The sequence below is a fragment of the Sciurus carolinensis genome, chromosome 4 (genome assembly GCF_902686445.1).
Source record: "Sciurus carolinensis chromosome 4, mSciCar1.2, whole genome shotgun sequence".
NCBI lineage: Eukaryota > Metazoa > Chordata > Mammalia > Rodentia > Sciuridae > Sciurus > Sciurus carolinensis.
Window position 1 is genome coordinate 130,172,989 of NC_062216.1, and position 278,739 is coordinate 130,451,727.

At 36.8% G+C, this 278,739-nt stretch overlaps 5 protein-coding genes across 12 annotated transcripts; 3 read left to right on the plus strand and 2 right to left on the minus strand.

Annotated features, from left to right (window-relative positions):
* The first annotated feature begins 56,231 nt into the window (after window positions 1-56,231).
* On the plus strand, window positions 56,232-123,389 carry Lgr5 (leucine rich repeat containing G protein-coupled receptor 5). 2 transcript variants are annotated; one of them, XM_047549448.1, is made up of 17 exons: window positions 56,232-56,297; window positions 72,134-72,205; window positions 80,181-80,252; window positions 95,277-95,492; window positions 97,603-97,674; window positions 100,428-100,496; window positions 101,849-101,920; window positions 105,709-105,780; window positions 106,058-106,126; window positions 106,225-106,296; window positions 109,781-109,846; window positions 110,761-110,832; window positions 115,467-115,538; window positions 116,369-116,494; window positions 117,494-117,639; window positions 119,217-119,300; window positions 120,642-123,389. In XM_047549448.1, the coding sequence occupies exons 1-17, from the start codon at window positions 56,236-56,238 to the stop codon at window positions 121,727-121,729; spliced, it is 2,502 nt and encodes an 833-aa protein (XP_047405404.1). In that variant the 5' UTR covers window positions 56,232-56,235; the 3' UTR covers window positions 121,730-123,389. The 2 variants fall into 2 exon arrangements, with proteins under 2 accessions (XP_047405404.1, XP_047405405.1); XM_047549449.1 differs by lacking the exon at window positions 105,709-105,780.
* A 6,269-nt stretch (window positions 123,390-129,658) lies between these two features.
* On the minus strand, window positions 129,659-130,000 carry LOC124983949 (transmembrane protein 14C-like). The gene has a single exon (XM_047551650.1). The coding sequence runs from the start codon at window positions 129,998-130,000 to the stop codon at window positions 129,659-129,661; it is 342 nt and encodes a 113-aa protein (XP_047407606.1).
* Window positions 130,001-147,421: 17,421 nt separating this feature from the next.
* On the minus strand, window positions 147,422-200,134 carry Zfc3h1 (zinc finger C3H1-type containing). Of its 2 annotated transcripts, none has more exons than XM_047550145.1 (35): window positions 199,223-200,134; window positions 194,255-194,671; window positions 189,788-189,852; window positions 187,674-187,869; window positions 186,602-186,825; window positions 184,747-184,870; window positions 183,029-183,126; window positions 180,851-181,060; window positions 180,493-180,657; window positions 179,833-179,970; window positions 179,137-179,258; window positions 178,612-178,761; window positions 176,076-176,250; window positions 175,752-175,883; window positions 174,844-175,386; window positions 174,645-174,754; window positions 173,691-173,822; window positions 173,470-173,591; window positions 171,974-172,075; window positions 171,592-171,711; window positions 170,050-170,233; window positions 168,715-168,901; window positions 166,984-167,172; window positions 166,145-166,382; window positions 156,658-156,763; window positions 156,377-156,575; window positions 155,766-155,860; window positions 152,404-152,514; window positions 152,030-152,134; window positions 151,752-151,917; window positions 150,552-150,652; window positions 148,998-149,099; window positions 148,307-148,346; window positions 147,976-148,038; window positions 147,422-147,846 (listed from the first exon to the last, which is right to left on the minus strand). In XM_047550145.1, exons 1-35 carry the CDS (start codon window positions 199,818-199,820, stop codon window positions 147,709-147,711), a joined length of 5,967 nt encoding a protein of 1,988 aa, XP_047406101.1. In that variant the 5' UTR covers window positions 199,821-200,134; the 3' UTR covers window positions 147,422-147,708. The 2 variants fall into 2 exon arrangements, with proteins under 2 accessions (XP_047406101.1, XP_047406100.1); XM_047550144.1 differs by having other exon boundaries at window positions 187,674-187,872; window positions 199,223-200,132.
* On the plus strand, window positions 199,210-216,834 carry Thap2 (THAP domain containing 2). The gene is made up of 4 exons (XM_047550152.1): window positions 199,210-200,752; window positions 207,387-207,582; window positions 209,795-210,252; window positions 216,722-216,834. Exons 1-3 carry the CDS (start codon window positions 200,682-200,684, stop codon window positions 210,182-210,184), a joined length of 657 nt encoding a protein of 218 aa, XP_047406108.1. The 5' UTR covers window positions 199,210-200,681; the 3' UTR covers window positions 210,185-210,252; window positions 216,722-216,834.
* Tmem19 (transmembrane protein 19) lies at window positions 216,176-234,129 on the plus strand. 6 transcript variants are annotated; one of them, XM_047550151.1, is made up of 8 exons: window positions 216,176-216,872; window positions 219,469-219,582; window positions 225,378-225,515; window positions 225,902-226,156; window positions 227,731-227,753; window positions 227,856-227,940; window positions 229,909-230,104; window positions 233,313-234,129. In XM_047550151.1, the coding sequence occupies exons 1-7, from the start codon at window positions 216,743-216,745 to the stop codon at window positions 230,070-230,072; spliced, it is 909 nt and encodes a 302-aa protein (XP_047406107.1). In that variant the 5' UTR covers window positions 216,176-216,742; the 3' UTR covers window positions 230,073-230,104; window positions 233,313-234,129. The 6 variants fall into 6 exon arrangements, with proteins under 6 accessions (XP_047406107.1, XP_047406105.1, XP_047406104.1 ...); XM_047550149.1 differs by having other exon boundaries at window positions 216,177-216,592; window positions 216,722-216,872; window positions 227,731-227,940; XM_047550148.1 differs by having other exon boundaries at window positions 216,177-216,540; window positions 216,722-216,872; window positions 227,731-227,940.
* The last annotated feature ends 44,610 nt before the right edge of the window (window positions 234,130-278,739 follow it).

Sequence of the window (278,739 nt, forward strand, 5' to 3'; positions counted from 1 at the left end):
TCAAACCTTCATGTTTTCTGTGTTTTCAGGTTTTTACTGGGCATGCTTGTCCACAAATGATCACAGCTGAATTCTCACTGGCTCAAGCAACAAAACAAAATTAATTTGTTCATCCAGTCAGGAGGTGATGGAGGAGAAATGACTTTAGGTCCAGGTGTCTAGAGAATGACCTTAGGATTTTACTTCTTTCCTTGCTCATGCTAATGTTCCATTCCCAATGAGCTCTCTCCCTACAGCAGAAGAGTATCCCCATGAGCTCCAGCTTTTTGTCCTTTGAGTTCATCAAGCAGAAAGAGAATACCCTCTCACCTCAGGATCTAGGACAATCCTCTAGACAGATTCAGATTATTCTACTCAGGTTACATTCCCATCCCAGGACAGAAGATGGGGCCACATGTTGGACAGCCCTAAGGTTTGGAAGAAAGTTTCTCGAAGGAAAACTATGCTGTGCTCTTACCAAACGGAGAGGGGGAAATGTTGAGTACAGAAAAAAAAAAAAAGAAGAAGAAGTAACAGATGTTCATGATCCCTGGGCTCATCTAGCATATCTGTCTTCCCCTTATAATTGAATCAGGTATTTCTCAGCTCTACTTGCATTTGCCAACAAGTTTCAATTCCCCCAAAAGAAGAGGAGCGGCAATAACAGGTTGAAAATCTGCTCTAGGCTAAGTTCCAGATATGGAACAACCTAGGTAAATAAAACCCCATGACAGAAAAGGTAACTGAGACTTACCTATTTTGTGTCTGTGATCAACCAACCTGAAACTTGAAGAACCTAGATTTAAACACAGTTCTGTCTGATTCATCCCCCAACCAAAGTGCTATCTACGCTCCTTTTAAAAGCCTTAATGTCAAAGAAAGTACTGTTTCATGTTGTTAAATGGATAGTGAGTGAGCACAACCAAATATGGATTATCCAACAAATATTTGTTAAGAACTCACTATTATGAGTTCATAGTTTGAGTCCTGCAGGTAAAGAAGAGATAAATGACCTAGTCCCTTCCTCCAAACTGGTAACCATAAAGTTGGCAAAACAAACCAAATTTGTATGTAGGAAAACTCTAGGTCTACACCTTGTGGTACTTATAATATACCTTCAATGAGACACTCACACTTGGGATTACTGTCCAGAGTCTGTCATCCTTTTAGACTGCAAGTTTCAGGAAGAGGAACACTGCAGCACCCCAGTTGTACTTCCACAAATATCTGTGGGAGGTTTTGCAGAGAGAATGTCTTGAGTTCCATTTAAAAAACAAATAATGTGGAGATGGATTTTATTTATGGAAGGACAGGCAATTAGTAGACATTCTATAAATGCAGAAGGAATGGCTGAAAGAAGCAAGAATAATGTGAGAATAAGCAAAGAGTGGGAGTGAATGCAGTGTGCATGTGGCAAGAGAGGGAACAGAACAGAATTGAGCACAATTCTGATTATCCAGAAACCATGGTAAACGCAGTTTCCAATGTTACTGTCAAGTTTTACCAAATTCTGGGCCACCGTTCCTTTATTTGCAAAATGAAGAAAATGGAGTCTCTATAATTCTCTCTCCAGTGTCTCTCTCCTTCTATCACAGAAAATCACAAACTTGCTGATTAATGGACTTTCTCAAGAAAAGAGCGTGTTCAGAAAACAGATTTAGGTGAAGGAAACTATGTATTCTTGAAGTTCCACGGGTGAAGGAATAGATAGAATTGCAGGGTAAGTATACCACACACACAAAGAACAATCTTCCCAACTGCAAAATTGACATAAATTTATACGGAAATTCAGGTGGACAGCCTAAGTAGAAGATTAAGAGGGACCTTGAAATTCAAAAGGGTTCCCTGCCTTCACAAAGCAAGGAGGCATTGTGCCTGGGAGCAAAAATTGTGCATTTTTTGTGAGTCAGCTTGGCAGGCTTGGACTGACACCTCTTTAGGCGGTTCAATCGGGTGTGGAGAGGGCAACTTTTTACTTCGCTGAGGTCTTCTCTCCAAGAAAGCCCTGAATTCTTTTCCTCCTGTCTCCTGCAGATTCACTGTAGGGCACTTTTTAATGAGTGGGTTTTGCACCAGCGCTCCGCAGAGGTGCTGGGAGCCCAGTGCTACTCACCTAGATGGGATTTCTCCTAGTTCAAGAGAACCCTGGAACACTTAGGATGAAAAATTCCCGGAACAAAAGAAAACAGCCATCTGTCTGTCCTGCATCATTTTACTAACGGTGGCTTTCATTTGGATTCTAAACACTTTTTGACTTCCTCACCCCGATGAGTTAGGAGGGCAGCACCGGAGTGCTCGCTATCGAACTGTATTTATTTAGTGATTAGTCCAGCGCTTTGATTTTAGGGCAAAAGCGAGCCAGACAGTGCTCTGACGTAAGAACTAAAAAGGCCACCCATCGTTTGCCAAGGGCTCCTGCTTTCTTACCCCGATAACTATTTTTCTGGATTAGAGTTTAGTCTTTTTTAAAGTTCTCCACGCATCTTTTCCAGTATTTGAAGCGGGCTCGGAGGAAGCGTGCCTTATCCTTCCTGCCCTGGGCCTCTATGTCGCTCTGAATCAGATCCCCCCTCGCGTCTCGGAACTAAGTCACCAGGACGCAGAAAGGGGTGAGGGTGGGGGTCTCCTGCCTGGCGCGTGGCGCTGAGCCCTGGGATCCTCCCGGCGGAGGCGCAGTCAGAGCGCGAACTCCCAGCACCTCGCGCCGCCCGCCGCCTCCCAGCCGGGTCTCGGGAAAGGAGGGAGGGGACTGGCGGAGGGAAAGTGGGGCCGGGCTGGGGGTGTCTGGGAAGCTGGGCTGCGCTGACGTCACTGGGCGCGCAATTCAGGATCCAGCGCTTTAAAAAACGAGCGTGCTAGCGGAGATGCGGCTCCACACAGCTCAGACCGCCTGCAGGAGCAGCGCGCACCGCCACAGCCCCGGCAGCATCGAGGGCTACTCCGGAGGCCGGCGTGGCTGCAGCGTGCTCCCGGATCCCCGCAGAGCTTCTCCTCGGCGCCCCCGGCTGGGGGCAGGAGCGCGGCGCCCAGCGTTGCAGACGCCCGCTGAGTTTCAGAAACCGGAGGAGCGCCGCCTGGCGCGCCACCGTCTACAACAGCCCGGGCGCTGCCCTCGGCCGGCGTCTGGCTCGCGGATCCCTGCCTTGGGCACCATGGACACCTCCCGCGTCGGCGTGCTCCTGTCCTTGCCTGTGCTGCTGCAGCTGGCAGCTGGAGGCGGCTCGCCGAAGCCGGGTGCACTACCGCGGGGCTGCCCCACACACTGTCACTGCGAACCCGACGGCAGAATGTTGCTCAGGGTGGACTGCTCGGACCTGGGACTCTCGGAGCTGCCTTCTAACCTCAGTGTCTTCACCTCCTACCTGTAAGTGCGCCCCCACCTCACTCCCTAAAGGGGGCTAAAAGTGGGAGGGAGCTAGTCTGAGTCAAGACTGGGGACTCCTCAGTGCCCTCCGGCTTTGGAGGGGGCGGGCGAGTTTGCCAAGGGCATCCTGGCTAGACCTGTTTCGGCCCCCAGAGAAATGCACGTGTCTTGGAGGTTAGTACCTGTGCTTTCTGGGCACGCAACGAAACGGCTTCACTGCAGGCCGGGGAAAGAGCTGGTGCGCCGAAGCTTAGCAGTCCAGCGCTAGGCACGTCGCAGGAGGCATTCCTCCGAAAGTACAGGCATTTGTGTGCAGAGTGGGCATTTGTGCCCAGGAGACTGAGACCCAAGGGCAGGGTGCCTAACTGGTCCCTGCCCCAAACCCCGGGTCTTCATCCAGTTGCGTTCCATGGAGAGATAGGCTCTAAAGTTTCCCAAAGGAGAAACCCAACGTGCCAGTTCCAAGGGACTTGCTCTGCATCCTTAGCACTGTAGCGCTACGTAACTTTTTTTTTTTTTTAACGGAGTGATTAAAATGTGGCAACCACAAACCCCGATTAGAGCTGCCAGAACGTTATCTTTACCTTTGGCTGCCCGAGCTGCCCTTTGAAGTACCGGTGGCCGCAGTGTAATCTTTAACCATCTCCTCCCCCGGGGGGAGGAAAGGGAAGTGGGCTGAAGGCGGCCAGGCGGGTAAACATCGGCGCCGACTTCCAAGAGGGGGACCTGCAACTCTCTATATCCATTGGGGATCCTCCCACCCTTTCTTCCCCTAATACTAAGTCTAAAACCCTGACCACCGGGACCAGGCAGCGGCTCATTTTGTAATTCTGTCTCTGAGAAACCCAGGCCGGAGGCTAACAGGTGGTTGACTGGATGAGGTGGCCCAGAAAGAAACTCTGTTCTCTCTGTTCTGGAGGACCAAGGTGACTATTCTCCTCAACTTTCTGTCAGTCATCTGGAGTTCTATTCCTTGGGGTCAAGAGACCAGGGTCGAGGCTACCCTGGGAAAGGGCTCTCCTGGCCACGAGGTGAAACTTTTAGATTTTAATTCAAGACGTTTCAGTGAGCCCATCCCACGCTCTAATCTGTTTCGGCTTCTCTGATGTACCTTGGCAGAGCGAGTTGGGATGTTTGTGAACTCGGTTTTTCCTCTGTTGAGTTGCTTTCTAGAGGAAAGAGGCTTGTGCAACGTTTTCCACCAGTTGGAGAGTGATTCTTTTTCTAGAGACAGCGTGAGGAAAAGAAGAAAAAAGGAAAAAAAAATAACTTGCATTAATATTGCATTTAAAGAAAGGGAAAATCCTAATAGATTTTAGTTTTGGTAGGTGAGACTCACCTCCTCCTCTACCATAAAACTGTTTGTGTCACTTTTCTTTATCCAAGCAGGGTATAAAATTATTTTCCCCACCAGGTTTCCCTTCAATTGCACTCATAGCATGTGTTAGTGATATTTTTCCAGGGATGGAAATCTGCTTTGGGAAATGATCATCCTTGCAGAATTCACATTTCCTTCAGAACAGCTGTCCCTACTAGGAAATAGAATACACATCCCCAACCTCTCTGGTTTAACTGCTAATGTCAGTGACTCAAGAATAACTGTTCTCCAGTATAATGAATTTCTGAGGCCAGCTTGGCAATTTCACTTAAGAGCCTACAACTATTCTTTCCCACCAACCTGAAGAAATTCACTATATACAAGGAAGATGTGTGACCCCCATGCCCCACCCCAACACTTACCTACTATTTAAATTATACATTACTTATAAAATATGTTTAAGGATATGCCAAAAATTATGCATAGTATTGGGGCACTTTTCCCCCCACTTACAAGAAGAACATTTGTTAGGCTTCCGTTACTAAAAGTCTAAAATTGTGCTTTTAATGTATTTTCCACCATACTTCAAATGCATTTGGCAGCATCTTCCCTGTGCTCAGGCGAACTTACTGCCACCTACTGCCACTGTTCACTATCTATCATTAATAGATAACCCCCTTGAAGTTAAGATACCATTAGGAAGTGAATCGTCACATTATTCTCAAGCTATTTGATGTCAGCCTGTACCCTAGTCTAAGAGGAAATTTTCTCAGAGCCCTATAAAATATTAAACTCGGAGTGTCTGTGAAAAGTTGGACAGGGGATGTTAACCACTTGCTTCTGGTGGCTGACATTTCAGGGAATATACGTGCTGAATGTAGATATCAGTCCTAAAGTGAAGAACTGACCCAATACTCCATAATGTGTGATTCCATGATTTGGTCTCCCTATAAAGTGCAGAACACCAGGGACCATGGGATGTCCTTTTGTCATGGATTGAGAGTTTTGGGATTACTGTTTTTACAATCACAGGAGCTCTGTGCAGACATTAAGGTAGATGATGCCCTCTTTTGGTTACACCTAGTATTATCTGACCATTTCTGCCTTCACTTGGGTAATCATAATCTGAAAGAGTAAATGAGCAGGTATTTTATTGATTTTCTTCTTTTATGGAATAACTTCATTTGCTCTTGAAAGGGGACATTAAGTTATGGTCGCACTCCACTGGGGCCAAAAGCTTTGATGGGAAAGTTTAAGTAAGCAAAATTGATGTGGGTAAGAGGCCAGAACTATTGTTATTGTTTGTAGTAGGTTATCACCATTTATTTAGTCAAAATGTTATCTCCTAATCCCCCTAAAGAAAGAACAAGCATTTCATTTCCTTCCAACAGATTGACATGACAAGTTCCAGCTGCATGTATTTGGCAAATAGATTTGCCACAATCTAATAGTTGTCTGATCAGACTGGCAGGTAAAGAAAGCTTCCTAAATCTCTTCATAGAAGGCAAGAACTGTTTATGCATCATCTTATAATCCTTCTTCAGAGCAAAGCTAAATCTTAAGCCAGTCCAAACATTAATATTAACTCTCTTTTCATACCAAGCTGCATTCCCGGTAGATCTGTAACCAGACCACTGAATATAGTGAAAGTTCTGGAAGAATCTCAGTCTTACTCTCTTCTCTCCCCTATTTCCTGCCTTCCCCCCCCCCACATCTCCCATCATCCACCCCCATTGGTTATAGGCTCTGATTTTACTAACAGAGGTCAGTAAATTTCACTCTACAGAAAATAAAGACCCCAATGAGGCTAAATATATAAAAGCAGACAATGATGGTTTACAATGCTTGTCTCAATATGCCAGTAGTGATCAGTCAAAAATAAAGTAGGTCTAGAGTCTAATCTTATTATAGCCAAGTTGTTTTAGTCCATCAAATATGGAGGGTTTTGCTTCTAGGGTCTTACTAGTAAAATCCCCTATGCTACTTTGATGTGTCTTTCATCTAGTTAGTGTGGCATCAAGGTAAAAAAACCTAAATTGCAGTAAACAGCCTAATATAGTAAACAGATTTTTCTTTATTGGCCTAGAACAGAGGTTTTCCTTTTAAATAGAAACTGAGTTTTTCTTTGCTGTTGCTTAATGACATAAACATTTCATCCATAAGCAAATTTGTGTTATGTGAACCAAAGAAACCAAGAGAAATTTTTAAATTTTACATAATTTGGTTACTTTTCCATATGTAACTTGGAAACATAATTTAATTGTGTACATAATTAGTAAAATTGATATTAATAAGAACTGATCAAAAACCTCAATTAGTTAAATTAAGAATGACCCTGGTATCATATATATGTTTTAAGCATTTAAAATACAGTTTCAAAGTTTAAAAATATTTTTAGAATCTTCTTTGAAAATAGTGCAATATATTTCTGGTTCCCTTCAAACAAATAAAAGTATTTTAAATAAATGATAATGTTTGCATTTTATAAATGGTTACAAAGGGTTTAGATTAATTGCAAAATTCATATAGTTTACAACAGTCTTTTAAATTTTGTTTAAAATACCAAATGATATTAAGAATTTTCTTCATTTTAATGAAGTTCATTCTTTTTCTCCAGGATTCCTGAGGGGGGGAGTTCCCATAGTGTTTTGTTATGGGGCAATTATTTAAACTAATTAACTAAATTTGTCTGAGTAATTTTTTTGATAGTGAGTTCTGAGCCAAACAATTTTTGGCATAAATTTAGAACAAATACATTTCTGAGTATGTTTAATATGTGCATGACAGAGTTCATGTGACAAGAAAGAATTTTTACATAATAAATGTGACCTTTAGTTTTTTTACTTCTTTCTTTCCTCTACATTTTTCAAAACAAAGACATTCTGATAAAGCAACAAAAGGTAGCAATCATAAATGAGTAAGAAGATTGGACAAGAAATAACCTTTGTGGGTAAATAAAATTGTTTTCATAAAGGGGACCATTCACACTTTAATGTGTTTAAAGAAGTTCAGAAATATAAAATTTGCCTATGATTTCTCAGTGCTAAGTTTTTATCTGAACTGTGATTGCTTTTGATTTCCAAACCATATAGCTGTCAAAACAGACAAATAACGTCAGAGTGAACCATTAATCCAATACAGCTATTATGAAATTAAAGACAGAACAGAATACATGGTATTATAACTGATATGTAATTTTTATTGAACTTCTAAAAGTATTTTTGTATTCTTTATCAAATTCATCATTTAATTCACTTTAATCATAAATTTAAGTATGGTTTCCAATTAATCCAAATTATATGCCATAAGATATAAATAAAAAACAGTAGAGTTCTGAATTGCACAATAGTGTGAAGTAATTTTTTGCTTCTTCAAATATTTATATAAATTTAGAATACAGCTTAATGATACATTTCCTTGTGAACACCCCTCACATGGATTTTTCTGGTAAGTTGAGGTCTTTATAAGAAAGCAAATTCCTTCCACTAAGATTCAACCCCTACCACAGTGTTTACCTTTATAGCATACCATTTTGTAGTAAGGAGATGAATCAAACAGGCATTAAAGCCACACTGATATTTTTTTTACCAAATAAAATCAGCTGGTTATCTTGTCCTGTTTCTCTGTTGGATGTATTTAGTAGAATTTCACATGTTAAATCTGTCCGTGGGTTCTAACCCATTATAACTTTTATTCCCAGTTCTGACATCTTTAATGAATATTTTTATTTAGTTATTATTTATACCAATTGCATGCCCAATTTCACCTGTGGAACTCATTATCTGTATGGAAAGGAGATACTGATTGCACAGGTTATAATGTGGAACTTTTCATTAATATTATTCTAATTCAAAATTAATTTTGTTCTCCCTATCTTCTATGGTGGGAAGCAAATCCAATCTTGAAATCTGTGGCATTTTCTCCCACCTCTTCCAGTAAATTTTTCTGTTACATTGCTTGAGCCCAGTGGGAATGCCTTATTTAAAAATAAAAGATAGAACATGAGTCATTTGGCTTCAAGAAATGAAATAATATGATTCAGTGGTCATGCTAAGTCTCTCAACAGGGTGTTAGCTTTATTGGCGAAGCTGCTGGAGAGATGCTTCACAAGAGAGTGCTTCCTCACACCCTCGTTGATTACTTCCACTCTGGATGTGGAAGTCTAGAACTGAAGAAGCTGAAATTTACTTTGAGCGTTTGCAAAGGAACCAACCATGACTGTGAAAACATCTTCCTTAAGTCAGATGGAATAACTCCAGAATGTAATGACAAGCTTTCTTTCCTTCAGAGTTTATTCTCCTCATTTGGCTATGAGTACCCCCAGGGTAGGTTTTCTACTTTGTATCCCAAGTACTACCATCAGTGCCCAACTCTTACAGGATATCCAGTAAATATTTGTAATGTTGAATTTAATATAATTGGCTGAATCAGCTGCTGAAATCCTAGTAGCTAAAAGGGGTCTGAGAAAGATGAGAACTACTGGTCTACAAGTAGCAAAATAACACAAGGCTCCTGGTATCCCATAACTGTGGCCCAGTTCCATTTGAAATTCAATTGAATTCTGTGTAGCTTAAATGATGCAGTGAGTTGTTTATTTTATCACACACAAGAATTTACATATCCAAGTTACTTTATTATTTTAATAAAAATAATGAAAATAAAAGCTGAATTTTATACTGTGCTCCCTGAGTGTCAGGCACTATGTTAAATACTTGACTCAGTTGTATGCCCCACAACTTTTGATGTAACTACCATTGTCTTTCCTAACTTGAGAGCCTAAAAATGTTTTCTAAGGACGTTTTTGTTGCTCAAAATACTTTTGGAGCTCTTTGAAATTATATTCAGGACTAGTTTGCCAATGACCCAAGACCAGCCTTCTAATTTATATTTATGTCTCATAATGATTGTAGTTGGTGGACTGGGTCTGTAGCTCAGTGGTGGAGCGCTTGCCTAGCATGTGTGAGGTACTGGGTTCGATTCTCAGTACCACATACAAATAAATAATAAATAAAGGTCCATCAACAACTAAAAAGAATTTTTAAAAAAATGATTGTAGTTGGTGCTGAAATATTTCAGCACATTTTTCTTTTCAAGAACATGATTTATGAAACTCTAATACCAGAAATATTTACTTCTTTAGGGACTTCCAGAGCAAAATATAGTTTTTAATTTTTAATAAAATACATTCTCAATAAAATCAACATTAAGGACTGTGGTGGTCAAGGAGGAAGAAAGTGATATAGTTTGGCCTTATAGTTTAAGACCAAATATTTTAAGTTTGATTGGTTTGTGCCTTTTTATATATCTGTTTTCTTTCTACCACATAAACCAATTTTTCTCATCTAAACTGCATGTATTTTAACAGCAGACCAGTGATACAATCTTCTGAGTCAACTAGAAATCTGAACAAGACAGAGAAAAGTCTCCTCCTTCAACCAGACACCTTTTTGAATTTCTTTAGTCTTTCGCTGCTATAAACCTTATATACATTAATTATTTGTGGTAGTAGAGAGTCAACATGAAATATCAGTGTGTGACTAGTGAATTATAAATTATATTCAGTGCAAAGAACCCCTCATCAAGTAAGTGCTGATGTTAAGATAGGATACGTTGGAGCACAATCTCTAAAATCTCTTGAAATTACATTCTCATATTTTAGTTTTCTATTAACTTAACATTAACCACTTAAAACTGTTCGACAATTCCTCATTTTCAAGTCTCATTTTTTTATTTCAAGCCTTTTTTCTCATATTTCTTTTATCCTTCTTGCCTTCAGAAGGAGTTTCTCTTCATCTGCAGACAAGGACTGTGGTGGTCACGGGGGGAGGAAAGCGATCTCATGCACACACTCGCACACACCCCAACACGCCAGTGAGCAGCACATCCCTTTGTGCCACCAGCTCAGTGGAAATGACACATACATACATTGACAGGGCACGGCAGTGGAGAGCCAACCCTTTAAAGGGGAGAGACGGAGGGGCTGGCTGTGTGAAGGCACCTTCAGTTCAGTTCAGAAGCTGAAATGCAGAAGACAATTGTCCTGGCAAAGGGAGCCCAACTCCAGCTGAGAACGCGTGCTCCGAGCTGACCTTCCTGTCAGCCTGCCAGCAGAGATGAAGCTTTCCTCAAGTGGTTCCTTGGGAGCCCAGCCTCTCCCTGTGTTGCTCATCTTTCACAACTGGAAGCCAAGTGCTTCAAACTGTTACTCAATTTTGCAGCCAAATTCCTTTATTTCCTCCTTCCACCTCCTTGTCTGCCTCATGCTCATACACACACACACACACACACACACACACACACACACACACCCCATTGTGGTCACTAACCTCACATATCTGCCTTCTTTCCAAAGTCTTCACTAAGCAGAGAACCTAAGATTTTTTTGTGTTTCACTGAAAAACTGGAAAATACTTCTGTCCCTCTTGTTTTGTGAAACTTTGATTAAGTAGAACAAGGGACCTCTAAAAAAGATGTCTCTTTGCAAAAAATAACCTTCCTTTGATCAAAAAAGCCGCAAAAGTGTACTTCTCAGGAAAGTAGAAAACCGCACATGATCTCAAATGGAAAAAATACGAAGAATTTGCTGAATTTTTAACCTTAGCACATAACAGAGATATTATTTTAATGTTGGTTGGTTACTGTGGGCTGTGTCGGAACCTTCGCTGTGTTGTGTTTGGGTTTACTCAATGTTATTGTAATGAGTTTATTGGGTCGACACAAAAACACCACATGGTGCTTGAAGTTTTTAGGTAATAAATTTTCTTGTGAGGCACTTGCTTGAAGGACCTCTGTTACATAATCAATTGCTCCTTAAATCTATCAGCACAAAAATCACCTTTCAGATTCTGTATACGTGTGTAATGAAGATTATTTGGTTATGAAAACCAAACAAAATTCTATGGAAGGAGATACATTTCTTAATCACCATTTTTGTGTGAACACTGAGACTTTCACAATAAAGATTTATTTCATATTTGTTGAATGAATCTACAGAATGAATTTGGAGTCTCCTAGTAAAGTCTGAGATAAAACTCTTCCTTTTTATTTTTTTTTTATACTTCCTACCTTGAAGGGATCCTTACAGACATTGCATTTGGCAATAAGCCTACTCTACTCAAAATGTTTAAAGTGTTAACTGCACTGTAGAATAAATCCTAGAGAAAGAATGGCAAGAGAAATAGGAAAGCTAAGCAAGGAATTCTGCTATCCAAGGGACAGTGCTGACAGAACTGAGAGACTGAGCCACTGGACTCCGCTAAACACCTGCTCCCAGATGGTATGCTTCTTCACCCCTCTCCATCCCTTACTGACAGATGTGGCCAAGAAGAATCAGAAGGATGCATTTTCCTTATCTCTACCCCACCCCCCATCCCAGGCCTTTCCACTACAAGGTAAAGGGAAGTTTAGAAAGAAGCATCTTTGAGATTAAAGTATCAACTCTAAGTGCATCGAAGTTGGGATCTTTGATTTTAACTTAGAGAAGCAACATCACTCTCCCTATGGTGGAAGGTCTTAGTTCATCTGCAGCCCACATTCCCCAGCAGCTGTTGTTCTCTGGGACTCAGTGTAACAGGGCACAGGAAGAAGTTCAAGATCTTTTTTCATTGAATCTTCAAGCTCGGGTAGCAAAAGGAAATCCTAGTTAAACCAGATTCTCCCAGGGTGTAAACATATCTCATTCGGAGAACTCAGAAGTTTTAGCAATATGATTAACTGACAGCAAGTGTCCACCTTCCACCTTACAGCTGCTGGCCTTCCAGAAAAACACCCACTTCCCTGGGGTCTTGCAGTTGTGGCAAGTGTCAGGTGGACACCGTCTGGTCCCCAATGACTATTACATAGTAATTTGAACACCCTTTTGCCTTCGCTGTAGAAGTGTCTCAGAACTTAATTGTATATTGGAAAGGAAAGGCTAATTTTGGTAGCTTTTTGTTAATTGTAATAAAACCAATCCAGAGCTTGAGTTAATAGCAAACTACATTTAGAATAAGTTCTACAAAGAACTGAAAGGATAATCTCTTATCCACAAATCACCAGAATGACTAAGCTGTATATCTAAGGTCATGTTACACAGTGCTGGATTGAAATTTAATAGTGATTGCTTGAACACCACTCTAATTTCCCAAATACATAGAATTAAAATTGTTTAGATGAGTTGCTGAGGGTTTCAATGAGTCCAAACTATGTCTGCCTATGGAATGTAGAATGGAGGCCACTGACATCCCCTTCATTTCACTGATAATGAAATTCATGTCCATAAAAGCTAAATGATGTGCCCAAAACCACATAGCTGGCAAAGATGGAATTGGAACCCAGATCTCCCAAAAACAGCAGTTCATTGCTCTCCTTTCTGCTGTAATGCCAGACATTCAAATAAATTCTGAAACTCTACTGTCAGTCACTTTTCTAGGTGATGCCAAGTGTTCACATCTAGGTATGTGTCTGAATTTTAACCTTAGCATTTTATTTTGATTCCCTGCAGATACACCCAAAAATCTGTAGAACAAAAAGGAACAATCAGATTTAGTTTGAGGATCACATAATTGATTTCCCGAATTCTGTTCATAGTAGCTAAACATGTTCATTGTAATTTACATTCCTTTTATGACCTTAATTTGGCCAAATTTAGTTCACTAAATGTCTCTTATATCCATTTCCTTTCTAATTTAGCAATGATGCTGCATTAATTCAGGGTCTCCTGATTTGAGGCCTATATAACTGTGGGAGCCTACTCCCATGGTCTACATAGACCCCCCACACACACACACACTCCCTACCTCTCCTCACTATATTGTCCAAGATGCCTCTCTGATCATGTCTCTTTTATATTCCACCCCTCAGTGGGTTCCTGTACCTTTCACAGTCAAGTTTAACATCTGTTTATCCTACAAAGCTGGCTTCTCTTACAATTATCCCCTGCCTGTGACCCCTGCTGCCTGTTCCCCTTCCTCATTCCCCCACCTTTCTCCCTTCTCTCCAACCATATCAGGCTACATCCTACAATTTCCCTATTTCATGCCTCCAAGTGTTCACAAGTGCTAGCCTCTGCTTTGAATGCCTTTCTTCTTTTGCATCTTGCTAACTCCTGCAAGTCTTTCTACATTCAGTTCAAACATCACCTCTTCCGGGAAGCCATCGTGACTACCACTGAGAAGCCCTATGCTCCAGTAATGCTCAGCCCACCTTAGTCAAAGCGCTCACCACACTTAATTGCCATACTTGATCTACATGTCTGTTTCCACTATGGACTGTGTCCTCTGAATTGTAGATGTGCCTTGACCAAAGAAGAAAAGAACCTCTCTGTGTATTGGATCAGAACACAAAATTCTTGTGTATTAGTGGTGTTTTAAAATTTTTCTATTTTGAATTGTGTTTTGACATCTGGGGACCTTGCTGATCTTGGAGAGATTCCCCACTTCCTGGGCTTGCTAATTCCTAGAGATAGCAAATGACTCTCCTATGATGTATATTTTATATACAAACCAACCAATCCAAAGCCCACCCCTAACCACCTCCTTTATGGAATTTGTGAAGCTTTTATACTCTGTGTCATTTTCCCTGTCCTAATCACCCCAAAGCCAGATACCAAACAATATGGGACAGCCAGTATGCCTCAGAACCCACTGAAATTTTCCAAACTAGCGAATTCTTAGCAAATTTACCCTGCCCTGCTCATTCTTTTCTACGGAAAATATAATAAAGGCTCTGCCTGTGTTTTTCTCCCACTTCTCTTGCCATCTGATGGACCCTGGTGCTTCCCTGTGTGGCCTGGCATGGCCTGGATGCCCACTCCTCTTGGGAACTATAACTAGCAAGCTATCTTTCCAGTAGCAGCCATCTCCTTACCTGTTAGCTTCACCATCCTAGATAATATTAAAAACTACATTTTGAAACACCCCATACCCATGTGCATCTTGCCTGGGCTTCTTCAAAAGGGAGCAGGGACAGAGCGCACCCAAGAGGTCAGTATTGTTTGCTCTCTCTGGAGGACACTCTTTGGTTCACCTACGCTCTATATGTAAAGCTTATATGTCATCCACACCTAAGCTACCAGGCATTGTTTTTCTGGCCACCAAATGTGCAACAGAGAGTGAGACTAGCTGATATAATCTCATAATGTGATGGCAGAGAGATTCTTTCCTCCAAACCTGGAAGACTATACTGTTGGAAAACTCCCAAGACAGAAGGAAAAAAATTCAAAAGTTACTGTTAATTCATTTACTCCCAGCTTCTCATTTGACTTTCAGTTATTACTGTTTACACCTTAGATATCAGAATATCCCTTGATGATCACAGCACTACCTTTTTTGGGGGTGGGGAGGGTACCAGGGATTGAACTCAGGAGCACTCAACCACTGAGCCATATCCCCAGCCCTATTTTGTATTTTAGAGACAAGGTCTCACTAGTGAGGTTGCTTAGCACCTCACTGTTGCTGAGGCTGGCTTTGAACTCGTGATCCTCCTGCCACAGCCTCCCAAGTCGCTGGGAGTATAGGCATACACCACTGCATCCAGCAACAGCACTATCTTGAGTGACCTCTGCAAGTTGCTCTGTGCCTCAGTGTTTTCATCTTTAAAATAGCAAGATGGGTAAAATAACACATGCAAAGCACTTTGTATAGCACCTCATATACAAAGCATACTTTAAATGTTAGGTACTACTGTTTTTGTTGCTGATGTTCCAGTTGTTATCACCCTGAATTCATACTTTTCAAATATACCATGTTGCCTCTTATTTGTATTCCCTAAATATTAATTACCCTCAAACTTTATAAGTGTGAATGTAATCTGCATTAAACAAAATTTTCTAATACTTTTTTAACGAGGAGAGAATAGCAGAGAGGTGTCTACTAGGTAAAGACGATTAGGGAAACCAAGAAGGGACAGCTTCAAATGCTTTAGGTGTCACCCAGCATCTGTTATAAATAAAATAGCATTTCATCTCTGATCTTTGTATTAAACAGATTGAATATTCTGTGTTTTCAGTGTATTTTTATATTTTCACATGGGTGTGTAGACTCTGCACACGTCTCCAGGATAGCTGATAGCTGAGTGAATGCTTAATCATGGCATAATGTTAAAATTCTACCCCTCTGACATGATTCAATGAATGGCCAACAATTTGCAGTCCTAACCCTGAATTATTTATCTTTTTCTTTAGCCCCATCATTTTTCCTGACTATGTAGAGAAAATTCAGCTTGGGATCTCCTTGGTCTCTTAGGACCTTCCTTCATTTTGCTTAGGACCTTAATTCGCAACAGTGGCAGGTGGGGGACGATGAATTTAGGACTGAGAGAAGTTAAGGAATCTGACCTTTCCTCAGGGCCAAAGATGCATTCAGGAAAAATTAAGATTACAACACAACAAAAAATGCATTTCATTGTTTTTTAAATTATATCAACAACTACAAACAAAATTCTGCTCTAAAGATGAAAACCGATTTAAGGGTTAGGCTTATATCTATGTGAAAATACCTCCAAAGAGTTAAATTTTCACAAGCAACTTCAATAGCTGTCTTTGATAATGACACCATTGGTTCAACATAATTGCAGGAAGGATCTTTCGTCAGTGACCATGATGAAGCTAAATTTATTCCTAGGGGACTAATAGGTACCCGTGATGTGAATCTGTGCAGGAGAGGGAATTCAAAGCTAAATAGGAATCCAAGTCCCACTTGGGCTTGTATTTTGAACAGGAAGCCTCTGGAATTAGGCACAGTGGTCCCCAGAAGAGTGGAGAGATGACAGCAGTTCTTGGACCAGTCTTTTCCACCCAGGGCCACTGGATACACACTGTGTTACCATCTCCAGAGATGCTGTAAGCTCCTCTGCAAGAGATGTGTGCTTTGCCCACAACCATTGAAATCAAGACAGCAGGTTTGTAAAGGACAAAGAAAACCTCCTTATATCTTACTACATGTAAAAAGATGATTCTGAATTCCCGAGTGCCTATTGAGGTAGTAATTCAGGAAGCTGCTTTTTTTTAGAACTCTAAAGCCAAAATGGAATGAAGTTACAGGCACACATTGATTACTTGTTATCCACCAGCACAGATTGAAGAAGGGGGACTCTCAGTCCAGCTTATTAAAAAGTTTACATCATCACCAAACCAAAGAGAAGCAAAAAACAGCAAAAGTCAATGTCAAGAAGAGTCAGAAAGGTCTCCCTCAGATCAAGGGCAATTCTTCAAGTAAAAAGAGAGGAGGAGGAAAGTGGCAGCCAAGAAAAATCCATACAGTTGGGCGTAGTGGAGCACACCTGTAATCCCAGTGACTCAGGAGGCTGAGGCAGGAGGATCATGAGTTCAAAGCCAGCCTCGGTGACAGCAAGGCGCTAAGCAACCCAGTGAGACCCTGTCTCTAAATAAAATATAATATAGGGCTGGGGATGTGCTCAGTGCTTAAGTGCCTCTGAATTCAATCCCTGGTTGTGTGTGTGTGTGTGTGTGTGTGTGTGTGTGTGTGAGAGAGAGAGAGAGAGAGAGAGAGAGAGAGAGAGAGAAAGGAAGAAAGAAAAGAAAGAAACAGTGGCAAATCAGAAAGGAATAAAAAAGAAATTTCGAAGTGAGGTGCTGAAAACAAATGCATCTCTTCTATCTATAGTGTGATAAAGCAATGGATGTGCTCCTAGAAACTGTGAAATAATGAACATTATGTTCCATCAGAAAACAAAAAACAAGTGCAGGAAGCAATGCACTAGATTAGAGAAACGTACATCGGTGATTCTCAAACTTGTCAGCACAGTTTTACCACCTGGAAGCTAATTTAGCCATCTTGAAGCTAAGATCACACACCAAATCAAGCAAAGCAGAATCTCTGGAGAAGGAGCAAAGCATCAAAGTGTCTTGTGGCTCCCCAAGGCAAATTCAACGTACAAACAAGTCTGAAAACCACTGGTCTAGATATAGCCAGTCTACGAATCAGCCACAGAACCCCTGGCCACAAGAATTTTCTCCCTTCCTCAATTTTTCACCTCTGTAAAATAGGGGAGGTGAACACATGCTCTGAGGTCTCCTAAGTGGATAGTTCTGCACGTCTTTCAACTTGACATTTGTGGGTATTGTAATGGGGCAGGTGTAACAGGATTGCAGAAAATGGGAAGTTTCCACACACCCACACCCACTCCCCCGCCTTTTTTTTCCTGCAAATCTGGAAGCCTTGTTTACTCTCCTGCAGTGAGCATTACTTAAAATGACTTTATTTGTTTTACAGTTTAGAGGGCCTCCCTAGGTAACCTCAGGAGCCCATTCATTTCATTAACATTAAATCAACAAGCAGACCTTCTTTCTGCCTCTCTCTAGCAGGATTAATGGATTTTGGCATGATTTGTGCATCTAGCAGCAAAACCTCGTGCTGAGAAAGCTAGCAGGCTTGACTAATTCCCAGCAGTGCTAACTTCATAAACTTATTTTAAGCTTTTAACTTTGACTGAAGATTAAAGGTAATGACTTCATGCTGTTACGTTTGAATGCATGATATTCAAGATGCATCAAAAATTATATGAAAATGATAAACTTTGATAAATTAACATTTAATATATATGTGGTTATATATACATGTGGTTTTTAAGAAAATTTTTAGTCTAATTAGCTATACATGACAGTAGAATGCACTTTGACACATCATACATAAATGGAATATAATTTCTCATTCTTGTTGTACATGATGTAGAAACACACAGGTTGTGTAGTCATATATGCACATAGGGTAATAATTCCAATTCATTTTAATGTCCCTCCTACCCCCAAACTCCTTCCCCTCCTATACTTATGAAAATATTCAATTCTGTGCATGTAAACAAGGATTCTTTCAAACACAGAGAGATTTCTGCCATAAATAACCATTATACTGAGTAGCATATTGATAGTTGTATGAGGAATTATGGTTAGAACATCATAAATACGCTAATAGAAGGCCCAATGTTATGAAGCTTTAACATGATGGAATGTCGAAAGTGAAATTTTTTCTAAGAAGCAAAATCATCCTACTCCACAAAACCAGTTATCACCTATAAAGAATTGCACACATGACTATGCACACATAACTTCATTCTAGACACCCTGAAATTAAATTCAGAATTCAGAGAAGTCTGCATGAGGAAGGGGGAGAAAAGGGGGAAAAATACAATATTTCCAGCCCATCTGACAAGACTACATGAAAAGCTTTTGATCAAAGGGTCTTAAGTACACTTTACTGGTGTGACAAACAACATTTTTATCCCTTTATTAGATTTATTTTTCTTCTAAAAACTGCAGTGACCAGGCTATGGTTTGTGAAAGAAAGCTGGCAGGGTTGTGTTCTTTGATTCCTAATTAACACCTTCAGTCTCAAAAGAGAACCAACAGAAATACCATAAAATGTTGCAGCTGCATTGTGATTCCGCTTGGTTGGTTTGTTAAAAGTCGGCTGGGCATTGGCAGCTGCGATAAAGCGAAAGCTCAATGGATGTTTTGTATTGTGCCCACTGAGGTGAAAGAAGGCAACCATTTTATTTTTCAAATGGGCAGCTGCAGAGGGAGGTTTAAATGGAGCTAAATGCAAGATTTACTGTTAATTTATAGTAAATAAATAATGAAAATAAAACCTAACCTTCCAGTTTTTATAGTCACATAACAGAAACGATGGTGAGAAATTATTAAGGACAATAATTTCCACGTTTCTTAGCGACTGATTTGGGAGATTTGGCAACAAGGAATAGCATTCATTTAAAATCAAAATAGCCTTTTTAAAAGAACTGAGCAAACCAAAGCTTTAGAAAGTGACATTTCCACTTTAAAAGGTAAAGATATATCTTTCCTGACTTGAGTAACCTAACTCCCTCGTCCAACTTTATTGAAACCCTAAAATTTGTTCGGATGGGAGCTGAACGAGTTTCCATACACCCCCCAACCTCACTTTTTTAAAGAGCATGGAGTTGAATTTTGCCTTGGGTAGGGAAATAAAGGAGGCATTTAACTCTGGTCAGATAAATCTCACTCACGTTCAAAAATGCAATTAAGGAAATATGTAAATCTAGATGTTTCATCAAATGCTAGCTAAGGGGTTACTAGTTCTTTTCGAACACAATGACTGAACTAAAGAACTTCAGTGTCTGTGTAAGAACCATTGTCCAAGCCACAGTCCCTGTTGGAAACACAGTCCGGCCTGGCCGTGGGAAATATCTACATATTTGACACAGGCCCTATTTCTGAGAGAAAGGGGATGGAAGTATGGAGATTTTACTGTTGCATTCTAATCAACCATGATCTGCCTAATTTGCTTTGATCAGGAAGATAAACTAATTTTTCTATGGGCTGGATAAAAATAATTAGTGAGTCAAAGCTTTCATGTTATTTCAAAAGATCTAAAGTAAAGGGGATCAGAAATGATAATGGTGGTAGCAAAATACATCTTTTTAGCTCATCTGAGAGCATTGTTCATTCCAATACTGATACTGACATAGAAGAGGAACTATGGATAGTTTCATGGGCTGCAGAATCACTGAAAATCCAGGGATCTAAACAAAATTGCCAAAGGAGATTTATAATTGGTGCCTGTGGCATGTAGTCTGGGTCTTTGGTGGGGACACTTCTACTTTCATGTGAAAAGGTACAATTATCACCTAGTTCTGAAACGTTGTGGGCTTTTGCCTGCAAGTCAGCTTTTACATTTAAGTTGTTGGGGTGGCAGGCTGTATTTATTTGAACCCTCAGATACTGCTTCTCTGAAGCACAGAGACGCAGCCAGCTTGGGATCCTGCAATCCTGGATATGCTAGAATGGGATCTGAGATCAAACTGAAACACAGCTACCCAGGAACCTGACTCCACGGATGCTCCAGCTTCACAGCCCGCTTGGGGGGTTTTGTGCCGGTTCCCAGCTTCAATAGTGCCGCTTCCTCCTCTCTTGTTTTTCCTAGACTCCCAAACACATGTAGTTATTAGATGAGAAGGAAAGATTTGGGAATATGGGATTTTGTTTCTTTGAAAAAAGTCTACTATTTAGTGTTACTTCGTTTCTTGTTGATACGACCTTTGCATTACTTCCTTTTCCAAACTGTTGTACTAGATACAGTATCTGTAACTCTACTGTAAACTTAATTGCTTTTTTGGCTACTAATCTCCTTTGCTAGGGTTCTTAGATACCAAAGTGTGCATTTCAAGTCAGACTTAATGTGTCTTATTTTTAAGTGGATCTTTTAAAAGGGTCAGAGTTCACCAAGTTTCAAAGCTATAGAGAAACTACTGTGGAGTAATTCCGAAGGAAACTAGAAAATACACTATTCTACCTTGTTTTTAAAATTATTTAAAACCACTTTATTTACTTCTTCTCATTTTTCTCCTTTTGTTTAAAACTCCTTTATCATTTGTTTTAAAAGTTCTTAGTAATACCTGTGTTTAAAATGCAGTAGACAAAGATAGACAAAGAAGTCTATTTTTATTTTCTTGCCAGGTTTCATAAAGTTTAGAAAAGATAGTAACTATTAAGAATAAGAAATTAATATGTGGTTTGGAGGAGATCTTAACTGATACCAGCTACATGTTCTTGCATATTCATTCACTCACACAGTATCATTGATTGCCTAATTGTGCTATATGCTGGAGGTATAACAGCACACAAGATGGACATAATTCCTGACTTTGCAGGGAGGGTGGATGTTAAGCACAAACTTAATTTAAATTACTAAGATAAGGGTAGGGTCCTCCATGGAATCAGACCTAGGGGAGGTCACAGGAATATTTTCAAAATAACTGTGTGGCAAAGGGCTCTACAGTTGTGTCCCGATCTTATAAATATATCATCTGCTTTACTAGCTTATAATTTAACCAGACCTACCTCATTCATTTGCACTTCTTCTGAAGCATAATTATGAACTCATTTATTTGCACCTCTAATAATAATCTGAAAAGAAAATGTGGTGATCATGTTGTATAAGACTATATTTTCCCTTGCATTATATGGGAAGCCAAACCGCTAGGGCCAGACATCCTGAGCCTCACTCTGCATTGTAAGTAGGAAGCACGCTATTTCCCTCCATACTCTCATTTGAAGTAAACTTCCCCAATTTTTGTTCACACAGGGGAGCTAGTCAGACCCAAGTGTGCACATTTATTCCTTTATTCAATTATGCATCTTAGATTTATGCATCACCTAATATCAGGCAGGTTGTAAGCCCAAAACTCAAAGATCTGCTCTCTGGAGTTCACAATTTAATTGAAGAAGATAGACAAAGAAAACAAATGCAATTAAGGATAGTAGTTAAGAGCCTCAGTCTGGGGTCAGTTGCCTGGCATTAGAATCCTGGCACTGCCCCTTACTATCTTGAGTATTTATTCCTCTGTGACTTCAGTTTCCTCAACTCACCCAGGCTTATTCACAAAAAGTATTATTTGCAGAGCACTTAGAACAGAGCTGGTAGTATGTGGCAAGGTTAGCACTTCTTCCTAATAGAATTATAAAGTCCTGTGAAATATGGAAACAAAAACCATCAAGGCACTCAAATTTGAAAATACTCCAGAGACTGCCATATGCCCAGCTATTGAAAGATGGGCAGTCATCAAAATGTGCATGGGACATGTCCTTCAAAAGGTAGGGTCCATATCAGCAGAGACACAGGAGTGGGAATACATGTGGAAGGCTTTTTTCACATTTGTTGAACCTGAGGCAACCATGCCTGGAAATGAGAGAGCTGTGAAGATGGAAAACACAAAAAGAGCATCCTAATGGCTTCCAAACTCCTAGGAAGACTCTGAGAGTTCAATGTGGAGAAATTGGCTAAATTTGCCAAAGCTCTGTTCAGTTCCTATCATGACTATTGCCTGACAAAGTTTTGTGTCCTCAGTCAAGTTTTTCTTAAATGGCTGGGCCCCCACAGTACACCACTCCTCTAAGTTAAGGGTTTTCATCTTGACCTGCTATTGGTTAGTTGAATAACTGAGGGGTATTAATCACTATTTGTGACCTGTTATGTCATAACAGAGCTTATCCAGTGTGCATTTTAGTGCAAACATTGCCCTGGGTTAACTTTATATACAGCAAGGAATGCTTAGCTTATAAATTATTACACCAAGCCACATTTAATGTGTAGGCATTACATGTCCATGAACCAGTGAAAAAGTGGGAGCAGGGTCAGATTAAGATCTTCCATACCTAGCTTCCTTCCCAGGAGTCATTGAGCTTCAATTCTTGCTTCTTCCTTCCATACTGACTTTTCTTCTTTCTGACCTTAGATTTCCTATTTAAAACAGAGTTGGTTTTCTTCCTTCTCCACATCCTTCCCCACCAATCCCAACATAAGCAAATGGTTGAATGGTTTCTGGATGGGGCTCTCAACTCCACTGTTATCTTGAAATTCTTCACTATTGAGGAACTTCAGCCACAATTGCATCTGCCAGAAACAGGATTATGACAGATTTTCCCCAGATATTGTTCCTTATCCATGCTCACTGCCAGAGAATCTCCATTTGGAGACCATAACTTCACTTTTTTTTTTTCCTCTTCTGGTCAAAGCAATGTGGCTGGAATCTGTAGTTTAGCTTTAACTAGACCTCCAGGTTTCTGATGACCTTTGAGTTCACTCGGATCCCTTTATGTCACAGAAGTGTCATGTCCTTCCGCTTTTCCAAAATTACCCTCCTTCTTGGACTTGTCATTCCATTCCCTCTTATTTCCTGGGACCTATGGTTTTCTCACTGAGAAAATTTTATTGAGAGTGTCCCATGCAAGGGTGCTAGAGGACTCAAATGAAGACAGTATCAGTTAACTTGATGGTAGAAGTTTTAAAGTCAAAAAGGTTGGGATCATTCCACCTGTATTAAATTTAATAATCTGGCATATTACCTGATAAAGGAGTTTCCATCTGAAAACAGTATCATTCTGTTTCTTTCTCTTTAATCTGTTTATCATTGTGTTCCCCACCACCTAATATGATACCTGCAACATTCAAGTTTCAAATAAGTATTTTCTGCAGTTTCTTCAAACTATTGCCCTTCTTTCTCCTTTCACTGCCAATATTCTTGAAAGAGGTGACTATGTTCACTGTCACCATTTGGTTACCACCCACTCACTCTTTCATCCCTTTTGAAATCAGCCTGCCACCCCCACCATTCAACTGTGAACACCCTCTCTTAAATGCCACCAATGGCCTCCTATTGCCAAATCCAGATGGTCTTTTTTCAGCCCTCACTCTTCCTGGATCACTGAACTCTGATGCCTATCCCCTCCTCCCATCCTAAGCAGGATGAGTACTCCATGATTCCAACCTCAGGATGGACAAGTTTGGGAACCTGCCAAACTTAGGTCTGGCCACAGTCCAAAGCTCAGTTTCCTTATCTGTAAAATGGAGTTAATAAAGCTTATCATTTGTGTCTGACACACGCCTGGTTAACCTCCTCATTCCTCTCCTAAACTCCCTCTCATTTCACATGTGCACCATTGCCAATTTAATTTTTCTAAACATGATGATGATCATGTCCCTTCCCCTGCCATAAAACTTCAGCATCACCCAGGGACTAGAAACTCCAAGTGCATGGACCTTCATGCATGATCTCCACCATCAGTTTACCCAGGCACAACTGTGCTCCAACAATAGAACCATACAACACCAGAGACTGTGTCACTTGGTCCCTAACTGACTCTCATTTAATATCTCCCTATCTCTACTGTGTTCATTAGTAGGAACAAATTTAAAGTTAAAGATCTTAGCTAGGAAATTCTTTGAGTTTACCTTTTTGCCCTTATTTTTCTACATTGTCCCATAAAGTTTCTTCAGGGGTAGTGGACTGGGTCCTGCTTCTCTAACCTGATTATGCTCTCCTCCCTCTGTCTCTCTGGCTGCATTGGCTCCATTCCCACCTTTATGTATAAAGATTCTTCCTTCAGGCTCTGCTCAAGTGCCATTTCCTCGTCCATGGCCAGGAGTGGCCATGTAGTGTAATCCACCTATTACAAGTCACTCATCCTCTTTTATGGTGTTTTCAGGCTAGACAAGTCTCATTTGGATCACTGCAACCTTCTCACTCCTCCCTGCCCTGCTAATTTCACTTTTGCACTTTGGCCAATCTGTCTTTCTCTTGCCAGTATTGGCAGTGCCACACCTTACTTAAAGATCCACCATGCCTGATCACCGTCCAGTGCCTGCCTCAAACTCAATGTCCTTATCTAAGGATTCAAAGCACTTCACTAAATGTCCCAGATAACATCAGATTTCTCAACTTTCATCTCCTCTTCAAGGCAAATTTAAGTCAATGTAACTGAAGTCATACCAATATCAATTTATAATAGTACTAAACAAAATATTAATGCAAGATAACTGGTCACTTGACTTGTGTTCTTGTAAAGGTTAACATCTCAGTAACAAATGCCTCTGTTACATTCATTATTATTTCTCTGCAACTTATTGAAATAGATTTTAGCATATGTGAATTATACTAGCATGCATGTGTAAATATGTGTGTATGTGCAACTTCCCATGTCTCAAGAGGCCTTGAGCTTGTCTGACCTTTAAACCAAAAGTGTTTGGAGGCCTTCATCAACAAAGGCAAAAACAAAACATTGTCTCAGAGATTCACTGATGGCCTTTGTTGTGTCACTTTTGGCCAAAGTGATATAGACAAATTTGCCAGAAGATATTAATATATAGAAGACTTAAGTGCTATTTTGTAAAATATTCTTTAAACCATTTTGTTGTATCATAACACCATGTATTTTCCTTCACAACACTTATCATTGTGATTAAATAATTAGTTGCCTTATGATCAATTCACTGTCTATTTTCATGACAGATATCTCAAGTAAGAATCTAAAAAGATAAAAACTGTCTGTCTTGTTCATTATCAAATTTCCTGAGCCTGCACATGCCTACCACATAGTAAGTGACAAGTAAATGTCAATTGAGTGAGAGAAAGAAAGAAGATGGGAGGGAGACTCAGTGTGCTCCCAGATATTTATCACAAAGCCAGGCACAGAATAAACCTGGAAGTACACGTGAAGCTTGCAAAAAACTAAGATGACCTCAACCCACCAGAGCTTACAGTCTAGACCCAGGGGTATATGGCATGTTCAGAAACATCAAGTACATTCAGTGTCATAATGTTTTGATTCAGTAGTGCTATTTAATTTGAAATCTCTTTCAATAATAAAAACTGGCATGAGATTTTTAGGTTCAACAAACAAGGGTGTAGATTAAAAGAAAAGTTGTCCCAGGAAGCAGATTCAGAGTTGGAGGGAGCCCTGAGGTCAGAAGGTGTCCTATGGGTAGGAAGATTGGAGGGTGAAGGAGGCAGCCTTGGGTAGAGGGGCCTGGTGAACTGAGATGAGGACACAACAAACCCCCAACAGTTCTGCAGAGAGCTCTGAGGTTGGGGAGGCCCTTCAAAAATATCTCTTTGTAGTCTGATGCTGACTGGTTATTGGGTGTCTGGCCTCTCTTCCCTTCCTCCTTTTCCCTCCCCAGAGTATGAAGGAAACTGTCTTCAGGGGCTCATCAGGGCCACTCTGCTGGAGTTCTAGCTGTGAGAATGAGTGTTTCAACCCTGGACAGCACACTGTAATATCTCCTATGTCTGGTGTAGAAGGACTTAACCTGGAGGAAGGAGGGAACAGACATCGGAGTAGACTTCTCACAACGAACCAATGCCACTCTGAAAATAGTCAACTCGCAGAAGGATTCTGAAAATTATTTCAGCTTTTATCCTTCTCATTCATTTCTTTCCTCTTCTCTTTCAAGGCCTCCTTACGCTTTTTAACTAGTTCCTTTCTTCTCTTTATCATATGTATATATTGTACATTTTACCTGCCCCAAAGAATGTTTATGCTCCTGGGCTTTTCTCCTCCTCTTTTAAACAAAACTCTGACTGCTGAGGAGATAGCTTAGTGGTAGAGTGCTTGCTAGCATGCATGAGACCCTTGGTTGTATCCCAGTACCTCAAAATAGATGATAGGTAGGTAGATAGATAGATAGATAGATAGATAGATAGATAGATAGATTAAAAAAAAAAAAAAACTCTCTCCTAAGACTCCTCAGCAGGTTACAGAATAGCCTCAGAACACTATTGTACTAGCTCACTTCCATTTCCTACCCAGCTACATAAATTTCTCTCTTACTATCTTTATATTCTCCTTGTCCATCAGATAAGCCTTCTGGTCGTTAACACCTGGCAAAGTGTGTTTCTTAGTGTCTCTAGTAGAATCATACCTCAGAACTCTCTTTTCAGGTAATATAAACTGAGTAACTGGAAATGAAAAAACAGTAATCCAAAGCACAGAGCTTATCAAATGGCAACTTCCTAACCACTTAGAAAAATCTAAATAAAAATAATTGAGTGAACGACAGCAGGAAGGGTGTTTTGTTGGTTTTCAACTATAAATGATTAAAAGACAGCAGTTGCACCTGCTCTATGCTCCTTCCCATTGCACAATGTCTAGCACACTGTTAGAACTCAATAGGATGAGAGAATTTTTTACCCAGCACTGCACCTGGGAAGACTGGCAGGCTGCCACCAACTAGATGGCTGGTGTACTTCAGTGATTCCTGTCCCTTTATGTAAAAATAGAAAGTCATGAATTACAGCATCCAGACAGACTGCTGTAAGGTTTACCCATTGAATAGAACAGTTTTTGTTTGTATTTTTTTAATGAGGACAAAATATACTGGTATAATCCTTCTTTATGAATCAAGAGGAGAATTGAAGGAGCAAGGAGGATTATGAAATTATGTTACTTCTATATCATCAACCCTGAAAGGGCTTAACATTCCTTCATTTCATTTTAGCAAAGTTTCTCTTTTATTAAATGGGGTTCAAAATTTTATTAGGACTCTTACTAAGCTTGCAGGAATTCAGGGCTCCTTGCTTGGTAAAATCTGAGAAGGTATAGAATTGAGGATATCATGCAGAGAAAAGTCATCTTATATTGACATCCTTAACTTGAATGGCAAGAAGATGAAGAAATGGAAAGTAAATGATTAAATAAAAATCATCTACTTACTTGGGGGATGAAAAGAAAGAAATACAAAAAGACTTTCTGCATCTGTGATTCTTCATGATCACACTATTTTGCAGTTGGGTCCTCTGCCAAAATCCAAAGTGGAATCTACAAGTGATTAATATTTTCCTCTGCCTGCCCTGGCCTTTTATAAGTTGTATCTAAGGAATATCTGGCAAATTATAAGGAAATGAAAAAAAAATAAAGGTCTTCCTTTGATATCAAAGTTCTGGTTGTTATTTTCAGGTTTTCCAAACTTAAGGAAACTAAGGAGTTAGGAACATACATATGGCTCTTTGGGGAGCTATTTATTTAGTGAAATTGGCAACACATCTTCCTTGGAAATAAGGAGAATGTGACTGGCTTTAAAGTTTCAGTGAATCTTGAATGATAATGAGAGTTACCCTATTTGAGGTAGGTTCTGAATAGTTGGAAGATGAGGAAAAAAAAAAAAAAGAAATGTGGACCAGGCTTTTTCAAAACTGAAAATAGCCACCATTTACGATGTACCAGACTTCCCATATGTTAACTCATTTACTCCTGACATCAAGTTAGTGGAGTTTGTTTCTATTCCATAAATAATGAAATCAGAGAAGTTAAGGAATTTTCCAAGGTCACAAACCTAATAAATAGTGGAGAGCAGGGAATTGAAAAAAGAGCTGTCTAATTCCATAACCAATGCTTTCCCCAGGACTCAAAGGAGAATTTCCAAACATGAACTTTGCCTTAATATCCATGGTGATGGCCATTTTAACTTGCTTTCAGAAGGCTGAAGTTTTAAAGTTACTTTAAAGGTGGTGAAGGTATCTGTATATGTGAGAAAGACTTGTTCAAGATTGAACTGGTGTGCACAATAAATGCCACAGTACTCCTCAGTCCTGAAGATATAGGGCACCTTTCGATCATTGTCATTTTTAACATCTGCATCGGGAATGGTTGGTTGACATTCACCTGTGTCTCTGATTATCATGATTTGTGTGTGTATGTGTGTGTGTGTGTGTGTGTGTGTAAATCAAAGCTACTTTGTCTGCCTGTTTGCCAGTTAATGATGGTGTTTGTTAAGGAGAGTGTTATCTGTACGTAATTTCAGTGATAACCAGTAACATCAAGAAATATCTTGAAATGATGGTAGAGATAAGATGTTATATTCTGTGGAACCAAAAAAAGACTAAGAAAGATTAATGCCAGTTTGGCAGGTTGCGTGGGAGTTACACAGACAGTAATTTGAGTTGCCATAATTCTGAATATCATGCCTACAAGTTCACAAATTTGCTCTAAGTGCTGGAGATCATCCTCGGGTGAGATCCCTAAGTGGGTGTACTTCATCTTCAAGGAATTTCAGAGTATTCTATTCTTTAAATCTATAAAGCACAGCACCCCAGAGACTTCACAGAAGTCTCATTCTCACAATATTTCTACAAAGTCGAAAGAAATGCTTTTAAAAAATATTACTTTGACCAAGCAACATTAGGTAATACTAATGTGTGACAAGCATCTTAATTTTTACTAAACATCGTTTAAGTTTAAAATTGATAATTAATGCTTTAGGCTTCATTCATTTTAATTTGTTTGTTTTGCTTGCCAGAAACTGTGTAGTAGATAATAAACCAGCATGCAAGACACTAGGCAGGTACATGTAATCTGATAACACTTGAAAATAAATAAAAAGTCTGTTTTAAATAGTAATAGTTGTAACATTGTCAATCTAAGACCCCTATTGGAACTGATTACACTTGATTAAAAAAAACAAAATAACAAACTATGACAAATGGAAGGACAAGTTTGTAGTAATACACTGAAGAATGTCTACTCAAAGAATTGTGGCAAAAAATCTCTTCTTTGGGGCGCAATTGCAGAGTTGAAATAATAGCCCATGAATACCCTGGAGAAATGACTATGTACCCAAGGTGAATGCTAAAGCCTCCCCTCTTGAATAAGCCTTTTAATCAAGGCATTATCTAAGCTCTGACAAAGTCTTCAGTGGTTCTACCTAAAGATTAATGGGAAAAGCCGAAACTCTGAGTTGGCCTATTTGCAGAAACAATTTTGAAGATTTACCAATGGTTGACAAATGCCATTTAAGCTTTCAAAGGCAGCCATATGCTTTTGAAAAGGACTTAAAGGAAATCCTCCCACTATAGAAGCAGACTGTGAAGAATCCCTGTGGTAGCCTCTGGTTTTGGGGTGCATGGACCTGTTAAGTTTCTCTTTCCTGCTTTTTCTTCCCCCACATCTTCGCTGAATTCCTAAAATGTGAAGCTTAGAAAAAGAAGACAGAAAGCTTTCCATTAAATCACTCCTATGTTCAAAAGGTACCCATATACTTCTGTTTGTCAGTGGGAATTACACAGCCTTGCCAGAGAATTGTACATCCAGAGAATATTCTATCAATGTAGGCTCTTTAAATAGCCCCCTATATTGAAAATGCAACATTAACATTGTTCAAATAAGAAATTGATGCTTATTAAAGGTTTTTGGATTTTTTTTCAGCTTTGCTGTTTAGTTTTTGTTCTTGCTTAATTTTAATACAGAGATTATTTCAGACTTCTACAATGACATAGTCATATATGTATTATAAATCATATCTGAATGAATAGAAGCAGATTTTAAAAAAAAATTTTTTTTTTTCACTTCATTCTGTGCACTTTTCTATTGATTTTTGGCTCAGGTAAAATGTATTCAGCATGAAAAGCAATGTATTTCCAAAGTGATTGTATGCAAAATGTTTCTTCACAGGGTAAAAATCTGACTGCAATTTTAAATAATATCCAGTCATAATGTGGGTTAGAATTGCCTCCACTTCATATTTTGTCCTCTCCTCCCGCTCACTGCAGTGAAATCTGGAGGTGATTTCATAAACAGAACGACTCCTCCTGGCGTCCTCTGGCCACCCCAGAGAGGTCTGAGAGGAGTCACTTCGTGCAGGGCAGCCCCTCACTCCAGTTGCCCTGTTTCTGCCCCAGGTGCTGCTGGGATTTCAGGGCGTGGAAGCAGCCAGCTCTGGCCTTGTTTGCCCATTTCGCTGAGCCTCTGACAGTGATCTGACAGAAAGCGACACTGACACAAAGAAGCTAGAGGCAGGAGATGGGGGTGAAGTCAAAGCAGAGAAACTGAGAAAATCCAGTGAAGTGGAAGCTGAAAGGATAAATGCATGAAGGCTTAGAGCTGCTTCTCAGCCACTTTGGCGGGCCACACCTCCCCCAAGCCCTGGAAGAAGTGTTCCCCTTAACTACCTAGGTAACAATTAAAAGCCCAAATGCCATGAAGGAAGGAAGTTTTTTGCATAAGCACCTCAAATCCCTCCACAACACCTAGAAAGCATAGTAGTTAGTTTCCTGCTCTTTCTTTTGAAAGCTGGAATCTGATAAAGGGTCACCCCAACCAAAGTAGCATCGCACAACACATAGCAGCAAATAACCCATTTCTACTCCTCCTACTCTGATCTGGATTACTGGAACGGCTCCTTATGGAATGACTGTCCTCCGGTTCATCCTCTACGCCACTACCAGGGTGACATTTCTGCCTGCTAAAAAAAAAATCTGAAAATCTTTAGCAACTCTCCAGGGTACCAGCAGCATCCCAAAGTGATCCTAGTTTATACTGGGTCATGAAATCTAAGCATCTTGTCACATACAGACAAAGTCCCTACCTTTTCAGTTCCCTTCTGGCTTTGTCAATGAGAAATCTCAGTGAGGCTAGTTTGCCTTCAACACCTCTCTTAGATGCACTAAACTCCCTTTTTATCAAAGGGAGAACAGGCTTCAGACTTAGTGCGACTTGAAATATCTAACTGGGAATCTAACTAAAATTTAATACCATTGTTTGGTTTTCATTACTTTAAAATTTCCTTCTACTTCTACTTATGACAGGTGAGGCTGGTTTGTCCCTTACAGGTAGTGATAGAAGTTTTCCTTTTTTATTAAACTCCCCTAGATAATCGTAAGTCTCTCTCTCTCTCCATATATACATACATCTACAAACAAAAACATCTTTAAGTGTGCAGACGGATAAATAGAGACATACACAATATGTCATTGAAACATAAAATAAGACCTGGGGATGTAGTTCAAGGGCAGAGCACCTTCCCAGTGTGCTCCCAGTGTGGGTTTGATCCCCAGCACTGCAAAATAAATAAATAAATAGATGATAGATAGAAAGATAGAAAGATAGAAAGATAGAAAGATAGATAGATAGATAGATAGATAGATAGATAGATAGATAGATGATAGATAAAATCAGTTGCTGTTCTTATGTAGTAGAAAATGAGTTTGGGAAACACCAAGCTATAAGATAAAATCCAAGCTCCTTACATAGTCTATGAATCCTGCTATCATCTTACTTCCACCCCAGTCTCCGGGCAGACTCCGCTCCTGCTGTTCCTTGAAAGCCTTCGCTGGAGTTCCCAGCACATGCAGGACTCCCTGATGGAGCATGTGCTAGCCTGCTGCCTAGGTCGTATTCCTTGCACTCCTCCACCTAGATTATTCCTCTTCATTCTTCAAGTTCAACACGAGGTTGCCCCTTGAGAGAGTCTTTCCTCACCTTTATCTCACCCAGCCTACCCATGGTCTCCTGGAGACCTCCACTGAGCTGACACAGCATCTTAGTTACATCTTCACCAACACATTATCACTTTTGTAACTTTGTAATTATATGTCTCCCCTCCTATTCTGGAAACCCCATAAAGACAGGGATTTTGTTCAGGTCCCTGACACAATTATCTGGCCTATAGTATTCAGTAAATAATTAGAAATCTAATATTCAAAATTGCAATACTATAGTAAATGATTTATAAATAATGCAATTGATCTTAATGGGTAAGAAAGAGCACTCTATGGAAACATGGAAACAACCCAAATGTCCTCCAACTGATGAATGGATACATACAACATAGTATACTCACACAATGACATATTATTTGGCAATTAAAAGGAATTCAGTAGCAATAAGAGAAGACAACATCAATGAACCTTCTGTGTGGTTCCATTTATATGAAGTGTCCAGAATACGTGAGTCTATAAGAACAGAAAGTAAATTAGGTGAGGACATGCTTGGGGATTGGTTAGTGATGCTAGCAGATGTGGGGTTTTATTTTGGAGTAAAGATTGTTCTAAAACTTAATTTTGGTGATAGACAAATAACTGTATAGACATGAAAATCAGCAAACTGTATATTTTAGGTAGGTGAATTGAGTAGTATGTGAATTATGTCTCAATAAAACTATTTTTAAAAAAGAGTGAGAGCTCTAAGTAATGTTTCCTGGTTATGAATTCTTCACACTTTGCCAGTTAGTGATCCTGGGTAAGATATTTAGCTTCACTGTGACTCAGTTTCTCTTCTGTAAAACAGAGGTGATGATAACTTATATAATAAAGTACCATTGTAAAGACTGAACATGCCTACCACGGTGCCTGTGAAATAGCAGCACTCAATAAACATTAGCAATTGCTAAAAGATTTTGTAGTAAATTCTGAATCATGAGGGGAAATATGACATATTCTAATATACTTGTAACATTAACTGTGTCTTAGTTCTTTTAAAACTAGCAATGTACCTGCAGAGTATATAACATTCTTGGTTATAAGCCATCCTGAATATACTATGTATAATTCATAACACAATGGGTACATACATACATATGCACATATATATACATAGAAATGTATACACATACATTATGAACCATTCAATCCTCAGCACAACCCTGTGACATTGCTAGTATCATCCCCGTTTTACAGACAAAAAATCCAATGCACATAAAAATGTACTTTCCTCAAGTTTTCATGCCGCATACATGGCAGAACAGAAGCCCTCTGAACCGGATGCAGTGGTGCACCCCTGTAATCCCAGTGGCTCAGGAGGCTGAGGCAGGAAGATCATGAGTTCAAAGCCAGCCTCAGCAACTTAGCAAGGCCCTAAGCAACTCAGCCAGACCTTGTCTCTGAATAAAATATAAAAAAGGATTTGGGATGTGACTCAGTGGTTGAGTGTCCCTGGGTTCAATCCCCAGTACAAAAACAAAAAAGCCATCTGAACCCCAAGCCAGTACTCTTAGTACAGCATGCAGTCTACATGCAAGTGTGCCCACATATGCACACTCAACAAATAGGATAATCACCCCTAGAGAGAACCACCTGAATGGCTGTGATGGGTTCTACAATGCTTTCCTTATTCAAACACATCTCCCACATCAAACTACCACAACAGGCCCTCCTGTCTTGTCTGAGATTTTACAATAAGAAATATTCTTTTGAAATGGAAAATAGGCAGAGCCTTTGTCTGGAGAATGCTGTTAAACAAATATAACCTGAGAAAGGAGAGGCCTGGGGGTCTGTACCACCAGGGTGTGATCCCTGTCTCTCAACACCAGCATTATAACACTATTAAGAATACTGGCTAAAGGAAAGCTTATAACATCTGACTTCAATCATTGTAGTCAGTAGCAAAAAATGTGTTACACATGGTGTATGCATACCACAGCACGAGTTGATTGTATGAAGCACATCCTCTGATCAAAAAAGGACAATGCAAAACTAATCCTTAGTGGATAGTAGAATTCACTTGGAACATCTGGGAGTTAATTTCATAGCTTCAGGTTAAATTCCCCCTTCCTGAGAGTATTCAATAAATCTATAGATGAGTCCAGATATGCTACATTATAAATAATTCATAAGTGAGAATAATCACATTTTAGTGTTTAATGCTCACTAAATCTCTCCCTTTGAAGAGATTATAATTTAGTCTGAAAGATTTTGACAGTGGCTATATCTTATTAAATCTTGTGTTCCTAGCATTTATCACTAGTCCAGAACATAGAAGTTTCTCAATGTTTGTTGAGTGAATATCTATCTGAGTGGATGAGCAAATGAATTATGATTTGGGAGGAAATCATATAAGGTGTTTACAAGTTCACATTTCCCAAAATTTTAAAAATGTTTATTAATTTGCTGGATGATAATGAATGGATTTTAAGAAAATTAATATGACAAGCCAAATTTTCAGAAAGATAAAAATGAAAAGGTTTTTCATTAATTTCTACTTTGATTCATTTAAAAATGTTTTTAAGTTTTGACTTTAAAAGACGGGCAAATTTGTAGTGATACCTTAAGTCATACTTAATTCTAAGAATATAATTGTTCACTTTATCAGATTACTGGTGTTTTGTTATCACATATGAAACAAATAAAACTACAAAAGTCATTCACACATCCTCAGACCCTACACTTTGTTCATCTGTGAGTCAGTTTACTACCACACCAGGCAGAAAAACAACAAGATCTCAACTCTAGCAACCTCAGCGTCTTATAACAGAGCCAAGGGGTGAAATAGGACTCCACGTGTCAAACACAACAAATCTTAAAACTAAAGTCTCTTCAAAAAGGAGCCCTGGCTCTCTTCTACATTCATTTTTTTTTTCTTTTATGTTCATGTTCAATCCTGAGAAGCTTGATTAATTGACTTTGAAGATATGTTGCAATTACATAAACTCTAAATATAAAAAAAACTTTCACTTTTCATTGATAGCTACAAGACTCATCAACTAGTAACCCAATCAATAGCAGAGAAGAAAGAATTCCCAAATAAGAACCCAAAAATAAAAGAAAGCTCCCTGCCACCATTTGGATTGCAGTTAAGGAATCCTGCAGACATCACTCAACAATTTCAAAAGATGTTCTAGAGCAGGTACTGGTGTTTGTATGCTGGTAACCATGAATGATATAGAAAAAAAAATTCAATTATTTTTAAGAAGGCAGTAAATAATTTTTAAAATTGCTTAAATAATTCTATATGAAATTTTAACACTAAAAATATTTTGGCATTTTAAGGGATAAACTGCAATTTAAGTGGGAAACCCACATCTGTTTTAAAATAGACTCAGTAAATGAAAAATGAAATTGTTTATTTTGGCATGTGAGGTTTATAAATGGGTGGTTTCTTTGAAAACTTTTAAAAATACTAGCATTAGTTAAAATAGTACAAAGCAACATGATAATACATTCTAGATTATTTCCTTGCCCATGTTCAATTTCTCATGATAATCAATTAACTGTAGCCTGTAAGGTTTCTGTCAAAGGATGTTAAAAACTATAAACAATGTGGCAACTGATCATCTGCAAGAATGAGGCTGATAAAAAGTGAATTATATAATGCTGGAAACTTGGAAAAAGAGGAAAAATACATCATAGCATAGAGTTACTTTAAAGCTTTAATGTTAGCCAGAGGAGATTAAATTGCCTTTTGGGTGTATAGATGCAGAAGATTCCGTTGGTGTGCTTTTCAAAGCAGAGACAGATGATATTAGGAAATAAACCATGAGGGTTTCTGCTTTAATCTATCCACATTAATGTTTTGATCTATGACTAATTGGAGTTGCAAGCAGGGTTCAAGAAGTTTCTTACAGTCAGTCTGAGACTAGCAGACATGTAAGTCTCCTAAAAAAGGATCTAGGAAAATTGACCACAAAAGAAAGAACATGTGAAGAATCATTCTAATTTAAGCCTGTTAGTGTGCCTAATGCAAAGTTAATAAGGAAGATGCACAAAATGACCCAAAAAATCCAGTGTTCAATATAAAGAGAGAAGGAAAATAAATGAAAATATGCTACAAAATCTCCCAAATTAAATCATCGCTCCTTTTTTAAAGTCTTTTATTTCAAAACAAAAGAAAAAGAACCATCTCTCAAGATATCTAATAAATCCAAAGATGATGTCATTTCCCGCTTTAATATCTTAGAGTGGCTCCTAGAGCCAGGATAGTTTGAGCTCCTCAATGTGACGTGGAAGGCCAGCTTGATCTGACTCTGGCTGTGGATGTGCCGGGTCATGTTACAACACAAGCATTTCCATTCAACTATGCCAACCTCCTTGCAGTTTCTGGAAAGCAGCCTGCTCTCATGCCTCAGTGCTCCGGTGCATGCTGTTCTCCTACCAGAAATGCCCTTCCCTCTCTTCCCTCCTTTACCTTAATTGGCACATCTCATCAGGACTCAGCTAAAGTACCCATGCCCCCACAAACTCCAATGATAGAAAGGCAGTGATTCATTGTCGAATACAAGTAGGAAGAAAGTTCTTTGTGAGTTAGGTGGAGGAAGAGATTAATTCCCAAACAACTAAGATCCAGGAGAGATTTTATGGGGACATAGGTTTTATGAGAAGGTAAATCTGGTAAGTCTAGGAAACTTTTACCTGTTTAATCTTGCTTAGAAAGTCAAGACCTTTATTCTGTTCATCTCATTTCTTCCTTGGACATTTTATTCCCCCAAATGTTGAGAGTGAACTTGGAGATTATGATAGAAGAATGACTGCTGTGTTGAAGATTGGGACATAGGGTTCCTTCATCCAGGAACGTTGTCTTCTTTAAAGAGAAGATCCAATAGGACTTACATGTTAATGAAGGAGGATTAGGGCACCGTTCTCCCAGCCAGAGCAGTGGGCAGATTGCAAAGGCACCCGAACCCACCAGCTAGAACAACTCCCTATGAACTCACGCCTTATTATTCTCTGACACTGAAAAAAATGTTACTAAAATTCCATTTGCTTCAAGAAGATTTCTCCAACTAAGAGAAAACATGCCAACAGTTTTACAGACACGTGGCAATTAAAGACATGTTCTTAGAATTATACAAATGTATAAGTGTTATCACTCTGGTTAAATTACTTAACATGCACCCAAGCTGTGTCTACCCTGGAATTCGGCCCTGACTGAGGAAGATCCCATCCACATTGAGGGACCCAGAGCTCTCCTAAGAAGTCTCTAAAAGGAATTGTTCCTTACTGAAGAAGCTTAGGTCATGGCAGTTGCACTGGCCATGATGTAGCAGTGGCATGGTGAAGCCAATGGAGCCCTCGCTACTTGTGGGTCTCAAATAGGAAGTGCCCGGTTATGAACCTAACACTGTTGATGGGGGATCATTGATAGCATCTTGACACACCACACCACAAGAGACACACACCACAAGTCAGGGCAGGACAAGGGGTGGACAGCAGACACCACACTGGAGTCAAAAGAATTTTTTTTTTTTTTTTGTACCAGGGATTGAACTCAGGGGCACTTAACCACTGAGCCACATCCCCAACCCACTTTTTTCTTTTCAATTTGAGACAGGGTCCTGATATGTTGCTTAAGGCCTCACTAAATTACTGAGACTAACCTTGAACTTGTGATCCTCCTGTCTCAGACTCCCAAGTCACTAAGATTTTGTGGCATGTGCCATGTCATCATATGCCCCCATTTCCATTCAGCCAAAAGAACTCGTTCTTGACATGCAGATGAAGACTTCCAGTCAAGGCTAGAACTTCCAGAGTGATTTTGGGGGGAAAAAAAAAAAAAAAAACCTGTTGGAAACTAAAGTTCCGAAGTATGAGTAGGGGCAAAGTCATGGAAATAATATATTGTGGCTATTTTTATTCAGGCATGGACTGGGAAAATAAAACATTAGACCTAAAACAAGTAGATATTTGAATAACTGGCATGTGGTTCCAGCTTAAGAAATAGATCAGAAAAATATGACAAATTAAAAGCATGTTTATCTCAAGTGGCTGAAAAAAATTTAAAAATTTGAAAGGCATAAACCAACAAAAATAAAGAGAACAGGAGAGAAAATTATAATAGACAGGATGTATCAACAAATTTGTGAAATGACTTAGCAGAGAAAAAATGGCATGAAGCGAGTCAACAAGCACACCAATTCCCACTAAGAAACCCTAGAAAGGGATATTTTTGAGGGTTAGGGTACTGTTGAAAATAGTGAGATCCACTGGAAGTCTTAATAATAAGTAATTAAACATATCCTTAGGGGCTGGGGTTGTGGCTCAGTGGTAAAGCACTTACCTAGCATGTGTGAGGCACTGGGTTCGCTTCTCAGCACCACATATAAATAAATGAATGAATAAAGGTCTATCAACATCTAAAAATATTTTTACAAATATATCCTTAGCTCACACAGCCAGGCAACTGTCCCCACAACACCCACTTTCCACCACAATCCATCACCCTGGTAGAAGACTGGAGATTCACAGTCTGAAGAGAGTAATTCCCAAGAGAGTCTAGAATAAGAAATGCAAATGATCGCCTCCTGGAAGTGAGAATCAGAGGCAGAAAGGGTAGATCAGAGACTCAGGGCCTTGGTTTTGTTTTGTTTTGTTTTGTTTTTCATTACAAGGCTTGTAGTTCTTGAAATATCATATCACATGATAATATAAGATGAAAATCAGGCACACATGCATTATAATTGTGCATATTATGATAACATGTTGGATAACATTTTAGTCAGCTTTTTCACTGCTCTGACTAAACAATCTGACCAGAACAATTTCAGGGAAGAAAAGCTTATTTGAGGGTTCACAGTTTCAGAAGGCTTAGTGCATAGAAAGCTGGCTCCATTCCTCAGGGCTCAAGGTGAGGCAGAACATCATGGCAGAAGAGTATGGTGGAGGGAAGCAGCTCATGTGGTGATCAGGAAGCAGAGACAGAGAGGTCTCCATTTGCCAGATACAAATATATACCCCAAAACCACTCCCCAATTCCCACCTTCTCTAGCCACACCCCACCACTTCAGTTACCACTCAGTTAATCCCTATCAGAGAATTAATCCACTGATTAGTTTAAGGCTCTCACAACCTAATCATTTCCCCTCTGAACCCTTTTGCATTGTCTCACGTGTGAGCTTTTGGGGGATACCTCACATCCAAACCATAACAGAAAATATATATGTTATACATGTAATTATATAATGTTTATTATGTATATTTATTTTACTTTGACCTAAAATAAAAGATTAAAAAATTTCATACTTTTTGAAAATACATTTAAATACATAATCATATGAATGGATAAAATCCTTATCGTTAGTGGTAAAAAAATTCCACTAATTTTAATTTTCTTCTTAATAATAACCTCTTTTCATGACACTGAACAGCCAGGAACTTGGTAGGCAGGATTGCCACATAGAGCCACACAGCTGTACATGCCCCAGCTCTAAGGGAAACTGGAGTTGGCAATGAGGTCACTAGGAGTGAATTTCCATGAGTGGAAGCTCTTCAATTCTTACCGTTTAATTTGTATAAAGATTTGTTAACTTGCTTTCTCATAATTGGTTCAACTCTTGCTTTTTGTCTCTGTTGCTGAATCATCAAACTGACCTTGAAGTCCTACATGTGACTCAGTTCCTTTAACCTATGCACTATAAAAACACAAGCATGAGTTTTTCTGTTTCGAGGTTCCCCCCTTTTCTTCCTCTTCCATCATTTTTCAGCTACTATTATCCATTCGATGTACCTTATATTGGCATTTTGAATTTCTGATTACATATTTATATGTATACATATATTTATATATATGTACATATATACACATATATAAATATATATAACTATATATATGTGTGTATATATATATATATATAGTTGAACTTGGCCTAAAAGACTTTAAATGTTGCTCTTATTTTTATGTTTTCTTAAGCTCTGCAACTTATTTCACCGATAACAATGAATAAGTGTGCCTTTGATAGTTTTAAAAAGTGTGACAGTGACTTAGTGGCTCTGGAGGTACTTGTGAGCATGTAAATGAATGTTCCAGTGCAGCTGGTAGGGGAAGGCACATAACCACCTGTGTGACAGCAGTGCCTTGACTCTGTGTCAAGTGTGTGCCTTGTCACTCACTGCTGTGAGTCGACAAGCCGTGCTACTGGTAGCTAAAGGTGAAGTCCTACACATTTCACAAACTAATTCAGGATTTCGTCTTTTCACTATCTGACTTTTAGAAATCTCACTTCTCTAATTGTTGATTCTGCTCCCTCTACTGGAACCTTGGTTAAACTGAATAGAAAAACCAGTTTCCTGAAACTGAAGTGTCTCCAGAACTGATCAATCAGTCGCCCAGAAATGAAGACAAACCTTAAGCTAGGAAATTATTCCCCTAGAATAATTGAAAAGTACAGCTATAACAGAGGAAAAGCTTTTTCTCTCATCTTTAAAACAAGACGGTATTCATAGGATTATTTTAGTTTAAAGGAAAGGAATGTTTAAATCAAACTCTTGGGTAGTTGGTATAATTTAGAGCTCATAGCAGTTTGTTCTTTTGGAGAACTACATTTCTGATTTGCTATTCTGTTTTGAGGTTAAAATCCTTGAAAGCTTTGCAAAAATAAGCTCATTATGTGTATTGTAGGTACTTCAAAGGAACTCAGAATATGCTTTATAAATATTGCATTCACATTCCCATCCCACTGAGGTAAGAATAGTAAAGTTTCCTCCATTTTGTAGAGGAAAATTTTTAACTTATGGAGTTTGTGTATCTATTGCAGGCCCACATACTGCTTAATACCAAAACACAGGAAGGCAGGAAGCAGATAGGACCTGTTTTAGATTGGAAGGTCAAGAGAACTTATCTGAAAAAGTGATACATAAGAATCTGTGCCTTCTCTATTCGACTTTAAGATATGATTTAATTTCTGCATCTCTATTCCATAGGGAAGTAACTAAAAAATTAATCAGTGAGTTTTATTGGGTTCCTTTCATTTTTATCAGTTATTCATTAATATCTTTTTGATTAAACAGATTAGCATTATAGCATATATATAAAGTGTATTTTAGTCAACTGTTTAAAGAAAAAACACAAAGCAGGTAAAATGTTCCTTAATCTGTTTGCTATGCTAACTCCCAGACTCACAAAAGCATGTGAGTTCAAAATAACCCTCTGAGAAATAAGAAAGGAAGGGAATCTGCCAGAGAAGGCAGCATTCATTAGTCACTCAACAAGAGTATTTACTGAGTGTCAGCCATATGCTAGATGCTGTGCTCAAAGCTGGTGATTTAGCACACCCACACTCTCACTGCATCTAAGAAAGGAAGACAGAAACTAAAGAAAGATGTGACCACAACATAGTGCAAGTGAAAAGAATCAGAGAGGAGATGTGGAGGCAGGGGAAGGCAGGAAGCAGAAAGGACCTGTTTTAGATTGGAAGGTCAAGAGAACTTATCTGAAAAAGTGATACATAAGAATGAAGCGGGGCTGACCATGGGAAGGAGGGACCCTGTGCAGATGAACCTTGTGGGAAGAATAGAAAAAGCCCCAAGAAAGGAAAGGGCCCGGGGTGTAGGTGCTGCGTGGTGGTGACTATAACCAAAGTGGAGTGAGGTGACTCAGGACGACGATGGAGAGTCAGGAGCCAATTATTCAGTGCCTTGTCAATTATGCTCAGGCATTTGGATTTCATCTAAGAGCAAATAGGGATCCACTGGAGGATTTTAGGCAGTGCCAGGGAATTATTTAGCTGTCTTAGAAAGGTAAGTTCAGCTGTCATGTGGAGAATTCTATGGAAGGGGCAGGAGCAGAAGCAGGAAGTAAAGGAGTGCTTAGAAGTGAGGATGGAGTGGATTTAAGCAGGCAAATGTGACTAGAGGGAGATGACCTTGTGCCACTGCAGGCACTTGAACTGCAGTGTCTCCTATCTGCACAATGCCAGCAAAGCCTGGACACAGGAAACCACAGCACAAGGGTTCTCCAGATCCCTTCTTTTGAAGAGAAAGGCTCCCTGGAAATGGACTTCTTCTGTTGACCTCAGGACTTACTGGAAAAATGAAAATCTGTTTTGACTGGAATGTAGACTGTGTGGAAAAGTTTGGGGAGAGAGAAACCTAATCCAGTGCATTAGGAGCAGACCATGGGGATGTCAACCCACTGCTGAGACTCTTTGAGTCCTGATGCTGGGATGAAGTTTCACCTACATTGCATTTTAGCCTCACCCCAATAGCTTGAGATAGTTGATACAACAGTAGGAACTTAAGGTCACAAAAGCACAACAGTGACCAAGGTCTGTAATGCCTTGGTGGTTGAACTGTCATTTGAGACTCTGGTCTCTTTCTCAAATCTGTTATCAGTTTTTCCTTTCATCATATGATAGCTAGATAACAACATTCAGGCTCCACTCTGTGGGTAACAGGCAGCCAACAAAGCCATTTTGGACTCAAAGAATGAGGGCAGATGACACAGATCAATACTGATAATCCAGAGTCTTAGTGTGTGCTTTGGAATAGGAAGATTGTCTGGCTGTCATGGAGGGGTCCCATGGTTGCACCGTGTGAACTGCAAGGTATTTGTTTCTTGGTTATTGCACAGGGTAGGAAAGATGATGGGAATTTCTCCCCAAATAAAATAAAATAGACTTAGTTCTTTTAATGAGCACTTTTGGAAGGTTTTCTTTGAAAAGTTGTCTTGGGAGTCTTTTCTATGTAATTATTATGGAGCCATTAGGTACAGCCACAGCCCCAGAATTATTTAACAGAGACTCAATGACACAGCCCCAGGGTAACTCCCTGGATTATATATATACCATATCTTTATAGCCTTATCTATATCTTTATGGCTTTTTGCTCTGCTTTTTGTTTTATATTTTCATTATCCAATTATAAAGTAATGAAACTATCTGCTAAAAGGATTTATGATGTAAAAGGTGAATGAGAAGGAAAGGTCCTTCTAAATTCCCTCTTTTGAAGAAAAAATGTCATTAGAAACTTACTTTTTCTGTTCTTGAAAAGAAAATTAATAGAGTCCTGTGTGCTATTCATGTATACTAGTTCCATAATTCTCAACCAGGTGTGACTTCACCCTAGAGGACATTTATCTGGCAATGTCTGTGAACTAGTTTGCTAGGGCTGCTGTAACCAAGTTCCATAGACTGGGTGACTTCAACAACAGATATTAACGTCACCATAGTTCTAGAAAATGGAAGTTCAAGATCAAGGGTGTCCACAGGGTTGGCTTCTTCTGAGGTTCCTCTTCTCTGTGCCTTCATATGTTCATCCCTCTGTATGTGTCTATGTCTACATTTTCTCTTTTTATGAAGATAACAACTATATTGGATTATAGCCCACCCTAATCACCTCATTTTAATCTAATCATTTTAAAGACTTCATCTCCAAATACATCACTTTCCTAGTTGCTGGAGGTTAAACTGTCAACATACAAATTTAGAGGGAAGATAATTCATCCCATGAAAGCTTAGAAAAATTCTTGGCTTGCCACTATTGAAGAGGGGACCACTGACATCTAGAACCAGGGATGCTGCTAAGCATGTTGCAGTGCATGGGATACCCACAGATTGGAGAATCCTGTCCTAGCTCCAAAGTCATTTGTTAAACTTTTTTCTAAACATAAGTAAAAACAGAATATATTAAATTCAAGTGAGCATTAGGATTGTGAATTATAGCAACAATCTTAGAACTCTGCAAATATCCATATTTAAACATTATACACAGAAACCATTTTTCTTACACCAAGTTTCAAAATAGCTTCTTGGGAACATAGTATCAGTTAGGTTCTGATGTTATCATACACCTCAAGACAAATTTGGAAGAATCTGAGGCCATGGAAATACTTTCTTTGATCTAGAAATGTATAAACATTAACTATAGATGTTATTGTAGATGTTATTTATAAATTTCTAGACAAGTGAATGGAGAAATATCTATAAATTTCTAGGCAAATGAATGAAGTTATATTTTTTTTCCTCAAGAATAAAGGAACTGTTATTTTACATTATGCTTCCTTTTTTTTTTTTGTGGAAAAAAAATAAGTTTGGATGGACCAGGAAGGGAGAAAGAATAAAGGGCAGAGGACAGGGAAGACCATTTAGAGTCTGTGGCAACTGCTTGTTCTTCCCCGTCAGACAAGCCAAAAACTCAACATTCCAATGGGAATTCCAGAGTCTAAGGCTAGGAGGTGGACCAGAAACTGCAGGCATGAACTTAAGAAGAATCCAAAAAATGATTCCCAAGGCTAAGTGGAAGCAGAGTAGATGCTCCAAGAAAGTGGTTCAAGTGGAATGGTCACTCCAAAGGGCTGGCAAAGAGGTGAGAGCCATTAGAAATGCCACAAGGTGTCAACAGGTTCAGAAATGGGGAAAGGAGGAGTTTAAGAATGAAAAAGATCATGCAAATATGAGAACCTGAATTTGAGTTATGGCAAGAAAAAAATGGAAATCAGATCAGCCCAGAGCACCAGGTAGCAGCAGAGAGACCATCCCTCCCATCCTTCACCCCAAGTCTGCTCTGGAGCCACCCTCACTCTACCACTTACTGTTGTGTCTCCTTGGTAAAACTACTTTATTTCTACATGCCTCTGTTTCTTCATTTATAAAATGGGTCACTGTCTGGAGATTAATTAGATTAGGGGTATGTGCATGTGTATGTGCGAGTGCATGTGAAGTACTTGGCACAAGTAATATTCGATATTATTATTCTGGAAACATTTTGGAAATATAATCAGTAGGACTTATGAGAGTGAGGATAAGTAATAGAATGATGTGAAAAAAGAAACCGAGGTTTCTAGCTTGGTTAACTGAGAGAATAGGGATACATTAATCAAGAGGAAACACAAAGAGAAAAACTGATTTGGAGAGAAAAAGAAAATCTTGAAAAAATGTGTTGAATTTTAAGAAATTTATTGGTTAATCACATGAAGTTCAGAAAGCTGTTGGAAGAAAGAGCTATAGCTCAGGTGTAAGGCCAAGGCTAGAGACTGTTCACGATGTTGATTCCATATGGGCACATGAGACCGCACAGGAGAAAATGTACATGGAGGAAGCAAAAAAAAGGCAAAAGAGATGGAACTTCAGGGTATTCCAAGGTACTTAAACTTTTCTGATGATTTGGTGATTGTACAATCCTTTAGAGTTCACAAAGCACTACCATCTCTAGGTAGTGGGGAGAAGTGGTTATCCTAAGGAACTTTCGAGATATCTAGACCTATTACACTAAATGATTGAACAACTTTCTATTTGATACTGTTATTATTACTGGAGTTTTTAAATCTGCTTTCTCATATCATTACCAGTCTTGTTGAGTGTACCCACTGTTGATAATTTTCTGCTATGGATTTAAGAGCCACACAAACAAGTAATGATTGAACAAGATCAAACTTCCCTTCTGATTAGGGCCTTTTTCTCTGAGAAAAGCACATGAATATTGTTGCTGACTCTATAGGTTCTGGCTGGTTCTGGCTGTTCAGAAAGTTTAGTTTGCTGTTCTTGTTCTTGGCTTGGTTTGGTTACAAGCTTACTTAGCTCTCCATTTTGGAGATGGCAATCTGAGATCATGAGGTTCCTAGAAAACTGATACACCCACAAATAAGAACATGTATCTTTTTTTCTTATTATTGGTATAAATAAAGCAGATGAATGCCCAGGCTCATTAACTTTTTCTACCTGTTAAGATTAGACTGATATAAAATTTTTCAAAGACTATCTTTTTGAAGTTTCCATTAAAAAATATTAATTCTCCCATTTAATAAGATACCAGTAGAACATAAGCCAGCTGCCTCTAAACACATTTTAATTATCTTTTAATTTTAAAAAGATTTTTCAGGATAATTATAAATATCAATAAGCTGTCATGACTCTACCTTGATACATCAATACATCAAGCTGGCAAAAGATGTAATTTGTAAAAGCACTGAGCTTCTGTGATATTATAAAAATGATGATAGCAAAATATATAGTGCTTATAATGTTCCAGGTAGTATTTTAGGCACTTTACATGTAGTAGCTCAATTATTTCTCACAATTTTATGAAGTAGATGCTATCGTCATCTCCATTCCACAGAGGACATAGATGAACTGAAATACAAAGACATTAAATAACTTGCTCAAGTTTATTCAGCTCAGAAAGGCAAAGCCAAGACTTAAAGGCAAAATTATTACAATGTCAACTCTAAGAACTTTGAAACCCCAAGAGGAGTATTAGAAAATGAAAGATTACTAGCCTTTTCTTTACATATCAGTGTATAGTTTCACTTATAACAAATATGCCTTACTTCTAATTTGAAGGTCATCAAATAAGATAAAATGTTCTGCGGGCACTTTGCAAACAAGGGTATCTTGAAGGGCAAGAGTCATAAAAAGATGCTCAATTATTAGATTATCATGTGAGGAAATGCAAATTAAAACCACAATGAGATACTATTGTAGACCTGCCAAAATTACCAAAGTTTAAAAAAATAAATAATACTAATTTTGATGACTGTTAGATATGAAACATTTTGAATTCTCATAGATATCTTCATGGTTATATAAATCAATCCAACCACTTTAGAAAACTATTTGGCAGTATCTATTAAAACAAAGCATGGGGGGCTGGGGTTGTGGCTCAGTAGTAGAGCACTTGCCTAGCATGTGTGAGGCACTGGGTTTGATTCTCAGCATTGCATATAAATAAATGAATAGAATAAATGTCCATCAACATCTAAAAAAATTTTTTTAAAAAACTGAGCATAGGACTGGGGTTGTAGATCAGTGGTAGAACTTTTACCTGGCATGTGTGAGGCACTGGGTTCAATTCTCAACACCACATATAGATAGATAAATAAAATAAAGGTCCATCGGCAACTAAAAAGAAATATTTTAAAAAAGAAAACACACATGTACCAAGACGCAGTAATTCCACTCCTAGCATTTCTCTAACAAATGCACACATGTATGTTCAACAAAAGACATGTTTAAGAATGTTTATAGCAGCACTGTGTATAATAGCACAAACTAAAAACAAACCAAAGTCTCTACAATAGTCAAGTGGATAAGTGCAGTGCAGTATAATAATAAAATGAAATATATTACATTGAGAAGTTATTGCGATGTAATAAACATAGTAAATGAAGAAGCTAGACAAGCACAAAAACTATTCATGGCATGATTCCATTTATAGAAAAATGAAAAATAAGCAAAACTAACATAAAGTCTTAGTAGTCATGAGATGGTTGCTTTTGGTAGGAAGTAGTGAGTTGGAGGGAACATGAGTGGGTTTCCCGGGTAATGGCAACATTCTCTTTCTTGATTGCACTGATTTATGAAGTGTGCTCACACTGTGAAAATTCACTAGACTGGACACTTAGGATTTATGAATTTCACTTCAATGGAAGCATTTTTAAAGGACACATTGTTTTGGAGTTAAAAGAATGGCATAAGAAAAGTGCCTGAAACTATTATTAGTCATCTCATAAAATGATACTCACCTTTTCTTTTGAAATTCTCAAGAGGGTTTTTCTCTAGAAGCATATTTGAAAAGTGATCAATTGAAAAGTGCTGGAATGACTGCAGCCTGGATCCATTGTTAACAAAGGTATCTGGCAGAGAGCTAAATGCTCCTGGATCTCCTAAGACAAATTTAAAGTCATCATACTTAGAAGAGATAGGAACTCTACTGCACTGCTAAAGAAGAAAATGTTTGTCTTTGTGGAAGAGATTAAAGAAAGAACCCCACTTTTTTTTTTTTTTTTTTTTTTTTTTTTGCCATGTTCTTACTATTAGGAAAAGCCTCCTTGTTTCTCGATTCACATACCAAGCCCCAAATATAGATAAATGGCTAGATGTTAAGATGGTGGACTGAGTGCATACTGCAACCATCCCTCTCTCCCCACAACAAATCCATAGAAATGATAGAAAAGGGCATTAAGGCCAGAAGGGACTTTCCAATGGATGAGAATCTTTGAGGAATCCCTAGGACAGAAAGCAAATAGGATCAATTGAAGAGGATAACTTACTTATAAGCAAGAAATCATTGTGGAAGCTAGATACAACCCAAGTGTTTATTCCAGAAATTTTCTATAGCTCATGTTCTTAGAAGCAGTGTAGTCATTCTATGAGAAACATGATTTTTTAAAAGACAGATTGGGTAAGATTATCTCCTCAGTCACAGGAAGGCTGCAGTAGAAGAGGGCTCAATTCAATATGAGTGACTCCTATGTGCAAGACTCTTCTGAGAACCAAAAGTACTATGATGGAAAAAATATAACCACTGAGTCTTTTGGGAAAGAGTCATATACACTTATTTCTGTATCATGTCATTAAATGTGTGTGTGGGTGGTGCAGAAGGAGAGTAAACAAATCATTTCTGCTACTACTCTTAGGGTTCAGAGAAGGCATCCTGCAGTAGATGACACCTGGCCTGAGTCCTAAAAGATGAAATGGAATCGATATTCCAGACTGGTAGAGTTGGTATGCCCCAGGATGAAGCTTATATGCAAGGCTAAGAAATGTAGGCTTCATTTGGAAGGTTGAAGAGAGTTATCAGGTCTTAAGTAGGGTGGTGACTTGGTTAATTCTGCACATTTTGATAGAGCTCTCTAGTTGCCATTTAGAGGGTGGGCTTAAAAATTCAAGCTGATTCCAGATGGAGTTGGTGAGGGCCTCCAATAGGGCATAGTAAGAAAAGAGAAAAAAGGGGTATAGGAGGATGAAAGAAAAGAACAGGACTTGGATAGCTGCCAAGCTTTGGGCTTTGTTGACAGAAAGATGGTAGCGGCATTAACTAGAAACTGAATCTACAGAAAACGAAACACATTTGGAATAGAAAATGATTATTTCCATTTTGGATATGGTACATTCCTGTAAGATTGCTAGTGGACATATCCAAGAGGAAATTGGATATATGATTCTGAAATTTGGGAGAAATATGGATTTGGGGAGGATTATGGGCATCTGAGTGATATTTAAACCCTTAAGAGTAAGTAATAGCCTCCAAGGAGAAAGGGTAGGGATTGTAGAGTATTAGACCAAGGGCGGAACTCCTGAGAACACTGACATTTATAGGGCAGATAAAAGAAAATTGCACAAAGGAGTCCACAAAGTAGAAGTTTGGGGAAATATAGACAGAATCCTGACAGTGATGACTTGGAAACCAATAGAATTTAGAGTTTCCAGAAAAAGCAGGTCTAATGCAAGAAAGAGACCCAGTAAGCCAGGTATTCATGAGATCTGACAATATGGAGGTTGCCATTTGTTGGGAGAGCAGTTTCACCACCGTGTCAGGGGTGGAAACTTGTGCACTGTGGGCCGAGTGGAATGAGAAGTGGAGACTGCAAATGTAGACTAGATATAATTCCAAAGGGAATGAGAAAATGGCTAAGGGCAGTCACGAGGTCAAAAGATTCTCTTTTCTTTTTGCTTTAGTAATAGAGAAGACTTGACCATGTTTAGAAAGGGAAGAAGTTAAAAATAGAGGAAATAGGAATTATTCACAGGGTGTCTTATTCCAACTGTTAGAACAATCAGCAGATATTGAGTGGCTTAAACAACAAACATTCATTTCTCTCAGTTCTGGATGCTGGGAATTCCAAGATCAAGGTGCCAGCAGATCCAGCGGGTGGTGAGTCTGCTTTCTCAGTTTTCAGAGAGTTGTCTTCTCATTGTTTCCTCACATGGCAGGCAGCAGAGGTCTCTCATGTCTGTTCTTACGAGGACATTAATCCCATCATGAGGTCTCCACCTTCATGACCTAATTACCTCCCAAGTGCCTCATCTCCAAACACCACCACTGTGGGGATTAGGAGTTTAACATATGTATTTAGGGGGAACACAAGCATTCAATTCATAGCGTGGAGTAATGTGCCATAGCATACTATAGGGTATAGGACCCCTGGGGAAGGCTGAGCAAGGAGAAAAGTATGGATTTAGTAAGCAGGGGACAAAGGAGAATAAGAATTTGGCCTATTTCATCTTTGGTGGTCCAAAGAATCCTAGTTATTTCCATGAAGTAAGAGAAAAGATGTCCCGTGGGCATGATGGGAGCAGTTGTTGATTAAGAGGTTTGAGGCAACTAGTAAAGATTGGCAACAGTTCCCACGGGAGTAAGTTGAGCAATAACAAATAACAGGATTGTGCAGCAGTGTTGAGAACCCACAAGGACCATGAATTTATAGTCGCTAATCTGCACATTTCTGAGTTTTTCTTTTCTAGTAGCACTCAGTACTCTGGACTAGTAACAGAGAAAATGAATTATGGTGTTTTTCCTGAGCTGCAGTTTTACCAGAAGACAGAGGCTAGGGAGGTCAGAGTGTTGGTGAGACAGTGATCCAGGGAACCACATGTGTTCTAAGCTAAACTGTTAGGCTGAGACAAGGCTTGACACTCGAAGTTTCAAAGAACCAGCGATTGAAATAGAGAAGAGTTCAACTGAAAGGATAGGAGCTTGTGTCAGAAACACAGGGGTCTGTTGAATTAGATCTTGGGTAGTGGGGGCAGGCCATGGGGGAGGAGTAATTTTGAAATAGAGAGGGTAATGCATTCCAGGGAAAGAGAATCACATACTTGAAGACAGATGCAAAGGGAAACAGCAAGAATTTCTGTGTAACTGGACCACACACTGCATGGAGCAACATTGCATAAGAACAAGATGGAAACATACATTAAGCCAGTTTCTGAACTGCCTAAGGTGTTTGGGCAGCATTTTCTTGAACAGGCCAGGAGCCGTCAGAAGTTCTCAGACAGAGGTGTAAGGGCTGTCCAGTTTGGCTTCATTGGGGCAGGTTGTGTCTGCACAGAGGCTCCTCCATAGGGGCTGAATTCCAGGCAGAGTTTTGTTTGCCAAGCTATTCAACTTGTTCTGCAACTGCTTCAAGCAGGGGGAAGAAGATCCCTTCTATCACTCTTCACAGACTCCCTGCCTCAGGAGGAGGAGCGCTTTTCCAAGTCATCCACTGAGCCAATCATTTTTCCATTGGCTCATGGAGGCTCTGATCAGACTGATGACCAGATGGACTGGCTGCTCCAGGTGACTTCTCTTGCCATCATGTAGTAGATGACCTAGAATGGGGAGACCCCAGCAAGCATGCAGAGAAGAACAGTTATCAACTTGGCAAGAACCTGACCCAAAGCAGCCAAGAAAAGGGGCCAGATCCAGAAGCAAGCTCTGTAGGAAAATTAACACTGGGTGGCTCCTGGATGGACAGATGATTGGACAAGGGAGGAGGTGAACATGATTCAGATTTGCTCTTCAGTGTATTCCTAGAATAAAACCTTACCATAACTAATGAACAATTAGCATTTGTCAAATGAAAAATTAGACCTGGAAGTAACAAAAATATTTTCAAGGGAATGATATGCTCTGCTGGGTTTGAACTCATAGGAAATCACAGGAAACAGTACCTTCAATCATCTTCATCCTCTGAAATGTTGGATGAGTTCAGAGAGCTCACCTAGAAATGGCCTGCCATGCAATGATTGTCAGCCTTGGCTGAATGTGCAAATCACCTAAGAAGGCTTACAATTCTCAGCACCCACAGTAGGTAAACTAAGAAACTCCATGGATGAGACACAGACATCAAGATTTTTTCAAAGCTCCCAGGATGATTCCAATTTATTGCCAACTGCCTTCAACTCCTGCTCCAGAATGATAGATGGGATCATGGACACAGCATGCATAAGAACAAGGTCAGAGATGTGGCAGCTGGGCCTGGTGGTACATACCTATAATCCCAGCAAACTTGGAGGCTGAGGCAAGGAGGTTCAAGAGTTTGAGGCCAACCTAAGCAACTTAGCAAGACTCTGTCTCAAAATAAAATAAAAAGGACTAGGGGTGTGGCTCAGTGGTAGAGAGCCTCTGGGTTCAATCCCTAGTAACAAATAGACACAGACACACACACACACACACACACACACACACACACACACACACACACATTAATTCCTACATCTTAGCAAAAAATGAAAAATTTGAAGAAATCTGTTTTTTAGCTTCTCTAATTTTAGAAAACTGAATCATGAACAAAACCTGGTGAAAATAGGAACATTTTAAAAGAATAACTTTAAGAATAAAGAATGCACAGGCGTGATAGTTATTTTAAGACTCTTCATTTGCTGCTAAGTTTATATATGTGCCAAGGGTCAAAATCACCAAAGAAAAGAAAAGAAAGGAAAAGGAAAGGTTTTTAAATAATTTAAGGATCAGAATAAGAACATAGTAGTTCTTCCTATCCTCAAAGACCCTCAGTGGATGCCTGAAATTTCAGAGAGCACCAAACCCTGTTTGTTTTTTTCCTATACATGCATGCCAATTTATAAATTAGGTACAGTGAGAGATTAAAAATAACTAATAATAAAATAAAAAATCATAACAATATACTATAATAACAGTTATGTGACACAATACCTCTTTCAAGATATCCTATACCATATATACTACTGGGAGGATAGAGTGTACAGCCTGGAAACACTAGGCAAAGGGACAATTCACATCCAAAGTGGTACAGAGCAGGATGGCACAGATTTCATCATGCTGTTCAGAACAGCCTGCAATTTAAAACTTAGGAATCACTTATTTCTGGAATTTCTTATTTAATATTTTTGGATTGCAGATCACTGCAGGTAACTAAAATTGTTACTGGTGTAAAGTGAATAAGAGGGATAAGGAGGGCTACTGTATTTTATAAAGAGTAGAAAAGTTGTTAGAAAAAAAGGAAAGAAAAAAAAAACAACCTAGGACCAGTAAAGACTAGGTTCTGGCCCTGGGGCTTTCCCACTGAATACTGCATTGTGACACAGAAGCCACCTCACCTTTCTGAGGCTCAATTTCCTCCTCTGTGATGAGCATCCTTACCCCAGTGATGCCAGTCCTCTCTGTCAACTGGACATACTCTGATTCTATTATTCTTAACTCAAAGTTGAGCAGTCTAGAGGTAACATAAAACTCGACTCTTTTGAGAGGAAAGCAAGAAAAGCATTGCTAATCAGAGAGTGGTGAGAACCCATCCTGGACCATGGGTGTTTCTTACCAATCGATGACAGATAAGAATCTGAGAACAAGGTTTAGAAACCTGCATAGTAATTTGACCATCTCTGTTGAATCACACAATAAATTACCTAGGATTATTTTTTCATATCTTTGGGTGTCCCTCTCGCACTAGGGATTGAAACCAGGGCCTCCTTGCGCATGCTAAGTGCTTTACGACTAAGTCATATCACCAGTCCTATTTTTTTTATTTGTTTGTTTGTTTTGTTTTTGTTTCGAGACAGTCTTACAAAGTTGCCCAGGTTGTCCTTGAGTTTATGACCCTCCTACTTCAGCCTCCCAAATCCCTGGGATTACAAGTGTGTACCATCATTCCCAGCTAGCTAGTTATCTTTGTATTTTTATTTCACACTTTAGTAATCAAGTTTTACTGTATTTTATGAAAGTGTAAGTTCATAACTAATTAAAATTTAATAAAATTAGACTTTCTCCTTCAATAGTTTGGGACGTACTGAACTGGAGGAACAAGATTGCCTTTAGCATCAATGCAAATGTGCATACAGAAGGGAAAGAGTGAATGCAGAGCAATTGATTTTTGCCTTACACATTTTGAGTTTGATTTTAAAGGCCCATTTCACTTGATCTTAGGATATTCTAATTGACAGTTATTTTCTGTTAAGTTTATATAAACTGTTAGATGCTCTTTAAAAGAAAACAGCCTGTATTAGAATTAGGCAATAAAGTGTTGAGTAGAGTGGTGCTAGCTCATCTCCTAAGAGGAGCAACAGTATAATATGCCAGGGAACACAAAGAAGCTATGAATTCTTCCTGGGGGAGATAGGCACTTTCCTTTTTAAGAAGAGAATTAAGACACTCTTCTGAGTGAGAACGGCTAATTACAGGATTTCAAACCATTAGCATAGGGACACCTTTATTTAAATACAAGGAAGCCTACAGAGGAAGTTAATTTCCCCAAGATCAGGCAACTAGCAAAACAGGAGACCAGGAGTCAACCTGAGACATGATTCTCAGGTTTGCCTACATTCTCTGCAGCCCTGAGCTCTTCCACTGTAGAAGGTGTTCCCCGGGGACCACAGACTGACTGCTTACAGAAACTTCAGGTGCCTGAAATGATGAAATAGGGTAACAGATATTTTTAAAATGGGGAGTGCTTATGAACCTTCCCAATATGTAAATACTCCTGGTTCTATTTGGAGAGTTCAGCACATAGACATGATAAATGTTCGTCTCAGGCTGATTTGCATATCACACAGAAAAATATAAGAGGAAAAAATCAGCCCTGTTCATATCAGGTGACAATGTAGAGACTAGTTTGATCATGATTACTAATAAATATGTTCTAAAAGCAAACATCCTAGACCTCTTAGAAAATCAGTGGGGTATCACTTTAAAATAAGTGAATAACCTTGAGAATTATCAAGTCTTTGCCAAGATATAGTCACAGAGAAGAATTCAGAAACTGCATCAACCAGTTAAAATATGGCTATTTAGTGAACTAAGCAACATTCAGAGAAATATTTGCACAAAAACTTGAAATTGTTAATTATTTAGCTCTTATCTAGACGAAGCCAGAAAAATTCAGATTTTTTAAAATATGAACAATATAGATGTTTTTCCATATTTATGTCATTATTTAGTTTTAACTTGAGAATATGGCACTTATTTGGCTTCATTATTATACACTAATGGGTATTAAAATCAACAGTAATTCCAATTTATGGGGTTGTTTTTCCTCGCTCTAAAACATTCAACTAAACATTTTATCCTCCTTGCACATGCTTGCCACCATTAAAAACAGAGCAAATGAGCCCTCGGTGCTAAGCATCACTGATTTACAGTTAAAATTTGATAAAGGAACCACGCTTTCAATACCAAAATCAGCTGGGTAGGTACAACGGATTAAAAAGAAGCACATTGCCTTCTCTGACCATCAGCTGGTACGGAGTCCACAGAATTATTTCTCTTGTTATTTTTCTGTGTGGTAGGCAAATCAGGTTGGGACAGATAATGATCTTGTCAATGTGCAGAAATCGCCATATAGAACCAGGGACATTTACATATTGGGAAAATACATAAGCATTCCATATTCTTTTAGTATTTGTTGCCCTGTTTCAGCATTTCAGGCACCTGAAGTGAAGCGTCTATAAGCATGCAGATAAATGTTAAGAGCGGAGGTATGTCTGAGACCGTGACAGTTGTAGTTCCGAATCTCCAGGTTGGAGCAACAAGTCATTTCCTAAGTGAACTTGTAGCTGAATATGAGAAGTCTGGTTCGTCTTGATTGGAATCTGCCCAGCTGTCAGTGTTCTGGCACTATGTTCTGAGATACACATGGCATACGCCAGTGATGCATAGGATATATGAGAGACAGCAAAGAAATAGAGAAATAAAAACAGAATAAAATCTAATTACACGGAGTTTCACTTAAAACAAAAATTGATTGAGTTCTGCGCAGAGTGACTTGTTGTTTCCTGTGCCAGGAACTACTGTGCGGGCCCAGCAGGAAGTGTGCTACAGAGCAGGATCACCTTACAGCCTCGTTTTATGGTTCATTTCACTTATTTAATGCAATCTGAGAACCTGCAAAAGGAGCATGTTAGGAGGAGGGAATAGGCTTTTTGTCTTGTTTTGTTTTAAGTTTCTTTGAATCAAAACATTTGTTTTTACAAGGTGCTTAAACTCCCAGAGCAACAGGACTTCTAGAGTTGCATGATGGAGACATTTCTCTTTGTCACACAACTTAAAGCGAGACCTGCAGTTATGCCTAGAGTTGAGTTCTGTCTGTTTCCTTTGCTGTCCTACCCACATTGTCTTATACACGAAGAGTTACAACCCAGCCCCTGAGTGGTGTAAATCATTTTGAAGCCATGTGAGCTCTTCCTAGAGTCTCCGATCTGACAGAGAGCCCATGATGTTGGTGGGTTGGAGGAGGAAGGTGGATATTTCAGTTGGAAAATGGCAATTTAATTGTCAGGCAGAGGAATGAGTTCATTTCACTGTGTTGCTTGGAATTGTGTGAACTGAACAGCTGGATTTCCTTGTGATGGCATACACTGCTCCTCACACACTGTCTGTCTTCCCCTCCAGAGACCTCAGTATGAACAACATCAGCCGACTGTCCCCGGGTCCCCTGCACAGCCTCCGCTTCCTAGAGGAGCTGTAAGTATCGCTGGAGTCCCCTTAGGTCCAGTCCTCATAGGAGGTGTTCTTGTGTGTGCCTCTTGTACTTGCTGTGGGAACCAGATAACACAAGGCAGAGAAGCTGTCAGCACCAACAACTTTGGCACATGAGGAAACACTTAGTTGAGAGGAGGGAGGAAAAAAATTGCTTATGATTCTGGAAATCAACTTATAAAAGAGTTTACCATGAGGCTACAACTTTCTAAGGTGAGACTGAGCCAAACAAATTAAAATTTTAAAACAAAGGCTGTTTAAAAGAGCTGGATGGCTCTTTGGAAATAGTTAAGCAGCAGGATATTAAAAGTTTGAATACTGGTTCATGTTTATTAAAATAGCAAGTAAAGCTATAATCAAAACCAAAACCTGCTGCTTGGTTTCGGCTTGTGACTGGGAGAATTGAGTCCACATTGCATAGCACCAAAACCTCTTGTCCTAATCACTTTTAATTGCTATTTCCCTACTTTTAAATTTAGCTTCCCTCGAGGCTTCAACAGAAAAACAATGAAATTCACAGAGAACTTAAACCTGGGCTTTCCTAAATTCACTATAAAAAATTAAAAATTTAAAAATAAAAAAGGAGGAAGCTAAAATTAGTTGATGATACACAGAGGAACCCTGATTAAACCTAGTAATCACTTTCCAGAAGATGAAAAAGAACTCTATAAACCAAAAATCTGTGTTTTAATATTCATTTGATCCTCTTACCCTGTGGAGAGATGGAAGCGACACAGAGCCAGAGTCCCTAGGAAGAGCGTTTGGCACCATCGGTTGAGGAAATCCTCTGACTGTTGATTAAAGGAATTGTTTAGGCAATGGCCTCTTTTGAAAATGCTTCCTTTATAAATCTCAAAGTCGGAGTCCAATTTGGGCAGTAATTTACATTGTTGATGTACGGCACAATCCACCATGGAGGTGGAAAGAATGTCCTATCGGAACCAAATTGTGCTACATTGATCATTTCTTCAACAGGGTGATATTCTCAGCTTTCTCTATGTGAGAGTTTTATGTGTATTTCTTTGGGATGACATTATATTTTTAAGAAATGCTATTGCTTTTACTACTAAAATCAGGTGAAATTGACCAATTTCTTCTCGAGGGGTGTGGTGGGGGATCTTAGATTGCTAAATTGTACGGCGAGTTTTTAGCATTCAGAGAATGAATATTCACTCTGAGTTCCTGGCTCCTCTTCTTCCCTATTCCTTTCTCTCAGGTCATTTCCCTCACTAGGTCTGAACCTTCATAGAGGCTGAAGCTGTTTGTGTCTTAGTCACTGCTGGCACATAATCAATAATCAATAAATTTTTGATGAGTGAGCTAATGAGACAGTAAATATGTAAAAGGAGCTTCTGACACATGTTAAAAGCTTGAGTTAATATTTTAATTTCAAACATCAGAATTTTTCTTGTTTCCTTCTCATTCTCTGACCTTACCACAATTAATATACAGTAGTCCTGTTTGCCCTTCATTTCTAAGGTATGCCTTTCCTATTCTTTCCTCTTTAATTTCTTGCCAATATCCCTTGGCAAAATTCTTCCCTTCTCCCACAACACACACCTCAACTTTAGAACACAAACTGAATCCATAAATAATTCACTTCCCCAAGGACTTTGTCAATAGAGTTCCTCCTTCCATGACCCAACTCATTCAAAATAACTCTTCTCTCTTCATGAGTTGAATGCTAATTCTATTCAGAGGCCAGGGTTTCAAAAGATGATTGAGAAAAATCACAAAAAGTAGGCTAGGGAGTACGGAGGAAAAAATACCATTTGAAAATTCTGTTTTTCTATATCGTCTTATGTTTACCTCTCCAGAAACCTCATCAGATATCTTGACCATAGAACCATAGAATTTCAGAAACAGAAGGGACCCTTTAAAGATTATTTATTCCTTCTGTTCTGGAATTCCTTCTGCTGAGCTAGCTGACTTGCTGAATTTAAAATGAAGACTGCTTTTCCATATATACCTCTGAGCTGCATCTAAATGATGTTTTGAAGACATCACTATTGATTTCATTGCAAGAAAGGATAGTATTTAACCTGGAAAAATGATCAACTGTACTTGGTTTACTTCTTTGTTCCCAAGGCTAAATTTGGGGGTGAATATTTAAAAAAAAAAAAAAAAACACTCCTTTAGCAGAGCATTGTGATTGTTTATTCATTATGCAACTGTCTCTATTAGACTCAGCTATATTTAAGTCCATATTTTCTTTTGAGAACACAAGATCTTCAAAAATGATAATAGAACAGCAATCATAGCTTACTCTGTTCCAGTGACTATTCAAAGTGCTTTATACACATCATCCTACTGAACCCTCTTAACAACCCCTCAAGGTAGAGATTATCTATTATTCCCAATTAACAGATCAAGAAAACCAAAGTACACAGAAAAGGAGGATTTTACCCAAGATAATGAAGTCAGTGTCACAACTACAATTCAGGCCCAGGTCAAGGATGATTCACAGTGACTTTCAAAACTGTGCTTGGACAGGGGAGAGAGAGTGCTTTTGGTCCTGGTTCAGCTGTGCTTTGCTCTTTCCCAGTAGCACCTAGTACAGGGAAATTTGCACAGTCCAATTTTTCCATGTCCAGGTGTAGTGATAGGTGTGTAGGTATGGACCCCTGTCTGTGTCTGTGTGGGGGAAAGAGAAAGAAGCCGACAAGAGCCATCTACCCAGGAGGTAGAGGTCAGACATTCAGGTTATTGATCTAGCATCGCATAGTGGCTATAAGAAAAATATCAAAATTTTCAGGTGCAGAGTATCACCAATCTAGCATTGTTCAATGGATTAAAAACTTTAGTTAATATTTTTATACATAAAAATAGATGCTTAAACACCGTATTTTATATGATATTTTACTCAAACTAACATCCAGACAGCCAGATCTAGATACTTAGATACCTGTTGGAGCTTGATATGTGTGCCTTTTATGACAAAATGAGGACACTGTTTGAAATTGTAAAGTCTTAAAATTACCAAAATTATCAGAAAAAAAGTGTAAAGTCATTTGGATTATTCAGCTCATGTTATGTTTTATTTCTTTCTGCAGTAAATAAGAACCTGCTACTGATGCTATCAATTATATTAATAAAACACCACCAAAAAACTCAGTCTTTAAAAATCACTGTCCATGAAACCAAGTTACCACTCTTTCCCTTAGCTCTAATAACCCAGTGTATCATTTCCCTAATTTTCTTCATTTAACTGTGTTATAAACTGTGTACAGCCATGCTTCGCCCCTCATCTATCACTAAGGCCTAACAGAGATGCCATAGTTCAAAGCCCTGGAGATACTCACAGAGTTAATGTTTAAAACAACATGCAACTGGATAAAGTAGCTATCTGGAGCAAATATTTAAGAAGAATAGAAGCCCCTCACAGTAATTGGTCTCCCTCTCTTTCTCTCTAGTGTGCATTCTAAATTAAATTACATTCTAGAGTAATTACTGCCTGCACCACAAGTTTTGGCACATTCAGGTCTTGTTTGTTATTTGTTACTTATTTTTTTATGATTCTACAAGGTGACCAGGTGTACATAGGTCAATTATTCTGCTGGTGGCAATGTACTAGGACTAAGAGGAAAAAAATAAAAATGTAGAGAAATCTAAATGTAGAGAGACTATGCTGCACCTGAGAGAAGGGTGTAGCATCTGGAGCCAGAAGCCCAGAATTACCTGTGCTGGCCCTGCCACTCACTAACTGGAATCCATTCAACCTCGCTGGGCCTTGCAGGATCACAGTGAGAGCTTCTCTGCCTATCTTTTAGGCTGTTTCTCAGGATCAAATGAAATGACGTTGAAAGAATGTTGGTAAACATAATCTACATATCGTTGTATTCATAAACTGAGAACACCTTCAAGAAGATTCTGACCTCTTTCTATTTCATGAACCTGATTTTGCGGGAATCCCAAGAATCTGGGACCTGTGAAGAAAAAGCTACTTTCAGCTCTTAGCTCTAATGACCATAGCCAATGTTTGCAGGTAGTTCTTTACCAAATTTTCACAACCTGAGCCAGCATTGCATTTCTCTCCAACAAAACCTCTCCCAGCTCTATTGGTTCAGTTCTGCTGAGGACTTCATAATCTTACTTCATGGACAAATAAAAGATCTTACATTCGACCCTTAAGAGTGTGGTTTACACACTAAGAGCTAATGGCAAATGGTATCTATCACTGGCATCTACAAATTACAGTAAACTTAGATTGGTAGTCTGATTAAACCAGGGGGGATTGAGTTGTTTCCATTTTTAAAATAGTCTAAGTTAAAGGTTTTCATTTCCGAGTAGCTTTTTAAAGTCTTCCCAGATTTTAATGCTATTGGAATCAAATACTCAATTTAGAAAAGAAACATGAGATGCTCTAGGGAGGTCTGTTTTTAAGTTATTGTTCCCTGGAACTGTTTGCTCATATTATGGTTGGCCTTGAGGAATCTCTATATAAATAGGAGATATCTATTATTACAGATGAAATTTGTAATGAGAGATACTAGCAAACTTCCTGAAAGTGTAATCTGTGTTTGCTGCTTGTACTTCCTTTCCATGTTACTGAAAATGGTGAGAGCTGTCCTGCCTGTCTTTTGAGGTTTGTTTTGGTTTGTTTTTCCTGAGGATCAAGTGAATGATGATGGAGAACTTTGGAAAATGATAACGCACTTATTGATTGTGTTTGTAAAGCCAAAACACCTCTATGCCCATGAATGATCTTCCAAGTCCCTTGGCCTTGTCACAGTGATCAATCTCTGGTTCTCATAAATCTGGCAATTGATTATAAATGCTGCTTCCTTAAAACTAGATATAGGCATTTAGATTGCTGTCATTGTGTGTGTGTGTGTGTGTGTGTGTGTGTATCTTGTGTTGACAATTAGGGCCTATTCTGAATGTGTCCTACCTCTCTGCCTCCCTTCTTTGTCCTTTAGCATTCCTTTCTCCCTGACCTCCAATCCCCAGATTTCTTCACTTAATTTTAATGTCCCCTTTCTCAGTACTTTTTACTTCCTCCATTCAACATGCATTTATGGAGCCACTGGGAACATAAGAATGAATAGAACTTGCTGAGGGTCATTTAACAAGCCCCTGCCTTGGAGGAACTTAAAATTGAATGTAGAGACAGATAATCAGCAATGAAACAAGCACATAAGATATTTACTAATTGTGACACAAGTAGCGAAGAACACAAACTTGATTTAGACAAAGAATAAATGAAGAGGGGTGACCAGGAGGGAAAGACTCACTCTAAGAAGATGACATCTAAAGTAAGATCAGATTACATAGGGCCAATCCAGTTAGGTGTGAAATTCAGTAAAAGCAATGGGAAGCCATGGAGGGGTATATGCAACTAGTGAAGCAAAATGACTTAGGATATTCAAAGATTTCTCTGATTTCTGCATGCAAAACAGAGAATTATGGAAGCAGAGAGACTCATTAGAAGGCTGCTACCATTGAGAAGAAACCTAAGACTTGAACTACTATTTCTTTATAGATTGCTCCCAAATTCATATTTTCAGTCCAGCTCCCTTTTGTTTTCGATTGCTAGACCAGTGGTTCTCAATATGGGGTCTCTAGGCAGCAGTGTTGGCACCATCTTGTTATTTATTCTTCATCTAAACTTTTTCTTTGTCTGTGCTTGTTAGAAATGTAAATTCATGTGTTCTACCCCAACCTAGCAAATTAAAAACTCTGGGGAATGGGCTTAGGAAACTGCCTTTAACAAGTACTTCAAGTGATTCTGATGCATGGAAAATTTTGAGGACCACTACTTTAGGCCAGTTGTTCTTGAAACTTATCAGAAATACCTGGAGTACTTGCTAAACTACATTTTGCTAGGCCCCACAAAGTTTCTTCAGCTGATTGGATGTTGGAAGAAGAATGTTGAGAAATTCTTTATAGGAAATTCCCAGGTGATGCCAACACTGCTAGTTCAGCGACCACACTTGGGGAATCCCCAACTTCCTAAGTGACACCTCCATCTACTGTCCCACCAATACTTTGAAACCAAAACTGTGCAGACCCAGATTAATTCATGCACCACCTCCCTGACAAGCTTTATCTCCTGTTTCTCCTGATTGCCACCAGCATTCTTATTATCCAAACTGTGCCTGCCCATATCTGTGACTCCATTCTTTCTCTCTTATCTCCTACCGTCAACCAATTTCCAAGTCCTAAAGCTCATGATTCCACAGGTTCTCTTCCACTTGTTCATTTTATTTTATCACCACCTAGTTCAGGTTCTTATTGTCTCATTTGCATAACTGTTAAAATCACCTTTCCTAATTCTCCCAACAATCAATGAATGAATCATTGTCTCTAGGAACATATACCATAAAGGTTTTCCAGGTGATCTTATAAATACTAAATGGTGAGAATTATTTCTAAGTTTTCCATCTTTGAATTACAATCACCTAGAATACTTTTTTAAACTAGTAATGACCAGAGCTTATCCCCAGAAATTTTGATTTGAAGGGTATCATTGGGGACCCAAACATCATTTTTAAAAGCTCTACATGTGAACTGAGAACCACTGTAATATAGGGAAGCATCACAGCAAAGAAAGACTCATCAGTTGATTGAACATAGGGACTAAAGAAGAAATCCAGAAAACTCTGAATAAGGTCTTGAGATTAGGTGCCAGGAGACTGGTGAGGCACACCAGCAGGGAACTCAAGGAGAATAATTGATTTTGGAGGTAAGAGGATGTCTGCTTCTAGACTTACTTCATGTAAAGTGCCAGGAGGACATCTAAATAGAAATGTCAGTAAAGTCATTGGAATGTAAGTGTGGCGCCTAAAAAAATCTGTTCTAGAAATAATGATCGGGAAGTAGTTTACACAGAGGTGATGGTTGAAGGTGCTAAATTGAATGAAGAGGCTCTGCTTTCATTAAAATTACCAGCACTGCTTACTAAAAATGCAGATCCCCAAATCCATCCCCCAGTAATTCTGATTCACTAGATTGGGTTTGGGGCCTGGGGACCTGAAATGTTTAGGCTCCAAAGGTGATGGCAATGCATGCTGAATTTTGAGCCCCACCAGACTGAAGGAGAAAGAAAATGATATGAGGATGAAACTTCAGGAACATCTACATTTGGAGGATGAAAACTGAAAGAGGGCAAATGAGGAAGAAAGAGAGGCCAGGTATAGCAATGAGGATGTCGTAGAGGTAAGGATGTAAGATTGTACCAGATCTGGTAGGCATTGGAAGGATTTTAAATAAAAGGTGATAGAGTCCTTATAGCCAGTGACACCTCAAGTGATGTAAGCCATTATGTGCTTGTATTTTCCCATTTAGGTAGGGCACTCTTGCCCAGACCAACCTGCTTTTAACCAAAATAATGGTTAAAGATCCAAGTTTTAAAAATGAAATGCTATGCTTGAACTAAATTCTCCTGTGCAAACTTTTCTATGTAAATGTGAGCAAACAACTCTCTTAGGCACACTTTGCCATCTGTAAAAAGGAAATAATAATGTTTGCTTAACATGATTGTTACCATAGTAAAATAGCACTATATATATATAAAGTACTTAACATTGTGCCTAGCACTTATGAATTGTTTAATAAATGGTAGCTACTATTTATATGACCCCAAAGCACTGTACCTGGTTTATTGAACATGCTCAAAGAAATTGCTGAATTTAAATTTGATATGTAACAAAGAAGGAATATTCTTCAGCTGTTTCTAATCTGGTTATATAATGATTAACCATCTTGGAATAGTTATGCTAGACCCAAAGAAACTGCAGCACTATGGTCAACTGTCTTTGGAAGCAAGGTCAAGATTGTTGACCTCAGAAGTCTATCATCTGATTAGATAGACTACACATTAAAGGGTAGCATTCTATACAATGCTACAGGAAGCATTGTATAGAATATATCTTATAGGAATAGTCCACTAAGGTGATAAAGGGAAAACTCACAAAGGAGCTGAAATTGAACCTCATTTGCCTGTGGTTAAGAAATCACAGGTCTTTATGCCCCCTACAGGATCTCCCAGTTGCCCTGAAAGAATTCACTTATTCTGTCCAGTGGTCTTAGCCCTCCACAATTCTTAGCCTTTGAACCTTGAAATCTGAATATTCTGATCCTATTTAATAACAAAAGCAAAATGCTCAGTTCATGAATACACAGCTTAAGAAAGGAAGTTTGGGGGCTGGATTTAACCAATTGCAGATGATTAACTTATTGAGGTGGGAGGAGTAGAAACCAGTTTTTGAAAATTGCAATTTATCAAGGCTTACTAGAAAAGACATTTGTTCTCCAATGGAAAGACAAACAGTTGAAGGGAGGCCATGATCCTTAGAACTAAGGCTACTGATTTGGCTTGTCGCTCATTTGTCTTTTGAAAGTCAGAAATTATAGTATTATCATTAGTTTTAGCTACCTTTATTTTAGGACAATACTTGTTTCAGATGAGAATATTTTGACACTTATAAGGAGTAAAAGGTTTTGCAGAAATTTCACATTAAAATGATAGTTTAGTAGTAATTATTCAGGTGAATTATAACTCAGAAAAGTGAAAAATTCTGTAATAACAACTAGCAAGATCAGTACTGGAAAAATCATACACACACAAAAAATTGTACAAAAAACTGAAAATAGACAAGAGTAATCCAAGATCACCAGAATGAAAAAAAAAAAAAAAAAAAAAAAGACAGGAGGAGTGGTACTTAAGCCTGATGTCAGTTCTCATTCAATTTCTAGAAAAAGTTAATTTGGCATTTATAGATTGTGTGCCTTCCAGGTCTTACATATTTTGTAAAAGTCAGAAAATAAAGCAGTAATTTCCAGGAGCCAATATGGGTTTTCTAAGGAGTCTGCAGTGCCTTCCTTTTAAATCATAATATAAGTTCACTCTACTCTGATTGTTTAAAGGGGCAAAGTTACTATTGCACAACTTCTATGCTTTGGAGGAAGGAAGGACTGTATAGATGGAGGGGAAGGGTGGGAGGGGAGGGGGGGGAAGGGAAAAAATGGCAGAATGAATCAAACAACATTACCCTATGTAGATTTATGATTACACAAATGGTATGCCTTTATGCCATGTACAGACAGAGAAACAACATGTATCCCATTTGTTTACAATTTTATAATAAAAAAAAAAGAAAGAAAAAGAAAAGCCCAGACTGTGTTTAAATGAAATAGGAAGAACACAATGTTTTCCACTTTACATAAAATTTTTCTCTACTTAGGTGTCCTCATCTATAAAATGTGGACAATAATAACTCCAATTTAAAGTGTGGGAAAGTGTTTTTCAAAATGGTAATAATGCCATGTTATAAAAAAGAAATTGTAGAATAAAGAAGAAGAAAAAGGGAAGAGGAAAGACTGAGAGTAAAAAATGAAGATGGACAAGAAATGGAAATGTCATATGAAAACAATTGTAGGGCAGAAAAACTTCATGGAAGAACCTTATTGGCTTTTGGGCTTTGTTTTTTTTATATAAGGGAAGTTAAGTGACTTGTGCTGTCTCATGGCAAGTTAATGGTGAGAAGAAAGAAAACCAAAAAAGGAAAGGAAAAAAAAATAACTAAATAAGAAGAGGTTCATGCAAGAATCAACCCAGGAGGCCCTCTCACTTAGCTCTGAAAATCATACTTACTACTTAACTGACAGGGTCCACGTTGAACAGTGATTCTCTACATGGGAATTTCCCAAGAGCCCCAAATGGAGAGCAGGATCAAATACCCGTTTCTATCCTCAAAACCCACCTCACATGATATACACACCTCTCACTCTCTCTCCAGGCCAGTGTAAAAGAGAAAAATTAAGACCTCCATTTTATAAAATGAAGCTACAAAAGAAAATCTTTTAAAGAATCAAATAACTTTAACAATTCAAAGAAACTTATATGTTCACAAATATATTTTAATTGGTTGCTACAGCACCAAAACACCTATTTATGTAATTTATTGGAAAAGGAATATGTCAATTGTCTATTATAATGTAATGATTTTTTTTCTCTTTATATGTCAATTAAGTCAGTAAAACTAAATGCTGGGACAATATGAGTCTCTCACATGAAGCAATATCTTTCAGGATAAAAACATTTAAAATATCATATAAAATACACACAAATTTTCTTATAAAATATTATTGTAGAAATGAATATAGCAAAAGAGATATTTCCATGGAATAATAATTTTAGAAACAGAATATTAAAAAAAAAAAAAACTCTCAGCCAAATAGTATATGGGGTCTCTAGGATTAAAAAACACTTACTCAGAGATCTGTTAGTCAAATCACCACAGAAGGGAAATATTTGCGTGTGGTTCTTATTATTTATGTACTGTGTATACACTTGAAAGTGTGGGATTTTTTTTCTCTTATACTTTGTATGTATTTCAGTTTTAAAATTACTAAAACCACTTCACGTGGTAAAGAAATGAATGATTTCCTTCCATTTTTATTTTTGTCCATAAAACATAGTCTGCCACCAGCCCAGCAAACAGCTAGTAGCATATCATAAATTTTTTGCTTTAGGACAGATAACACAGGTCAGCGGCCCCACAGATTTGTTCTGAATACACACTCAGAGAGAGTTAAAGTGTATAGTAAGTTTCAGGAAATGTAACAGAGGAATATTTGCCCTAACAATAATTTAAACTTCATTCCCTGTGTACATGTGTGATTATACAAATGGCATGTCTACATCAGACGCAGTCATAGAAATGAAAAGTTGTACCCCATTTGTGTACAATGAATCAAAATGCAGTCTGTAAAAATAATAAGTAAATAAATTACTAATCAATGCAGTGTGAAAAAATAATTTAAACTAAAATGAATATATAAAAAGCTTTAATTTTTTGCCTTTTCATTTCCAAAGCTAATGTCTTAAAAACCATCATGCTACGAAATGATACTATAGTGGCAGTGAGAATTGAGAAGCATCTATTTGAAGTGTCCTGAATTCAAAAATGTGCTGGTGAAGACATAACAGGACAGTTAAAACATTTCAACTGAAATAACAGTTAATCAATTTAGACTGATCAGTGAAACCATCATTCAACTAACCCTAGTCTGTCTTAATCCAGTAAGAACTCATCTTGTGTCCTACACAGTCCATCCACTTCAGTATTACCTAGACTGCTTTGGACATCTAATCAAATGCATGTGGGTTGTGCATAATATGTCCCTAAGTATAAAACGCTCTTTTTTGTTTGTTTGGTTTGCACTGCATGCATTCCACCTGGAACCAAGTAATGTAGCAGGTCAGATTTTTCTTCTATACCAAATCCTACCACTTTTCACCGTCTCCACCACTGCTGCACTATGCCAGGAACTCTTCTCTGAATACTCTAGTTAGTTGGTCCTGTGCTTCCCCTCTTGTCCCCATCATCTAGTCTTTCCTTTAAAATCATCCCATCAGGACATTTGCAAAAACAGATCTCATTACTCTTTGGTTTGAAGTCTTTACTGGCATTCCCAAAGCCCTGCATGAAGTGTCCCTGGACACCTCTCTGACTTTCCCCGGTGCCATCCTTCTTGTCCATCCACAGCCACCATGCTGGCCTCTTGCAGGTTCCAGATCACACCAGCACACTCCACCTCAGGGTTTTGCTCTGCTGTTCTCTTCACATCCACCTGCGTGGCTCAGACTTCTGCTGAAATACCCTGGTAGCAGAGGTGTTTCCCATCCTGCCTGAAATAACCATAAGCATCACTTCCTACACTTTTGCCTTGATTTTTTTTTTCTTTTGGTACTGGGGATTGAACCCAGGGATGCTTTACCATTGAGCTGTATCCCCAAACCTTTTATTTTTTTATTTTGAGACAAGGTCCTGCTGAGTTTCTTAGGGTCTCACAAAGTTTCTGAGGCTGGTCCCAAATTTGCAGTCCTCCTGCCTCAGTCTCCAAAGCCGCTGGGATTAAAGGCATGTGCCACTAGACCTGGCTGCCTTGATTTTTCTTAATTTGGATCATTTTTCATGTTTTATTATCCATTTATCTTCTTATTTCATGACTCTCCCCACCACACACACACATTAGAATACAAACTCCATGAGGCCAGGGCTTTGGCAGTCTGGTCTTTACTGCTATATCACTGACCCCTGAGCAGTGGCAGCACAGAGCAGGCCCTCAAGAAATGCATGTTGGATATTAAAAGAGAGCATGAATGAATGATAAAGTACATTTCTTCCCAACTTGGAGTGACTGTTAGGAAACAGCAGCATGCACTGTCAGTGACAGTCCAGGTGTGTCAACTGCCAGCTAACAGTGCACAGATGAAAGGAACATAAAGCAAAGACAGTGAATGCTAAAGACTGGAGCAGCTTTGCAAACGTGATTCCTTAAGGCCAGTATCTAGGCAGGTGTAATACAGCCTTGCCAGCTCAGTAATCCTTCAGTCATCAACTTGTTTGCAGAAGATAACAGGGACTCATATGATTCAGTTATTCATCCAAAACAGACTGCAAGGCTACGGGGCCGTTTGGTTTCACAGAGTCATCCAGGGGCCCAGGTGATTTGCATATTTTTTCTTTTGCCTTCTATGAAATGATCTCCACACCAGAATCACTGAGCCTGTCTCACCAGTATCACATCTGCAAGAAAGGGGAAATAAAGGAAATTGGGGAAAAGCAGCTTCCTTTTAAGAAGGTGACACAGAAATTTCACATAGTGCCTTTGATCAGACTCAAACTTAGTTAAGTAACCATGTTTTAGTGCAAGAAAGACCAGAAAATGAGAATCTAGCTGGGTGGCCATGTACTCAGCTAAAACACTGGGTAAAGAAAATTATTCTAGAAGAAGAGAGAGAAGGATACTGGGTGACAGTGAGTAGTCTCTACGTAAATGGTTAGTTGAGTGCTATGGAGCAACTTACTGTGTTTCAGAATTTCTGTGTCAACTTCTTAAAAGGAAGCTGCTTTTCCCCAATTTCCTTTATTCCCCCTTTCTTGCAGATGATACTGGTGAGACAGGTTCAGTGATTCTGGTGTGGAGATCATTTCATAGAAGGCAAAAGAAAAATTATGCAAGTCACCTGGGCCCCTGGATGACTGTGAAACCAAACGGCCCCATAGCCTTGCAATCTGTTTTGGATGAATAACTGAATCATATGAGTCCCTGTTTCAGATGCTACTCAAGGGCCTGTGGTAGATACAAAAACAATCACCATGTTTGATGTGTAACAAGACAGGCACATACCATGACACAAGGTAGACTGGAAAATCTATAATCTAGGCTTAAAGCACTACCAAAGGTGTTCAAAGTAGAGAGAGTGAAATGCTCAGAAATGAGGTTGTTTTGAGGGACGAGAAGGAGCACATTTTGGATGGAGTGAAAGGATAGATGGGAGAAAGTGCAGGGCATGTTTAAGAAGAGCAAGCTTCCAGGTCTGATTCAGCCCCAACCTAAAGGGGACTGTGGGGGAAGAAACTGAAAACTTCTTTCCATTTCTTTTAGTCTGGCATGGAAACTGCCGAAGGATTTTTGCACGGGGTAGTGATATGACCAGATTTGATCAAGCAAAGACCATCAGTGAATACAGAGTGAGTGGGAGTAGGGAGAGATGGAATATGGAGAGACCTGACAGAGAGTCAGAGTGTTTTCTTAGAGGCAACTTTGTAGGAAATAAAAAATGAAATCACTTTGGTCAAATATTAAGCTGAATTATGTGTTATTAACATGTATTTATTGAATGCCTACCATGGTTAGACTAGTGGCTCTCAGACTATCTGGCCATGGACAGGAAGAAGCAAATTTCCATTTTCACAAATATATTTGGAAACAAAAGTTAGAGAAAACAATACTTGGGACAAGGTATTCTCTTTGACATAGAGACTCTATATTTTTATTCTCAATTCTAGACTGAGTCCGAAATTTTTTGTTTGAAGAAAATTCTTTAGGTACCATGAGGAGGGTAGGGGGAATACAATATAAGAGCTATCTGAATCCTCTAAAAGATTATGTCTGTAAAGGGAAGGAAAAACAGGCACAAATACAAATAACACCAGACAAGGTAGGGGAGCCGTGGAGAGACCTGAGAAGCCATCTTACATTACATGAAATGTGATTAGGAAGAAAATTAAGTGCATAAATATTAATAATAACACACACAAAAGTAACTTAGTGCTAAAGATGCAAGATAGGCAGAGCCTCTCAGAGAGGTCTAAGTCCTTTCTCATGTTATTGATTTTTTTAAAAAATCAGGATTACATAATCATAGTAGATACAACTTTAGTTTAATTTGGTTTGTGCAATTAATGTTTTTAATACTAATGCTATTCAGAGTATTAAATAATCACGGTATTTATTTAAATATTCACTTATGGTTGATCTATTATCAGTGACAATGGGACACATTTAAAGATGTAGAGAGGATGGCAATCAAGTCAGTGAATCACAGTGACTGAATTATCTTCCTTTTGAAGATAATATCAAAAGTATATGGGAGGCTGAGGCAGGAGGCTCACAAGTTCAAGGTCAGCCTTATCAACTTAGTGAAAGCCTGTCTCAAAATAAAAAATAAAGGAAGAGCTGGGGGTGTAGCTCAGTAGTAGAGCACCCCTGGTTCAGTCTTCAATACTGCAAAATAAATAATTTTTTTAAAGAAGTATATATTTGAAGCCTTTCAGCCCTTCAAGAAAAAGTACTAGTCAAATGACCAACTCACTACCTTACCCCCTACCCCCCATCTCCATCATAAGACTGGGGTGTCTTGAGTTTCATTTCTAACCACCATCCTAGGATGGTATCAGCTCCTTAAAAGATTGTGTGTTCTTCTGAGTCACATGGTTGCTCTTGGGTTTTCTGTTTTGTGGGATAATCTAACATCCCGGGATATGACTCTGAGATGTTGGATAAGTACTGAACCAGATGTTTGAGTTACATGTCTTGTTGAACTTTTTGTGTATTTTTCTACCTTGACTGTTTTCCACTTAGAAAAGTATCATAATGCAAACTTTTAAAATGTTATCAGTGGATGGCAAAACTTTCCATCAAATAAATCCACATTAATGTCTTCCATTCTAAACTCTGTTCTAATTTTGTAAGGCATTGCTCAGTTAAAACATGTTAAATTAATTAATCTACCTTTTCCTGGAGGTTCAGGAAAAATTGATTGTGAGGGTATGCATTCTTATTGTACAAGTTTAATAAGAAAGTCAGGTATTTTGTGATATAATTGCAACTGAAATATTCTTATGTTTGACTATTTTATTCATGATTATTAAAAATAGTAAAAATCATGTGACAGTCACATTTTAACATTACAAATTTTTGCAAATTGTGGTACAATAATACCTTTTGTTTGAAATTTTTTAAAGGAAAGATACATACAAATATATGTATGCACACACATAGTGTAAGCTATTAAATTATTTGTAAAATAGATAATTTATTATAAAATAGATATTTTTTATTTGTTCTTTGTAGTTATACATGACAGTAGAATGTATTTTGGCAGATTATACATACATAGAATATAACTTATTCTATTTAGGATCCCACTCTTGTGGTTGTACATGATGTAGAGTTACCCTGGTTGTGTATAGAAATACAAGGCTAGGAAAGTTATAACCAACTAATTTTACTGTCTTTCCTATTCCCCTCCCCCCTCCCTTCCCCTCCTTTCCCTTTGTCTAATCCAATGGACTTCTTAAAATAGATAATCTATTACACTTTTTTCCTTAGGCCCCTCTTCTGCCAATATTTCAATATGAAATTTATAGAAATTTTTTTTACCAAATATAAGAAAACAAGGTTCTTTACAGTTGTTTTGACATTTGTGGTTTGAACATAGCTGTACTGCATTTTTTTAACAACTAAATGAATTCCACATGAAGAGAGCTCTGCTCACTCTCTTTCCTCTCCATTGAAACCCACAGCCGTCTTGCCGGAAACGCTCTGACATACATTCCCAAGGGAGCATTCGCTGGCCTTTACAGTCTTAAAGTTCTGTAAGTAAACCAAGTATTATTGGATGTATTTCTGATTGTAGTGTCAAATGGTTGCTGATTAACTTGTAAAGATTGACTCCCTCTCATAAGCTACCGGGATGCTTGAGAGAATTTATTTAAAATCAACTCTTCCTTCACTGGTGCCATAGAACTATACTACACTTGGTTAAATTTGTGTGTGAAAAAAAATTCATCTTTCTCTTTCAAATGTTAATATTTAAAATTGTTTGCCTCTAAGTAAGTACCTGACCAACTCAAGCTTTTAAGTGAGTATTTCTCTTCCCTCCATGTCATGAAGTTGGGGAATAAGACCCAAATGATTTCGATCACTGACTGAATAAACTGCTATGATGCTGACATAAGATCACACTTCAAACCAATTTGAAGTCTGTCTCCTTATGATGCTCTGAATAAGGACTCACTAAAAAATACCAAGTTTGTGTTCTACCTGTGAGTAGATGTGGGGAAGCCTAGTGCATAGCAAATATAGGAATTGTTTAATTAAGAAATGCTAGTACATTGAGAATTATAAATGCAGTTTTCTTATTATTTAATGTCCAACTTCCTAATTGGTTTCCTAGAAAACTCAGTATTGTTTAATATCTCCTTCTTTTAGTACCCATTCCTTAAATTTCTTTCAGTTTTTTCTGTGTAGGATCACCTACATATAGAAAATAGTGCAAATTGAAAGTCATTCTAGGAAAAATCTCAACTCAGAAAAAAAATCCTGATTTTATTTTCTTTCTTTGAGACTAAAGTTTTTGCCTCTTAAAAAGCATTTGACTTATGTCTGCATACTGAAAATTGCATTTCAGTTGCCTGAAATATGAAGGTTTACAAAGGTACTTTAATTCAATTTAATATTTTGTTAAAAGTTAAATTCAATGCCAGAATGATTAGTTGGTCTGCTTAGGTGATTGGGTTTGGTTTCCTTTCTCTGGTTTAGATCATTTTTGATATTAAGAAGAAATATTTTTAGGTTGTCATATTGCCAAACCTTAATGCTAATTCATCTTGTAATAAGATTCTGAATTGTAGCATCAGGACCAATGCACTTAAATCTCCAGGAACCAAGCAAAATATTTGAAACCATTCAAAATACATCTTGAAAACCAAGTTTAGGTAAGATAACTAAAGTGATTTTTTTAAGAAAATGTATTCTTGGTTTATGAGCTAACACATGTGTATGTGTGAATGTATCTTCAGCCATCATGGTTATATTGGAAATATGAACATATTATGTGAAGGCATATAAATTATATAAACTATTTTAATTACATAGAAACATAACTTAAAATTCTTCTTATGTTTTAATTACTTAAGGATGATTTTTTCCATCACATTATAAAATTTTCTTGTTATACTATCATAAATTTCTAATTGTACCATATCTCTATTGACTATTTCTCATAATACACAAAAGGTACATGATTATACGGACATGATCTGTCTTGGTCACTAGTATATCCCCAGCTTCTATGGCAGTACCTAACTCATAGCAGACACTCAATAAATTTTTGTGAAATGAATGATTCATACCCATGATACAAAGAGAACAAGAAAGCTCCAGACCTGTCAATATTCTCTTAATTTTGTATGATGCTGATTCAATGCTATATGCTTATTAATGGAATATCTATTTTATATGATAACAAAAAGTTGTGCTTTCATATTGGATACAGGCATCTACCTGCAAACAGGCTTTGTTTACACAGAGTTCTTATGCACACACTTTTTGCTTCCTATGGTGCATTTGCCTGAACTCCCCAGAGAACATTGGATTAATCTGATTGAGAAATGAAAACCACAGATACTGTGATTTGGATATGGTTTGAGTTTGTCCTCCAAACATTCATGTACTGGATGCTCAGTCCTAGCATGGTGGTGTTAAGGTGGGGGATCCTTTAAGAAGTGGGGCCTGTTGGAAGATCTTTGCTTCATTAGGAGTGCCGTTCTCAAAAGGGATTAATGTAGTTCATACCAGGATCCTCTCTTGCTTCCTGTCTCACCATGCGATTGCTCTGGCACCCACTCCTGCCATTGTGATGCCATCCTTCCCTAGGCCCTCAGCAGGCTGAACAGATGAGGCAACCTAATCTTAAATTTTATAAAGAAAAGACCTAGGTGAAATTCTGGAGTAATCCAGAATGGCTTCTCTGATCTTTGTTGATAAGGAAAATGGAGAACCATGTACCCGTGTGACTCCTAGGGATGGGCTGAAGCTGGGGCCTGAGCCTGTCAAAAGTCTTAGATGGGAAATCTCAGGTTTCAACACCACACGTTGGCAAAATGTTTGAGGCTCCACCAGTTTTACCTAAAACTGCCAGAAAGGCTTTGGGAACTGTCAACAAAATTACAGAAAAGACAGTTAAAATCAATGGACCCCTCAAACAAAACAACTGACCTTCTCTTTCAAAAAGATGACAAAGACTATTAAAGCAAAAAGTTCTTGTCCTGCCTCTGATGACACCTATCCAGAAATAGAAAACTTCTTTCCCTTCAATCCTTCAGAGTTTGAGAGTTTTGACCGGCCTGAAGAGCACCAGATTGCGCACCTCCCCTTGAGTGGAGCACCTCTCATGATCCTTGACAAAGAAAGAGAACTTGAAAAACTTGCAGCTGGGTCCCCCTTCACCTATGAAGATGCCATGGGCACCTAATCTGTCAACTCTTTGTGTGGAATTGCCACCTCGATGTTTGCTATGACATGAATATTTAAATTTCTTAGTGCTTTCTAGTTTATATGTTAGTTTTAATAAAGCATTTGTTTAACAGAAAATAAAAAGAAAACCTAAATAAACCTCTGTTCTTTATAAAGTTCTTAGCCTTGGATATTTACATAGCAACGACAACAACAACAAAAAAAAATGGACCAAAATAATAAGCTCTCTCACAAGTCGACTATTTAAACATGCCTTTTCCATCAGGAAATAAATAAATAAATAAAGGAGGAAGAAATAAATATGATATGAAGATTCTCATTTTATCCACTCCTAATTAATCAAGGTTTCCTGTCCTCTATACAATCAAGGGGTAGTGCAATACCCACAGTGGCATTAAACAAATTATTGCTGGAAACACAAAAATCAATAAACATGGTTGAACTTGTAATCTAGAGACAGATTGTAGGACCAAAACATTGGTCAAGACATACAAACAGATCACCTCTGATTCTTGGGGCAAGTGTATCCAGAGATGTGTGCAAAGCCCCAGGGAACTCTGTAGTTCATTTAGTCCAGTCCAGACTGGGCTTCCTGGGAGAGAAGGATTTCCAGAGAGTTGACCCAGGAGCTGAATTTTGTAACATGATTGGAATTAACCTCCCAAATAAAGTGGCCAACTAAGGGGACAATATACTCAGAAACAGAGGCACAAAGTCAAAACGTGGCATGGGGGCAGGTAGTTCCAATAAGGTTGGCACTCCAGCATTCGGGAGAAGATCAAAGATGGAAAAGCATTTGGAGAAACCTTGGAGAGATAGAAAGAATTCTTGCAGGAATCCCACATGTCATATATGTATGGAGGAGCCCAAGGAAAAGATGTAAGGAAGGAAATGGCATGTTCAGACTTAACAATTTAGCAGGACTATTATCAATGTCAAGAGGAACAAGATCTTTCCATGAATTGGGTTCACTTTTCTCTTTACTTTGCCCCTTAGAGACTAACATTCAATGAGTGAACTCAAACTGCCAAATATCTTGAAACTATTTTGGCATTAGAGCAATGGTTCTTAAACTGGTGGTTGTACTAGCTACCAAGTTTTAAGGAAATCCATGAGGGCATCTTTGGTTGATGATTGACATGTAGTAAACGGTACTGCAATGTACCACATAACCCAGTGTAGAGAGAATTCTCCCTATCCTACCTGAGTTCTGACTACTCCTGCATACCAAATCTAAATCATAGAAAAGTTACATAGAAATCATAGAAAGCCAGAGTTCCCCAATCCCATAGAATAGAGCTTTAATAGTTAATTGATATCTACCCAAAGGACAATTAAGTAGAGGGAATACTTAAGAATCAATTGTCACTAACTCACTATGCAAGAGGTTGTTTCCTCTCACTCTGCTTCACCATACCTGTTTTTAGTCCTGTTGCCAAAAAAAAAAAAAAAAAAAAAAAAAAAAAAAGTACGATTAGAGAAGCACAAAGATGCTATATGAAATAGTGGATATTTTAAAGATCCTCAGGAAAGAAATTAAGAAATATAAAGTCATCGTCATTTGTCTCCAGAGAAAGTTTTTCATCTTCTTTTCCTACCCATATGTGAATGATAAAAATGAATTACCACCTACACTCATATCAGGACATGCTACTTTCTGCTTCTATGCCACATATTCAATAAGGATTATTTGCAAAAGAAATCAGCTGCCATGTGAGGGCTTTTTGTTTTAATTGCACTCTGTAGTGCTATAAACTCTTTAATTGTTTTCTCTCCCACTGAAATATCTTAAACAAAAACAGAATTTTCTAATTAACTCACTGGAGACTTATAAGGATATAATAGAGATAACTTGCTCTTGTTTTGTCATTTGAAAGTAATTAAACAGAAGTTCTTTATTTAGGGAGAGATCAGGACTTCACTGATTTTTTTAAAGTTTTATTTTTGGTGTTTTATTGGTAGCAATAGTTGAAAAAATAATCACTAGGAGGAAACTTGGGGTAACTTTAAAAAGTTATCATTATTATGCTCATTTAAGTTCCATTTTATGAAGGCAAATATATAAAACAACCAGGAAAGTTTGCAACTATTCAATTAAGGAAATATGTCTCGTCCTCTACTCCAGTTTTCTAGTTGGTTTAGAAAAACCACATTTTAAATGTTTCACTGTTTTGTTAGCAAAGCACAGAAGGACAATTCAATGCATACTTTGTACCAGTAATATAATACCTACAAAGTATAGACATCAGTTAAATCCATCATATGTAATGTATCATTTAAATTGATCATGAAACTAATGAGTGACTTAGAAAACATTTTTGTAAAACTAAAATTATATAATGAGTTGAAAGTTCTTGCGAAAGTACAAAATAAGTTATAAATCTAAAATTTTAACAGTTAAATTATGAAAAATATGGGTTGCAATTCTCCTAGTTCCCTAACTAAAAAAACATGAGCTCTCCCTAAAACTTTACTTTATTCATAATGACCCAATATATTTGAAATATTTGATTTATGAATTTTTAACTGAACCCAAGTTTATCATAATGAAATGAGTTTAGTAGGACTACTGGAATATAAGTAACAATTATGTTCCTTAGAAAACAGAATCTCAGGCATAGTAAGAAAAGCATAAGTTTTCTCCTGTTTTGTGTCTTATGAGTACGTAAGCAAATATTTTATATAGGAAAGTATTAGAAGCAGTTTTATAAATACTTTCATATTTTAATCCTCAAACACCTTTTCAATCAGAAGATACTATTCACATTATAAAAACCAAGGTCAGAGGGGTTAAATGGGTTTACTAGCCCAAGACTCAAAACAGGGCTTATCACCAAGCCTAGTATAGCCTCAAGTTCAGGTGAAGTATTCTATTAGAAAACATTGGAACCAACCTAGGTACTCTTCAACAGATGAATAGATAAAGTATATATATATATATATATATATATATATATATATATATATATAATGGAATATTGCTCAACTTTAAAGAAGAATGAAATTATGGCATTTGCTGGTAAATGGATGGAGTTAGAGAATATCATGCTAAGTGAAATAAACCAAACCCAAAAAACCAAAGGCTGAATGTTTTCTCTGAATATTCTAATGCTAATTCACAGTGGTGGGGGGGGTGGAATAGGGAAAAATAGAGATACTTTATATTAGATAGAGGGGAGCGAAGGGAGAGGAAGGGGTAGGAAGAATAGTAGAGTGAAACATTATTACCTCATGAAGATATATGACTGCATGACCGATGTGATCCTACAATATGTATAATCAGAAAAATGAGAAATTATCCTTCATTTATGTATGATATATCAAAATACATAAGTGCATTCCACTGTCATGTGCAACTAATCAGAACAATTTTTTTTTTAATTTTATTTAAAGAAAGAAATAGCATAGCATAGGTGTTTCTCAGTGTGGTGTCCTGCTCAGCGGTTCCAGCATTACATGGGGAGCTTGTTAGAATTTCAAATTCTCTGGTCCCTCCCAGACTTCCCGACCAGGAATTTGGGAGGTGGGGCCCAGCAATCCTCTTGTTTTAACAAGATTGCAGTGGGTGAACTCTAAGGTTTGAGAGCCACCATTACCGAGAGCCACTGTTCTATTTTTGTCTGACTTGATAAAATTGTCACATCAGTACAATTCCACTACGTCATTCATTTTGAGGAAAGGTTTATTAAAGAATATGAAAATTTCCAGCCTTTATTGAATGCTTATCATGTAGCAGGTATTGTTCTATGTGCTATCATTCCTTGAATCAACATGATAAGTTGTGTGAGGTGGGTCTCTCCACTGGTCACTGAGGCATGGAAAGATTGGAAGATTTCCCTGAGCTGACATGGCTGATAGTACGGAAGAGGGAGTCAGGCTGGGAACCCATGCACTTAACCATTCTGTGCACCATAGAACCTGAGACTATGCATTCAGCAAGTATTCCTCAAGAGAATGCAGTGGGAAATACATCAAACTTCAGAGTTAGACATACCTGGGGTTGACTCGCAGTCAGTCACTTCATGAAAATAAACTTCAATTGTAGAGGTGAGAGACCAGGCAAATTGTTTCTGAAATCCAAATATAAATTTGTGACCTAATAAGTTGAAATATTTCTTTAAAGTTTCTGCTTTCCCAAAATAGTCTTCTGCCTCAGGCTTACATGGACCATGAAATGTTGAAGAAAAAAAAATGTGCTGCAAGACTATTATGTTATAAACATTTATGAAAAAGGTAGCAAAATACAAGGAATCTAATGGGTTTTTTTTCCATGCTATTTTCCCACTAGCAATGATGTATTTTTATTTCATTGTTGCCAGGTGTTTCCATTAGGTAGTCTCCATGTTCTGATCAAAAAAAAAAATCTGTTCAACCTCGGAAAGCAAAGGCACAAATACTACACAAAAGGAATTTCGTTTATACCAGAATGTGGCCATGCCCAAAAAGGAAGATGGTCTTTAGTAGTCTCCTACTCTTGTTTGCATTTTGTTTCATCTATGCAACCACCATAGTGATCCTTTAAACACACAAATCAGATCACATCACTTCCTTACCTAAAACCCTCCAACCAGGTCTCTCATCACACTTACATAAATCTTATCATGGCCTGCAGGTCCTCCAGGAGATGGTCTCAGTTTCTTTCTCCCACCCTCACGCCTTCACTCATTCCTCCTCAGTCAGGGCGGATCCTTTACTGGTCCTTTAAAGTGAAGCAAACTCTGGTCTCAGGACCTTTGCAGTGTGCTTCCCTCTTGCTCAGTAACGCTTTCCAGATGTTCATGTGATGTGCCACCAACTCCACTCTGGTCCCTTCTCATATATTCTCCCCTCAGAAAAACCTTCCCTGAACTACCTTTCAAATAACCATTACCATCTATCCTAAATCCATGTTTTGCTTTCTATTCATAGAACTTCCTCTTGTCTTGTTATATATTCATTTGTGTATTTTTACTTATTTATTTTTTATTTATTTTGGCACTGGGGATTGAACCCACGTGCTATTAACCACTGAGCCACGTCCCAAATCCTTTTTATTTTTTATTTTGAGTTGCCCAGGCTGACCTCAAAATTGTGACCCTCCTACCTCAATCTCTCCAGTTGCTTGCGATTACAGGTGTCCACCACCACACCCAGCTCATTTGTGCATTTTTAATTATCCACACTCCCCATGGGAATTTAAGCTCCCAAAGAATATCGAATTTGTCTGATGTGCTGCTGTTTTTCTGACACCTGAAACAATGCACAGCATGGTTATGGTCAGTTATGTTAATTATTATTAACTTTCTTTAATATTTTTCTTTGTTTTATATACAGTATGCTGCAAAACAATCAGCTAAGACAGGTGCCCACGGAAGCTCTGCAGAATTTGCGAAGCCTTCAATCCCTGTACGTATAGCTGCAATTGCAAAACGTTCAAAACTGGTTGGGGAAGGAACATTGACATGTCCAGTGGACTACTTTACTTTGTTCCCTAGTTGATGGTCAGATCTAAACAAATTGTAAGTGAGAGTCCATTAGATGGACGATTCTTCACGTGCTCACTAAACACCTATAGATCCATAGGTGTATCCTAAAGTTCCTCTCCTGGCACAGCATCCCCATCACTACATACAGACATACAAACATATTCACAAAGAATCCCACAATACTCACCTACCTTAGTTTCACACATCACACACAAGCACACAGACATACAAATGTGCTCCACAGCAGTGTTGGTGTCTCCCACTCTGAATCCACACCTTTCACCTCAGGACTTTCCCTCCCACCCCCCACATGCCAAGTTCAAACCACTAAATAAATAAAATTAAGTTATTCACAAAAGGAATATTCTTGCCAGTGAGACATTTTGGAACTTGGGTTGTGATCAATTGTTTCCGTGATTACTTGGCAAGTCTATGCCACAATTATTTTGTCAGTGAATCTTCCTCTCATCAGAATGTGTACTCGTTTACAATATATTGCATGATTTCTGATATACACATGTGTAATGTATGCTCTGATTTTACTTACACTGGAGGTCCTCATTTGTCAAACAAAATACTGCTTTCTGCTCTTGAATGATGTGTGAGATAAATACATAAAAAGAGGCCAATGAATATTGCAGACTGTAGTTTAAAGTCTTTATAAAGAATCCCTTGGTTAACAATTACATATAGTTTACTTAATGCCTTTTACTAAGGTGACACAAGAGAAGGGGACACATGAGATTTGGAGATAATACTTTCATCCTTTGATCTTTTTTTTTTTTTAATGAAAGAAAATCTGTGCTTGAGATCATTTTAAGCTTTTTAATCCAGTCAAACAAAGTGACTTCCTAGGTTTTCAGCGGCCTATAGATAAACAGGCCCACAAGGGCCCCTTTGTGGCACAGGATGGTACTGTTGCCTTTTCAGGAGCTCCTCAGTGACAGGACAAGTATCGCTTCTCTTTTGTTGCACAGGGTTTTTACCTGAAGGAAAGGAGAAGCAAAACAGCCTCAAGTTGGGTTATCTGTGTAAGGGCTCTGGGATCTAGTGACTAACTGAAGTGCAGATAATGGCAATGGCCAATAGGAGCTTTAAACAGCTGTGAGGCAGGCAGTAGATAGAAGGATAAGAGTGTGTAACCAAAAGCCCCTATCAGCTGAAAGAAGATCACCAACAAAAGTGAACTCTTTGAGAAAGAGAACACCATGAATCTTTTGTTCACTTGAACTGGGTGGTGCCTCATGATAAAGGTGTTCAGATTTAGTTTCTTACAATCCAGATATTGACTATTCACCAGGTGTCTCTTGCTTTGGGTTTCTGGTTCACCAAAAGAACTGCATTCTGAAGCCTGCTAAATAAATATAAATATGTCGATATGTGTGCTGTATGAAAAGATCAAGGGCTGATTTTCTAGGATGACACTTTCCACATCCAAACTGAAGCATCTAGACAGACACTCAGTTCCCAAATTCATGCTGCATCACCTCACTGGGTTGTGTCATGTTCTCTGGGGTCCCTTTGCCCAGAGCACAGACAACTAGTGCAAGGCAGGAGGTGTTGGCAAGGTATGGGGATGTGCCATTTTTTCTCTGATATTTTTTGTGATGCTTTGATGTGAATTAAGATTTGTCAAAAAGCATTCTATAGACAGGTGCATTGGCACACACCTGTAATACCAGCTACTCAAAAGGCTGAGGCAGGAGGATCATGAGTTCAAAGCAATTTAGCAAGGCACTAAGCAACTTAGTGAGACCCTATTTCTAAATACAATATGAAAAAGGGCTTGGATGTGGCTCAGTGGTTAATCAGCCCTGGGTTCCATCCCTGGTAGAAAAACAAAACAAAACAACAACAACAAAAAAATTCTACATTCTACACTTTGGATTAACTACCAATCCCACAGACCATATTGTACCAACTGGAGGTGAGCCCCATGCCCTGGCCACACACCAAGCCAGTTTGGAGGTTTAAAGCACAGCAGACCTAAGACATTCTGTTATCCCAGGTTTAAAGTGTTCAACTATAATTCTCCTGCTTCCTTAAAGCAGTTCCAACATAATAAAATATAAAAATCAAAAGTTTTGAATTTAATGGGCATTATAAACATGCATCCTTTGTCCATTCTTCATTCACATCCAGTTCACACTTCAGCCTCTGTGCTACTTCCCTATCAGTCACGGCAGTGATGAGGGTAAGACTTCATCTTCTACGTGCTGCCCAAACCCAGAAGCCTCCATTCAGTCACCCTTCTCTTCTTGGACTAGAGTCCACAAGTAGATCACCACTTTGCCTTTCTATTAACAGGGTTCCTCTTTTTTTCCACTTTCTCGAATTCACTCTCTTTTTCTCCCACTTTATTTATTTCCTTTTTTTAAATATTTTGCATTTGCACCCTAACAAGCACTCCACACTTAACCAGGCCTATGTGCTCATCACCCCTATTCATTGGCTAACCTTGTAACTTCTCCAGTGGGGTTTCTCAAAGTCAGCCTCAAATAATCATCTAGAGAATTCGAAAGCCTATGCTGCATCCCAGAACAATTAAAATCAAAATTTCTGAGAATAGACCCAAAAATCAGTGGCATTTTTTCTTTTTTTTTTTTTTAACATGGGGGTGCTTAACCACTGAGCTATATCCCCAGCCCTATTTTATATTTTATTTTGAGACAGGGTCTTATTAAGCTAATTTGGGCCTTGCCACATTGCTGAGGCTAGCTTTGAACTCACAGCCTCCTGCCTCAGCCTCCCAAGCCACTGGGATTATAGGCATGTGCCACTGCAGCTGACTTCTTTTCTTTTGTGCAGTACTGGAATTGAACCTAGGGGCACTCTACCACTGAGCTACATCCACATCCCATCTTATTCTTATTTTGAGACAGGGTCTTGCAAAATTGCTGAGACTGGCTTTCAAATTTTGATCCTCCTGCCTCAGTCTCCCCAGTAACTGGATTATAGGTGTGTACCAGTATCAGTGTTTTCTAACTGATTTAACTATGTAGTTATAAGTTTCTTAAAGTGAAGATTAAGAAATCAGGTGTCCTGAAGCATTTTCTCCAATCATCTGCAAACTATTCTTCTGACTTCTTTTCAAACCTGAAATAATAACAAAATTCATACTTTGCATTCCAATATGAGCTAATAATATACTTAGAATATAAAAATCAGGCATTGCCTTGTTTTGTGTTTAATTGAAAACAGCTCACATTTGCCTGTTATTTCAACTGACAACTCAGGACAAATAAAGAAGACACATGGTCTATTCCCCTGCTGTTAAATATGGTTCATGGACCCACTCGATTTGAACTTAGCAAGAATCTTCATTTGACAAAATCTTAGATGATTTTTATGCAAAATTCATTTGAGAAATTAAAATTTCTAGTGTTCTATTACACTAACCAGTGGTCTATAACCAAAAGCGATTGAGAATTACTAAAATAGATCATTTGCATTCTTTGCTCCACCCATATAGACTTGGCTTCATTGAATGAAGTTTTAAGAAACCTGATATATTATAATTGGTAACTGTAAGTATACTCAAGTTTCAAGGATGTAATTTTCCATTTATTCCACATAAACAAAAAATTTTTGTTCATAATGAAAACACATAGGTACATTGGCATTTAACTCTCCTGATGCTTACAAATTGCTGTACCAAAGAATAAGGACACAGTCCCATATGCCAGAGCCTAGCAGCCCAGATCCTGCCCCTGTACAATGTGTACATTTGGCTTCTGACATGGCAATGACTGCCCAGACACCAACTGGATTTTTTGTAATGTAATCAACTATAACCTAATTTCCTTTCTGTTTTTTGGAAGGGAATAGGAAATGTAATCAGAATTCACAGCGAGTTCTGTTTCACCAAGAAACTTTTGGCATTGTAGACATTTGTGGACTAGGGTCAGATTACATTGATTTGATGGGGACTCAAAACTTAACCCTCCAGTACCCTCTTACCTTTATTTTAATAGTTAAGAAATAGATCTGTGAAAACTCATTGCCTCATTTGTGATGGTCATCAATGAATTTCAAGCATCTCATTGTCATTTGTGAAGTCTAAAATAACCAAAGAGAATTACATGTGCATGTTTGTCCAATTAACCAAAGTATTATTTAATACCTTGGTTTTCATTCCAAGTCTGCACTAGCAAAGCTAATTGCAGAATATGCACAATCACAGAGATAATGGTCTGGTAAATAGAAAGTGAAGGAGAATTAAACATTTCTTTATTAGTGTCTCTATTTTCCAATTAGCTAATAATCACCTTCAGAATACAAGATTATATTTTAAACCCAAGAAGAATGTGTAATTCCTGCCTGAAGCATGACCTACACATGCTTTTTTTTTAACCAGGGACTGAACCCAGGGACTGAACTACTGAGTCACTTCCCCAGTCCTTATTTTTTTATTTTGAGATAGGTTCTTTCTAAAAAGCTTAGAGTCTCAGTAAGTTACTGAGGCTGGCTTTGAACTCACAATCCTCCTGCCCTAGCCTCCCAAGCATCTTATATATCATCTTCAAGGCTACAGAGTCTACCCTTGGGCCCTGTGAAATGTCAGTAACTTCATTCAGACTCTTCATAGAAGTTTTTGCTAATAATCAAAAAAAGAGAGTGAGCTAAAGGAAAAGGTAAGGAGGAAGTTGTGGGGCTCACGGGTCTGAGCAGAAAGTAAGGCAAGCCTAGAATGGCAGTAGTTTTAGTTTTCTTCTATCACTATCAGGACCATAGTGGGTTTCAAGCCCAGGGTGTAGAATGGAGTAGAAATAAGTGTAAGCAAACAAAAGGAAGGAAAGGCAAGATAACCAAGAGGACAAGATTAAAAAAAATCAAAGGATCTAAAAAATTTAAATTTAAATAAAAACAGTAGTTTTGGTATTCTGGAGACTACAGTAGTCTCCAGAAAGAGAGGTCACAAACCTACACAACCAAAATATACTGTGGTATTAGTTTCTTTTGTCTTTGCACACACACACACACACACACAAAGCCATTATATTAGGTATAGCATGTTGAGAGGGAGACATACTCAGAAGTTCTGGAGTTCAAGAAGTTTGCTTGCTGCACTATAATTTCATTGCACAGAAGCATATGCAAATCAGTACACAGTGAATTCCCTGCCCCCTCAATTTAAACATGGAGGACAAATTATTTTCAGAAGCAAAGACCTTTCTATACAACGTTTACAAGAAGAGAGGCTAAAATTGGAGCATGTTTCTCAAATATTATATGCAGAAAAAATTGATTCGTTTATGCAAGAGACCCTGCCAGCAAGATTCTTTTTTTTTTTTTTTGCGGTGCTGAGGATTGAACCCAGGGCCTCATGCTTGCAAGGCAAGCACTCTACCAACTGAGCTGTATCCCCAGCCCACCAGCAAGGTTCTTCTATGAGATTATCTGCCGGTGCCATGATAAGTTGATTTCAGAGTTGTCCTGCCTGACAGATAAATAAAGAGAACATGGGAGCTGTGAAATAAGAAGTAAAATTAAAAAATGTTTAGCCCCCTGATGAAAAATGAAGGTTAACTTTGGAAGGCAGATTGGACTCTTTGGGCGCTTAAGGGACGAGAGCTGGGGAAGACATATTGTGAGGGGCAGTTTTTGGGGATAGATGGGGTCTGTGATGAATTGGGAGAAGACACCAGGCCAGCAGTAGAGAATGGGAATATTGCAGAGACAGAACCAGAAGGCAGAACTGATTAAACACCCAGTCTTGAAAGCAGCCAGCATTCGTAAACACTTTTACATCACCATCCTGCTTCATCCTCTGCAGGCTCGCAAGGTCAGTGCTGACACTGTCCCTTTCCTGGTGATGGGAAAGCAAAGAAGCCAAGAGGTTGACTTTGCCAAGGTCTGGTGGCTTGTAATGGAGTCTGGCTCCAGGGAAGCTTGAGAGAGAACTCCAGTCTGTCAGACCCCAAAATCTGCCCAATTCGCTATCACATTTTCTTGCCTCTCTCAGAGAATCACCTGCAAGAAAGAATGGGCACTGACAACAGGCAGGGAAGGCTTGACAGGAACACAAATATAGATACATGTTGTGAAGGTTCACAAAAAGAAAGTCGTAATGCTGCAGGACAGAAATGAATAAACTGAAGATGGAAAGGGAACAGTATTAAAATGTGGACCAATCTTTAGAGTGTTTCTCTCTGCATTTGGTTGTCTGATCCCTATTAGGTAGAAATCATCTCTACTTTCCTAATGAGGAATCTGTAGGTGAGAAAGGAAAGGGTGTCTTGCCACCATTACAAAGTAAGAGTTGATTCAACAAAGACAAAAGAAAAGATTATTCCAGACAGAAGGAATTAATATGTAACACCTCTTGGGGGTGGGGGACCAGGAAGGAGATCCTTGGCTGAATCAATAGGTTTGAGGTGAAGAAAAGTGCCAGAAGAACCTAGGAAGGCAGGTGGGGGCAGGGCCCTGTGGAAGCCATTAGGAGGAACATGATGTTGAGGATTTCAGTCTTAATTATAGGGTAGAAATCCACTGGAGGATGTTCAGCAGGGTCTGTCCCACTGAAGCAACTAGTCGAGAAAAGAGAGCATTGTCAGAGTGGAGGCAGTGGAGATGGAGAGAGGGAGATGGATTTGAAAAATCTACTTTTGGAAAATTAGAATGTGAAATTATCAGTGTTTGGTAATGAACTTGTTCTGAAGAATAAAGGAGAAAGATGTGTCAAGAATGATTTCTAATTTTTTGGTTTACACAACTATGTGCTTAATGTAGCCAATTGCTGGGATAAGAAACACTGATAGAGGATTGTTTGGGTATAGGGAGGTAGAAGAGGAAGATAATCAGTTTGGACTTCAGAACTTGTGTTTGAGGAAGAATAACTAAATAGAAATGGCACAAAATTTTAAATCCAGATCTGCACCTTAAAAAAACAGAAAAGTTGAAACTTAGGTTAGGTTTCCTAACCATACATTTCTCTTCACATAACATTTCATCATAATGATTTATTTGACTGACTCCCATAGGGACAGGGACCATGACTGTTGGGTTTTCTGCTAGCTCTCCAGCACCAGGTAGAGTTCCCAGGACAAAGACAGCCCTCAAGAAATATTTGAACTGAAGACCCAAACTCTAAGTGGTATTCTAGATAGTCGTGAGGATCAGTTAATCTTCCCCAGCTTAACTGCAAACTGTATTCACTCCTCTCCCTGGCTCCAGACTCTAATTGTGTGCCCCAGCTTTTCCCACATGCTTTTCTGGGACTAAGAGTTGAACCCAGTGGTTCCTGAAGGGATTTTAGAGTTGATGTTTCTACCAGAATTAGTTTTCCTATTATTTCAGCTGAGGACTCCCTGTTTCAAGAGAAGGGATATGGGAAGAATTTTATGATATTTTTTCTCAGAAGATTGATGGGATTTGGACAAGCAGGGAGATACTCATGAACACAAAGCCCAGAATTACTGTGGGAAAGAACTAGAAATAAGAGTTGACTGGAACCAAGAAATAAAAAAAAGTCTGGCAGGTGTAGGTGCTAGAGAGACTTCAATAACAGAATGGGAAGTTTGGGTTTGAAAGAATGGAAGTGTAGATTCCTAGCAGGAGAAATGACATGGAGTGCAATTTAACAGAGATTAATCTGGCAGCAGCCTACAGGATTAATGGAAGAGATAAGAGATCAAAGCCAAAAAGACTAGCTCAAAGGCTGTTGCAGTAATGCAGGTGTGAAGAGATAAGAGACTTAACTAGACAGTCCAAATGGAGAGTCTCAGAGACAAAGATGAATGGAGAGGGCTTGGCAAATGATTGGCTGGAAGGCAATGGAAGATTCAAAAACAACCCCTCAATTTCAAGCCCTAGTAGTATTGGGAGACTAATGGTGCCCTGGACAAAAAGAGGATCTTTGTTTTCTACGGAGAAAAACAAAACTGAAGAAGTCTCTGCTCACACAACTTTGGCTATAGGTCATCTCCTCATTAAAAAAAATTCATAACAGTGGTGACCTCTAAGAAACTGAGCAACTTAATATGACTTGACTTAAAAACATGTTCTTCTTTGGAGCTGGAGATGTTGTTCAGTGGTGGAGCACTTGTCCAGTATGTGTGAGGCCCTGGGGTCAATCCCCAGCACCACGAAAATAAAAAATTTAAAAATAAATATGTACACATAGGTAGAGAGGTAAATAGATAGATAAAGTGAGTGAGTGTGTTTTGCATTCCTTGACAATGTCAGAGAGAGAGAGGTTTGATTCCCTTAGACACTTTCATGCAGCTCCTAGTCAAGATAACTGGCTAGTCTCTGAATTACTACACTTCAATTAACCTGTAGACTTTCTTTCCCCAAGCTGGAGAGGAGGAAAAAGAATTGTTACCTTTTCAGAGATAAGTCTAAGGCAGTCCTTCCTGGAGGACACATTAGGTTTACCAGTAAATCAGATGGAGAAAAAAAAGACTGAGGTGGAAATTTCCCCTCTAAGCAATCATAGTCTTTACATGAATCCATAAGCTTATTTATCTTTCTAAAATACAGGAAGTTTCCAACACATGGGAAATTCATTAAAGGGTGAAAGTCCATGTTGGGGTCACTCTATAAATATTTTAAAATGGTAACCACCACAATAAAAGTGACTCTGATATTATTGGGCAGAATTCATTTAAATCAATTTTAATTCAAACTATAAAGGGTTCATACAGATGAACTTCTAGCCTGATGATCCTATGATAGATTCAGGTCTAATAAGTCACTGATTCCAGTACAATGCAATTTCAAAACAGTGAAACTTAATCATAGCATAATTTATGTACTTTGTTAAATTGTATTGTATATAGATTTGGAACTACATGTTTTTCATTTTATTTGAAAAGTAAAATAATAATTGAGAATGCTTTCATTTTTCAAAACTTAAAAATGAACTAAATCTCTGTGGTCCCCCAGCTATTCATGACTTTTTTTCAAAGATGATAAAATGGTCTCACAAAATGTGAAATGTATATACTATATGAGAGAGCTTTAAAACTCACAAAGGGCCAATTCCAGGGGCTCTGAAGACTGAGACAGGAGTATCTCAAGTTCAAAGCCAGCCTCAACAATTTAGAGAGGCCCTAAGCAGCTTAGTGAGACCCTGTCTTAAAATAAAACTAAAAACAAGGGATATAGCTCAGTGGTAAATTGCCCATGGGTTCAATCCCCAGTGCCCAAAAATAAAACAAAACAAGACAAAAAACTTACAAAGGAACTAAATATAAAAGTGCAAGGTTAGCCATGAAAATGCCATGCTTCCTAATTCTGTTTGCTACATAAGAATCCCCATAAGCTGCAGCATGCAGCTTATATAATATAATATAATGCAGCTGCAACATTCTTCATGTTTTTTTGGCTTTTTTTCTTTCCTCCCAGTCATCCATGTTAATAATTGACATTATTACAGTCATCTCAGCACGAATTAGCCAAGATCAATGGCTTATCTTTTGTCTAACGCTTTCTTCCTTGTAGTTAATGGCTCGTCAAAGACATTCTCAAACAAAGATATAAGTTTATGTGATACATAGGCAAGGTGTCATATACAAGATAAATAAAGGACCATTTTCTGGAACAATAGCAAGAGTGATCTCATAGTCTTTAATCCCTACAAAAAAGTGCCATTTATAAATCAAAAGTTTCCTTCAGAAGTATGCAGCAGATAAGCATACTCTTTCTTTTAAAAGAGGAAATTTCACAGTTAACCCCTTCTGTATAAACATTAAGGTCAAAGACTTTAAGCAGAAAGAAAATGAACTTTTTTTTTGCCATTGCCTACTCATAAAAGATTAAATTTTTGCCATCATCTTCTATTTAGCTCTTTGCTACATAGAATGCAATGATACTAAGAACTGCACGCACACAACTGAAATTCACTATTTTATTTTTATTGCACATAATACTGAGTAGCATTCATTCTTGTTCTTTCATGGTCACTATCTGCCCAGTTGCCCAGGTCAGAACAAAATTCACCAGAGTTTCCTTGCCTCCCTCTCAGGCCACACTTGGTGAGCCACCAAGTTCTGTCAAGTCAACTTATTCAACATCCCTCAAATTAGGCCCTTCCTCTCCATTCCCACACTTCTTCCAGGCATTCATCTTGATCACTACAGTTGTCTTAGTCATTTGCTTCCCCACTAGTCCCTCATGACCACTGGAGTCAGGAGTCAGGAGTCAGTATGACGCCCCCACTCCAGAGAAACATCTTATGCAGACCCTGAAGATTTCTTGAAAAGGGTGGGACATTTCTCACAGGCTGGTAGGTAGCCCAGAAACCTTCTGGGACCTATGTTATACAGACTCCAAGCACTTAACCTTGGTGTTCTTGAAGCCTGTCGAGGTGAACTAGATGACCTGGGCCAGGTCCCAATGGTAAGGAAAAGCAACACAATCCCATGAGAGACAGTTCCCTTGGCCAAGCAACTTGAGCAGCAAAATTCCTTTAGCAGAGAACTGAGTTATTTCAGCGTAAGCCCAAAAGTCATAACAAAGCCATTTCTCACCAGTCATAGCCTTCTAAGTAAATTTACAGAAACTCATAAAAAAATTCTGATTTTGCACCAGATGATATCATATTTCTCCTTCACCATTTTAGTTTTTTGGGCCTTCATTGTCCCTTTGCTGTCCTACACAGAATATGAGCGCATCTTTTTCTCTGTGATGGAGTCTTACTATAACAGTCATCAAAACATGCACTATAGCTACCAAACATACATGTTGAGCAATATTTGGTGAGTAGCAAAGCAACAGTTCTGCTAGTCCATATGACAAAATGAAAAGAAAATGACAATCTATTACAGAGAATGTGAAATTGCAAAGAGTTAAACTATAGGAAGAATAAAAGAAACGTTTAGAGTGGAAAAAAGGGATACCAACCCTCACATCTGAAGATTTTCCTTAAATTGTGAAGTCTATCATTTGTAGAATGCTTTGTTTTCAAAACACGTCCACATACATTTTCTCATTTCTCACAGTAATTCTGGGACACAATGTGATTCTGCTTTATAGATATGAAAACTGACCCAGTAAGATTGATCAATATATCCCCAAATCTCTTAAGAATGAGTGACAGAATCTTGACTTAGATGTGTCTTAATTCTCTAATTCCTTTATTCTTAATTCCTTCATTCTTTTAATTCTAGTTTACCATCTGCCCGTTACATAGGTGGTTGCATGATTTCACTTAGTGGTATAAAAGGGGTGATCACTTTTCAGATTGCATTTCAAGATAATAATTAAGAGGTTCTATTTGTCTGAATGGAAGGCGAAGCCACTCCACTGTTTTTTCAGTGTTTTGCTTTGCTCTGACTAACAGTGTATTGGTCTTGTGCTGCCTGTCACATTTTGATGGATGCAGAAATGTCAAGATCATTGCCAGGAACTTTCTCTGAGAACATACCATCTCTCACGTGTTACCACTTCTCCTTTGACCTAAGAATGAAGATGTTATAGTCAGTAACATATCAGAACCACAATTCTTTGCCCTGTTGTGTAATGGGAATGTGTGTGTGTGTGTGTTAGATACACATGTACACGTGTGGAAATAATACTAAAAGCTGAAAAGAAAGGGAGACTTTTATTATACCTAATTTCAGACACCTCCTAATCATTTCTGTTATGAGAAAGGAAACCGCCTGCTTTTCTCAGATCTGAAATTCACTGACAATCTAGCACTGAGCAAAAATTGACTTTACCTTTTTTTTTTTTTAATGGCTCAATCATTGAAAGACAAAAAACACAAATTGTTACCCAGCTCCAGATAATAACAACTTAAAATCATTAAGTTGTACAAGTCCTTTATATAAGTCCTGTTGTATTATTTCCTTTAATCATAAAAAAAAAACCCTATAAGAAAGAGAGGTTATCTGCATTTTATAGATGTTAAAGCTGAGTTCTATCGACCTATCCATGGTCCCAGCTACTATAGTGACTTGAACCTGGGGCTACCATGCCCAAATCTCTGCACTATTCATAGATAATAAGTTGCCTACACACACACACACACACACACCTTTGTGACTTGCAATAAGTAGAAATAACAATGAATCACTGAAAAAATGGAGCTATGAAGGTCACTTTGTTGCTCCCAATAGTAAGTATATAATTGAGCCATATTTATATGTGTGTGTTTTCTTGTACTATATAGCAATGTTTATCTTACACTTCACTGCTTAAATATTGCATTTTCCAAGCATATGATTAGAGAATATTCAGCTGCCTGAAAAAGACCAGATTGACACAATATAAGTCTTTTGTTTACTCACTGAATAGGCACAACTTGTGCCCCACCAGCTGCTTTGCCCACAGTCTTAACCTTGTTCTGTAAGAACCACCTGTACGATGACTGGATAATTAATTCCACACTCCATTTCAGACTTGGAATATTCTGTTAAGATTAACTCAGACATAGAAGAAGAAAGTAAAATAGTGGCTACCAAGGTCTTCAGGGTTGAAGGGAAGAATAGGGAGATTTTGCTTCAAATGTACCAAGTCCCAGCATGAATAAGTTCTGGCAATCCATTGGAGAGTATGGTAATTATAATTAATAGTACTGCATTGTATACTTGAAAATTGCTAACAAGTTATACCCTAAATATTCCCACCACAAAAATGGTAAATATGGGACGTACGTTAATTTTCTTGATTTAATCATTTTACAGTGTATACATACAGCAAAACATAACATTGTACATAACTATATACGCTTTTATTTGTCAACTGTACCTTTATAAAACTGGGAGGGGAAGATTACATCCGATAATGCCAGTAAATATGAACAGTATACTCTCTCTGAATTAGGTTGGAATCACTGAGGTCAGGTGGATATAGATTCTGAAACACTTAGTTTTTAAGTATTATTTATTTAGAGCCTCTTAAATGAAGAAACTATATAGTGGAAAGACACTTTAAAGCTGCATTCAGGATGCCTGAAAGTCTGTGCTTTGAACTGTTAGGTCTGGGACAGGGGTTAGTATTTAGAGTGTTAGGACTCTGAACAATTGCTCTGACATGTTTTATTTCCAATAGCTACTTTGTATGAGATAATGGTGTAGAGGCCAGATTCCATCCTTTTTCTGAGAAAGAAAAAGTGATTCATAAAAGATAGCTGTCCAGAGAAATGGACTTATTAACATTGGAAAGTAACACCAAGACCACTTCACATCAGTAGCAATTTTAAATATCCAAAAAGACAAGCCTCTGATTCCATGCCTTTTCTATTAATGTACCTTAACATCTGCACTGAACTTTGAGGTTGGTCATTTTCAAGATTTTTAGGAGCTACTTATAGTTTCAATGAATAGTCAACAGGAGATTATCAGACAATATGTCAACTGAAACTCAGAGGCCCATACTGTATTAAAAAGTCCCCAGTCTTTATAAAGTTCGTGCAGTAGTTAAGGAGAGTTTACATATGTTCTTTACCTCTAGTCAAAAACAATCACCTCCTCCTCCCCTAATCTGAACATAGGCTGAGCGTGCTGTTGCTGGGGAAGCACGGATAGATGGTGTTGAGTTTTCCTAAACGTTTCCAATTTCATTTGTCAGCAGAACCATGAGATGTCAAGAAGCTTTCTGCCGCCTACAATGATAGCAGGTCCGCTGGAAATTTAAGTGTCTGTCTGTGGGTGACGACACCCAACTCTTGAAATTCGTTCCAAGTGACCTTTTCTCAATTATGACCCAAACTTGGCCCAGGACCCATAAGGTGTCACTTGTTCCCATTCATTCAGTAGATGTAGGAACCAGAGGACAATTGGAATGACATATGTGATCAAAAGTGAGGAAGCCACTTTCCAGAAAGATCAGTTCACTACCACAGAGAATTCTATTTCTAAACTGTTTAATTTGGTTTACAGGAGATTATTTTGTGATCCTGATGTGCTTCCTGCATCTGTTTAGTCTTAAATGCTTCCAAAAACATTTTTCAAAATCCTCTCGTGATTTTCTAATCCTTCCTAATACATGGACTGCTTAAAAGGCAACTCTTCTTTTTTTTTTTTTTTTTTCCAATCCTAGTTGTGAAAATGCAAACGTGTGACTCTTAAAATCAGATTGAAAGAACAAAAATAAGTGAGGGCCATTGGAAGCATAGCTGAGTGGTACTGGTTCTATTGTTCGTGTGTCTCAAAGAAAATTTCAAACTACATGAGTATTGTCACTTCTATGAGAAAAGTGAAGGCGTTTTAATTACAGCCACTATTTATGTTAGATCAGGGTAAAATAAATGTATTGCACTCCCTCTGCTGGCTCTGAAGCTCTAACAGCTCATTAAACAGACCTATTTTTAGGTGTATTTCCCCACTTAAATAAAGAAGAAGAAAAAAATGGGGTGTGAAAGCAAGAGCTGGAAAGCTGTTAATTTTAATATTTGTTTAAAATGTCAGAGAAATAAACATTCGCCAAAGCAAATGATTAGGATGAGCAGGAAAATCTGGAGTTTTTAGATTCTTCAGCATAGCACTGAGAGAAAGGGAAGGACTGCCTCTCCTCTAGACCTAGTGGCCTTTAAAAATTACTGAATTCTGTCAAATACTGAATGATATTTTCTCAAGCTTAAGGAACAAACTAGTAGGTTCATATGTTGAATATGTTCAAAATGGTCCAAGAATGCAAAGGCACTCATTTGGCTTGGTGTGAAAGAGAAAAGAGAACACATCTCTCTATCACCTGGAGTCAGGGGGAAAGCTGAAGATCATCAAACTGAAATTGTATACCTTGGAGAGACCACGTTAGCCACAAGCCTAGAAGAGACACTGTGGAGTTTTAGAGCCAGGAATTCTAAGAAACACTGGTTCCACTTGTGAGCTACAAGGAGAATCCATCAGGCGAGGGAAATGCTCCGGGTATCAGGGACCCTGAGCACCCTAGCTGTTTCACTCTTGTTGAGGGGCACATGGAGGGACTTTGTGCAAAGTCCAACCTCTGCTCGGTGTTTGCTGTCTTTTCCATTCTTATTCACTCTCTTCCTCAGGCGTCTGGATGCCAACCACATCAGCTACGTGCCACCCACCTGTTTCAGTGGCCTACATTCCCTGCGGCACCTGTGGCTAGATGACAACGCTCTGACAGAAATCCCTGTTCAGGCCTTCAGAAGTTTATCAGCATTGCAAGCCATGACCTTGGCCCTGAACAAAATACACCACATACCAGACTACGCCTTTGGAAACCTCTCCAGCTTGGTAGTTCTGTAAGTTTTATTGATTTTTCTCTCTTCTAACAGTTTCTAAATTCACTCTAGACCTTGGCCTTAAAATGCTGGTCCTTCAAAACTTTAATGGAGACATTTTAAGGGAGGACAACTCCCTGACCCTCTCCCTGAAATGAGTTGTAAATGTTTCAATTGTGTAAGTGACTTAAATAACATGTATCAAGCACCTGATAAGTGCCAAGTACTGCTGGGCATGCAAAAATAATAAGTTATGAATTCTGCATTAGTGGAATCCATTGTATATTGAACAGGAAAGCACACCACTGTACAGTTAAGCATAGTCATGAAAGTTATTTTTTTAAAGTCCTCATTTTTTATAAAAATTGAGAGTCAGGTCAAATTGAAAGATGCCTTTATTATTTTAAAATGTGTATCAGTAATATTAGTAATATCTATTAATTACTTCTTGAGTCAAGGAAAGAGAAAGGAGAACCATCCCTTGACAGCAAGTTATGCATTTTACAACTTTTATCTGATAGGCCTAGATTTCATTATTTTAGTATATCAAAATGATTCTGAATAAGTAATGTTACAAAAATAATCAGTCTCCTTTAAGAGTGAATCAATATTCCCCTTCATTTATAATAGAATAGCCAATCAGTGCTGAGCAGGAAGTCAGCTGCTGCTTGAAAAGCTATGAAATCAATTTGCTGTAGTGTATTAGTCAACTTCCCATCACTGTGACAAAATACTTGAGGCAAACAATTGAATGGAGAAAGGTATATTTTGGCTCATGGTTTCAGAGGTTTCATGGCCATTTGGTCCTGTTGCTTTGTGGGGGACTCATGGCAAGGTAGCAGATCATCATCCAAGATAGTATGTGGTGGAGCAAAACTGCTCACCTCATGCCATCTGGGAGGTAAAGAGAGAGAGGAAGGGGCTGGGTCCCAATATCCTCTTCAAGGGCACTCCCCCAATTACCTAACTTCCCTCCACTAGGTTCCACTCCTAAAGGTTGCCACAGGGGATGTTGAAGATCCAAACTGTAACACTCAGGATCTCTGAGGAAGGTCTGCACATTTCTCCCTTTGCTCCATGCCACCCACTGACTCACTGCAACCTTCGGTCACCCCACTTTGTTACCAATTTGATTACATGTTCATCTCTTCCACTGAGTGTAGTCATTGAAAGCTGTTCAACATCTTACCCATCTTTTTTAGCTTCCCCTCAATCCCCCTCCTCATCTATTGCACATAGAAGATATTCAACAAGTATTACATTGGTCTCTTGTGAAATCAAAACTTATTAGAAGAAAGATCTAAGGTTTGAATTAAAAAAAAGAAATTTGGGGGGATGTTTACAAATATTCATACAGAATTCCAAATATAAAAATGATACTGCTGACCCACCAGAAGCTGCTTTAAGTTTTTTTTTTTTTTCTTCACTCGTGGGGATGGATTTACAGAGATTCAGCCATTATTTTTCACCCTATTATTTTTCACCCTATCCCCCTTAAAGCCATTTTCCAAAATCCTCTTGGGAGTTGGTCCAGTTTTCAGCTGCGTACACAGCTGTTTTCTTTGGCTCTGACCTGACTTATACCCCAATTGAGCAGAAGGTGATAATTATACATATTAATACTGTGTCAAGATAACTAATCTTCTTGGGCAGTCAAAAAATCATTCCCTATGACTGAAATCATCATTTCCTGTTGACCTGTGGCCCAATCCTGGGAATGTAGCCGCTATAAGCCTTCAGCTTTAACAGAAGACGTGCTTAGTACACCTATGACCTTCCCTCTATCCTCCACATGTCAATGATGATCAGTATCTCTGCTTCCCATTCTATAGCTCAAAACTGTACTACATAAACTATAATGAAAAGTATGCTGAAAATCCTGATCTTACTTATATAGATCATGTTGCTCATATTATAATACAAGATCCCAAACCCAAACAGTAAAACTGTGATTATCTTTTAAATTCTCTGTGAGCAAATGAGGCATGTAGACTTTTTTTTTTTTTAATGTTCATTTCTCATAATGAGTGCATTCTTTGGTATAAGTTTCTTTGGATTTAAGCAATCAAAATGTGCCTAAATTTGCCATGTGCAGTGTGCCTTCCTGACTGTCTATAACATTCTCCTGCAGGCATCTCCATAACAATAGAATCCACTCCCTGGGAAAGAAATGCTTTGATGGGCTCCACAGCCTAGAGACTTTGTGAGTTGACCTTTTATTTGTTTCCCTTTTTTCAGTGTTTTCATGAATATTCTGAAAGAATCAAAATAGCCTTGAAGCCAACTTGCTGTTTGGTTTGGTTAATTGCCTGAGTTTTAAACAGATATTTACAGTGGTTTTATCACACGGCACGCGCGCACCCCCACCACACACACACACACACACACACACACACCTTGCAGAGCTAAACAATAAAAGTGAGGTTTTATTTTAATCTAATGAGAGTGATAAATTAGTTAGAATAATTTTAAGTTAAATGAGATGTTCTCTACTGAGCAGCGACTGTTTGCTTAGGAATGTGTATTCTCTGCCAAAGATCAATTCTGTATTGTCTCTGAGGCTCACTATTCAGGAGTTTGGTCCTCCCTATTGATGAGCAGATGAAGACTAGGTGAAGGCTTGAGTTGCCAATCCAAGATGAACAAGCATTTCATTAAGAAATAGAATTCATGCTAAAGCAATTCCAAGAACTGCAAAGTAGTAATAACTGCCATTTATTGAGTATATTTATAATCAATTATTGCAACTGAACACTGGCATACATTGTTCCAATAATTTTTACAAATATCCTATGCATGTAGCCATTTCATCCTACCTTAGGATGACATCCTATAGTGACCGTAAGTTATTTTACCAACATTATATAGCCAATAGCCAAACAGGGCCTTGCTTCCTTCTTTAATCTAATTCTGAACTTCATGTTTACCCCAGATACTACTTCCAAAGAATAGGTCCAAAATTCAGTCCTTAGTTGGTACCTATGACTAAAATGATTCTGGCCAGCTGAACATAACCTAGAGCTTTTCCAAAAGCCAAGGTAGAGGTCCTCACAGGTCACACCAGGGCCCCAGCCTTTTCCCAAGGGAGGAGCTGCTCTTCATCGCCCCATTGAGTGGGAGAGGTTTAATGAGTGTGAGGCAACAGGCAGTGAGTATCCTGAGTATGCTGTGAAAGGAAGGTGGCTGCAGCAATGAGCTCATCCCCATCCCCAAATTTCCATGTTCAAGTATCATAAACCACCCAGGGCCACTGAATCTACTATGCTGGTTCTGACCAGGAATGTGGGAGCAGGTGACAGAAGTCCACTTCTCCCATGGCCTTAGGGCCCATTTTTCATTTGCATACAAAGTTGACCAATTTGCATATGGTCAATTTAGCTTCTAACCAGGTCTGTGTCCACTAATGTCCTGAGAGACCATTTGTTGTTGGTCTTCTTATAGCAATGAGCTCTAACAGCTCTCCTACTGGGTTATGTAAATCACTCTGTTTCCTTGTAGATGCCAAAGATGGACTTGTTCAGACAGGACCTTGATGTCAACTTAATGGCATAGATGAGCAGTTCCCATCAGATTCTAGGAAAAATTAGAACTTTCTTCTCTACACAAGGTTGAGCTGGGATCCTAACAATGAAAAACACCTTCCAGTCCTTTCAACAGGTCAATAGGAACAACAACAAAAAATGGTCTTTGATGGGTATTTCCGTGGTTTTTCTTTTTCCTCAATCCTGGGTAAAAACCCAGGTTTACATATAATACCATAAAACAAAACATTTCAGGGCAAAATTCCTACAAGTCTTATAGACTCCTCCCTCTTTGCCCAGGGCTACAGAGGATCAGCAAATTGGTTATTCCAACCTCTTCCTTTCTCTCACTAGAAATTCAAGTAATTTATAAGGGTCCAATCCTTGTTTAATCAAAACAGAGCATCTGGAGAGATTTACAAACAGGAAGAAAATTTATGTGCACAAAAGACATGAGTTTCCTGCCTGCAGTATAACTTAAGGAAGGTTTGTGCCAGACAAGTAGGAATCTTGATTCATGTTTAGCTCAGCCAAATTATCCTTCTCTTAAAATTAAATAGCAATTCTTCTCCACAGAGGAAGATCTAACCACATCTGATTGCCTGACCAAAAGGTTTTCTGCGTCATCTGGGAAATCTGCCATTCCCAGAGACCAGGAGGCAATTACTTTTTCATACGAAGATGTAGATATAAGGTGAAGTAAGTCCATAAAGCACTTGTGAGTAATGGAATTGAAAAGTCATTTGTGTCATAACAGATAGAGAAATTAATGACTTGAGATGGTCTACCCTTTCCGTCGCTCTGTGTGAGGGATAATATAGAGCTTTGCCTCACAGACCAAAGAAAACAGCATGCTTCTGATTTGAATCATTTGTGACCCTAAGGAAATTCTTGACTAGGTGCTCCTCTTCCCAGTATATGTATCCCATAAACCTCTCCAGAACCGGGTCCCATCCAGGACTTTAGGCTGAGAGAGATGCAGTCTCTTTGAAGGAGTCAGGAACAAATCAGCCCTCCAAGATGTCTTGTCCCCAAGAAGAGGAGGGAACAAGAAAGGGGATGCGACCCAGAAGCCCCAATGAGTACAAATAGAAGCTGGCAATTTAGTGAGCCAGGTTCAGATGAAGAACTCCACCAGCATGCAGTCAGCACCCCAAGTTAATGCCACTGCTACACATTTCTTCCTGTTTTAAATGACTTAGACCTGTTGAGCCTGGACTGACATTTCTCTTAATCAGTGTAATGACCATTGAAATGCAAATGCCTGTGGAATCTGTGATCAGCAAGCTAAGAAAACCCTCTTCATAAAGAGAAGAAATGAGAACTTTCATCAGTGATATGAGTTCATTGGAACAGCATGTGAACTTACCTTGTGAAATATAGTTGGGATGAATTTAGAAATGAAAAACTGACAGTATTATTTATTTATTCTCAGAGATTTAAATTACAATAACCTTGATGACTTCCCCACTGCAATCAGGACCCTCTCCAACCTGAAAGAACTGTGAGTATTTGGAACAATTTTAATAGAAGAATTTTGTTCTTCATGAATTTATTTTTAAAATATACATTACTCTTATATGTGATATGACTTGCTGGAAATTTTTTAAAGTTAACGTAAACAGTGATTAAGTATACTGGAAATATATTTTAATTGATTCCTATCACCAGCAAATATTGGAATTTTAAATTTATGATAGGGTTCTCATATATTTATATAAGAAATACACATTTCATACATCTCTAAGCCATACTCTTTTCTCTTTTCCTAAGTCATACATATTCACATACATTGAATATAGTATATTATATTATAGCATATAATGTATATAGTAAATCTGTAGTAGAGCTATATAATACAATGCAGTTATTTGCTGAGCATTTCTAAGAATCCAAACATTTCTAGGTTGCATGAGTATAGAACTGAATGAATAAAATACCATGTGTCTTGCATAATACTAGATGCTTTCACATACATTTCATCATATTTCGTTTAAAAAACACAATTTTACTAAAGGAAAGCTAACTTTCAGTCATTAGGTTACATATATTGTCATTTAGATGATATTAAATTTGCTTTTCTTCATACCTAAAACGATGAATAGCCTATATAAATAATGTTCTAAATAAAGGTAGAACCTTATTCCCTTGGCAGTGAGAAATACCATACACAGCAAGAGAAGGAGCTTATTTATAAGAAACAGCCCTCAGGGGTTGCCTCAGGAAACCCCACATGCAGCTCAGCCAGGCAGCCTTCCCTGTACTGCTACTCACCTCTGACCGCCCCAGACCTGCAAGACCCAGAGATCACTGACTCTGTCCCTCTGCCATTCAGGCAACATTAGCCTGATGAGAAGTCATTTTTATTTATTACAGACTCGCTGAGCTGGGGCACCTTTCTTCAGGTCAGGAAATTTTGTCCTCCTAAGGAGATTACTTAAATCTCTACTTCACTGCAGCTTAAGTCAATTTTCTCTTCTCTTCCTTCAAATGGGGTCAGGAGGAGTGATCCTAATCCTCTCTCCAAAGATAGTTCCCACTTCTCAGGCTGCTATACAATGGCACTCTATTGGATATTAACAGGTGGATTTTCTTTTTATAACATGAGCTTGTAAGTTTCCATTAAAAAAACGTTATTTTCAGAATCTCACTTCCTCTTTCAAGAAGAGGCACCTTTTTCTCCTGAAGAGTAAATGAGGGTCCATAAGCTTCAAACCTTAGAAAGAAATTTAATTTTGTCCTCTGGTTATTGAAAGTGCTGAATATTATCACGGTGGGGGTGAGGGGAGCTATTAAATAATTATACCTCACACATGATTTTCCATAAGTTGTTTTTTTTCCCCCTTCTTTTTCTAGAGGATTTCACAGCAACAATATCAGGTCAATACCTGAGAAAGCATTTGTAGGAAACCCTTCTCTTATTACAATGTAAGTAACCTTAGTGCTTTGGGGTTTGTCCATACTGAAATATAGTATATGTTGTACTTTTAAATATAATGCAGTGTCCTATGTTTGCCTGAGTTTTGTCTCAGTTGGTGTAATAATCTATGTAGAGCAGTGTACCTGGAGATGTTTTGGCAGGTTTCAATTGAGCACTGAAATAACATAAAACTCCTTTTTTAAGATTCATGATGTGCATTGCATTGTGCTTGGATGATTCCAGTGCCTATCACATTTCACAATCTTATAAATGCTTTTGGTTATCTCTTTTTTTCTATGGAATGAAACTGATTTTTAGAGCATCATTGTTAAGTCTACATAGTCATCTAAGGACGTCAACCCAAGAGTACTAGAAATATAAATTATCATATGTACCACCATTTGACCCAGTTATCCCACTCCTTGGTGTATACCCAAAGGACTTAAAATCAGCATACTACAGTGATGAAACCACATCAATGTTTATAGCAGCTTAATTCACAATAGCAAAGCTATTGAACCAACCTAGGCATCCTTCAACAGATGAATAGATAAAGAAAATGTGATATATACACACAATGGAATATAACTCAGCCGCAGAGAAGAATAAAATTATAGCATTTGCTGATAAATGGATGGAAATGGAGACTATCACACTGAGTAAAATAAGCCAGTCCCCAAAAACCAAAGACCAAATGTTCTCTCTCATATGTGGATGCTAACACACAATAAGGAGGCGAAAGAGGGATAGAAGTTCATTAGATTAAACAAAGAGGAATGAAGGGAAGGGAGGGGCATGGGATTAGGAAAGTCAGTAGAATGAATTGGACATAACCTTCCTATGTTCATATATGAATACATGACCATTGAAACTCCACATTATATTCCACCACAAGAATGGGATTCTAATTAGATTAAGTTATACTCCATGTATGTATAATATGTCAAAATATACTGTCATATATATCTGAAAAGAACAAATTTTAAAAATTAAAAAAGAAATATTTAAACAAAAAAATAAAGAAATAAAAAATTATCATATGCAAATAGGACTTTGCAAGCAGTAGACTCCAACCTAAGTTGGTGTTGGGTGGAGGGGTAGGGTTTTATGCTACCCTGTCTACTCATTATCAAGCCTAAGCATTGAGTCACAGTTAAACCAGCTAAGATGTAATTCTAGAAAGGTACATATGAAGATTTATATGCTGCACAAGAATAAAATTAAGTTACAACCACAAAGCATAACTAAGTTTATGCTTCACATTAGCACAGACAGACAATTGATGACATGTAGGAAGATGAAAATATACTAGTATTAGACTACTCTTCGTTAAAAGATACCTGTCCAATCATGTTTGGGGCATAGTATTGGCCTGGGGTCATTCATTGGTAAACAGAGAGACGGAAAGTAAGGACAACTGCTGAACATGACTCAAGGGGCACTTCTTGGCAGATGTTTATCCTGAGCCAACTTGATCCAGAGGCTTTTGGGAACCATGTGGCATTTGTCACCAGTGAGTTGGAGCCCCAATTAACCCTGACAACTGGAAAAAAAATTTTTTTTTTTTGAACTAACAAACAAAACAAAGCATTCCATCACCTCTGAAATGTTCTGGCAATATTTGGATAAGCTAAGGGTTTTAAAGTGTATTGAACAATAAACATTAGTCCTCATTAGAGGGTATTTGCATATTAAGAGGTTAGCAAATTGCATTGCCTTTGCTCCACTTTCCTTGCAGGCCTGACTGGTTTTTACTCACTCTTTTGATATGCTAATACCTCCTGAGGAGGACTAACAGCCCCTGTAGTTATTAGAGCTCCTAGTCACTGTTTGATGGTGGTGGCCGGTTTCTGTCTGACATTTTCCTCTCCTTGCTCCCACATCCATTTCCACCTCCTGTCACCACCAGCCCCTTTCATCTCCTCCACCTCTGCATGTTTCCTGTGTCCTATCCTCACTCCACCTCTGCAGTTCCAAACCTACCACACCCTTTTTATCCCCACTGAACCAGCCTCTCTGCTAGCCACTACTTCTCAGCTTCTACCTATGCAAATGAGGCTGTTCTGCCTTGTGTTCCTTAAAACACAGCATCCATCTTGTCACTTGCTTGCTGTGAAACAGACATACAGGATTGCCTGTTTCCATTAAAACCCTTTATCTGACATTCACAGTCCTCCTCAACAAGGCCTAAGTCAACCCTCCAACCTGTTCCTGAACGCTCTCCTCAGTTATGCCATAAGCCAGACCAAAAGAAGCTTTTTCATAGAATGAAGCTCTTCACTTCCATTTCCTCACAGATCTGGTTGAAATTCTGTCTTCAAATGCCATTTCTTGAGGTTTTTCCTCATCTTCCTCCTAACATATGAGATAACTCCCTTCTGAAAACTCCAGAGCTCCTTATTTGTATTTGTGATACTGTTTTTCTTGTAGATAGATATGTATACTCATTCCTGCCCAGAGAACATGTATTTGTACATGTACATGAACACATTATATCCAGATAGCATATAGTATAGTCAAAAGCTAATGTGATATTACCAGGAAAATTCCATTTTTAAATCATAGAGGTTATAATCCAGCTCTTCTCTTTCTCTTACTGATTGCCTAATTCCAAGGGAAAAGAAGAGATCAAAGAGTAGAAGAACAGAAGAGGATTTAGGTGTTAGGTAACAATTGTATTCCAAGTACTTTGCCAGACGCTATACCATTAGCTCTTTTGATTCTTATACAAAGCGTACAGTTAATGTATGATTGTCTCAGTTTAACTAATTGGAAAATTGAGGCTCTGGGAGGTAATGAGCTTTCCAAGGTATCTGAGCCTCAATGCTCTTCTCCAAAAGCGAAGAAAATATTATCTACACTGTGGATCAAAGTTGCTGCATTGGATCAATTGATGTGTGTCTATATGGAAATGCTTCATCAAGTGGAAAATGATATGCTGTTATTTATTCGTTTTATCCCAACTGATTCCAAGATCCTCTAGGGCAGGATCATTTTATCTTGCCTCTTCAAAAACCCAGCATCTAGAATAATGCTCACATGCATAGTAGATACCCAATGACAGCTTCTTTAATAGATCAGTCTTTCAATCCCCATATTATTTACCCTCATGCTTTGAACATAGCAGACACCAATAAATATTTGTTGAATTTAATTGAATGAACAAAATGTCTCAGCTAAGTATACAGGAGCTCCATTGATCGGGCAGTTAATATATATTTCAATTAACATTGAAAATATATTGTAAAAGTATTCTTTAAGTTGTAATAATGTCTCACCTTTCAAAGCAATAATTAATTCAATAAAATTCTAATGTTAAGAAAAACCCCAATTCCTCTTAAATAATTTAAAGAGAGCCTTGTGTGTGTTATGATATTTGACCCACAAATAGAACCTTCAGTGGATATAGATAAACTTCATCTTTCTTTAATGATACAATTATAAACACCTTGAGTTACCTTTTTGCCACTCAAATGTTGGTGCCACACAGATGTTGGAGGCTGAGAAAGTTTTTAAGAACAATTATGGTCAGTTCACTTGCTTTTCTTGCTTAATAATTATCATTCATAGTTGTCTTGCTGTCAAAAATTTTAAATTTGATATAATATAGATTTCTTACCAAAAGTCTTACAATATGGGTCAAAACACTGTTGAGGCTTTCCTAGAGTCAAGTAATCAGGAATGTTATATAATATAGTGTAATTAAAATTACATAAATAGAGTTACGTGTTGAAATTTCAAACAGATATTCATTTCAAACAGATATTCTAAGACATTGGTGTTTGCATTATTTCAGACATTTCTATGACAACCCCATCCAATTTGTTGGGAGATCTGCTTTTCAACATTTGCCTGAACTAAGAACACTGTAAGCGTCTGTTTCTCTCTGTGATTTTTATTGTTGTTGTTTTGGTTTGGTTTTGGTTTTGGTTGTATAGTACTGGGCTTGAATCCAGGGCCTGATGCATGCTAAGCAGGTCCCCTACCACTGAGCTCTATCCCCAGCCCCCACTACTTGTTTCTCCCCTGTCTCCAGGGATTTCTGTGAAGATCAAATGAATATTATAGGTTGAAGTGCTTTGAAAATGGCAATAAGAACCACCCCTAATCTTCTCCCACTAACACTTATATATTCCTCCTTCTAGGACTTTGAATGGTGCCTCCCAAATAACTGAATTTCCTGATTTAACTGGAACTGCCAACCTGGAGAGTCTGTAAGTACTTGAGTATACTCCTAACTTCGGCCAGAATCAAAACATGTCACTGTGTGATACGTGAATGAAAGAATTATGTCTGGTTTGTGTTTTAACAGGACTTTAACTGGAGCACAGATCTCATCTCTTCCTCAAACCGTCTGTGATCAGTTACCTAATCTCCAAGTGCTGTACGTATCAATGAGGTGATAACATTGTATAAATAGACAACTTCCATTTAGGAGAAATGGTAGACATTATTTTAATAATCCTTTAAAAGGGGAGAAAGTTATTTCCTTGCAGGTCTCCAGGAGGTCAGTCCTCCTCTATTGTCTACTTTGGTCCAGGCTTTCTACCATAACCCTGGTAACCACGGCCTTGTGACCTGTTTCCAAGTGCTAACCGTCATCCACTAGAGTTCCAGTTGGCACATGTTTCCTTTCAGAAAATGAATATGAACAAGCCAAAATAACTTCATTTCCTCCTCTAAACATAACATAATGGATCACCAACCCAAGTTGAATACCAAAATAAGAAATTGAGTTTTTGAGCTGGCACAAACCTTGGTAAAGGTAACCAAACATTCTTCTGGAGTAGTTTTGAGTGCCATGTTCTAATGTTTCACCTGATCATTAAGCAACTTGCTTATGTTATTCTATTGATTTGGGACCTTTTCCCCTTCCTTTCCCATGTTTTATGAAAAGTGAGTTATAGGATTTGAAAAGCCTAGTTTTAACCCTCTACTTTCAGTCTTCTCCCTCAGCACCCCCTCAACTCTACTCCCTTCCTCCCAAGTATTGTCTGGGCTTAATGAAGGGGCCCGTGGTCCCTTGCCATGGCTCTACTCTCACATAGTAGACACCCATCATGGATAAATGCCTATAATTTCACCACAGGCTTTACTTAGTATCCAAATGACAAGCAGCACTATATATGCCAGGTAGAAGAATGGGAATATCTGCCACATGATTCTGCCTTCTCTCATCCCCAGGTTGCCCTGTCACTATGAAACATACCAGGTACCCCCACCCAAAAGACCCTACCATAGTTAATCTTTTACCATATTTGTAACATATAAGCTTCTTTTCTTGCCAATAAGATTTTACAGAAGTCAGCAGGATTTCTGAGCATTGTGGTTTGAAGTTTCCTCTTTCATGTAAGTGCCAGGTTTGCAGACAAAAGGTGTGATCTAGTCTGTCTCAAAGAGAGCTGGTTGCTGTGCTAAAGATATTATCTCTGTTTTCTTGGTAAAAACTTGTAACACCTCTTTCTAACCTAAGACTATGAGACAAAGAATAACTGTTAAGTTCCCACCCATTGGGCATAAAGTTCAAAGAATTTCCAGACTCGGGATCCCGAGATTTTTAGGCATTATCCCCTCTAGACTGCTGCAGCTTAAATAAACCTGCTTCCTAAAAATGTATTGGGTATCCAGCCTCATCTGTCCTACCTCAACTGTAGACCCCGTTATTCAGTGATGTGGTGGTACAGTAACACCACGTGGTAGGCTTGAAATCAGTCATTCACGTCTGAAGTAAGGGAGATAGAGCAAGTCTCCCCTTCTTTACCCCATGCTGCCTTATAAGGTGTAGCTCCAGATGAGAAAACTGAGAATTAAGAATGTTAAACACATTTGTCAAAGTCACATTGCAAGAAAGTAACAGACTTTGAATTGAAATACAGTCAGTTTGAATAACTGGGAGAAAGTGTGTATCCAGCAAGTAGCAGAAATTTGGGAGGCCATCTTAGAATTCTTCTTATGAAACACTGAATAAATATAATTATCACCATTTCTTGAGGAATCTGGCTCAATTATCTGATTCATATTTCACATAATGTAACTGAAAGGAAGGGAGCCAGTGTGTAAATTGCATCTGTTTCCTCTGTGTCACATAGTGAATGGTAAACCGCTCAGGTCCAGAATGGTAGGAACAAAAGCCAACTGGCATTCAGAGCAAAGACTCCCAAACCTATTTTTCTGAAATATTTTTGAAAGACCCCAAAGAATCCAAATACATTAACAACAATATCTTATTTTTAAAACACTTCAACTTATAATGTCTTTTGCCCTTCACGACACTCCTGCAAGATGAGCAAGGCAGGTGTCTTCCCATTTAAGGAGAGAACTGAGAAAGACACCAGTGCTTCTCAACCAAGTTGAATGAATAGAAGTTGAGACTAGAACCAGGTCCATGGCCTTAATACAGGATCTTTATGCACTTGAAAGTATGTCTGAGACAGCCCCTCCTTCGGTTGAGGAAATTTCACTATACATGTGTTATGTTGCCCCCAAGTTCCTTCACCCTCTTGGGAATTGCTTGACTCACCACTCAGGCTATGTGTGACTTTCCCCACCTACTAGCTGGTAATCTTAGGTAAGTCATTTCAGAATGTATGTGGATAATCATAGTGTCTCCTTCATAAACTGGTCACAGGATTAAATTAGATAATTCAAGTAAAGCTATAAACCTGGTGCCTTTATATAAAAAGTGCTTGATCAATGTTAGCTATAAAAACTATTAAGTAGAAGGTAGACAGAGGCAATTCTAAGTCTTTATATAGAAGATTTTACGTACCTTCTACTAAGATGTACACAAGAAAGGCTTAACCCCATTTGCAACCTGTACTGGTGAGTGAACCAAATTATCATCATCTTTGATAATACATGTATTTATTTTAATACATTCACTATTTTTCAAAAAAAATACTATATTGGTAATCAGGTATATTTTTGCACAGATGTGGAATTTTTTGTTGGTGTGGTTGTTTGGGATTTTGGGGGAGTATTTTTCAAACTTCTAGTATGAACTACAGATTTGCATCTGCAAATAGCTTTATTCAAACTACTTATGTATAATAACTGAATTCTATTCCTATCTAAATCCCATTTCCTCAAAAAAATGTAAGATAAAGTGATCAACTATAAGAACAGAATAATTTTAAAGTATCCTAGAAAGGAGCATGAATTTTTGAGTTGCTTAGTGGTGATCTGGTTTTAAGAATTAGAATCAGGCATGAAAATGTGTTAGTTGATTACCCAATAACTTTTAAAACAGGAGAGGTTTTTAAAATATATCTCTGTTACTTTATCTACCAGCTTTCTCTCTCTTTTTTTAACTTTCTGCAAATTACCATGACTTGTTTTAGATTAGCTATATTATACTATAAATGTATCCAGATGTTTTTGTTATTCTGTAATTTGTTGCATTTGGGCTAAAGACTTTCTTAGATTTCCCTCCCCCACCTATAGTGATTGATTTCAAAGTTAGTGCTATGTTTTGAATTGTTGGGTTTTGTTTTTAAGTTCATTAAAGAACCAACAATGATTTCTATTAGCTACAGAGATACAGAGGCTCTTAGAGACAGATTATTTAATTTGTACTAATTTCGGTAAGAAAATGACTAGAACATTGTAGATCATCACTAATGACATATAAATACAGTAAGTAAATTATTTAAATCAATTAAAGAATTACAATATTTATATTTCAGTAAACATTGGAATCCATTACTTAATCCAATAATGCCTATGACTACCTGCTGCATGGCAGGGCTGTGGAAACTTCTAGAGTCGACCTTCGGGGGATATAACATCTTGGAGGGAAAAGGAGAGAGAAGCTGTTTCCTTACAATTAATGTGTTAAGATTTTCCTTTTCACACCTTCTGTTTTTCAGAGATCTGTCTTACAACCTGTTAGAAGATTTACCCAGTTTTTCAGTCTGCCAAAAGCTTCAGAAAATGTAAGTCTATGAGAGTCTCTAAGTCACCTGACCAAAAAACAAGAGCCCAAACTCAGGTTTACCTGTGGCTAACTGGCAAGACACAAGATGCTTCTTCTTATACACACAAAGTGTGATCCCGTGAGCACCTAGACTACTGGGAAAATGACCATAATACTTTATGATGCTTTGTATTATAATATCAGCACAGTGTTCAATGTGCATCTGCTCTCCCTTCCCCAACTCTGTGCAATAATGAACTGAGGTTGTCTGAGTTTGGGAATTTTTCTTCTTCTACAAGTAGAACCAAATGTATACATCAAATGACTTGTATTATTTTTAATATGGGAGGACTTGGGTTTGTTGGTGTTTGTTTCATAACTACCATCTTTAGAGATTCCATATTTGTCATATTTGAAGTGGCATAGATGCTAGTTACACATGAAACATTTTGACATTCCTCTCTTAAAATTATGTCTCCTACAAAGCATCAACCTATGATTTTATAATCAGACCTCACTTTCACCAAAACAATATTAACCATCTACTTTTCACACTTCAGTTTTCTCTAACAGCCTTGGGGTGATTAAGACAGAAAAATAAAGCAAATTTATCTTTCAAAAAACAAAAAGGGTAAAGATTTGACATTCCTGAAGACTTTCAAAGAGCACAAGAAAAACTCTGAAGGCAGGGCCAGGAGAGGCATCCTCAAGTGTTTTGAATGATGATGACATGTTTGGAATATGGTTTTATATCTTCCCAAGGGACTCAGCAGTTTTGAAAGACAGCAACTTTTTTAAGTGCATAAATTGTAATATTCTTTTTTAAACAAACAAACACAGTTACTTCGTTGTCACAGGTAATCTCTCTGTAAAACTTGGTGATCTCTGAAACCTTTAACTTTGAAATCAACCCTTGGAATTCTGTCATTTCAGTGACTTCCGACATAATGAAATCTATGAAATTAAAGTTGACACTTTTCAGCAATTGCTTGGCCTCCGATCTCTGTGAGTACCACCTCCGCCCAGCACCTGCCACAATACAGAGCACTTTCCTTCTCTTTAGGGCTTTTCCCTAATATTTTCTTTTCACTCCATATTCACATTGTTGGGCCATGGTCATATATTTGCTATGAAAAGGCAAATATTTTGCTTTTGATAATTTCAAGGAATAAATTCAAAAGTAGTAAGTTTGTAGTTCTGCTCTCTACTAGTCAGCAGACATGCAAATCTGATGAAAAGATAAGGGACCAAGTTGTTGAAAAGCCCATATACAATGTGCTTCTGTTCCACAGCCTAGAATTGGCAGTTGGCATACAAAAAGGGGATGATCATACAATTCTTCTTGCCTGCTTTTCTTTCCTAGTTTAAGGTTTTGTGTGTCTCAAAGTGCTTAAGAATAACCTGGGGGTGATGGTGAAAAATGCAGACTTCAGGTCCTCACCTGCCTCATGAGTTAGAATCTCTGAAGTGTGGCCTGGACATCTGCATTTTATCAAGCTCCTTAAGGTTAGAGCAAAAAATGTTTCCATTACTCAAGAAGTATAACTTACAATTATTTAATTCCATTTGATGATTGAAAACATTGCATATTTTTAAAATTAAGAAATGGTATTAAATTATTTTAATTTTAATTTAAAAAAAAGAAAAACGTTTTATAAAATAATAGTTATATTTTTTCTGTACTGAAATTGAATTTAATAAGACTTTTGATGAATGGTGATGATATTGTAATGTTAATGAAGTATGTCTGTTAAAAACCTTTTCTTTCACTGACTTCTAAAGTTTTTCTTAACATTTAAGCAACTCTGCCTTAAAATACTTCCACGTCTTAAAACATTTTAAATTTACCTCATTTATTCACTTTCTTCTGTCTCCCTGCCCCCAAAAAACTTCTCTGCGTTGCCCTTTTCTTACTTTTGCACTAAGTCTACTTGCGTAAGTTATTTTACTTCCTAAAAATATATATAATATAAAATATGACTTATAAAAAATATAAATATATATATATATATATATATATATATATGCATTATCTACTTTCATTACCTGTCTTATTCAGCAGGTTTGAGTTCTGGCTCTTTTCACAAGTCAGTTCTACTTTAACAGTCCGATCTCTAAAGATACCAGAAGAATGTCACAAAGACTCTGAAGGCTAAATGCGAGTCCCCCTGAATTCCTCCTTCCCTTAGACCTCACACCCCATCACTCCCTAACTCTGCCAACTTCAATTCCTTCTCTCCACTCTTCCACCACAGGCCTGTAGTGACGCACCAGGATCTCCATCCTCCTCCTCCTCCTCCTGTTGGTCTCCACACATTCATTCTCCAAAAAGATGTGAAAGCAATCTTTCTTACATAGAAGTCCACAGCTTCCCTGCTTTCTACGCCTTCTAGCCATTCCCCTACTGTCTTCAAGATCAAGACTCAATTTTCCACCTCTCTTCAAAATCCGATTCCAAACTCCTGGTTTCACCACATCTCTCTCCCACACATTCCCAGTTCGTCACATGGGTTGCTGTGTTTCCCCTTCCCATTGCCTGTTGGATTCCTCCCCACCCTTGACTTGACCCCTTGCCCATCCCACGAGAACAATGGTCTATCTTTGAGCCCTCTCCATTCTGATGCACTTTGCACATTCTCTACTATAGGACTTAACATTGGCATTGTCATCAGGTGAACTATGCCCCACCTAAAACAAGAGCTTTTTTGTCTTCTTTCGATGGAGTTCAGTGCAGTGGCTGTCTCGTTTATTTACTTAAGAATTCAAACATGAGCAAAAGATCATGAACTCTAGAGCCAGTGTACTTGAGATTGAATCCAGCTCCTGAGATTACTTTGTAGCTTTAGGAAACTGACTTTCCACGTATATCTCCACTTCCTCATCAGTAATACAGGGATAATAGTAGTATCTACCTTTTAGAGGCATTGAAGGTTATGAGATAGTACATGTAAAAATCTCACAATTGTACCAGCACATAGTAAGTATGTAATGATATTGTTATTATTAGAATAAGTGTATGGCATTTTAGAGTGTATCAGTGAGGATCCTGACAGGAAACAAAATTCTGTCGCCAATGGTTCAAACAAAGGATCACTTACATAGGTGCAGCAGTGAGCAAGCAAGGGTATAGGTCTGCAGAAACCAGCAACATTATCAAGACCAGGGTTAAAGAGATCCTGGGAGAAAATGGTGTTTCCAGAGCAAGAAAGAAATTGAGCATGGAGAGGGATAAAATGACTAAGAACCTATGTAGATGTCATCAAAGATAAGCTTTCGGGCTGGGGAGATAGCTCAGTCTGTAGAGTGCTTGCCTTGTAAGCACAAGGCCCAGGGTTTGATCCCTAGCACCAAAAAAAAAAAAAAAAAAAAAAAGATAAACTTCCAAAACAGGGAGAGAGCAGACCACAAGTGCCCTGACCTGACCTCTGTCCTCTGGGGTCTCCATTGGAAACCAAACAGAATAGGACAGGGGTGTGGAAAATGATGCCTTTAGGGCTGCTGCAGAGATTTCAGCATGTGCAAATGGGACAGGAAGTACCATTCTTTGAACATCTAAATTTTTACTTCTATACTTAAAACCCAGTCAAATCACTATAATGCCCCATGGCAGGATCGGCTTACTGTGAAGCTCCCCAGAATGCCCAGGTTCTTAATTCTGCCAAAGAGACTTTAACAGATGGTGTTACTTCCTCACCTCAGTGGCTGCACATTCCTGGAGCAGCTCAATAGAAGACGGGCTTCTTGCTCCTTGACCAGGAGCCCCATTGCCATTTGTATCTTTCCCACCCGCCATGCTTCTTAGCTGCCATCTTCTGTTCTGAGATCAGTGCAAAGACTTCTGATTTCCTCCAAAAAAGGAGGAAAGGCCCCTAACGAACCTTTCAAATAAGAATATAAATATTCTAATTAAAGGGATACAAATAGGAAAAGAAGAACTCAAGCTGTCACTATTCGCAGATGACATGATTCTACATTTAGAGGATCCAAAAAACTCCACCAGAAAACTTCTAGACCTCATCAATGAATTCAGTAAAATAGCAGGTTATAAAATCAAGACGCATAAACCTGAAGCATTTTTATTCATAAGTGATGAAACAGCTAAAGGGAAATGAGGAAAACAATTCCATTCACAATAGCCTCAAAAAAATAAAATACTTGGGAATCAATCTAACCAAAGAGGTGAAAGATCTCTACAATGAAAACTACAGAACATTAAAGAAAGAAAATGAAGAAGACCTTAGAAGATGGAAAGATCTCCCATGTTCTTGGATAGGCATAATTAATATTATCAAAATGGCCATACTTCCAAAAGCACTATACAGATTTAACACAGTTCCAATTGAAATACGAGTGACATTTCTCATAGAAACAGAGAAAGCAATCATGAAATTCATCTGGAAGAACAAAAGACCCAGGATAACCAAAGCAATTCCAGGCAGGAAGAGTGAAGCAGTAGGTATCACAATACTAGACCTTAAACTGTACTATAGAGCAATAGTAACAAAAATAGCACCATATTGTCACCAAAATAGACAGGTAGACCAATGGTACAGGATAGAAGACACAGAGACACACCCACATAAGTACAGTTATCTCCTACTAGACAAAAGTTGCCAGAAACTTACAATGAAGAAAAGAATGTGAATATTCTGAAATTACATTCACTCAGGGTAACTCAGGGGCCCAGTGTCATAAACATCTTCACCTGAGGAAATTTGTCTTAGATCTTTTATTTTAAAAATAAAAAATCTTAAATTCATAGTCCTTTTTAAAATATAGAAGTTCATATCGCTAATGACTTATAGATGTTTATACAAAGATATTATTCCAGCTAAATTGTCTACATTTCATTCCGTATATGGCAAGCGAATTTTATTGTCCCATAAAATATAGTTTTTCTTTGCTACCAAGGAATTTTAAGACAAACATAAGTTTGCCCCTATTTTATTCATATCCTAGGTAAGAATTTTCTTATCAGAAGTTGGACATGGTGGCAAACATTTGTAATCCCAGCCTAATGGAGAGGTTGGGGCAGGAGGATCCAAGTTCCAGGCCAGCAGTAGCAAGTTTGCTTAGATTGTATGAGGCCCTGAGTTTGATTCCCCAGTACAACAGGAAAAAAAAAAAAAAAAAAAAAAAAAAGTTAGTTATCAGTATCCTTTCCTGGAAATTTTCTTGAAAGCATCTTTTTGTTTATTTCAGGGTCTGACATATATGGGTGATATGCACAAATTTTAACTTGAGTTTTATTACTTATCCAGGGTCATTTATAATTTAAAATTTACTTGCTCGTAAGAAGACTCTTAGAAGTTTTTCTCTTCCTATCTCCTACCCCCACTCATTTTAGAAAAGCCCAAATAAAATTTTATAGCCATATTAAAGGCAAGAAGAGAATAAAAACCTAAAGTATCTACCTGAATGACTTGGTCTTGATTGCTTTAAACAAAGTTGATTTGAAGTTCTCTCTTTAGTCATTTTATACTACCAATGTCTTTATCTGAAGGACAGTTTGATGAGCTAATTGTTCTTGGTCTGAATAGAAATTAAATTTTGATAGAGGACTGAATACATATGGTAAAACCTCACATGTTCTTTATATATACGTGTAATCTTCTCTTTTGTCCTTTTTTGAAAAACAGAAATTTAGCTTGGAATAAAATCGCCATTATTCACCCCAATGCATTTTCTACTTTGCCATCACTAATAAAGCTGTGAGTATTTCATTACTTGTTTGTGGCATGTCTTTTAATAATTGGGGACCATCTAGATAATAAAAAAAAAAAAAGTTGATTTTGCTGAAGACACAATGCAGACTGCCTGTCCTCTGTGTTCTCCACCTTGAGCTGTGGTCACAATCAGGGAGGAGCTCCTCTGCTCCTCCAGGGCCATATGGGCCTTAAGTGGATAATTGAGATCTGAGTGACAGCTGGTTCTGATTATTCAGGTGAAGTCCATTTTTGCTGACTAATCAGGTGGAACGGAAAAATATGTCAATTCAGTTCTGAAGGGCTTCCTTTCTTATTGTTTGCCATTTGACTAATGGAAAACCTTCCTGTCCACCCCCCTCTTATTTTTTTCTCCTCCTCTTTCCATCTCTTGATCCTTCCTCTTCCTTTTTCTTACCTAATAGAGAAATAAGAATTGGTCAGAACTTAGGACAAGAAGGAAGGGAATAAATCCCCGACATATTTTATCTTTCATTCCTATCAATTTTCAAATAAATATAACACCTTCCGCTTGATTTTAGATGTCTCCATTTTGACAAAATGGAACCAAATGTAGAATAATTTGGTTGCAATTAAAATTGTTCCCCCTGTAATTCCGATTATAAATATTACAAGTAGAAAAGTTGTCAAGAGCTAAAACCAAAATGGTTACTTTTACCATTAAGAGTAAGGACTCAAAAAAAAAAAAAAAAGTCTAAAGGATGCTGCTTAGAAGTTTTTATTGAGCAGTTTAATCATCTTCAAGGTTGCTTTTTTAACCCAAACATTTTATGCTAACACAAACTAAAAGCTAATTGTCGTTTGATGTTTTGCAGGGACCTATCATCCAACCTCCTGTCGTCTTTTCCTGTAACTGGGTTACATGGTTTAACTCACTTAAAATTAACAGGAAATCATGCCTTACAGACCTTGATATCATCTGAAAACTTTCCAGAACTCAAGTGAGTTTGTCATTAAAACTAATAAGATACGTTTGTAGTCATGTGAAATAATAGACATGTTATAGTGGTTTTCTAAATTTATGAGGTCATGAGACACTTTTGAATTGCATTTCATGCCCTCAAGTCCCCCACCCCTGGACATGGTTAGGACAAGCCCTGAAGTGGGATGAGGGCAACCTTCTCAAAGATGCCTCCCAGAGTTACAAAGTTCATGGAAAGAGTTTGAAAACCATTGATCCATGGGACATAAACTAGGACATATAATTAAAGAACATTATAACATTATGGTACTCTGTTTATAGATTTTAATTGATCTAGCTTGTGTTTATGTTATAATAAAAGGTGCTAAATGAATACTTGTTTGGGGAAGTAGTGTTATGCTTATTAGCAATAAAGAAGTATCTTGAAAGATTATATATATATATATATATATACACATATACATATATGTTTTAAACACAATACTTTTTAATATACTTTCAATATCATTAAAGCAATACAACCCAAAAGTTAATTTGTAAAATGGAAGAGAGAAAAAAAATCTAAAAAGTGCCCCCCCAAACATTTTTGTTTTTTCTTTCTAAACTTTGTTTTATTTATTTTTAATGATTAGAATCAAAATGTGCATAGACATTTATATCATGTCTTAGTTATTTAACTCATGTTACATCATAACATTACCATAATTTTCCTATCATTTTTAAATCCTTTTATTATGGAAATTTTCTATCATGTGAGTGATGGAAGTTGACTCAGACAGTTTCAGCAATTACCAACATTTTGTGGTGATAATTTTTAGTAACTCCACTATTGTTGTAAGTAGCACTGTAATGAACATCTTTATGCATATACCTTACATTCAGATTATTTATTTAGGCTAAAATCCAAGAGTAGAATTGTTGGATAGGAAAAGACAAATACTTCATTTGATGATCCATCTTTCAAGCTGTGTTTTTTGTTTTTTTGTTTTTTTGTTTTTTTTGTCTCGTGCTTCTAAAGGATTATAGAAATGCCTTATGCGTACCAGTGTTGCACATTTGGAATGTGTGAGAACATCTATAAAATTCCCAATCAGTGGAATAAAGGTGACAACAGCAGTGCGGACGACCTTCATAAGAAAGATGCTGGGATGGTTCTGGTTCAAGGTAAGTCCTGCTGTGTGATGAAATTGTGACTGGAAAAGTCTAGAAAAGTCATAAACAGATCATCTGAACTCAGACCAGTCCTTATGTAAACAACCCAGCAAGCTAAGAATCAAGTCCCCTTTAGAAATACTTGCAGAGAAAGAGAAAACTCCCTTGGGATTTATTCTAAAAGTTCATCTGTTCTGTTCGTGAATTCTTAACATTTATATTTATGGTTAGATCCTCCTTATCATGCATTGTCCTAAGGGGTCATTACTGACATCAGTATTTCCATAAACTTTGAGAAGGGTACCATCCATCCCTGTGGGAAATTTTTTCAAACATGCTGCTGAAACTTTTTCTTCAGAAGACAAAATCTATTTTTATTCTTGTGGCCTGGGGTGATTCCTTTGTATTTCAACAGAAGGGCTTAAGAATTCAACTTCTTATCCAACTAATTCTAAATCATTCTCCCTGCCCACCCCCCACACAGGTTAGTCAGGAAGGTGGAGTGAGATAATGTCTGTGAGGCCCTTGGCTCTCCTTGAAGTAAGACGTTACTTAGACAGACAGCAATGCACCTCAACCACACCTGTGGTGATGAGGAGTTGCCTCGGGCAGCACCCTCTCCTTTCCCTGCCAACCCTGCGAGTTTGCACAGAGTTTGAACAAATGGGCCACTCATTCTTTAGCCCCTAATGATTTGTTGTTTCCAAAGCAAGTGTGATTCAGTCTGTTTTAGGATTACCTTAACATTTCTCCCTGTGTGCGTATTGACTTAATGAGCTGATATCTTGGCACTTTTTTTTTTTTTTTTTTCTGTTTCTGGGCATAGCATGTGTATTGCTCTAGTTCTTATTTTTGTTTTTGCTCTTTTTGCCTTATCCATTCTAATTACTATTACTTTCTACTAGGCACTGTGCTAGACCCTGGAGGTCCACAATAAACTAGAGAGATAAGGTCCTTCATTGAGATTATTTTCAAGAGCAGCGATTCTCCACCCTGAGCCCCCTATTAGAATCACACAGAAGCTTTTTAAAAATATTGGTGCCCAAGTCCCACACAAGACCAAATCCACAGATTTAGGAAAGTGTATTAGATTGTGAATCTCCTATTTCATAAATAGCTAAACCATGCACCAAATAGTTACTTTTATTTGCTCTCTGTTACACAGAATCTCCCAGGAAGACTGAAACTTACTGTCCCTGATTCTCCCTCTTGTGCTCAGAGAACACAGCCCAGAACATCTGCACTGTGGCTGAATGGATAGGCCCATAGTCTTTCTCTAATTTAGGTTAGTAAGAATTGAGGCCATCAAGACCTCCAGGGAACAAAAACAGAATGAGAGTGCTTATATGTTATAACCCAGAGTCAGGGATCACTCTCCCTCACCCCTGGAACACTGTCATAAGAGCTTGAGTAGAACCTAACTTTTAATAGACTTGCAAGAAAGCTAAAGCCCAGGGAAAGGTAGGTTGTCTTGCCTTCACTTCCCTTTGTGACAGATCCTGTCTGGAGGGTGACACAAGATTCTCTTCCCTGGAATTTGGTCCCTTGAAAAGAGACAGAACTAATCATTCCAGGTCTTCTTCCTGCAGATGAGCATGACCTGGAAGATTTCCTGCTGGATTTTGAGGAAGACCTGAAAGCCCTTCATTCAGTGCAATGTTCACCTTCCCCAGGTGAGAGGCATCAAAACTGCCCAGCTGTAGTATCCACTATTGATTCTGATGCCATCAACACTGTGGCTAAACTTCAGAACCAAAATCCAGTCCACCTTGTGGCTCATCAGTGTCCCTCCTGGCAGATGAGGTGTAAAATACTACTAAGTGTTCATTCCCTGGAATTGTTCTCCATTGACAAATGGAATTTTTGTGGGGAAGTTATGATTCAGGTCATAGAAACTAAAGAATCAAGCATATAATTAGAGGTACATGTTATTCTTAAACCAGTGTTAGCCTTTTAGCCTGAAATGGCTTGTTTTATATCATCACTGACTTTTTTTTAAAGTGATTAAATCTTCTCTTACATAAGTAACTTGGTGAAAGCAAATAATAGTTTTTATAAATGAGTTTTGTTGGTTTTTTTAAAATAATTCACTAAATTGTCCTGTTTCCTGAAATAGATGAGCCAGTTGAAAAAATACAACTGGCAATGGTTAACATTTTATTTTCAGCAATTAGATTGTGTCTGTTCCCTGTGTTTGTCAGCTTTCTATAACAAAATACCTGAGATAATCAACTTAATAAGGGAAAATGTTTATTTTGACTCATAGTTTCAGGCCATCGTTGCTTGGCCATATTGCTTTGAGTCTTCTGCAGCACAGTATATCATGGCAAGAGCACATGGAGAAGGAAGCTGCTCATCTCATGGTGGAAAGGAAGCAAAGAGACAGGAAGAATAGGGGCCAGGGTTCAAATATTCCTTTCAAGAGCATTCCCCCAGTGTCCTAACTTCGTTCTACTGGGTTTCACCTCCTAAAGGTTCCACCATCTCCCAACAGGGCCACGAACTGGAGACCAAACCCTCACTACAAAGGCCTTTGGGGACCATTCAAGATTCAAACTATAGCATTAAACAACAAATGTCAATCTAGAACTAAGATGAGATTTTCATGAAATGTGTATTCACACCCCCCCATACTTGATATCCTAATGTTATGAAGTATTTCCCTAGGATTCTCATTTTCCTCCTATGGAACCTTATTGAAGCATTATGAAAAACATGAGGATAGGATATCTAGCTTTTCACCTGGATCCAACACTGCTGTATTTTGGAGACCTTTAATCAAGTGACTGAAGGTCCCATTTTCATTCCATGTGTGCATGAGTACCTGGTGCGATCAGTCAGGGCTGCAGAAACTCCAAGGTGATCCCAACAGTGGTTTGATAAAGTAGAGCATGCCATTCGGTACTCTGGGTTATGATGGCTGTAACTGACCTCTAAGAGAAACAAAAGGACAATTTGGCAAGAGTTGTCAACCCTAACTTGAAACACGGCCTTTTTCTTCTTTGAACTTTCAGGCCCCTTCAAGCCCTGTGAGCACCTGTTCGGTAGCTGGCTGATCAGAATCGGAGTGTGGACCATAGCAGTTTTGGCCATTTCTTGCAACGCCTTGGTGATTTCAACAGTGTTCAGATCCCCTCTGTACATTTCCTCCATAAAACTGTTGATTGGGGTCATTGCAGTGATGAACATGCTCATGGGTGTCTACAGCACTGTGCTGGCCGCCGTAGATGCATTCACTTTTGGCAGCTTTGCACAGCATGGTGCATGGTGGGAGAATGGGGTTGGTTGTCAAGTCATTGGATTTTTGTCCATTTTTGCTTCGGAATCATCTGTCTTCCTGCTTACTCTGGCAACCCTGGAGCGTGGGTTCTCTGTGAAGTGTTCTGCAAAATTTGAGATGAAAACTCCTTTTTCTAGCCTGAAAGCAATTATTTTGCTCTGTGCCCTGATGGCCTTGATCATCGCTACAGTTCCCCTGCTGGGTGGCAGTGAGTACAGTGCCTCCCCACTCTGCCTGCCCCTGCCCTTTGGAGAGCCCACCACCACTGGCTACATGGTGGCTCTCGTCTTGCTCAACTCCCTTTGCTTCCTCATAATGACCATCGCCTACACCAAGCTCTACTGCAACTTGGAGAAGGGAGACCTGGAGAATATCTGGGACTGTTCCATGGTGAAACACATTGCTCTGTTACTCTTCACCAACTGTATCCTTTACTGCCCCGTGGCTTTCTTATCCTTCTCCTCTTTGCTAAACCTCACATTTATCAGTCCTGAAGTAATTAAGTTTATCCTTCTAGTAATTGTCCCACTTCCTGCATGTCTCAATCCCCTTCTCTACATCCTCTTCAATCCCCACTTTAAGGAGGATCTGGGGAGCCTGGGAAAGCAAACCCACCCCTGGACAAGATCAAAACACCCGAGCCTGATATCTATTAACTCAGATGATGTTGAGAAACAATCCTGTGACTCAACCCAAGCCTTGGTAACCTTCACCAGCGCCAGCATAGCTTACGACCTGCCTTCCAATTCTGTGTCATCGCCAGCTTATACAGTGACCGAAAGCTGTCATCTTTCATCTGTGGCATTTGTCCCATGTCTCTAATTAATAAGTAAGAAATTTTTTTTCAAAAGTTAGAAACTTGAAAATGTGAGATTGAGGACATCAGAGCAGTAGCTAAGAAGAGCTGAATTGAAACTAGGTTTAAAAACCAAATAAGGGCTGAAGTTGTGACTCAGTGGTAGAGCACTTGCTTAGCACGTGTGAGGCACTGGGTTTGATTCTTAGCACCACATATAAATAAATGAATAAAATAAAGGTCTATAAAAAATTAAAAACAAAAACAAAAGCCTCTCAGTGTGAAAAAGCTGATACCCACTGATACTTGAGAGTGAAATATGAGTCTAAATACTACTTGTATGTTGTTCAGCTAAGAGATAAATCAATCACATTATTGAAATTGACCCAGATCAAAAAAGAAAATTGAAACGTTCTTCAGTAAGAGTCTCCATAATTTTAATTGCATTCTCTTTAAACTCACCAAGGTGAGTTCAACTGGGAAGACTCACTTGCTTATAAAATGGGTTTATTTAAACCCCAAAATCTCTTGAAAAATGGTTGAAAGCATTGGGAATGTGGAGGTTTGGAATAGCCTACATTACTTATAAAAGACTCTGGCCCACGGGATTTCATTTTTAAGGACTACATGGAGATACTTTAGTCTGCCTTTCAGAGATGATCCTTCCCACTCATCAGTCTTTGGAAAATGAAAGGCAGTATTAACTCATCCATAGTCGCATTACTTTTACAAATACTGGGTTTTACAAATCAGCACTCTGCGGTTTCACCCTTTATGGAATAAAACCGGTTACAAATATTTTGAAAGGCAAATTAATTGAAATTCTTAAATCACTCCTGAGGCAATCATGAACAGGTGAAATTCGTCATGTCTAATTCACTTTTAAGTCCTTGGTGTCCAAAGCTCAGAAAGGAAGTCCATTGCCAGCAATGGACGTACCTACAAAAGATAGCAAGCAATATGGGATTATTTTTAAATTTCTGATTGAGTGCATATTTTTTGCAAAAGATTTTATCATTGATTCAAATGGATGTGCACCTTAAGATAATAATCAAAAGCATACATAACAAAAATTAAGTCCACCCATAAAACCTCTCACATATGTATCTCTAGTCCCTTTAGCTACAATGTTGGACAATCCCTTGGACTCAACAGAGACTTGGTAATATTTTATCTTGTTTATTTACCTTGGTTTTAGCTACATTATCTCTGGATCAACCACTTGATGTGAGGAACATTATTCCTCTGCTTATTCCATATTAATACATGTGATAGATATTATAAGAGACAAATTATTAAATATGAAGTCAAAGGATTAATTCTTAACTTCTCTTATCCTACATTAGCTTCATTACACCCAAACCAAAAAGCTATTAGGTAGATTTATTTTTATATAAGCATGTTTATTTTGATCAGATGTTTTAAATTGGAATTTAAATAAATACATTTATGAGATGTTTTATAAGATGTGTAAATATAGAACTGTATTTATTACAGTAAAGATTCAGTTACATTAAAGACCATGATAATAAACCATGTACAGTGGCATAGACTTCCATATATACTGTTTCTCTGTCAATTTACTTCAAATTCATCAACTGTGTGTAATATATGTAAATATATAATACTTGTAAATAGATTCCTAATTTGCTTTTCTATTGGACACAAAATAAATTTGTAATAAAATGTGTGACTATAAAACAAAATATCTTCATGTCTATTTACTGAACTTACAGGGAGATATACAGTCTCCTAATTTTTTAATTTGGGGTGTTAAGTACATTTGCTATTTACACTCTCATACTTTAAATATATTTGACATTTTAAGAAATAAATCTTTCATAAGAACAAATTAAAATATTTTTGCTAACTCCTGGATTGATAAGTCATTTTGTCATGACATTGGTAAAGTGTATTGTCCCTACTGCTGGTCTGGATTTTATAGTCAGAACTTACACTGGTCCCAAACATTTTTTGCAATCAAAGAAAAACACACACACACAATTAGAAAGAAATGCACGAATAATAAACCAATCTTAAAATATTCAACGTGGACATGAGTTTCCTATAAATTCTTCCTTTAATGCAAACATATGTCATGACCATGTCAAGGTCAAAACAATAGGACATGTGATTCTCAGGGTACAAAGAAATCCACTGTGAGTTGGAAATCCCAGTAAATTTCCAAAAACATAAGAAATGAAATTATTTTCCTAGACACCTGTGCCAGACCCTTTCAATTTCAGTAGTGATTGCTGCTCTCCCTGTATGGGTTGCCAAATGAAACAAGAGTTCTGATAGCAGGCCCAGCAGGATCCCCAAGGTGGCTGACACTGTGTCCCGCCCATCCACCAGACTTAACCATGTTTTTTAGCCTAAACCTAGAATGGTTAAGCTTAGTTAATGAGCTCTTACTGTACAGTACATGCTTCAGGTAAACCAAGGATTCACTCTTCTTAATCTCACTCCTCAGCCCAGGCAGCAGAAAACACTAGAGAGCAAGGTATCTTGGTCTTTCTTCTCAACATACTTGTTTTTTGGCATCCAAAGTTAAGAACAAGTCCTGGCAACCCCCTCCTGTCTCTTCTGCTCCTGCTCAGGAAAACACAAGTCAGTAATGTAATTAAGAGAAGGAGGAGAAGAAGAAAACATTTATATCCACTCTATTTTCTTTAAAAATAAATCCACAAGCTTTATTACTTTATTAGCAAAACAGTAGTTGAAATACACCTCACACAAAACACTATTACGTGTCTGAAAATAGCTTTCCACTACACAATACAGCACGCGTTGAAATTACATCTACAAATAAATCTACAGTGAGGAAGAGAGAAATATGTCATAGAGATAGACTGAACTACAGTAAAAGCAATGTAACAAATCAAAGGAACATAAAGGCTATGATCTAAACTAGAGTAAGTGGTTAACAAGTTTATGGTTTCAAACATGAATTCATTCATTCAACAAATATTGTATGCGGTGCTGTAGGCACTGGGGATAACAAAACAAAGCTTAGAATTTGCACTCAGTGGAGTGGAGGTCAGTAACAAGCTCATGTCCAGCAATTTCTGATAGAAACGTGTGAAAGAACGGAAGCTAATTCAAACAGCATGAGGGAGCCAGGCACGGTGGTGCACGCCTGTGATCCCAGCATCTCTGGAGGCTGAGGCAGAGGATCACAAGTTCCAGGCCAGTCTGGGCAATTTAGTGAGACCCCCATCTCAAAAAATATAAAGGGCTTGGGATGTAGCTCAGTGGTAGAGCACCCCTGAGTTCAATTCCCACTGTCCAAATAAAAAACCAGACAAATAACATGAAGGGAATAACAGGCATGCTAGTTTTATGTGGAGCTCAGAAAAATTCTCTCTGGAAAGATACCTTTTATACTGATTTTATTTTTAAAATATTTGTCTTTGGTTTTGCATTCAACCAGTTGCATCAAGAAAACTCATCATTTTTAGTTCCTCTGTTCTTATGTCACAAGCTATTTTGAATGACATCTTAATAGAAAAATATATGAGCTGGCTGTTACTGCACATAATTCTTTTTCTCAACTGTTCCTGAAAGGAAAAATCATTCTTATATGAAATGGAAAACATCTTTTCATTTAGATTTGACCCAAAATAGAAAAACAAGGTAATAGTAAAGGAAATAAAATTAGCAATACCCTTTTCATTTAGAACCAGAAGAGCTCTAACATCTGAAAAAATAATGATGTCCTGCTTCTTTTGTTAATCTTACAATTACATTTAGCTCAGGGGCCCATTAACCAGCACGAGAATGTCTTAGATAAATAGATGGATCTCCCTGTGACCATATTTGTTCCACTCAGGTTCTTCAGCATTTGGAAATTTTATTTTATGGTTAAACTCTGCAGATAAAAGAGATGATCGCTCTCTAGGCCACTGAACACTGCTTATTTTCTCTGTCAGGCTCATGGGATTTAAAATACTGTTAGGATGTGATAGCTTTTCTTTGCAAGAGAAATGGCTAGTATGTTACCACACCTCATTACCTCCTTATGAATGTATCTAAAGGGGTTAAACAGAGAGGCTGGGGATGTAGGTCAGTGGTAGAGCACTTGCCTAGCCCATGCAAGGCCCTGAGTTCCATTCCCAGAACTGCAAAATTAAATAAATAAAATGAAGATACTGAACTCAGATTCCACACTAACTCATTCACCTCAAATACAAATTTCAGCAAGTCTGACTCCTGTCGGGTGGATGATAAAACTTTAGCTTGTTTGGATGCAGAAACTGTTCAGAAACACGTGTTGAGTTGGAGACGCACAACAGAATACAAATGATACTGGGTAGGGAAATGATATCCATCTAAGAATAGTCAAAGAACATGGAGCTTCACCTGGAGAAAAAATAAGACTAAAGAAAAACATTTTAGATATTTGAGTAATTGAAATTTACTAAGTGCTTTCCAAAAGTATGAACTCATAGCTTGGTCAAATAGTAAAATGGTTAAACCCAGCTGCCAAATAGACCTGGGTTCAAGTACTAGTTCTATTACTCTCTGTGTTAACTTTGGGTAAAGTATTTAATTTTTTCAGTCTCAACTTTCTCCTCAGTAAAATAGGAATAAACCACCAACTTTAATGGGTTGGGAATATTAATAATTCCACGTATGTTAATATCTCAGCATAGCATCTGCAAAGTAGCAAATATTTAATAAGGGGTTACTGTCTTTCCCCACTTCCCAACAATGCTATAGAATGAGCAAAGCAGGCTTTATCAGGTGAAAAGGCAAAGGGAAAAGTGAATTTCTAAGGTCAAAGATGAGGAACTAGTACTAAAACAGGTTCTATTTACTAGCACCTGAAAACCAATCACAGAGCAAGTCAGCTCTATGGATTTCAGAGAACAAGAGCCAACTGGTGAACAACTTAGGGAGACCAAATTAAGCTTACCTGTGGAATATTCATTCAGCAGGTGTCTTGGATACTACTACATCAAGTGAGAAGCTAGATTGAATATCAGTTGACCTCCCAGTTCCCAATATTCTAGATGAATTCTTGCTATCCTTCTCCGAAGAAATGTCAGACTTAAGAAATTGCTGCAGAAGGCAGAGACTTTAAATCTGCATTCTGAACCTGGAGAGCATAGTTCTGTGTCATGAGGGGGTGAGCAGTTGGTCCCCCCAGTCTGGTGAAGAATAAAGACCTGGGATTTAAACTCACTTATTAGAGATCTCAGTAGAGTACCAGGCAAGCTCCTTCATTTTTCTAATTCTTGACTAATGCTGATGTTTTCCCTCAAACTACTAATGAAATATCAACTCTGTTACAACAGGTTACAGCAAGGTTGAAGTCTGTTCATTCTGCTTCTGTCTCTCCCCAGGTAGTGGGAACAGCTAAAAGTCAAGTAAGTCAGCGTCATATCTCAAAATCACAGAAATACCAACACTAACAGGCAATAAATAGAAAAGTTGCTTCACAATCAATCGGTTTTTCTCTTCAGCTGTGTAAAGTCCTTGTCTATCTCTCCATTTTCTGCCTGCCTTTCTTCTTCTTTCCCTTCTTTTTTGATCCCAGGTTGTAAATATTAGAATGCTTAAATGAAATATTCCATAACTGTGGCTAGTTAGGCTCTTTTGATCATAAGTAAGGAAGGAAAATAGAACGTTAGTTGGAGGACACCTGTGGCAATAAAGAAAAAAAGATGGAAATCTCTTAGGTAGTCAGGGATGACAGAAGTGGGGCCTCAGGACCATAACATGGGGCGTTGGAACAGAAGGTTTCAACCCAGCCCCAGAATAGAGTGTTCTTCTTATCCCTGGATATGGTTTGTTCCCACCAAAACTTCTCTTAAAATTTGTCAATAGAATGGTCTTCAAAGGTGGTGAGAGCTTTAAGAAGTGATTAAATTGTTGAGAGGAATTAATGTCTTTCTTGAGGGAATGGGCTCCTATCACAAGAACCATGTGTAATAACAAGTTTGGCTTTGTTAGTTTTCTCTTGTCCTTCTACACATGCCCATTTGTCCTTCCACTGTCCACCATGAGTTGAAGCAGTGCAAGATCCTCACTGGCACCATGCTCTTGGTCATCCTAGTCTCCAGAACTATAAACCAAAATAAATTTTTCCTTGGAAATTACCCAGTCTCAGGCATTTTGTTATAGCAATAGAAAATGAACTAAGTCTAGAACTAAGCTAGAAATGGGGCACTGCTATAACAATATCTGAAAATGTGAAATCAGTTGTAGAATTGGGTAGAAAAGAGCAGAAGGGTTTGAAGGAGCAGGCTAGAAAAAATAGGCTACCAGAAAGGGAGATTCTGGTGAGGGCTTTAGAAGACAAAACGATGAGGGAAAAATCTGGAACCTCTAAGAAATTACTGAAGCAGTTATGACCAGAATGCTGATAGAAATATGGACAGAAAAGGCCATTCCCACAAGGTCTCGGGTGAAAACGAGAAAAGTCTTATTGGGAAACAAAGCAAATTGCAAAGAACTTGAGTGTTTTGTGTCTGTACCCTAGAACTTTGTAGAAGGCAGAACTTCAGAGCAATGAACTAGAATTTCTGGTGGAAGAAGTTTCTAAGCAAAATATAGAAGGAGCTTTAGGGTTACTTTCAATTACATATACTAAGATATGGAGAAACGGGATGATTTCAAGACAATTTATAATTAAAAGGACCAGAGTATAAAAATTTAAAGAGTAAAAATCTGAAAAACGATGCACGAGTGAGGTCAAGCAAGGTTTGTTTTTCAATATTTTTAATCAGTGCATTATAGTTATACACAATGGTGGAATTTATTATTACATATCATACATGCACACAATATTAAAATAGCAACTGTTTGTTAAAGAGATTAACACAGATAGAAGGGAGTAAGGTTCTATTCATCAGTATAATGGAAAAAAGACCCAGAGGAGTTTCCAAAGTCTTTGAGGCTGCTCCTCTCATTAAAGGTTCAGAAGCCTAGGAGAGTAGAATTTTTCCAAGGGACATACCAAGTCACTCCACAGGCTCACAAGTGGCCCCAGTTGTGGCTCAGACTATTACTCTGATGCATGCAACAGAAAGCCTTCATGGTGTCCATGTTCATACACTGCTAATTACATAGTTTATAGAATGCACAGGCTTTATGGGCATAGCTTCCTCTCCCTAGATTTCAAAGAATGTATCAAACTTCTGGGATCCCAGGCAGAAAACTGCCACTCACAGACCCACCGCAGAGAATTTCTAATGGATTGCCTACTAGAGCTGTGGAAGATGGACTGTGACTGAGACCACAGAATGGGGGAGCTACCAGCAATGTGCAATGCCTACCTGGGACAGCTGCAGGTACCAGCACTCAACTCCAACCTGAGACTGCTGCAGCATGAATGAAGCCCCAGAGACAGAGCTGACTAATGTTTGGGGGTCCCAACCTCCAACGTGTCTAGGAGGTGTATGGCACATGGAGAGAAAAATTATTCTCCCACTTTAAAACAAAATGTCCACTATCTTTGGTTTTGGACTTGTTTGGAACCCATCACCACTTTCTTTTTTATAGCTCCTTTTTTTATTTATAGTAAAATTTATTTTCACTGATATCTCATTTCACATAATCTCAATGTAGGTCTGTGCTGTAAAATGAAAAAAGAACACACCTCTGAAATCGCATTGCCAGACTTTTTCCACACTGTTCTTTGAAGTAGGAAATAGGACTTAGGATCCCCAGTGTTGATGCCTAACGCTTTACCCCCTGATTTCATCACTGACACAGAACTGAACCACACAAGGGATCCAATAAGCTCTTGTGCTATATCCTTGCCACCTCTGAAGGACTGTGACAGTAATGCCTAATTTTCCCCCCAATTAATTCTGTGTTGTTTTGGTTTAGTTTCTGAAGTAAAATGTCAGTGTGTAAATGTGCTGCACTTCTTTCCCATAACATACTGAGAACAGTGGAAGTCTGAGATCTCTAATTCTTCATGAGTCTGGGCTGGGATGGGACCACTATGGTTGGGGTCTATTCAATATACTTATTCCAAGTTTGGCAACCATCAGCAAACTGGCCTCTGCAATTAAACCCACAGACACAAACTTTCCAGAATGGTAGAATCTCATTCCCATGATGCCAGTCAAGGTTCCAGAATTAACTAGGAAAACCCAAATGGTCCTGGGATCCTGAGATAGCTCATAAGCACCCAGGCCTGCTAAAATCCCAAAGAAGAGGTAGGTTGCCAGGGATGGCACACTACCTGCTTTTGCATAGCCAGTGATTCCACCAGTAGCAACCAGGGCTGCGTAGCCAAAGCCAAAATAACGTAAAGGCACCATTGGGCCAGTGTTCTGCATTGCTCTCCCACTGCAATCAAGAAGAGTCTACACCAGGTCTGTACCTGTGAACCAAGGACCCAGCAGCTCCCTCGAAGGTCTGACGGTGGGAAGAGGCGCACAAGCCACAGAGCGAGCAACAAAGGTCTGAATCAAGGTCTGGAACGTCATGGAACACACTCGGCCTTTTTTATATCTCTTTTCGAATGGCAAGGTCTACGCTATGCCTTTCCCACCATTGTAGACTGGAAGTAGAACACTCACTCTTATTTCACAGTATCACAGCTGAGAAACATTTTCTTCTCACCTATTTTTGATTCAGATGAGACTTTGGACTTCTGCACCAGTGTTGGACTGAGTTGAGACTTGGGAATTATTGGGATGGAGTGAGTGTATTTTGTATGTGAAAGAGACATGAAGTTTGGGGGACTAGCAGTAGAATGCTATGGTTTGGATATGGTTTGTCTCCACCAAAACTCAACTCAAAATTTAATTGCCAATATAATGATATTAAGAGTGGTGAGAACTTTAAGAGGTGATTATGTTGTTGAGAGGAATTAATGTTTTTCTCACAGGCATGGGCTTATTATTGGGAGAGTGGGTTGTTATAAAAATGAACTAAGGGGGCTGGGATTGTGGCTCAGTGGTAGAGCACTTGCCTCCCACAAGTGAGGCACTGGGTTCGATTCTCATCACCACATAAAAATAAATAAATAAAATAAAGATATTGTGTACATCTACAACTAAAAAATATTTTTTTAAAAAAATGAACTCAGCTTCTGCAGATTGTTCTTGCTTTCTTACACATATATCCACTTGCCCTTCCACTTTCCATCATGAGATAAAGCAGCACAAGACCCTCACTGACATGATGCTCTTTCACTTCCCTGCCTCCAGAACTGTGAGACAAACATCTTTTCTTTTAAATTTATCCAGTCTCAGGTATTTTCTTATAGCAACAGAGAGCAGACTAAGACATCTTAAATTTATGGATCTTTCACCAATATGGTGACACAGTTTTTCTTTGTCTTTGCTTCAACCACTTCTGTTGATACCAACTGATCATCTCTATTCTATAATTTTTATCTGTGGCATAGCTTTGTTTATTTTACTTGTACCTATTGGTTACTTCAGTACATTCCCCCACAGGGTTTCCTCTCAAAACATTTTCTTACTACTAATTGCTCTGCCTTAGTATCTTCCAATCCTACTCTAAAAGGGAAAGAATCTGGTTGATTATTGTTATCCCTGTGGTGCCAAGTTCTGGGGCTGGGCCATCTGGGAGTTGGGGAAAGAGTCACTGCTAAAACTGTACAGACTGCTCCTGTGTCACAGAACCCCATCTGATCCCATTAATCATGGTAGTGATGGGGGCTCAGAGTCACAGGTCAAGGCCTTGATTGGCTAAACTTTTCTCTCACCAACTTCTGCAGATGACCAAGGACAAGTATCTTTTAGAAGTTTCTGGTGCTAAGAGGGTCTTTATTGCCCTTTTCTATACACATGACTCACTGGCAGACTAAATGTTTATGTCCCCCACAATTTGTATGTTGAAAACTAATCCCCAATTTGGTAGTACTTGGAGGTGGGACCTTTGGGAGGTGATTAGGGCAGAACCATCATGAGCAAGTCTAGAGACCCTATAAAACGGACCCCAGAAAACTTCTTCACCCCTTCTGCCATGTGAAGACCCAGCAAGAAGATGGTGTCTATAAACCAGGAAGTAGCGCTCACTCCCGCCCAGACACCAATCTTAGACTTCTAGCCTCCAGAACTGTGAGAAATAAATTTATGTTGTTTATATGCCTCACAGCTAATGGTATTCTGTTTTAACAGCTCAAATAGTCTAAGACAGACTAATTTTAATTTTTCCTACTAAGGAACATAGATTGGGATTACTGTCTAGTCCATGACTCCATATTTGCAATTACTTTCCAGCCACAAATCCTATCAAGTCTTGACCCAAACCAGAGCTGTCAGATTCTTTTTCCTAAGAATTTCAGTTAGGACACTAACAAATATTAACTCATTCAGATCACAATGAGAAGATGCTTGAACTAAAAAAACAGACTTTTGACTGTCATTGACACCATGAGAAGCCAAAATTATGTTTAAGTCTTAAGAAGCAGAAAAGGTTACTGTGCTGAGAAAAACCCAAGAATGGGGTAGTAAGCAAAAAGAATAGAGGAAGCCTAGCAGCTCCATGAATGATAGTTTCTAGAAATTCTATTCCTTGGTTAGTTTGGCCATGGTTTTTATCCTGTTCTTAGATGGCCAGGAATTTGTCTATTTTATCTTTTCAATAAACTCTTTATACTTGAGCTAGTTTGAAAAATTTTGTTGTCATTATTGTCCCTCACAAAAACCCTCCCCAACTAAAATGCCCAGTCCCACAGTCCGAAATGTTTTTAAATCTAGCTTTATTCTTTCCTCCATGTGTAGGAAAGGTCTTTTTACGCCCTCTCCTCCAGCTCAGGTACAAGTTCCACTGGCAAGGGAGAAATAAAGTAGAGAAACATCGAGCCCTCCACAAATCATCATTCACTCCCCATTTGCTGTGACCAGTTACTCTCTTTGTTATATCAGATATATTTGTATGACATTCAGAACAAAGCAGGCATTTACAAAAACACAAGCAGCGCATACAGTTTTTTTTTTTTTTTAACTTTAAAACCTATTCTAAAAACTTCCTTTCTGTTCTCAAGGAGGAAGTTTGGGCAGAGTGGTGAGTTCAGTGTCTCAGTCAGACAGCCCTCTGGCGAGTGCCAGCATCACTATCACCAGCAGGGAGACTGCAGGCATGCAACTTCCTCTACAGAGTGGGAACGACAACAGAACTTATAGCTTTTTTCCTCCCTAAGGAGGAAACAAAGGGTTTAGTACCTTGGAAGTATTCGATAAATGTATCACCATTGCTAGGAGTTTGGGATGGGCCCCCAAAACAGAACTTCTTTTCCATGCCTTCTCTTTAAACCTCATGAAAAACAGGACAGGCAGTAGGGAAGATGGAGGTAAAACATCACCTATGTGATGGATCAACCTGATAAAAATTAGCAGGGCTTTTACCTGCAGGCAAGCAGGCTTCCTCATGCTTAATGAGAATTAGAGAGGGCATCAGTCCACCACAGGCCTCCACACATGGAAGTATGTTTCTATAAAATAACACGGAAGAACAGAGCCCAATGTAACCTTCTTGGGGACAGTAATGAAAGAAAAGACTGAGTTCTTCTAAATTCTAATAAGACACATTACTAATGTCTGCTGTGGTTTGTCCCCAAAGAGTCCAGGTGTTGGAAACTTGGTCCCCAGGTTGGGATACCAACAGAGTTAAAAGGTAATGGAAGCTTTTGAGGAAGGGCCTAGTGGAAGGTGATTAGGTTGTTGGTGCTCTCAGAGAAATCATGGTTTCTCTGCTCTCAGAGAAATCATGTAGTTCTCGAGGGCCCCAGGCTAGCTTCCTGCAAGAGCTGTAGTAGAGGAATCCCCTCAAATGGAAGGAAACTTCAGGAGGGTGAATAGAATGTCTCCCCAGCCTTCACTGTTTCAGTCTTTCAACTTTAACTATTAGACAACCCAGAAACCCATGATTAACCAGGAATGTGACTATCCTCTCAGAGGAAGTCCATCTACTGTATATTGAGGCAGTTTTGTTCCCATTTTTGCAAAGTGGCTCCCTGATAGCAGCCACAGCTTCTTGAGATATCTTCCTGAGACCACTAGGGGCAGGGCATTTGGTCTTTAGAGGGCTCTGTGATGTTACGTTTCTAGAAGGCCCTGTCTCTCAGCTTTTGAATATTCTAGGCTTGCTGAAGATCAACGAAGTCTGTATAAAAATACACTCATTGCCTCTGTTAACCTCAGTACTATGCCTAATTACAAACAGCCAAGGGTTCAAATCTCATGTGGGTTTGAAGGGTTCCAATAAATAGCATCCTTTCTCTCAACCAAAGTTCTAAAGAAGTGAGAATTTGAAAATAATAATAATACAAATCAATCTGTTACATTTTCCTAATAATAAACTTAACATTGGTACCCACTGTGGCTTAAATATCTTGGCAAGTGAGCTTTCTGGAGTCTGCTATATTCTCTTCCCACTCACCAGTAGCATTAGCTGATCACAGCCTCCCCACACAGAGGAGAGACTCTAGACTAGTTTTCCCAGGGAGCAGCAGAATTCGTGGTTTCTATGGACAGCCTACTTCCAACTTTTAAAAAGAAAGCAAGGATTGTGACATCAATGGAAGTCCCTCTGCAGAGGACAGAAGAACTTTTCACTGTTAATACTTCTATTTTATTGTTAAATATATTTCAAATGATGTTTGCCTGGGGAACCCAACCCACTGTAATAGTTATGATGAGGATTTGATCCATGCTAGATATGTGTTAGGGGCTTTATATACATGGTACCTTATTTAATTGGGACACAAGCCCATGAGATGAGCCTTGTTATCATTTCTATTTTCCAGATGATGAAGCTGTAGCACAAAGGCTTATTAATTTGCCCAAGATCACTTGTCTGGTAAAGAGTGAAGATGGGTCCTGGAGACATTTCTGTTAACAGCTACCTTAATGATTATCAAAGTATGGTCCCTGGGAACTTGTTGGAAATTCATGTTCTGAGGCCTTGGTTCAGTCTTACTGAATCAGAAATTCTGGAAGTGGCATCCAGCAATCTGTTTTTTACCATGCCATCTAGGTGATTCTGGTACAGGCTAAGGTTTGAGAGCTACTGCACCCTACTGCCTATAGGAGCACGGTATTAAGGAGGAACTAATGAAGACATCACTCTTAAGGCAAGGGAGAACAGTTAACAAAGGGAAAAGAAAGATGGTCACTTGAGTCTAGAAAAAAGAGGAGAGGCCAACGGAAGAAATTTGATTTTACACTAAAAAACGTTGAAAATGTTGACTATAATGCATTGACTAGGAGAAAGATTTACTTGGTAAACATCTCTATCTTTGTTAACATTTGCCTACAAAGAATTTTAGGTTAATGTAATTATTCAAGAAACATTCAGAGTGGTGACTTTGAGGGGCAACGTAACACAGTAACTGAGCATTCACATTCTGCAGCCAGGTAACCTTGGTTCAAATCCTAACTCCAACCTTTATAGGATGCATGACCTTTGGCAAGTTTATTTCCCTTTCTCCAGTGTGCTCATCTATAATATTGAGTTGATAAAATATTTACATTATACTGTATGTCAACAAAGTCCACCTTCCAATTGCTACTGTCTGCATATCCATGTCTCCCCAACATTGATATGTTGAAATACTAACTCTCAAGATAACATATTAGAGGTGGAGGCTTCAGGGAGGCTCTGTCCTCACTAATGGGATTAGTGTCCTTTTTAAAAGAAACCTCAGGTCCCAGCTAGTTAGCTGGCTCTTTCACCAGATGAGGACATAGCTAGGAGTTGCCATCTGTGAGAATGGACTCCCACCAGACACCAGCTCTGCCATTTCCTTGATCTGGGGTTTCTCAGTCTCCAGAACTCTGAGAAATAAATGTTGGTTGTTTTTAAGACACCCAGTTGGTGGTATTTTTTGTTGCAGCGGCCAAAAGAGAAGCAAAATCGTTATGGTGATATGCAATTTTTTTTAGAAAACTTTTCATTTTCACTGGAGGGATTTGCTGTTAATAGGTATCTGACATTTATCAGAATAACTTTTTAAATTATAATCTCCATTTCATAGTAAGAAAATGATCTTGCTTGACATTTTGACCAAAATATGCTAATCACCGGGTGTGGTGGTGCATGCCTGTAATTCCAGTGGCTTGAGAGGCTGAGGCAGGAGGATCACAGGTTGAAGCCAGCAATTTAGCAAGGCTGTAAACAACCTAGTGAGACCCTGTCTCAAAATTAAAAAATTAAAAGAGCTTGGAATGTGACTCAATGGTTAAGTGCCCCTGGGTTCAATCCCTGTTTACCTCCCCAACAACAACAAAAGAAATAAAACCAAAACCTTGCTAATCACTGAGGTTTGCTGGAAACAAGGAAGTGGCCCACCAAAAAAAAAAAAATAATAATAATAATTTAAAATCCTGTACTTTTTACCCAAGGCTTTTTTTCTAACAAGAGCAGAATTGGCCCTCTGGGGTACAGAACGTCCTTTGATCTAAACTAGACAAAATGTCTTTGTTTCTGAATAACATAACTTCATTTCCCAATGGAAAAACAAGAATTCCTGATATGTTGTTTTCTTGTAATAATTAGAAAAAGATTGGGTACTTGATTTTTGCCCATTATAATCTTTGGAATATTCAGCTTTTCCTCTAAATATCTGTGTAATAATATGAAAGAAAGTTTAAATATTTTTCATGTTTGACTGGAGGTCCCTAAAACAGTCAAAATTCAATGGAAATGAACAACTCCTCTTTTATACAATTTATTTTTGTGATTTTAATAGTTTACAGACCAACAGATTTAGAGTGTATTGGGTTGGTTTAGTGTAACAGATTGCATAGTTTAAAGACACCAAACTGATGAAGAAGCAGGTAACATCAATTAAAGAAGGATGCAGTTTCATTTCAAAGGGAAATGGTACCAAAGTAATGGAAGCTTATTTACTATTTGCAGGCCTATTGATAACAGGAGTTGCAAGAGTTGCAAAAGCTTTTCCAATTTTTTTTTTTTACTCACCATTCATTAATTCTTGGCTCAACATCAAAGGTCAATCTTTGACATGGGAGGGTCAGAATACCCAGGAGATATACCCTGTTTAGAGGAATAAATTTGACCTCTTACAAGTTAAACATCCTTCCCCAATTTTTATTTTATTTATGTTTGTTTATTTGTTTGTTTTGATGTGGTGCTGAGGATTGAACCCAGTGCTTCACAGGTCCTAGGCGAGAGCTCTACCACTGAGCCACACCCCAGCTCACACTTTACAGACTCTTTTGGAGAGTGGGGGTTACTGGGATTGAATTCAGGGGCACTCGACCACTGAGCCACATCCCCAGGCCTATTTTGCATTTTATTTAGAGACAGGGTCTCACTGAGTTGCTTAGTGCCTTACCGTTGCTGAGGCTGGCTTTGAACTCGACATTCTCCTGCCTCAGCCTCCCAAGTTGCTGGGATTACAGGTGTGCACCACCACACAACTCCTTCTCCAATTTTTGATACAATTATGAAATAAAGGATTGCTGGGACAGCTGCTGTATTCAAATATTTTGGAATATGAAGGCTGTCTTCACTGAATAGGTGTTCTTTGCTTCCATTCTCCTCTGCCTTCCCCCATCCAATTAAGACTAAAATCCGTTTCTGCTTGCACTGGTAGCCCTACAAGTAGACTGAACATCTGTGTGTGATCTGCAATTCATACATTGTCTCAGCTCCCTTTCCATAGGGACTAAATAGGCTCCCACCTGTGCAAGTTGCATCTGAATCTATTGGTGAGTTTTGTTGCTCAGAGAAAAGCACTTCCATCATTGTAGCAGTCAAGTTCAAGATGGTCTCTCAATAACCACCCGCTGTTATTTGCATTGCTGCATGATCTCATTTCATATAAGGGCTAAGCTGTGTGAACAATAGATATGATGGTATGTCATTTCCAAGATTAGATTATAAAAGACTGAAACTTCTCATTTTGGTTCTTTCCCTGTCAGCTTACACTGGAGGAAGTCAGCTGCCCTGCCATGGAGCCACTGAGGCAGAGCTAAGGAGACATTCATGTGGGGAGAAACTGAGGCCTATGAATTAGCCACATGAGCCTCAAATGACTGATAGCAGCCCTGGCCAATAGTTTGATACAACTACATATGAGACCTTTGTCACACTATGCTGCTAAGCCACTCCTGGATTCCTGACCCACAGAGACCTGTGGTATAATAAAGCTGCTAAGTGTTAAAGTAATTTGTTACATGGCAGTGAGTAACTAGTAGAACTCTCCTGGGAACAAGCAAGGAGCAGTGGTTCACTTAAATTTCAAGAGTACTTAAATATTTAAAACTCAGGAAGTCAGAATTACTCCTTAGTGTTTTAAAGAGCACTAGTGAAGATGAAGATTAGTGTTAATTTTGTGTTCCTGAAATGTGGCAGGCACATATCTCATTTATTATACCTCAGTATCCATGGGGGTATTGGTACCAGGACCCACTTGGATAACAAATTCAAGAATGTTTAAATCCCTTACATAAAATGGTTTATTTGCATAAAACCTACATATATCCTTGCATATATTTTAAATCATCTCTACATTACTTACAATATCTAATGCATGCTCTGTAGTTATTCTGCATTGTTTAAAAAATGATGAGAGGGCTGGGTTGTAGCTCACTGGTAGAGTGCTTGCTTAGCACATTTGAGGCACTGGGTTCAATCCTCAGCACCACTTAAAAATAAACAAATAAAATAGAGGCATTGTGTCCATCTACAACTAAAAATATATTTTAAAAAAATAATAAAAAATGAGACAAAAGTCTGTACATGTTCAGTGTATTTTTTTTTCCAAACAATATTTTGATCTGATGTTGGTTGAATTTGTGGAAACTGTTGATAGAGCTTACTGTAATGAGACGGTAAGTTTAAAGGAAATATGTGACTTGAGCTGGGTATGGTGTTGCATGCCTGGAATCCCAGCCGCTTGGTAGGCTGAGACAAAAGAACTCTCAGGAGTTCAAAGCCAGCCTCAGCAATTTATCGAGGCCTGCAGCAACTTAATGAGACTATCTCAAAATAAAATATAAAAAGGGCTGGGGATGTGGCTTAGTGGTTAAGAACCCCTGGGTACAATCCCCAGTACCCCACCTCCCAAAAAAGAAAACTATGTGACTTGTAGCTATTGCATTTCGGACATAAAAATAGATGTCCAGTGATTTAGGACACTTCTTCATTCTTTTCTAGTTTAAATGATGGAAATCCATGCATTTATCACTAGCCTACAATAGTGTTTTTGAAACTTTAATGTGTGTAAAATCACATGGGGTACTTATTAAAATGTAATTCTGATTCAGTAGGTCAGTGTAGGGCCTAAGATTATGTATTTCTAGCAAATTCCCAGAAGTTCCTGCAGATACAAAAGATAAGCAACAAAGGCCTAGATTACTGTAATCTTTTCCTTTAGCACATTCCCTACACTAAGGTATCTTCAATGGAAAAAACTTGTATTCTCTTTTCATCTCTTTGCATCATCCTCCTCCATCAACACTGCATTGTTTTCAAAGTTTTCTTAGAACTTTCATTTGCCAGATAAATATTGGTTCAAATGAAATTTACTTGATTAATTTTCTGTCTCTACTTGTTCTTCAGGTCTTCATCTAATGAAGAGTTTTATCAAGTAATCAGACTCTGCCATCCTATCTTTTCTTATTATACAAAAATACTTCCCTAACCCACATTTCCGAGTCATCCTTCTTCAAACGGCTTCTATAATCACACATCCAGTATGGTCAGTTATGGCTGTTATTTATCATGTTCCAGCTAGATACTGTGCTAAGTCCTTTACCTGTATGCTATTATGTCCTCAGAACTCCAAGTGAGACAACTAGTATTAACCCATTATTAGAAATTAAGAGTAGTTAAGTGAACTTTTTCATGATCATGTAATCCAAGGGGAACCTGAAGTACGAGAATTTAGGCACAATAAAAAATCTTCTCAGCTCTACCCACTGTGTATCTAAATATACAACTCTTTCCTTGCCCATTCTTCCACATTTCTCACCTTCAACAGAAAGTTATTACTTCAATTTCTTAATTAATGTAGCTGTAAGAACATATTCTTTTTTTGTCCTCGGCAACATTATTCCTTAGGCATAGACCCACAGGTAAGTTTAGCTGAATTAACTTAGTGTTTCACAGGACAAGAACCTCTACTGAATTTCAGAGGCTCAATTTTTAAGAAGGGAGGTAGTTGATGAGAATGTTAAATATCTTCAAAACCCAGGGGTATCTGATTTCAGACACAGTGAGTCCAGCTGTTTCCACAAATTATGTCTCTTTTCAACTCTTAACTCTGCTTTCCTCTTGGGTCTCTCCCTCAGAAGGGGTCTAACAGCACTGTGGAGGCACTACTGTCCTAATAGTATATAAGCTCCAGGCTTACATACTATTAGTTTGATAATAAAGAGTGAGTCCCTTTATCAATAATTCCCTCAAAGGTCTGATTTATTGAACCAATTCTACTCTAGGGGTTTTAAGTTACCAATTAAGGGCACACATTCAGGACTCAGCATCCTGGGTTTGTCACTTACTATCTTTGTGACTTGGTTACTTAACTTCTTGTGACTCTATTTACATCTGTAAAACAACATCTTGTTGGGTTGTGAAAATTTAAATGTTAGTAAACCTCAAGCACTTGGAACAGTGTTCCATATGCTTTGAAATCTCAACAGTGTTGGTTCTTAAATGCCCATTCTTGAGTCTGTCTGACCAGCTAAGTCTAGGAAATGTGCTTCCAGCTTTACTGTTCCAAACTAAAGAACTGGAAACTTAGAGAATGGAAGGGATTTTAATGATTCACCATTTTTTTTTTTTTTCTAATCTAGAGCTCAGAACAAGCTAGGCTCAAGTTGTTAACTTCACTGTATAGTCTATTTACCTGATGATGGCACGGCAGATATTTAGTTGTCCCACAAATACGTATTCTTTTACATACTTCAATTATTATTGCCTACATAGCACCTAAGACAAAGACTACATTTCCAAATTGTAACCAAGTCTTTGTTCTGAGCAACAGAATAAAAGCCCATGTGGCATATTGAGTTTCTGAAAGCACTTATGTGTGTATAAACCCAGGGCTTCACATATGCAAGGCAAGTACTCTATCACTGAGCTACATCCCCCAGGCCCTTAAAATACTCTTGAGATGGGGGTGGTGTGTCTTCATTTTCCCTTCCATAGAATGTACCAAAAGGACTGGCCCTGGAGAACCTCCTAGAATCATGACTACCAACCCATATGGAGCTGTTATACCTTTGAGAAAAGGGCCTACTCCTACCACAGAACTTGGAGTTCAAGCAGCCACTTTGTGCACTCAGAAAATGTCCTTTTTCTGCCATGTTCATTGTTCCAGTGCCCAGGAGTGCCTGATGAGCTGATCAAGGGCTTAATTTCAGTTCCATTTTAACCTTTTGGCTACGTAACCTTGGGTAGAATTCTTGTGACTGGTGCAACCATATGTAGCGGCCCTTTTGGGAATGGAGGTCACATAGGACAGAGCAAGAATCTAGGTCTTTCATCATGGAATGCCACAGCAGGCAGTCCTGGTCCACTGACTTGGGACATTCACTTCATGACAGAAACTTTTAAGTCACTGTTATTTTCATTTTAGTCTAATATAGAAGGGTCCTTTGCAGGAAGCCCTGGATTTATTCTAGGCCAGTTTGATTCATATTCCACCCCCAGGTAGATCATACTGCTTTTATTGAGAACCACATTAATCAAGTAAATACTACAAATTACCCTTTGCTCTCTGCATTCTGTGATTTTTATCATTTTCCATCACCAGGATCACAGCTTCAGCCAGGTTTGGCCTAATTACAATAAAAATCATAGTTTAAATTAGGAAATAAAAGACAATTTTTTCAAAGTATGCTCCTAGGACGTTATCTTAAATACAAACTTTATGCAAGTCCTCTTGTCTGATGAGGTCATTTTATAACTTCTGCCTACAAGAATAAGTAAGTTTAAAATGGTCAATACTGCCATGCCCTTTGACAACTCCAATAAAGTGTGGAGAACAGCTTGGGTGATTGGTTGCTCTTTTGAGTACTGTATTAAGGGGTTGCTCTTATCCTTTATTACATGCAAAAAGAGTTTAGCTAGCACAGAATTCTCAGAATTGAAAATAGGGACAGGATTTTCATAGATCCTTTGACTTAAAAATCTAAGGTCAAAAGTATCTTTTAATAATTTACACTGTTATATTTTGGGGAGTAATATAAGAAACAAGCCACTGAATTTAGATGGCAGTTTTGTTTAAGTTGCTGGAGGTTAAACCCAGGGTCTTACCCAGGGCTAGTCAATTGCTCTACCACTGAACTATATCCCCAGTTCCTGTTCTTTCCTGTACCCCTCCCCAGCCCCAGTACTGGATATTGAAACTGGAATGGGGGTGGGATGCTCTACCATTGAGCTATATGCCCAGCCCTTTTAGCTAGTTGGTTTTGTTTTGTGTGTATATGTGTAGTGCTGGGGATTGAACCCAGGGTCACATACACACTAGGCAAGTACTTTACTGCTGAATTACATCCAGTTCTTTTATTCAATTTTGAGACAGGGTCTCACAAAGTTGCCCAGGCTGAGGCAAGCCTCAGCAGCCAGAGTAGTTGAATTACAGGTGTGCACCACCATACTCAGAACTTAGGCTTCTTAGAGACAGCAGCTAACTCATGCATGAACACTGGTAGGATCAACTGACAAGTGATGAAAATATATCCAGAGGAAGTAAACTTATTTTGTATCAACTCTGCCATTTTGGAAAATGATCCTGAACTCAAAACTCTTTTGTTTTTAATTTCTATTATATGATCTCTTAACATTCCTGAGGTTAAGTGCACGTATTTCCATATTTTGTAGATTTGGAGGTGGAAAAAGAGACAAGCAGCAAAAAAATGGCCTGTCATGATTATACAATTAGGTAATGTAGAGCTAAATCAAACATCCAGATCCTTGAGATGTGCTTTTTCATCACATTGGTTGACTCTCCTGTATTTCCTGAAAGTATTTCTTTGTAGCTCCATTTCAACCAACATAAAATAAATGCCAAACCTATCCTCAGGCAGACTCTTAAATTAGACTGATGTGCCAAATTGAATGTATGTTTTGGCCTTGGTAGTGGATACCCCGATTATTTCCAACAATGTAAACAGATTGCCAGTCCTCTATTGCTCAGTTCCTTTAGGCTGTTGGCTATGATTCTATTTCATATGGCTTACTTCACTAGGTAAGAACATTTACATGTGTCAAAATGCATTCTACTGTCATGTATAACCAATTAGAACAAATAAATCTTCTTAAAAAGAACATTTACAAGATTTTATTTGCCCTTAATTTTGGCTAACCTGGTATTCTTGAAGCTTCTGGATTACCCATTCAAGGGCAAAAGCAGTGTATGTTCTTTTAGAATGGATGTGATAGTAATTTTCACATTTGTATTTAGGTTTTAATTCACAGAAGTCATATTTATTTATATTTAGGATGGCTTTCACAATTTATTAGTCTTTCAAAATATACTGTTACTATGGCATTTAGAATACAATTGACTCATTCTGAATATTCTAATCCATTTCCCATGTAAAAAAGTTTTGTCTTTAAACTAGATAAACAATTCAGACCCAGTAACACTAATCAATCATATCACTTAAGACCAATCATACTGGCCCCTCAGATATTCTGGAACCTCTGCTTTCTTGATGACACCAGGAGGGGACATATTCCAAGCTTGTGCACATTTTTTTGTTCCTCAACTGAACCATTTTATTCCTGGCTTTACTTAGATTCCAGTTAGTTGCAAACATTTCTGGTACTGGGCTAAAATAGACCATTTGGAGAAATCAGTTTGAAACACTGAAGACACTGGGCAATCTCCAGGCAGTTCTTCATATAAATAGAAAAATAACCATGACTCTTCAGAAGAGTAATGGAAAACAACTGGGTAGCTTTCACAGAGCACTGAAATAGTGCTCTGTAAGTTGTAGATACTACTAAATGATGAAAACAACATATTATTCATGGATTATTCAAGAAGTCAGAGGGGAAAAGAAGTAAAGGCAGTAGCAGCAGTTGTAACTGCAATCAGACTTTCCATATCAGGGCTCTTTAAGCTGGGTCTAAGATTCCTCCTAAATGCATGGGGATTTCCAAGCACAAGTTGCCTCCCAGAGGACTCATTTCTAGACAGGCTGCTATGTGAGTTTTATTCATCTTATCTGTTATTGTATCTAACCAATTGTCAGTTGAGTGAAATCTGCAAAAAGTTTTTTAGAAAAAAATTTTAAAACATGCACAAGTTTCTAAACGTGCAAATCCTTCTACAATACTCAGGTAGCAATGGTATGTAATTTTTAAAAGTAACATTATTGGCTTCAATTTTTCCTCCTTCATCATTTGGCCAATAATTCACTTGTTTTCAGGAAGCCTTTCCTAACTTCTAATTCAAGTTAAGATACCCTCTGGCTGCTTCCTTGGCATATACTCTTCTGTTTCTGTTAGTCTGCAAGAACCTTGGGAAGCCCTTTATTCACCTCCGCATTTAGTGCCTAGTACACAGCTCATATGGACTTTGGGGAGAGGGAAATAATATGATTCTCTTCTCTGAGGACTCTGAAAAACATGTTATGAGGTCCCTCTTTTGACTAAATGAAAAGTAGAGACAAATGTTATGGCCATTTTACCACCTGTGGAAGAAGGACATAGCTTCCTGTTATCTACCTCAAAGGAGTCACACAGAAAAAGTTGAAAAATGTTTTCACATCTTTTGCAGGTATCTCCACCAAGCAGCATTCAAAAAATTCTACATAACCATTACCAAAGAGGGTTATGTGAATGGTGGTGTAAGATGCAAGAGAGGGAGGGCAGGGCAACAAGCCCTCAGGTAGTCATTCACTGTCCCTCACTCCCAGTGAAATACAAGTGAGGAACACCTGTTGAAAGTAAGTGGACATTTTGGTCGCCTATAGAACAGTCATAAAGAAGGATTTTTTTTTCCCCCCAGATCTGCTCTACCACCTACATTAAGGAGCACCAGTGTTTGGAAGCTAAAGACCCAATTGTGAAATTGTGAGGGACAAAAAACAAAACAAAACAAAACTACAGCATCAGATTTTTTTCCTTACAAATCTAACATTTTGTTCCAAAATGTTCTGCATAATAATTACTGTTAATCTCTATGAGTGGCAATGATTCAATTGCAGGTATAATCCCAAAACATGAAAGATCCTTAAAATTGTATTTGCCTATTCTTTCCCTGAACCAATGTTAACACAAATATGAAAGCAGACTTAAGGAAATTATGACTTATCTGTGAACACAAGACAGCTTTAACTGAGAATATTGGCCCTGCTTTTTATTCTAATGACATGTTCCTACTTTTTCAATAACCCTGGAAAATAAATATTTGAACTACAATCTCCAATAAAGTCCCTCTATATTTGTTGTTAGTCTTAATCACCTTTTGCTTGTCTGCTTAGTGCCTTTAACTCTTAGATGTTGCACCTGGAGATTGCAGCTTATTTTATGATGCAGGTTTATATGCCCTTTAATTGAAAGCAAACCGCCTTAGATAATCCTGTGACAACAATGTTACAAGGTCCACTTTCCGTTAAAAGGTAAATAGAAATATTAGGTTGTTTTCTAAAATGAAAAAAGAACACATAAAAATACACCATAATCTACTACTCCATTTCCTTCATCAGAGATAAAACCCCATAGCCTAAATGCTTCTTTTGTGTGTCTTTGCCTCCAGTGAGGGCTGAGGGATGCAAGGAAATTATAATTCTCAATGACTAGTGTTTTTCTCCCTGTACAACAGTTCTCTGCCCAAAGTTTTCAGTCATACAGTATGTTAAATGTTTTTATATTCAAGTTACTGTAATAATATCAACTTTAACCCAAAATTCTGCTTAATATTTTAATTATTACATATGAAAGCACTGCATTAAGAAACAAAACTAAACATGGAAAGATAACAGGAACATAATCTTTACTCTTAAACAGTGTTTGCTATCTGTACATGGAGGTTAGAGTGTTTGTAAAATGACAGGGAAGAAAGGTGATAAAAGAGGATATTTTTAAGGCAATATAATTTTTATAAGATATCGTTACAGTTTTAAATAGCAACAAGACAACTATTGAAAATGAAACTGGACCTATTCCTGCATGACTGTGTATGACATGTGAATATCAAATCCTGGAGTTCTTACAGGGTACAGCCTGCATGGATGGACTCTGGAATATCACGCACCAATTCAAAGGACTCTTTATATAAGAAACAAAAAAAACTCAGGCCAAGTAGTTATTGCTGATGGAACTGTTAGTGCAACAAAAGCTCAAAGCTTGGCACTATCTTCTAAAAACTAAGACATTCCAGTTAATATCACAACTATTAAACCATGGGGAGACAGACTGCAAATATCTTTCTAAGCACCTAACTACAGTTTTCAAACAAAGTTTAGAAACAGAGTAGAAAGAGCTATTAAGACTAAATATTTAAATACATACAATCCATTCCTCTGGGATTCCACCCAAATTTCTTCAATTTGAGAAAGATCAGTAAGTCTCCATGTCTTTTTCTGTTTAAATGAAAGACACTAGAAAAATAGTTTCCATTCTTAACCCCACCAAACAGCACTTATAGACAAATTCCTACTGCTTGGTAAACATATGGTAATGCCTCAAAACCTGGTTTTATTTTAAGCATTATACAAATGAGAAGATGTGTAAGTTTGTCTGTCATGGGCTGCTACTCTGCCTCTAACAGACTACATGTAGCTAGCTGTATCAGATCTTAATAGTGTGTATTATTCTATTTTTCTGCCAAAGTTTAAACAACTCAATATACACCGAACAAAAGGAAAAGCAAGGTCTCCTTCACATCTGGCCATACCAATATTTAACACAAGATAGCATGTCCCTGAGCAAATCATTCAGACTGTAGTTGGGAGATACTTTGTAAGCACAGATTTTGAGAGCAAGGGTTTAATGGTAGTCTAATCTAAACCTATCTATTCTGTCCTCAAACCAGAACAGGACCCATCCTCCCATTAATTAAAAAGTCACTGGAATTTTTTTTTAAATGGGAAGTAGTTTAAGAGTTAAAGTATTGATAGTTTCATTATGGTGAATGTCCATATCTCCTACTTTTAACCCATTCCCACCAGTATGAAAAGTGAATAAAGACAGCAACATGTTTTAAAAAGTTAACTTATATTAAAAATATTTTGTATATAAACAACTTTAATACTACAAAGTAGTATTTCAATACAAAGCAGTTCAAATATTAACTGTTCTTTAAACTGTTAAACTTTATTATAAATTAAAATTTCTTTACAAAAAAATTGCACATAATATTTGACCACTCTTAGGTTCTGATGCACTGGCATTTGCAATAGTTTCTTTAATCTTCAAGTTAAACAGTCTCGGCAAGGAGTCCAGAACGTAGAAAGGGCAATAAACAACCCTGTTAGAACATTCAAGTGCAACTAGCAGACTTGTGGCCATGGAAGTTACACTTTCCTTAAGATGAACTGCTTAAGTTTAAATCCTGAAATGAAGAATCTCAAAAGATTTAAAAAGGAAGAACTAAAAGGGACTGCCTGCTTTTTAACTGTAAACACAGCCCTGGAAATTAAATCCCAAACAAGAATCTCTCAGGCATCAGAGAGTGTCAAGTGAATCAGGAATAGCACAACATAAAGGGAGAAATTAAGTAAAAAAAAAAAAAAAAACAAAAAACAAAAAAAAAAAAAAAAAACAAAAAAAAAAAAAACAAAAACAAAGTAAAATTAAAATAAATGTCAGTCACTTTGAGGAGCTATACTTACGTACATGATGTTATGAGAATCTGGAAGGGCCTAGAAGCAGGCCAAACAGGAAGTTCATTTATCCAACTGAAGAGGATCATGTTCATTGCTTCCGATTTTGAGGATAGGATATTTTATGGGACTTGAAATGATCAATAATGCTTGTCTGCCTTACACAGACCTTAGCCAGGGATCAGCCTAATCTTGAAGAATCATTCAAATAATTTTGGCAATTATTATAAGGACTTAGAACTGACTGCACCCAGTGTTCAGTGATTCTTGCTTTCTGTTTTGTTACTGTTTAAATTTAAGAGCTCATTTAGGCTGACTCCAATCTCTTGGCACTTGGAAACTAGTTTTCTCAGGTTATCAGTTTTACCTCCTTCTGATGCTTCAAACAAGAGTTGCTGTAAGAGACAGGGAAGTATAGAAGTAAGACATAGCTAGAGTTTGAGCATTACCACATCAATGGATATGGCACATGCAGAAAATTTATAGGAAAACATCAAGGTAAAATAAAAGATAAAAAGTATTACATCTTTCCATAGTGATGCACAAAGAGGTAACTTCTGTAAGGCTCTCTGATATAAACGGTGGACCTATAAGATAGATACACACACAATTCCATCAGAAGACATGATGAAAAACTCCTTCATAATCCTATCTGTTTAAAAAGAGTGGTACTTAACAAAATACTAACACTCAAGACAAAATGGTTGTGTTGGGTTTGGGAGTTTCCAAACATTTAAGAGTTCTTGAAATGTTAACTTCTATGCCTTAATCCTTTTAAATTGAGAAGTCAGTAAAAGGGGCAGAACAGCTATAAGGAAAAAAGAGTGACCCATCTGATATTCAATTATAACTTACCTCTCTTTGCCCCTTTAGAACAATCTCAGCAGCAATGGCTCTAAGGAAAAAAAAAGGAATATAGAAAAAGGAAAAGAAAAATTTATATATCTTTGCACAAAAAGAAACACCACTGGCAGAATACTGACTGTGGGAATCTGAGTACAAAACTTCCTGAAAGTAACAGGCTACACTTCCAAGGAGGGTAACCTACAGTGAAAAGAAAAATTCAACAATTTTTATCAACTTTACAAGAATAGAGCAGACCAAGTGTTTTGAACATCAATAACGTTCATGAAGAAAAAATATATATTCCTAATTACTAGTGAAAAAAAATCCCTGGCTCTAACACCTTTAAAAGAAAGAAGAAATCAGACTATAACAGGGGGAAACCCCACAGTTGAAAGGAGATGGTCTTAAAGTGTCTGTAATAGACTTATTCATTTGATAACAGTATTATTATCTAAATGTTCTCCCTCAAGGAAAATTGTTAAAAATATATCCTCCTTTTGCTTTTAGAAGCAGCTATCAATGAGCACTCACTCTCAGCATTAAATCATAGCAAGTGCCCAAAAACAATCTAAATTAGAGATCTGTCCAGGAAAAAAAAAAAAAAAAAAATAGATGTCATTTCAAATAATTTACCTGTCTGGAGCAAACCTTATAAATAAAAGCAATAGCTATAAAAACATGTACATGATTGTTGCATTACATTTTCCAGGTGGCCAGGCATGTTGGGATATTATATGTAAACATCTTGGCTTGAAGTTTCAGAATCTGAACATTGCTTTCTTCCCATTCATGTTGAAGTAGCCTGTAAAGTATATTCAGGAAAATGAACAAAGCATTGCAAGTGTAGGGAATCCTGTATGTGCTCTATGAGCAGAATTTCTGATGAGGTATAAAGTCTGGTTAAATTCCATCAAGGCATTAAGCAAATATTTGTAGAAGACTTCTTATTACTCCAGGGACAGGACTGTGTAAATAAACTATCTACTCAAGGTCTAGGCTCATCTTAAACTAAAATGAGGGTGAGGGTGAACCACAGATGACCACAGAAAATAAGTACCAAAACACAAAAGTGGGAAGTTATCAACAAAACCAACAATCACCTGTATTCTAAAATGCCTATCATACTAAAAAGGTCAAAATACAACCACATTTTGTTTCACATTTCATCAAAGATATTTCATAATTCAAATGTCTATTATTGGCTTCTGCAGATTAGCATGTTTGCTAAGAAATTTAATTACAAACACTGTGATTACTTCTGTCACAACTCAAGGCCTCTGAGTTTTTTTTTCAAACTCATACCATTTCTCCAACATATGTGCTAAGTGGTAGGCAAATACTTTAAAATATAAGGAATATTTGGTAAATACTTTAAGTATATTATGAACCATAATAAACAAACTTATAAGATACAACTGACACAGTGGGAATTAGTGCACAAATAGAAGTTGAAGCATTAGCATGTTAAAGTACCTCTTCAGAATTAAAAACAGTTGTTGAGGGTGAAAATAGGTTTACTCTATCAGGGCAGAAAAACCACAAAGAAATGCTCAGAAATCTTCTTATTTTAATTAAATGTATGAGTCCCTAGATCAATGTTTCTCAAAAGTGGCTTGAAGGTTCAAGTTTTGGAATTCACATTTTAAATGAGAATCCCCAAAGATTCCAATGCATGTTAATACTTGAGATCAACTGACCTATGAAAATGTGAAAATCTCCTAAGCTATTCCCTTTGCCACGTAAAACATGTTTATTGCTTATAACGCACATGTGAGGACAGGTTGGTGTGTGCTTGAAGAACATAGATGGACTTTCCTTAAATTATTTGTCCCCTTACAAACTGCAGTTTTCTGGTGAACAAGTTTTTACACTGGATTTTTTTTTTTTTTTTGCAAGGGGGTGTGGAGGGGGTGGGGAAGACCAGGGATTGAACCCAGAGGTGCTTAACCACTAAGTCACATCTCAATTCCTTTTTATTTTTATTTTAAGACAGGGTCTTGCTAAGTTGCTGAGGCTGGCTTTCAATCTACGCTCCTCCTGCCTAAGCCTCCTGAGCCACTGAGATTACAAAAGCACACCACCACACCAAGCTACTTTGGATTTTGTATGTATAGATAAGATGGCTTAACAGGTCTGAAATTAAAGTAGAATATATCCATGACAAAGCAAGTGGAAGTAAAGACTGTTTTATAAAGTTTTCAGGAATCATTTTAAAAGATGAGCTGAGGACCAAAAGAATTTTCTTTCTTCTTACCTCAGTGCAAGTCCAGAATTAGTTGGCATAACTGAGCAAAACCGTTCCAAGGTTTTGGAATGCTGGGTCTTTGGAACACAGCTCAAATAAAAGAAAATAACCTGTAAAGGTTGAGGGGGAGAAAAAAATGAACGCAACCAAACTGTGAAATCCAATTACCTATGTGTTTTTTAATGAGAAACCAAAATGGTCTTTAAGACATGAATGTATAAATTATAATAATGTATGATGCTGTTACAGTTCCTACCATTAATTATATTAGTGACTTTCCAAATATGAATTAGGAAATATGGTCTAGTGATGAGAGCCATGGACAGAACACTGACAAGAAGCCAGGAGTCCGGGTGTTCATCCCTGAGTCTACCTTTACTTGTGGTATAGCTGGGCAAGTCATAGGGCTATTAATACCTGCCACATCTTGCTCATGGAATGCCCGAGTGTAAATGACTTAATGTCCATAAAGTGGTTTGAGATCCTGGGATAAGAATGGCATAGAAGTACAAAGCATAATAATTGGTTATCCTGATTAGCAACAGAACCACCCCATAAAAAACAAAAACAAAAAAAACACATTATGTTCTAGTGTACACTGAGTTTTAGCAGGATCATCTGGTTTACATACACTGCACTAACTGAAAGGGATCTGTGAAAATAAGCAAAAAACCCTTGCTTCATTACCTACAGTAAGACACTCTTTTGTAAATATATTATTAGTCAAATTCTCCTCCTAAAATTTTAAACCACTTGGTTTCAGCTTTCTTATGCTCTGTGAACAGTTATCTTTGCTGGACAAAATATTAACAGAAAGAGCAACTCTAACAGAAAAGCCCATTCTTATTTATTTTGAAGTTTCAAAATTTTTCATTCAGTAAAATTTTCATCTACTCAAGCAAAACATTAAGATATTATCACCACAGAATCCTTGGTTTGATCTTTCAAATGTTAGCATCCTTCAATTTTGCTTCAATGTTAAATTTTCTTCAATACAAGACAATCATTATGCACATTTATCTTAAGTGAATCTTAAAGGACACTGTTCCTAAATTTTGAAGAAATAAGAATCATAGTCAAGAGCAGTAATTGCTAGGAAAGTGGCCCTAAGAAAAGCTCTCTTAATATAAAATGGTAGTCATTTTTAATTTTTAAAGTCCCTTGGCTCTGTACAAACATCTAGAGAAAAAAAAAGTTTCAAGTTCTTACCCTATTATGAAATTCATAGTTGGACCAGTAATCAGCACTGCTAAAAGGAATGGGGTATCGGGCAGGGACTGTAACCAAACATCTATTCACTAAATCAGTAAAAAATTTGAATTCTTGGACTTTATTTCTGGATCCAGCAGCTCTATTATTGGCAAATACAAGATAACTGCCAAAAGAAAAATATAAATTTAGAAAAATTAAGCCAAAAAAAGCTAATCACCCTTCCCCCTCCCATCCCCTTATTCCAAAATCCCACTCTTAAGAGGAACAAAACTTACTCCATCCAAATCTTCTGTACGATATCAGATCTCATGGCCACCCCTAAGGCTGCCTCATATGCTTCCACTGTCTCTTTAATACTTGATTGAAGAGGATGACAAAGGCTGTTTAAGAAAGGAAGGAAAATATATGTCTACAGGTCAATTCTATTAAGCTAAAGAAATAACAAAGTATATTTTAAACATTACAAATATTACTACAATGGAATCCTTCTTTTGATCTTTCTTATTTAGTATGTAATAAACCATAGCATCTCTTCAATTGTGCTTCAGTGACTAACACCAGGTTAGTTCTAACCCAGTGTAATTTGGTAGTAAACAGCAAATGCAGGCCTAGAATGCAACATTTTTCTCCACGGTGGATAATGGCTCACCAGTAAATCAGCCACAAATAAGGAACTTGGTGGTTAAATATGTCATCATCAAAATTCCCTTTACATAAACGGGCTGGAATGTCAAGTGGTCCTGGGATATTTAAGAGATAGCTGAGAAAAAAAACAAGAAAAACAAAAACCCAAATATTGTTTGAAATTATGCCTATGCACACAAAGATTACAAATACTTTTTTTAAAACCCTAGGTTTCAACTTAAATTAAACTGAAATATTTGAATAAAGGTATGAGACTTTCTTTTCATGCATATACCGTATCTCTTTGGTTACATCTCTAGGATCATATATTAACTCAGAATTTTACTGTTTTACACCTACATGAATAACTCCACCCCTAAAATGAAATTATTATTCTATCCTCAATATCAATATACCACCATAATCTAATTAAGCCTAATTTAAAATACAAAAGAACAAATGAAACTAGCTAGTATCCAAAATTTTCTCACAAAAATTTATGCTTTCTTGTGGAAAAAAACTTAAGTATTTTAAGTTACAAAACCTGGTATATAAAAAAGGTCACACACACACACACACACACACACACACACAGAGGTTTCATTTTAGATACATCAAAGTATACTCTACAACATACTGATAAGGCACTTGTCAAAGAGAGGTCCATGAGCAAATAAAATTAGAAAATGTTGTGCCTTATAGTCCCCTTTGGAAAACCACAATACATAACAGGATATTAAAGTTTCTAAGAAGCTGATCGGTTAAAAAAAAAAAAAAAATCTGTTGGACTGATGAATTCAGCTTTACTCCCAATGTATATGAATCTGTGTATATGTAATACTTACCAGCATCTTCAATAACAATGTTTTTAAATGAAATATACTAGTCTTGAAAATAGAAATAAAGTACAATGATTTACCATGGATTTTTAAAAGACTGAAGGTAATGAGTTGTAATAGATTAGGCTGGGCTGGGGAGGGGCAATCACAAGAAACAGGACAGTAGAAGTCAGGTTGTCATCCTTACTTTATCACAACCAGTTATACTACCCTGGGTTAACCACTTGACTTCTATGGATTTTAGTTTCCTCAACTAAAAACTGAGTGAGTCAAAAGAAACAACTTCAAATCCAATTTATGAAAGACTAAATCTATTTCGTAGGCTAACTTCAGTAACATGAATGATTTCAAGTTAATTTTTCTAGCTATTCTCTTAATCTTCAAATTGATTTGAAATACATGAAAATTACCTCATCTAGTTCTTTCTGCCTGTCATCTTTATATTACATATCATATAGAAATAGTTGACAGAATTCAACTCCAGATAAATATTACAGTGCTAAGTATTTTGCTCTATAATTTCTACTCATAAAATTAAATATTTTAAGGGCTGGGAGGACAGTTCAGTGATACAGCACTTGTCTAGCATGTGTGAAACTCTTGACTTTGATCCCCAGGACCTCCCCACAGAATAAAATTTTAAAAGTTTTTCAAATGTTTTGAACCTGTTAAGAGTACTGACTTCTCCTATTATAATTATATTTATACATTTTAAATATATATATGGACAGAAAGGCAATACCAAATAATATTTCCTCTATTGCCATTCTCCTCATATCTAACTCAAGACATCCCAAATTAATTGAAATGCACTATTTTTGTATGGACAAGAGCTAGAGTATTGCCTAAATAAACTAAGCATTGGCTTTTTCTAACTCTTAGTGAATTATGAATTAAACTATTTTACAAAAGAATGACTTAGTGATGATAAATTATTAATAAACAATGTTTGGAGGTAATCTATTTTCAAATCATTATTGACACCGTTATTTATTCTGCCTAATTAAGCTGACATCAAGAAGATCTGAAGATCTTTGATTAGTTACCAAAGCAGAAATTGGCAGCATCTTCTTTTAAGCTAAACCAATTACCTCCATGCCCAAGGGAAAACCAGAACCAGCAAGTCTGTGAAGAGTTTGGTTCAGCCTTGAATTAGTCCTTTGCCTAAATTTCAGAAGTTAAAGCAATCTAATTTAAACAAGGGAGAAACTGGGTATCAGAAAGGTGAACAATCTCTAAATTCCTTATAGAATAGTTTAATTCTTTCCCATTAATTTGCATTTAAAATCATCTTGTTTGTAACATGTTAATCTGGATGTAGAGCAGAATTTCAAGAACTAAAATCACTGTCAATTAAACTGGTTACCAAAAGAGGACAGATATAGAGATTTGAGTCCAAAAAGTAACACTGACCTCAAATCTCAAAATAAAATTTCCACATTCACAAAAAAATTCTAGGGTAGAATGACCACTTAACAAAATCTGGGTAATTTTTTACATCTGCTTTTACCTAACACAGCTATACAGGGTAGAGTATGGTGGGGAGGGAAGGCTAGGAAGGTAGAAGGACCTAAGAAAAATATTTGCAAGCATCAGACTTGCTAAGGTTTTATTTCTACTCATCAGGAATTTCGTTAAGAAAAAAAAAAAATTAGGAGACAGCCAGTTTAGATGTTCCCTGTTTCAGTTCTTCCTAACATAAAGTAGTAGAATAAATCATAACAACATATTTTCCCTTTGATGCATTTTACTTTAAGAGTAATGAACTATGCCTATTTTTGTAAATCAAATTTTACTGGAACATAGCCATGCCTGTCATTTACATATTACCTGTGGCTGCTTACTCACTACAACAGCATGGCTGAGTAATGCTGAAAAACCACAGGGCCTTAAGCTTAAAAACTTACTTTCTGGCTCTTAAGGATGTTTGCTGACCCCTACAGAGAGAAGAGGAAGGAAAGAGAACTTTAAGAACCTCTCCTAAAAATCATTCTTTGTGATCTTTTGTGGCCTCTTAATGTTGGAACAAGAACTCTCAGCAAAGCAAAGATAGTAAATACAAAGCTCTATAATGAGATACTGAGAAACTGATGGTTGAGAAAAGAATTCTCTAAAACTTCTTACTCAATATTTCCAGAGGCTAAAGCAGTTCTTTTTAGAATTAAAAAGAAAGAAAAGGTATATATATTATTTAAATCCACTTTAGATTGTCAAATAAATTATACCTCATTTTTTCAAAAATCAGAGATCGTTCAGGATAATTAGTTGCTATATACTAGAGTATTAAGTGCTAAAATTAACAATAACCAAGAGTTACCTTAAGCCTTACTTTGTACAGTGCCTTTATTCTGAAGAATGTAGAAATACTTTACATCTCATCTCAATTTTATTATTCTATTTATTCTAATGCCCTCATAATAGTTGTGTAAGTGGGTGTTCAAGTATAAAAATCAGTCTAAAATATAATCTGTTCACACACAAAAAAAATCACCTTTCCACTGAGCTATAATCTCTCATTTATCTACAAAACAAGAGTTCTACAACTTACCGAAACAGATCCAAGTTACTATACTTCTCAAAACCAGGTTTAAAGAAGGATGCAATAAATTTCCGCAAAAATGGAAGAAGATTATCGCCTCGATTCTATTTAAAAAAGAGGGAGGGGGATATAGATCAGGTTTACAGTGTTTAATTAAAATGTTTCAAAGGAGAAGAAGGCCTTTAAAAAAATCACTAAGTTTCTTGAATTGATAGGGGATAGAGTTAAGTTTGGGATACGTTCAGCTAACTTGTATATTCTAATCTCTGAATTAAATTAAACTAACCATTAAGTAGTATATCATCCAATACTACCAGAGGGTCAAATCTCTTCTGCCAAAAATCTATTGAACAGATTATCACATGTTTGACAGATGTCAGGGCTGTAAATATGAGTAAGACATAGTTCTTGGCCTCAAGGAGTTCTTAGCGTAGTATATAAATCAGCTATAAACAAAATTACAAAGCACTGTAATAAGTGCAATGGAAGAACTATGGGCAAGACAATGAATACCTGATACAACTTGCAAAGGGCAAGAGGAACAGGAAATGCTTCCTGGAGAAGTTATTGATAAAGAAATTTCAAAAAACACACTTTAAGAATTATGAGTCATTTTTTACCTGCAAGATGAAGAATTTGCACATATGATAAAAAATCTCTGCATTCTGAGGAAATTTTTCAAATGCAGTAAGCCACACTGTTCTGGCTCTGTCATGCTGATCTGTTTGCAAATATAAAGCAGCAAGGGCTTCTAATAACTGGCAGTTCGTGGGACATGATTCCAATAAACATTTACAAAGCTCCATTGCAGCCTCATACCTTAACAACAAAAAAAAATGTCTAAACACATGAAAAGATCAATTTTTAACATAGGGTTAACTGCCTTTCAATTAAGTTTTACCTCTCTAGGAGCTGGTGCAGAGCAATCATGTTTGTGTAAAGTGGAAGGCAGACTTCTATTCTTTCCTCAATGGTAAGGCTCTCATCTGTACAAGCTTTCACCGCATCTACCCAAAAACATCATAACATGAATCAAATACAAAATCAGTTTTACTGTTATTTTTAACTCTAAGAGACCAAAGGGAAAAGATGTCCATCTCTTTGCTTGCCCATTTTCTTTTACATCAAAACTGCCGCCTTTTATCTGAAGTATTTCAGATTATCTCCAAACTCTTAAAATTCAATCCATTATCCTTACCTTCCTGGTAAGAATAGAACCTTCCACATGAACTCTTGCTCAAATGTTTTCACTTAAACAAGTATCTCTGCAATTACCCTAAATTTCTCAAAATTCATCTCAAAGGAAAAAAAAAAACCCACCACAGAATGACTTTTCATCTTTCCCTGATCACTTCAAAGGAAGTCTTTCTCTGCTGTTCCACAGCCATTAAATGTCTTCCCTAACCTAGATTTTTCCTTTACTCCATCAAAACACACTTTTCCCTTTTAAGAGTTCTTTACCTGATCTTACAACTTCTTATAAAATACAATGTTTTACTTTTGACAGTTGTCACCCTTTCCTACTTCCCCAATGGTGATATAACTTCTTAGGTTTGCAGAGTAAAGTGAACATCATTATTCAATATCTGAGCTCTTGAAATTCACATATAAAGATTCGCATCTAACCAAACCTTTAAAACATCACCCTATCTACTCTATGATAAACACGTGACAATATTCTTCTTCCCCCTTCTAATTTCTTCTTGCCTCTGCTTTAAAGAGATTGATTATATTTCCTGTTAAGTTTCATTCACTGACTTTAGTCTCCCTTTTACTCCTTACTGCTTGCTCTTAAATCTTGTATCCTCAGGAAAAAAAAATCTCATAGCTTCAGCTCCAGGTTGAGTATTTAAAAGTGTTTTAAATTTTGAATTTTGGGGGGTTTTAGAATATTTGCAAGTACATAATGAGAAACCTTGGGGATGGGACCTTTGTTTAATCATGAAATTCATTTATGTTTCATATACATCTTATACACATAACCTGAAGGTAATTTTATACAGTATTTTTTTAATGCTCCTGCATTTTGACTGTGACCCATCACATAAAATCAGTTGTGAAATTTTCCATTTGTGCTGTCTTCTTGGTGCTCAAAGCATTTCGGATTTTGGAACATTTCATATTTTGATCAAATCAGGGCTGCTCTATCTGTGCTGAATAATTTATTTTAAGAGCACATTAAAAACTGCCACATACTTTGTAATACAAAAAATTCTGTGCTAATAGCTCTCACAGCCATTTATCTATCCATAAGTCAAAATTCTGTGCTAATAGCTCTCACAGTCATTTATCTATCCATAAGTCAAAATTCTGTGCTAATAGCTCTCACAGTCATTTATCTATCCTTTTGAAGTCAACTTTCTCATTTCCAACTGCCAAGAATCATTTCCACTTGGATGACCAATTACTATTCACAACTGCTAATACACATAGTTAGTAGTTTTCTATTAATGTCACTTTTATTTTCTCAGTCATTTTAAAATTTACATTTAATTTTGTGTGCATGTGTTCTTCTTTTCCAGATTTTCTTATTGGCGCATTATAAATTATGTGTAATAGAATTCATTTTTACTTATTTGTACAAGCATATGATAGCTTTTCTAAGTCTTAAAACGTTTTAAATCATCTGGGATTGTTCTTTTTCTCCTCTTCTCTGATATTTATTCTCTCTCCCACATCTCTGTGATAACTTAAAATGTCTCTAACAAATCCTTTGGTTTTGCATGTTACTTTTCTTCTCAGTTATAGCCACCAGTTTCTGGTGACTTTTCCTACCTGTAGTAAAATTTCTCTTCAATCACATTCCCTCTTCAAGAACCAATACTGCCAATCATATCTACAACACTTCAAAGTCATCTGATATCATTTCACTTACCAAGATTAATCCCTCTACTGTCAAGCACAAAATTCTCACTTTATAGGAACTCTATTCTTCAAATTTCCCTTCAAATCCACTACACAAATTGCTATTTAGTTGTTATATTTATTTAGCTCCTCTAACATAAATGTTCTTTCTTTTCTCTTTTTTCACTGGGCTATTCAACAAGAATTTACAAAACTTACAAATATATCATAGGGGCTTAATAAATAGGGATTCATCATAGGTCCCTAGAAAATACAGATATAAATCAGACAACCATCTTTGAGAAGGCCCACAATGTCCAATTCTTCTGTAAAGTTTTTCTGATCATATTAACTTACAACAATCTCTTCTCTTTCCTTGTATCAAATAATTCTATAAATCACTGATCCTAGTTTCTTTGGTAGCACACAATGTATACTATAAACTAATACAGAGCTAGATGGCAATGTATATTTAATAATTATGGCAAATGTATGGCTTTTATCTTCTGATCAAAAACTGTTTAGGAAGAAAAGGCTCTATGCCCTATATCTGTTCAACAGCAGATACATCATTTAGAATACAATGGCAATGAAACTCTTTGATGGTGGAAATATGAATTACTTGAAAAGAAGAGACCTATCTTCTTTTAAAACTTTCACCTTAATAAACTGCTTTTTAAAAAAGTACCTAGGTTCTCTTAGGCAATCAATGCATCAAACCTATGTAATCTATATTATCTATATACTTAACTCATCTCCTTCACCATATTCAGAAATGTGAAGTTTAAGATGCCAGTGCCCGTGGGACTAGGGTTGCGTGGCTCAGTGGCAGAGTACTTGTCTAGCATGTGTGAGGCACTGGGTCCAATTCTAAGTATCACATATAAATAAATGAATAAAATAAAGGTCTATCAACATATAAAAAATATTTTTAAAAAAAGATGCCGAGCCAGACCACCGATCCCCAGCCAAGGTAGGATGCCATCGCACAGAGCAAGCCAGCCTGCCTGCCCCCAAACCGAGGTAGGACTCCATCACGCAGAGCTAGCCAGCTCCCCAACCCCTACACCAAGGTCGGACACCATTGCTGAGCCTGCCTGCCTGCCTGCCCTCCTACTGCTGAGGGACACGGCACTTGCCTCTGTGCTGACTCAGCGCACCCTCGCTGGGGCTCCCCAGCTTCTTTGGAGGCTGGTGCAGGCATTTGAAATTATTCCTGAGGGCATGGTCATCATCATCGGAAGGGTGGCTCCCTTCCTGAGACACCTACAGGAGACTGGAGGCCCTTGACAGGACTCAGAATTCAAGAAAAGGAGGTATTGAGAGACTCAGGACCAACTCAGAGCCACCGGGTGAGTCTCTCCCACTGGGCAAGGCTCCCTAGACAGGTCAGTAGTCCCAGAATGCAGGGAACTTCGCGGAGTAGAGTTGCCCAGTGAGACTCCCCCTCTGGAGCCGTGAACCCGGACAATCGGGAGCACTGTAGAGGAGGACCACACAATAAGAGGCTACAGTGCAGAGTGAGGGTCCCAGGCCTGGGCAGTAGGTCCGGTACCCAGGGAACGTCATAGAGGAGGGTCCCTCAGAGAGAGAGTCCCTCGCAGGGCCAGGTCCCCCAGCCCCGGTGGTAGTTCTGGGCCCCAGGGAACATGGTAGAGGAGGGTTACCCAGCGAGAGTCTCAATCGCAAGGCGAGGGTCCCTGGCCCAAGAGGTAGGTCCAGACCCCTGGGAACTTCGCAGAGGAGGGCTGCCCAGCCCAGGTGGTAGTTCTGGACCAAAGGGATCTTCTTGGAGGAGAGCTGCTTGGTGAGACATCCCCACTGGGTGAGTCTTCCCCGCCGGGCGAGGTTTTCCCACGAGGGCAGTAGAACCAGAGACACAGGCCCAGACCAGCAATGCCCCAGCCCGCAGTCTAGTCCCCCTTTTGAATGATCATTGGTCAGCAAGTGGAGGCGCCTCTGCCCACCAGCAAGAAATATACCCCACCTGAAGGCCACCATCCCTAGAGGGGCAGCTTCCTTGTGGAGCACTGCATTATCAAGTTCCTCTAAGATTTCAGGCTACTGAAGAGGAGGAGGTGAATTATTGGAAATCTACAGGGACACTATAAGTGAACAGAGGAAATCTATAATATCTCAGAGTTTCACTACTAGAGAAGTAGATACCTGACCAATATGAGAAAAAAAGGGAAGAAAATGTCCCAAACAAACCTAGATGCTACATCAAGAAAATCCAAAGACAGCATGGCAGAAGTAATGTCAGAAAGTAAGTTCAGAATGTACATAATTAAATTGATCAGAGAAAAAAATGAAAAGATGAAAAAGCAAACGCAGGCTTTGAATGATCACACAAATCAACAGTTAAAAGAGCAAATGAGGGAAGCAAAAGTCATTTAAATAAAAAGTTAGAAATACTGAAAAAAAAAAACCAGAAAGAAATCTAGAAATGAAAGAAACAATAAACCAAATTAAAAACTCCATAGAAAGCATAACAAATAGGATAGAACACCTGGAAGACAGAACCTCAGACACTGAAGACAAAATATTTAATCTTAAAAACAAAGTTGTCCAGAGAAGATGGTAAGAAATCATGAACATAATCTACAAGAATTATGGGATATCATGAACATGCCAAATTTAAGAATTATTTGAATTGAGGAAGGCAAAGAGAAACAAACCAAAGGCATGAACAATCTATTCAATGAAATAATATCAGAAAATTTCCCAAATCTGAAGAATGAAATGGAAAATCAAGTAAAAGAGGCTTACAGAACTCCAAATATACAAAATTTTAATAAACCCACACCAAGGCACATTGTAATGAAAATAACTAACATACAAAATAAACACAGAATTTTAAAGGCTGTGAGAGAAAAAAATCAAATTACATTCAGGGGGAAACCAATATGGATATCAGCAGATTTTTCAACCCAGAACCTATAAGCTAAAGGGCCTAGAACAACATTTTTCAAGCTCTGAAAGAAAACGGATGCCAACCAATGATCTTATACCCAGCAAAACATACCTTCAGATTTGATGACAAAATAAAATCCTTCCATGATAAACAAAAGCTAAGAGAATTTACAAAAAGAAAGCCGATACTACAGAACATTCTCAGCAAAATATTCCATGAGGAAGAGATGAAAAACAATGATGTAAATCAGCAAAGGGAGGAACTACCCTAAAGGAATAGCCAAATAAATGAGAAACTAAGTTGTGTCAAAAAACAAAAAATGAGACAAATGACCGGGAATACAAATCATATCTCAATAATAACCCTGAATGTTAATGGCCTGAACTCATCAATCCAAAGACACAGACTGGCAGATTGGATTTAAAAAAAAGATCTAACAATATGCTGTCTGCAAGAGACTCATCTCATAGAAAGAGATATCCACAGACTAAAGGTGAAAGGATGGGAAAAAACATACTATGCACATGGACTCAGCAAAAAAGCCGGAGTATCCATCCTCATATCAGATAATGAGGACTTCAAGTCAAAGTTAGTGAGAAGGGATAAAGAAGGACATTTCACACTGCTTAAGGGAAGCATAAATCAGCAAGACATAACAATCATAAATATCTATGCCCCAAACAGTGGCTCATCCATGAACGTCAAACAAATCCTTCTCAATTCCAGGAATCAAACAGACCACAACATAATACTAGGTGACTGTTAACACACCTCTCTTCCCACTGGACAGATCTTCCAAACAAAAATTGAATAAAGAAACCATAGATCTCAATAACACAATCAATAATTCAGATTTAACAGACATATATAGAATATACCATGCAATGAAGAGCGAATACTTTCTTCTCAGCAGCACATGGATCCTTCTCTAAAATAGATCATATTCTATGCCACAAAGCTACTCTTAGCAAATACAAGAAGATAGAGATACTACCTTATATTCTATCAGATCATAATGGATTGAAATTAGAAATAAATGACAATAAAAAACAGAAACTACTCCAACACCTGGAGATTAAATAATATGCTATTGTATGATGAATGGATGACAGAAGACATCAGGAGGGAAATAAAAAAATGCTTAGAGGTAAACGAGAATAAAGATACATCATATCAAAATCTCTGGGACACTATGAAAGCAGTACTTAGAGGAAAATTTATTTCATGGAGCACATTCAATAAAAGAAGAAAAAAATCAACAAATAAATGACCTAATACTATAGCTCAAAGCTGTAGAAAAAGAACAACAGGTCAACACCAAAAGTAGTAGAAGACAGGAAATAGTTAAAATCAGGGCTGAAATCAATGAAATCGAAACAAGAAACAATCAAAAATATTGACAAAATAGTGGCTGGTTCTTTGAAAAAATAAACAAAATTGGTAAACCCTTAGACACACTAACAAAGAGAAGGAGCAAAAACTCAAATTACTAAAATTCGGAATGAACAAAGAAATATCACAACAGACACAAGTGAAATACAAAACATAATTAGAAGCTACTTTGAAAATCTATACTCCAACAAAATAGAAAATCTCGAAGACATCAACAGGTTTCTAGAGACATATGAATTACCTAAACTGAACCACAATTTAAATAGATCAATTTCAAGTAATGAAATAGAAGAAATCATCAAAAGCCTACCGGGACCAGATGGGTTCTCAGCCAAGTTCTACAAAACCTTTAAAGAAGAGCTCATTCTAATACTTCTCAAAGTATTCCATGAAATGAGGGGGGAACCCTTCTAAACTCATTCTATGAAGCCAATATCACCCTGATAACTAAACCACACAGAGACACATTGAGGAAAGAAAATTTCAGATCAATATCCTTAATGAACGTTAATGTAAAAATTCTCAACAAAATTTTAGCAAATCACATACAAAAATATATTAAAAAGATAGTGCACCCCAATCAAGTGGGTTTTATCCCAGGGATGCAAGGTTGGTTCAACATCCGGAAATCAATAAATGTCATTCACCATATCAAACAGATTTAAAGTCAAGAATCACATGATGATTTTGATAGATGCAGAAAGAGCATTTGATATAATACACCATCCCTTCATGCTCAAAACACTAGAAAAAATAGGGATAGTAGGAACATTCCTTAACATTGTAAAGGCCATCTATGCTAAGCTCATGGCCAATATCATTCTAAATGGTGAAAAACTGAAAGCATTCCCCTAAAAACTGGAACAAGGCAGGGATGCCCTCTTTCACCACTTCTATTCAACACTGTCCTTGAAACTCTAGCCAGAGCAATTAGACAGACCTAAGAAATTAAAGGGATACGAATAGGAAAAGAAGAACTCAAACTATCCCTATTTGCTAATGACATGATTATATATTTAGAGGAATCGGGAAATTCCATCAGAAAACTTTTAGAACTCATAAGTGAATTCAGTAAAGTAGCAGGATATAAGAACAATGCTTATAATCTAATTCATTTTTATACATAAGTGCTGAATCTTCAGAAAGAGAAGTTAGGAAAACTACCCCATTCACAATAGCCTCAAAAAAAAATAAAATACTTGGGAATTGATCTAACAAAAGAGGTAAAAGACCTCTACAATGAGAACTACAGAACACTAAAGAAAGAAATAAAAGAAAACCTTAGAAGATGGAAAGATCTCCCACGTTCTTGGATAGGCAGAATCAATATTGTCAGGGCTGGGGAGATAGCTCAGTCAGTACACTACAGTGCTTGCCTTGTAAGCACAAGGCCCTGGGTTCGATCCCCAGCACCCAAAAAACAAACAAACAAACAGAATCAATATTGTCAAAATGGCCATACTACCAAAAGTGCTATACAGATTCAATGCAATTCCAATTAAAATCCCAATGACGTAGCTCTCAGAAATAGAGCATGCAATCATGAAATTCATCTGGAAGATTAAGAAACCCAGAATAGCTAAAGCAATTCTTAGCAGGAAGAGTGAAGCAGGGGGTATCGCAATACCAGAACTTCAACTATACTACAAAGCAATAGTGACAAAAACGGCATGGTATTGGCACCAGAATGGGTAGACCAATGGTACAAATAGAAGACACAGAGACAAACAAATGAATACAGTTATTTCATACTATAAAGAGGTGCCAGAAACATACAATGGAGAAAAGATAGCCTTTTCAACAAATCGTGCTGGGAAAACTGGAAATCCATATGCACCAAAATGGAAATAAACCCCTATTTCTCACCCTGCACAAAACTCAACTCTAAATAGATCAAGGACCTTGGAATCAGACCAGAGACCCTGCATCTTAAAGAAGAAAAAGTAGGTCCAAATCTTCAACTTGTTGGCTTAGGATCACACTTCCTTAACAGGACTCCCATACACAAGAAATAAAAGCAAGAATCAAAAACTGGAATAGATTCAAACTAAAAAGCTTTCTCTCAGCAAAGGAAACTATCAGCAATGTGAAGAGAGAGCCTACAGAGTGGGAGAAAATCTTTGCCAATCATACTTCAAATAGAGCACTAATTTCCAAAATCTATAAAGAACTCAAAAAACTCTACACCAAGAATACAAATAACCCAATCGACAAATGGGCTAAGGAAATGAACAGACACTTCACAGAAGAAGATGTACAAGTAATCAACAGATATATGAAAAAATGTTCAACATCTCTAGTAATAAGAGAAATGCAAATCAAAACTACACTAAGATTCCATCTCGCCCCAATTAGAATGGCAATTATCAAGAATACAAGCAACAACAGGTGTTGGTGAGGATGTGGGGGAAAAGGTACACTCATATATTGCTAGTGGGGTTGCAAATTATTGCAGCCACTCTGGAAAGCAGAGTGGAGATTCCTCAGAAAGCTTGGAATGGAACCACCATTTGACCCAGCTCTCCCACTCCTTGGCCTATACCCAAATGACTTAAAGTCAGCATACTACAGAGATACAGCCATATCAATGTTCATAGCTGCTCAACTCATAATAGCCAGATTGTGGAACCAACCTAGATGTCCCTCAATTGATGAATGGATAAAGAAACTGTGGTATATATATATACAATGGAATATTAGTCATAAAGAATAATAAAATTATGGCATTTACAGGAAAATGGATGAAATTGGAGACTATCTTGCTAAGTGAGATAAGCTAATCTCAAAAAAACCAAAGGACGAATGATCTCTCTGATAACTGAATCGTGACACATAATGGGGGGAGGGAGGGGCGCAAGAATGGAGGAAAGAGGGACTATATAGAGGGAAAAGAGGGGTGGGAGGGGTGGGGGGCTAGGAAAAAACAGAATGAATCAAACACCATTACTCTATGTAACTGTATGATTACACAAATGGTATGCTTCTACTTCATGTACAGAGAAACAAGATGTATCCCATTTGTTTACAATAAAAATAATTTTTAAAAAAAGATGCCAATGTTCATCTTATCCAATTCAATCTTTTTAGAAATTAACATAATAAACTTTGAAACTAAAACTTAAAATATGCAAATTTATTCTATTTAATTTTGAAGAATCACGAGTAAATTGATGTTCTAAAGATTGATGTTCTAAATTTATAATAGTTGATATTATAACTTTTAAACATTTATACTTACCTTCAAAAACTGCTAACAACAGGTCTGGATTAGTCTTTACATCTTCAACTGCTTGCCATGGCATTACAAATGCTTCTGTGTTAACAATTCTTGAAGGATTTGCATTACATGGATCATAAAATTTTGAAGGGAGAATGTTGAATTCAATAAGATGTATGTAGGCCAACCACGCCAAACATCGATCACTTGTTTTAAGGTATTCAGCTACTATTTCATCATTAGCCAATTTTAATGCATTCTAGGTAAAAAAAAAAAAAAATTGAAAGTGCTTTTCTTAATTACTCCAATTTACTATAAGATTCAAATGCAAAGAATAAAACAGTTAATTTTTTGAAGGCATTCTTAAATACTGAAACATTTTGATAATCCCCAAATTTTTGATGAAAAATCTCTTTTGAGATATCAATACTAGATAAACATAATTTTTACTATCTTAAAGTTTATGGCATAATGAATGATAAAAGATCAAATTTATTTGTACAATTTTAAGTGCTTAATACTTAAAATCTAGTAAGATAAAGACAAAACAGTAAAAGCACACCCCAAAACACATATGCATATAGATGATTTTCATTATGGATTGATTTTTCTCTTACGACTTGAATTCTGAAATTTATCTGGTGGGAACCTAACATACAATCTTTCCATTTGCACATTATGAACACTGTACAGAGAAACTATTCTCATCAAATCCAGTTGTACAACTTATTAGTAAAAAGCAAAACAAAGATTCAAATCCAAAGCCTGTCCTCCCACCATTAGAGAAAGCTACCCATGATGTGTCAGATCTTTAAAAAATTGTCTCCAAAATGAAATTAAATACGATAATAAATGTTTACCTGTAAAATTGCAAGTGCACTTTGGCATCGTCCAGTAAATATGTGCAGCTGAACTCTAAACAAAAGAGCCTCTAAAAGCTGAAAGGACAGAATATCTGATGTTTCACGCTTGGCTGCTCCCATCAGAAACTCCACCATTCTCTCACACACGTAATCTTTTTCTTCGAAGGTGTTTTCTAGGTGTAGAAACTGCCCAAAGGGGTTTCATATAATTAATCCTACTTTATAGGAATAAACTAAACCTACAGATTTTTCACATTTCATTAAGAAACTGTTTCATATCAAATCTTCAATTTCTGCTATAAACCATCTTCCAGTACTATTACCCAGATTTCCCCTTCTATCACATCTTGGAAAGTAAACTGAGTTAAAAATTAAAACAATATGGATGTACTCTCAGAGTCAGCACTGAAACAATTTCATCTCTTTCCTAAATCAATAAGTAAATTGCAGTAAAGCCAATGATTGATATTCAAAAGCTCACATTTATGATCACATACAATGTGCATTGCTTAGTTGTCTCTGAGAATAGCATCTGTATTAGAAATGCATGGCAAAACAAAATAAAGATCACACAATTTCAAAAAAAAAATTGCATCTTTAGAATACTCCACACTGTATAAAATCTTGTGGTGATCAACAGCATCAATTGTGGTTATAAGCCTCCAGGACAAAAATCAAGCGTCTTTATTGTGTGCATGTACAAATGTGTAATGAAGAATCCCACCATAAGTCATAATTATAATACACCAATAAAAATTTTTAATAAGTAAACATGGAACACAAAATTTTTTTAAAATAATGAATACAAAATAAAATCAAGCAACCTTAACTAGGTAAATCTACTTCAGTACCCGAACTCGGAGAGTAAAAGCAGTTCATTCCTTGAGGGGTACCATGATACCTATGTGGGTGTCAATTCCAGTTAGAAAATAAATAATAAATCTGGGCCACGGTGATGCCTGACTATAGCCCCAGCTACTTGGGAGGCTGCTTGAGTCCAGGAGTTTAAAGCTAGCCTAGGCCACATATTAAGACCCCATAATAAAACTAGCAAATAGTAATACTTGTGGGACTAAGGAAGTAGCTCAGGAATAAAGTGTGTACTTAGCATATGCAAGCCCCTGGTGTCAATCCCCAGCACATTAAAAATAAACAAACATATAAATGAATAGGCCTGATACCAAAAGATCTATCTGGAAATGTATCTGAATCTGAGTTCAGCTGATAAAAGTTCAGATATTACTAAATACATATTCATTTTGCAAATGGATTAATATCATTTAAAGTCTGGATAAGAAAAATCTTATTCTCTAAGAGAAAGAAAGAAAAGTATAAAATGCTTCCTGACATTCATGACAACTTTACAGATGCCTTGAAATTTAAAAGAAAAAAAAATTGAGATGCTTTGCAAAAACTGCACATAACTTTGCTCAAACCAAAACTGGAATAGATAGTAATAGATAGTTGCAAAATATTTAATAATTTTATATTTCTTCCTTACCAACAAACAAGTCACATTTTCATTAAATATTTTCTTTTTATGTGGTTTAAATCAATCCTGACCCATAAGAAGTTGCTTTGAGATTACTAGAAACTGAAAGTAAGGTTATTTTATCTATATCCAGATAAAGCATATAATCTATTAAACTATATATCAATTTTTAAGATGCCCAAAAGAATTATGAACACACAAACATACCATACAACTATGTTATCTTTTCTACTCACAGTCCAAAAGCTCTGATAATCAGGAGCATATTCAACAGCTGTTTCACACATTTCCTGCACCTCCTCCTTAGTTCCTCTTTTTGAGAACAATCTGAGGTAATGGCACCAAATTTCTGGATTGTCTTTGTTGTTTTCCAATGCTCGAGCCAGTACATTTAAAGCAGAATCCAAGGATTCGGAACACAGTCTATATGTTTAAAATAAGAGCGTTTTTAGAAAAATGCCTAAAATTTTAAATAGGCTTGAGCCAATTTTTAATTCCACTTCCTATCAGAGCCTACCAAGAAGCCAGAATCACAACAGAGAGTAATACATTAGGATTTTAAATCACATCTGTTAAAGAAAAGTACTGATTTCCCACAGACAATTCCTTTTTAAGTGGATGTTCAGTTTACCAGATAAAAACAAAGTGTTATAAAACCACTAAGATTATCAAGTTCAAATGTCCTCTACGTCCATATTCAGCAATACCTTTTATGATTTACACTGTTTGGGAACAGGAAAAGTTAAACAATTCTCTCTCAAGGCCAGCTACTGCGAGCACAAAATATCAAAGTATTTTTAGCTTTGATTTTATAGTTCTTTTCAACGGTCAAGGGCATGCTATCTCTTGGAGATGATAATTCTCTCTCATGATCCTATTCATAAAATACTGTACAGTTCTTTTGGCCTTCACTCAGTAAATGAGTCAGAAAAGAAAACATGGTAACTTATGCCATAAGCATGGAAACAACACACAAGAGAAGTTAAATAAGCACCATATTCAGGCATGTGTTTAGGGGCACTCTGCAGTGCTGCTTTATTAAAAGCTTTTATATTAAATTTTAAGATTAGGATAATCTATTTTAAAAATCCTCAATTATTCTAGTCTACAATTATAGTTATAGTGCTGGGGATGTAGTTCAGTGGTAGAGCACTTGCCGGACACGTGCAAAGGACTGGGTTCAATCCTCAGCACTGCAAAAAAATTAATCTAAAAAAATTTACAATTATATAGAATTCAAGCTGTTTTAGTTACTTTAACATAATTTAAGAAATTATGAATACTTGACTTCTAAAATTTCTTTCACCATTCAGAATTTACTCTTTTAACCTAAACCCACTTTGAAGTAACATTCTAAAAACTTTAGAATAATTTATTACCTATACATAAATGTAAAACCTAAATCTTAAGCTTTTTGTAATGACTTTTAAAAACAAAATATTTTTGTCATTGTCAAAAAACAAGGACTCCTATGACACTAGGAAAACCTGATTACCATAGATGAAATAAACCTCAAACATAAAATTATACATGTGTAACACTTCAAATTAATAGATTTGAAGCTGACCTACCCCTCATTTTGATTCAAGTACTTGTATGCAAGCTTGAGCCAAAGTTGTACATGAGAAGGATTTTCAAGTACACTTGCTTCTAAATTAGCAATGTCATCAGTTTCATTCGTAAAATATCTGACATCATCTGGAGTGACAACCGTATCCAAAGCTGGAACATTTATTTGGTTCTCTGGCCGAAAGGCTATGAGGAAAAGTGTCATTCATTAGCTTCATACTTTATTTTATCTATATACCCAAGAAAAACAACCAGTTTCATTTTTTTAAATAATATAAAATCCTAAAGAATCTAATAATATGTAATGGGGAACAATATTAACTGAATTATATTGTTATATTGTGTGCATGTACAATTATTTAAAAACAAATTCCAATATTATGTATAATTATAATGTACCAATAAAAATTATAGGAAAAAAGATTCTAATGACATTTAATAAAACATAGCTTTAAAGTGGAATTCTCATATAATGTATCTTCAAAAGGTGGACATCTCTGAGAGTGAAAAAATGGTGCTATTAAAAATTACATCAGAACAACAGAATAAATTAGGACTCTGCTGGTAAACTAGAATTATGGCTCCCATTTTTAATGGTAAATGATAACTGATAATTCATTAACTGTAAATTATAATTAAGAAACTAATTGAAGTTAAAATTTATAAAGATGACTTCTACCATATCTAGGGAAGTATTGCATTAACTCAAATAAGTACATGAGAGTATACTTGGGTATATACTTGGATAGGCTATTTGCTAATCCGCAAATAGTAAATAAATCATCCAAACCTGAAATAAGAATGTAAGATATGCTTGACAATAAGGTACCATTCATATGTTACTTTGTTCATTTATTCATTTTGTGAGTATATTAGACGTCAAACTACAGACTGGAAGGAAAATAGAATACCTGTCTTCCAGGAAGGATACCAGCCAGACAGTGGTTCTCAAATGAGAGCAATACTATTACCCTCACCCCACTCAAGTATTTTTGGAAATACATGTAGAGTCATGTTTACTAAGGAGCACTCCTTACATTTACTGGACAGAGGCCATGGATGTAAAATATCCTTCAGCCAGGCATGGGGGCACATGCCTGTAATCCCAGCAACTCAGGAGGCTGAGGCAGAGGATTCCAAGTTCAAGGCCAGCCTCAGCAACTCAGCAAGGTCCTAAGCAACTTAGTGAGATCCTGTCTTAAAATAAAAAATTAAAAGGACTGGCTGGGGATGTGAATCAGTGGTTGAATGCTTCTGGGTTTAATCCCTGGTACCAAAAAAAAAAAAAAGAAAGAAATCCTTCAACCTTCAATATCAGGAACAATTCACAATGAATAACTACACTGCAAACACCAATGGCATTGATATTTTTAAAAAACTTAAGAACACCAATGGCCTCAGTTTTAAGAAAATTAACTAAAAAAAAAAAACAAAAAAAAAAAAAAAAACGAGGCTAACAGATACACTGAAAGATTAGCCAAGTGTTTGAACGAAGATGCACCACAGTTTAGAAATTCTGGATCTTAAATTACATGACTTCTTACCATACTTAATTGGTCCTGTAGACTGTTCGTCATCACTACTAAAGCTATTCTCTGAAATAGGTTTTCTCCAAAACTTTGGCTTCCATTTTCTTTTATCTTTGTAGGTTGTAAATGGAGGTGCTAAAGTAGACAGGAGAAGACTGTTAACTGACATGACTAGGTTTTTCTTAAAAAATGTTTTGAAGGCTACTCAAACAATACTTGAGAAGTACTCCTGCACATAACTCTATTGTTAGAAATGACCTTCATTTTATATTAACATAATGCCAAAAACTTTGCTGTCATATGGAAACTAAAAGGTCTCTTTTAGATACACACACCTACACACACACACACACACACACACACACACACACACACACACATATATATATATACTTACTATGACCTTTACTTTCATTGATATTGCTAACAAGGAGAACAGCCATCTGGTCCATTGACATTCGATCTTTGTTTACTCCAAAAAGTTTCTCAACGTATTTTTCTGAAATAAGAACAAAGTTACTTTCATGAAAGAAAAAACATGGATTGCAACAACTACACTAATTAAAGAGTACGAAACAAAGAACAACTTAAGAATTAAACACATAAAGTACTAGTCAATAACACCAATGACCTTTGAGAGGGCAACGCCCACATTAGCTTAACTACTATGGCAAATTCTACCACATTATATACCCAATTTGGACTAAGAATAAAAGTATTTCCTAAAATGAACTTTATTTAGATAATTAAATAAAACCTTAAGTCCCAAACTAGGAATAATAAAAGTTAAGTTCCAAACTAGGAATGATAATTCAGTGTGTTTATCAGCATTAGATTGTGACAACACTAAATTTAGTACATATCAATTAATTCCCTATGGTTTATTAGTTGGCACCAAAATCTGGAGAAAAGCTTAACAAAGCTTGCTTGCTCACAATGACTGACAGTAATCTATACTTTCTACAATGTTAAAGTAAAGATGATTCTATTAAATTATAGAATTTGAAACTATAGCCATCTTAACTTCTAGTCTGCCTCTATTTTTATTTGTCTCCTTTTTTAAAATTAGTGCTTTATAGTTATACATTGCTCCTATTTTTTTTTTTTTTTTTTTTTAAATTTCTGGTACTAGTGGTGTTTAACCACTGAGCAACATCCGTTTTTATATTTTATTTAGAAAGAGGGTTTCACTGAGTTGGTGAGTGCCTTGCTAATCTGTTGAGGCTGACTTTAAAAACTCTTAATCCTTCTGCCTCAGTCTCAGAGCTGCTGGGATTACAGAAGTGCAACACACGCCCAGTTATACATTGTCCCTATTTTTTTTTAAATATTTTTTAGGTGTAGATGATACAATACCTTTATTGTATTTATTTATTTTTATGTGGTGCTGAGGATCAAACCCAGTGCCTCACATGTGCTAAGCAAGTGCTCTACCACTGAGCTACAACTTCAGCCCCACTGCCCCTATTTTTAATAAATAAAAAAAATAGGGTTCTAAGTTAAAAATCTTTAGTAAAATGTCTATACAAGTAGGTCAATATTTTCTTCTAAATAAACTGAACTACTCAGATGACCTCTGTCCAAAGATCTCTCTGTAATGATAGAAATGTCTTAAATCTCTGTTGTTCTTTGGTAAACACTTGCCACACATGGCTGCTGAAATGTGGCTAGTGTGACTAAAGGAAGTAAATTTTTTTATTTAATTTTAATTAATATAAACTTAAGGAGCAACATGTGGTTACTATATTGCACACAGAAAATCTAGGGAAGGGGTCATAAATGAATGTACTGAATTATTGGTTATTTAAAGAGATCAACAACAACTGTATATAAAAGTTTATATTTTCTAAACTCAAACTTTCACTTGGGGAAGAAGGAGAAGTCTTTAAAAACCTGCTGCAGAAGAAATTTCTTCATCAGTGCTTGTCTCTGAACAACCAATTAAAGACAGATTATATGACAGAATGTCCTGGAACAGCTGTTTTCGGCTAAGAGTGTAGTCTTGTGTATGCTGCCTAAAATAAAATAACAGAAAGATATTATATATATCTCAAAGTTCAGCAATCAAGACTTTCTTTTGAATTATTAAATGTTCACAAATAAAAACTACTCACCACTGACAATCATCATCATTACATGTTCCCGTTAAGTCAAATCGGCAGAAACACTGATCTGGTTCAATCATATTACTGTAAGATACTGAGCTTAGAGGAAGTTTTTCCTTTGTTCGATAATATGGACTAAATCTAAGAAGAAAATGAACAGGCGCATTATGCACCTGAAGTTCTTTGGAAAACTAGAAAAATTTTCTTTCTCAATTAAAATTTCTGGACTTTGAGCATACTATTTTGCTAATTAAATTAATACCAAAATTAATTCTAAAAACAAAATACAAAATGGTAGGAATAAGATACTTTTATACTGAGAGCATAACAAGATTTGAAATAAAAGATAAAAAAACAAAATATTCTAAAAGTATTGTTTGTTTACCACATGTTAAAATGCTATAGGACACTGTATTTCTTGTACACGTTACTAGTCAAAATATAAAACCAGGAAAAGAGTCTATACTACCTAATTTGTGCTCTAAAAGTGTACCATAAAAAAAAAAAAATCACACCCATTAACAGTTACACAACTTCTAGTAGTGTGAAACATTTTGGGAAACCTCCCACAGAGTTAACCATCTGAGAATGCCAATCAATTTAATGAAGTCTAACTAATGCACTACTTGGATTAAAGAGTAGTATAATTCAAAACTCAAAATTTAAAAATCTGTACAAGACTCCAATTATTTTTTCCAAAAATCCTTAAATGACAGAAATCCAGAATCTACATTCTATCAGTAGTTAGAAACTGGACTAAGAACTGATAAGTCAAAGTGTGAGCTAGGTGTCACTTCCTAATATGGTTTGAACACAAGACACTTTATCTTCCCTAAAAGGACAAGTCCATTTTTCAGTGGCCATGATTCAATTGCTTTTTTCATTATCATTAAATATTTAAGGTAAAATATTATAAGAACCAAGAAAATTGAAACTTAAGCTTATTGAATCTTTCCTTTATACCTGTAGGACTTAAAAACTAGAAGAGGGCTATGGTAGGGACTAAAAGGACATGGTTTTACTTCTGTTGTTTTACTCTGTGCTGTGACAAAATCCACATCCAAAGAAATCTCCTACAAAACAAATAAAAACATAATTCTATTAAGGCAAATAAGGGTAGGTTAATTCTAGATTTTATAAAGAATATGAGATGTTCACTTACCTGACCACACAAATTTTTTTCTGTAATGCCTGTGGTGGTTTTTAAAATCAATTGCTTTAAGCTGTCAGCTTTTGAATACAGTTTTTGCAATTCACCAATTTTTAACCCTAGAAAAAGTTCTGGCTTTTCAACAGTATTTTTAGTAAGTTTATTTATACATTCTTTGTTAGGTGTATCAGTGTGCTTAAGATTAGGTTTAGTAAAAGCATTAGATTCTAAGAAGGATCTTCTTCGTTCTCTGTTTGAGCCAGACAAGATTTCATCATCACCATCATTTTCTTCAGTGTCCAGGGTTAACTTATCTTGTGTCAGATCATGAAGCGAGGGCTGAGGTAAAGAAAATTCAGGTTCTTCTTCCACAACTGAGGCAATATTTTGTTGTTCCTTTGCTTTAAGGGCTCGGGCTTCTTTTAATTTTTGAATTTTCAGAGCATATTCATACTCCAGCTTTTGTAATCGTCTTTTTTCCATAGCAATTAGTTCTGCTGAATGCTTCCTTGGACTTGATATGGGAGAATTGTCCAGTCTCATCATTTTGTTTGGCTGAGGGAGAAAAATGATATAAATATTTTACACTGCTGTGATTGTATAAACAATTTTTGGCAAGATAACTGTCCCATCCCAATAATACAATGCCAACATTACAAAACTAAGTTAATAAGAGAATAAAACAGTTTACTATTAAGTTTTCAACAGTTTTGCTAGCTAATCTATGATCTACAAAAAACTAAAGTCAAGACAAAATAAATGAAAAGTAAGCATCCAAAAATGTTTATATCATTTAAAAACAGCTTTAATATTATCTCTGAATTTTCAGGAAAAAGTTTGAATTACTTTATATATCTTTTAGCCTCAGAAGCATCATAAAAACCTTCTGCTTTCCAAAAACATTTCTACAAGCAACTTACTCCAAGGCGATCTTGTTCCAGTTTACGTTTTCCTATTTCTTTACTAGCAACTGCCTTTGCCCGAGCAAGCTCTTCTCCATATTTCAGAGTCAAAGCTTTCTTAATTGTAACACGTTGCTGAACTTTGTGAATCTGAAAATACAAAAAAAAATTTCAAGATATAAATAAAAATCCTGGGAGAGGAAATACTTCCTCAAACACAGAAGATTTAGAGTATTAAACTGAAAATAAAAATATTCCAAAATTATTTCTCAATGGAAAACTAAAGGTTACACATATTTTGATGGCTTTATTAAAAAAGAGGGGCAGGGGAGGGACCATTACTTGTTCCTGAAGTTTCTTCAAAAACATTTTGTTAACACTGAGAATTTTCTCAGTTGCCTGAAGCTGTTCTGTAAGTTTTGTGATTTTTGTTTCAGCATTTCGAACAGATTCTTTCTTCTTGGCTTCTTGTTGTACTAGATTCTTTAAAACAGATTCGTCTTTCATCAAGAGAATCCTAAGTGGAGAATAACAAAATTCTTACCAATGGTTTCTAAACTTGCATACTAACCATCAAAACAAAAATTTCAAAGTAGCAGCACATTTTAAAAAACATTATCTATGATGCCTAACTGAAAACATAAAGGGATATTTTTATTTTCATCAAAAAACGGGTATTCAAATAGGTAGTTTCATTTTATGAAAACCACAGAGTGATCTTTTAAGAAATCATTTAAGACAGAGTTAATGTGAATTACAACTGAAAAGCTTATACTAAATGTTCAATGTTGGCTGAATCTGACTCTATAAAGAACCTCATGAGGATTTGAGAAAGTAACTATGTTTAGCTTCATTAATACTCCTCATATACATATACCACAACATATAATAAACATAATTAAGTACATTTAATAAACTAATAAATCTCTAATGCATTTTATCTAAAGCAAGGATGTGAAGAAGGGATGTCTAATCTTTAAATGATCATACAGATACACAGAAATTTCAGACTAAAAAGGTAAAACCAGAACAAAAAAAATTTATGGCTATGAACCTTTTAAACTACTGAACATCATGTTTAAAATTTAAAAAAAAGGAGTATCTTCCCACGAAGACCAAATTCAACAGCCACAACTACTGACATTAGAATGAATCATACAGAGACTATTAACAGAGAGGATGGGGGTAGAAGGAAAGATGCATGTGCATAAAGCTTTAAAAACACTTTTCATTTATAAAAGTCATCACAGTCTAGAAAGATTTTTTTCTTTTAGCTCTACATAAAATGATGGCACATCTTAGATGTAATGACATATAGTACCGCAAAAAAATAACCAAAACTGAATGTATTTATAAATACTTTTTAAATGCATTTTATTTTGTTCTGAATACTTAATATCTAATGTCTTGCTCAAAAATGGAAAACACACCTGTATGCTTAATAAAACCTTATATAGTCACTATCTCCTTGAGATGTCTACGTTGCCTTATAAAAACATCCCAAATTACCTTCTTCCATGATTTAAGAAAACCACTGTGGTGGCTATAATATTAGAAATGAGGCCCTAAATTCTACTCCTTTTTATTAATTAACTACCCATGAACAAATTTCTAAAGGTTTTTTAAAAGTTATTGAACTGCTTAAATATTAACTGTATTATTAACATTAAAGTTAATCCATCACTGCAGTTTTTGCTATCATAGTTTAAAATTCAAGAACTGGTTGGCAGTCAGTTACTAAAAAGTCCTACTATTTTTGCATAAAACTTCACTATTATATTTGTAAAACTAAAAGTGAACTGACAGAACAAAGTTCAGAAATACTGAAGGTAATTAAAACAATTTTGCTGTTCATCAACTGATGATTTCAGGGTGGTTAAAGCAGAAAAAATATATACCCATAGGAAGATACAATTATTTCTATCAAAAACATGCTAATTAATTCAAAATGTACTTTTTTATTTTAGGGTTTTATTTGAAGTTTTTGGGTTTTTTTCTTTTTAAATCGTTCCTTTAAAAAAAATTTTTTTTTTTAGTTGTACACAATACCTTTATTTTATTTATTTATTTTTATGTGGTTCTGAGGATCAAACCCAGTGCCTCACATGTGCAAGGCAAGTGCTCCCTGCCTGAGTTACAACCCCAGCCCTGTTTTGGAGTTTTTATTTTGTTTTGTTTTGTAGTACTGGGGATAGAACTCAGGGACACATTACCACTGAGTTACATCCCCATCTCTCGTTTAAAAATTGAGACAGGGTCATGCAAGTCACTGAGGCTGGACTCAAACTTGGCAATCCTCCCCAATAGCTAGGATTACAGGTATGCATCACCACACATGGCCATTCCAGTGAATTCTACCCTCAACATGTTACTCCTGAGAGGTTTTACACATATTCTCAGCAACAAGCAATTTCACTAAACATATAAGAAATTTATGATTATAACTTCATATTCACAATTCATAAAAATACCACAATTTGACCCTATGTCTTACTGATCAGACTAGGCCATGACTATTTCCAACAATCAAAGTTCATCTTTAATAATTAAAATGCACTTTCAATGAAGTATTTCAAAAAATATGACAGAGGTTTTAAAGAAAACTTCCAAAACAAGGGTTTTTATAAATGCTTTCAGCAATGACAGCCATGTGTAAATTCAAAAGGGATAATTTTCCTTTGAGGACATGGTATTTTTATTTAAATGTTAATTCTATTATTTTATGTATAATTAAATGATATACTGTTATAATTCTACCAAGAATAAGATTTTGTAATTCTATAGTATGCTTATTAATGACATACACATCACAAAATATATTCCTCTTAATATAGGAACATTTAGATAATGAAGTATTTAATAAGATAATGAGGCTCACCTGTGTTTTTTAAGTTTTGCCTCTGCATCTGTAACCTGCTTCGTTACCATTGCTATTCTGCCAATTCCGTCAATTTCCACATCAGAGTTTGCTGGTGAAGATGAACTTGTCTTCAGCTGATCTGACTTAATCAAACGCTGTTTCTCACGACTAAAATAATATAGATGCATTATACCAAAGACTGAAGCTATTTTTCTTTAAATTAAGTTTTGAAAAATAAAAATATTAATCACATTAATTATAATGATGACCAATATGTAGGCTCCAAGTTTGCATTCAAGAATAGTGTAGTTCTTTGTTGACTGCTTTTAAATTTTCCTAAGATATCTCAGTGGCTCACTGCATTTAACTCTAAAGATGATTATCTGGCTCCCCCATCTGTATAAGTTACAAAAACATTTAACTTTTTTAATGGATGAAAATTACCATCACTAATTTCCCAGCACCAATAAAGTTTATATAGACAAAAGGAAGTTTGGTTAACAGCATGTACTTTAAAGCTGAATTATATAAAATGCTACTTACTTGGCAATCTCTTCCTTTAACAATCTATATTCAATCTTTTTTTCTTCAGGCAAAGCTTCAGGTGTTCGCAAAGGATCATTTTCTTTTTCAGATTTTGGAGGTACTTTCGGTTTTGAAGCTTGCTAAAACATTTGAAGTCAACCAGATCAACAGTTTTCAAAGATTCATGCAAGATTTATATTTTGCACTGCAACTCAGTGTATACTAACATATTTAGAAATAACTTAAGATCTTCACCATTTTCTATTCATTTTTTGAGAAACAATGCAGGTTATTAACTAACCAATTAAATTATAATTCGTCAAATACTCAAGACCTTTAGTTTGAAAATCATTTAATTAAATCATATTTAAATAATTGTTGCAGCATAAAAAATGATAAACACTGTATTTAGAACATAAACCTTAATAAAAATAGTTTGGATAACATAATTAAATTCGAAAACAAGTCTCCTTAGTATGCAGGATAATTACTCAATTTTACTCTACTGAATAGAGACTTGTTAATTGGAAACACACATAAAGGGGATTTACACATGATTCATTACATAAAGTACACATAAAGAGCACAAATTTTTTTTTCTCAAATAAGTATATTAAAATTCCTTAACTCTAAGATCTAATCTTCCGGAAAAAAATAAATTTTAATGACTACGAACAAATTCTCTTTCTTTTCTCCTTTCATTATGACACTTACCTCAGCAGTTCGTCTTGCTTCTTTAATCATGGACTCTAATCCACCAAAAACACTATTTGTTGACTTGGAAGTCTCTCCATCAGATTCACTATCATCTGAATCATTTAGTGTTACAACCACTGACTTATGCTTTGGAAGCTACAAAGACAATGAATTTATTACTTTAGATAATAAAAGTCTATTCTTCCAACAAGTAGGCATGTGGCCTTAAACAATTCATTTAATTTCTTTGAATTTAAATACACAAAAATAACTAATGACACCGGGTAGATAGTCTTTTCAGTTATATTAAAAAATTTCTGTGTCCCAGTCTACCAGTACTGGCTATATGCCATAAAACATAAAACATAAAATATTCTATATTTTTAGTCTTTCCAGACATTACTATGATCACCTTCCTCACTAACTTTTATCTTTCTCTAAAGAAGCATAATGTAGGGCTGGTGAAGCAGCTCAGCGGTAGAGCACTTCCCTATTGTGATAAGGCCCTGGGTTCAATTCTAAACACTACAAATAAAATAAAGAACCATAATGCCATCTAAATAATTTCCCAAATACACTATCACCAAATAAATTATAGGGTGGGGAACAGGACAGCAGCCTTCATACAAATACCTAACAGGTTATTTGAATAAAAGTAACATTTGTGTTTGTTTTTACCGAGATAACAGTTCGTGGGAGACGAGGTCCTCTGTGAAACTTTGGATTCTGTATCCTGGGCTGAGATACTGTATTAATACTGACTATTGATAGATTGCTTCTTGGCACAGGCTGTGAATTGTTCAGAAGTGGAGGTGAAGGTGGGTCACTATTACTGGATGTTTCCTAAATAAGGAAGAGATATGAAATACTTCCAAATAAAAAGACATTCTGTATCTTCAAAGATCTCAAGTATATTATTATTAGGCTTATACCTACTTTGCTGAAAAGTCTAATAAATCCCAAATAACCAGAAAAAAGGTAGGACTATATTAAAACAAAGCTCAATGGCGCCACCTAGCGGTTCAGGCTACATTACCTCTGGCTTAAAAGCTCTTTTATTTGCTAGTGATTTAAGCAACTCTTCCCGAAGTAGCATTTCTTCCTCCTCCTCCTCATCTGCAAAGGGTGGTTTTGGAGGCTGTTCTGGATCTTCAGGTGGGAGAGGTGGCAAAGGTGGCAGAGGAGGTAGAGGTTCAAGAGAAACACACAAGCCCTCTACATAAGGCTGGCTCAAAGGTGGCATAGACTATTTTTTAAAAAGAAGAAATAATAATTAAAACAAAAATTTTTCAACTCTAAATGTTTATCTCTGGAGCAATTAAATTAGAAAAAAGCAAACTTTAGTGTTATTATTTTAGCTGTAAGTACAGTAAACCAAACAAACTGTACATCTCAAATCAACCTAGAGTTCAACATTCAACTATGAAAAAGTGTTATTTTTGCAATTAAAAAAAAAATCAACAATATTTGAAACATTTATAAACTTCAAGGTAATTATACAAACCTCTCTGTTCCTGCTCTTATCTCCATTTAACACTCTAGAAGATACAGGAATCAAATTATACAGTGTTGAGGTTGGGGATATAACTCAGTGATAAAGTACCTGGGTTTAATCCCTAGCACCACCCTCCACCCCACCAAAAAAGGCTTCAATTACACAGTGTTGTTTCTTCTAGATGAAAATAAGTAGAAACACCAAAACCAAAATTCATATAATATATAAATAAGAATTAAAATTATAAAACTTTAAGAATTAAAAACAAAGTAGGAACCAAGGTGATTCTAGGAATAACAGTTCAAAGTAACTTAAATGTCAAGAAGAATCATCACTACTCTCTTAAATCCTTTTAAAATGGATTCTGAAGAATTTATCCATAAAGGAAACTAATTTTACACAAATCCCTGAATTTGGAATCATTTTTGCTTCAGAGACCTTTTAGTATTTCTCTTGTTATTTAGCTTGTCCATTCCCCACTTCCCAAAAGAAAACATTTCAATGAAGAAAGGAAAAAAATGTAATTTTTGTCTCTCTCTCTCTTAATATTCCCCTCACTCACTGTAAGCATTCTAGGAAGACACTAGAGATCTACCTAAGAAATGAAAAATGGAAAGATTCCCTCTTACCTATTGAAAAATCTCCTAAGTTCTCTCAATCTAGAAATTACTTTAGAACTTCTACTTTGATTCTCTCACTTTCTTTTATTTTTTTTCCCTTTTCCTTATTGTTTAATGAAATTGGCAGTTCTTTTAAGAGGAAGACATCGAAAAGAAATTAACTTCCATAGACAATGCTTTTGCTGGGTTTTCAAATTTAAAATAACTGTATTCATCAGAAGAGGAGAAGGAACAGAATCAATATTTGGAAGCATCCTATCACATTTAAATCCCAATTCCTAAAAAGAGAGAGAATCTGTACAGTGGATAATTTTATTTTGCTTTGGAAAAAAATTTCTGAGTAACTACTGGGTGAGAAGCTGAGAAGAAAGAAGGAAACATGCTAGTACTTAAAAAAGAAAGTCAACATGCAATTAAAAATTAGCTATTTAAAAAAAAAATCTAAGCCTGTACAGTGGAGCATGCCTGTAATTCCAGTTACTTGGAAGGCTGAGGCAAAAGGATCACAGGTTCTAGGCCAGCCCTAGCAACTTAGCAAGAGCCTGTCTCAAAATAAAAAATTTTAAAACATTTTAAATTAAAATAAAAACAAAGGAGGAGGAGGAGGAGGAAGAAAGAAAGGGTTGATGATACAGTACAGCACAGTGATAGAGGGCCCTGGTGGGGGGTTGGAGGAGAATAATAATCAACTAAATGGATGCTTGCCAGTTTAAAAAAAAAAAAAAAAAAATCAACTGTTTTTTCTATGTATTTCTAGCTACTAATTCTAATAAGCAACTATGATCGGCTATTTGGTAGATTTTTAAATTTTTTTTCTTTTCAGTACTGGGGATTGAGCCAAGGGGTACTCTACCACTGAGGTACAACCCTAGTCCTTTCTATTTGGAGACAGGATCATGCTAAATTGCTGAGGCCTCGAATTCTCAATCCCCCTGCCTCGGCTTCTCACGTTTTTTGGGATTTGCGCCATTGCACCCAACTACAACTTTGGTTTTTTAAGCATTCTCCAAACCTAACTATTCAAGTCAGTTCTTCAAAATAATTGAGAAAAGACATAGACAATACATTTTCTTAGAAATAACTATCAATTCAGACTTACAGAAACCTGAGGTGGTGGGGGCAAAGAAATAGACGGTGCTGAAGAAAAATACCCCAATGAACATTCAGAGAAGAATGGTGGTTGTACTGGTGAAGGTGCTGTAAAAAATGTTTTTGGTAAGAGTTTAGTAACACAAATACTTAACATAAATATATTAAATGTATGTTTGAAAAAATACAAATATACCTAGGTAGACTGAAATTATACTTTATTGATCTCTGATAAAAATCGTAATTACCACAAGTTTTCTACCCATTTAAAAATGTCATATCATAAAGTCAGGCATTCACATTAAGTTGATTAAACCCTCTTAACTCTCACTTTGTTCCACTTTTCACCTAATGACATCAGAAACAGCATGCTAAAAAAGCATACTTCTTTTCCTTAAAGAACACTTTTAAGAAATAATGAAAAGAAAAATTCTTTTGAATCCTGCCCAAGTGTTGTCCTACCTGCCCAAAAACAAAAAACAAAAGCTAGAAATAACAATACCTTAAATTTAAACAATTTTTTCATATTTTAGATTAATCTAATATTTCTTCTTTATCCCACTTGTCTCATAAGTGAGTAGAGACATTATCCACATGCCTTATATGGAGCTGACTGGAGGCCCAAACATAAGTGGTTAATACAGTAAAAAGTTAAAATCTGCCAAAGCTGAAAGTATGTTCTCTGTATAAATTTTAAAGAACAATTTAAAATGCATAGATCATAAAGTAGTTTAATAGAAATACAAGAGTATTGATAATATTGTCAGTATTTGGGAATTGCAATGAATCATCTCCAAGAACTTGAAAATAAAAAAAATTAAGAACTGACCAAAGAATTAAATTATAAAATAAAGATAATAATCTAATGTAAATTATCAAACAATAGCCTAAAATAATCTGAAAATGAGCACCTTTGATAAAATTACCTAAATCATATGCATTTTATTTTGTCTCTAGTCTAGACACAACAAACTCAAATTCCAATTTTTTTTTTTTTTTTTTGCAATTGAACCCAGGGCCTTGGACTTGTAAGGCAAGCACTCTACCAATTGAGCTATCTCCCAGTCCTCAAATCCCAATTTTTATATGACAAGGAGAAATATACTGATCAATCAAGTGATCTTCCAAATACTCCAGTTCCTGGAATACCAAATGCATTCTATAATTTAACTCAGACTTAAGTGTTTTAAATTAGTAAAAGAACAGGTCTCTCACAGCCAATCACCTCTAAATCTCAAAAAAAAAGCCAAGTCTACTTTGGTCCTCAAGGACAGAGATAATTCTAGACTGTGCAACCTAATTCAGGTAGAGCACTGACCAGATTGACCTGTACTAACCAGCCTTTCCACTTCTCATTCCTACTAAGAATCATCACTAGAAGTCTAAAAACATAAAGATCTATTTAAAAAAAATTTTTTTTTAACTAAAGCAGAAAAAATCTTGGTTCTAAAGATCAAGGGGTGCCTGTTATTGTTTTAAGAGTAATATTCTCATCATTCCCACAATCTTCACTTTTTAGATCAAACAGTTAACATAGCGTCTAAAGAATCCTTTTCATTTAAATGCTATTTAGAATGAAACACTTGGAAATAAAAGTTAATATACATTTGAGGCTTGCTCAACACTAAATGTCTATGATTATTATATAACTCATTAGCAAATCTTATTTTCATTACACATTTCTTCAATAGTTTTGCATAGGAAAATGTTTCAAATTTTTGATCATACCTGGAGAATTGGTTTCACTATCTGTATCCATAGCAACTTCTTCATAGTTATCATATTGATATATGCCTCCTCCACTATCGGTAGTTTGCTTATCTAAGGATCGCCTCAAGTCAGGATCTGAAGACTAAGTAAGACATGTCTTTCTTAGTTTCAAACCATCTTCTGTCTTAGGCTATTATTAGACTATAAATCACAAAAAAACTGATAATTATCTTTTAGAGAACAGTATCCAAAAAATCATGATTCAGTTAGGCCTCCTACCACATCAGATTTGGGAAACTTAATCTACGAGACAGGTACACTCTTGGGGATGCATTATAAACATGGCACCAGACAGATAATGAAATCTAACAGTTGAAATTTCCCATAGTTAGCTGAGTCACTAATTATTACTCTATAATAAGATCAAGCTGAATGAAAGGGGGGATGGGATTAAGAAAGAACAGAATGAATCGGACATAACTTTCCTATGTTCATATAAGTATACATGAGCAGTTTAACTTCACATCATATACAACCACAAGAATGGGAAGTTATACTCCATGTTGTATAGTATGTCAAAATACAGTCTACTGTTATACATATCTAAAAAGAACAGCAACTGAAAAAAAGAACAACTCAATTTTTTTTCATTTTGTTTTGTTTTTTCTTTTTCTTTTCTGGTACTGAGGATTGAACCCAGCGACACTTTGTCACTGAGCTACATTCCCTTTACTATTTTTATTTTAAGACGGTGTCTCACTAAGTTGCTGAGACTGGCCTTGAACTTGCAATTCTGTCTCAGCCTCCCAATCTGCTGGGATTGCAGTTCATGTGCCACCACGCATGGCAACACCAAGATCTTTAAGACTTAAGTCTTCTCTATATGAATAAATGCCATTCTTATGTCATCAAGAACTGAACTAGAAAGTTCCCCAAAATCTAATAACATTTTAATTATGTGTAAAGTAATAATATCTGGAAACTATAAACTCTGGGTTAATGTGTTTATGTATTACTTTGTTGTTTTCTTTTTACTGCTTAAAATGTTAAGCTCACAGGAACAGTCCTACAAAATAAAAACTAGCAAAACCTATCCAGCTGTAGATAAAAGGTATTGTGAAAATATTTATCTCCAATGAAAGACTATACCCAAAGTACTCTACAAAAATTCAAAGTATGAATATTTATTATATTTCTAGCTTAAGCAAGCTTATATCTCCCTCCAATAAAAGAACTTATTCTTTAATTTCCCTCTATTTTTCATTTTAAATGCACATTCACAAGTGTATTCTTAAAGTTCAAAATTCAAAAAAACCCATCATTAATACCAGCATTAGATCAATATAAAATCTCCAGTGAACTTCCTAACACCATCCACAGTCATTTCCATTGACTTATACACAATAGTGCACAACAAATGCTTAATGATTAAATACAAAGCAGCCCACAAGCACTAAATTAATTATATGATTTAACATTCTTTAAAATAGCCCATATAAATTAATCACAACATACTTCTCATTCTACATTACTGAACAATGAAAAACTAATAAAATTCTGTATTTAAGGAACACTTTTAGAACAAGTCCTCACCACAATTTAGTAATCTTACTTTCTTCTAAGTGGGAATGATCAAAAGGCTAAAAGCAGTCTTTGATAACCAAAATTTTATCTTTTCATTTCTTCAACTATTAATATCTGTGACTACAAAAGATTCATTCTCAATAATACCTTCTTTTTTCCCCCAAGAGTTATTTATATAAAGAAGTTCCAACCCAAACTACTTAGTTTTCCTTAGGTGACTGAGTATATGAAGTAAGACCATAAGGACACTTAAATTTCAGTAATGTTTTTATATTATTGCATTCCTTACTTTACTTCTTGATCTCCTCTTTCCACCAACCAATTTCATGAATCGATTGTACTGCTCTTCCTGATTTGATAGATCTCGAATCTTTCTGATTTCTTCTTCTCTTTTCCTTCTCTCTTCTTCTTCAGCTTGCTTCCGCTGATCCTCTTCTTTCTGTCTTTCCTGTTCTTTTTGTTGTTGCAGTTTCTTCCATGCCTTTGTTTGCTGCTTCCTCAATGCCTGTTTAGCTTTAAGTGAAAAATATAGAAACATCAGAGGCTAAAAGAGCTTTAAAAATTCTTTTCATGAGGTGTTGGCGAGGATGTGGGGAGAAAGGTACACTCATACATTGCTGGTGGGGCTGCAAATTAGTGCAGCCACTCTGGAAAGCAGTATGGAGACTCCTTAGAAAACTTGGAATGGAACCACCATTTGACCCAGCTATCCCACTCCTTGGCCTATACCCAAAGGACTTAAAATCAGCATATTACAGAGATACAGCCACATCAATGTTCATAGTTGCTCAGTTCACAATAGCCAGATTATGGAACCAACCTAGATGTCCTTCAATTGATGAATGGATAAAGAAAATGTGATATATATATATATATATATATATATATATATATATATATATACACACAATGGAATATTACTCAGCCATAAAGAATGATAAAATTATGGCATTTGCAGGCAAATGGATGAAACTGGAGACTATCTTGCTAAGTGAGATAAACCAATCTCAAAAAACCAAAGGAAGAATGATCGCTAATAAGTGGATGATGACACATAATGGGGGGTGGGAGGGGTTAGTGTTGGGGTTGGAGTTGGGTTTAGGGAGGGGGGCAGGAATGGAGGAAGGAAGGACTGTATAGAGGGAGGGGAGGGGTGGGAGGGGTGGGGGAGGAAAAAAAAAAAAAAAATTCTTTTCATGATCACTGACCCAAGTATACAGTTGCTCCTCTAAGTTCTGTTTTCACAAGACTGTCCTTTACTTTAGGACCTTAAAATTCCCCAAACTCAAAACTTTCTAAATTAAAACCTAGAAACTAATGATGCATGAATTCAATTAAAAGAATTCAATAAAAATAATCACCTGTTGTGCTAACTTTTTTGGCTGAATGTGTTTTTGTACTGGTTTTAACTTTTTGCTGTACAGTTTTGGTCTTAGTCAATTTTTCTTTGCTTTCTTTCATCACCTGCTGTTCCTTTTGTTGCCATTTTTTACTTGCTGACTGAAGAGCCAAAAGACGAAGTTGTAACTCAGATAGTTCCTCTTCATCTTCACCGAGCTTCTTTAAAAAAAAAAAAAAAAAAAAGGTTAAAATGTTTAAATTCTATTATTTAATAAACACTTCATCAAGTCAAATTGATCAACCTTTCTCCAACCCTTCTTCCCCTTCTTTTGTGAGATCATTTTTAAAAATTAATTCATTCTACCCATTTTAACTACAACAAACTAAAAATGCCAGGTTTCCAAGCAGAGGTTCCTAATTAAGAGTCCATGGATTGGGATGGGTTGGGTTAGGATGGTGCTTTGAAGTTATGGAACAGTAGAGAGAAGACATATGTGTCAGAGTCTAACACTGCAAAAGTTAAGGCCCACTTTTTCTTATTAGTGAATTGTAATTATATTATTTTTCCAAAATTCAATTAAATTATTTCTATTCCTAAGCATAAAGAAAATAGTGGATCCTACCTAATTGTTTAAATTAATATTTGCTACATTAAGTCTAACTGAACTACTGTCATATACTTTTGTACTTCCATTTAACCAAACCAGTATACATTTACCCTTTCCACTACTGGGAATTACATGTAAATAATACATTTTTAAATTATCAAAATTCTTCATAACTCTAAGTCACTAAAAAATACCAAATTCTATTGCTTTGTACTTAAGTTCTATAGCTGTACTGTCTAGTATGGTAGCACTGAGCCAAATGTGGTTATTTAAACTTAAAGCTAAATTTAAACTAAAGCTAAATTTAAAATTTTGTACCTAAGCCACATCAATCATATTTCAGTTCTTAATAATTATATGTGACTCATAATTATCACTGGAATGCAACTATAAAACATTTCCATTATAGAAAATTGTATTGAAGGACAGGGTTGTGGCTCAGTAATAGAGCACTTGCCTAGCAAGTGTGAGGCACTGGGTTTGATCCTCAGCACCACATAAAAATAAATTCATAAAATAAAGGTCTATCAACTCTAAAAAAAAAATGTTTTTTAAATTGTGTTGAAAAATACTGATCTACAGTTTAATACTACTCCATTGAGACTGATTATTCTTTGCAGCTGCTTATTTTAGAATTAAAAAAAAAAAAAAAAAAAAAAAAAGAAATTACTGATCCCATCACACAACTACATGCTACCAAGAGCACTGAACTAGGAGTCAGAGAACCTAATTCAATTCTTGCTTTTTCTATGTAACTTTAAACAAGTCATTTTATCTACCAAAATGAATTTCACTATAAAACAATGTAATGTCAACTTGCTTTGCAGAATTATTCTAATGATACTAAAAGTGTTTAAGAGTGTGTGTCTGTGTATATATACATATGCACACCCATATGTGTCATTCCTAAATTCAGAACCATCTTTCCTAAAGTTCCTAGGTTCTGAATCATTTCAATTTACTCATAACAACAAACTGAAGTCTCAATAGAAGAAATTACATATATTTCAGATCTCTAATTCAACAAAAAGGCTTAAGTTATTGAGTGCCTATTACTATTTTAAACACAGTGTTTGATGTTTCTGTACTTTATTGTACTAAAGCTTCATGACAACACAGGGGACACATGACATTAAACCCCTTAAGTAGAAAAGAAGGCAAGCGAAGGCCAAAAAAGGAGCTTACTCAGCTGACAGATCATTCAGCTAGTAATAGGGAGCAGCTAGAATTCAATACCATGTCAAGGTCTAACTAATGCCAAAGCTTTCCTACATGGGATAATCCACAACAAAAAATAGGAAAAGATTATGTATCATCAAAATTAAAAGTTTCAAAAACTAAACCATAAACAAACAAGAAAATCATCTGCTGATATGTATAACACTTCTATGTAACATAATTTGCAGAACCTAGTGGAAAGAGACTCCAAGACATCTCTACACATTTCATCTTAAAACTTATGTCCAAATAGATGCAGAAATGATTTAAAAGAAGAGAGATATCCAATTCCACAAGGTATACCTTACCTTTTCAGATAGAATATCTGAGGTACTAATTCTTCTTGTTAAATTTTGTTCTTTGTCTTCTAATCCTTTAAAATAAAACAGCATCTTTTAAATATTCTAAAAGACAACCACAGTCAATCTGAAATAAAACAATGAAAATCTCACCAAACATCTGTATCATACTCATTCTGAAAGTTATGAGGTAAAATAATTCAAGTATTAAATAAAGCTTCCAAACTAAAATTATTTTAAATTAACAAAACTGCCCAAAAATCCCACTTTCAATAGCAAAGAGATAATTCACAATGACAGCAAATTACAATGAGTAAGTTAATTTAGTTCTCTAAAACTGCAATGACATTTAGAGATTATATTGGATTTATGCATTATAAAATTGATTTTCTATTCATCTAGACAAGCACCAGCAGAAACAATTTAAGTATCAACAAAATTAAATCCATTTACACATTTTCCCAGAATTTTGGCCTTGGGCCCAGATTTCTGAAGTATCAAACTTTATATATATATTATCTAATCTATAACAGCTTTAAAAATCACATCATACAGCATATGTTTATAGCAGTACTGATATACATAATTTTTTTTGTTAAAACAGATGATGTTAAAAATTCAGAAATCTTTCAAGATGACAAACTTAAGTGGCAAAGGTAAAATTTGAACTAGTATAAACTCCAAGCCTAGTATTTTTTTCATAATATCACACCTGTCAGTATTCCAAACATCCTAATTTGATTGTACAAGTGGGCCTACTTGAGAAAAAATTTGCAGTTCATTCAATAAATTGAGAAATAACTAACCAGGCACACTAGACAAAAAAAAAAAAAAAAAAAAAAAAAGAAGGCAATCATCAAATTTTGAGATAGGTAAATTCTGCTATAAGGTTTACTCTGGAAATGTGAATTCATCACAATATGATTAATATATTAAAAAATAATTTGAGCATAACACAAGTTTCATATCTACACGTGTGATTTGTTTCAGTGAAACACTAAGTGACACAGAAAACTATTTTTAAGTGACATTTAGAAATACAAAAAGCACACACATAGTCTCTACCAGATATCTTGTCTCATTATGTATGTTATGAGCCATCCACATCCACATCTAGTGTGACAACTTACTAATTTCAAGTAACACTTTTTGTCCCACTTCACAATAACAACGCTTAAGGGCAAACCTTCCATATCTACAAGCATACTTTAATAGGTTTTTTTCCCAAGGTTAAGTGAAATGTTTATTAGAATATTTCATATATTTTTAATTCATTTTATGTGTAAAGCTATGTTATTATTTTATCTTTTTTCATATGCCACTGATAAAGTTTTTGAGATTATTCCCTGAGTTCCATTTTCCCCATAAATCTGTGGTTTGTATTTTATGAATTTGTAGTATGGTGATTTTTTAGGAATTTATCCATTACAATAAAACTGATTATAGTTCAAATACTAAAACAGAAATAACTACTGGACAAAAATGGAGCAAAATAAAAAGACATAAAAAGCATTCCAATAATATGTATAGAAAGCACTGAATTTTTCTTCTGCATGAGAAATCTACTAGTTTATTAAGATCTCACTTGTCTAGATAAAGTGGCACCTCCCTTTAATGAGCATCAAAGCATGAACCTGTTAGGAATATTATGAGCAAAATGACACCTTAAAAACAAGTACAAACTACAAATTTCAGACATAAAATTTTACACACAGGTTATTGTTTAAATTGACCAACTGGGTAGTTAGGCATTGTCCTGCCACTACCATGGGTCTATACAATAAAATTATTTCTGCTTTTACTCAAAACCTCCAAAATGCAAATAGATCTTTGTATAGTCACACAGTATTTAAACAATTATTAACTAAAATTCTTAAATAAGTTGTTAATAAGAGCCATCTGCATATAGATGATAATTAAAACCATAACAATAAAATATCCTTAGGGCTGGGGTCATGGCTCAGTGGTAGAGCGATGGCCTAGCACACATGGGGCCCTGGTTTGCTCCTTAGCATCACATAAAAATAAAATAAAGGTATTGTGTCCACCTACAACTAAAACAAAATATTTTTTTAAAAAAGACAATAGACATAGTTTTCCACTTAAGAGTTACACATTTTAAAAATTCTAAAGAATGTATTTAAGCAAGGGCTGGAGTTGGAGCTCAGTGATAGAGCGCTTCCCTAGCATGCATGAGGCACTGGGTTTGATCCTCAGCACCACATAAAAATAAATAGAATAAAGGTATTGTGTCCATCTACAACTAAAAAATACTTAAAAAAAAAAGAAAAGAATGTATTTAAGCATAAGTGATTCTAGATATATATGAAAGAATAAGCTAGGAGAATGCTAAATATAAGGACAAAGCTATACACTTTTTTCTCTTTTTTTTGGTGGTGCTGGGGATCAAACCCAGGGCTCTGCACATGCTAGGCAAATATTCTACAACAGAATTACATCCTCAAACCAGTTCTTATATTTTAGGGAGAGAGTAAAGATCTTCACTAACTTTAAACATGTGAATCTTAAAAATTTGTGTTATGCTTGGAGTATAGTTCAGTGGTAGAGCACTTGCCTAGCATGGAGTCCCTGCCTGGGTTCCATCCCTAGGACTGCGGGGAAAAAAAAATTAAAATTCATGTTACAATTTCTAGATGAACTGATGAGACCAAAAATGTAATAGCTAACTTCCAAACTAGCAAAAGAAAGAAAAGTATATGGAGAAAAAAAAGAGGCAGAAAGAAAAAAAATCAAAATATCAATAATCATAAAAAAATGTGAATGAACTATATGTTACACCTAAAAAACAAAGACTCTCAGGCTAAATTCCAAATTAAATTCAGCTTTATACTATAGACAAATGACATGAGATATGAAGAAAGTGAAATGATAAAAAACAATATGCATTATATATACTTATCAAGAGAAAGATAGTATAATTATTAATGGAAGGTAGACTTTCAGACAAAAATATTACTAGGAATAAAGTCACTACATAATATTAATTTTGCAACCTCAAAGTATTTGAGGCAAAAACTGATAAACAATCCAGCATCAAAGGTTGGGAATATAGCTAAAGTATAAATTTTATGGACTAAAATGACTTTAGTAAGAAAGAGGTCAAAAATTAAGGAATTATCAATCTATGGACTTATTTTCAGGGAAATTAATTAAAGAAGAAAAACAGGAAGAAGACAAAACTTACGGATGCTTTTTATAGGTAATAAATAGGTTAAAGATTCTTAAGAATAACTTCATAATTTTTAGAATTTACAGGAAATAAAAACATTGCTAAACATATACACACACACATATATGTTGTTTTTCTTAAAAAGCTAATACCTGACACTTTACATAAACTGCCTTAACAACAACAGAAAATATGAACAGTCAGTAACATAAGAGAGTCCCATAGGATTGGGGGGCATAGCTCAATGGTAGAGCACTTGACTAGCAGGTATGAGGGCCTGAACTAAAATTTCCAGAATTACAAAAAAAAAAAAAAAGGCCCAGAAAAAACTCCATTTAAGCTCCAAAGGCTTACCCAAGTTCAAGATCAACCTCTGCAACTTAACAAGTCTGTATTTCAAACTAAAAATAATAACAGCTGGGGATATAACTCAGCGGTAGAGCCCTTGCCTGACATAAGCAAGGCTCTGGGTTCAAAACTCAGTTCCTCAAGGAAAAAACAAAAAGCAATACATATTTGTAATATTCTGGAAAAGGCAAAAGTACAAGGAAAGATTAGTGGTTACCAGGTCAGCTTAGTGTTGAGGGAGGGGTTAACTATAAAAGGGCATTTGTTAAAGGTTAATAGAACTCCTCTGTATCTTAATTGTAGTGGTTAGTGAAAATTACAGATACCCAAACTGTCCGCATTTGTCAAAATCTGAAGAACTATACACTAAAAAGAATATATTCTAATGCATATAAATTATATTCACGAAAAAGAGGAAAAGAAATCAAATCCACACATTAAAAATGACTTTTCATGGACTATTTAACCCGGGCATACGAGGGTGATTTAAAACTAAAAAATCCATTGAAGGAGATAATGCACATCTCAGTAATGAAGAGGAGAAAAAAATAAAAGTGATAAACTTCAACATCCATTCATGCTGGAAAATCTCAAAACTGGAAATGGGAGCCGGGGGTTGTCCTTTACCCAATAAAGATTAAAAACTTACAAACCTACAAAAAACTTAAAATAACACGCTTAATGGTAAATGTTAAAAGTATTCCCTTTAAGTTAGCAAACAAAGGTGCCCACAATTATCACCTATGTTCAAAACTATTATAACTCCTGGTCAGCATAAGCAGGAAGTGAAACGTTATTAAATAATATGAACACCTACAAAAAGTACAGAAAAATTACAACTAATTAGAATCATTTTAATGAAGTGCAATTTCAAAACAATTATTTACTCCTTTGGAGAAAGAAATCTTATCACTAATTGAAATATTGAATTCCATTACCTTGACTAGATTCAGTAGTATCAGATTTCATGGAAAGTTGTTTTGCTCCATCTTTAACTTTTTTTAATCGGTTCTTATCTCCTGGTAAAGTCAATTTTTGCCTGAGTGGTTTTAATTCAAATGCCTGAAAAGTTTTGACCTGTGTTTTCTCCTCAGGAGCTACTTCTTTACTTGAGTCTTTTGTAATACTGACAGAATCAGTGCTTGTTTGGTCCTCAAAGTTCAATGTTTTAGGATCTTCCTGTACATTCTCTTCTTTGTTACTCAAGGCTAGTTTTTCATCCTTATTGATGCATTCTAGTTCCAACTGTATTTGCTTATATTTTAAAAGTAAATCTTCAAAAGTCTCTTCCCCACAGTTTTCACTCTTTGATGAATAATTTTGTTTTCTTGATGGAGATCTTCCAAAACTTTTGGCTGAACAGCATATTAAGGAAACCAATTTCCCAAATGTTCCAGTTAAATTAAAAAAAAAAAAAACTTAAGTTACAGATGAATTTTATTCCTTATTAATTTTTTAAGAGGAACTGATATTAAATTACTGTTTCATTTAATATATGTGCTAATGCCTACTTTCATTGTGTGCCTATATTTCAATTTAACAAGTATCCATATAAATAGTCCACTTACAAAACCATTAGTGTCAGTAATTACCAGTAATATCCACAGCCAGTTCACCTAGTTAGATTACAGCATCCTTCCTTCTGTAGGTCCCCAGAAGAGCCCACAACAAACTGGATGTTAAAGGTTCTTTTCTGAAGAAGGGAGAAACTGAATGGTTTGTTGCAGATGTGGATAATTTACACTTCAGATAATCAGGAAGAAATGTTTTTTTAGTTTCTTCTCACATCTCAAATTAAAAAAAATAATAAGAAATGAACACTTAGCAATTAGTTAGACCAATTTATGAATAAAAGATGTTTTCTTTTTCTTTTCCTTTGGCACCAGGGAATGAACTCAGAGATGCTTAACCACTAAGCCACATCCTCATATATATATATATATATATTTTTTTTTTTTTTTTTAATTTTTATTTTGAGCCATAGTCTTGCTAAGTTGCTTAGGACCTCACTAAGTTGCTCAGGCTGGCTTTAAACTTACCATCCTCCTGCCTCGGCCTTCTGACCTGCTAGGATTACAGGCAAGTACATTTTCTTAAAAAACTAATACATAACAAGTTCAAAGCTCATCAAATATACTAAACTTCAATGTATGGACAACTTGAATAATTATGAGTTACATAATTAAAAAAAAATAAAGGAAACCCTTAAATAGCACTCAAAATCTATTTTCTAATTTAAACCGTACATTCATATGAAAACTTTTACACCTTTTTCCAGCCTGGAAATTACCAAAAGACAAACACCTTTTGTAGTTTTAATACAATAAATCATTTACAGATCATTTTGTATGGGTTAGAATATAAACATTATAGTTCCCTAAATTACAGTCACTGGACAAGCAGCCAGCAAAGATTTTTAAACTCCCCTGATGACCAATTCAAGAATGAGAACCACCACCAAATATGAGAAAATAAGTAAGTTTTACAAGTGAAAATCTACTGCAGCAAAACTATTGTAACAAATCTTTGGTTCTCTGATCTCTTCGGTACCAAGTTTCTTAAAGAGTACAAGTGTTTCAAAGGCTTTCTTACCTATGCTCCAACCAAACAGAATCTGGCTTGTCTCAGTAATTCAACAGAAGCTGCTCTGGCTGTTTATCCACCAATGTTTTCAAGTCTTATTTTACCTGACCTCTCTTTTGACACTATAAACCATTGCTCTCTTGGTTTACATAACTTCCACTTCTCCTTCTGTTGCTCTACCTTTTTTAAGTCTTCATGATTTCTTTCTCTCCAACTAATAACGTGCTCTCCAGTGAATTCTACTAAGATATTCTCTTTTCATTTGGAACACTCTAAAGTACTCCGGTGGTTTTAGCTGCCACAAGAGTTTGGCCTGGTAAAACACTTGGGTTCTCTAACTCCCACAAACTGTGACCCACACTGCTGCCAGGGTAATCTTTCCAGAAAACAAATATAATCAGATCTCTCCCCTTACTTAAATTTCATTTAGAGTCCAAAATCCTTAGTATGAATATGATGCCTTTATGTATGATCTGATCAATGCTTATCTTTCCAGTATTAACTTTTTCCTGCTCATTACAATTTAGCAGTTTTATATCTACACTTCTGTTTCACAACTTGACCCCAATTCAAGTCACCTTGAAACCAAAACTATTTATTCTTCCCTTCCCATTCCTATGCACTCTTTGTACACAAATACTGCAATTATCTACATTTATGGCTGGCTTTTCAATGGGGCCATCTAAAGGCACAAATGAGTAATAAAACAAATAAAAATTAAAGACCTTGGAAACATTTGCAAAGGGGAAAGATTCACTCTACTACCAAAAATAAAATAACTAAATAGAAAAATGAGGAAACAAAACTGAGTTATGACTGTAACTGACTAATTTTCAAGACTAAAGGAAATATCCTATCCTTGTCTGCTCAATATAGCTAGGGATCAAACCAACACCAAATCTAATTTTAAGCTTATTAAAATGCAATTTCTACTTGAAATTTTTAAAAAGAACTGCTTTCGAAAAGCAAGTATTAAAACCTGGTTTATAAAAAAAAAAAAAAAAGATTGCTAGTCAACCTTTTCTGCCACAGATGAAAATTCACTGACTTTTTACTGATGAGAGACACTCGGCTAAATTATGTTAGCTCTCATCTGATTTGAAAGTTTAAAGCAGTAGTCAACCAAGGGAAACAGGCTAAGACTGACAAAGTGTCTTATCATTATAAATAAATAAAAATGAATGAAAATGAAGAGCTGCAATAGAATCAGGTTTATTCTGTTTCTTTAAAGTTGAAACTAGCATATTTTAATTATTACAAAAAAGAAACTATCATCCCCCAATTAAAAAAAACCCTATATTCAGACTACCTCATTTCTAGATTAGTGAAATGAGCCATAGAATTACTTTCATTCTTTATACAATATTTGTAAATTCAAGTCATTTTCACAACTATGTTTGAAATATGAATTAAACTGAGTAAAACACTGATATTAAAGGAAGGAATTTAAAGATTTGTATTACAAATGTTGTTAATTCACATTACACCAGAGTGGCTGAGAACTGTTTTCCTTGTCAAAATCTTATAAAGACCACGACTTCTAGGATGGATTAATGTTATTTCTTGAGAAAAACAATAAACAGAAGATCAAAACAAGCATCCTTTTCTTAAAGTGCAACATCTGTGAAAAGAAAAACAGCAAGGTAGCTTGTTTCCAACAAGTTATTACAGAAAACAGTCACACAGGAAAAGTGGATGCTTCCCTATACTTATTTTGCCTATTATTGAAAACATGTAAACAGAAAAATTAGCAAAGGCAAATGGCAGAGGTCCAAACTGGTACCAAATGAGCAGAAAGAAGACAAAGATGATGGGTGTGGTGGCACATGCCTGTAATCCCAGTGACTTGGGAGGCTAAGGCAGGAGGATTGCAAGTTCAAGGCCAGCCTAAGCTAAGCAACTTGGCTTGATCCTAAGCAAAGATAGGAGGTGGATGAACACTCTCCTCTTCCCTAATTTCTAATATAGAATAGATTTTTAAAAAGCTTTCAGTGTCTATACTTTTTATATAACTCAACTTGAACTTTTTTACTAAACTATATTTTAATTTATCTCTACAACAAAAATACAGTTTCATCTGTATCCTTAAATAGCCCTTTTGTTTTTGGATTCAGAATAAACAAATGTAGAGCGAAATAAAAATCTTGAGCACAGGTTTTCTAATCTTCTTGAAAAAACATTCACTGTCTTTTAAAAGGTTAAATACCTACATGATTTTTCTCTGAAACAATCTTAAAATATCCCTAACCCAATGTCTGATTGCAGAAACAATTTTTTCAGGGCACCAACACCAGAATCTGTTGTTTCTTACCTAAACATTTCTTTCCCCTTTTCATCATGATATCTGGGGAAGACCACGCAGGCCCAAAGTATTCTATAAAAATAATCGTAAAGGTTTTTCAATTAAATATTATATATAAATTTTATATGTAATGAAGATACTAAAAAATCATTACACCATGAGAATTACAATTAGTCACGAAAATCCTTAATTATTTTAGGTAGTTATCACAAAGAGTTAAGACACAATTCTATAAAACAAGGAAACTTCAGATGATCAATTTCCTAGTATAAATCCTCACTCTACAATGTTAAAAATCACTGAGAATAAGGTTAGAGGGAATAAAAAAATCTTGGGTATTTTGCTGTTTTCCTTCTTGGCTTTCCATAATCTACACAATCGCTCACTCTAATATATTAAAATGAAAATGCTGGCAAGTTTATTTTTCTCCTGGTCCACATTTAGACAGCACTGTCTGTGAGTTATAAAACGTCCAAAAGTGAGCAGAGGCAAAGACACTGAGTCCCCCCCCCCCCCCTTTCCACTTTAAAAGGTAGCAATGGGGAAGAATAATTCAAGAAAGGCTTTTAAAAAAAAAAAAAAAAAAAAAGGAATTATCAGAACAGAATTATACGGAATGAAACTTCATGATTTCCAATATCAAAGTGCAATACAAGTAACAGCATTCTCCAAACTATTTTTCCTCCAATAATCTTAAGTCGACTTCACTTTAAATACTGTATTAGTAAAAAACAAATGCTAATGAAAACTTGTGCTTCTGATGTACTAGTATAGACTGGTTTAACTTTATTAGATTCCATAACTTATCTCAATCCATAACATATTTAACAAGCAATCTACTCAATAAAGCAATCTAAGAAACACCGCTATAGTGTGACACATGGAAATTATCAAACAACTTTAAATGTACTGACACAAGAACAAATAAGCGGTTCTGAAAAGTTACACTCATAGACCTAGTAATGACGCTAAAGGGAACTTTGAGTGACACACCCAGGGCAGACCGCCACGTTAAGGATACAGCTCTTCCGAGGTGGAGAGGGCTCTCGCCAGCTCTGACTGCTGCTGAATCCGGATCCTGTTCCTCCTCCCAGAGGAGGTCTGCCCCCCGGCTTGCCGCCTCGGTCACCCACGCCTCGCCCCCGACTCCAGCGACTCCCACCCCGGTAAGGCCTGCCTCGAAAGCGGAAACGGTCCAAGGCGATGTGGCTCCGCTCCCAGAAGGACGGCCGCGGGCTGCTTTCGGACAGTGAACTCGAAGGCATCCGCACCGAGGGCGGATGAGACCGGAATGGTTCTTTGGGTCGGTAGCTGCTGTGTCCCCTGAGGTGGCCCCGTTCAGAGACGTGCCGCGAGCGTGAGAAATTCCTCAGCTGCTGCTGAGAAGAGGACGATGACGAGGAAGAGCCACCGCCTCCGCCGGATCCACCACCCCGGGTCGGGTGAGGAGGCCTTCTCCGCGGATACGGTAACAGTCCGCCGCCACTACTGCTGCTGCTGCTCCGGCTCCGTGTCTGGCTGTTGTTATCGTCATCGCTGATCTCCCCATCTTCAAGCTCCCCTTCTTCTTTCGGCGAGAGGCCACTGGAGGCCGGGGCCGAAGTATCTGCGGTCGCCATCCGGGGAGCAGCGCCTTCCACACAACCTTAGCCCTCCGTCCGGGGATCCGCCCGACAACTGCCTTCCTCCTCGGCTCCTTTCTTTACTAACGGACCCGATAGGTGCGGCCTTACCGTACTCGGACACCTAGCGGGCTCTGCTCCCCAACTTCCCCGCACCCAAGCGCTTTCTCGCCGGACCGTCGCAAGCCAGTTCCCTCTCCTAGCGCCCCCTTGCTCCTCCGCGATCAGGGTTCTTCCGCCTCGCGAGAAAGGAGCCGTGGAAGCGGCGGTGTCCGAGACGTCACTTCCTACCGCACGCAGGAAATGAGACTCCCAGCTCACGCGATACTGACGACTAACGCAGTGCTCGCCGAGATTTGTAGTCTCTCACCTGTCATCGGGTTCGCCCTTCCGATATACGGCTCACACCCACCCCAGGCTTGGGATTGGGACGACTGGGTTCGTGTCGGGGAGGGCGAACCTGCTTAGTTGCAGATGTCAGAGCGTTTCATGGTAATCCGAAGAGAAAACGCCTCTGTCTTTCAGTTTTACCAAGGACCACTGCCAAAGACACGCAGTAGACCTACACCCTTCAGAGAACCGGGGAGTGGGGTCCGCCATATTGGTGAAGCAGACGAAAGTGTCTAGAGCTCCTGGATGGTTGGCTCTGAGGGCGCAAATCCGCCATATTATTAAAGAGAAAGGAAAGGTTGACCCTCCTTTGCAACCCTCCTCTCTATACACACCCCTTTTTCCCACCCTGCTCTCGCGACTTAAGCTTGCTGGGCCCTTCGCCTGCCTGTTGCCTAGCCTTTGCCCGAAGGAAGCTTAGCAGCTCAGAACAGGCTTGAGATAGCGCCGAATGAGGGGGAAAGGGAAATGCCGACCAATTGCGCCGCAGCGGGCTGTGCTACTACCTACAACAAGCACATTAACATCAGCTTCCACAGGTAACCTGGGGAGGGAGTGGGGGTGACGGAAATGGGAGATGCTAGTCTGAGTATTGCTTGTGTGGAAAGAACAAGAGGATTCTAATTTTTACTAACTTTCCCAGCTAGTAACAGGGAAGACATCATTTTGGTCCTTTGTGTTTCTCAAATCTGTCCCAATTTTTCTCTCAGGGAAAGTTTTACTCATTTTCTAAAAGAAATCCAAGTACTGTACGATGACTACTCCTTAGCGAAAGTGACAGGAGGATACCTTAATTTTCTGCTCTTTTGCTCCTAAATATTAGCCCCTGTCTTGATATGAATGACGCCATAAGGAAGAGGATGTTACTCGCTTCCAGTCAACAGTCGCCTTTTGAAAAGCCTGCTATGTTCACGTTAAGACTGGGGAAATCTCACTACCTGAACTGACATGGGGAGCATTTAATTTCTAATAGTCACACGCCAAGTAACTGCGGAGGAACTGAGCCATCATTGATATCTGTAGAATGAAGCAATGTTAGTGAAAGTAAAAAAGATAAGCTTTGTCGTCTTACTTAACAGAGTAACAGAAAGAACCTAGGCTTTATTTTCCCCTTCGTTTGCTGGAAAAGCAATCAAAATTCTTTAGCTCTGTCAAATCAGAACTCTTGAAGGCACTTTGAACACTGCCTGGAATATAAAGGTACTTGGTACATGTTCATCTTCTCTTCAGGTGCCTTCCACCTGCCCAAAGAAAATAAACATTAAAAAGTTAAATGAAAACAATTCTGATTTTATATATCTCACAACTTACATGATCTCTGTATGTAGAAAATGATATCTTTAATCTTTTCCCTACTTCACTATGACTAAAAGCACCCCCTTACTAAAGCTATCATTTAAAAAAAAAAAAATCCTTGTGATGTTTGTTTCTAAACTACTTAGTGCAAATGTAGTGCTTTATTCATTCATCCATCCAGTATGTACTGAATTCCTAATTGCCTAACATTGTATTTAGGATTCAGAAGGTTCTTACCCTTCTGGAGTTTAGAATTGAATGGGGAAGAAAGACATAAATAATTACTTTGTGCCCCCACCCCAAAATATTTTTCAGAGACCTAACTTAGCCTTGGAAAGAACACTTCTCAAAGGTTGTGACATTTGAAATGAGACCAAAGGATGACAGACTTGGTCCTGTATGTTACTTCAGTATTCTACTTTATTCTAAAAGTACTTGAGAAGTCATGGAGAGTTTAACATAAATAATGGCATGATTAGATTTGCATATTAAAAAGCTCTCTGCAGTATGGACAATTAGAGAGTTACTTAGTGTGCTAGTCAAGCATCGTTGATGAGAAAGCAGCATATTGTAGAATATTAATTTACCTACTGTTTCCTTCACAAGGAAATCCTGCTACAATGTCAAATGAACTAAATGCTACCACTTAGTTTACTAACACAAGTAGTGCTGGATTAGAGGAAGTGAGAGTTTATAGCCACAAATTAAACTGTAGTAAACAATAGGAGTCTACCCAGTGGCCTAGGAAGATTTGCATGGTATATTGACAGTAGGGATGGAGAGAATTGGACAGATTTGTGAAATGCTTGAGGAGAAATTACTGTATTTGGTAGTTTAATATGGAAGATGAGAGGGAGAAGTTCAGGCACTACTTATGGTTTAAGAGATACATGATGGTATGATAATGTGCGTATCATTAGTCATGAAATTAACATTTTCATGTGTAACCTGAGAAATTCAGGTCTTAAAGTAGAATTAACTATAATAAAAATAAATTCCTGTTTCATAAATAAAACTATTTAATACACTCTTTTCCACCCAGGACATTATAGCAGGTGTCTTTATTCCCATGTACAAATGATGTTGCCTAAGTTTACTGTCTCCATTTTTCTTACCTCTTAGCCTACTCCAATCTAAGTCTCCCTGATAATCTGAAACTTCCCTTGCTACCTGTCTGTCTCTACATTCATTCCTCATGACGTGTAGTAATTTCCTCCTTGAAATACTATTTACTTTTAGACTGCTGACTAATAATTTTGTGTGATTTTCTTCTTTGGCTAATCTTCAAATCTCTTCTGCTAGCCCTTTTCCTTCCCTTATCTAGGTCTTTACACTCTTATCTCCTGGCAGTCCAGCAGATTCAATATCCATAGTGAATTTCCAATCCCACAAACAAATCCCACTCCAGTATTCTGATTTTCAGTAAATGGAAACACCATCTACCTGGATATTTAGAAGTCAGCCTTCCTTGACTTCTCACATTCTCTTGATCCAGTTATTACTACAGCCTCTTAACTGATTCAGTGATTTCATTCATGCACTTCTAACCACTCTAATATAATCAGTGGTGTGTAGCTAAATGTTTAACAACTGGCTGTCCCAGGAAGTGGAAAGGCCTGATTCATAGTATTTACCCAACTTCCTTGAACATTGGTTTCAAGCTGCCAATATGATATAACTGACATGAAGTTGAGAAGAGATATGTAATATACTATTCTGTAGTATTTCTATCCTAAAGATATAAGAGACATAAATAACATTAAAAGAACAGAAAATGGGCTGGGGAGATTGCTCAGTTGGTAGAGTGCTTGCCTCACAAGCACAAGACCCTGTGTTCAATCCCCAGCACTGCAAAAAAAAAAAAAAAATATATATATATATATATATATATAAAATAATTGGGAAATTTGGGTGTTTAGTACTTATTACTTTGGGGTTTTGTGATTTTATATAATTTAATTTGTAGTAATGGTTATATTTAACAACCAGTTTGAAATTTCTCTGTTAACAGTAAGCTTTTATAATTCAGTCCTTTAGTGGCTTACTATTGCCATTTTGGATAAATTTCAAAATCTTTGACTTGGCCCTCCAGTATCATCTCATATCATATCACACTTCCTGTCCCCAAGATACTCTTTTTTTGTTGGTTTTTTTGTTTTGTGGTGCTGGGGACTGAATCCAGGGTTTTCTGCTTCTAAGGCAAGCACTCTACCAATTGAGCTATATCCCCAGCCCCCACAAGATACTCTTAACACTCTTTTGTACACCCATTTAGCTTTACTAACTATTCCTACTCTTTTAAGGGTTTTTTGTCTGTTTTTGTACTGAGGTACTTTACTACTGAGCTACATCCCCAGTCCTTTTTATTTTTTATTTTGAGACAAAGTCACACTACGTTGCTGAAGTTGGCCCTGAACTTGCCATCCTTCAGCCTCCGCCTCTGGAGTTGCTAGGATTACAGGGGTGTACCACTGTGCCCAGGTTGAGGGCTCCTGACTGATCAGCCCTTTCTGTTTTATGATTCTGTACTTAGACTTTTTATAATATTTGTAATACTTGTTAATTACTTTTATAATAATAATAGCCTTTAGTATTTATCATGCACTATGCATTGGCTAGGCATTTATATCTTCTTGTTTAATTGTTAGAGCCATTTTTACCTTACTTTATAAATGATAAAGAGAAGAACTAAAAGGGCTAACTAAAGTCTTCTAGCTATTATTGTGAAGAGCAAGGACTGGAGTCCTGGTTTGTCCAGAGACACTGTTGTCAACCATTCGTTGTCTACTTCTATTGGATTCTCTACCCCATTACAGTATACACTCAGAGGACAGACATCTCAACTGTTTTGTTTACAACCTTGTCATCAGTGCCAAGGACAGTGCTTGGAATGTAAGATGCAGTCAACTATTTATTAAAGATGCAAGGAAGATAGCATTATTTGATATATCAAGTGATTTTCAAAACATCTAATGTTCATGAAAGCCTGGTTCTATTGTTCAGTAGCTAAGAATATATGTTACCACCATGTTAACTTTTTAATATTTATAGGATGGTTTATTATTACTTAAATTTGGCTGATGGCTACATCTCCTACCCTTTAAATATACTGTCAAAAATCCTGACAACACATACAAAACATGATTAAGATTAATGCTATATAAAAATATTATAGCAAAATCAAATATAAAATTGTTGATTATTCTATTTCAGCACAGATAATCTAAAGATTATTTGATGATGCCAAATTAACCCCATTAGTTCATTTACTCATTGATTCAGAAAAATTCAAGTGCTTAAGAGGCACTATGGTAGATAACAATGATAGATCCAGAGATAAAGTAGTCAAAAATGTAGACCCTACCCTGCAGAAACTTAAAATCTAGTGGGGAGACAGCAATGTAAACAATTAGAATATGGTGATTTCAGTGATACAGCAACATCTAACCCAGTCTTCTGATAATGAAAAATGTTCTTAGTAAAATGGGATTTCTAAACAGTCTTGAAAGAAGCAAGTAGAATATGGTCAAGTTAAGGTTCCATTTGATGCACTGGTTTCATAATTAAGGAACCAGATTTAAAACAGGGCTTTAAGAAAGAGAATAAGCAGCTGAGCTGGGCACCATGGCACAGGCCTGTAATCCCACTGGCTGGGGATGTGGCTCAGTGTTTAAGTGCCCCTGGGTTCAATGCCTGGTACCAAAAACAAACAAACAAACAAAACCAGCTGAAAAATAACATCTGAAAGACAGTCTTTCTGTATTTGAAGAAGCTTTATACAAACAACAATATAATGATAATATTTATTTGTTCTGCGTCTTCACTGAGGCCCCAAGAACTTAACTAAGGTCCGATTTTTAGCTTGGGCGTTAGGAAACATTTCCAAACCATTAAAACAATGAAAGAGAGATTCCCTGCCACCCCCCAGTTTTGTACTAGGGATTGAACCCAGGGGTGCTTAACCACTGAACCATATCCCCAGCTTTTTAAAATATTTTTATTTAGAGACAAAGTCTTGTTAAGTTGCTGAGACTGGCCTTGAAGACAAGAGATGGGAGGTGTTTCCTGGAAATTTGAACTTACATCTCTTTGTGTCCATCACCACTAGCAACGTAAAACTAGAACTGTATATGCCATAGTGTAAAATCTGTTACCTTCTCAGGTTTGACTTGAGAGCTTCTGACCCACATTTTCTGAGGTGGATTATACCTTTTTTTTTTTTTTTTTTCAGTGCTGGGGATCAAACCCTCACACGTGCTAGACGAGTGCTCAATCATTGAGCTATAATGGTTCTTTTTGTTGTTGTTATTTTTATACACAAGTCAGTTCATAATTAAACTAAAGAAGAGTTGAACTCAAACTAATGCTGATTTTTATATTTCCAAGTCAGTCATCACAGTTTTTCGTTTTTTTAGAGACAGCCCCTTATAGTTGTTTCTTCCTTAACAGGTATACATTGGGTGCATATCAGTTATTTTGCTTTTAAAAGAAATATGAAGGGGAAAACATTGCTAAATGGCATTTTGCATTTTTTGTAATTATACTTCCTGGTGCACTATATAAATTGAGTTGATTTTTTAAAAAAATATATGCAGAGCTGGGGTCGTGGCTCAGTGGTAGAGCACTCGCCTAGCACGGGTGGGGCACTGGGTTTGATCCTCAGCATTACATAAAAATAAAGGTATTGTTTCCACCTACAACTAAAAGCTATATGTTTATAATGTATATAAGCAGTTTAACTAAATGCAAATAATACAGTGAACTAATTGAATTATGTATTCAGCTGGGCACCATAGCACATGCTTATAGTCCCAGCTACTTTGGAGGCTAAGGCAGGAGGATCACAAGTTCAAGGCCAACCTCAGCAACTGAGCGAAACCCTGTCTCAAAAAATAAAGCAGGCAGGGTGGTGCACACCTATAATCCCAGCTGCTATGAAGGCTGAGGCAGGAAGATTGCAAGTTCAAAGCCAGCCTCAAGTAACTTAGGGAGGTCCTAAGCAACTTAGTGAGATCCTGTCTCAAAACTAAAATATGTAAAATTTTATATATATAAATTTTAAATATATAAAAAGGGCTGGGAAAGTGGCTCAGTGGTTAAGCACCCCTGGGTGTAATCTGCGTTTGCATAAAAAATATAAATAAATAAAAATCTGTATTCATATTAACATAGCAAATTTTTGCTGAGTTCCTTCTATTTGCAAGGTACTGTGTTGTCTAAGATAAAAATATAGTAATGATCCCTATTTTCAAAAAACAATTTATTTCACTGGAAATTTATTAAAATGGAAAAATTACAAAATACTGTTGTATCGTAATTAAGGAACACAGGATGGAGTGCCAGAATCTTCCCAGACTTTCCTTGTTAAAATTTAATCTTGGGCTGGGGTTGTAGCTCAGTGGTAGAGTGCTTACCTAGCATGTGTAACGTACTGGGTTTGATTCTCAGCACTGCATATAGATAAATAAATAAAAACAAAGGTCCATTGACAACTAAAAAAATATTTTTAAAAAATTAATCTTTGTGTACCCAGCAGCAAATCAAAGCATTATGAACTTGCTGCTGCTTGTAATAGTTCTACATAAAATTTATCTAGATTGGTTTAGTCATGTTTTATTTTACTGTCCATGTTAAGAACTGGTAAGAAATGTCTCTTTTAAAAAAGTCTGTGAACATAAAGCCACTCAATCTGTTTATGATTTTTTAAAACAATTTATGAAAATCAGCATGAATTGGTTTCTTTTCCATATCTGGATATTGAGTTTAAATTTTTTTATGTAAATGGGAGTCACTTTTAAATTTCTTTTAACCATTTAGGTACAGCCAGAAGTATGATAGTTGGAATTTGAGTTGCCTTTTTGGTTTGTTTGTTTTAAGGTTTCCTTTGGATCCTAAAAGAAGAAAAGAATGGGTTCGCCTAGTTAGACGCAAAAACTTTGTACCAGGAAAACACACTTTTCTTTGTTCAAAGCACTTTGAAGCCTCCTGTTTTGACCTAACAGGACAAACTCGACGACTTAAAATGGATGCTGTTCCAACCATTTTTGATTTTTGTACCCATATAAAGTCTATGGTAGGTAATGTTACTTTTTAAAAAAAAAAAAAAAAGTATTCCCTTTTATTTATAGAAGAGCACAATTCAGACTATAGAAAAATTCACATACAGTGATATACCTCAAGAAAGTGACAGACCTTCCTCTTATGTAATAAAGGTGCAGGGTAGCATTAGAACTCAGATCTCCTGATTCCAATATTATTTCACCAAGCCAAATTGTTTTACTATCCAGATTGAGCCACCCTAATGTGAATTTTTGGGTTAAGGATGCTTAACTGGTAAAGTCTAGGAATATTCCAAAATCTGAAAAAGCTCTGAAACCTGAAACGCTTCTGATCCAAAGCATTTCTAACAAGGGACACTCAATCTGTATTGGAATTTTACCAATTATACTACAACTGATTATAAATATACCATTGGTGGAACTGAGAAATAGTAGTAATAAAACTCCAGCAGCATTCTGCTCCAATTTAAGATGACATAATAGGTGCTAAGTGCTTTAAGAGCAACAAATTCTGACTTATACCAAAAGGATATGCCTCCCTTTTTTCAGAGGGAGGCATGACAGAAAACTTTATATAGAGCTCATGCTCTAGACTTGAGGACTTAAGAGTTTGGAACTTAGGAGGTTTTTGACATGTACAGAACAATTATAATTGAAACTAAGAACAAAAGCCATTGGGTTGAAGGATGAGTGGGAAGTTATCAAATATTGAAAGTGATATTTTAAAGAAAGAAGGGAATCAAGCAAGGTACAGGATGAATCAATGAATTTTTATCGAGTTAGGGAAGATCTGATCAAAGAAGAAAAACTGAGGTCACCAAAAAAAAAAAAAAAAAAAAAAGAGTAGAATGAACACAAATAGGAGGTTTCCCTTTGAAAAGGACATCTTTTCTTTGGAAAGGAAAAACAACTCTTCCTGAGGTATTTGTGCTACTTAAATTTTTAAGTGGACATGAGTATCTAAATGATTAAGGAGATTGTGGTTTCCTAACATCACAGATGTTGGACAAGCTCCAGAAGGGCAAGAACTTTTTCACTTCTTTCTTCAACACTTAAGCATCTCTCACTGCCTGGGACATAATATGTACTTAAATATTTACTAAATTTAACATGTTCCTTATTTCATTCTTTTCCACACCCTACTCCTAAGTATTGGGATTGTACACAGGGGTGTTCTACCCACTGAGCTACATCCCACATTTCCCTTCCCCTTTTTTGTTTTTTTTTTGAGACAAGGTTTCACTAAGTTGCTAAGGCAACTAAGTCACTAAGTTGGTCTCAAACTTGCAATCCTCCTGCCTCAGCATATCAAGTTTTTGGGATTATAGGTATGTGCCACTACGTATGGCAAAATGTACCTTATTTCTTATATTTTGATCATTTATTCATCCAATAAATAATCTAAGATAGATGCCAGAAACATAAAGAGCAAAAAAGAAAGTCCCTACAAATTCCCTATGTAGAGAGATCAACTGCAGTTTTAATGTGGTCAGGAATCACATTTGTCTTATTTATTCACCATTGTTTCCCCAGGAATTCATACTAGTGTTTCAGTAAGTGAATGAAAGATACAGTGTTATGAAGATATAATGTGAGAACCATAACTGATTTAATATTCTTAGCATATATTGGACAAAAGGTCCTGAGCTTTCTGATTTAGGCAAAAAGTTCCTAGCCAGATTTTAAATCCATGAAGATATAACTGTGAACAACTAATAGTCTATTCAGAAGCTTGTTACAAGAATGCGTTCCTATGGATCCTTAAATTTTTATTTAAGTAAATTCAGGTTTGAAATATTTATCAAATTGAGAGAATAGTGTTTAAAGAGAGGATCAAAGCAATTATCACATATAAACAAATTGTCTACATTCTAAATTAACCTTAGTAAGAAAATTGCAAAGGATTTTTAAAGTCTCCACAGAATCTTGCTCAGTAATTTGGAAGATACCTTGGAAGGCCACTGTTTATTTCAAAATGAATGTTTGAATATCTCTGGAGAGAAAAGACAAAAGGTGACTAGAGTTCATTCAGCCTGTTGAGAAACCTGATCCATGATTATATGAAAAAGCCTTGCTGTTTTCCCATCACACTTTTAAATCAGTTTTTTTTTTTTAAATCAGTTCTTAAAAGTATCATTTAAATACTGTTATCCAAAACTGGACAATATTTATTTACTTGTGATATTCCATAATTTATGTTCAACTCTCTAATTTTATTTGGCTCAGAAACTCAAGTCAAGGAATCTTTTGAAGAAAAACAACAGTTGTACTCCAGCTGGACCATCTAATTTAAAATCAAACATTAGCAGTCAACAAGTACTACTTGAACACAGTTATGCCTTTAGGAATCCAATGGAGGCAAAAAAGAGGATAATTAAACTGGAAAAGGAAATAGCAAGCTTAAGAAGAAAAATGAAAACTTGCCTACAAAAAGAACGTCGAGCGACTCGAAGATGGATCAAAGCCACATGCTTGGTGAAGAATTTAGAAGCAAATAACATGTTACCTAAGGGCACATCAGAACATGTTTTACCAACTGCCTTAAGCAATCTTCCTTTGGAAGATTTCAAGATTGTTGAACAAAATCAACAAGATAAAACATTACCAATTCTCTAAATCTAAACAGACCAAGATTACCTTTATCTTCCACAGAACTTGATGACCATCCTTCATTCTTTTCAGAGGTAAAGATACTTATGGCAATTATGCCAAAATTGAGTATTTAATAAAGTTTTACTTGAAGTAACATAATTACTGTATAACTTATGAAAACTTGATTACAAAAGAAAATAGATAACTTTTTATGAAACTTTTATTTGAGAATGAATGGAAGTGCCTTACATGAGAATTATGTATTTAGAAATTCTGGTAGGAAATCGTGTGTTTGCAAGGTGGGGTTTTTTTGTTGTTAACTACTGTTAAAGAACAGCCTATGACAAATATGTTTATGTTAGAAAAAAAAAATTTTCCTGTACCAAAGTTGGGATATTACATTCTAAAGAAGATGCTTGAGGGAATTGTTACATTAAATGTGACTTTGAAACTGCAGAATTTGTATTAATTAAATTATGACTGGCAGTGTTTTAAAATTTATACAACAAAATCTGAGGTACAGGGCATTCTTTTATTTATTTTTATTCCTGTATTTTTCCCTTATTTTTCCCTTTTCTTACCAGTAGAAGTAAGTTTATCATGGCCTCTCTTAAAGGAGTAGACTTTAAAATAGGTTGTAAAATGTTTTTAAAAGTTATTTTTTGAAAGTGAAGTATTTTTGAGTCATCCAGATCATGAATGAGGCCTCACGTACCTCACAGGAGTAAAAACTGGTATCTAATTATACTCACCTTCTAAGAAAACATGTTGTAAAATAATGGAAAATTCAAGATCTAGTTTGTTCTTAATAAAACAAATAGATAAATGTGTACTACTTTTTTCTTGTAATAAAAATATTACATTTCCAGCTTCAAAGCTGATGTATTAATAAGCAAATATTACCAAGTTCCCTATTCAGCATACCCCTCTGCTTCCATGTGTGTTAACAGCAAAATTCTTGAAACTTGTTTTTTAACTACTTTTAAATTCTTCTGTATCTCAGAAATGCGTATGAATATGGTTGGCTTTTCTTCCTTCTTTGTAAACATACAGTAAAATATAATCACAGGAAAGTATTTACCATTTTATATCTTCACAATTTACAATTTAAAATGGAATCAATTTATCTTGCACACCAGCTTGCTTTTTATTTCTTTAAGTGAGTCAAACAGAGCAACTATACTTCATAAGGAAAATGTAATTCTCTATAAAAAATACATGTACACCTGTGATAAAACTATCCAAGTGCTTATTTATTTATAAAATATTAGAACTGTTCTTATGGTTGCCACTTGAACAATGAAAGGGTCTACCTTATTTCATCAAATTTTTAAAAGAACCCTTTTCCAAAGCTTTTGTCAAATCATGTAAAATTTATTAATATATGATAAAGTTATTTAATCTTACATCAAGCTTCTGATACTACCATAAGAAAGTAGCATATATATAATCATAAATTTTTATAAATCTTTCCTATAAAGAAATTACTTTTTTTCTTTTGCCAATTGTTTGGATTGCCTTTTCTATTTTTTCTTTCTTTTTTTTTTAATAATGACACTAGTCATTTAAAAAATCTCTTAGTTTGAGCCAGGAGTGGTGGCTTGACTCCTGTAATCCCAGAAATTCAGGAAGCTGGGGCAGGAGAATCAGAAGTTCAAGGCCAGCCTTAGCAAAATTAAAAATAAAAAGGGGTGGTGATATAGCTGTGGTTAAGTGCCCTTGAGTTCAATCCTCAGTACCCAAAAAAAAAAGTCTTAGTTCTCATACAGTACTTATGAGAAGTACTTATGAAAATCCTTTTGAAGATGGTATAAACTTTTTAGTCAGTTTAAGTGTTGGATATAATTCCTTAGAATTATCACTTCATTGTTTTTTCCTAATATGGTTTAGATTCCTTTATATAATCCCAGTATCGGTGTATAATCTCAAGTATCAGTATATAATCATCAACAAACACACACTGATCATATTTACTTTTAACTCAAAGTTAGGTAAATTACCATTTTAACATAAATTATATTTTCCAAGTATAGAATCTCATGTAGTTCATCTCTCATTCGAAATATAAATCAAAGCATTAATGCAACCTGTTTCTATCTACAGTATCTTGAACATTTTTAAAAAATCATAAAAATAAAATAAAATTACAACAAGCGTTTAGCAAAGGTAATCATCATTCACTGTTATTTGACACCACTGAAATTAACTACCACTCAATGTTTTCACCTTATAATTTTCATGTTCCTATACTGGTAACACACTCGAAATCCTTCCTGCATCATATTGTTTTATTAACGTACATCTGTTCACCTTAAAACAAACTTCATTCATTGAGAAAAACCTACAAAAGAATGTTGAAATCCTGTTTTCAGTTTTTTTAGCACTCAAATATACACCATAAAACTAATCAAAATTGTAACTTTCTTCAGCTGCACACAACACAGATCCTATGTTCGTTCCTATGTTCGTTCATTGTGTCTACTGGCCATTAACCAAACAGCCAAAGGCTATGATATAAAGGTGAATATTGAGCTGGAGGTATAGCTCTGTAGTTAGTAGAGTATGCTTAGCTTGTAAAAGGTCCTATGTTAAATTTAAAAAAAAAAAAAATTTTTAAATGGATGAATATAAGTGATCTTCTACCCTTAAGTTGCTCAAAATCTCCTGAAAGAAATATTTAAAATACAATATGAAAATGCTATAAAAGGTATGAAGTGCTTTGAAAAACACTTGATGAGAACATATAAATTTTAGATCTTTTTTATAATCAAATTATTTTCTTTTGGAATGAAACTTTTTTTCTTTTTCTTTTTTTGACATTGGGGTCTTGCTATGTTGCCCAGGCTGGTCTTAAACCTCCTGAATTCAAGGGATCCTCCCAAGGGTTGAAACTACAGGCTACCAAAGGAGGTAAAAGGACATTGGTGTCTGAACTGAATGACAGTGTTATCTGAGCATTTTAACCCTTTAAAATGAACACTTAACAAATTTGTAATAGTATCTTTGCTAAAAGGAAAACAACTATTAAGAAAATACTACATCAAAGCCAAGTACCAGAGTTTATTTAAAATAATGTAACTCAATCTTTACAAAATAGTTGGCATCCATTTGTTCTTGTGGTTTTTCTTTATAAACTGTGTGGTAGGTGGTATTATCTGATTTACATAAGAAGAAACCTGTTAACTTATTTATTCAGACATTTAGTGCACCAACTTACACTAGAAATAGAAATGCCTGTGGTCTAGAAAGTTCTAGGATGATCACAGGTCTTCTGCTTCCAAAGCCTCTCTGCTCTCCACATTCTAACCCTTTAACATAAATCTTGTTATTAAATAATACAAATCATCTGTCTCAAAAAACAAAAATAAGATAAAATTTTGTGTGTATATACAGATAATCTATGGGTCATTGTTCTTTTCTTGGTAGACTACAATGTTTTATCTCATTTCTCAGTGTTAGAATACGGGTCAATTTTAGTTTTGGTTTGATATGGAAAATGGTTCATCTTTATACAAGAAATAGGATTCTTTTGATATTTGGACTGTTGGAAACTTTCTAAATTAAGGATTTTGTACTGTATGTTAAACAACTGCATATTGTATGCACAAAAATGTATTTGAAGTATGTTGATATTAAATAATTTTTTCCAAGGAAATTACTATCTGTTATTTCTATAAAAGACAAACATTTCTAAGTTCTTCTCCAATATGACCCCCTCAGATTTCTGCAGAATCCCATCTCCCTAAATTGAAGCAAACTGTAAAACAATGATATGTAAAGCATTGAAGAGGAATTAATTTCACATTTGTTGCTCAAGTTATATATAAATGTACATTAGAGTTTATTTGCACTGTTAAATGCTGCTTATACAATCTAGACACATTAAGAGCTATAAAAATGCTCTTTCTAGGCATCTATTCCGATAATTTGAGGCTCTCACAAAGATTTAATTGTAGATATGACTATAAAAGCATTATTTTAACAACAAAAAGATTGTGATCTTAAAATATTTTTCTGATTATAAAATAATTCACAAAATACTAACTTAACATTGGCTAAAAGATATAGAACAAACAAGGATGAACCAAATAGAAGTATCCCTGTCCTCAAGACTATTTTCAAAACATTATTTGCTTATGCTCATCCTCACTGTTGCCCCTAACCTTTGGATTGTGTGTTGGTTGTTTTTTTGGGGGGTTTTTTTGCTTGTTTGTTTTTGTTTTGCAGTACTGGGGACTGAGCCCAGTGGTACTTTGCTACTGAGCTATGTCCCAGTTCCTGTTCTTTTTATTGTTTGAGACAGGGTCCCACCAATTGTGGAGGCTAGCTTTGAACCTGCAAAAAAAAAATTCTTAAGATTGGCCAAGTCTATAAAACCTATGACTGCAAAATCATGACTTTCTTATAGAATAAGTATATTTTAACTACTTCAATTCCCCCAAATTGTTTTCGTCTTAAGTCAATAGCTTGTTTTATAGAGACAAACATGAATACTTGAACCCTGGAGAAAAAATGGAGGAGAAATATCCATTTGAAAGATCAGTTCACTGGCACTATGATTTAATATGCAATTTTAACCAGATCTTACAGTTATGAGAAAGAGTGGAAACTGACTTGACACAGATAGACCTCAGTGTTTTTAAGGGAATGGCCTGTTGATTACAGGTAGTGGTTTTTTCAGAACACCCACTGATGGACAAGGTCAATCTGACTGTGATGAAGGCAAAAAAACCAAGACCAATTCATAATTTTGTCTAAGGAGAGACCAAAAACAACAACAAGGTTACTGCAAGTCATAAAAACATCAGGTTTTATTACTATTATTTAACAGTAACTAAATAGTCTGTAGTCTGATAACAAGGATACTGGTCAGGTAATTCAGTAAGGTAATCTGATTATTCACCTATGGAGTGCAGACAAAAATAAGGTGGGCACATAATGAATTTCTATAGAAGGAACATATACAGTCCAATAAGAGAAAGCCACTACTACTAAGACCTATTAAACAGATTCGGGTCTTAGCTGACTTGCTAATTAGATGTGCTACTACAGGAAAAACATTTAAAATGCATGCATTTTTTAAAAAGTAATTACTGTTAGTGGAAATAATGTGAGTTTTTAAAAAGTAACTACTGGGTTAAATCACCATTGTGTACTGTCCAAACCGGACTTCGCTCTTCCTATACTATCAGCAATTAACTGAAAAAAATTCAGAAATTATCTGTAAGTTACTATTAACTCAGGCAAACAAAAGTTAAATGCAAATAAAATGTAAAATCAGCCAAGATGAACTGCTAATGCTAAGACTTTTTGCTTTTTAAATAAACTGACTGAACTGAATGCATATACTTTAAATATAAGGGGGGTGTGAGGGCATACATTTTCACAATGTTAAGTGGTGGTATTAAAATAATTATGTGAGAATCTAATAGAAAGTTTAGCATTATCTTTAGAGTCTGGCCCATATAGGGACGAATCACTGTTTATTACTTTATTACAGCATTAATTTCGTTTATATGCCGTACTGACATTAAACCCAGGGGCACTTCACCATTGAGCTCCATCCACAATCTTTTTACTCTGGATTTTGAGACAGGGTTTCGCTAAATTGTCAAGGTTGGCCTCCCACATGCAGTCATTCTGCCTCAGCCTTCTGAATGGCTGGGATTATAGGCGTGTGCCAACCGCCCCCAGTTAAACTGTGTTTTAAATGCTTTCCTAAGCCACACAATTCCGTTTCTACAACACAACATATTCTCCTCCCCCCAAATATTCATAACATTATTTAGCATGCCTTCATAAAATATTCGAATATTATGCTTGAAATGGACTGGTTCTAAAATCACTTGCATCTCGTTATTCTACTACTACCCTGTTGGTGGTTTCACTTTACCCGGTCTAGGATAGGAGTACCGCAGAGGAAACGCGCCAGGCCGGGTTTCCAGCACCTTCCCAAGGCTTCCCCTTTAAATGCTCACGTGGGCGAAGCGGGCTAGTGAAGGACTGCGGCGCATGCGCACAGGAGCGAGCCGCAAAAGGGGGAAAAAAGCGCGGTGAAGCACGAGCTGGGGTCCAGGGCTCTTGGCCCTGGCAGGCTGGACTTGGACGCTGGGGTAGCGTAGGCGGCTGTCAGGACGTGTCGGCGTTAGGCCACCTAGGGCTCGGCTCCCCGACTCGCCCAGGTTCGGGAGCCCCATTCTGCCTGTTTGTGGCTGGGGACCTACCCGGTTCAAAGGCTTGCGGGAGGACTGCGACGGGAGGTGGGCGGAGCTCGCCAGACCGACCGCCGATTGGCTGCCTCGCTTTCCTTTCCGCCTTCCTGGTCTTGGAGTCCAAGCGTTTGGAGACCCCCGACCCAGAGGGTGCGCTCTTCTCCGACAGTGAGCATTTTCTCGCCCAAACGAGTTGGAGCTCTCCATCAGCACGTTTCTGGAGAGTGTTTGAGTTTATATTTCTTTTTGTGTTGGTGGAAGATGTTGGCATCTATATTTGCTTCTACATGAGTGTTTTGCTGGCAATTTAAATGACTTTCTCTGAGAAACGTTCTGTTTTCTCCTTCAGGTGCTCATATCCTAATTTTCCATGACAGATCTTGATGACACTATATGCAAAAGATACATGAAGATGATTACAAACATAGTAATATTGAGCTTGATCATTTGCATTTCCTTGGCTTTCTGGATTATGTCAATGACTGCAAGCACCTATTATGGTAAGTAGGAATGTTCTAAATTGTTTTTCTGTAGTTAGTGGAATTTAAGACTGTACCTTTGTAAAATCCAAAATTCACCTCGTGAGTGAGCTATGCCATTAACATAGACCAGACACAATATCAGAATTTATTGAATAACAAATTCACAAGCTACATAACTTTCATCAGCATTAATTCACCAGAAATAGTCATGGTTTACTTAGTCTCATAACTGAGACAAGCACAAAGTCTTTTATTCCATCCCAATCTTTATTAATATCTCTAACACTCAAGTCACACATCTCACTTTATGCAATGCAATATAATTTCCAGAAAGGTTAAGGAAGGATTAACAGCAACCAAGGGTTTAAGGAGGGGGCATTGAGTGCAAAGCAGAGAGCAGATGCAAGTACAAAGAGTCGCTGCAGGTTGTCATATAAAATTATAAACCTACCAAAGAATTTATTCAGAATGAAGAGCTGTCAAGTTCAGAACTTATTCTAGGCAGTTTCAAATGGGCTATGGCAAGCAGGGAGATCAAATTGAGCTGCAGCTCTGGAGGCAGTCAGGAGTTTGGTTACCTGTCAACCTCTTGATGTGTTGAGATGGTGTGATGAGGGACTCAGTGTGTCCCATGCCACTAGGTTCTCTTCTTTTTATGTGAGGGGGTGGTAACTAGTGAAACTGATACATTCACAGGCGTGCCTGGTTTCTGTGATATGAGTTTGATACACTTTTGTGCACCATGTGCTGATTTAAATCAGTAAGTTCACCAGTGGTCATATTTTATTAGCACAACTAATGTATCAGTTTGTACTTCATGATTGATTTGTGCATCCAGGAGTTATTCTTTTCACTCAGTCCTGTGTGTACAATATCTGTGGTTACCTATTTGCCCAGACAAATTACCAAGTCTTTCTGCCTGAGCACTTGTACTTAAAATGGCATAGCCCATGACAAACTGCTGCTTTATAAAATGGAGTAACTCAGGGCTAGGCACTGCAGTTCTATATAGCATGGAGTAACTCAGAGCAGGACACCCCTGCTGTCCACACACATATCTTCTGAATAGTTACGAACATTAATGTGTCTTACCTTTGATAGCCTGAATTTAGTTTACTAACCTGATAATATAAACAGTTCCATGAACATTTTAAAATCTTCAGTAAATGCTCTTTATGATAATATTCTTTATACATAACTCAAAATGTCTATGTTTCCTGTATTTATTATACCCATTTTGGTGAAAAATAGCATCATAAAACATTTTGTGAAGCAATTTCAGTGAGAATATTAGTAACATAATTTATCAGTTTTGTGTATCCTGTACTAAAAATTAAAAGCAGAATAATCTTTACATTTGGAAATTTGAAGGATTTAACTGCTGTTTGATAACTTCAAAGAACAAACTCGAGGGTAGGGGTATAATCTCTTGATCTTAGAATGCTTGCCTAGTAGACAGAGGCCCTGGGTTTGGTCCCCAGTACCACTAAATAAAAGGTCTCCCTTTTAAAGCCTGAAGCCACTTTGCACAAATATAAGGTACTTTGGATTCAGATCCTAAAAGTATAAAGCTACCTTAGAGCTTTAAAGTATATAAAAACTTTATATACTTTGTGTATATGCCTATATACACAAAATTCCTTGATACTCCTATAAAAACAGCACTGGTCAATTCATAACAAAGGAAAAAGTAGTAAGGAGTGTCATGTTATGGTTATGTGATTGTGACTGCCATTTCAGAACTTAGTCCTTGTGCAAAAAGACATGAATAATCAGATAGGTGTTTGTTGTACAGAAGCTTTCAGGGCTGTTTATTCATAATGATGCACAATAGGGGAGAGGGTTTGAGAGAAGGGAGATGATAAGAAGCTTCTTGTCTAACTAAATAGAAAGAACCAGAATTTCTAAACTGAAGTGTCCCCCTGGGGCCAAGTGCCTGATGCAAATGAAGGAAGCTGTGCAGATTTTTGCATATTAGACTTGGGTCAATAGTTTTCACATCCAGAAATAAGATTTTTCCTATGTTATATGGTTCATTTGACTTTCTTTTCTTTTCCCATTTTTGATAAAAACATGGACACAAGCAATTATTCATGTTTTTCTTTGCCATAAAGAAATCACTCAGCCTTAGTGTTCAGGAGTACCAGTGGTGGAAATTTTCAATAGGAAGGTTATGGCCCAACTGAAGGAGGTGGCTTGTCTTCTCCTTTAGTTGATTCTACCATATAGGTCAGTTTCTCTTTTAAACAAAAAATTAAGAATAGGAATTTTTATATGAAATTTCCTCATCTTTAAATATTGCCTCAAATTATTTGAAAATACTATGCTAGCCAAACAAAATATCTGTGACCTGGATGCAACCTTTGGGAAAATGTTGGCAACACCCTTTATCATAAATATCTGTAAAAGATTCCAAACACTTCAGAATATTCCCCAGGAAGATTTTCCCTCTGAAAATACACAAGTCTCAACATAAATGTTCTACTTTGATGACTTATATCAGTTCCTCTACTTAGGACAGTATTTGATCCAGAATGCTGTCATCAAAGCTGATTCCCAGAACTAACCTATGCAGACTTCACATGACTCATGTTATATATTTATAATTTTTCAGGTAACTTACGGCCTATTTCTCCCTGGCGTTGGCTGTTTTCAGTTGTTGTTCCTGTTTTGATCGTCTCTAATGGCTTTAAAAAGAAAAGTCTAGATCACAGTGGGGCTTTGGGAGGTATGTATTTATTTAGAATGTTTAAAGTAACTATATAATAAGTGTTTATATATTATAAACTCATGTTTTCTAAATTCTGAATATAAAACTATAAATCTAAATGTTACATATTTTAGACAATGATAAAGTTATGCATTGCTCAACATTCCTGTTCTGTCAGAATTCAGGAACAAACATATACTTTAGAGTAACATGCAAATTTAACTTCAAAATTGATGTAAATTTATAGGATAGAATTTCAAGGACCTTGACTATTATGCTCCTTTTGTTGTATTAATCTTTGCCACTCCTTTTAGGTATAAAATGGAGGATTTGGAAAGAATAGCTATTGAAAATTGCTTGAGTAATTTCAAGCAAATCAGTTCAAACCTGGTGTTCTTAGTGATCTAGATTAATTTTTCACAACTGAGTTGTGACAGTTTATTCTCTTTTTAGCACTGGGGTTTGAACTTGGGCCCTGTACCATTGAGCTACATCCCTAGTCTTTTTATTTTTTATTTTGAGACAGAGTCTCATTGGCCTTCCAACGTGCAATCCTCCTGCCTCAGCCTCCTGAGTAGCTAGGACTATAGACGTGAGTCACCTTGTCGAACTCATTTATTTATTCTTTTAGCAAATGCTTAGCACTTACTACTATGTACTAGTGTTCTAGAAACTGGGGTATAGCTGTGAACAGGACAAGGCTTGTCTTATTATCATATGACTTGCAGTTCTCATCAGGGAAGACATAACAAATGATATAGGTTTGATCCTATCTGATCCCCTCAAAAGGAGTTGCTATAAGCATAAGGAAAGTGCACAGCAAGGTGAGGTGCTACTGGGAAAGCCCGTGGTGATACTCTGCTTTGTCTCACAAGGGTGCATTACCTGTTTTTAGTCACTGCAATTCAGGTCTGGTGTTCAGTCTCTCTAAAGAAGAAACCTTACTATGTCAGGTTCCTAGAATTGATCTAGCCAAGAAAACTAAATGGGTGTTGCTCATTCTCATAAAAGCCAGAGTGCCACATTATTAATCTGATAGAATGTGGAACTACCAGGCAAACTGGAATATAAAAATCACTGTTCAGTCATGCCCCATTCTTATAGTCAAGCTACGTGAGAAGTCAGATAATTAGAAGATTACTTTGGTGAGTGCAAAGTCTGAGAAACAGTAATGCAAGTCCACAGGTCAAGGGCCACTTGGCAGGGTTCAACAAGTCTGCTGACCTCTGTTTCTTTTGACCTTCACATTCCACATTTGGGGCTAAGTAGGCTTCTTTTTATCCTCACAATTTTACTCTAGCCAGATTATGTATTAAACAATAGAATTCAGTTTATTAAATTACTGTGAAACTTCAGTCCTGCCTTTCTCTTTTTTGCCTCCTAGAGATTACTTAGATTACCTTGATTTGAATTTGGGGTGTTACTCAATTTCTACTATCAGACACTTGTGAACAGTGTTGTTTTCCTCCCCCAGATGACATCTTTTGGGTACAGAAATTACCAATTTTAGGCTCAGAAAGACAGCAGTCATAATCCTTAAGTTTTCAAATTCTTTGTAGCACCCTATTGTTGTATATATGAATCTCTTATTAATGAGAATTAGAGATTCCTGGGGTAGAACAGGGAAGGTGACCTAGACATGAACAGAAGATGGCAGCTACTAGTCAAAAAATTCATACATAGCTGGGAGTTGCCAAAAATCAAAGCTATTTTTATGCTACATGGAGAAAACCATTCCTTCAAAGTGTGTCTTAAATTTATTTCTTCAATCTGAACCTGACATCATCATGAACATGAATCACTTTGTGTAGTGTTTTAGGATGATCAAAGTGAAAAGGATATCGATACCTTTTGTAGCATTGTTACAATCTGCCTAGGTCATTTTAGAGCCATTCCACTTTGGACTTGTTTATAGACAGAGCAACAGATTCTTTATAGTAACTGTTTATGAAGGAGTGAGGGGAGATACTTTGTCTTTCACTTATACTTCTTATGTTTTGACTTTCCCTTCCAATAGCCATGTACTACTTTGTAATGTTTTAAAAATCAATGGAAGAAAATTAAAGGTTGAATACAATGAGACAGTATTATCATTATTGTTGGTGAGCCACTGAAACTGTAGTTGCTGTTATTACCACTGACATTAGTTAACATTTATTGAAGGCTTCTTACATCCTAGGTAGAATAATAAGCATATTCCAGAAATTATCTCTAACATTTCACAGCAAACCATTGAGTTAGGAAATATTATTCTCATTCTACCAATGTGAAGTTGAGACTTGAGGCAGTTGGGTCCCTTTTCCTAGTCACACAGAGGCAAGTGGAGCAGCCAAAGCCTCAGCTCCAGACAGTTCAGTTCCAGAGATGAAACCCTTTATTATTGCTTTATTCCAAGTTACCCTGTTTCTTGAACTCACAATTAAAATGTACTAACCTTAAGTAAAATACTAGTAATTAAGCATCTCTGGATGAATCAGTGAATAACTACCTAATTATAGTACTTGAACCTTGAGCTAAGCAATGGTGAAACGGGTTATAATAGAAATAGGAACCTTGTCCCCTGTTACATTATTTAACAGAATGTTATTTATTTAGTACTTGTTTATTAAATGAATAAATTTATTAAATATTAAAATGATTTAATACCTATTATGTTATCATCTATTATTTAATAGAATATTATTTAATGTACTCAGTTGGCTAAACCGAATATATTTATCTTGAGAATTACAAAGAACAGAAATTGTCAACCATAGAGTCAGCAAGGTTAGAACAGTGTGTAGTAAAAAATAAAATAGACAAAATATGGGGCCAGGGGTTGGATATAGCTCAGTGGTAGAGCACACGTTCAACATACTGGAGGCCCTGGTTTCAAACCCCAACACAGAGAGAGAGAGAGAGAAGAAAGGGGCGGGGTGGGGGGGGGAAGAGAGTGCTACCCTTTGAATAAAAAAGGAAGGGAAAATTTAAAGGCATGGATGTATCAGCCCATCTTTATAAAAAGAAACACAAGAATAATAAACTAATATGATATAAACAAACACAGGAAGGAAAATAATACAGTTGGTTACATACAAGGGGACTCATGGGATACTGGAGGAAGTAACATCAATACCTTTTCTATGAGTTCAACTTTAGGACACATGTTAATAGTTTACATATTTAAGAAACAAAACTAGTAAGGATGGGCAGTGGGAAAAATTTAAAACTGGAAGTAGACTGAAACAAACCCAGTTACATTTCAAATGAATAAGTACACTGAAAGGAAAAAAGAAAGAGTGAAGTACAGTGTTTATGTAACCTATGTTTCCTTAGTCTTAGTTTGAAAAGAAAGGAAAACTGTAAACAAATAGGCTTTTTTACAGTCGGCATTTTTGTTTTAGTTTGGGTGAAGCAATTCTGAGACAATCGTAAATCAATATAGGATCAAGGTAATGAGTGAATTCGTCATTTTTCTTGGAACCAAGGTCCTTATTAAGGACAAAAAAAAAAAAAAAAAAAAAACAGCAAGGAATGGGGAAAGGCAAGAGAGAACCTGTAGGGATAGATTAGAATAGGTGTGATCTTGTCATCTCTAAAATACGTCTGTGTGAGTGTATATACTTATGTATGCAGTTGTTTGTATAATTATATGTGCATGTGTATTCATTTACCCTCTCCACAAATGGCAGAGATACTCTAGTAACTGTGAGAGTAAATTGAGAGCCTAGATCTTGGTCTCATTGCCTACTAAAATTAACCAACTTCTCAGAGAAATGACTGCTTCCAAGGCTGGGGCAAGGTAGGTTTGGGATGAGCCTAAAATATCTTTTTATGCCAGGAGGAAAAAAAAAAAAAAAAGAATGGGGGTCCTGTCAAAAGAACATAGTAGCTAGCTTAAAGGGACTCCTGCTGGACAAATCTGAGACAATTTGAGCACCAAGAGTAAGTACAATAATTTGCTACGTTTTTTACTTGTATGAGGCAATTACATTCTCAAAAGTGACAGTGTCATAAAAGAAAAAAAGTGTTTTGTATAAATGGTCTGCACTAAAAGAGACTATATCCTTCTGTTAACATACATTTTTTTCTTTTTTTTTTTTTTGATACCAGGGATTGAACTCAAAAGTGTTTAACCACTGAGCCACATCCCCAGCTGTGTGTGTGTGTGTGTATGTTTGTGTGTAGTGGGGGAAGAGGGAGACAGGGTCTTGCTGAGTTGTTAAGGCTGGCTTTGAACTTTTGATCCTCCTGCTTTTAGCCTCCTGAGCTACTGGGATTACAGGCATGTGCCACTAGGCCCAGCTATTAGCACACTCTTCAAATGGAAAGTGATATTCATTTGAGTTAAAGATGTTCTCAGGACAGTCACATCCCAATCTGACTTCCTGGGGTCACCTTGATTGAATTTTGTGTACCCTTAAGATTCACACACTGTTCTGTTCTGTTTTTGTCATTTTTATAGATGACTAATTTCACTCATTATATTTTAACTCATTTTCATAGAATTAACTAACCATTATAAGAAATACAAAGGTACTTTGCCCCCTCTACCACCAAATTTTATTCTCAAGAACATTTTCAAATTTTGTAACTAAAGGCCCTTAAGGATAACCCATTTCAGGATATGTTTGCATTTTCCCTATGAAAAACTTTATAACCTTTCCTATATAACCCACAGCAAGTACTAGGAATTGAACACAGGGCACTCTTAACACTGAGCTCCATCCCCAGTCCTTTTTTCTTTTTTATTTTGACACAGGGCCTCACTAAGCTATTGAGGCTGGCCTTGAACTTGTGATCCTCCTGTCTTAGCCTTCCTAGATTTACAATCTGGGTTTACAATCTTTCTTTTGCCTTTTTTTTTTCCCCCTCTCTCTCCCTACTGTGTCATGAACTATAAGTTTCCTTCTTTGTTTTCCTTGTTGAACTGCAGATTGTATAGACTTCTTGGAATTGGTCACCCTTTGAAAAACGAATGAATGAAGCCTTCTTTCTTCGTTTGCCTCAACAAAATCTAGAGACAGTGATGCATGATTGCTTACACCTGTAATCACAGTGACTTAGGAGGCTGAGACAGGAGGGTTGCAAGTTTGAGACCCTGTTTCAAAATAAATAAAAACGACTGGGGATATAACTCAGTGGTTGAGCATCCCTGGGTTCAATCTGCCCTACTGGGGGGAAAAAAAAATTTAAAGAGACAGAAAAGTAAAAATATAAAATAACATTCACAGAACATATTTTATTTTTAGTTGCACATGACATTTTATGGATTTACATAGGGCAGTTTAGCTAAGAAAAACTACCTCTCACCATAGTTTATGAGGATTAGAGGAGAACATATGAAGATTTTTTGAAAAGTATAAAAAGGTTAACTTTCTTTGAATTTTCCTCTGTAAAGCAGAAAAAAAATTCCAGGCTATAGGAATTTTCAAGTTAGAAACTTGAAAAACTATAATCTTTACAACCTCAAAGAGGGCCACAGTAATTTGGAAATTCTTTAGATTAGCCTTCTATTCAAACTGTGTGTGTATGTATAATATGTATTGTTTAATAATAAAATCACTCCCATTCTGTTTTGCAATTTGATTTTAATACAATTGTCTAAAATAATATATAACATTGAAAGGAGATTAAAATATATGGCAAAATTTATAAATACATTAAAATGGCTTTCAGTTTATTATTTGTTAATAACTTAGTTGGTAAATTGCAAATGTGTATTGGAAATGTACATTCAAGTTTTAATATGAAAATAACTGAAAAACTCCATTGTTTTTCAGCATTACTGTATGAACTAAGTATTATTCTTTGTCTATATATGTTTCTTTCAGGGCTGGTGGTTGGATTTATCCTAACGATTGCAAATTTCAGCTTTTTTACTTCTTTGCTGATGTTTTTCCTTTCTTCTTCAAAACTCACGAAATGGAAGGGAGAAACAAAGAAGCGTCTAGATTCAGAATATAAAGAAGGTAAAATTAATTACATTTGACATTACTCAAAATGTAATAAAACTTTTTTTAACCTAACATAAGCTTTTAATCAGAACATGTTGAGACTATCAACAGATCAATTTTGAGAGTTATTTTAGTAGCCTAATTTAGTTTATCATTTATTTTACCACAATAGGAAGTAAAACAGCAGCATTTTAGAAGCTCTAGAGCCTATCAATTATTTTAGATTTATTAATACCAGCATAAAATGAGGGTAAAGGTACCATACTACTTTTAAAACTTTTTAAAAATTTTTAGTCATTTTTATTTTCCTAAACTTCAAAATATAAGTTCCTATAATTGCATACTTTTCCTTTTGAGAAGAAAACATTTCTTATGCTTTTCGTCTGCTTCTTTGTTTCCAGGAGGGCAAAGGAACTGGATTCAGGTGTTCTGTAATGGAGCTGTGCCCACTGAGCTGGCCCTACTATACATGATAGAAAATGGCCCCGGGGAAATGCCAATTGATTTTTCTAAGCAGTACACTGCTTCCTGGATGTGTTTATCTCTCTTGGCTGCACTGGCCTGCTCTGCTGGAGACACCTGGGCTTCAGAAGTTGGCACAGTACTGAGTAAGAGCCCGCCAAGGCTAATAACAACCTGGGAGAAAGTTCCAGTGGGTGAGTCTTGATTTGAGTTTCAAAACAAAAACAAAAACACCCTTCTTAATGTATTTCTTATTTAAGTGCCTTTTAAGAGTTTTATTTGGTCTTTTTTTTTTTTTTTCTTTTTTCTTTTGTGGTAGTGGGTATTGAACCTAGGGCCTTGTGCATGCAAGGCAAGCACTCTACCAGCTGAGCTATATCCCCAACCCTTATTTGGAAAATTGCTATAGGATATTAAATTACTGATATTAACTAATATTTGATGGAAATGTTAACAGGACCTGGATATACAGTACAAGAAAAAAGGGATAAACCCACAGACTTATCAGTGTGAAAGGAAAATATAAGGAATAGAGTTTTTCTCAAGAACCTGTTATGTAATTAGTTTTTAACATAGTCCTTCAAATCTAGTTTCCACCTATAGTGGATTAAAACTATCTAAAGAAAAATCAATTTTGTCTGTTCTGATTTTCTTTACAGATTTTTTTCTTACAATTCCTAAATATTACAGTATAACAATATTTACATATTTGTGTAGTGTTAGTATTTGTTTTAAGTAATTGAGAGATCATTTGAAGTATGTGGAAGATAGGACGTGCATAGGTTACATTCAAATACTACACCATTTTATGTGAGGGACTTGATCATCCAAGGGTTTTGGTATAACCAGTCCCCTGTGGATATTAAAGGACTTATATATGTACACCTCAGTCCCCTATTACCATTAGCAGCTGCTTCTTTTTAAAATCTTCTCTCTTCCTTTCTTTCCCACCTTCTCGTCTTCCTTTTTTATTCCTCCTCTTCATCATCATCATCCTTATAACAGCTTACATTTTGAATACCTACTATGTGCAAAGTACTATCCTCACTGCTTTACATGAAATAACACTTAGTACTCCTGATATTCATATTAATTTATTTTATTTCTTGTTTTATTTTTATTGTAAAAACAAGGAAACTAAGGCACAGAGAAGAAGCATTCTAGCTCCACTGAACCATCTGGTTCACTGCTAGAATGTTGAGATTTACTGAAGAAAAAAGACTATTTTCTAAGTAGGCTATAGTCTTGAGATTACATTAAAGAGAACCCTTTCTGACAAGTACCACATGATCTCACTTATATTTGGAATCCAAAATAGTAGACATTATAGAAGTTGAGATTAGAATGGTGGTTACTAGAGTTTGGGGCAAATAGGGGAAGAGAATGGGGAAGTTTAATTACTGGGGACTGTTATAGTTAAATAAGAGCAAGAACTTCTGCTGTTTTATCGCATAGTAAGGTGACTAGAGTTAACAATAATATACTATATATATTTAAAAAGCTAGAAGAAAGGATTTTGAATGTTTTTCTTTCAAACATGATAAGATGATTAATGTTTGAGGAAATAGTTGTACCCTGAAATGAACACTACACAATGTATAGATGTATCAAAATATCACATGGTACTTCATAAATACATATATTAAATTTTTCTAAATTAAAAAGAGAACTCTTTTAAGTTAACATTTATCACATAACTTTCAATTTTTTGCTTTCCTTTATGTTTGCTGATTATTAACCAGATGATTTTACTTATGTTTCTTCTTAGGGACCAATGGAGGTGTTACAATGGTGGGACTTGCCTCAAGTCTTCTTGGTGGTACCTTTGTGGGCATTGCATACTTCCTCACACAGTTGATTTTTGTGAGTGATTTAGACATTTCTGCTCCACAGTGGCCCATTATTGCATTTGGAGGTCTAGCCGGATTACTAGGATCAATTGTGGACTCATACTTAGGGGCAACAATGCAATTTACTGGTAAGATCATTACCTTAGTAGTGCACCTTTCTGGTTTTTCAAAGGACTGGGGAAGAAATAGAGGATTTTTGTTTTAAAGATGTAAAAAGGAAAACAAACCCAAAGATACAGAATTGTTGAGGGACCAAAAATGACAGGGCAGAATCTCTTCTACAGTTTTGTTTTTCTTATTCTTTTTGTTAAATTAATTGAAAGAGAATGAGTTCTGCAGAGCACTGATTAGAGGGGCGGATGCATTAATGCAAGGAACAGACACTTTTGATTTTGAGCTATCTAATTCCAGGAAAGTAAGACATTTTGGATCAGCTCATTTTAATGCATCTCCTTCCATTTGTTTTCTCTAAGTCCATTTGATAGATAATTATTGTACTAATCTGACTACACACACATTACCTGCTTTCTTGCTGTGATATTGTGCTTGCTGTCTCCACCATTGAGTTTTGGAGTTTGTTTTATTTGAAGTGGTATTTAACTATGTGTCCCAGGCTAGCCTCAACTCCTGGGCTTATGTGATCTTCCTACCTCAGCCTCCCAAGTAGCTTGGGCTCAGATGCATGCCACCATTTCACTATTGAGTTTTAAGTCCCACTCAAGATAAATGGGAGAGTCAATTTTCCTCAAAATTTTCTGTGTCTTGCTTCTGGGGCTCTCCTGCCCTTTCATTCTACCGATATATCTGGTTAGGTGTGTATTTGCTGTACATTCTCACCAACTATGATTTCTCCTTTGATTGACATCATGAAGAAACTGGAGGGTAGAGAAGGGTCCCTGAATTCAGTCCTCCCTGTACTCTTCAAACTCCAAGATAAACCACTTATCCTTTCACTCCCCTTCCCACTTGTCCGAATGTTTGTTCTCTCAGTTTTATTAATTTCATTTAGATGCTAAGGAAGAAGCAATCTAAGGGCTGGGGAGATAGCTCAGTTGGTAGAGTGCTTGCCTTGCAAGCACAAGGCCCTGGGTTCGATCCCCAGCACCACAAAAAAAAAAAAAAAAAAAAAAAAAAAAAAAGAAGCAATCTAGTTTTAATTTATACTAAAGAGTCAGAGACTCTCTACATAATAGTACATGCATTTTTTTTTTTTTAAAGAAGCCTAGGTTTTATTTGAAATGGGTTCTAGAAGGGGAAACTTCTTATATTGAATGGGTTGAAAAATAAAATGTGGGCAGTGGTGGTGGTTAATTCATTTCCTAAGTCTTTGTGTGCCTCTGTTTTATTCTGTACTGCTATGAAAAATGCCTTAGATTAGGTAATATGCAAAGAGGACAATAAAGTAATTTACTTGTCATAGTTTTAGAGTCTGGGAAGTTCAAAAGCCAGACACTTTGTGTTCCCTTTCTGCTTCCAAGATGGTGCCTTGTTGCTGCATCCTTACATGGAGGAAGGCAAACAGGCAAAAGGGTCAGGCAGCTCTCAGGAGCCTCTTGTATAAGGGCATTAATCCCATTCTTGAGTGGATCCCTCATGACTTGTTCCTTTCTCCAAAGGTCCCAACTCTTAATTCTGTCACTTTGGGTCTTAGATTCCAACATGTATCTTGGAGGGACACAAACATTCAAACCGTAGCATTCTCCTTCGTCCAACACCATGCTGGGCTCTATTTGTCCAGTGCTGAGGCCATAGATTGACCCCTGTTTCTAGGTGCCTCACAGTTTGGTTTCAAAGGGAAACTACTAGGAAGGCAGGCCCAGCCTGCCAGTTTCATGCCACCTTTCCTTTTCTTGTTTTCCCTTCTCCTTCTGAAACAACTCCAGAGGTATTGAGAGAACATCATTGAGATGTGCTGAAACTTATTTATTCAAAGAGGCCTTTCGTAATCAAAGGTTCCATGTATTTCACCATATGACCTTAGTTATTTACAAGTCACTGAGAGTTTTTCAAAGGTGGTCTCCTTTGGAGGAAAAAGCTAATTTGTTCTTTTTTAATCTAGTATTTGAATTTTCTCATTTCCTTCTTTTCTACTCCAGGTTTGGATGAAAGCACTGGCATGGTGGTCAACAACCCTACAAATAAGGCAAAGCACATAGCAGGGAAACCTATTCTTGATAACAATGCAGTGAATCTGTTTTCTTCTGTTCTTATTGCCCTCTTACTCCCAACAGCTGCGTGGGGGTTTTGGCCCAGAGAGTGAACTTTATTTCATTTCCACTGTCGTTGAAACTGGTGAGTCAACTATATTTGCAATTCCAAGTTTTATCCTAACAGTAATAATAATTGTAATGTTAAAGTGAAAATATGAACTCTTTTCATATTCCATTGTGATAGAATTCCACATTTTGGTTTCATCAACTTCCTTTAACAGATGATATCTTCCTAGTGAAAGAGAAGATTGCATAGAACTTAAGCATACTATTCTTCTGCTGAATGTAGTTCCTCGATCAGGGGAGCTACATTTTCTCTATATATTGCTGTACATTGAACTGAAAGATCTACATAGTCAATATAAGTTTTATTTTGCTTTGTTTAATCCAGTGTCAGGATTAAGAGTGATGGCATTTTAAAATGGTTCCCAGTTGTAGCAGAAAAGTGCCACTGTACCAGTTGTCCCAATGTTATATTCATTTTAAATGATTTAAGCTGTTTTGTGTGGAAACCTAAGTAAGCGTATTATCCTGATCTTCTCTCATTACCTTGCCAGTCACAAGTAATTGTGAAAAGTGTAGACTGGTCTCTGGTGAATTATGTGGTCTACTCCACACTACTCTTCCTCACTCCAGGTTAATGATGAAAAAAGGTAAATGTATTTTTCACATGACCATTAGAAAGTGTGAAAACATTTTTTAATTAAAAACAAAATTATCTAAAAAAAAGTACACCTTATTATATATTTAAGTTGTGAACTGAACCAAAACTGTATTGAATTCAATACTTTTTTGTCTTTCCATATTTTTGTTGGTGCATTGTAGTTGTACACAATGATGGGATTTGTTGTTAAATATTCTTACATGAACATAGTTTAACAGTATAATTTGGCCAATATCACTATCACTTTCCCTCTCCCTCCCTTCCTTTTACTCTCACCCAAAGCATTAGTTTTTGCTCTTTTATTAGAGCATAATAGTTACACACAGTAGTTGGGTCCATCCTGACAAAATCATACATGCGTGGAGTTTGATTTCAGTTTTCAGTCTTCCCTCTCCTCCCCGATTCTCCTTCCTCTACTCTGCTAGACTTCCTTTCATTTACCTATTTATTTTTTATTATTTCTTTTTACTTATACATAAAGATGATTTTTCTAGCTTTCTTTGAAAAACGTATAGGAATCTGTGTTAACATTGGTATCTGGAACCATTAGTCACTGGAAAATGATTGTAATTATTTTTTAATTTATTATTTTAAAAGTGACTGGAAAAATACTACAATTTCCTATTATGTATCTTCTCAGTTGTGCTCTCCTTTACATTGTAGCTTTAAAGTGATTTCTGCTTTTCAAATGCTTTTCACTGTGACCTACCATGTGCTAAAAGTTTTAGCAAGGAACAAAGTATTTTACCAAATATATCTTAAGATGTTTCTCATGTCTTTCTGTACCATTCCTCGCCTGCCCCTTAAAGAAGTTGGGAAAGGACTCCATGAGTAAGCCAGCAGAGAGTAGTGATAGCTTAGAATTATTCATTGGTGACCCTACTATAGTGATTATTTAGAACTGACTGGTTTAGGAAGGAAAACAAAATAGTTCACACCTTTAATTCTTAAGTCAGTCAACTCAGCTGATCATGACCCTTGATTTTGAATTTGGGTATACATTGGAAGCACCTGGGCAATTTTTTATGTTTTTGTTTTTTTTTTTTTTTTTTTTTTTTTTTTCCAATTTTGAGGCAGGGTCTCACTAAGTTGTTGAGGCAGGCCTCTAATTTGAAGTCCTCCTGCCTCAGTCTCTGAGGATTATAAGTATGTGCCATTGCATCTGGCCACTGTATTTTTAAAAACCAAAACTTGTGTCTAAGCTCCATGCCCCCAAATTCTGACTTAACTGATCTAGGATATAACCTGGAGATTTAGAGTTCATAAGGCTTTGGCTGCACATGAGAATCATGTAGGGAATTAAAAAAAAAAAAAAAAACTCTTGTTACCAAGGCCCCTTTCTAAACCAAGTAAATCAAAATGTCTTAAAATGAGTCCCATGCTCTCATTTTATGTGGCCTGCTCCACATTTGGATATTTTTAGAAAACCCTCTGGTAGATTTTAATGTCTAGCCAGATCGAGAACCCCAGAATTAAGAATATCTGAAAGCAGTATGTCCAAAGGAAGCTTCAGAAGAATGGGACTTCTCATTTTTAGGGAGACAACAGTCAGCAGCAGCATTCTGCGCTGTCTTGCTGGGTTGATAGTTCCTGGTACTCGCATGCTGTCTTGCAATTGCATCTCTTGTCATTGCTTTGTCGGTTTTTCATGCAGCCCACATGTTGTGTTAACACGCCTTTCCTCTTTTCCTGGAGGTTCATCCTCATGATGTACTAAGGGACAAAAGTACTTACTGAGACCAGCTTTCAAATTGGTAGAGTCACCATGTCATTAACACCGTGGAGAGACATTACTATACAATCTTTGTTTGAAAACCTAGAGCTTAGTTGTGTTTTGGAATCAAAATCTTTCAGAATTTAGAAAACTAATAGGGTCTACATAAAACATTTCACTCAAAACTACTAAAAAAAAATTACAGGGTAGAAACCCATTATCAAATACACTCCTACTTTTGTGATCAGTTATGAATGGCCATACTGAAAGTGATGACTAAAGGCTGTAAAGGGCCTCAGATTAAGTCATGTCAGATTTTGTCACCAAACTTGTGAAGAAACTGGATCCATAGTTCTTGGGTATGAAAACTACAGATAAAGAATTGAGGTTCTGGGCTGGGATTGTGGCTCAGTGGTAGAGCACTTGCCTGGCATGTGTGAGGCCCTGGGCTCCATCCTCAGCACCACATAAAAACAAACACATAAAATAAAGGTCCATTGACAACTAAAAAATATTTTTAAAATTTTTGAGGTTCTATCCTTTTTTATTTTTTTAATCCTACATGTATTTTACTGTAACATCTTTGGTAATTGGACATTTAATTCAACTATTCCCCTTGGCTGGGTGGGCAGTTATGTTGAAAACACTTTCATGGAGAGAGCTCCATGTAACAATATAATAAAATATTATGTGCTCCTGCTTAGGTAGCATTAAGGTGTGTCATTTCTTATTTACTGTAACATAATAGAGGACAGCAAAGTCTGTGTGGCCCAGGGTAGCTTCTGAAGGAGACTTCTAGAAGATGCACAAATGGGACCACCAGGAGAACACAGACTTGACACAGGTCATTCCATCCTTAGCTTTTCTCCCTTCTTGAGTTACTTAAGCTTCATATCTCTTTCTTGTTTCTAGCTGCTGTAAATACAGAATGCTGGCTGCAGAAATGCAAACTCCACCTCAATTAGAAAAAGATCTCATTAAGGAGAAAAAAATGTGAAATGGGATGTTTTAAACTTTCTCACCTCCCTGCGGTATGAACAGCTGCTGACTATTAATGCACAGTAAATACACTAGGGCCCAGTCATCTTATATTCCCGACAGTTTATCTGATTGGTCCCCAGTACCAATGAGGATGAACTGTGGAAACCACCAAATCCCAGATGAATTTTATGTGCTTTAAAAGTGAAAACACAGGACTGAGGATGCAGCAGTGGTAGAGCACTTACTTGCTCAGCATGCACAGAGTTCTGGGTTCAATTCCCTGCATTTCCAAAAAAAAAAAAAAGAAGAAGAAAACAATTATGCAACTTAATTATTTAATCTCCTTAGGAAGTATCTGTGGCTACAACTCCAAGTGGTCCTGAATATTTTAAAAATGCATAAGTGTTTAATATGTGTTTGTTGAATTAAGTTGTTGGACTAATCAGTGTTTCCCTTCAGAGTCTCTGAAAGTCAACCAGAAACATATTCCTCAAGGGAAATAAAAAATTTAAAAAAACAGTTTGGTTAATTGAATTTCTGAGGACTGTGATGATTCCAGCATTGCTCAATCATGTGAAACTAGTAATGGTTTTGGAACTAATGAGTCAGGAAATTATTGTACAGGGAGTAAAAGAGTGGCAGAATAGAACTCCTGAAATTATTCTCCCTGCCAAGACTAAATGTCAGTTCTCTTTCATTTACCATAACCACCCCCTTTAAAATTTATTTTATAAATATGGCAACTCTTCTTGTATATTTAGATATTTTTCTTTTTTATTAGTGTTTAACTTAGTAATAAACTGAATCTGTGTGTTTGTTTTTGATTTTGCAGAGCTAGTGATTAAACCCAGGGCCTTGCACATGCTAGGCAAGCACTTTATCACTGAGCCACATCCCCAGCCTTGAATCTGTTCTTTTTTAATCATTAAAGATAAAACTAAAATATTATTTTGTCCTTACTACCCTTTTAATAACCTTGACCCCTTTGTATTTATTCAAGATAATCACTGGTAGAAATTTGGGGTGATTTTTAAAAAATGTTTGTTTTAGGAGTATTTAACATATTTTTTAAATGAATTATTGTAATTAGTAATTAGTCTTTTTGCTGCTTGAAGCCAGGTTGCTCATATCAAATAAAAATCTAAAAAAAAAAGATGAGAAGAACATATATCAAAATATCAGTATGTTGTCTGGTAAGATTACATGTTTTAAATATTTCTTGAAATAATTTTAAATAAGTATATAAAGTATATCTCATTAAAGATGTTAAAAATACTTACACAGGGCTGGGGTGTAGCTCAGTAGCAGAACACTTACCTATCATACTTGAGGACCTGGGTTCCATCCCCAGTACTAGGGGAAACAAAATATAAAACTGATTTTAAGTACTTTTCTAAAAGGTCGTCAGTGAAATGTGGGTATTTTCTCTGAATTAAGAAAAAGGCTGAAAGTAAACCAATTAATATGGTAATTACCCCTCTTTCCCATTCATCCCTCCCATTATTATTATTTGGTTGGTGGTGGGGTACTAGGGATTAAACTCAGGGACACTCAACCATTGAGCCACATCCTCAGCCCTATTTTGTATTTTATTCAGAGACAGGGTCTCACTGAATGACTTAGAGCTTCACTGTTGCTGAGGCTGGTTTTGAACTCATGATTCTCTTGCCTCAAGCTCCTGAGCTACTAGGATTACAGGCGTGCAACACCACACCCGACCCATTATTATTTTTAAATGCCACTCTTTTCTTTATAAACTACCTTATTAGCAATGAACTAAAAGAATAAAATGGAATTTTAGTGTAACATAGTAAAAAGCAAGGGTAGATATTGAAACAACCTCTTGACACCCTCACTCAGATTGCTGCAAAAATTAATGTATCACATGTATTTGTGCCTGTGTAGTAAATCTTGCTTGAGACAATTTTTTTCAGATTTTTCAAATTCTTCAGCTCTTGCTTAGCTATTTGCATTTGGAATTTTATATGGCAAACACCTCAATACAGGTCATAGAATTCTAGAACAAAGAATCTTAAGTTAACTTTCCCAGACCATTGCCCAGACACAAAACTACAAAATACATATGTATCTCATATAAATGAACATATTCTTCTCTAGCATTTTAATGCTTGCTTCCTTTTGCATACACTGTTGTGCCTGGTATTCTCTCATACTGTTTTCCCTTACCAATCCTACAAAAATCACCTCAGTGGCACTTTCTCTAAGAAGCTTTTCCAGGTAGAATTAGCTATCCTTTATATATATATATATCCCCTACACTTTCACTATAGCAGTTATAACACAATGAGCATTTATTAAATACCTTCAGTGTACTAATATTTAATCTGTTTCTTTAAATTACCAATGTCCCCATTGTAGACAATAGTCAAAACTTTTCTTCATAACTAAACATGGTTTTAAAGTACACTTACAGGGCTAGAATAATAATAGCAATTGTATTATATCTTCTCAATCTCCTCAACCTAGGGTTTTTAAAATGATGATACCTCATTCTAAATCAAATGTATTTCTATATGTAAGTGACAAATCCACTGCAAGAGAAATTAGGAAAACTTCCCCTTTCACAATAACCTCAAAAAAAAAAAATAAAATAAAATACTTGGGAATCCATCTAACAAAAGAAGTAAAAGACCTCTACAATGAAAACTACAGAACACTAAAGAAAAAAATTAAAGAAAACCATAGAAGATGGAAAGATCTCCCATGTTCTTGGATAGGCAGAATTAATACTATCAAAATGGCCATACTACCAAAGGTGCTATACAGATTCAATGCAATTTCAATTAAAATCCCAATGACATTCCTCATAGAAATAGAGAAAACAATCATGAAATTCATTTGGAAGAATAAGAGACCCAGAATAGCCAAAGCAGCCCTTAGCAGGAGTGAAGCAGGAGGTATCACAATACCAGACCTTAAACTATACTACAGAGCAGTAGTAACAAAAACGGCATGGTATTGGCACCAGAATGGGTAGACCAGTGGCACAAATAGAAGACACAGAGACAAACACATAAATACAGTTATTTTGTACTAGAAAGAGGTGCCAGAAACATACAATGGAGAAAAGATAGCCTTTTCAACAAATGGTGCTGGGAAAACTGGAAATCCATACACAGCAAAATGGAATTAAACCCCTATCTCTCACCCTGCACAAAACTCAACTCAAAATGGATCAAGGACCTAGGAATTAGACTAGAGACTCTGCACTAAATAGAAGGAAAAGTGGGCTTATCATGTAAGCTTAGAACCAGACTTCCTTAACAAGACTCCCAAAGCACAAGAAATAAAAGCAAGAATCAATAAGTGGGATAGATTCAAACTAAAAAGCTTCTCCACAAAGGAACCAATTAATGTGAAGAAAGAGCCTACAGAGTGGGAGAAAATCTTTACCACACACACTTCAGATAGAGCTCTAATCTCCAGAATTTATAAAGAACTCAAAAAACTTTACAATAAAAATACAAAGAATCCGATCACTAAATGGGCTGAGGAACTGAGCAGACACTTCAGAGAAGAAGATCTACAAGCAATCAACTGATATATGAAAAACTACATATAATAAGAGAAATATTATATCTCTAGTAATAAGAGAAATGTAAATCAAAACCACCCTAAGATTTTATCTCACTGCAATTAGAATGACTGCTAGCAAGAATACAAGCAACAATAGGTGTTGACTGAGGATGTGGGGAAAAAGGTACACTCATACACTGCTGGTGGGATCACAAATTGGTGCAACCACTCTGGGAAGCAGTATGGAGATCCCCTTAAGAAATTTGGAGTGGAACCACCATTTGACCCAGCTATCCCACTCCTTGGCCTATACCCAAAGGACTTAAAATCAACATACTACAGTGACACAGCTACATCAATGTTTATAGCAGCTCAATTCACAATTGCTAGATTGTGGAACCAACCTAAATGCCCTTCAGTAGATGAATGGATAAAGAAACTGTTATATATACACAATGGAATATTAACCATAAAGAAGAAATAAAATTATGGCATTTGCAGGTAAATGAATAGAGCTGGAGAATATTATGCTAAGTGAAATAAGCCAATCCCAAAAAATTTTCTCTGATAACTGTATGCTGATACCTAATGGTGGGGAGGGGATAAGAGAAGAATGGAGGAATATTGGATTGTGTAGAGGGAATTGAGGGGTGGAGAGGGGGCGGGGGGTAGGAAAGATGGTGGACCGAGACAAACATCATTACCCTATGTACATGTATGATTACGTGAATGGTGTGACTCTACATTGTGTACCACCAGAGAAATGAAAGGTTGTGTCCTTCTTGTGTACAGTAAATCAAAATGCATTTTGCTGTCATGTATAACTAAATAGAACAAACAATAAATAAAAAATAAAAATGATACCATCTAAGATTGTAGAAATATACTTATTAAAAATGTGTGTTTTAAGTACAGATTTTCACAGACCTGTTGTGCTCATATATGGAGTGTTATTTGTAGTAACTCTATTATACTTCCAATAAAATTTGATCCTAAAGTTGTCTTTATAGTAGACTACTAAGATATTATTTAACAAAATTAATTTCTGTGCATATGGCTCAGGGTTCAATCCCCAGAGCAGAGGGAAATTCATCAATGTTTTCTTTAAAGTAATGTAGTACATTGTGTCCAAATACTGACCATTCACAAATACATTTGCTCAACTATTGGCAAACAATTTCAGTTACATAACCCTATGCCCTGTTATATATAAAAATAAATTTTGAAATAAACTTTTCATATTTTAAGTAGTATTTTGATTATATAAAATTTAGAAAATAGGGTAAGAAGAGGAAAAGTTTCATAATTTTACTACTCAAAGACAGGCATAGTTAATATTTTAATATATCCCCCCCTTTTTTCTTTCAGCACTGGGGGTTGAACCCAAAGCTTCACACATGCAGGCAAGTGCTCTATCACAACTACATCCTCGGCCTTTTTAAAATTTTATTTTGAGACGGCGTGTCACTAAATTGTTCAGGCTGTCCTTGAACTTTAAATTGTCTTACCTCCATCTCCTAAGTGACTGAGATTACAGGTGAGCACCACCATTCCCAGCTATTTTTCCCATGTTTTATGAGTTTTTTTTAAACATAAAAAGTATCACACTATATTTAGTTTTACATCTTGCTCTCATCACTTAACCCTATGGGATAAGCATTTTCTCTTGCCATTAAAAAATTATGTGAGTTGTGTCACTGTAGTATACTCATTTTAAATCTGTTGGATAAAGGAAATATATATATATATACACACACACAGTAAAATATTACTCAGCCCTAAAATATAATGACTTTATAACTTTTGCCAGTAAGTGGATGGATCTGGAGACTATCATGCTAAGTAAAATAAGCCAGTCCCAAAAAACCAAAGACTGAATGTCCTCTCTGATATGCAGATGCTAATATACAATAAGGGGGGGAGGAGGGAAGAAGAGAAGTTCAGTGGATTAGATAAAAGGAAATGAAGGAAAGGGATGGGAATAGAAAAGATAGTAGAATGAACTGGACATAACTTTCCTATGTTCACATATGAATATACCACCAGTGAAACTCCATATCACGTACAGCCACAAGAAGGGTTCATTAGAATAGGTTATATATGTGTAATGTGTCAAAACACACTCTACTGTTATGTACATCTAAAACAAATTTAAACATTCATTTAAAAGAAAACAGTTATTTGGGCCAGCATGGTGGCACATTCCTATAATCCCTGTGGCTTGGGAGGTTGAGGCAGGAGGTTCATGAATTCAAAGCCAGCCTCAGCAACTTAGGCCCTGAGCAACTCAGCAAGACCCTGTCTCTAAGTAAAATATAAAAGAAGATCTGGGGTTGTTGCTCAGTGGTTAAGCGCCCCTGGGTTTAATTCCTGGTACCAAAGCTGGGGGCGGGGGGGTTATTTGAATACATTTCTAATGACTGGGAATTCCAGCTTAGAAATCATCATACTTTAATTTCTTTGGGGGACTTTTGGGTTTTTTCCCAAATGTGTCATAAATGGCACAGTGATATCTGCTATGTGGAAAAGTCTTTGACTGTTTTGTGGAATTGTTGCATCAAAGTCTGTTAAAGAGCATTGCCTAATTGCTCTTTGGAAAGATTTTTAGGTTTCCAGAACCATCACCAATACTAGCACAGAATTGTCATTGTTTCCTTAATCTTTGCCATTTAGATTTTAAAAGTTGCAGGGGAAGTCATCTTTTTAACTTATGTGAACCTTGAAGGACATAGAAACCTGTATCATCTATGTCATTCTCCAGAGGAAAAGCATTTTGAAATAGTAATTTCTTCTGTCCCAGGTATTGTTTTAAACATCAACTAATTTAATCCCCTTAACAATCCTATGAAGTAGTTAAGTTATTCATTTTTATAGAGAAACTGAGCTCAACAAAGTTAAATGATGAGCAGGGGATACAGCTCAGTGGTGGAACCTATGCCTAACTTGCACAAGGTGTTGCAAAACACACACACACACACACACACACACACGCACACTTGAATGATAAAGTGGAGGTGATAAACATTCATGTTAGAGATAGAACTCTAAGAACTTTGGGAATTATTATTTGTGCTGTGATAGCAAAACTAGAGCTTGTTGAGAAAATTCAATGAGATTTTTCAAGAGAAGAAGAAAAACCAACAGGCAATTGTGCTATGGAATAGTATGAAACTTGAGCTATTGCCAATCAACAGCTTTACTAATTGCTCTCTGAGGTTTTTGTTTTTATCTAAAGTGATTGTCAACAAGTTTCAGAATTTTCACTTTCGCAATTCGCAAATCTAGTTAGACATCTTTAAGAGGAGAAGGGCCAAGATAAACCAGTCAGTGTCAAAATAATTATGAGTTGGGGAAATACAATATAAAAAGGAATAACATTCAGCTCGAAAGATATCTTATTAGGAATTGTCTAGATGAGACTGAAAAAAATATATTTTAGATGGATATTTGTTGACATCAAAAATATTCATGATATATTAAGTAGAAAGTATTTTAAAACCAGAATTGACATTATGATCCCATTTCAATTTTAAAAATATTTGTAGGCATATAGTCATAGAAGAAAACATCAGGATATATATACACTTAAGTGTTAATTATACCTAGGAGATGAGATTGTTGGGGTTTTAACATTTTATTTTTTATATTTTTTACATTTTCTACAATGAATATCTTGTTATTGAAATTTAATGCCATTACTTATGCAGATAAGGGAGAGGGGAAGGAAAGTGGTCATTTGATTGTCATAGTTCAGTACAGAGGGGACACAGTGGTCCTTTTAGTAAGTAGTACTGAGTTTTTACACTTTCTTCATACCACACAGGAAATCAATTATCAGATCTAAATATGAAAGGTTAAGCAATTTTTTTGAGAAAAATATGGAACAACTTTCTAACCATGGAGTAGGAGAAAGATTTCTTAAATGGGACACAAAAGTGCTAAGCAAAAGGAAAAGAAGTTGGACTATAGTAAGATTAGTAATTTCTGTTCATGAAAACTCTTATTAAGAGTTAAAAAGCAGCCAGGTGTGGTGGTGCACACCTGTAATCCCAGTGGCTCAGGAGGCTGAGGCAGGAGGATCTCGAGTTCAAAACCAACCTCAGCAAAAATGAGGCGCTAAGCAACTCAGTGAGACCCTATCTTAATAAAATACAAAAATAGGGCTGAGGATGTGGTTCAGTAGTCAAGTGCCCAAGCCCAATCCCCTGTACCAAAATAAATAAATAAAAAGCAATCCAAAGAATAGTAGATATTTGCAGCATATCCAACACAAGATTCATATTCCAAATATACGTAAGTTTTTAAAGCCTGCAAATCAATAAGAGAAGATGATCAACTCAGAAGAAAACTGGATAGGAAACCAGAAAAGTCACTTTGTAAAGAGAATATACAAATGGCCAATAAATACCTGAAAAAATGTTTAACTGCTTTTAGTCATCAGGAAAATATAAATCAAAAGTGCATTGGGGGCTGGAGTTGTGACTCAGAGCACTTCTAGCATGTGTGAGGCACTGGGTTTCACTCTCAGCACCACATATAAATAAATGAATAAAATAAAGGTCTGTCAACATCTAAAAAAAATTGAAAAAAGCACATTGGATGGCTACCAGAATGTCAGACTGAGATCAGAAAATACTAAATTGGTGAACATGTACAGCTAAAACTTACACTTCTGCAGGGAATAGCAATATCTACCAAAGTTGCACATATACTACTCTTTGACCCACTGATTCAATGCCAAGGACATATACTCAAAAGAATATTTATTACCAGCTCTCTTCACAGTAATCTCAAATTGAAAAACCCAAATACTTCAGAAGTCTCACAATGTCATTTTTTGCTGTGATTATTGGTTTTAAAAGTCACAAGCCCAATCAGATTCAAATGGTAGGAAATATACTCCACATCTTTTTTTGTTTGTTTGTTTGTTTGTTTGTTTGTTTGTTTGTTTGCGGTGCTGGGGATTGAGCCCAGGGCCTTGTGCTTGTGAGGCAGGCACTCCACCAACTGAGCTATATCCCCAGCCCTATACTCTATATCTTGATGGAAGGAGTAGCAAAGTTACATTGCAGCAGAGAAAGGGGACAGAGGTGTGATTGATTGAGTGTCATTATTCTAATACCCTGCTACTTTGTTACTTCTCAGCTCCTAGAAGTCTAAAGTTCTTTCTGCTAGATAGTCTCACTTCTCAGGCAGTGCTGTTGGAAGGATTCAAAACAACCTCATGATAGGGCTTCCCCAGGTCATCTACGTATTCCTTGTCTCCTATGAAAAAGAACTAGTACTTTCTTTTCCACTCTATTGTTGATATTAATGTGGAAGTTCTTTGAAGGAACTGTGTATAGTACACATAATAATGGTCCCACGTCTCAAATCTCAAAAAGAATAAACATTTACCTTATATGACAAAGAGGACTTGCAAATGTGATAAAGGTTAAGTACCTTAAAATGGGGAGATTGTCTTGAACTATCCAGATGGGCCCAAGCTAATTAAATGAGTCCTTAAAAGCAAAGAACCAGTCAGCAAGATGGTGGACTAGGAATCTACACATCTACTTTCCACAGAGACACCAAGTTGATAACAGTATATAGACCATAATACCTCTGTGGGAAGACTAGAGACTGGTTAAGAAGGGGCTAGGGTTGTGGCTCAATGATAGAGTACTTGCCTAGCATGTATGAGGTTCTGGGTTTGATTCTCAGCACCACATATAAATAAATGAATAAAATAAAGATCTATTAATATCTAAATTTTTTTTTTTTTAAATCAAGGGATGCCAGTGGAAAAGATAGGAAGATTCTCAGGGTTTGGTATGGCAATTCATGCCCCTCTCCCTCAATAGCATAGACTTGTGTAACTGGGAGGAAAACCTCTTGGAATGGAAACAAGTAGACCATGTGTCCAACATTCTGGATTGTCTAGGGACTGCATGAATGGCTGGTTTCTGTCTCATCTGACTTGGAATTGGCAAACTGACACTAGAGTTTAGAAGCCATGGAAAATAGAAGTGAGTACCATATTTAAGCTATAATTCTGAAGACAGGTGCCAGGGGAAGAAAGAGATCAAATAAGGTTTGGGAGGTTCTAGAACTTCCAACTAGACTGTTTGGTGAAGGTCTTCCCCTTCACCAAGTTTCTTAAGAGATTGATGTTGCTTTCAGTTTAAAACAATGCTATTTCTTTAAGATGTTTTATATAATTGTAATGATAACCACAAATAAAATATCTGTAGAATATGCACAAAAGGAAATATGAAGGGAATCAAATCATTCACTGCAAAAGAGAAAGAAAAGGAAATAGTAAAGGAGGGATAAAAATGCTAGTAGACAAATACAGAAAACAAAATGACAATAGTAACTCCTTCCCTGTAAGTAATAACTTTGAATGTAAATGGACTAACAGAATTAAAAGACATATTGACTTAACAGATTAAAACAAAAGGGGATCCAACTATATGTTCTTTAAAACAAACTTTTTATATCTAAGGACACACAAGTTGAAAGCAAAAGGATGGTAGAAGATAATCCACACAAATGGTAACTAAAGACATAAATGATAACATCAGTGAAAGCAGACTTTAAATAAAAACAAAGAAGGACACTATATACTGATAAAAGGACAAATGCTAAAAAAAAAAAAAAAAAAAAAAAGGAAAAAAAAAAAAAAAACAGTTTATGCACCAAACATCAAATTTCCTAAAGAGGTAAATCAAGCAGGGTGTGGTTGCTCCTGTCTGTAATCCCAGTGGTTCGGGAGACTGAGTCAGGAGGATCACAAGTTCAAGGCCAGCTTCAGCAACTTAGTGAGGACCTAAGCAATTTAGCATGACACTGTCTCAAAAAATAAAAAGGACTGGGGATGTGGCTCAGTGGTTAAGTGCCCCTAGGTTCAAATTCCAAGTACCAAAAAAAAAAAAAAAAAAAAAAAAAAAAAAAGCAAACTTGACAGAATTGGAGGTAGAAACAAAAAAACAATAGTAGGAAATTTCAGTACCGTTTGCAGTACTAGAACAACTAAACAGAAAATCAATAAGGCAATGGAAGAGATGAACAATGCCATAGACCAATCAGACCTAATAGATATATACAGAACACCCCACCCCAACAAGAGCAGAATATACCTTCTTTTCTAGTGTACATAGAACATCTGCCAGGATAAACCACGTTAGGCCACAAGGCAAGTCTCAACAAACTCAGGAAAACTGAAACTATACAAAGTATCTTTACTAATTATAATGGAATAAAACTGCAATCAAGAGCACAGAGAAAACTGGAAAACCCAGAACTATGTGAAAATTAAGCAACACTAACAACTACATGGTCAAAGAAATCACAAGGGAAATTAGAAAATACCTTGAGACAAAAGAAAATGGAAACACATTGTACCAAAACTTTTGAGATGCAACAGAAGTAGTACTAAGGGAAAAGTTCATAGCTGTAAATGGGTCAATTTTCAAAAGACCTCAAATGACCAACCTAACTTCACACCTCAAGAAACTAGAAAAAGAACAAACTAAACTCAAAGCTAGTAGAAAAAAGAGAATGACAAAGGTTAGAGATAGAGACCAGAAAAACAATACAGAATATCAACAAAAATGAGTTTTTTTAAAAGAACAACAAAATTGAAAAACCCCTATCTAGTTTAAAAAAAAAAAAGAATTAAAATCATAAAGAACCAATGCCAAAGACATAAAAAGAATTAAAAAGAATACTATGAGCAATTATACACCTACATATTGGATAATAGAAAAGAAATGGATCAATTTCTGGAAACATACACCTTACCACATTTGAATCATGAAGAAATAGAAAATCAGAGGACAAATAATGAATAAGAAGACTAAATCAGAATCAAAAAACCTTTCAGCAAAGAAAATAAATAAATGAATAAACCCAGGACTAGATGGCCTCATTGGTAGAGTCTACCAAATATTTAAAGGATTGATACTAATTCTTCTCAAACTCTTTCAAATAATTGAAGTGGGCCAGGTATGGTGGAGCACACCTACAATCTCAACAACTCAAGAGGCTGCGGAAGTAGGCTTGCAAGTTGACAACTTAGTGAGATCCCAGCTCAAAATTAAAATTAAAAAGGGTTGAAGGTGTACCTCAGTGGTAGAATGCCTCTGGGTTAAATTCCCAGTACCACACCAAAAAATTAATAAATAAGAGGAGGTAATACTTCCAAGCTCAACCTGTGAGACTAACTTTACCCAGATACCAATAAGGAAAGTACACAATAAGAAAAGAAAACTACACAGCAATGAACAATGAATATTGATGCAAAAATCTTCTACAAAATGCTCACAGAATTCAATAGCACATTAATTCCTGTAATGCAAGGATGTTTTCTATGTGAAATCCAGTCAATGTCAAATACCACTTTAACGTAGCAAAGGACAAAACTACATAATTATCTTGCTGCAGAAAAGCATTTGACGAGATTCTACACTCTTTGATAATGAGACACTCAATAAATCGGAATAGAAGAAAATCACCTGGACATAATAAAGACCATTGCTAAAAAGGCTACAGTATACATTATATTCAGTGGTGAAAAACTGAGAACTTTCCCTCTCAAATCAGGAATGAGACCAGGATGCCCTCTCAGGTCACTTCTATTCAATATAATGTAGAAATCCTAACCAAAGTAATTGAGCAAGAAAAAGAAACCCAAAGTATTCAAATTAGAGAAGGAAATGTGCAGTTATCTCTGTTTGCAATTGATAAGGTCTTACATGTAGAAAATCATAGAGTTCGCCCCCCCCAAAAAAAACCTGTTAGAATTAATTAATTCATCAAATTGTAGGATGTAAAATCACAGTACAAAACTCAATTGCACTAACTGGATATGGTGGCACATACCTGTAATCCCAGCAACTTGGAATGCCAAAGCAGGATCACAAGTTTGAGGCCAATCTCAGCAACTTAACAAGATTCTATCTCAAAATAAGGGCTTCAGATATAACTCAATGATAGAACATGCCTAGATTAAATCTTCTACACTGCCAAAATGAAAAAGGTGATAAATTTTATGGGTTTTGTTTTTAACTACAAGTCAGATAAACAAGTAAATGAAGCAGAGAATTTTCCCTTGCTATAGTCAGAGAAAGAGGTGTTACAACAGAAGAGGAATTTTTTGAACTCCATGAACCAAGGAGTATGAGTGGCCTCAAGAAGCAGGGAAAAGCAAAGAGACATTCTTCTATGTAGCCTCCAGAAAGGAAGGAACATAGCCTTGCTGCTACCTTGATTTTAGAACTTCTGACCTCCAGAACTGTAAGATGAGTTTGTGTTGTTTTAAGCAACTGAATTTGTGAAAACTTATTACAGCAGCCACAGAAAACTGATACCTCATGTCAGCTTTGAAAGACAGTGTAACACTAGACTATGAGGGTTCAAATCCTAGCTCTGCTACTCTCTAGCTTCACGAACCTGTTTACTTAGCCTCTCTGTATCTCAGATTCTTCATCTATAAATTGGGGCCACTAAATAATACCTAGTTCATGAAGGATCATACGTCTTAAGTCATCTGGTATGTGTTACGTTAAGCCAGTGTTAGCATTAGTTACTATTTGACATGACTTAAAGTGCCATGCAGCTGCAGGGTACTTCTACTCCTTTCACATCTATTATTGTTATTAGTCTATGGGGAAAAAAGATCACTATTAAACAAAAATCAGCTGTGTTCACATAATTCATTTTGCAAGATGTAAGGAAGATAATTACTTTACACCAAACTGTATTAATGAAAACCTCATTCTTAAACTTTTGGGATCCTTTTTTTCCTAATGAAACAGTGAGTGCCTACTAATAGGCCCTGAAAGCAACCAGAAACCACTCCAGACACAGGAACTCACACAAGAGATTTTATTAAGTGGACAGCCAGAGTGTCTGCCCGCAGGGTGATGGAGAGAGAAAATGAGAGAGAGAGAGAAAGAGAAAGAGAGAGAGAGAGGAAGAGAGAGAGAAAAAAATAATGGCAGTGGAGCTGTTCTTAAGTAGTGGAATTTTGCAGACTAATAACAACGGACCAATGACTGGTGAAGAGGTTTGCAGGCTAGCAATCTAGGTTGTAAAATGGTTTGGGGGAGGCAGAACAATGGCAGCAGCAAAATGGCAGATCCGATGCCAATATTCCTCCCTTTTGTTTTCATAGATACCTGGGGTGGGATGATTGCCTTTCTTCAGTAGCTTCTTCCTGCTGATTAGGGGCGAAGAGTCTCATTCCAGTAAAAAAAGGGGAATTAGGGAGGGTTTTAGGTGGGAGCAGAGTTTTTGGAGCCAGAGGTATCAATAGTGAATCACAGGTCTCAGCTTTGGGTGTCAGGGGCTGGTAGTCTTGAAGGAGAAGCGGTTGATTGACCAATTGGCTGGTGAACTTGTGTATCTAATCTTGTAGGAATTTCTGTAGGTAATTTAGCAGGCATGATCCTATTTAGGAAGATCTGTAGACCTTAAAATAACCAAAAATTTCTGACTCCGGCAGTTTCTCTTGATAGTTATCAGGTACTCCTACCTGAAAGAATCTCTTTTGTAGCCTCCAATTTTACTTATTCTTGGGGATAACACAAGTGTAGGTGTTAAGTTCCAATAAAGGAACTATTGTCTTTACTTTTAAACCCTGTTATGGCTGTATTTTGGTTATAACTGTTTTTGCTAGGTGTTCAAGACCAAGCTGGTCAAATTGAACTTGTTCCTATCTGCTGTTAAGGGTCAGCTGAATTCCAACAGGGGTTACTCACAGACAACTTGAGAGCAGCTTCTAAGCTCCTTTAGTGTCATTTGCTAAGTAGGGTCTCCTTGATGAGGTGGCTTCCTTTGGAAGCATCATGGATGTCTCCCTATTTCAATGACCCTCCTCTTTGCAGCAGGTGCACTGATTGGCTTTTCATCCTCTAGAGGTCTCATTAATCTCCCTGATTGAGAGGTCATGTGACCCAGAGTTGCAAAGCTCCTTAGAGAAGTTCTCTCGTTCCCTGGGTTCCTGCTGAATTAGAGGGCAAGAACCAAATATTGGTTTTCTTGGCCCCTGTATTTTAATCTCAATCTCTAAGTTTGATCTTAAACATCCAGCAAGTCAGTCTCACCAGTCATAAAGTAAGAGTACTGGGCTTTAACTCTAATGTTTATGACTTTGCAGTTATTTACCCCCTTTTATTTAATTGGGGTCTATATTATCTTATCTGTCCTATAGGTGATAGCTTATTATCTCAAATTAATTTAGTTCGTTTGTTCTTGAAGCAGTACTTCTGCAAAACATTAATCAGGCAACAGTTAGAGAGTTTTCAAGGAAAATACAATTTGGAATTAACAACAGTGAAACATTTAGTTTGTATAATAACTATCTTGAATTTTGGCTGAGCTATACATTATATCCCCTGTTTGATATCACAGTAATTTTACAACAAAAACCAACCTTTTGAATATAACTTTAAATAAGCTGAAGTCTGGCTTATTTTGGAGCCATTCTGACATACAGCAGGGTGGGAGGCAGAGCCTTATCTCAGGTAAGGCAGGGCTCTTTACAAATCGTAGGTAAAGTGTTCTAGTTCTGAAGTTGATCTTTGCCTCCCCTTTAAACATCATTTCAAGAGCGAGAGTGAGTGAGAGAGAGAGTGAGAGTGAGTGAGTGAGAGAGAGAGAGAGAGAGAGAGAGAGAGAGAGAGAGAGAATGGTGGTGGAACTGTTCTTAAGTAGTGGAATTTCATGGGCTAATAACAATGGACAAATGACTGACTAGGAAGTTTGCAGGCTAACCCTTAAAGCCCTTGAAGGAAGAAACAGGTGGTAATACAAAAAGTTGAAAATCCTCTCTGAATGTGAAGATCACTTTGGTCCTTATTCGGCTTCCCTCTGGTAGAATAAAGGAAAAGTCAACTGGATTTCTAAAACACGTGGTCATTGAGCCATCTTTGTGCCAGGCTTTCTGTCCCACTTGCTATGAGCTAAATGGGTTTCACCAATTTTTACATAACTGATATAACAGATTAGAATGGGCTTTTGGATTTTTTATTTACCACCCACCTACCAACAACTGATTTTTGTCTTCCCAGGCTTGTTGAGGTGGCGTGACCCTTATGTGCAATTTATATTGCAGACTTCACAAGCTATAAATGCTCTTAAAATTAACATTATAAAACCAAAGGGAAACAAACTTTTACACAAGGGAATGGAAGCTTATTACAGAAAGCAAAAAGTCTGCTTTTAATTTTAGTTGACTTTTGGTGGTGTAGTATTTTTATTTTGTATTTTGGAATTTTCAAAATATAAAATGATCAGAATAATATAATGAGCACTGATAAATCCATGACCCATTTTCATCAATTATGGACATTCTGCTATTATTTTGTATCTGTATGGCCACTTGTTCCCAATCCCCACTTAATTTCATCTTATATTTTGTGAGATAAATGTTTCTACATTTAAATCACAAATATATTTAACTGCACAACTTTGACAGACAATAGGCCTATCAAGCACCCTTATAAAGTTATAGAATGTTTCTCTGACCCCAGAAATTCCCTTTTGTCATTTCCTATCAATTCCTTCCCTTTCCAGGGGTAAAACCATAGTTTTGCTTATTCTAGAACGTCATATAAATGAAAATACGCTACACTTAGGCAGGAGGGGTCTGGCTTTCTTTTTTCACTATGTCTGAGCTTTGTGCACATGGTTGCATGTACAAGTAATTCATTTCTTCTTATTTCCAAAAATATATTCTCTTGTTTGATGATATAAACAACCTCCAGGAGGGATCTTGGTTTAGTCCCCTCCTGAACTGAATAAGGCTGGCCTGTGTTATCAAAATGATATTGAGAAGATTACAGTGACTTCTAAGCCATAAAAGACATTGCAGCTTTCATATTCCTTTCTCAGGGATTACTCATTCTGGGACATGACACACATTCTGTCTTGAGGACATTGAACAGTCAACAAAAGGGTCCATATGAGGAGAAACTGAGTCCTCCTTTTGCCAGCAATCGGCAGCATGGGAACTGATCCTCCAGCCTCTATCAAGCCTTCAACCTAGCAAAAATCTTTACTGCAAATTCATGAGGGATTGCTTCCAAGCCAGAATCAACCAGCTAAGCTACTTCTGAATTCCTAACCAACAGAAACCATGTAAGGCCTATGGTTTTCCTTGTAATGTCTTTGTCTGATTTGGCATTAGGGTAATGCTGACTCAAACAGTGAGTTGGGAAGTGTTCTCTCTGCTTTTATTTTGTAACAGATTATGGAGAATCTATATCTTCTGTTTCTTAAATGTTTGGTAGAATGCACCAATGAACTCATCTGAGTCTGGTGGTTTCTGTTTTGGAAAGTTTTAAATTATTGATTCAATTTTTACTTGATGATTTTATTCAGATTATCTACTTTTTGTGATTTTTGGGAGATTATATCTTCAAGGAATTGGTCTATTTGATCTAACTTATCAAATTTGTGGTGATAGAGTTGTTGATATTTCCTTATTATCTTTTCATTGTCTGTAGGATCTGTAATGATGGTCCCTCTTTCTTTTATTAGTAATATTTGTGTGTTTGCTTTATTTTTTTATTTTTCAGTTAGCCTAGTACCTGCTAGGGCCTTTGGAATCAAGTTTTGGTTTTGTTGATCTTCTGTATTTTCCTCTTTTCAATTTCACGACTTCTGCTCTGATTTTTATTATTGATTTTCTATTTCTTTCTTACTTTAAAACCTAATTGTTTTTTTCCCCCCTAGTTTTCTTAAAATGGAAGCTTAGATTTTTTTTATTTTTCTTCATAATGTGTGCATTCAATGCTGTAAATTTCCCTCTGCTGATTTCTCTAGAACCACCAATTTTTTTTGAGGCGGGTGTACTGGAGATTGAATTCAGGGACATTCAACCACTGAGACACATCCCCGGCCCTATTTTGTATTTTATTTACAGACAGGGTCTCGCTGAGCTGTTTAGCACCTCACTTTTGCTGAGGCTGACTTTGAACTCATGATCCTCCTATCTCAACCTCCCAAGCTACTGGGATTACAGGTGTGCACCATCAGGCCCCACTAGAACCCCCAGATTTTTGACAGATTATATTTTCATTACACTTAAAATGTTTTAAAGTTCTTTTGTGACTTCTCCTTTGACCCATGTGCTATTTCAAAGTATATTTAATCTCTAAGTATTTGAGGACATTCTAGCTCTATCTCTTATTGACTTCAGCTTAATTCCATTGTGTCTAAGAATACACTTTTTATGCTATCTAGTCTAATAAATTCAAACTGTGTTTTATTCCCCAGATTGTGATGTGTCTTGGAGAATGTTCCATGTGAACTTGAGAAGAATCTATATTCTGTTGTTGTTTGATGAAGTGTTACATCAATGTCAATTAAATCCATTGATTGATGGTACTATTCAGTTCAACCTTCTCCCTATTGATTTTCTGTCTACTGGATCTGCCAATTACTGGTAGAGGGAATAAATCCAACTATAATATTGGATTTATCTATTTTTCCTTGCAGTCCTATCAGTTTTGACCCCACATGTCTTTCTAGCTCACTGATTGTTTTCTTAGTCTTGTTCTGTCTGCTGATGAGCCTACCAAAGTCATTTTTCATTTGTTTTACTGTTTTTTTTTTTATTTCTGGCATTTTCTTTTGATTCTTTCTTAGTGTTTCCATCTCTCTGCTTATATTATTCATCCATTCTTCCATGTTGTTCACTTTTTCCATTAAAGCTCTTAGCTCATCAATTATTATTATTTTAAATTCTTGGTTTCATAATTCTAAAATCTCAACCACATCTAAATCTAAATATCTCTCTTTCCCTACCCGCTCCTCCTCTACCCTCCCCCTTTCTCTCCCTTCTCCTTTCCCCTCCCCTCCCCATCCCCACTTCCTCTCCCCTTCTCTTCCCTTCCTTCCCCTTCCCCTCTCCCCTTCTTCCCCTCTTCCATCCCTTCTTTCAGGGCAGGGTCTTGCTATATTGCCCCAGCTGACCCCAAACTCCTGGGTTCAAACAATTCTTCTTCCTCAGATTCTTGAGTTACTGGGACTACAGGTATGCATCACCATGCCCAGCCATTTCCAAGTCTGGTTCTGATACTTGTTTCATCTCTTCAGACTGGTTTTTGCCTTATAACTTGCCTTGTAAGTTTTTGTTGAAAGCCAGAGTCCCTATTTCAGTTAATAAGACCTGAAGAAGATAAGCTTTAAGTGCTAAGTTTTAGGTTTATCTGGCTAATACTTAAACTGTGCTTACTCTTTGTCAAAGGCTAAAATTTCCTACAGTGTCTTGTTTTTGTCTCCCCTGTTGTCTTTGGGTTTTCCTAGAGTAAGATTTTAAAAGTAAATGCTAAGGCTTGCAGTTCTTTTGGCTGTGGTCCTCCTAGGCAGGATCTCTGTTGATGGTAAGGTGTGGGAGGAAGCGAAGTATTCTATAATCCTGTAGTAAGGGTCTCAGTCTTTTAGTGAACCTGAGTTGGGTATCTCTTTCTACAAGCCAAAGGCTAGTGCTGTGGCTGGAATTGGGTACTTCCCTTCCCCTTGGTCAGTTAAACTTTGATAAAATCCCAGTTGCTTAGGCTCTGGTAAAATCGTTTTCCTGGAGGGAAAACCTTGTTAAGGAGACCAGAAGGCTCTGGGTCTATTTCTAAATGGTTATAGTTCCCTTCTTCATCTAGAGATTTTTCTCTGATCTTCACAGAGAGAACATGGTATGACTCATGAACATAAAGTTTGAGAAATATTATTACTCCCCTAATCTTGGGTTCTCTTGAATTTTTAATTCTCAAGCCAATCTACACATGAGCCTTCAGTCCAATTGATATTTCAACTGCTGGATTCTGCTCCTGTGCTTCTCCTTCATGTGAGCTGTGAGTCTCTATATCATGTGTCTTTCCACTTCTTTTGGGCAGCAGTTTGTCCTTTGACCTTAGTTCTCTAACAGATGTAAGAGTTATCGATTTTCTGTTTGTCCAGCTTTTTCCATGTTGTGAGGGTGGAAATGACAACTTCTAAGCTCTTTCCATGTCAAATGAGAAACTGGATGTCACCAGGGTGGTTTTTAATCCTGATGTCACCATTCATGAACTATGGGCCTCATGTTCTCATCTATAAATAGTTATACCTACTTTGCAAACTTGCAAGTAGGTATAGGTTTTGTGTATGTAAATCTCTTGGTATGACATAGGAATTCAATGAGTATAGGTAGCTTTATAATTGATTGATGGCACACTTTATTGAGGAAATGGGCATGCTCCAAACAGTAATCTAATCTGGATTGAGAATTATCAATCTTTCATGATAGTTAATCCAGACCTTTATTTATTCACTTTTGGTTTTACTTGAAAACCAAAACTCAGTTCAGTTTTTAATTCTTTCTATATATACCTATTTCATATTGCTAGCAACACAATATCACAAATTGGGTAAATTATAAAGAGATTTATTTTGACTCACAGTTCTGGAGGTCCCAGGTTGAGAGACTGCATCTAGGTATAGTTTTGTTGTTTGTTTATTTTTGCAGTGCTGAGGATTGAACCCAGGACCTTGTGCATAGTAGGCAAATGCTCTACCACTGAGCTACATACCTAGGGGCTGCTTCTAGGGATGGCCTTCTAGCTGCCAGAGTACCAAGACAGTGCAGAGCATCACATGAGGAGAGGCAGGGAGTATACATGTATATTTGTGTCTCTTCGGGTCTCTCTCCTTCTAAGCTACCTGGATTCATTCATGGAGGCTGTACCCTGATGACTTTATCTACTCCTAATAAACTCCCAAAGACCCCCTTTTGCCCCATACACCATAGTCAGATTTAAGTTTCCACCCTCTTAATATCTTAAGTTGGGATTAAATTTCAATATGTGAAGCCTTGGGGGATACACTCAACTATATCCAATGTTCACTTTACATAACTGTACAGTAAAAAAATTTTTTTCTGAATGATGACTATATTAAATCTTCATTCATTCCATATATCAGTGTTCTTTGTTAATCTTCTGGTTTTATACCAGTAGTAGCAAATTATTTAGTATTAGAAAGTTCAATAGAGGGCTGGGGATGTAGCTGAGTTGGTAGAGTGCTTGCCTTGCATGCACAAGGCCCTGGGTTCAATCCCCAGCACTGAGAAAAAAAAAAAAAAAAGTTCACTAGACTGAGAAATAGAAGAAATGAGCCTGAAATCTAATTCCATAATTAATTAGGTGAATGATTTTTATCCCTTAAATACTCAGGTGTCAGTTTCTTCATCAATACCACAGTCTGAACCAGATAATCAAAATTCCCTTTTCAAGACTAAATTTCAATCTATTAATTAGTTATTAGAGTGACAAACTAACAACTTTCCACTTATTCATTAAATATTCATGAACTACTGTATATATTGCATAATATTGGGCATAAGGCATTATGATAAGGAAGTAGAACAAAGCTTATAGTCTAGCTAGGAGTTAGGCATTTAGCCAATAATCACATAAGTGAAAAAATAACTACACATCATGATAGCCATTGTGAAAGAAACTATGTAGAAGAACAAATGTAATAGAGGGTCCTAGAAGAACCAGATTTTACTGAAAGGTTAAGGGACATTTTCCCAAGGAAGTGATAGTAGGCAATGGCCAGAAAAAGGGTGGTAGCTAAAGGTAAGGAGTAGAGAGTATTCCTGGAAGAAACATCCATTCAAAAAGCCATGACTCAGAAAAGGTCTGATATGTTAAAGGAAGAGAAAGGTGACTGTCTTGGCTGGAGCTTAGTGAGCAGGGGACATGGGAGACAGAGTCAAGAGCCTTGGCAGACAGGGACTGAACCCCCAAGGAGCCTTGCCTTCTCTGAATTTCCATTTGTATACCCTAGGGCAGCGGCAATCACTGAAAGCTTTTCCAAATTTCCTTGAATCTAAGATTTAGCTGCACTCTGAAGACCTCTCTTTAAAGTTTGCATTCTGCAAAGCAAAAGAACCTGTCTGAGGAAATTAAACTGCAGTGACTAATGCAAGAATAGATCAACAGGTAAATGCTTAATTTTCTCAGGAATGGGGATGAAAACAATGGTTGTTGATGCTGGCTGCAGAATAGGGGAGTTGTGAAAACTCCTGTTACCTTGGTCCTTCCTTTTTGAGTCATGATCTAACTGGTCTAAGATAAGGAAGGAGGATTTCTGATTGCTTCTCAGTGATCAGATGTGCAGCCAAGGTTGAAACCATTAGAAGGGAAAGCTAAAATCTTGAAGTTTTAATAGCTTTTATTCTACCACATTGACATTCATTTTAGAAGAAATTTTTTAAATAGCCAATATGTTTGCCAATATGTATGCTGTCCATGCTTCACAAAAATAGACTTTTCTAGTTCTCACAACCCCACAAGAATTTTCTTATTATTTTAACCATTGGAAAGATAAGGAAATTGAGACATAGGGTTTGAATAACTTGCCCAAGCCCACATTGCTAGTAAACAAAAGAGCTGGCATTTAAACTCAGGAGGTTTGGTTCCAAAGTCCTCATTCTCACCTATTTTGTTACAAAACCTCTTGTTTGTTGAGTCATGAAGGAGGTAACAATCTTCCTGCTTTCTACATTGTCATCACACAGGTAAAGAACTTCTTAGTATTTCAGGACCTCCAAACACCAAGCTGATATCCTAATAAGAAAAATAAGATGAAGGAAAGAAGGGAGGGAGGAAAGAAGGGAGGAAAAAACTGTGTATATTGTAAGAGCAGAAAGAAAAGTCATAAAATAATCCTTTCCAAAAAAGAATAAATTACATCTTTTTTAAAAACATAATGAAATTTAAGTCCTATAAGAAAAATCACTAGAAATATAAAAGACGTCAATCACCCAACTAAATGTTTACAGAAAATTTGGAAAAGATATTGATCACCATAGTGGTTTAGAAGGAACTTCCTAAGATAGCCTGGGCTTCTTTGTCTCCTCTGAAAGCAAGATGTCCTTCCAGGCATTACTGGGTGAATCACATTGCCCCTGAGGTATATAACACAGAGCAGCTTCCCTGCAGGGTCCCTAAGCTCCAGTGCAAGTGAGGCACACGTAGTTGAGACTCTGTCTGCCCCGGCAGCTTTCTGAGCCATGGAAAACCAGTTTACAGTAGACCCTAGGCTTCTTTTGTCCATTGCTGCCTATCTATAATTAATACAGCTGCTTCTCATAACTTGTTGTATGTTAATGTTTTCTCTATACAGACTCAGGCAATTGTAAAACTACAACTCAAGGTAGTGGAAGGAAGTATTTGGATTCCTGATTTGGGTGGTTAATATAGCGATGATCTTTGCTATCTTCCATCCAGTGGGAGGCCTCCCTTCTGCTTCACAGAATTTTCACAGAAAGCAAGGTCTGATTTCATAGAACCATGCTCATTGGTGAAGCAGGAGGGGTGATACCTCCCAGTATCTGGACAAGATGGAGACACCAGCCTGGAAGCACAGGAACTAGATATGTTTTCTGGCTGCATGGACCAAGACAAAGAGAGAGGAAGATAGGAATATGTACACAATTTAGTTGGGAATTCCTGTCTTGTTGGGTACTTAGATTATCAGTCCTTCCCTGGACAGAGAGCTCAGGAAGTGGGTACTCAGATGGGCCCTCAGCACCTGAGAAGAAACCAACATGTACAATGAAGGTCTTCATAGAAAGGGAGACTTAACAGTTTCAGAGACATATCGATAATGGGCAAAAACCAGGAAAGAACATGCTATATGGCTATTTCAGGTAATTTATGAATAAGGATAGAACATTTGTCTGTTCTGAAAGTAATAGCACAATTAGGAATGGGACTAAGGTCTCCAGGTCACCACAGGAGGCCAGTGGCCCTCCACTAATGTCAAGATAAAAGGGAAAGCCAGGTGTTCTCGTTGCATGCCTGTAATTCTAGTGACTTGGGAGGCTGAGGAAGGAGTATGGCAAGTTTAAGACCAGCCTCAGCAACTTAGCAAGTCCCTGTCTCAAAATAAAAAATAAAAAGGGCTGGGGATGTAGCTAAGTGGTTAAGTGCCCCTGGGTTCAATCCCTAGTGCCAAAAAAATAAATTAATTAAATAAAATAAAAGGAGAAAAATTAAAATTAAATTTCTAAAAGTTACGAATTTCAGAGAAATGATAACTTATGGCACTTACATTTCTTTGAGGTTTATCTGTGGGTGGAGCCCTTTGAACTATTTCAGGTGCAGATAACTGGTTGCCATCACTGAGTGCATTGTAAGCATTGACATGTTAGCTGCCTGTGACACAGAACATCACCACCACTAAGTGGGTATGCCTTCTCACAGCTAAGAACTCAAACCATAGCAGTGGTATAAATACACTCCCGAGCACCTAAGCTACTTAAACTCCAATTGGTTATTCAACAAAAGCAATGCTACCTGCTAAATAGAGAACTAGAAATTATTGAGTTAATTCAAAACATTAGAGAAAAAATGTTACAGCCCACTTTCACAAAGTAAAAGCCCAGTTTGACTGGCCCAAAAGAACTTTGAGGGGATTGTAAAAGTAGCTCTGAAGCAGAGCATATGCTTAGCATGTGGGAGACCCTGAGTTCAACCCCCAGCGTGCACACACACATATAAATCCTTCAAGGTTTTGAGGTTTGAAAACTGAAATGGACTGTTAGAGGCTGAATGTCAAGGCCACTTGACCAGAACCCACCCCCAACCAACCAACTAACTAACTAAATAAATAAATAAATAAATAGTGCCTTGGATATAGTCAAGCAAAAGTTTTTAACCCTGGCAGCCTGTAGGAATAAAAAGGAGACCCAGTAGGACTAGAGATAGCGTGCACCCTTCCCATGTATTTCTTGGTCCCCTTAATCAAGGTGACCAACAGAGCTGCCAACTTTGGGGCCTTCTACAACAGTAGGTGTTGAAAGATTTTCAACAAGCTATTATCCAGGCACCACTGCCTTTAGAACCCTGAGAGCTGTCAGCCTGATAAAATTACTGGTGACCCCAACTTCATGTATGCTGATGGGGATATGTGGCAACAGAATACTGTCTCTGGTGTATAATGACCACTGAGATCTTGGAAACATAAGATGCCTGAGGCAGCCATCAAATATACCTCTTTTGAATGGCAACCCCTTGCTTGTTATTGAAACTCAGCATCTTATGACCGGGCTGCCAAATGTAACACTGCAACTTGAACCACCCCTTCTCAGTGGATGCTCACAACCCCGACCAATACAATGGTACAGACTCAAGAGAGCCCAGTAATAAAGTGGGAATGATATATTCAAGATTGAGCTCAGAAATGTAAATTAAATTTCATCATGTATGATTTTGTCAAAATAAACCCAACTACTGTGTATAACTATAATGTACTAATAAAAGCACAGAAAGAAATTAGACCGAAGGGGACCAGGGACCTCTAGGCTCCATGAACAACTGGTTTGCAGAAGAGACCAAGCAACCCTCCAGGGGTGATTTGGCTTCTCCTATGACCACTCGGAGCCAAAGACTCAGAAATGTGCCTACTGAAAGCATGATATGATTTTACTTATACCTGTAAAACGGCAAACAGTTGGAGTCCCCTGGGCTACAGATGCCATCTGGCCAACATCTGACCATCTTTTGACTGAGACTAAACATGGATATTCTGTCCAATGGACAAGCTAGATGCATTGGCAATGGCTATACAGTCCATCTCTTCCACCATATCTTGATACATTTTCACCAACATGTACAACTACTGTCACCAGTCTAAGCCATCTGGTCAGGAGAATGGCAACTGAATTTACTGGACTATTAAAGGACCCCCTTTGTGAAGACAAGGACTATGGTAACAGCTTGCTATCTGGGAAGGACAAATATATGTCACTGAGATGGATGCTAGGACTGCCCTTGAGAGGAACCTTAGGTCATATTTCGGATACTCTGTGGGACTTTACTCTGACCAAAGAATATCCTTCACTGTCCCACTAACACAGCAATGAGCACACTGCTGTGACTCCAATAGACGAACCCTGTCATCCTCACACTAATGGAGCTATTACACGATGGAAAAACTGACTCACAAAACAACTGAAGAAATGATGTCTTGACATCAAAACATCTTGGTAGAAAGATGGTATTGCTAGTATGGACACTAAGCATTGCACTCCAACACAAGGGAAACCACAATACATGAGATTGGTGGGGAAGGAGGTGGACCAGGCAGCTGCCTAATTAGGCTGCACCTGTGAAATCCCAATTCCAATGTTCCTAACCTTTCCCTTTAGAGGGAGAGTCTCAGGGTGGTTTGTGGTTCAGGCACCATAGTGCTCTGACACAGTAACTATAATCTGGTAGCATTGCTTCCCAGGTATCACCCCTCTGTAGGATACCATAAGGATGGGTGATGTTATACCTGTGGAGTTTCTATAGATTGTGACCTGTCTTTCTGGATTGGATGACTGAAGCTAAAAGGTCTGGATCAAGCAGCAAGGATAACATATGCCTGAAGAAGTAGCAGCCTCAAGACAGAAACAGAATGGGTAGCTACAGCAACTCATTCCAACCCTTATCTGATAAGCAGAGAACATCTGAGACCCATAGGTATTGTGGCGGCACTAACCTGTCAATGTGTTCTTTCTACAGGATGATAGCAGCAGAGGCCTGGAAGTGTAACACCTTTGTTAGACTTTCTCAAACTGTGGGCACCTTGGAAAACTTGACATTGTGTTGAATTTATCATCCAAGATCTCACTCTGTCACTGACCAGAGTAACCCCCTTGACCTGCTAGTGGTCAGCTATGCCAGCATGCTGAATGCAATGGATCCTAGGCTGCTTTTATCCCTCTATACCTATCTTTAAATAATAAATCTATGTGCTATAACTTGTTGCATGTTAGTGTGTTCTGTCTCACCAGACTCTGGCAGTTGGTAACACTGCAGCCCAGGGTGGAGTGGGTGGATGTGTTTAGACTCCTATCCTGGTGGTTGGCATAGTGATGGTCTTTGCTAACCTCTGTGCAGTGGGAAGCCTCCCTTGGGATTGGTTATTTGTGAATATACTCACAGAAGATATATGGACATTAAAGGAAATTCTGGTGACGAATCTAGTAGGAAAGAGGGAGACTGGACAGAAAGTGCCCATCTTTTTTTCTTTCTTTCTTTTTTTTTTTTTTTGGTACAAGAGATTAAACCCAGGGGTGCTTAACCACGGAGTTACATCCCTAGCCCTTCTTTCCATTTTTTTCTTTTTTTTTTTTTTTTACTGTAAACAAACGGGATACATCTTGTTTCTCTGTTTGTACATGAAGTAGAGGTATACCATTTGTATAGTCATACATTTACATAGGGTAATGGTGTTTGATTCATTGTTATTTTTTCCTCCCCCCCACCCCTCCCACCCCTCTTTTCCCTCTATACAGTCCCTCCTTCCTCCATTCTCACCTCCCTCCCACCCCCCATTATGTATCATCATCCACTTATCAGCAAGATCATTCAACCTTTGGTTTTTTGAGATTGGCTTATCTCACTTAGCATGGTATTCTGCAATTTCATCCATTTGCCTACAAATGCCATAATTTTATTCTTCTTTATAGCTGAGTAATATTCCATTACATATATATATATATATATATATATATATATATATATATATATATATCCCACAGTTTCTTTATCTATTCATCAATTGAGGGGCATCTAGGTTGGTTCCACAATCTGGCTATGGTGAATTGAGCAGCTATGAACTTTGATGTGGCTGCATCACTGTAGTATGCTGATTTTAAGTCCTTTGGGTATAGGCCAAGGGGTGGGATAGCTGGGTCAAATGGTGGTTCCATTCCAGGTTTTCTAAGGAATCTCCACACTGCTTTCCAGAGTGGCTGCACTAATTTGCAAACCCACCAGCAGTGTATGAGTGTACCTTTTTCCACACATCCTCAGTCAACACCTATTGTTGCTTGTATTCTTGCTAACAGTCATTCTAATTGGGGTGATATGGAATCTTAGAGTAGTTTTGATTTGCATTTCTCTTATTACGAGAGATGTTGAACATTTTCATATATCTGTTGATTGCTTGTAGATCTTCTTCTGTAAAGTGTCTGTTCATTTCCTTAGTCCATTTGTTGATTGGGTTATTTGTATTCTTGCTGTAAAGTTTTTTGAGTTCTTTATATATTCTGGAAATTAGTGCTCTATCTAAAGTATGAGTGGCAAAGATTTTCTCCCACTCTGTAGGCTCTCTCTTCACATTGCTGATAGTTTCCTTTGCTGAGAGAAAACTTTTTAGTTTGAATCTATCCCAGTTATTGATTCTTGCTTTTATTGCTTGTGCTATGGGAGTCCTGTTAAGGAAGTCTGATCCTAAAGCCAACATGTTGACGATTTGGACCTACTTTTTCTTCTATAAGATGCAGGGTCTCTTGTCTGATTCCAAGGTCCTTGATCCTTTAGAGTTGAGTTTTGTGCAGGGTGAGAGATAGGGGTTTAATTCCAGTTTGCTGCATATGGATTTCCAGTTTTCCCAGCACGATTTGTTGAAAAGGCTATCTTTACTCCATTGTATGTTTCTGGCACCTCTTTCTAGTATGAAATAACTTTATTTATGTGTTTGTCTCTGTGCCTTCTATTTGTACCATTGGTCTACCCATTCTGGTGCCAATACCATGCTGTTTTTGTCACTATTGCTTTGTAGTATAGTTGAAGTTCTGGTATTGTGATACCCCCTGCTTCAGTAATCCTGCTAAGGATCGCTTTAGATATTCTGGGTTTCTTAATCTTCCAGATGAATTTCATGATTGCTTGCTCTATTTCTGAGAGCTACATCATTGGAATTTTAATTGGAATTGCATTGAATCTGTATAGCACTTTTGGTAGTATGGCCATTTTGACAATATTGATTCTGCCTATCCAAGAACATGGGAGATCTTTCCATCTTCTAAGGTTTTCTTTAATTTCTTTCTTTGGTGTTCTGTAGTTCTCATTGTAGAGGTCTTTCACCTCTTTTGTGAGATTGATTCCCAAGTATTTTATTTTTTTTGAGGCTATGGTGAATGGGGTAGTTTTCCTAACTTCTCTTTCTGAAGATTCATCACTTATGTATAAAAATGCATTAGATTATAAGCATTGCTCTTATATCCTGCTACTTTACTAAATTCACTTATGAGTTCTAAAAGTTTTCTGATGGAATTTCCCGATTCCTCTAAATATATAATCATGTCATTAGCAAATAGGGATAGTTTGAGTTCTTCTTTTCCTATTCATATCCCTTTAATTTCTTTGGTCTGTCTAATTGCTCTGACTAGAGTTTCAAGGACAATGTTGAATAGAAGTGGTGAAAGAGGGCATCCCTGCCTTGTTCCAGTTTTTAGGGGAAATGCTTTCAGTTTTTCACCATTTAGAATGATATTGGCCATGAGCTTAGCATAGATGGCCTTTACAATGTTAAGGAATGTTCCTACTATCCCTATTTTTTCTAGTGTTTTGAGCATGAAGGGGTGCTGTATTTTATCAAATGTTTTTTCTGCATCTATCAAAATAATCATGTGATTCTTGACTTTTTAAATCTGTTGATATGGAGAATTACATTTATTGATTTCCAGATGTTGAACCAACCTTGCATCCCTGGGATAAAACCCACTTGATCGTGGTGCACTATCTTTTTAATATATTTGTGCATGCGATTTGCTAAAATTTTGTGGAGAATTTTTGCATCAATGTTCATTAAGGATATTGGTCTGAAATTTTCTTTCCTCAATGTGTCTCTATCTGGTTTAGGTATCAGGGTGATATTGGCTTCATGGAATGAGTTTAGAAGGGTTCCCTTCTCTTCTATTTCATGGAATACTTTGAGGAGTATTGGAACGAGCTCTTCTTTAAATGTTTTTAGAATTCAGCAGAGAACCTATCTGGTCACGGACTTTTCTTTGTTGGTAGGCTTTTGATGACTTCTTCTATTTCATTACTTGAAATTGATCTATTTAAATTGTGTATGTCCTCCTGGTTCAGTTTAGGTAATTCATATGTCTCTAGAAACCTGTTGATGACTTTGAGATTTCTATTTTGTTGGAGTATAGATTTTCAAAATAGCTTCTGATTATGTTTTGTACTTCAATTGTGTCTGTCGTGATATTTCCCTTTCATTACAAATTTTAGTAATTTGAGTTTTTTCTCTCCTTCTCTTTGTTAGTGTGGCTAAGAGTTTATCAATTTTGTTTATTTTTTCAAAGAACCTACTTTTTATTTTGTCAATTTTTTCGATTGTTTATTTTGTTTCAATTTCATTGATTTCAGCTCTGATTTTAACTATTTCCTGTTTTCTACTACTTTTGGTGTTGCTCTGTTCTTCTTTTTCTAGGACTTTGAGCTGTACTGTTAGGTCGTTTGTTGATATTTTCTTCTTTTATTGAATGCACTCCATGAAATAAATTTTCCTCTAAGTACTGCTTTCATAGTGTCCCAGAGATTTTGATATGATATATCTTTGTTCTCGTTTACCTCTAAGCATTTTTTTTATTTCCCTCCTGATATCTTCTGTTATCCATTCATCATTCGATAGCATATTATTTAATCTCCAGGTGTTGGAGTAGTTTCTGTTTTTTATTCTGTAATTTATTTCTAATTTCAATCCATTATGATCTGATAGAATACAAAGGAGTATCTCTATCTTCTTGTATTTGCTAACAGTAGCTTTGTGGCATAATATATGATGTATTTTAAGAAGGATCCATGTGCTGCTGAGAAGAAAGTGTATTTGCTCTTTGTTGGATGGTATATTCTATATATGTCATTAAGTCTAAATTATTGATTGTGTTATTGAGATCTATGGTTTCTTTATTCAATTTTTGTTTGGAAGATCTGTCCAGTGGGGAGAGAGGTGTCTTAAAGTCACCTAGTATTAATGTGTTGTGGTCTATTTGATTCCTGGAATTGGGAAGGATTTGTTTGACATACATGGATGAGCCACTGTTTGGGGCATAGATATTTATGATTGTTATGTCTTGCTGATTTATGCTTCCCTTAAGCAGTATGAAATGTCCTTCTTTATCCTTTCTGACTAACTTGGCTTGAAGTCCACATTATCTGATATGAGGATGGATACTCCGGCTTTTTTGCTGAGTCCATGTGCATGGTATGTTTTTTCCCATCCTTTCACCTTTAGTCTGTGGGTATCTCTTTCTATGAGATGAGTCTCTTGCAGGCAGCATATTGTTGGATCTTTCTTTTTAATCCAATCTGCCAGTCTATGTCTTTTGATTGATGAGTTCAGGCCATTAACATTCATTATTGAGATATGATTTGTATTCCCAGTCATTTGTCTCATTTTTGTTTTTGTTTTTGTTTTTGTTTTGGTGCTGGGGATCGAACCCATGGCCTTGTGCTTGTAAGGCAAGCACTCTACCGACTGAGCTATCTCCCCAGCCCCTCATTTTTGTTTTTTGATACAACTTGGTTTCTCCTTTATTTGACTATTCCTTTAGGGTAGTTCCTCCCTTTGCTGATTTACATCATTGTTTTTCATCTCTTCCTCATGGAATATTTTGCTGAGAATGTTCTGTAGTACCACCTTTCTTTTTGTAAATTCTTTTAGCTTTTTTTTTTAATCATGGAAGAATTTTATTTCATCGTCAAATCTGAAGGTAAGTTTTGCTGGGTATAAGATTCTTGGTTGGCATCCATTTTCTTTCAGAGCTTGAAAAATGTTGTTCCAGGTCCTTCTAGCTTTTAGGGTCTGGGTTAAAAAATCTGCTGATATCCATATTGGTTTCCCCTAAATGTAATTTGATATTTCTCTCTCGCAGTCTTTAAAATTCTGTCTTTATTTTGTATGTTAGGTATTTTCATTATAATGTGCCTTGGTGTGGGTCTGTTGTAATTTTGTGTATTTGGAGTCCTATAAACCTCTTGTACCTGATTTTCCATTTCATTCTTCAGATTTGGGAAATTTTCTGATATTATTTCATTGAATAGATTGTTCATTCCTTTGGTTTGTTTCTCTAACCCTTCCTCAATCCCAATAATTCTCAAATTTGGCATGTTCATGATATCCCATAATTCTTGTAGATTCTGTTCATGATTTCTTACCATCTTCTTTGTTTGGAGAACTTTGTTTTCAAGATTAAATATTTTGTCTTCAGTGTCTGAAGTTCTGTCTTCCAGGTGTTCTATCCTATTGGTTATGCTTTCTATGGAGTTCTTAATTTGGTTTATTGTTTCCTTCATTTCTAGGATTTCTGTTTGGTTTTTTTTTTTTTTAGTATCTCTAACTCTTTATTGAAATGATCTTTTGCTTCCCACATTTGCTCTTTCAACTGTTGATTGGTGCGATCATTCAAAACCTGCATTTACTCTTTCATCTCATCGTTTGCTTCTCTGATCATTTTAATTATATACATTCTAAACTCCCTTTCTGACGTTTCTTCTACCCTGCTGTCATTGGATTTTATTGATGTAGCATCTAGGTTTGTTTGGGACATTTTCTTCCTTTGTTTTCTCATATTGCTCAGGTATCTTCCCCTCTAGTAGTGAAACTCTGAGATATTGCAGATTTCCTCTATTTACTTATAGTGTCCCTATAGATTTCCAATAACTCACCTCCTCCCCTTCATTAGCCTGAAGTCTTGGAGGAACTTGATAATGCAGTGCTCCACAAGGAAGCTGCCCCTCTAGGGGTGGTGGCCTTCTGGTGGGGTATATTCCCTGCTAGTGGGCAGAGGCACCTCCACTTATTGACTGATGGTCAGCCAAAGTGGGTACTAGACTGTGGGCTGGGCCACAGCTTGTCTGGGCCTGGGTCACTGGTTCTACTGCCCTGGTGGAAAAGCCTCGCCCAGTGGGGAAGACTCACCCAGTGGGGAAGTCTCACTGGGCAGCTCTTCTCCAAGAAGTTCCCTTTGGTCCGGAACTACGGTCTGAGCCAGGGAGCCTCCCTGTGTGCAGGAAGTCTCTCACTGGGCAGTCCTCCTCCAAGAAGCTGCCCATGGTCCAGACCTACTGCCCAGGCCGGGGTGCCTCGCCCAGTGGGAGAGACTCACCCAGCAGCTCTGAGTTGGTCCCGAGTCTCTTAATACCTCCTCTTCTTGAATCCTGAGTCCTGGAGTGACATGAAATGCAGTCACCCTCTAGCCCGCCATGTTGAAACCTCCCCATTTTTTATTTTTGATACAGAGTCTCACTACAATGCGTAGGGTCTCACTCAGTTGCTGAATGTGGCTTTGAACTTGTGATTATCTCTCCTCAGTATCCCAAACCACTAGGATTATAGGCATATATGTACCACCACACCTGGTGAAAGTGTTCAACTTCTTATAGAATACATAATACTCATGAACAGAATTTGAGACATTAAAGGCCATCCTAGTGAAGTCAGAGACGGGGATGAGGAACATGTTAATCAACTTTTTGTCGTTGTGACCAAAATTTCTGACAAGAACACCTCAGAGGAGCAAAATTTATTTTGGGTGCATGATTTCAGAATTTTAGTCCATGGTTAGTTGATTCCATTACTCTGGGTCTGAAATAAGGCAGAACATCATGGTGGAAGGGTGTGGCAGAGGATAGTTGCTCAGATCATGACAGCCAAGCAATAGAAGGAGAGAAGGTGACAGGGACAGATATCGAGTCTAAGGCTTTATCTGTTTAAGACATAGTCCAAGGCCTTTATCTTGGTCTAAGTCTACATCTTAGATATAGTCTAAGGCCACAACTCTGGTGACCAACTTCCTCCAGCAGTGCCCCACCTGCCTGCACTCACTACCCAGTAGTCCATTCAAATTTTTAATCCATCAAATGTATTAATACACTGATAGATAATGTTCCAACTCTAATAATTCAATCTTTTAACTTCTCACTATTACTGCATTGCCTAGCATATGAACTTTGCAGGGGACTTACCTAGATGCAATCCATAACAATATATTATTAGGAACTGAAGGAAAGGTAATCCTTGTCATAAAGTGGCTAAGAACTTAGCTGAGGAGCTGGGGGTGTAGCTCAGTAGTATAATGCTTGCCTAGTATGCAGAAGGCCCTGATTCAATTTTTTGTGGCTGGGAGTACCAGGGATTGAACTCATGGGCACTCAACCACTGAGTCACATCCCCAACCTATTTTGTATTTTATTTAGAGACAGGGTCTCACTGACTCGCTTTTGCTGAGGTTTGTTTTGAACTTGCGATCCTCCTGCATCAGCCTCCCAAGATGCTGGGATTACAGGCATGCACCACCATGCCCAGCTGGATTCAATCTTAAGCACTGCAAAGACAGGACTTGTCTGAGCTATGTTCAAGTGTTTTGTAGGAGGTACAAGTTGTGGAGTATTTAGCTAGAGAAATGTCTAAGCAAAGTCTTGAAATAATGGCTTGATTTCCTCTTATTGTAAAATGTGAGAAAAGAAAGAATTGGAGAAGGTATTTTTAAGCAAAAAGAGTGGGAGATACTTAAGAGTTGAAAAAATTTTAGCCTGTCTATATTGGGGAAAAAATGAGACACTGTGTTTTAAAGAGAAATCAATGGTGTGGCTAGATTATCACTCAATAATGAGTTAATACAAGCAGAAACACTGTCAGTTCATTGCCAACTGAAGAGTAGGGAAAGGTGGTAAAAATGAAAGAAGTCTGCTCAACCTGTTGGATTCTATAAGACTGAATCATAGACCTATTTAGCTACAAATGCATGCTATTCTTCAAGAAAGAGAAAGAATGACCCAAAGGTAATGCAGTGATAATCAGGACTGCCATTCCTACCACAGGTCCAGGAAGCAAGGTTGTTTCCTTCAGTTCCAGAGAATGGGGTCCTTGCACAGAGCCTGTGGGAGAGGCCCTAACAGAAAGTAATAGACCTTTGGGTGCAATAATGCATGCCTGTAATCCTGGCTACTAGGGAGGCTGAGGCAGGAGACTTGCAATTTAGTGAGCCTCTGCAATTTAGTGAGACCCTATCTCAAAATAAAAAATGAAAAGGGCCAGGGAGTAGCTCAGTGGTAGAGTGCCCTGGATTCAATCTCCAGTACTGGGGTGGGGGGGAATTAGACCTGAGAAGTGGAAAGAAAACATAGCATTAAAAAAAATGGCAGTTCTTCAAAAAGTAATATATTATGATTCCAATTATGTTGTTTTAGAATTAGTTGTAAGAACCTTAACATTTATATGGAAGGTTAAATGCTATAGAATAGCCAAGAAAACATTGAAAAATAAGGTTGAAGAAGTGGGACTGGGGATATAGCTCTCGTTCAATCCCCAGCACCACAAAAAAAAAAAAAAAAAAAAAAAAGAGTGAAGAAGTGGAATTTGTTTTATTGGAATCAGAACACTTAATACAAATATTCCATCAAATTAATATGATACTGTATTAGGGAAAGATAAAAGGTCAGTGATCTAGTATAGGGGAAACCCCCTTCTCTCTATACAGGAATTCAGTATATGAAAAAGGGTGATAGTTTAACGAAAGAGAAAAAGAGTTACTTTTAAAATGGTGTGACAAAAATGATCGCCCATCTGGAAGAAAATCAATTTTAACCATTGTTCACAATATTCACAATAGAAAAAGATTGAAATATTTTTATGTTCTAAATTTTGCAAGAAAATAAGAAATCACATGCACAATGTAGAGATGGGACAGACTTAACTACAAATAGAAACAAACATAAGAAAAATGGTAAACATTTTTGAATTTCTAAATAACAAAAACAGTGAAATTTCAGAGTCAGTCTGTCAATTTACAAAAAGTCTGTTGGAATTTTGACTGAGATTGCACTTAATCATTGTAGAAATTTGAAAGAATTGACAGCTTAATGATATTTAGTTTTTTGACCCATAGACATTGTGTATTTCATTGTTTATGTGTTTGTTGATCTCTTAGAAATACTTTGTAGTTTTCAACAAACAGGTCATGATCACATTTTGTTAAATGTGTTCTACATATTTTATTTCATTTTTTGATGTTGTAAATTTTATTGTTTTCTAATTTCAATTTCCAGATTTTGCTAGTGTAAAGAAATGCATTTCATTTTTTGCCTTAAAATTTTTGTTTTGCGACTTGCTAAATTCAGTTGGTAGTTCTAATAGCTTAGTAACTCTAGTATTTTCTAGTACCTAGTAAATTTTTTAGAATTTTGTACATTAACTATCATGTCTTCTGTAAATAAATAGAGTTTTATTTCTTCCTTTCCATTCTTCTTGTGTTTTATTTCTTCTTATTGATTCACTGTAATGTCCAGGACCTTCAGTACAATGTTGAGTAGAAGTGATGATAGCAAAGATGCTAGCTTTGTTTCTGATCTTAAAAGGAAAATGTTCACTTTTTCACTAATAATGTATTCGCTGTTGATAGACTTTTATTTCCAATTACCAAGGATTGAAACCAGAGCTTCACTCATACTAGGCAAGTACTCTACCACTGTGCTACAGCCCCAGTCCCCCTGCCTTTTTTGAGATAAGTCCTCCCTAAGCTGCTGTGGCTAGCCTCAAACTTGTGATCCTCCTGCCCCAGCCTCCCAAGTCACTGGGATTACAGACATGCACCATTCATAGATATTCTTTAACAGGCGGAAGAAGTTCTCATCTGTTCATAGTTTGCTGAGAGTTTAATCATGAATGTGTGTTCAACTTTGCTTTTTTTCTGAATCTATTGAGATGATAATATTGTTTTTCTCCTTTATGTTAGTATTGTGATTGCATTCTCTGATTCTTTTAAATTTTAAATTTACTTCACATTACTGGAATGAATTCTACTTAATCTTGATATAACATCCTTTTTATATATTATTTGATTTTCTCTGCCAATTTAAAAATTATTTTTGTGTCTAGGGTTATGAGGAATATTGACCTGTAAGATTTTTGTTTTGTTTTGTTCTCTTATAATGTCTACCTAGTTTTGGTGTTAGAGTAATAATAGCATCACAAAATTAGTTGCAAAATGTTCCCTCTACCTTAATTTTCTGAAAGACTTTGTGTGGGATTGGCATTATTTCTCCCTTTAAATATTTGATAAAAATTTACTAGTGAAGCAATCAAGTCCTTAAATTTTCTTGATTAAAGTCCATAAATTATAAATTCATTTTATTTAATTGCCAAAGGTTATTATTTTCTATTTTTTCAAATAATTTGTAATTTGTTTTTTTAAAGGAATTTTCCATTTCATGTAAGCATTAGTTCACATAAAATTTTCTTTCATAAGATTTTTCATGATCTAATTTTATTTCTCATATTCAAAATTGGAACTTTCTTCCCTAGGTTTGTCAGTTATTCGAATATTTTCAGGGGCAACCCTTTTAGATTAATGATAATTGGAATAATTATCTTTGAAAGTTATTAAAGTTTAAAAAAATAAGTTCAATATTTACTGTATCTTTCTCATTCATGGTATTCTCCATGCCTTTGCACTGGTCTATGTTCCCATAATAATTTTTTATTCTGCCTGCAAAATTTCCTTATAGGGCAAGTCAGCTTGCAATGAATTATATCAGCTTTTGTTGATCAAGAAAAATCATCACTTTGACACTTTGACTTCATGTCTGAAAGACATTTTCACATGATAGAAAATTATAGTTTGAGTGCTTTTTCTTTCAGTACTTTAAAGGTGTCATTCCATTTTTTTCTGGTCTGCATAGTTTCTCATGAGAAAATGTTGTTGTTGTTATTTTATTCTTTATTCTTCTGGTTGCTTGAAGATTTTCTTTTTTCCACTTATTTTTAAAAAATTGTTTGTAGTTGTAGGTGGACACAACATCTTTATTTTATTTCTTTATTTTTATGTGGTGCTGAGGATGGAACCCAGTGCCTTACCCATGCTAGGCAAGTGCTGTACCACTGAGTCACAACTCCAGTCCCTCTACTTCTTTTTTATTTTGTTTTTTTATTAGAGCTTTATAGTTATACATGGTCTTTGGATTATCCTGACAAACTCATACATGCATAGAATTCCATTTCAGTTCATAAATCCCCACTTTTCCCTCCCCTCTTCCATTCTCCTTCCTCTACCAGACTTCTTTTGCTCATCTATTTATTTATAGTTGATTGGTTCTTTCTACCTATGCATAAAGATGAAATTCCCTTTGGTATATTGATATATGCGCATAACATGGTTTTTAAAGAATTCATTCTTCTATCTGAAGTATGTGTGATAAAGATTTTCTCCCACTCTGTAGGCTTTCTCTTCGCATTGTTGATTGTTTCCTTTGCTGAGAAAAAGCATTTTAGTTTGAATTCATCCCATTTATTAATTCTTGTTTTATTTCTTCTACTTTGGGAGTCTTGTTAAGGTAGTTTGGTCCTAAGCTGACATGATGAAGATGTGGGTCTACTTTTTCTTCTATTTGGTACAGGGTCTCTGGTCTAATTCTTAGGTTCTTGATTCATTTTGAGTTGAATTTTGTGCAGGGTGAGAGATAGGGGTTTAATTTCTCACAATGGTACAGCCCTATTGTGAGATATATATCTCAAAATTTCTTAATCCATTCATCTATTGATTTCTGTCATTTTCAACCATGTGAATCTATTATCCTCGTATAGTTTTCTATATGCTGCTTCTGCTTTGGGTTTGCCTTTCTTGGGTCTCAGGATTGATAGTTTGATTGAATTTAGAAACTACTTGACCATTTAAAAAACATTTTAGCTTCCTATCTCTTTCTGCAATCCCACCTAAATACAGGTTACACCACTTGGCATTGTCCCATGGCTTAGTTCATTAATACTTGGTCTTTTTTTTTTCTCCTTTGTGCTCTATTTTGGATTGTTTTTACTGTTGAGTCTTCAAGCTCACTGATTGTTTCTTTGATGACTAATGGATTATTCCTTCCATCCAGTGTACTTTTATTTAACATGTTTTTCTCTTAAAAATGCAGTAACCTCTTTATATCTTTCATTTTTTCTCCTTATGTTTATATTTTCCTTAATTCTGTGAACATATATTTAAAATTTGTAATAGTTGTTAATGTCTTTGAAAATTCCATTCTCTCCATTATTTCTGGTTTATTGATTAATTTTTCTCTTAATTATGGATCAGATTTTCAGCTTCTTTATGTGCCTAATAATTTTCTATTAAATACTGGTGGGATGTTAAATTTTGTTGTAGCTTTTAAAGCGTATTGGGTTTTGTTCTGATGCTCAGTTAAATATTCTTGAAGATTAGCTTGATCTATTTGAGGTTTTTTATAGCAGGTTCTGAGGTGACTTTGCTCTGGTGTATTTACCTGTGACTCTTGTGAGGAATGTACCCAATACCCTGCAAATGGTGAGATCTTGCCCGTCTGACTGGTGGGAACACAACTTATTCCCTGTACAATTGTCAGTAAATGTTCTGCTTACTCCTCTCCAGTGTCTGTTGCCAAGATTCCTCTCACTCATGTGCAAATCCGTATTTAGTCAAATTTTAAGGAATGCCTCCAGAATGCTACAGAATTCCCTCTGTGTGCAATGTCCTACTCACCAGTTCTCTGTCATAATTTCTAGCAACCTCGTGGAGTTTCACCCTTCACACATACACACTGGAATTCAGTCTCAAGAGATCAAGAGAGGGGCCCTATTAGCAAATTTACAGTTTTGTATGTAGCTCCTTCTCCTAATTACTGTTCCACAAGTTTTAGCTGCCTTGGAATCCCTGAACCTAATCTCCACCTTTTCATCTTAATCTCATCTTTTCATCCTGTACTGTGATGAGACCCTGTCCCTAGACAGAAACCTGCAGTGCTCATAGTGTTCACCTAGGTTGTTGCCTTCACTCAGAAAACACAGTTCTGAGATGCCTGTTGTCCAGTTGTTTCATTTGATTCCCTAGTTTTCTAGTTGTGTATAGATGGGGGGAGGTGAGTATGAGAGTAGTTATTCCATGATGATTGGAAACAGAGGCCTGGCTTTGATTTAATAGTCAAACTGACTCTTTGTAGCAGTCCCCGATGTTCTTGAACTTAGTGTCTGAAAATGGGTAATGAAAGTTGCTTTGCTTCTGAACATCAATAAACTCCATGAGCATGGAGGCAGTAAAGATGTTACTAATGCTGTCAACTCTATAATTCACAGAAAGTTGTTTTTCTAATGAAAGTCACACTGGGGGAAGTTTTTATAAGGCCATAAAGAAGACAAATTTGTTAATTTGGTTTTTAATACTCCTACAGAGTATTTGTTAATTTCCTTTTTACTGCTCCTACAGAGTATCCTAAGGGGTTCCATTGGAGAAGAGAATAGTTGAGTTTTAGCCAAGCTTAACCTCCTTCTTATTCCATCATAATAAATAATGTAGCTCATAAAATCAGTGCCTTGAGTGGTTTTCGTATTTTCCTCTGTAGAAGTGACAACAAATAATATACCCATTCTCAGTAAATGGGTTTCAATTACTCATAGATTTGACAAAATATTTTTTAATACCTACAATGTGTGATACACTGTGATAGGTACTAAACGTGCAAAGATAAACAAGAAACAGTCTAATGTCAGGAAGCTTATGACATGGTGAACAGACAAGCTCCTTGTATTAATTTTTACTGCTGTGACAAATTACTGTGATTTTAGTGATTGAAAACACAAATTTATTATTATCTCACAGTTCTATAGGTAAGAAGTTTAACACAGATCTCAATAGGCTAAAATTAACATATAGGAAAAGATGCACTCCCATCTAGAAGATCCAGGGAAGTCTCCTTTTCTTTTTCTTTTCCAGCTTCCGGAGGCCACCCAGATTCCTTAGTTCATGGTTCCCTTCCTATATCTTCAAAGCTGGCAACCATGAATCACATCACTCTGACCTTACTTTTGTCATTTGACTTCTTTGCCTCTCACTTCCACTTTTAAGGATTCTTGTGATTACATTAGCTCACCTGAATAATCTAGGATAATATCATGTTTTAAGGTCAGATCACTAGCCTGTATTAGTCAGTTTTGCATAGCTGTACCCAAAATACCTGACATAGAAAACTTAGAGGACTACTGGGAGGTAGTCACATCCTTAAAATTGACATTTTGGCATCTTTATTTATCTTGTTTTTTTAAATCTTGAGATTATATATTTTTAGTACAAATTTGTAAGGCCTGAGAATCTGCACATTTGATTTAAATTCCTTCTTTGAGAAGAAACATGTTAAGTTTCTTGAAACACTTTAGGTTAACATCTGTTACTTTAAGGATAAATGGCTTGCTCCACCCCTATGTCTTTTGGGATTTTTTTTTTTAATAATGTAGAAGAAAATCTTTGTATTATGTCCTTCTTTTTAATGTTGAAGAACATCCTAATGACGCAGCCTTAAATGGATGTTGGGCTACCTGGTAAATTTCATTGAGCTGCTGGTGCCCCCTTGTGATCAGTGCTTATGGTTACAGCTCAGTTTTGTTTGCCTGTGCGAAGCATTTCAACTGTTGCTTCAGGCAGAGGAATAATGACTTTTAAAAACTGCAAAGAACCACAGGGACGTGAGATTAGAAGGCATCAGAAGCTGTAGGCACCTGAGCTGCACCAGAGAAGGTGGATACCTGAGCAGGAAGTGGATTCTGATTGGAATGAGAAGGGGGTATGGATCCTGGGTTGGCATCAAACATCACCACTATACCTAACTGTAATCGTTTCCCTGTTGTTTCTCACACAAGAATATGAGGACCATGAAGGCAGAGACAACTTGTCTGGCAGTCAGCGAAGGGTGTAGAGTGACTAAGCAAATAAAGGAATGGAAAGGATTAATTCATAGAAACTTCACGAGTTGAAAGCTATTGTTGTTTCTATTGTTAATTACTCTTATTACAGGCTTCGAATGGAAAATGTTTGGAGAAAATTCTTTTTTTTTTTTTTTTTCTTTTCTTTTTTGTTGCAGTACTAGGAATTGAGCCCAGGTGCTTTACTACTGAACCATTTTGAGACAGGGTCTCACTAAATTGCTGAGGCTGGCCTTACACTTGTGATCCTCCTGCCTGAACCTCCCAAGTCACTGAGATACATGAGTATGTCATGGCACCTGACTACTTTGATAAAAAATAGTCTATTTAATAAAGCCCCAAATATCCAAGAGCATTTCTCAAACCTCATATCCAATACACAGCATTTTTTTTTATTTTTAAATTTCTTTTTAGTTATATATCACAGTAGAATGTATTTTGACATGTCATAAATACATGAGTTTAACTTCCCATTCTTGTGGTTGTACATGATGTGGAGTTACACTGGTTGCGTATTCATACATGAATAAAGGAAAGTTGTGTCCAATTCATTCTACTGTCTTTCCCATTCCCATCCCCCAACACTTCCCCCCATCTCTCCCAATCCAGTGAACCTCCACTCTCCCCACCACATTGTGAGTCAGCATCTGCATATCAGAGAGAACATTTGGCCTTTGCTTTTTTTAGGATTGGCTTATTTCACTTATCATGATAGTTTCCAGGTCTAGCAAATGCCATAAATCTTTATGGCTGAATAATATTCCATTGTGTATATTCTTTATCCATATTGTAATGCTGATTTTAAGTCCTTTGAGTATATGCCGAGGAGTGGATAACTGGGGCAAATAGTGGTTCCATTCCAAGTTTTCTGAGGAATCTCCATTCTGCTTTCCAGAGTGGTTGCACCAATTTGCAGTTCCACCAGCAATATGAGACTGTACCTTTTTTCCCACATCCTCACCAACATTGTTACTTGTATTCTTGATAATTACCATTCTGACTGGAGTGACATGGAATTTCTGTGTGGTTTTAATTTGCATTTCTTTAATTGCTAGTGATGTTGAGCATGTTTTCATGTATCTGTTGAAAAAATGTACTTCTTCTGTGAAGTTCCTTTGCCCATTTATTAATTGGGTTATTTGGGTTTTTTTGGTGTTTTTTTTTTTTTTTTTTTTTTAGTTCTTTATATACCCTGGAGAATAATGCTCTATCTGAGGTGTAAGTGGTAAAGATTTTCCTCCATTCCATAGGTTCTTTATTCATGTTCTTGATCATTTCCTTTGCTGTGAAGAAGTTTTTTAGTTTGAATCCATCATATTACTGATTCTTGATTTTACTTCTTGCACTTTAGGAGTCTTGTTGAGGAATTCAGTTCCAAATTGGACATGATGGAGAGTTGGGTCTACTTTTTCTTCTAGTAGGTGCAGGGTCTCTGATCTAATGTCTAGGTCCTTGATCCGCTTTGAGTTGATTTTCATGCATGGTGAGAGATAGGGGTCTAATTTCATTTTATTACATATGAATTTCCAGTTTTTCCAGCACCATTTGTTGAAGAGGCTTTCTTTTCTCCAATGCATGTTTATGGTGCCTTTGTCTAGTATGAGATAACTGTCCAATACATAGTGTTTTAAAGGCATAACTTCCTATCATTTGCTTCAATTAATACATCCATACACAGCACTACATTCTAGGATCAGGAGATACAAATGTGACAGGTACTGTTCTAGTCCCCACAGAAGAGCATATAAGACTATATTAAAAATCCCTACCTGTGCCCGGCACAATGGTGCACACCTGTAATCCCAGTGGCTTGGGAGGTTGAGTCTGGAGGCTGAGTTCAGAGCCAGCCTCAGCAACTCAGTGAGGCCTTAAGTAACTTAGAGAAACACTGTCTGTAAATAAAGTATGTTTTTTAAAAGGGCTGGAGATGTGGCTTAGTGGTTAAGCACCCCTGGGTTCAATTCCCAGTACAAAAAAAAAAAAAAAAAAAATCCCTACCTTGCTGTCAACCCCCAAATGTCAGTTCCCTCCCTATGGCAGCTGCAACCACGTTTTCTTTTGTTTTTCTTCCAGATCCTTTATCTCTGTTATTATGATCCTAGTATTTTCCCCCCTACTTCATTTCCTAATAATTTATTGTTTTTCAAATTATTGTATATTATAGTATAGTAACCCAAACTTCCTGTATTTGTAGAAACAGTGCTTCTGTGTAAGATTTTCTGTAATTAGAGAAGTGTTTTTTTAAATTCCCCTTTTGACCTTAAGGAAAAACCTAATTAGAATAAGAATACGTTCCTTGTAATAATTGTTAAAAAGGAATTCATGTTCAATGGAGGATTAAAAATGCCTTGGAGAGGGCTGTGGGGGTAGGGGGACTTGTTGGTAGAATGCTTGCTTCACATGCATGAGGCCCTGGGTGTGATCCCTCTTAAAAAAAAGAAAAAAAAAAAAAAGAAAAAGAAAAAAAAAAAAGAAAGAAAGAATCAGCCTTAGATACAAATTGATTCTATATGGAGAAATGGAGCTGAGGAAATACTTGAATATCTATGCAAAAGACATACATAGATTAATAGTGGGAAAGCTGGAAATGGTTTCTTGAGTTCTTGGATTTCTAATTGTCCTTACTTGTTCAGTCCTTCCCTCTGTGCCTATAACATAACACACCCAAGTGCTTCACAATTATGATAAGCTACAAAAATAGACATTTTATTAGCCTAAAGCAGGGCTTTTCAACTTGGCATCACTAACATTTTGGGTCTGATAATTCTATGTGCGGGGGTAGGGGGTGTCTATGCATTGCAGAATACCCATGTTTACAGCAGCACAATTCACAATAGCCAAACTATGGAATAAACCTAGGTGTCCATCAGTGGATGAATGGATGAAAAAAATGGAATTTTATTCAGCCATTAAGAACAAAATTATGTCATTTGCCGGAAAATGGATGGAACTAGAGAATATTATGTTAAGTGAAATAAACCAAATTCAGAAAGTAATGGGTTTTACATTTTCTCTTATATGTGGAAGCCAGAGAGAAAAAAGGAAAAGCAGGGGATGGGAAGAATCTCATGAAAATCAAAAGATCAGTAGAATAGAGGAAAGGAATCAGGAAGAGGGAAAGGAAAAGGGAAAGGGGAAATACTAGGGAATGATATTGGCCAAATTATATTTTCATATCGTGTGCATGTACAAATATGTAGCAATGAATCTCACCATTATATAATTGGTACAATTATAATACCATATAATAATTATAATTGGTACAATTATATATGCACCATATATAATTGGTACAATTATAATGCACCAAAAAATAGGGACAAAAATAAGTAAACATAAATTGTTTAAAAAAAATTCTTTTTCCTTGACATTGACTTCTGGTTTTCCTTGATCACTTTAGAGGTGTTCCCTCACAGCTCCTCTTTTCTATTCACCACTTAAAAGTCAGTGGTTCACATTCTCCCTTAAATTATATCTGCTTTCCTAAATAAATCTGTGTGTTTATTTTTAAAGTCAATGTTCTCAGGGACTCTGACCTAGACCCCTCTGATCCTTTTATTTTATACATTGTCCCTGAGTTATCTCATCCATTTATATGGGGCCTACTTATGCATTACAGTATGACAGCTTTAACCCCAAGGCTGTGAATTTAGGTCTTTGTTGTTGTTGTTGTTGTTTGTTTGTTTTTCTTATAGTTGAAGGAAATGCAGCAGGAGAAGTTGGAACATTTGGGTAAAATATTGTATTTGCCATAGGAACATTTGGCAATGTCTAACTCTTTTGCTTTCCCCCTAATTCTCCTTGACTAGTATTTATTAGTCAAGCAGTGAATCTGATTACTTATGTGTTCTATCATGTGTGTGTGTGTGTGTGTGTGTGTATGGTGTGTTTATTTTTTTTTTTTAAGTTTTAAATGCAGATGTCTTGGGCTTCTGAAAAATCAAAATCCAAAAAGTAATATCTTTGTTCTACTATGTTTAGATTGTTACTATAATCTACCTTGATGCACAGGATTCCCCAGGGCCCATAGAAATATTGAGGGGTAGCTGAGCATGGTGGCACACACCTGTAATCCCAGTGACTTGGGAGATTGAGGCAGGAGGACTTCAAGTTCAAAGCCAGGCTCAGCAACTTAGCAAGGCCCTAAGCAACTCAGTGAGATCATGTCTCTAAATAAAATACAAAAAAGGGCTAGGGATGTGGCTCAGGGGTTGAGTGCCTCTGGGTTTAATCCGAAAGAAAGAAAGAAAGAAAGAAAGAAAGAAAGGAAGGAAGGAAGGAAGGAAGGAAG

What these genes read in the sequence shown, in the direction of transcription:
- Lgr5 (XM_047549448.1), top strand. Translation starts at nt 56,236, where the DNA reads ATGAACAACATCAGCCGACTGTCCCCGGGTCCCCTGCACAGCCTCCGC. An exon ending in CTTTACAGTCTTAAAGTTCT is followed by an intron (nt 72,206 to 80,180) that starts GTAAGTAAACCA and finishes TTTTATATACAG; the next exon opens with TATGCTGCAAAACAATCAGC. An exon ending in TGGGATGGTTCTGGTTCAAG is followed by an intron (nt 117,640 to 119,216) that starts GTAAGTCCTGCT and finishes TTCTTCCTGCAG; the next exon opens with ATGAGCATGACCTGGAAGAT.
- LOC124983949 (XM_047551650.1), bottom strand. Translation starts at nt 130,000, where the DNA reads ATGCAGAACACTGGCCCAATGGTGCCTTTACGTTATTTTGGCTTTGGC.
- Zfc3h1 (XM_047550144.1), bottom strand. Translation starts at nt 199,820, where the DNA reads ATGGCGACCGCAGATACTTCGGCCCCGGCCTCCAGTGGCCTCTCGCCG. An exon ending in TTAAAGGAAGAGATTGCCAA is followed by an intron (nt 178,762 to 179,136) that starts GTAAGTAGCATT and finishes ATATTATTTTAG; the next exon opens with TCGTGAGAAACAGCGTTTGA. An exon ending in TGGAACAAGATCGCCTTGGA is followed by an intron (nt 175,387 to 175,751) that starts GTAAGTTGCTTG and finishes TTTCTCCCTCAG; the next exon opens with CCAAACAAAATGATGAGACT.
- Thap2 (XM_047550152.1), top strand. Translation starts at nt 200,682, where the DNA reads ATGCCGACCAATTGCGCCGCAGCGGGCTGTGCTACTACCTACAACAAG. An exon ending in ATTAACATCAGCTTCCACAG is followed by an intron (nt 200,753 to 207,386) that starts GTAACCTGGGGA and finishes GTTTGTTTTAAG; the next exon opens with GTTTCCTTTGGATCCTAAAA. An exon ending in GTACCCATATAAAGTCTATG is followed by an intron (nt 207,583 to 209,794) that starts GTAGGTAATGTT and finishes TATTTGGCTCAG; the next exon opens with AAACTCAAGTCAAGGAATCT.
- Tmem19 (XM_047550149.1), top strand. Translation starts at nt 216,743, where the DNA reads ATGACAGATCTTGATGACACTATATGCAAAAGATACATGAAGATGATT. An exon ending in GACTGCAAGCACCTATTATG is followed by an intron (nt 216,873 to 219,468) that starts GTAAGTAGGAAT and finishes ATAATTTTTCAG; the next exon opens with GTAACTTACGGCCTATTTCT. An exon ending in GGCAACAATGCAATTTACTG is followed by an intron (nt 227,941 to 229,908) that starts GTAAGATCATTA and finishes TTTCTACTCCAG; the next exon opens with GTTTGGATGAAAGCACTGGC.